Source organism: Pelophylax lessonae (assembly GCF_965119305.1).
Source record: "Pelophylax lessonae genome assembly, chromosome: 1".
Classification (NCBI taxonomy): Eukaryota; Metazoa; Chordata; class Amphibia; order Anura; family Ranidae; genus Pelophylax; species Pelophylax lessonae.
This window is the reverse complement of record NC_138768.1, coordinates 611,218,868-611,507,225: the sequence shown is the minus strand read 5'-3', so window position 1 is coordinate 611,507,225 and position 288,358 is coordinate 611,218,868. Positions and strand designations below refer to the sequence as shown.

Sequence of the window (288,358 nt, the reverse complement as noted above, 5' to 3'; positions counted from 1 at the left end):
TGCTCTCCTGTTCCACCACGGAGCCTAGGACTGAAGCCAGCAGTTCTTCCTGCTTACCATGGAATTTACCAAGAACTGGAAGTTCCTCAATCATCTCTATGGTCTAAGAAACCGGAAGCAACAAGGATTTAGTCACTTCTAGTTTCTATCAGATGGCTTGTGAAAGCATCTGATCAAACGGATCTTGGTTTGATCACATGCTTTAAAGAACAGAGGAAAGATCCAATAGATCCCACATGTCTCACAAAAAGAAAACTTGTCACAACCCATGCTATCACAAGGAATTTTGTTCACCCCTTGTGCTAGCAATACAAGTGATAACAAAAAAAAATAGAGACTGTAACAAAAAAAAAAAAACATAAAAATTAAAAATCAAATAAATGTTGGTCATGTATGCATATGTAAACAGTGTTTGTACCACACGTGTGGTGTCACTGCAAACGCTATAGCGAGAGCAATAATTGCACCAGAGCTCCTGTACAACTCTAAACTGGTAACCTGTAAAGGCTTTTAAAGGCATCCCCTATGGAGAATTATAAGTATTGTAGTTTCTCGCCATTCCACAGGCGTATGCAATTTTAAAGCGTGACATGTCAGGATGTATCTAATTACTTGGCCTGAGGGTTAAGTAGTGAATTGCCTTGTTTTTATGGTCATGGGCAGATAGCCTTAAACCTAGTACACACTGCTAGTTTTTTTTCTCGTTCAGCCTGCTAGGTTGAAACTGACAGCTCAAGGCAGAGCCGCTGTACTAATAATCCAATGTTAGTACAGCGATCTTCCCTGCTAATGTCTTGTATACTCACAGGGGGATGGTCCTCCCCCCCCCCCCCCAAGAGAATACTTCGGTCAGCACTGATCAGGAGCTGGCCGGCAGACCTTTTCTGGTCATGCCCCTTCGACAGAAGCCAGCCGTTGAACCGGTTGCAGTACAAACGGGTCGAATGTCAGACAGTTTCTTTTGAACTGATGCCTCCTGACATTCGTCCTCGTGTGCACATGGCTTTTGATGGACTTGACTTACAAATTAAAGTTGAACTCCAGCTAACATTTCATAAGCAGTTACAGCACACAGTTGTTTTTTTCTTTTGGGATTAAGGTTTTACATAAATGAACAAAAGCTGATCATTGTAAGCACTACTGTCAGTGGTAAATGTTTTGTCTCAACCTTCTAAGGGTAAATTCACATTTGAGTAGAGCAATTTTCAAACATTTATAGGCATTTTATTTGAGCAGTTTTGCGGGCATATATAAGCATTTGAGAAACATGTTACAAACATTTTACACAGGTATTTAGGCTTCAGGTGTTTTTGTCAATGGAAAGCACTGGGCAGAGGAGACCAGTCTTTATAGGCAATAAACGCCTGAAATACACCTGAAAAAACACTCAAATATGCTTAATTTGAGCATTCACAGACATTTCTATTGAAGTCTCTGGGACCAACAACACCAAAATTGGCTTCTAAAGTAGCTCATGTAGTGTTTGGAACATCAGAAGTTGCGCTACAAGTGTCTGAGTGCTCATATATGAGCAGACATCACTGAAATACATGTGATTTAGAATGTTGAGTGTTTTGGAGCTTAAAGTTACAAAATGCTTCATGTACCTGTCAGAGGGTGCATGGTAGGTAGTGGCAATTAGATCATACTAGACACTCCATCCTCAGTTTATGCTCAGGCCCTGGGCTGTACAGCATTCCTTGGTTGCTAAGCTGCTGTTTGCTGTGCCAATAGCATCTTAGCAATCAATGATGCATCCACTTCCCCATTAAGCTGCCGATTGGGAGATTCCTGTCATTGGCCCAGTATGGCCTTTTCCATATTTGGGCAATGACATCAGCCATCACCCCCAGCTCTTTTGTTTAAATTTAGCTGTTAGCTGAGGAATCTTCCACTTGGTAGCTCAATGGGGCCAGGGATACATTGTTGGTTGCTAGGGCACAAGCAGCTCCCGTCTTCTTAGCAATACTCAACCTATGAGCAGAAAGCTGTCACATGCACGACAGCTTCCCAGTGCAAACAAGCCCCACTCTAAGCATTTTTCATGTCTCTGTACGCCAACTTTTGGTTTTTGCTAACTGGTAGTAATTCTTTTTGAATTTTCCACAGCCATAATAACATATTCCTACAGTCTATAGGAACTACCTGAATCTGTTGCATGGGTCAGAAAATTGTTAGTAACTATTCCTAATAATGTCCCCTCCCCCTTTTTCCTACCTAACATGTATACCCTCTAAAAAAAAAAAAAAAATTGTGTACTTACCTTTTTTTTTTATCCAGTGCAGTCACATGTTCAATGATTCAGCAACTCCAGCTCCCCTGTTTAAAGGAGAGCTCAACAACAGCTAGCTAGTTCCCAAAACCGTGATGTCACCCATAGGCTTCCATGGCCCAGCCATTGTTGGCACTCCTTCTCCACTGCAGTAGTCACTCACTGAATCAAGGGACCCGAAGCTGCTGGATCACATGACCAGGCCATGGCAGATTAAAGAAAAAGTAAGTACACAGATCTTCTTCTTCTTTTTATACATATGCATGTATGCAGGAAAGTTAGAAGGGGAGGGAACATTTTTAAGAATAGCTGGGGGTAGCCTTTTCTTCCAGTTTAAGGAAAGAGCTGCAAGTATTTCATGAATTATGCACAGGACCATACCTCCAGAAAAGTTTTGCAAATGCCTTAATCACCCCCAAAGTGTTGAATTCTGCACCTGGGGTTTATCAAATTTTTAAACTGGCATAATGAATGTGACATATAGTACAATACTAGTTTGTGTGCCTACTCTATCAGAGAACATAAAATGATATTTATTTCCTATTCATGAAAACCATATTCAATTGTATTATGTGTTATATTTTCCTTGTTTTTTTCTTTTAACTGAACCTTCCCTTATACAACTGGGAATTTAACACTGATTGAATTTATTACTCTTTTATTACATTTATATATTTTTTATAATCTAATCCAGACTTTTATATGTATTCATTTTATTTCTTAAGATACTGTGAGATACACATATCCCACTACTGATGTTCTTCTATCAATTAATCTTCTCCCTCCTGAGGCTTTAAAATGCCTTCACATATCTTCCTTCTCTACCTTTTATCAGTCTTTTTTCCAATAATCTGTTCAATCTTACATCTACTTCTACTTTCTCTTGATTTTCCTTTTTTCTATTAAAACATTTCACATTCCAAATAGAAAACAAGAATGGTCAAACATTCCCATAGACACACACTCCTAAATCTTGTGGACAGCATTCCCAGAATAGTTGAAGCTGTTATAGCTGCAAAGGATTGGGCCATCTCGATATTGAACCCTATGGACTAAGATTGGGATGCCATTAAAGTTCATGTGCGTGTAAAGGCAGGCATCCTAATACTTTTTGACAATATAGTGTATGTGTCACGTACCTGGTGATGGAGCCTGACGTGGAGAGGAAGATGATCTCTTACACCTCTGGCTCAGTACCCCTGATAAAGTAACAGGAGGAGCAAGACCCTGAAATGTCACTAGTGCTGGTGATGATGAAGGCTGGAAGACAGTCAGCAGGCACTTTGCGGCTGGCAGGTCAAAGGCAGCTAGGACTTGGCATGGCGGCAGGTGGCAGAAAGCATGTACTTGGCAGGCTACAGGAGTAGGCTTAGCCTCCACAGGCTGAACACAGAGTAGGTTAAGGCATGGCAGACTGGTAACTAGCAGCAGGTAAAAGAGTAGACAGGTTCAGGCTGGAGTTGGCAATGGTAACCAGATAGGCAGAATGACCAGGCAGGGACCTGGTTGAACAGCAAGCCAGGGGTCAGTTCAGGCAGAGTTCAAGCATGTTCAGACAGATAGCAGAATGGCAACAGTAGATCAACCACAGGAACAAATAGCAGGACCATGTTGACCATAAGGCAAGGTCCTCTTGCAGCAGAGGTGTTTAAATTGGCGACACTTGGCACCAATCTAGCGGCAGGCATGCGCACACATGCGTGTGAGCACGGGTATGGCTAACAGGAATTCTCCTTTTGCTCATAGCTATGCACCTGGACACATTGTCTTTCCTGACAACGGGTCTGGCTAATATAAAATTTCCGTCTGCGCATAACTATGTGCCTGAGCATATTTGGCCTTTGCTGACAATATGAAAGTCTGGAGGAGGCAGAAAATAGAAAAAAATATTAAAAAAGTAAAATAGCTCCTGCGCCTGTGTAAATGCACCCACACAGGCCCACTACAGTGTTAGGACAACATCCAAGTAATCTATGGAATGAGGGAGGGCGAGTATGATTAATCCCTGAGAGTCCCCAAGAGTTTCTAATAAAGTATTGAATAAATGTGGGGATTTCTAAATGGTATCCTTTCCATATAGAAATTAAATCAGTGATGTATCGTCTTTTAACGTTGATTTAAAAAAAAAGGCTAAAATGAATTTCTGTTAAAAAAAAAACACATGACAGGTTTGCAATGTTTGGGCCAAACAGAGAACCCATAGCTGTACCCACAGTCTGAAGATAAAAGGTATTCAAAAAAATAAAATAATCGTGGGATAGAGAAAATGAATTGCTTGAAGTAAGAAATCAACATTTGTTTAATTGCCATGAATAGATCTGCACTCAAATAAAACTGTATTGCTTCAAACCCTCTGTTGTGGAGGATGCTAGAATAAAGGAAAGAAACATAATGTGTATGCCACTGGTAGTTAGCAAACCAGGAAAAGGGTATCAAATTACTAAGTAAATCCAAAATATTCTTAAGATATATTGGGAGATTTCCAGTGGCGGCTGGTGCTCAAAATTTTTGGGGGTCGCAAAAAGAAAAATGTAATAGGTATTGCTTTGCAGCAAAAAACGTGGTAAAAAAAATTGCGTGACTTTGAGGTCATGGTACAGGCATGGCACAGGTGATGGTATAGGCATGGCACAGGTGATGGTATAGGCATGGCACAGGTGATGGTACAGGCATGTCACAGGTCATGGTAAGGGCATGGCACAGGTCATGTCACAGGTCATGTCACGGTCATGTCACGGTCATGTCACAGGCATGTCACAGGTCATGTCACAGTCATGTCACAGGTCATGTCACAATCATGTCACAGGTCAGGTCACAGGTCATGTCACAGGTCAGGTCACAGGCATGTCACAGGCATGTCACAGGTCAGGTCACAGGTCATGTCACAGACATGTCACAGTCATGCCACAGGTCAGGTCACAGTCATGTCACAGGTCAGGTCACAGGTCATGGCATCGCACTGCAGCTGCCTCACTTACCTGCTCTCCTGGGCTGCCTGTGAGACGTCCACGGCGCGCTGCTCCTCTCCTCGAGTCCTCTTCTTTCTACTGACAAAGTGTTGAAGATGGTGATCTATATACAGTATTTCTATAAATTTAAGGCGAGAGAACAGATTCCCCAAAACAATCAGATGGCCTGGTGCTTGTGACTATGATTTATGAATCTTAGGGGATTATAAAATGGCATATAAAAAGTTTCTTATCTTTCTGTCAGACACCTTCAATAAACAGGATAAGCTCTGTCAGAAAAATATCAGTAGGGTCAGTTTCCGAAGATTTGCAATAAATCTTGCTGTCCACAATTTTCAATGCTTCCTGGATGTAGTCTAGTTTATCTTGATAACTATGTTTATTTAACATTTTTTATGACAATGTTCATACTCTCTTTGAGATTTTGAAATGCTAGATATTAACCTTTGGCCAAAATGAGTGTGCCAGATCAAATGTTGGTCTATAAGTTATTAAATTCTGCTATCACATCTGTTTGAAAGGTGAAGATAATGTTCCAGTTAAACTATGTAGGCTAAGAGAGGTTGAGCGGAGTTTAATGTAGGTGGTTATGTTTGCCCCTAGCTTTTTAAATCTGTTTTTTTTTTTTTATTACTTTTATTTTAACGGAAATTAATTTTATCACCTCCGGCAAGCCTTTTCTTTCTAACATCAAATTTTATAGAAGATACATTAATGATTTGATTTTCTAACAAAAAAAAAAAAGACCCTTTCACAGCCAAATCTTTGTATAATACCTTAACAAAAATTCTAGGGGATTCACACCCACTAGTAATACTCACTGTCATTCCATATTTTTTTTTTTTTTAATAAGTTTTATTAGTTTTAGTGCAAAACAAAAACAGTACAAAAAACTGTTTCATGTAAATACAATCAAGTCAACGGATTATATGTGGCATAAGGGGGTACAGTATCGGGATATTGATATAGCTGTTGTCAGACCAAGAGGCCCGCACCCAGTGATCCTGACGCCAAACCCAGCACGCCCCCCACGATCTCTCAATAATGGTCCGAGAGGAGCACACCAACCAGGCCAAGACCCCACGGCGCCAAAGACCCCGGGTCCGAGAACATCTACCAACAATTCAGTCAACAATTCAGTCATACACCTGAACCTGGTGATTGAAACAGGTTATATAGCAAATAAAGGCAGAAAATACAAAGAGAAATATAGAGAAACTTTGGATGAAAGCCGAAAAAGGAGAATAGGTAACACGTCAAACATTATAGTCTTCAAGGTACTGCTCATGTCATTCCATATTTTTAAAGCAGGAACAATATTAGTTACCTAAACTTCAACAACTGCTATTTCAAACCATGGTTAAGAAATATACCCTACAGCCAATTCAAGAAGCTCAGAAAAAGTTGTTCACTAGGTACAAAAGGTAATATGCCCCCAAAAGATCCCGATTTTATTACGAGATAAAATTGGCATCTTAGAGAGGTAAGGAGCATTACCTAAAACCATTGGTACACTTAGGCTGGCCATACATTATACAATTCTCCTTTAGATTTACCAAAATCATATAATAGGAGGTCAAACCTAAACACTTATGCAATCAAGCAGGCCCTTGCACTACATAGTTAAAGGTAAATCTAAAAGAAACTGAATAAGAAAATTGTATAATGTATGGCGAGCCTTACTGTGACCTAATGTCAGATCCTCTTTCTCAAAAAAAAAATTACCAGCCACTCCCATAATCACCTTCCTCTGAGCTTTAACTAATAGCACAAAAACACCTAGTATAACTTAGTAAGATGAATGAGGAATAGATTAGGTGCAAGGCTCCTCCTGCCTCTGGTTGTTCCGAATGTGACGTCTCACGATGTTTTCATTGTCAAATCATCAAGCAGAGAACCACCAGCATTTTTCCATATGTCAAATACCATAGGCACTAGTTGTTAAGTCTTCCTGAAATTGTGCTTCCAAAGATGTACATGTCCTATCATGATCTTCAGACCTATGGGTACAGCTATGGGAACTCTGCTTGCCCCCAGCTTTGCAAATCTCTTCATGGGATTAAACACAAAATAATTTTTTCACCAAGCAACCCTTTTCTTTCTAATATCACATTTTCTAGAACAAACATTAATGATTTTATTTTTATATGGAAAGGAGGCTCTTTAGATATCCCCACATTTATCCAATACCCTAGCAATAACTCCTGGGGGCTCTAGTTCATTCATTCTGTTGAACACTTGGATGTTGTCGTAATGTGGAACACAGATGGGAAGGGCATTACAAGAACTTTTTTTATTTTTAAGTGTAGACTGTAGTTACCAGTATCACTTTCAATAGCATAAACACAAGGTGAACCCTTGAAATGTATGTGAACCTTGTAAAACAACCTATTTCATTTTTACATTGGCAGGACGATTCAAACATTTCAACAGAGGTTAAATAAACATTAAACACAAAACAGATTTTAAAGACCCAGGCACTACTTGACACATTACAATAAAAACTTAAACTTTATCCACTATTGTCAAAGAGTTTTTAAATATGACAACAGGATTACAAAGCTGTGCAAACTTGGGATGCTGGATTTATGGATTAAACTCTTTGCCTGCTGACAGTCTAAATAAGGCCACTGAAATGTTTGAACATTTTTTTAGTTAGCATTACTTTCAGGCCTGATATTACCCATTATTTTTATTTTGGTCTCTCATTCACAACCTTTTATACACACCCAGTTTCATTTTTTCAAATACTCATGCACACAATTTCTTTTAGTCAGCATTTTCTTTTCTCAGCCCTTGTTGATTGTCACATTAGTGTTGTATCCTTCACTGTGTCATTTAAGTACATGTAACGTTACTGCAGTACCTTCCCACAATGAAATGTTTTCCCCTTTTCTTCTTTCCAATCTATTGCTCATACATTCTTCACCATCTTTTCAGTTTCCCTAATAGAATATTTTTCTTCTCTTCTATCCACCACATAATGATTGTCTGACTCCTCCCCCACCTTCGCTTCTATGCATTTTTATTATAACATTGTCATACATTCATGTTTCTTTTGGGATGAAGGCAGGATGGATGGGGCAGAATTCTTTCTATTGACACCAAAGATGGGGCAATGTTCACTGGATGCCAAGACATTTTTTACTTCTACTGGCCCTATTCTGGCCCCCCCTGAATTCGGAAGGACAGTAAACTGGCCCTTTAAGACCTCTGATCTATACATAGCTTTAGTCTGCATTTGTTTTATACATTATAACATTCAAGGTATTGTTTTAGTTAGTCCTGAATTCTGAGTTCTATTTGAGAAACTCCACAGCTGCACCAGATTTAGCATTTTCCAGTTTTAGTAAATCCACCCCGTCTGTATTATGTTGCAGTAGTCTAAGGATAGGTTCACTCTTTTGTGACCTGTGTTCTGCGCGTAGGCAGCCCATTAATTTCAATGGGCTTCCCTACCAACAGAAAAGCAGGGAAAGAAGTCCCTGACTCTTTTCTTCACATCGAGCTGTACCGAGTTGCATGGTGCCACAGAACACAGGATTAAAAATTAATGACACACCCATGCATCTGCTAAAGAGCAGCGCATTTTATCTGCAGGTCAGGAGCGTGCACAATTTTGCAAGCATTCCCGACTCACAAAAGTGTGAACCCACAATAACTCATCAGTTTAATAAATTTTATCGTTTTTTCTGTCCATTTGAATTTAAAGTTTTGTTTCAATTTTTGTAAAACAGATAGAGGAACTTTAATTCCCATTGCCTCCGATTTATCAAAGTTTATCTTCATGTTGGATGATAATTCATATTGTTCAAATTCCTTCAATAAATTTGGTAAAGATATTTCTGGTTTAGTAATTGAGAACATCAAGTCATCTGCATATGCAATGACTTTATATTGTCCAGTTCCACACTGCACACCCGTGATGTCTGGATTTTTTCTTATCATACAAAGAAAAGGTTCTAATGCAATTATAAACAGAAGAGGGGAGAGGGGGCAGCCCTGCCTCATTCCATTCTTAATGAAGAGGGAATTTGACAATATTCCATTTACTTTGACTTGGGCCCAAGGTGTATAATATATAGCATTGATCCACTGCATCATACTAGGTCCCAGTCCTACGTGTTTAAGGGTGGAAAACATAAATTCCCAGTTTATGCGATTGAACGATTTTTCGGCGTCTGTTCCTAATAGTACGCAGGATAATTGGGAGTGGTAATCAAATGTATTAGATTCAGTATTTTAATTGTGTTGTCTTTTGCTTCCCTCTGTGGAAAAAACCCTACTTGATCCAGATGTATCAAGCTATTTATATGATTTGTCAATCTATTTGCGATTATTTTGGTGAACAATTTCAGATCTAAATTTAATAATGAGATTGGTCTGAAACTCCCACATAATTTTAGATCCTTCCCCTCTTTGGGAATAACCATTATCTGTGCTCCCATTGTATCTCTACAGAAGCTGGTTTCTAATCCCACTTCATTGAACAATTTAGTCAGGTAGGGCCCCAAGACCGGTAAAAATGGCCTTTTGAACTTCCATTTCTGAAATTCTAGAATCCAGTTCCTCTGTCGTCTTACTAGTTAATGTTGGCATATTTGAATTTCTGATATATTCCTCCATTTTAGATTTGTCCATTTGATTACCTGGTAGACTATATAGAGCTGCATAGAAATCTCCAAAAGTTTGTGCTATTTGTTTAGGGAACGTAATTTTCTGTCCTGAAGGGGATGTTATCTGAGGTATGTATCTGGTTCTCTCTATCTCCTTAACTGCCCTTGTTAGCATTTTCCCGCACTTATTGCCTGATTCGTAACCAGCCTTTCGACTTCTTTGTATGGCCGCTTTGGCCCTGTACTGCAAAAGATCGGTAATTTGTGTATGTATATCATATACCTTTTTCTCTAATTCTATAGATGGTACCTTTTTTGTGATCTTTTTCTATCTCATGTAGGGATGATAAGAGTGATTCTAATCATTTTTCTCTTTCTTTTTTTATTCTAGATCCATGTTTAATTAGTGCCCCTTTGATTACCGCTTTGTGCGCCTCCCATAGAACTCCTGTCTCACATTCCGATGTGTCATTAGTTTGAAAATAGTGTTTTAATTATTTTAATATATCTTCTCTTACATCTGGATTCTGCAAGAAACTTTCATTTAGTCTCCAGAATCTATTTATCAGCTTTGACCTATCTGTCAGTGAGTAACACATCTTAATTGGTGCATGGTCTGACCATGTTATGTTCCCAATTTCAGTGTTTTGGACAGCATGCAAATGTCTGTGAGGGATCAAAAACTGGTCTATCCTAGAATAAATACGGAAGAAAAAAAAATGTATCTCTTTCTGTTGGGTGAAATAGACGCCGGACATCAATTAATTGATGGCCGTGAAGTGCACGGGCAGCTTTTTTTCTGGTTCTAATTGGGACAGATGAAAAACTACTGGAAGTATCCATCTCTGAATGTTCAAATTTCCTCCCAGCAGCAGTTGCCCCTCCGTAAAGTCCGCCACAATTTTTAAAGTCTGTGAGAGAAAAAAATCCTGTTGGGAGTTAGACTGGCCATACACTATACAATTTTCTTGTTCAACTTTCCTTTAGATTTACCGAAACCATGTAATATAGGGTCAAACCTAAACACTTTCAATTTGTATGCAATCAGGCAGGCCCTTGCACTACATAGTTTAAGGTAAATCTAAAGGAAATTGAATAAGAAAATTGTATAGTGTATGGCCAGCCTAAGGTACATACATGGAGCCCAGTGTTACTTTCACTCCTTCAATCATTCCTTTAACCAATATATATCTCCCTTCTACATCAGCAAGGGTTTCTCTATGTTCCCATGCTATTCTATTTGATATAAAAATAGATGTCCCTTTGGACTTTGATGTTTTGTTAACTGAATGATAACTTTGAGGGTACTGTTTATTTCTCATGAATTTAATTTTATTCTCTCGGAAGTGTGTTTCTTGAATAAATGCTATATCTGCATGAAGTCGTTTCAGTTCATTGAAAAGCATACCTCTTTTTTCTGGAATGTTAATTCCTCTTACATTGAATGAAATAATTTTTATAGATGCCATTGAATTGAGGAACTAGGAGGGGAAAGGGAAAGGAAAGGGAAAGAGAAAGAGAAAGGGAGAGAAAAAAAAAAAAAAAAAAAAAGAAAAACCCCAAAAATAAGGCTTCCAATAGGGAGGCCTTAAATACTAAGCTACTAAGCTATATCATATATATAGCAGGCCTTCCCCAAATGTGTGCAATCCTACTGAGGATTCAGCCCAGGTACTTCCCTGGGGTGAGGTTCCCAAACCCTCCCTTTCCAACCCTTTTAAATTATATCCAAATCCAGCTCATAAGAAAAAATTCCCCCACCAAATGTCTTTCGCACTATATTTTGTATTACTCATAACCGGAAGCAATAAAATATCTTGGCACATTTATGCCCAAAGAAGTAAAACAGGTATATGAAAAAAACTTCCCTTTTCTTCTCAATACAATCAAGATATTACTGGAAAAATGGAATACAGGAATCCACTCTTGGTTTGGTAGAGGTAACTTACTAAAAATGACGATATTACCGAAAATTTTGTATTTGATACAAACACTACCAATCAAGATTCCAGTTAAATATTTTAGACAGATCCAAACCCTGTTTATTAGATTTGTTTGGGCGAAAAAGAAACCTAGATTATCATGTAAAATACTGTCTCTTCCTAAAAAATCCGGAGGAGTAGCTTTACCAGATGTATATAAATATTATCAAGCTTCTCATCTGTGTAGGCAAATAGACTGGTGTAAACACAATGAGGGTAAGTCGTGGGTGCAGTTGGAACAGGCACAAACGGAAATACCCTTAAAAAGAGCTGCCTGGTGTCTTAGTATATTGCCATCTAAATTGAAGACACATCCATTGATAGGAAATACTTTAAAATTAGTATCACGGAATGGTCCCCGGATTGTGGGCCAAATGGACAGATCCCCTTTATTTCCTATTTTAGGAAATCTTAGTTTTCCAGTAGGTTTAGACAGATATACTTTTGGAGACATGAGGGAAAATGGAGTGTTCCAAGCTTCACATTTCCTGTCGGAAAAAAAATGGCCTACGATAGAAAAGTTGATGGGTGGAGAGGATAGATATGGGTTACCATTCTGGAGTGCATTACAACTGCACCATTTCTTACACTCAATACCCAATCCCCAAGACTTTGATAGACAATTGACTTTTTTTGAAAAATACTGTTCAGACTCAGGTAACATAACCCACGTTTTGTCCAAAACATACAGTGTTAGTTACACCTCAAGATCAATTTAACTCAATCAGGTTCAATAAATGGGAAAAAGAATTGAAGTGCTCCTTTTCTCCTACTCAGCGCTGTAAGATAATAGAACAAGTTTTTAACTCTTCAATATGTACTAAGATTCAAGAGACAAATTATAAAATACTGACAAATTGGTACTACACTCCAGATAGATTAAATAAGATCTATCCTACACTGTCAGATCGGTGTTGGCGCTGTCGGTTACAAAAGGGCACGTTAATTCATATATTTTGGACATGTCCCATGATAATGCCCTACTGGGAAGAGGTTAAAAAAGTGACACAAAAATTCACGGAAGTAGCAATTACATTAGAACCTGCCTTATTTCTTTTACAATTATCAGAAACATCAACTAAAAAATACAAGAGTTCGATGGTAAACCATTTATTAAATGCAGCAAGAGCATGTATCCCGAGAAAATGGAAGAAAGAGACTGCACCCACTGTAAAAGATTGGGTAGGGAAGGTTGAAGAAATAAATAAGATGAAGGATCTAATGTTCACTTCAAGACATTGTAGTGAGAAATATAAGCAAACTTGGGAAGTTTGGAATTTGTTTATTCTCTGGGAAGAAGGAAAAGCCCTCGGAATGTTAATTCCAGATTGAAAAATTAGTGCCATTGGATAATCCCTTCCTCCCCATATGGACACTACTCCCCCCTCCTTTTCTCCCTATCCCCCCCCCTTTTTTTTTATGGGAAAAAATGGTAAAAATAGAGGTGAAAGATATCAAGAATTAGGTTTAGATAGAGTAATAGAGATGTGATTTTAAATGCTTACTTTAAGATACTTGTAATGTGAATGTTTATAAAAATGCCTCTAATAAAAGATAAAATTGAAAAAAAAAAAAAATGTATCGTTTTATTAATTCTGGACTTAATCCTTGGTGTCACAAACATTTTTTGATCATCAAAAATGTTTTAATACGGAAACATAACCTCTTCTTGACTGCGCTATAGCCAAATGACAGCTACAGCGTGATCCCACATTTCTGGGAGGGCGTCTATTGATGTCCCAAAATTGCCGCCTATCAGCGTACATCAGTGAAGGAGAAAAATTACTTTTTTACAAAATTTTATAACAGGAACTAAGAAAAAAAATTTTTTTCCATCTTTTTAGTTTAGCAAAAACCCCAGTTGTGATTAAATACCACCAAAAGAAAGCTCCACCCGTCTAAAAAAAATGATAAAAGTTTTGTTTGGGTACACTGTTAACACTGTTAAATGACCGTGTAATTGTCATACAAAGTGCAATAGCACTGCAAGCTGAAAATTGGCCTGGGCAGGAAGGGGGGGTAGTGCCCAGTAGGCAAGTGGTTAAACATTATTTTAATTCTGAATTGTTAAGGCTACATTCACATATATGTGCATGTAGATTGCATGCATTCCGGCGCCCGCACACAAAATGTTGTGTTGCACACAAAATGTGAGGGGGTGCCATTAACTCGCAAAAGCATCATTCGATTTCTGTGCAGCCCCTTTTTTTAAAAAGTTGCAAGAATAATTTTCACTAGATGTGAAACAAGCCTTAATCTGATTTCATGGTGGATTAATGATATCATATGTAAAATTCATTACCTTACCTTTTGGTTTAGCTGTGTTGGACAGTATGAATCATTGTCCACATTTCTTTACCTTACTTGATTAGCTTGCTACATGTTTATCATATTATATGTCAAAGGAGTTTTATGATTTTGATACAAAGCAACATCTGTTACAACAAATGTATATTTTAGTCTATTGACTCCAATATTATTTTTTTGTGTCACATACTTTTAAGATGTTTAATATGTCTTAATTAATTATGTTACTGATGTTTGATTGTTACAATTACCCAATTATCCTATTTTTTATTATTTTTTATTTCAATTATGTTCTAGACCTGCCTTTCTCAATTTTTTGAACACAGAGGAACCCTTGAAATACCTTTCTGGTGTAAGGGAATCCCTGCTAGAAAAATTCCTATATCTACAACTCATAATACATTAGTATGATGGTCAGTGAAAAAAAAGCTTCTTACACTTGTGGACAATAACCCTCCTACAGAATCCTGTATCAGAGAGTCGGGAATAGCTCAAGGAACCCCTAGCAACCTCTGGAGGAACCCTAGTTGAGAAACCCTGTTTTAGACATTTGGAAGGGATTTCATATTTTAGCCATGAAGAAAGGGGATAGTTCAGACCCCCTAAATGCACCTGCCATTGTTCAGTCACCCGATGATTGATTAAAGTTTTGTTGGAGGTGTTTGGGTCTGGTGATCTTAATGCAACTTCTTCTTTTTGGATTTTCAATCTAGGAAACCTGGTCAAGGCAGCCCTGTTTGGCAAGAGCAGCCATTCTAGGGCCATTGTATCTTATAGAATTTAATCGCATTGACCTTTGCCTTCTTCAAGCTTTCTTTGCGTTTATTGAGGTGCTTTAAATGCAACACATAAATGTGAATAGTCCTTACTAAATTACATTTACTTTGCTAAACAAAATGTATCATAAACAATTGCAAGTTTAAAAAAAAAAAAAAGTACTAGTTTTAATTTTTTTTTTTTTACATTAGTTGTAGCTGAGTGCCACTGATCTGCTGCAATTTTCTTGCAGTCACTTCCTGTCTACATACTGTACATATCCTCCAGCGATGGCTGCATTGCATTTCTCAGGATGGGTTTCCTAATAGTGGAAAATGGCTGTATAATTGATAGGAAGTGCCTTTATGGCAGGAACTTCAGGTATTCTAACAAAAGATTATCTGCAAGTGGAATGATAGGTTTGGAAATTGAATGATCATTAACTGATACCCACACACACACATTGTTTTCAGCAGGCTTCATTGGTGTTGCTTTTCTAAAGGAGACTTTCACTTTCTAAAACAAATAAGGGGAAACTTCACTTCAGTCATCCAATCATTTGCTAGCAGATATCTTTTTCTATTTCCTTTGCAAATGATTGTAAATTGACAGTGGATGTAGCTTTACTCTATTAATTAACTACTTTAAGACTGGAAGGATTTGCCCCCTTAATGACCAGGCCCTATTTTGCGATTCGGCACTGCGTTATTGTAACGGACAATTGCGCAGTCGTGCAACGCTGTACCTAAATAAAATTGACGTCCTTTTTTTCCCACAAATAGAGCTTTCTTTTGGTGGTATTTGATCACCTGTGCGATTTTTATTTTTTGCGCTATAAACAAAAAAAGTGACAATTTTGAAAAAAATATATATTTTTTTCACATTCTGCTATGTAACATTCTCAAAAAAAAAAAAAAAAGAAAAATTAAAAATCAAAATTTTGTAAAATTTTAGGCCAATTTGTTTTCTGCTACATATTTTTGGTAAAAAAAAAAAATCGCAATAAGTGTATTTTGATTGGTTTGCGCAAAAGTTATCGCGTCTACTAACTACGGGAAAGATTTATGTCATTTTTATTGTTTCTTTAATTTTTTGTACTAGTAATGGCGGTGATCTGCGATTTTTTGCGGGATTGCGACATTGCGGCGGACAGATCGGACCCCCAACTGACATTTTTGATACTTTTGGGGGTACCAGTAACATTACTACAGTAATCAGTGCTAAAAATATGCACTGTTACTGTAATAATGACACTGGCAGGGAAGGGGTTAACCCTGTGGGTGACCAAGGGGTTAAATGTGAGCCTAGGGAGTGATTCTAACGGGGGGGGGCGTGGCTTCTAAAATGACCATAGAGACATGTGATCCTATATAGAAGGAGCACATAGGCTCTATGACCATTCCAGGGAGAAGAACGGTCAGCTGTGTTTACAACAGCCTACTGTCCTTCTCTCTTAGCGGGGAGCAATCGCGGGTGTCAGGCGGCAATCGGAGCCGCCTGGCACACGCATTGGCTTCTCTGCTGACAAGGGGGGGGGCGCACTCGCCCCCTAGCTGCCACTAAGCATGCAACGTATCCATACCTTGTTTTGCCTGTACGAGCCACCCTGCGGTCGTGTATATATAGAGTAAGCGGTCGGCAAGTGGTTAAGCTAAGCGTGTGAATTATCCAATCATGTTGTGAAAGGCACCTGCACATAATTTGGTATTCAAAGTATACAGGAAATTGCTTTTCGCTGGATAAACAAAGTGAAAATTCTTTTTTTTTTTCAGGTAATGAGCAAATATGGCTGACCCTAGGTACATACTGTATACATTTACAACTTTATATTAACACAAGGTTTTCAAAAGATTAGCACACCTTGATAAAATTAATTAAATCAAGCAGGTGTCATTTACATACATATCTAAAATAAAAAAACTCACTCCTTATTTACAACCCCAAAGCCCTACATGTTATGATTTGTGCTTGGAAAATCATAAATCTACTCTAGAAAAATATATATACAGCCAAACTCCAGCCAAATTCTTTTTTTTATTATTTGCAAAGCATGGGGAAGGGTTAGAATCTGTGTTAGGTTGCTAGGACAGAAATGGAGACACAAATCTATGTGGAAATGTCCCTTCAAGTGCCAGTACCATCCTGTATATCAGGAATTGAGAAGAACTCACGGGCACAAATATATATATTTTTTTTTTTCACAAAAAGGTGCTTTATTGAAGTAATGAAAATTAACATTCATGCACAAATATTAACATAAGCCTAAGATGTTTCAACCATTCTATATTTTAACCCAAAACATTTTGTGGTAGTTAAGTTTTAAGTCCACCAACCACCATGTTTTATCTTTACTCTTGAAGTAACTTAAGTACTTTTATTCACCAAAATAAAGAACCATATTGAATACTTTGTAATACATGTCAAACAGTATTTTGTAATACTGCTTTTTGGATACACAGCTTAGATTTCTGAAGTATTAGTCCCTCTGTATTACGAACACCTGCCTGAAAGGCCCAGAGGACCCACTTCTAGCAACTATAGTTGAGGCACTACTGAGAGCTCCATATTTTCTTTACCTTCAAATCTCCCTTCTTTTTTCTCTACTACCCCCACACAAAGAAAAAAATGGGATTTTTGACTTACAGTAAAATCCATTTCTCCCATGTTCATTGACAGACACAGCTCCTGATCTTCTTAACGATTGGGCTATACTCCCCCCTACAGGAGTAGGACACTAGGCAGAGAAAAGCAGTCCCAGCGGGTATACTACCTATACCTGCTCTAGGTACTCGGTTTTGTTACAAGCAGTGTCAGAAGAATTACAACTCCACAGAAGGGTGGGTGCTATGTCTGTCAATGATCAACAGAGAAATGGATTTTACGGCAAGTCAAAAATCCCATTTTCTCTTTCGTTCATTGACAGACAGCGCCTGATCTTCCTAACCATTGGGACAACCCAAAGCAGTGTTAAAGATGAGGGGTAGGAACAGCGATAAAGAAATTTCCAAGGCTAACCATAGCCAACCATGTAAACAGGAGCTCAACCAAAATAACTGGAGCTCAACTGAAAAAAACAATACACCCTCAAAGAGGACCAAATCCTCTAAACAGCAGCCTGTAAAAACCTTCCAGCCAAAGGAAGCATCTGCATATGCCAACACATCCACTTTGATGATGACACCTGATGATGGAAAGCCCAGGAGGCACTGAGCGCCCGAGTAGAATAAGCCTTGACAGGGAAAGGAGGAACTTGACCCTGGATGGAATCTGTCTGATCCATCTTGAAATGGTCGTAGAGGAAATGGACAACCCTTTCCAAGGCCCATACGTGAGCGCACAAATAGTGAGTCTGACTTCCTAAAAGACTCCGTAGCTGCCAGGTACACCCTAATTGCCCGCTCCACATCCAAGGCATGCCAAGCACTTTCCCTCGGATGTGTTGGCCTGGGACACAGGGAAGGCAACACAATGTCTTCATTCAAATGAAAATCAGAGACAACCTGAGGAAGAAACGATGTACAGGGGAGAAGACCCACCTAATCACTGTAAATCACCAGTAAGGTGAACAACAGGATAACCAGTGGCGGCCCGCCCATAGGGGGCGCAGGGACGCCGCCCCCCCAAAAACAAGCAGAAGAAAAAAAAAGATTTAAAAAAAATGTCTTTCACCCACTGGGGCACCAGACTTAGTGCTGGGTATGGGGGGGGGGGTTTGACTCCACCTTCGTCTGACAGAGGCGCCGATTGGCGCTCTTCTGGGGGTCATCGGGGGGCAGAGCAATGCGCCCCGACACACCCCACTTTAACGATGTCCGGGCTGTGATTGGTCCAGAGTCCAGCCTGGACCAATCAAAGGAGGAAATCAGACCTGGTGACGTGACGCGTGGGGGCGGTGCACCTCCCCGGCGTCACGATCACCTTCCGTTCCCGCCCGCGGCCCGGCGCAGAGAGAGAGGAGCGACGATCGGAGAGAGCAGCATGTGACGCGAGGAGCTGAGTCGGATTGGAGCGCGAGTGAGTGAGGCGTAGCCGCTACCTACCTACAGTAGACCTCCTGATTCCTCACCCCACCACTGGCACTGACTAACAAGTCTCGAGTCCCAGAGTCCCACCAGTCCCAGGCCAGAGCTCAGATGAGTCGAGTCTTCAGGCAGGCCGCAGGCGCAGCCAGGGAGGGAGAGTACCCCGGACGGAGTCCGCACTCCGCAGCAGGCCGGCGCAGGCGCAGTTCCAGTGGCAGTGAGTGACAGACAGTCAGAGTCAGACCAGCAGCAGCCCAGCCGGTAACGGTAAGTGAACTAGTCTTTGAAGTGATTCAATTGATGGCTGCCGATTCAGAATGATGCCTCAGGGGTGGCCCGGGCCACACACTGTCCTGTGACCTACCTGTCAGTTGTTCTGGTGCTAGGGCATTGTTGTTCTGATCTCTGCATTGGGGGCATGTATGCTGGTCACTACATTGGGGGCATGCACGCTGATCTCTGCATTGGGGGCACCACGTATACTGGTCACTACATTGGGGGCACGCACGCTGATCTCTGCATTGGGGGCATGTATGCTGGTCACTGCATTGGGGGCACGCACGCTGATCTCTGCATTGGGGGCACGTATGCTGATCTCTGCATTGGGGGCATGTATACTGGTCACTACATTGAAAGGGGCATGTATGCTGGTCACTACATTGAAAGGGGGCCTGTACTGTGGGGTTTGTGCTAGGGGGCCTGTACTGTGGGGTTTGTGCTAGGAGGCCTGTACTGTGGGATTAGTGTTAGGGGGTCTGTACTGTGGGATTAGTCCAAAAAAGATAAGTGCTGGACAGCACCCCCTTTCCTGCGCTCGGAACCTGGTCCTCAGGCTGTCTCAATCCTGGAACTCGTACTGATATTAGGCATCCATGATGGCTAGGCTTTGCTGCCCCTTACGACCAGGGTGGTCGACCAGACACTGAAAATACAAAGCAAAAGAAGGGCGCACCATCCTAGCGCATTATCCTCAGCAAGTTTATTTGGATAAAATTGTTTAAAATCAAATACTCACAAACAAACATGAAGTTCAGGCACATCAATTCCATACACCTGCCTCCTACCAGAGGATCAACGTCTTTACTGGAAGCAGTGGTATTACCCCGAGTAACCCTTGGTTTACTGTGTTCGATCAAAAGGGCAGCTTTAGGTGTGGAGTGAGGAATTGTGGAACCTGTTCATATATGTGGCATAGAAAGAGTGAGGTCCTCGGGCTGGATGGCCGCAGTAGGAGTATCAAACAGTTTATCAATTGCGGTACCAACTATGTAGTCTACGGTATAGTCTGCCCGTGTAACCTACTCTATGTAGGCCGTACTATACGGCCCCTTAGAGTAAGGTTTGGTGAACACAAGTGCAGCATATTGAACAGGAAAACGAAGGCAGGAACGAAGGACCGCAACAGCTATTCCATACCTCGCCACTTTGAGCAGCATCATGATGGGGATCCAACGGGCCTACGGGTCTTCGGCATTGAGCTAATAGCTAAGGACCCTGATGAGGGGGCTAGATTTCAGAGGCTGTGCAGAAGGGAGTCTTATTGGATCTTTACCCTAGGGTCCATGTCCCCTGGGGGTTTGAACGAAGATCTTGAAATCAAGGGTGTACTGTAGTTTCTTGCAGTGCATTCCTGTTTTTCCCCCCCTTCTGTATGTGTTTCTGTCCCCCGGCATCTGCTGCAGTTACCACTGCTCCTTTTATGGTTCCATCCTAGTACCACACCACTCTCTATTTCCTTTTGGGGTCTACACGCATATGCTGGTGTGTATATGTTCAGGCTGACGTATGTGCATGTGTGTGCCCCTCTCCCCTCCCCGTCTCCTCAATTGTGTGAGTGTGAGTGTGTGTGTGCGCAGCCAATGCACGCACATACACACACTGTTCGTCATACCATCCTCCTTTTTCTTTTTCTTTTTCCTTTCCCCTCAATTTATTCGAAGTGTATAGTTTTTTAGTATAGGTCCCACACCTAAAGTTTTATATTGGCTTACTGAGTTAAGTTTTTCAAGCTCTCCAAGGTTTGTTTGTAGAGGAGGTATGGCACGCGTAAATTCGTGTCTAAAGTTCTACATGCCATACTCAACGAGTCACACTATATGTACACATATATTTAGATGGTTTTAATATAGATTTTATATAATGAATCATTATGGTTCAGTATTTATATATAAGTGTATGTATCTATATATATATATGTATGGTATATATAATTATATATATTTTTTATCCATAGTTGTATAATTTAATTGGATATTGAACAATTTTTTATCTATTTATTTACTCTTATATATGTGATTCTTATTTTGGCTTAGCAAGTCACATTATTGGTACACAAGTACCCATCATTTGATATTATTAATGCTAATGTTAATTTTAACTTTACTGGTTCAGGTTATTTTATCTGATGTTATAATATCTCCACTGCTATCACAAATATGTGCGACCACCATTTTCCAATTTTGGTGAGCTCTCCAACCAATTCCCACCAGAGTTGATTCTGTATGGTGCATTTAAATATAGTTCCCCTAGATATGGCCGTATGGTACAGTGTACATGATGCATCAGCGGGGCACACATGCGTCCTCCCTTTTGCGGCTACTATAGGAACAGCTTGCCGGGGGCGGAAGTTGTTATTGCCTGGACGGGCGGAAGTGACGTTATGCGGTGGTGCGCACGCCAGTTTCGGGACGAGCGGCGTGCGTTCCACCGCTGTCCCGCCGCTAATGTATACGGAAGTCGGAAATCGTCACGGCCTGGATGGGCGGAAGTGACGTTATGCGGTGGTGCGCACGCTAGTTCCGGGATGAGCGGCGTGCGTTCCACCGCCGCCCTGCCGATATAGCATACTATCTGGAATATCCTGATAGCCAGGCCTACAGTGAACACCATTAGACCACCAGGTAATATGCCCAATATGCCCAGTATGAGATACTTGATTATCGACCTACAGGATAGTTTTAGCTTATCACAGCAAACCACTAACGGTCCGCAGTGTATCATGATGGTAACTTCACACGCCATCTACTTACAAAGAGTGTGTGTATGCACATCTCTTTGGATGTGCACAAGCAATGGCTCGTTTCCCACTAGGCGCCGGATTGTCCCTCTATAACTGCTTGGAGAATGTGATGCTCTATTTGGTTTAGGACCAAGACATGCACAGGTCAGTTTACCACATCAGCTTTAATCTAACATTTTGACATGTATGATATGTGAAATGGAGTCCACGATGGGCTGGGAAGTTTTTTGGATAGCTCACCAATGGAATAAATGGTCGCGTGGGGCTAGCCAATCGAAATGTAATTACAATTGTGACTTGCAACAGTTTTTGGGTAATTAGCTGTGTAGTCACGCCCATTTGGGCGATATCTCCTTCCACATCCCCCAGGGGTCATGTGGAGGCCTGGCCTTACATACTATATTTAAACTATGGACTTGACCATGGCCTCCAGGCTCTGAGGAAGAGGCACGGCCTCGAAACGCGTCAGCCCCCTGCTTCCAGTAAAGACGTTGATCCTCTGGTAGGAGGCAGGTGTATGGAATTGATGTGCCTGAACTTCATGTTTGTTTGTGAGTATTTGATTTTAAACAATTTTATCCAAATAAACTTGCTGAGGATAATGCGCTAGGCTGGTGCGCCCTTCTTTTGCTTTGTATTTTCAGTGTCTGGTCGACCACCCTGGTCGTAAGGGGCAGCAAAGCCTAGCCATCATGGATGCCTAATATCAGTACAAGTTCCAGGATTGAGACAGCCTGAGGACCAGGTTCCGAGCGCAGGAAAGGGGGTGCTGTCCAGCACTTATCTTTTTTGGAATATATACAAGTGGGATTCCTGCAGCTGAGGATTAGGCCCTCTAGTGATTCATTGGATCGGCTGTGTTGTAAAAAGGACTCTACAAGATGGTCCTCTCTATGGAAGAAAGGGAACTCAGGAGGCAATCCCTAGCTAGAGGTTTCAGTAGTAGCATCGATTCCTACGAAAAGCAGCATGCACCTAGTACGGTGAACAAAGAAGCTCCAGCGGTTGTGGACAGAGAAGACACTATGGTGTCCTTGTTTTACAAACTCAAACATTCCTTGGAGAAGGAAATGACGCAGTGGTGGGACATCTTACTATTAGAAAAGTATCTTGAGGTTAATAGGATTCCTAGAGGCCTCAGACTTACTAAGACTTGCTTCTGGTTAGATGAGGACCTACAAACCAATTGGCTCAATAAGTTGAGGGAGTGCAATAAAATCCTCCTTGAATCTATTGTGACACAAAGGAAGAGGAATTTGGACAATATCCGTGAGGATCTGAAAAACATACAAGAAGAACTGGCCTCCTTTGTAGATTTGCCATCCTTTAGTAGTTGGGATGGCAAGGTAAATGACCAGATTGTCAATTTCGAAACAGACTTAATTAGTCGCAAATCAGGAAAATTCGAGAGGGACAGACTTGATTATCAGGAGGGGAGAGAGTTGAACTGGAAAAGGGATTCATTTACTAGTAGGGCCCCTGTTAACGATCTCAGAGAAGGTGAGAATGTGAATCACTTTAGGCCCAATAGATCCCAGAGGAAAAAGAAAAAGAACAAACGCCACTACCAACAGCATAATAATGTCTATAACAGGGGATATGGCTACCCTAATGATATTAGAGAAGTTGGCAGTGACAGGTCCAGTAAACAGGCCCCCCAAAGGAGCACTATGGAGAATACATCAGACCCAGCCCCTTGTGAGGATAGAGGTGTCTCTGATCGCACGATCACAGAGCCTCCCCTCGGAGGTTTGGAGGTCAATTGGGTAGACACCAGTGATAGACCCAGTCCTGTATGCCAGTCTGGCCACTTACCAATTGGGGATCAGCAGCCAGATTCCCGTTTTTTAGGGAGAGGAGCTGTGGGGGGATTTACGCCCACGGCAGCAAAATATCAAAACTCGCTCCCTTTAAGACAGTCTCTGAGAAAGATGGAACAAAGGGAAAGAGAAAGAGAGGTACGAGGGGAGGAAAGAAGGCCCAGGGGAGGAAGAAGGTGATGGCTGGCAGGTCAACCATAAAGATCTATAACCTGTCTGCTTCGGTCTTTTCCGAGACTGAACTAGACCTGTTACGAAAGGGGCTGAATTTTGCGCCAGACAGCCAGCCTAACCTCTTCAACCTCTTTGAAGACCTGAATAGGTATATTCGTGGACTAACAGTCCAAAGATATTACGCTATGAAAAAGGATACGGTGGAACCCTGTAGCAATGAAATGGCTAGAGCACCAACCCAGTCCCCTAAGAATTGCATGACAGATGATGAAGCTCTCATTATTCTAGAGGACCTATTTCAGGAAGGGGGATGCGAGGATTTTATGATGGACCTTCCCATATCTGAGAGTGGTGGGGACATCATCCATACTAATTTTAGGCCTAAGTCAACGTTTTTTCCCCACTGGGCTAAGGGCAATTTCATTCCCGTCTTTTATGAGGTAGTCCTTGGGGAACTTAGACAACTATGTACTAGAAAGGACTACACCAGGTCCAATTCCAGGCGCAATATCCTGACCCAGGAAGGTCTTACTGTGGGGGATGTGATCAAAGAATTGAAGGGCAGGGATGATGTCATTATTAGACAGGCTGATAAGGGGGGGAGCCTGGTAATACAGGATAGGTCTGCTTACTTAGCAGAAGCCTTCAGGCTATTGGGCGATGAAGCAACGTACGAAAAGCTTCGGAAGGACCCTTTGTGCGACTATAAAAGGTCGCTCAAGGTCCTTCTCGACGATGCACTGTCCAAAAGCATCATCACGAAGAGTGAATATCACTTCCTGTATGTCCCGCATCCCAGAACCCCACACTTTTACCATATCCCCAAGATACATAAAAATGAGATCAATCCCCCGGGTAGACCGATCATAGCTGGCATTGACAGCTTGACAAGCAACTTGGGTAGTTACATCGATTCCTTCCTGCAAGATCTAGTGATGGCATTACCGTCATACGTTAGAGATTCAGGACACATGCTTGATATCCTGGCACCTATACAATGGCTGAGACACTATAAATGGGTATCATTAGATGTATCATCTTTGTACACGTCTATTAGACATGACTTTGGCCTCGCAGCAGTTGAGCATTATTTAAAAACCAGCAATCTTCACCCCTTCCAAGCGAAGTTTTTGGTTGACTGTATAGAATATACGTTGAATCACAATTACTTCGTATACTTGGATGAATACTATAGGCTAACCAGAGGCACAGCCATGGGAGCTCGATTTGCCCCAAGCTATGCCAATCTGTTTATGGGGTACTGGGAGGACCAGTATATCTGGAATAATAATCCCCACAGAGTCCATCTGGCCTTGTATTCCAGATATATTGATGACATATTGATTATCTGGGACGGTACTAGTGAGGAGTTGGACAGGTTTATCTCACATTGCAGCAGCAATCCTTTTGAGATATCCTTCACCCACGTTGTAAGTGATAACCATCTGGTGTTCCTGGACCTTGAACTGCGAGCTACTCAGGAAGGGGGCATAATTTCTAAAACACACTTCAAACCGAGTGGAGGGAACTCCTACCTCCACGCGGAGAGTAATCATCACCCGAGGTGGATTAGAAATGTCCCTTTCGGTCAATTCTGCAGACTACAAAGAACTTGTACTTTGGTCACAGATTATGAAGAGCAGGGCCAGGTACTGAAAAATAGATTTCTGGAAAAGGGTTATCAGGCTAGTCTTATTGACGAGGCCTACAACAAATACCTACAACACTATGGGGGAGAGGGTACCAATGTTGGCGGTATTCAAGCCATGAACACATGTCGGGTGGCCAGGCCCAAGAAGTCGTATGCTAAGTCATCAGGAACAAGGATTACCAGGTTTAGCACTATATATAACAACAAAGCCTTTAGCATACAGCGTACTTTGAAACGTAATTGGAACATCTTGAAACAAGATCCAGTCCTAGGTTCTCTCCTCCCCCCGGCCCCAGAGGTGGTCTTTAGAAAACCCAGGGACCTTAGGAGTCAGATTGCCCCCAGTAAAGTTAGGAAAATTAAGGAGTGCGGTGGTATTACCCCGGGTAACCCTTGGTTTACTGTGTTCGATCAAAAGGGCAGCTTTAGGTGTGGAGTGAGGAATTGTGGAACCTGTTCATATATGTGGCATAGAAAGAGTGAGGTCCTCGGGCTGGATGGCCGCAGTAGGAGTATCAAACAGTTTATCAATTGCGGTACCAACTATGTAGTCTACGGTATAGTCTGCCCATGTAACCTACTCTATGTAGGCCGTACTATACGGCCCCTTAGAGTAAGGTTTGGTGAACACAAGTGCAGCATATTGAACAGGAAAACGAAGGCAGGAATGAAGGACCGCAACAGCTATTCCATACCTCGCCACTTTGAGCAGCATCATGATGGGGATCCAACGGGCCTACGGGTCTTCGGCATTGAGCTAATAGCTAAGGACCCTGATGAGGGGGCTAGATTTCAGAGGCTGTGCAGAAGGGAGTCTTATTGGATCTTTACCCTAGGGTCCATGTCCCCTGGGGGTTTGAACGAAGATCTTGAAATCCAGGGTGTACTGTAGTTTCTTGCAGTGCATTCCTGTTTTTCCCCCCCTTCTGTATGTGTTTCTGTCCCCCCGGCATCTGCTGCAGTTACCACTGCTTCTTTTATGGTTCCATCCTAGTACCACACCACTCTCTATTTCCTTTTGGGGTCTACACGCATATGCTGGTGTGTATATGTTCAGGCTGACGTATGTGCATGTGTGTGCCCCTCTCCCCTCCCCGTCTCCTCAATTGTGTGAGTGTGCGCAGCCAATGCACGCACATACACACACTGTTCGTCATACCATCCTCCTTTTTCTTTTTCTTTTTCCTTTCCCCTCAATTTATTCGAAGTGTATAGTTTTTTAGTATAGGTCCCACACCTAAAGTTTTATATTGGCTTACTGAGTTAAGTTTTTCAAGCTCTCCAAGGTTTGTTTGTAGAGGAGGTATGGCACGCGTAAATTCGTGTCTAAAGTTCTACATGCCATACTCAACGAGTCACACTATATGTACACATATATTTAGATGGTTTTAATATAGATTTTATATAATGAATCATTATGGTTCAGTATTTATATATAAGTGTATGTATCTATATATATATATGTATGGTATATATAATTATATATATTTTTTATCCATAGTTGTATAATTTAATTGGATATTGAACAATTTTTTATCTATTTATTTACTCTTATATATGTGATTCTTATTTTGGCTTAGCAAGTCACATTATTGGTACACAAGTACCCATCAATTGATATTATTAATGCTAATGTTAATTTTAACTTTACTGGTTCAGGTTATTTTATCTGATGTTATAATATCTCCACTGCTATCACAAATATGTGTGACCACCATTTTCCAATTTTGGTGAGCTCTCCAACCAATTCCCACCAGAGTTGATTCTGTATGGTGCATTTAAATATAGTTCCCCTAGATATGGTCCGTATGGTACAGTGTACATGATGCATCAGCGGGGCACACATGCGTCCTCCCTTTTGCGGTTACTATAGGAACAGCTTACCGGGGGCGGAAGTTGTTATTGCCTGGACGGGCGGAAGTGACGTTATGCGGTGGTGCGCACGCCAGTTCCGGGACGAGCGGCGTGCGTTCCACCGCTGTCCCGCCGCTAATGTATACGGAAGTCGGAAATCGTCACGGCCTGGATGGGCGGAAGTGACGTTATGCGGTGGTGCGCACGCTAGTTCCGGGATGAGCGGCGTGCGTTCCACCGCCGCCCTGCCGATATAGCATACTATCTGGAATATCCTGATAGCCAGGCCTACAGTGAACACCATTAGACCACCAGGTAATATGCCCAATATGCCCAGTATGAGATACTTGATTATCGACCTACACGATAGTTTTAGCTTATCACAGCAAACCACTAACGGTCCGCAGTGTATCATGATGGTAACTTCACACGCCATCTACTTACAAAGAGTGTGTGTATGCACATCTCTTTGGATGTGCACAAGCAATGGCTCGTTTCCCACTAGGCGCCGGATTGTCCCTCTATAACTGCTTGGAGAATGTGATGCTCTATTTGGTTTAGGACCAAGACATGCACAGGTCAGTTTACCACATCAGCTTTAATCTAACATTTTGACATGTATGATATGTGAAATGGAGTCCACGATGGGCTGGGAAGTTTTTTGGATAGCTCACCAATGGAATAAATGGTCGCGTGGGGCTAGCCAATCGAAATGTAATTACAATTGTGACTTGCAACAGTTTTTGGGTAATTAGCTGTGTAGTCACGCCCATTTGGGCGATATCTCCTCCCACATCCCCCAGGGGTCATGTGGAGGCCTGGCCTTACATACTATATTTAAACTATGGACTTGACCATGGCCTCCAGGCTCTGAGGAAGAGGCACGGCCTCGAAACGCGTCAGCCCCCTGCTTCCAGTAAAGACGTTGATCCTCTGGTAGGAGGCAGGTGTATGGAATTGATGTGCCTGAACTTCATGTTTGTTTGTGAGTATTTGATTTTAAACAATTTTATCCAAATAAACTTGCTGAGGATAATGCGCTAGGCTGGTGCGCCCTTCTTTTGCTTTGTATTTTCACTGTGGGATTAGTGTTAGGGGGTCTGTACTGTGGGATTAGTGTTAGGGGGTCTGTACTGTGGGATTAGTGCTAGGGGGTCTGTACTGTGGGGTTTGTGCTAGGGGGCCTGTACTGTGGGGTTTGTGCTAGGGGGCCTGTACTGTGGGGTTTGTGCTAGGGGGTCTGTACTATGTGATTGGTGCTAGGGGGTCTGTACTGTGTGATTAGTGCTAGGGGGTCTGTACTGTGGGGTTTGTGCTAGGGGGCCTGTACTGTGGGGTTTGTGGCTTGTGCTAGGGGGCCTGTATTGTGGGGTTTGTGCTAGGGGGCCTGTACTGTGGGGTTTGTGTGGGGTTTGTGCCACTCTCAGTCAGTATATCCCATAATAGGGCCCCTGTTCCCTATTATGGGATAAACTAGTACTGATGGACCCCTTAATATGTGATATATTGGGAGAATTTGTTCACGCAAGCAAAATACAGGGGACAAAATGGGTGAAGTCTATAAGGGGTGTGGCTTTTGAGAAATGGGAGTTGTCAAAATGGAAGGGCGGGGTCTTGCGCCCCCCCATCTTAAAACTTCACCAGCTGCCACTGAGGATAACCCTGCTAATTCCGACACCCTGCACCGGGAGGTGAAAGCCACCAAAAAGGCCACCTTCTGGGACAGCCTAAGCAAGGAAATCTCCTGAAGATTCTCAAAAAAAGGCTTTGAGAGGACTGAGCACCAAATCGAGGTCCCAAGGTGGCAACAGAGACTGCACTGGAGGTGTCAAGTGCCTAACTCCCTGAAGAAAAGTATGCACCGGGGAGTATGTGGTCAAGGGCCATTGAAATAAGACTGCTAAGGCAGACACCTGACCCTTGGTAGTACTCAAGGCCAATAACAAAAGAGTATTCCTGCGTGCTAAACAGGTCTAGCACTTCTCTCTCAATATTGCTGTAAACACAGCACTCTCTCTAAAATGTAAATAGTTAAAATGATAATATATAATAATAATATAGGAAATGCAGCGCAATATAAAGTGCTCCAAAAACGTATAGATATGTATATGTGCAAATGTGATCTGTGTATGTGCAAAATATATTCAATAGATAAATATCATGAATTTGGTTATATAAAGTGCATTCAATATAATGACAATATAATAAAACATACAGTGAAAAGGTGACTTCAATATTTAATAGTATTTCTGCAGTGACAATAAATAGTAAGAAATAACGGAATTTTTTGTAAAATCTTACCTGTAAAATTCCTTTCTCTGAGTCCTCCAACAGTCGCCCCCTCCTCTAAGTCATCACTATTGGGTATTGACTTCCTATCCGTAGGAATAGCTAGGCATATAGACTTAGTCAAAAGACAAAAGGCATTAGCATATACACACCCATGGGGGCTGTCCCACTGGTCAATACCCCCCCTGCATCACCACTCCCAACTCAGTTTGGTAGCATAGCAGTAGGTAATAAGAACCCCAAAAGAGGGGCGGGGGCGGCGACTGTCGGAGGACTCAGAGAAAGGAATTTTACAGGTAAGATTTTACAAAAAATTCCGTTTTCTCTTACGTCCTCCGACAGTCGCCGCCTCCTCTAAGTCATCACTATTGGGATGTCCCAAAGCAGTATAGACATGAGGGGTGGGAGACGCAACCGTAAAAAAGGCAACGCAGTACCCACATCAGAGAAAGGAATCTTACATGCACCGTAAGAACCAACTGGGCAACAGAAAAAACAATGCTCAACAGGAGCAACAGCCCAGGAAAGCAAATGCCAACAGCCAGGGACCCAGAGAAAATTCAAAGGTCCATCATGGCACAGCCGCACTGAGAACTTTGCGGCCAAAAGAAGCATCAGCTGATGCCAGAACGTCTACTTTGTAGAACTTGGAAAAAAGTGTGCACCGACGACCAAGTCGCAGCCTTGCACACCTGGGCCACCGAGGCCCGATGCCAATAGGCCCAGGAAGTACTCAAAGACCTGGTAGAGTGCGCCTTAACAGGGAAGGGCGGAACCCGATCCTTCAAGGCGTAAGCCTGTTCAATGGTCTGTCTGATCCATTTGGCAATAGTCGCTGCGGACGCAGCCATGCCCTTCCGAGATCCCTCAGGAAGGACAAAGAGGGAATCCGTCTTCCAAAAGGATTCCGTAGACGACAGGTAAACCCTGATCGCCCTGACAACATCCAAGGAATGCAAAGCAATCTCCTTTGGATGTTTAGGCTTCGTACAAAGCGAAGGCAGGACAATGTCCTCATTAAGGTGATATTCAGAGATCACCTTGGGAAGGAAGGATGGGGGTGGTCGCAACACCACCTTATCCTTGTGAATGATCAAGTAAGGGGAGCGGCAAGCCAGCTCCGCCACCCTGCGAGCCGAAGTGATCGCCACCAGAAAGGCAACCTTCTGTGACAGCAGAGGCAAAGACATCTCCCTGATATATTCAAAGGGAGCACGCTGCAACGCGGACAGAACCAAGTTCAAGTCCCACGGAGGTAAGGGCTCCTTCCTGGGAGGAGCCAAATGTCGCCCACCTTGAATGAAGGTGCGCACCAAGGAATGAGACGCCACAGGGCATTGGAAAAAGGACAGCCAGTGCGGACACCTGGCCCTTTATCGCGGCCAGCGCCAGGCGCTGATCCACTCCAGACTGGAGGAAAGCCAAAACTCTCGACACCGAGTAGGAACGAGAGGAGAACCCCCTGGACTCACACCCGGTGAAATAGGCTTTCCAGGTATGGTAATAGATCATACCAGAGGAGGATTTCCTAGCCTTGATCAGGGTAGGGATAACCTCAGGGGATAGACCCTTGTCCTTCAAGACCTGGGTCTCAACAGCCAGGCCGTCAAAGCCAGCGACTGTAAAGCAGGATGGAAGATCGGACCTTGAGACAGGAGATCTTCCCGCAGAGGCAGGCGCCATGAAGGTGCCACTGCCAGGTGAACAACGTCGGCATACCAGGACCGGCGTGGCCAGTCCGGTGCCACCAGAATCACCATGTGCGGTTCCGAGGCCAATCTGCGCAGGAACCGGGATAACAACTGAATCGGAGGAAAGGCGTACATCAGACGATACCGATGCCACGGGGCCACCAACGCATCCGAGGCGTCCGCCAACGGATCGCGCGTTCTTGCCACGAACCTTTCCACCTTTCGATTTAGCCAAGATGCGAACAGATCCACATCTGGGGATCCCCACCTCGCACACAGCATCTTAAAGACCTCCGGGTGTAGGGACCATTCCACCTGGTCCAGGGTCTGGCGGCTCAGATAGTCTGCCTGCCAATTTTCCACACCCGGAATGTGAACTGCCGAGATCGCCGGGACATGAGTCTCGGCCCAAGACAGAATGTCGGACACCTCCCGGGCCGCACGAGCACTCTTGGTGCCCCCCTGGTGGTTGACGCAAGCCACCGCAGTAGCATTGTCCATCTGTACACGAACAGGCAAGCCCTGGAGACGTTCCGACTACTGGAAGAAACAGAGTTTTATCGCTCGTAGCTCCAGTACACTTATCGGGAGGGAGGACTCCTCCTCCGTTCAAGCTCCCTGGGTAGATAGGTTGCCCAGGACCCCACCTCAGCCCGACAGGCTGGCATCCGTGGTAACCACTGTCCACACCAACGGACGGAAGGACTTGCCTTCTGCCACCGACGGGGACTGGATCCACCATAGAAGAGCCAATCTGGTCCGGCGACTCAGGGAGACATCCAGATCCAAGGACTGAGGAAGTCTGTCCCACCTGGCCAGGATCTCCGTCTGGAAAGCCCGTGTGTGGAACTGAGCAAAGGGGATCGCCTCGAAGGCCGACACCATCAACCCCAGGCCCCGCATGCAGGTCCTGAGTGACGAGGACGGATTGTCCCTGAGGGACCTGAGTTCCTCCCGCAAAGTCCGGAGCTTGTCCTCCGGCAAGAACACCTTTGCCTGAGCAGAGTCCAGAACCATTCCCAGATAGGGAAGGCGAAGCGACGAAGACAACGCTGAGTTCTGAACGTTGATGGTCCAACCGAACTCCTGGAGCGTCTGTACCGTGATGGACAGATCGCAGTAGGCCCAGGACCGGTGCCAACACCCTGGTAAACACCCTGGGTGCCGAAGTGAGACCGAAAGGTAACGCCACAAACTGGTAGTGGCCCCCTGTGATAGCAAACCGAAGGTACCGCTGATGACCCTCGAAAACAGGGATGTGCAGGTACGCATCATTCAGATCTACCGAAGCCAGGAATTCTCCTGGACTCAAGGAGGCCACAACCGAACGGAGAGACTCCATTCTAAACTTCCGAACACGCCCGAAGCGGTTCAACGCTTGCACGTCCAGAATAGGACGCACTTTGCCCTCCTTCCTGGGCACAGTGAACAGAATCGAACATAAAAACCCCCGAAACCTGTCCCGATGAGTTACCGGGACAAACACTCCCTGAGCAAGCAGGTCCTGCACCGCGTGATGCAAGTCCTGCAGACGCCCCAGAAGCAGATGAAGAGTGGAGGGAAAGAATCTGTCCGCCGACCGGGAAAGGAATTCGATCTGGAAGCCCGATCGAACGATTTCCTGGACCCACCTGTTCGATACTTCGGGTTCTGGGGCATCATAGAGCACATGCCCCCCGTGACGCCTGTTACCAGGGTGTCCAATGCCTCGCCAAAAAGGCGAGAGCCATCATAGGGAGAATCAGCAACCGTCTCCCTTGAGGACTGGTCGGCCGACCAGCTCTTCAGCCAAATCAGTCGCCGTTGAAGCACCGCGACACTAGAGAGGCGAGCCACTAAGGGAGCCTCGGCCAAGGCTGTATCACACAAGTACATGACGCCTTGGTGGATTTTATCCACCAATTTCAGCCGGGCAGGTGTAACACCAGCAGACACAAGATTGCGCTTAAGCATCCTAGTCCAAGCAGCAGCCGCCTGAGCCACCAGAACGGACGCGAAAACGGGTTTGAGCAATGAACCCGCCACCGCATAGGAATGGCGACATAGGGATTTCAACCGCCGGTCCGTGGGACCCCGGAAAACCGGGGCATCCTCAGTAGGAACCAAGGTAGCCTTGTTTAGCATGGCCACAGTGTAATCCACCTGTGGAGGCACACACCATCGTGATTCTGTAGCCGGATCAAAAGGATAAAGCAATTTGAACCGACTAGGTACCAGGAATGGATGTTTTAACGTGCGCCACTGTTCGTCAACAGTGTCATGGAATTCTTCTGGGCAGGGAAAAACCTGCGCAGACTTGCGGGTCCTGTGCGTCCCAAACGGGGACACAACGCCCGGAGGACAGGGCACATCCTCTAAATGTAAGGTGTCCTTAACAGACACAATCAACTCATCCATGGTCGCCCGTACTGCAGGCGACCCCGGGGAGGGGGTATCAACCCCTTCCATCTCAGCCTCCCCCTCAGACCCCAAGGGGTCCAAGGATGAGCGGGACCCTGAAAAGGGCACGCTCGCAGCAGCAGCAGCCAAATCCCCATCTGAATCGGAAGAGAGAGACAATCTGGGACTCCTACTCGCAGCCCGTTCAGACATCAGCAGTTCCTTATTCGCCACCGCAATTAGATCGTGGCGCAGCGGGGCCACAGGAGAACTGGGACCCCCCACTAGAGCTGGAGGAAACTCACTTTCCTGAGAATCCATGGCTCAAGTTATCATAAAACAAACTACAGTGCAAAAAAGATGTACTGTCCCCTTTAACAGCGCTGCGGTGTACTGCAACAGTGATGAAAGACCCCCAAAGGAGAAAAGAAACTGAGCCAGAAGCGATATACAGAGGGAAAAACAGTGATAACCTGCAGAGCCCACAGAGCGTTGCTACCAGTGTCCTTGCTGCTGATGGAATGCTGCTGGAGAGGGCTGGACTAAGCCAGGCCCCGGGAAAATGGCTGCCCCATAGGAATGCATTGGAGGCTACGCCAAAATGGCCGCTGACATGCGGTCGGACCGATCGTTCCACCGCCCACAAAATGGCGGTGGATGGCGCCAAAATGACATGTATAATCGCCCCAGAGGAGCTATACACGTGTGCCCACAGTAAATATGGCGGACCGCGTGAAATTGCCCCGCTGCGGTCGCCGCACAAGCACAGACGTCTGCACCCCCAAACATGCACCTAAGGTGACACAGGGACAGGGACCCCCGGCAAACATACAAATCTGCACAAGCGAACCCCGCAGGGATCGCACAGGGAGTCACACAGGCACAGACATGGGGACACACAGCAACACAGACTGCCACCCCAGACAGAGGCCCCACACAGAAAAGTACTTACCTGTAGCAGATGGCGTGGGGGAGCCTCTATGCACGGAGAAACCTCTGTCCTCATCTGACAGGGAGTGCCGTGAGCCAGGGACATGACGCTGCAGCACCGCAGACGAGTCCTGTGAGGTAGCCACCTCACGGCTGCATCCCTGCATCGAACAGGGATGGGTCGTTCGTAGTGCCAGGGCGAACCATGGCTGAACGCTCGATGACGGGCTGGGGGTCCATCTGACCATCTGTGCCCTGGAAAACCAGGGCGGTCAGTCCGAATCCCAGCACCGCATGATCCATCTTCATCCGAAGAGAAGACTAACACTAGAAGCTGACAAATAAACAGCTAGTAAAGTAAGAGAAAAAACTGACATTTTCAAAGAAAATCAAATAAAAGATTAGGAAGGCTGAGACTGAAGCCCCAGCACAAGGTAAGCCTGACTATTCCTGACGCTAGGCAAAGTAAAACTGAGTTGGGAGTGGTGATGCAGGGGGGGTATTGACCAGTGGGACAGCCCCCATGGGTGTGTATATGCTAATGCATTTTGACTAAGTCTATATGCCTAGCTATTCATGCGGATAGGAAGTCAATACCCAATAGTGATGACTTAGAGGAGGCGGCGACTGTCGAAGGACGTAAGAGAAATTAATATTTGTAGTGATAATCAGTCAAATATAAAGTGCATAAAGTGCCTTTATATATAAAACCAATGATATAATAAATCAACGTACCCTGTTTAACCAAGTGAATGCCAAAAGATAAAAAGTGCAAAAAGTGTCTAGTGCTATTTTTCAGTGCTGGATATTGCACTTCCCATCAGTTTCTAGAGAATTGTCCATTTAAGAATGTGCATCCAATATTGATCTAGAGTGACCTCCACCGTAACACCCTGTGAGTCTGGGTTTTCACCTCCACTCCTGCGACCTAGTGGTCATTAGGGATGATCGAACGGTTCGGGTCGACCATCGGTTCGACCCGAACATTGGATGTTCGATATTCGGCCGAATACCGAACTTTTTGCGGCAAAAGTTCGGTATTCGGCCACCAGAACCGCCCAAAATGCACTGGGACAGGAACTGGGCTTTAAAAGCCCGTGATTGGCCCAGAAACGTCTGCAAAAGCCAATGAGGGGGCAGGAGTCTCCTAGGAACGTGATTGGAGTGACTACGGGGACCAGAGGCCAATCAGGAGTGAATACGCCCCACACTATATAAGATGGCCCCGCCTAACCCCTAGCACAGTTATCCAGAGCCTGTTGAAGAGAGTTGAAGCAGTTCTGTCTGACTCCTGCTTGCTACACTACATTTCCTACATATCGAGTGGTTCTAAAGCTCCATATAGCAGAATTGTATTTAGCTTACAGCCAGTGTAGTTAGATACAGCGATTGTGCTGGTTCTTAGAGTTAAAAAAAAAAAAAAAAAAAAAAAAACTTAAGGGACAGTGTCAGTCTTCTGCTGTATGGAGCTTTCTATTTAGTGGAAAGGGATATCTAGTGTAGTTAGGGAACTTTGTACTACATTAGTTAGATTTGAAAATTTAGTTTCTGTAGGGAAAGTGTGAGGGTTCTGTTTAGTGAGCACGTGGCACAGTGCTGCTGTATCACAGCAGGTATACGTGCTTGCTAGGCAGCAAAATACAGTGACAACTTAACGCCTGTTGTTCAAAGCGTTAGGTGCACTGTACAAAAGCCTTTGCAACTGTGCGTGACACGCAACTGCTGTGCTGTATCCAGCGACAACTGTGGGTCGCATAGCAGTGTGCGTTTTTCACCGCACACAGTTGCCAACGCATCAGTGACAACCTAACGCCTGTTGTTCAAAGCGTTAGGTCCACTGTGCAAAAGGCTTTGCTACTGTGCGTGAACCGCAACTGCTGTGCTGTATCCAGCGACAACTGTGGGTCGCATAGCAGTGTGCGTTTTTCACCGCACACAGTTGCCAACGCATCAGTGACAACTTAACGCCTGTTGTTCAAAGCGTTAGGTGCACTGTACAAAAGCCTTTGCAACTGTGCGTGACACGCAACTGCTGTGCTGTATCCAGCGACAACTGTGGGTCGCATAGCAGTGTGCGTTTTTCACCGCACACAGTTGCCAACGCATCAGTGACAACCTAACGCCTGTTGTTCAAAGCGTTAGGTCCACTGTGCAAAAGGCTTTGCTACTGTGCGTGAACCGCAACTGCTGTGCTGTATCCAGCGACAACTGTGGGTCGCATAGCAGTGTGCGTTTTTCACCGCACACAGTTGCCAACGCATCAGTGACAACCTAACGCCTGTTGTTCAAAGCGTTAGGTCCACTGTGCAAAAGGCTTTGCTACTGTGCGTGAACCGCAACTGCTGTGCTGTATCCAGCGACAACTGTGGGTCGCATAGCAGTGTGCGTTTTTCACCGCACACAGTTGCCAACGCATCAGTGACAACTTAACGCCTGTTGTTCAAAGCGTTAGGTGCACTGTACAAAAGCCTTTGCAACTGTGCGTGACACGCAACTGCTGTGCTGTATCCAGCGACAACTGTGGGTCGCATAGCAGTGTGCGTTTTTCACCGCACACAGTTGCCAACGCATCAGTGACAACCTAACGCCTGTTGTTCAAAGCGTTAGGTCCACTGTGCAAAAGGCTTTGCTACTGTGCGTGAACCGCAACTGCTGTGCTGTATCCAGCGACAACTGTGGGTCGCATAGCAGTGTGCGTTTTTCACCGCACACAGTTGCCAACGCATCAGTGACAAATATGCCTGGTAGACCAAGAAAAGGCATACGTGGCCCTGCTGCGGAAAGGGGCACAGCTTCTAGGGTGTCTAGAGGCAGGGGTGGACGTGGTGGTCAGTCCTCAGCCAGGCCACCATTTGGATTGTTCTCCGGCAGTGGCCAAGCTATACGTCCACAGTATGTACAGGAGGTGGTGGACTATATGAACAAACCCTCATCATCGGCATCATCTGCAACTACAGTGACCCAGGCAGAGAAAAGTGGTCAGTCTTCTGCAGTTGTCAGAACAAATACAGATGAGTCCATGTCCACCTCATGTCCTCCCTTAGACCCAATTTCAGACATGGCAGAGGAGTCAGCTGAGCTGTTTGACCACAGTGTCGGCCATCTACTCCAGCCTGATGCTCAGTCCTTTATGGAGTCTGATGTTGGGTCTGAGTTTGAGGAGGAGGCAGAGCAAACAAGAGGGGAGAGCAGACGGCCCGCTCCATCTAAGGCCGCACCTGTTGTCTCCCAGGCCAGGCCTGATGCTCAGTCTTTGATAGAATCAGATGTTGGGTCTGAGGTTGAGGAGGAGGCAGAGCAAACAAGAGGGGAGAGCAGACGGCCCGCTCCATCTAAGGCCGCACCTGTTGTCTCCCAGGCCAGGCCTGATGCTCAGTCTTTGATGGAGTCAGATGTTGGGTCTGAGGTTGAGGAGGAGGCAGAGCAAGCAAGAGGGGAGAGCAGACGGCCTACTCCATCTAAGGCCGCACCTGTTGTCTCCCGGGCCACTATACACACCTCATCTTGCTGGGCCTTTTTTGAGACATCCCATGCAGATAAAACAGTTGCGATCTGCAAGATTTGTAAGAAGGGTATAAAACGTGGCAAAAATGTCAACCACCTGGGTACAAGCTGCCTAAACAGGCATTTGACAACCCACCACTCGGCCCGTGGGCAGGAGCATTTAAAGAACCCACAAAAGGGCCAAAGATTGGTCAGTCGGCCTCCTAGTTCTCCTCGCGCTCCTCCTCATGCTCCATCTGCTCCACCTGCTCCACCTGCACATCAGTCTGTTCCTGGCCCTGCTATAGTCACTCGTCACCTGTTGGCAGCCTCCACTGGCAGGGATGATGATATAGCAGGCAGTGTCGCATCTACCTCCAGCACACCACCAGCTGTATCATCTAGACGCCAAATTTCGATTCCACACATGCTGGAACGAAAAAAAATGTATACTCCCCGCCACCCACATGCCCAGCGTCTAAACAGTAGTTTGGCTAAACTACTGGCTCTGCAACTATTACCATTTAACCTGGTAGAGTCTGCTCCCTTCCGTGACTTCGCAAAATGTGCAGTTCCACAGTGGCAGGTGCCAAGTCGGCATTACTTTTCCCGTAAGGCCCTGCCATCCCTATACCAACATGTGGAAGGCAATGTAGTGTCATCCCTGGCCAAGTCAGTCAGCCGTAAGATACACTTGACGGCTGACACTTGGTCAAGCAAACATGGGCAGGGACGGTACATTTCTGTCACTGCTCACTGGGTGACACTGCTTGCCAGTGGAAGGGATTGTAGCCAGGGCTCGGTGCTGCAGCCAGTGTTGCCCCCACGTCTGCAAACAGCTGGTGGTGTCGCTGATCCGGGTAGATCGATCACTTCTACCCCCTCCTGCTCCTCCTCCTCTACCTCCTCCATGCCCTCCTCTGCAGAATGGTCCTTTGAATATGATGAGATACCACGTAAACGTTCAAAGGGCTATTCTATGTCTCAGGCCAAAAGGTGTCACGCAGTGCTGCAGCTTGTGTGTCTAGGGGACAGGCAGCACACTGCCCCTCAGATTCTTGGGGCTCTGCAGGCACAGGCCCAGAGGTGGTTGACACCACGCCAGCTGCAGCCAGGGATGGTGGTTACTGATAATGGGTCAAACCTCCTGGCCGCCCTTCGTCAGGGAAAGTTAACCCATGTGCCATGCCTGGCGCATGTCCTGAATCTCGTGGTACAGCGGTTTTTGAACTCGTACCCGGGAATGCAGGATGTGCTAAGGATGGCAAGAAGGGTGTGCAGTCACTTCAGGCGGTCGTACAGTGCCACTGCACGTTTGGCCGAAGTGCAGCGCGAGTTTCACCTGCCGGTACACCGCCTCATCTGTGACATGCCCACCCGCTGGAACTCCACCTTGGCTATGCTGCAGCGCCTGTACACGCAGCAGAGGGCCCTCAATGAATACCTATGCGAGTACGGCACCAGCACTGGCTCTGCGCGCCTGGGCTTCTTTTCACCACGGCAGTGGCTTTTGATTAAGGATGCATGCGCTGTCCTCTCGCCATTTGAGGAGGCCACAAGGATGGTCAGCCGGGACAGCGCATGCATCAGTGACACCCTACCGGTACTGTTTTTGTTGGAGCACACTCTGCGTGGCATTATGGACAGGGCACTGGAGGCAGAGCAGCAGGAGGAAGAGGAGGACTTCCTTGCCTCTCAAGGCCCCCTTTATCCTGAGAATCCTGACCCCATTATGCCTAGCTCCCAGAGGCCCGAGCAGGATCCAGGGGTGGAAGAGGAGGAGGAGGACGATTCTGCGGGAACTTTTGCAGGGTTTGAGGAGGAGGAGGAGGAAGACATGCGGCAATCTGCAAGGCCTAGTTTGACTCCCTCGGGACACTTTGGAGTAGTACGTGGCTGGGAGGAGGAGGAGCCCGTTGAAGATAATGTCGTTATGAGTGACCCCGAGGAGTCAGCTTCTCAGGCCTTCGCTAATTTGCGACGCATGGGAAACATCATGCTCCAGAGCCTGCGAAAGGACCCCAGAATCAAGGCCATTAAAGAGACTAACCACTATTGGTTGGCCACCCTACTTGACCCCCGGTACAAGTGTAAAGTCTCGGAGCTTTTCCCATCCACCCATAGAGTCCACAGGATCAAATCCCTTGAGGACAGTCTCAAGAGGAATCTGGTGAACATGTTCCCCGACTCCCGTAGGGTGCAGGGGCGGGGACAACCTACCATGGATTCTACTGGTGGTCACGAGAGGAGCGTTGGAGAAGGCGTGCGGTTGACGGATGCCTTTCGGTCTTTTTTTAGTCCTCACCGCCCAGGCCTCTCAGCTGCCACATCGCATCGACAGCGTCTGCATCACATGGTGGACGATTACGTGAGGGCACAAAGTGACACAGAGGGCTTTTCATGTGACGAATCCGATCCACTGGCATACTGGGTCTTAAGATTAGACCACTGGCCAGAACTGGCCCAGTATGCCATGGAGTTGTTGGCCTGCCCTGCTTCCAGTGTCCTATCGGAACGGGCATTCAGCGCAGCAGGAGGATTCGTCACAGACCATCGAACTAGACTCTCCACCGACTCAGTCGACCGTTTGACATTCATTAAGATGAATCAGTCGTGGATATCAAGCTTTGATGCACCTGATGCAGACCTTGTAGACTAGGCTATCGTTGTGATGTGGCAGTTGAGCCTCAGTTTAAGCCTGGACCATGGTGCCACCCTCAAACCCTCCTCTCATTCTCTTTACGTTCACAGAACCTCATTTTGGTTATGACAAAAACGACAATGTTTGCGCACCTGTTCCACAGGTGCACACCTTTACAATTTTTGGGCCTCCTTCAACACCAGCTCTTTGGGGTTAAGGTGGGGAGGCTATGCTAAAACAAAAACGACAATGTTTGCGCACCTGTTCCACAGGTGCACACCTTTACAATTTTTGGGCCTCCTTCAACACCAGCTCTTTGGGGTTAAGGTGGGGAGGCTATGCTAAAACAAAAACGACAATGTTTGCGCACCTGTTCCACAGGTGCACACCTTTACAATTTTTGGGCCTCCTTCAACACCAGCTCTTTGGGGTTAAGGTGGGGAGGCTATGCTAAAACAAAAACGACAATGTTTGCGCACCTGTTCCACAGGTGCACACCTTTACAATTTTTGGGCCTCCTTCAACGCCAGCTCTTTGGGGTTAAGGTGGGGAGGCTATGCTAAAACAAAAACGACAATGTTTGCGCACCTGTTCCACAGGTGCACACCTTTACAATTTTTGGGCCTCCTTCAACACCAGCTCTTTGGGGTTAAGGTGGGGAGGCTATGCTAAACAAAAACGACAATGTTTGCGCACCTGTTCCACAGGTGCACACCTTTACAATTTTTGGGCCTCCTTCAACACCAGCTCTTTGGGGTTAAGGTGGGGAGGCTATGCTAAACAAAAACTACCATGTTTGCGAACCTGTTCCACAGGTGCACACCTTTACAATTTTTGGGCCTCCTTCAACACCAGCTCTTTGGGGTTAAGGTGGGGAGGCTATGCTAAAACAAAAACTACCATGTTTGCGAACCTGTTCCACAGGTGCACACCTTTACAATTTTTGGGCCTCCTTCAACACCAGCTCTTTGGGGTTAAGGTGGGGAGGCTATGCTAAAACAAAAACGACAATGTTTGCGCACCTGTTCCACAGGTGCACACCTTTACAATTTTTGGGCCTCCTTCAACACCAGCTCTTTGGGGTTAAGGTGGGGAGGCTATGCTAAACAAAAACTACCATGTTTGCGAACCTGTTCCACAGGTGCACACCTTTACAATTTTTGGGCCTCCTTCAACACCAGCTCTTTGGGGTTAAGGTGGGGAGGCTATGCTAAACAAAAACTACCATGTTTGCGAACCTGTTCCACAGGTGCACACCTTTACAATTTTTGGGCCTCCTTCAACACCAGCTCTTTGGGGTTAAGGTGGGGAGGCTATGCTAAACAAAAACTACCATGTTTGCGAACCTGTTCCACAGGTGCACACCTTTACAATTTTTGGGCCTCCTTCAACACCAGCTCTTTGGGGTTAAGGTGGGGAGGCTATGCTAAACAAAAACTACCATGTTTGCGAACCTGTTCCACAGGTGCACACCTTTACAATTTTTGGGCCTCCTTCAACACCAGCTCTTTGGGGTTAAGGTGGGGAGGCTATGCTAAACAAAAACTACCATGTTTGCGAACCTGTTCCACAGGTGCACACCTTTACAATTTTTGGGCCTCCTTCAAAGCCAGCTCTTTGGGGTTATGGTGGGGAGGCTCCGCCAACACCAAAACTACCATGTTTGCGCACCTGTTCCACAGGTGCACACCTTCATAATTTTTACGCCTTCTTCAACACCAGCTCTTTGGGCTTACAGTGGTATGGCTCCGCCAACACCCAAACAACAATTTTTGCGCACCTGTCACACAGATGCATATCATTGTAATTTTTTTCCTTACAAAGGCAATTATTGCTTTCATTACCAGCACTTTCATAGGGATATGGTGTCAAGGCATCGTCCGCACCACCAAATGCCCAATTTTTAAGCATCCTTTACTTCTATTCAAAGTCAAGAGACAACAGTATTCATCCAAAACATCTCTAATCTTGTTCACTCTGCACTACATTGTGGCCCCTACCCCTAACCCTCAATGTATCCGTGCATATATGTCTGTTTCTTGTGAGATTTCAAGTTAAAGTGCACCAAACACCATTTTACATGAAATAAAGTGCAATTACATACATCTTTGGACTTCTTGAAACATTTGGTAATAAAAGCCCCATTGTGGAAATACACCCGTTAATTATATGCACATTTAAAGAGACAGCACCTTTTTCCAAAAAAACCTCTAATCTTGTTCCCAGTGCACTGCATTATGTCCCCATCATACACATTGGCTGAGCCGTTGATTAGGAGCAAAAGAAAGGTGCGGTTAAGCAAAAAAGTCATTTTTGAAGGTTTGGTATGCTGTAATTCTGGTTCTGGACATGCTACAGAGCTGAAACTTCACAGGTACAACTTTTAGACCCCCCAGACACTAAATCCAAAGAAATCTCTTTTTTTTTTTTTTTTTTTATTTTTTCAATAATTGGCTATCTATCAAAAACGACAATTTTTAAGAACTTTTTTTTGTGTGATTAATAGTCCCTGGGGCATGACCCAGAACCCTAGGCACTTTTTAGGGGCATTTATTGGGTTTTAGGGCTTAAAAATGGTGTTTTTTGATTACAGAAGTTCGGGTCCCATTGATTTCAATGGGGTTCTGAAATCCGAACCGAACTTTCGTGAAGTTCGGGTGTTCTGGTCGAACCGAACTTTTCAAAAGTTCGATCATCCCTAGTGGTCATATCCCCCTTCACAGTTTTTTATCTGTTTACTGTGTATATACATCACTTTTATGTTCTTCAGATCAGACCATTTTTTCTTTTGCCTTGGATCTGATCAGCTAGTTCCACTTTGCAATTTTAGCTCACTGTCACTTTTTCCTTTATAGTGACTTTCTACTGATTTTTATTGTTGAATATTATTGTGGTTCACCGTATTTGCACCATTTGCACAGTGCACTTTACCACATCACTTTAATATATATATTCTATCTCTATCTATCTATCTATCTATCTATCTATATATTTATATCTATCTAAAATATATTTAATTGATGCTATTTATGATTATCACCTCCTATGTATGTGTTTATTAATTCTTGCATTTTTATATAATTTATGGGGTTGATCTAGCGTCGGTTTTATTTACCCTTTCTATTTGCTTTTATGTATGTGGTGACACTAAGAATTGGCTGCTAATCTCTGTTCCCCATTTACACTCTATATCTATTATCTGCTTACTACATCTGGTTTATGGTCAGCGCATAGGCTTTTCTTACCTTTATATACAGTGGTAGTTCCTGCTTGATAACTAGTCACTACAACCTAACTGTGCCTATCAAATGCAGCCTCATCAGTGCCCATGAAATGCATCCTACCAGTGCCTGGATCACACACAACGGCGATCTCCCGCTGTCAAGGAGCTTGGATTTAAAATGCCCGGGTGGCCACTGTAACAAAGTCCCACCTCCTATGATACACGTCACACAGATTCAATTTCCCAGCATTGATTCAGTGTTCTGTCTATCACAGGAGTCGGTCTAGAAGGTGGTACCGATGCCGCCGAACAATTTAGACCCAAGCTTTGGGACACAGCAGGAGATCCCCACTGTGTGTGACCTACACAAGAAGAGGAAGAGTGAGGGGAATACTCTGGCACTTCGGCGCCTCCCCCTCTGCCTCAGCTTGTGGCACCTGGGTGCGGTGCACTCTGTGCACCCTCCCAGGATCGGCCCTGCTGCTGCAGCCACAGCTTAAAGCAGCCCCCAGGGCAGGCGGCCTACTAGGAAATATCCTGGTAGGCCAGTCTGGACCTGATCCTGGTGGATCAGTCCTGTGGGCCGTATGTAACCATCTGTAATGTTCTGGTACCTTTGGGTACCCTAATTACTCTTTCATAAGTGTATGCGCCCCACCATTCTCTTTTGGTAAGGTGCGCATACACCTTTAAGACTGATGCTGTCATCACTGAGCGCCGGACTGGATGGCTATTTAGATCGCCGGCTCTCACTCACATGTGTTCGTTCAAACTGCTTTGTGCCTTGATGCTAACCTGTCTTGAAGCTCTCATGCTTGCAAACATACCTCGCTGTCGGAACCACGCTGCGCTGATCCCTGTATCCCGCTACCGGATCATCCGCTCTTGCCGAACCTCTCCTCTGCTACATTGCTATTAGTGATAAGTACCCCACAGGGGAAACCTCTATAACTTTCATACTAAAGCTTACACTATCTAGCTCTGCATACTAAGGACTACTACTACATCTGCATTATCTAAGATTGCTAGCTCTTGAGCCTACTACCACCTGTTCTTGCACTGGGTTGATCTCTCTTGTATGTCCACCTGCTACTCTGTCATCTGCTACCATACATGATTGCTAAACCTATCTGCATCCCATCTGCTACTATCTTACTTTCAAGAACATTTCCTTTCAAGTGTCTGTCATCTACCATCTCTACCCAACCTGTCTCTTCAGCCTATCATCACTGTGTTACTATATACATAAGTCACTCTAGGAAACATCTTATTGAGTGTGTGTATTTACTTGCTGAATTTAGATCATCCACACATGATGAGTCATTGAGAGTTGGGAATGGTGTCTCAGCGTTTCTCTACATGACTACTGAAGTGGAATATTTCTGCAGCTGAAAATCCACATCATACATAAAACGCAGGAGCGTTACAGATTGAACGAACCACAAATGGATTCAGCAGAAATAACCGCTCAGATGACACAATTAAAACAGCAAGTACCTGCGTTAATACACGCACTTGCTGAATTAAAAGAAGACCATCAGGCTCTGTCGCAGCAGGTAATTAGACTGACACAACTTACCACTGCTCAGTCCCCTGAACCCAAAATAAATCCTCCTTTGGTATTTACAGGCGATCGCAAAAAATTTAGCGAATTTAAAAACGCATGTGAGTTACTTTTCTTGCTAAAACCCCGTACCTACCTTACTGATCACATTAAGGTTTGTACTATTATTTCTTACCTAACAGGCGATCCTCGGGCCTGGGCAGACTCTCTTTTTGAGAAAAGCGACCAGCTTCTCAACTCCTATGCCTTGTTCCTAGCAGAACTCACTAGCCTATATGATGATCCCAATAGGCAGAGTACTGCCGATCTTCAATTAAGATCCTTGAAACAAGGTGGGAGACCTGTAGAAGACTTTGTCGCAGAATTCAAGAGATGGACCCTTGATTCAGAATGGAATGATGCATCTCTGAAATCCCAATTTTGGCTTGGCCTATCAGAGGCCGTTAAAGACGAGCTCGCCCGAGCGGATCTGCCAAAAACCCTGGATGCATTGATACAACTCAGTATCACCATAGAAGACTACGAGAAAGAAAGGCTGAGAAAATGGGAATGCCATTATCCAGTTCTTCTCGGATTTCGGCCGTTGACCCCGTTCCTATGGAGGTAGGAACCATACGCCCACCTCTATCAACTATGGAAAGAGCCAGAAGACGATCTGGTAATCTCTGCTTGTACTGTGCATCCCCGGATCACAAGATAAACATCTGTCCCCTAGTCTACAAAAAGAAGGGTGAGTGTTCACATGTCCTCCTAGGGGGATTGACAACTTCAATTACTAACCCTTACCTTTCTGTTTGCTTAACATTACAGTGGGACCAGAACAGGATTACTACTAAGGCCATGATTGACACAGGATCTTGTGGAAATTATATTGACATACGTTTTGCTGCTTTAAATAAAGTTCCTATTATTTCTAAACTTAAACCTGTCTCAGTGAGTCTTATTAACGGTGTTCCTTTATCCTCTGGTCCGATCACTGATCAGACACAGGCACTCCTAGTCACTACTAACGGGTCTCATATGGAGACCACTACCTTCTATCTAATACCTTCACCCCACTTTCCCATTGTTTTGGGACTTCCCTGGTTGCACACACATCAACCAACCATAGATTGGAAGGAACGGACCCTGACCTTCCTCTCTTGCTATTGCGAGGGTACGTGTAACCTCCCGTCTTTCGGGAAGATCCTGTCTGTGGTGACAGATGAGATTGCACCACTATGTTATCAGGATCTCTCTGAGGTTTTTCTTGAGAAAAATGCTCAAGCACTACCTCCCCATCGAGACTATGATTGTAGCATTGATCTACTCCCAAATAGCAAATTGCCGTTCGGTCATGTTTATCCTCTTTCACAGGATGAACTTTCCCATCTCAAAGACTATTTGGATGAGAATTTGGAAAAAGGTTTTATTAGACCTTCCACTTCTTCCACAGCAGCAGGACTCTTTTTTGTCCGCAATAAGGACTCAAGTCTCAGGCCTATCATCGACTATAGGCAATTGAATGCTATTACAATAAAAGATCGCTATCCTCTACCGCTTATCCCTGAGCTCATTGAGCAGGTGCGTGGAGCTACCTATTTTTCAAAATTGGACCTGAAAGGAGCATACAATCTCATTCGAATCCGTGATGGACACGAGTGGAAGACTGCATTCAGAACCAGATACGGATTGTTCGAATATCTTGTAATGCCATTCGGGCTATGCAACGCCCCTGCAGTTTTTCAACGATTTATAAACGATATTTTCAGAGACTTACTAGATGTCTGTGTTGTGGTATATCTGGACGATATACTTATATATTCACGATCCCTGTCTGAACACATAAGACATGTAAGACTAGTATTATCGAGATTGCTTGCACACAACCTTTATGTGAAACTGAAAAAATGCTTGTTTCATAAAGAAGAGGTACTGTTTCTAGGCTACATCATATCCAAAACAGGAATCGAGATGGACATGAGTAAGATATCCTGCATTCAGGATTGGCCTACACCAACCACACGCAAGGCGCTACAGCGATTCCTTGGATTTTCGAATTTCTACAGGAAGTTCATTAGAAACTTCTCTGCCATTGTGAGACCCCTCACACAGCTCACTAGCATTAAAAAACCATTCAAATGGTCAGATGAAGCAAATAAAGCTTTTCACCTGTTAAAGACAAGGTTTACTTCTGCTCCCATACTACGCCATCCAGACCCATCCCTCCAATACATTCTGGAAGTAGATGCGTCAAACATGGCAGTAGGAGCAATACTCTCCCAACGACCAACTCACACTTCACCACTTCATCCAGTCGCCTTTTTTTCTAAATCCCTAAGCAGTCCAGAGATAAATTACCCCGTGGGTGAAAAGGAACTGCTTGCTATAAAATTGGCTCTGGAGAATTGGCGACATCTACTCGAAGGCACCCAATTACCAATACTTATATACACGGACCATAAAAATCTCCAATATCTTCAGACTAACAAAACTCTCTTGCACCGACAGGTACGATGGTCACTATTCTTTCTAAGGTTTAACTTCCTAGTGACCTACACACCTGCAGATAAGAACAAAAATGCGGATGCACTGTCACGACTAGCTGAAGAAAACTGCTTCGAAATCCCTTCCGTTCCTATAATACCTCACAAACGCATTATTGGAGTTGTCCGTTCCTTGAAGGAAGAGGTTTTGCATGGTATAAGTTTGGATTCACCCCCACCACAACTAAATACTGATGCAGAAGGCTTCCTCTACTACAACGACAAACTTTACATACCACCTACCATACGCACCAAGATCTTGGAATTATCGCATGATGTGCCTATGGCAGGACATATGGGTATGACAAAGACTCTTAATCTGATTACCAGGCAATTCTGGTGGCCTGACATGAAAACATCTATACAAAAATTCGTCTCTTCATGCAATGTCTGTGCCAGGTCCAAAATTGACACTACGAGACCATCCGGTCTACTATGCAGTCTACCAATACCCCAAACTCCATGGGAAGTTGTGTCCTTGGACTTTATAGTGGAATTGCCTCCTTCCAAAGGATTTAATACCATCTTAGTGTCAGTGGACCATCTGACAAAAATGGCACATTTCATTGCTATTCGCAGACTACCTTCGTCCAAACAAACGGCAGAACTCCTGATGAAACATGTCTTTAAGTTACATGGTATCCCAAAAACTCTTCTGTCTGACCGTGGATCACAATTTATTTCCAAGTTCTGGCAAGAACTATGTCACATACTACGGATCGAGCGGAAGCTCACTTCTCCTTACCATCCGCAGACCAACGGACAGACTGAAAGAGTCAACCAATGCATCGAGCAATATTTACGTTGTTACACTTCTTACCAACAGGATGATTGGGTGGATCTTCTCCCTCTGGCAGAATTTGCCTACAACAACGCAACCCACAGTATGACCAAGCAGAGTCCGTTCTACTTGAACTATGGGTTTCATCCCTCTATTCTTCCACCACGCATCCTTCCTTCAAATAACCCAGTAGCTTCAGACTATCTTACCCAAATAAAGGACTCTCTGGGTTTGCTTAATACTACCATTGCACACGCTCATAGTCAACAAAAGAAGTACTATGATCTTCGCAGAAGACCTTCTCCTCAGTACGCTATCGGGGACCTCGTTTGGCTCTCAACAAAAAATTTAAGACTGAAAATCCCTAGCAAAAAGCTTGGACCTCTGTTCTTGGGACCTTTCCCAATCAAGAAACTTATTGGAAAAGCTGCAGTACAGCTTACATTGCCAATAGACCTCAAAATACATCCCATTTTCCATGTGTCGCTACTGAAGCCCCATGTTCCTGACCAAGGAATAAGGCCTACTATCCCACCTCCTCCTCCTGTACAAGTTGAAGGTGGAGAAGAATATGAGATAAAAGAGATTCTGGATTCTCGTATCCACAGAGGAAGACTTCAGTACTTGGTTCGATGGAAGAACTATGGGCCCCAAGACGACACCTGGCTAAACACCTCTGACATACATGCCTCTAGATTAATCCGCAATTTTCATGCGAAGTACCCAGACAAACCAGCTCCAGAGGCCTTCAGGAGCCGGCCTTAAGGGGGGGGGTACTGTAATGTTCTGGTACCTTTGGGTACCCTAATTACTCTTTCATAAGTGTATGCGCCCCACCATTCTCTTTCGGTAAGGTGCGCATACACCTTTAAGACTGATGCTGTCATCACTGAGCGCCGGGCTGGATGGCCATTTAGATCGCCGGCTCTCACTCACATGTGTTCGTTCAAACTGCTTTGTGCCTTGATGCTAACCTGTCTTGAAGCTCTCATGCTTGCAAACATACCTCGCTGTCGGAACCACGCTGCGCTGATCCCTGTATCCCGCTACCGGATCATCCGCTCTTGCCGAACCTCTCCTCTGCTACATTGCTATTAGTGATAAGTACCCCACAGGGGAAACCTCTATAACTTTCATACTAAAGCTTACACTATCTAGCTCTGCATACTAAGGACTACTACTACATCTGCATTATCTAAGATTGCTAGCTCTTGAGCCTACTACCACCTGTTCTTGCACTGGGTTGATCTCTCTTGTATGTCCACCTGCTACTCTGTCATCTGCTACCATACATGATTGCTAAACCTATCTGCATCCCATCTGCTACTATCTTACTTTCAAGAACATTTCCTTTCAAGTGTCTGTCATCTACCATCTCTACCCAACCTGTCTCTTCAGCCTATCATCACTGTGTTACTATATACATAAGTCACTCTAGGAAACATCTTATTGAGTGTGTGTATTTACTTGCTGAATTGAGATCATCCACACATGATGAGTCATTGAGAGTTGGGAATGGTGTCTCAGCGTTTCTCTACATGACTACTGAAGTGGAATATTTCTGCAGCTGAAAATCCACATCATACATAAAACGCAGGAGCGTTACACCATCCCGTGTGCCAGTCTTTTAAGACCCCCTGCTCTAGAAGAACTATCTAACATTATGCAAGTGAAAACATTGGCCTCTTCTACACTTCATTTATGCTACTGTGAAAGTATCCTGTCAACTACTCCTTAAAAAACATTTTTTTTCCTATAGATCCTCTGGAGTGGACACAATGTAAAATGGCCAAATTTGAAAGCTTTAGTTTGTATGCTTACACCATCCTTCAGTGAGTGAGTGACTATGATATTTCTAATGTGCTCTTGTCCTATTGCTAGTTCATTTTATAGTGTATGTCAAGTACCATGTCAAGCATTGTTTATTCTTATGCTCTCTCATGAATAATAAAATTCTTCTGAAAGAAATAAAGAACTCTATACAAAATGCATTTATTTTATACCTTTTGAATAGAGTGGGAAAGAGAAATTTTGTCAGGTCTTTAATGCTGCTGGTGTTGTGCTCCCTGTTCTGATAAGTTGATCTTCCCCTGTCCCACTCAACCCCAAAGGGTTTATGATTTTTCCACTCAAAGTGGTTTCGTCAGCATTAGTTTACAGCCCCAATGCCAAAGAAGTTGGGACACTGTAAAATCTACATAAAAACAGAATGCAATGATTTGCAAATCTGAAACCCATATTTTATTCATAATACAAAATATAAAACATATCAAATGTTTACACTATGAAAATGTACCATTTTAAGAAAAAAACAAGATCATTTTGAAATTGATGGCAGCAACACATCTCAAAAAAGTTGAGACAGAGCCATGTTTACAACAGTTTAACCCTCTTCTTTTAACAACATTCTATAAACATCTGGGAACTGAGGAGACCAGTTTCTGGAGTTGAGAGGAATGTTGCCTTATTCTTGCCTGAAATTGGATTCTAACTGCTCAACAGTCCTGGGTCTTCTTTGTTGTATTTTTTGTTTGAAGATGTGCCAAATATTTTCAGTTGGTGAAAGGTATGGACTGCAGGCAGGCCAGTTAACCACATAAGCTTCGGAAGATTTTACCCCTTTCATGGCTTATTTACCACTGTGCTACTTTAACTGGTAATTGCGTGGTCATGCAACGCTGTACCTAAATTTAATTTGTTTTATTTTTATTTTTTTTTCACACAAATAGAGCTTTCTTTTGGTGGTATTGGATCACCACTGGGTTTTCTTTTTTGAAGATTGAAGAGGTTAAAAAAAAAAAAATTTTTTTTACATTCTGCTATAAAATATATTCAATAATTTTTTTTTTAAATTGCATTTCGTCACAAATTTATCCCTAAATGTATTCTGCGACATGTCTTTGGTAAAACAAATACACTAAAAAGTGTACATCAATTTCTCATGAAAGTTATAGTGTCTACAAACAATGGTATATAATACTGTAATTTTTTGTTTTTTTATGCTACAAATGGTGGTGATCAGCACTTTATAGTGGGACTGTGATAGTGCGGAGGGCAATCTACCTACCTACTACCTGACGCTGAGGGGGGGGGGGGGGGGAGCTGGCTGTCACTGACATCACCAGTGACACTAATACAGTGATCAGTGCAAATATTATACACTGGCACTGTACTAATGACACTGGCTGGGAAGGGGTTAACATGTAGGGCACTGTTTCTCAAACTGTGTGCCGTGGGATCGGTGGTGTCGTGGGCTCTCATTGTCAGTGGCATCAGGGAGGGGGCTGCCCCGGGCTATAGCCCAGAGTGGGCCCCCAAAAAGCACTCGGTCTCAAAGTGCTTGTTTTATATTATTAGCCCAGAGTCCAGGGCGGCAGGCTGATCCCCCAATGGCCTCTACTTCGGCCACCACATTGGTTGCTAGGATTGCCTGCCACCTAGCAACCCGTGAAATCACGACGCCTAATGTCTTAATTTTGGCTCCAGCTCCACCCACCACCTCCGACCTCCCTCCATCTTCTCCAGGGCTGCGGGGCTCAGAGTCTGAGGGAAGGGAGCACGAGCATCGCACATCAGAGAGGAGCCTCTCCAGTGTCCACCTGCATTGGCCTGGGTTGAGGCGGTCTCATCGGCCTGTGTGAGGTACTGCTGGGGAGGGAGGAATTAACGTTGCTTGTCGGGGGGGATCATGTCCAGGCTTTTAGATAGGCTGTACAATCTATAGACGTGAGATACGATTTCAGAAAGTGCTGATGGGAACGGAAGGGAACATATTTTTAGGATATTACTGGCTGTGATTTTATTTTTAGATTATCTGTATGTATAGGTACTGATCCAGGTGTCAGGGGCATTCTATGGATGGAGAGGGGGAGGGACCCTCAGTACACCTGGATGCCAAGGTTAGGGGCAATCAAAAGGTTAACTGTATGCGCTATGTACATTTTTTACTAAACAATGTGTTTACTAACTCAGGGCTCTCTTCTGTCATTTGCTCACTCGATCAGCAGGTGCTGGCCATAAATCATTGAGCGCTTGCCGCCGTATATCTATGGTAGGCAGTCCCCAAGTAGTTAAGCACCTGAACTCTCTTACTACAAAGCCATGCTGTTGTCATGATTGCATTATGAAGTTTAGCATTGTCCTGCTGAAATATGCAGGGCTTTTCCTGAAAAAGACGTAGTCTGGATGGGAGAATATAGTGCTCTAAAACCTGGATATAGCTTTCAGCATCGACGGTGCTTTTCCAGATATAAAAGCTGCCAATTCCATACACACTAATGCACCCCCATACCATCAGAGATGCAGGCTTTTGAACTATGGGATGATAACAAGCTTAAAGCCCTCTCCTCTTTAGTCCAGAAGACACGGTGCCCATGGTTGCCAAAAAAAATGTCAAATTTCAATACGTCCGACCACAGAACAATTTTACACTTTGCAACAGACCATTTAAAATGAGCTTTGGCTCAGAGAAGACAGCTGTGTTTTTGGATCATGCGCATTTATGGCTTCATCTTTCCATGAGAGAGCTTTAACTTGGACATTTAGATGGAACAGCGAGAACTTTGTTCACAGACATTGATTTTTTGAAGTATTCCTGAGCCCATCACAGAATCATGCCTGATTTTAATGCAGTGCCGTCTGAGAGCCCGAAGAGCACGGGTATTCAATATTATGTTTCAGCCTTGTAATCAGAAATTGCTCCAGAGTCTCAGAATCTTTTATTATATTATGTTCTGTAGATGGTACGGTAATATTTAAAGTCTGTGCAATAAAATGGAAGTATAGGTATTGGACCTGCCAGTAAACCACAAAGTCATTAAGAAGTTTGAAAATTTTACTTTTAGAATCCAGATAAATAAGAAATTACATTACCAGTAAGCCAAGGGTAAACAGCTTTAGTTGTCCATCTCTAAAATAGATATCACTTGCATAAGTATAAAAAACACATAATCAAGCAAAATATGTTTAATTAGTAAACAAGTCATAAATAAATCCACAAAAATAGTATAACAAAGAAAAAAGGGATAATTATTAAACATCTGTAGTAAGCAGGCCTCATTCATACGTATAATGGCTCTACATTCGTAACAGCATCACACTTCAGTAAATCAGATCTCTTAGTTACATTTTTACACTTACTTTACAAATGCATTTCTATGTACAATAAATTTCATATCTATAGATACACACACCAGATCTAACCTTCCAGGTCAAGAATGCCAAATGTCAAAAGAGTCTGATAAAATTATTTAAGTATAAACAAGATCAAACACTTTTCTTTGGCATCTATTCATGTCCGGAGGATAGAGATTTAAGAAAAGAAAACTTGCCAACATCAGGAAAAAAAAAAAATGAAAACATCCATCACATAAAATAAGCACAGCACCAGAAAATTAACACACATAAACCTGACTAAAATAGAGTCTGGAGTGTCTCTTCTGTTGATAGGATTGGAGACTGAACAGAAAGTACTTCGGTGTCCTTCATATCTTGTTCCTTCTGTAATCTGCCACAGGGCAGAGAGAAGCTCTGTATGAACTGGAACAATGTCTTTAGAAAAAGGCTTCATGTGCACCAGTCTTACTTGCATATTTGCTGTTGAATGTGAAGTAAAAACTCATAATAGGAGAAAGCTGCCTCTGATCGGTCTTCGATTAGATGCTGGAAAAATTCAGTCTTTCCAACGCTGTCATCCCTAGAAGAACAAAACAATGAAAGGTAAGATAAATCAAACATTATGTTCTGCTACAAGAAAAATAAAACATCTCACAGGCTGCTAAACAGCAATGTAACAAGGTATTTCTCTAGGTTACACTTCCTATCACATTTTTTTTTTTTGCCATCTGTGTGTGTATTTTGGGGAGATTTCAGTTCCTGCCCTGCAAACACAACAGAAAATATTTTCAAAGCCACGGGTAACCCCCGTTCCATTGGATTATTACATCTGTTCTGGTGACAATTCAAAATGTTGTCTTTTTCCTTACTTTCAGTCTCCATGACAATCTTCACTAGGACTAAAAGAGAATAAATCTTCCAGAGAAAGGGCACAGACAGCATAAGAGAGCAGTCATGGGTTCTAAAATTAACCTACACTATCAAAAATGAAAGGCCTTTGGATTAAGTTACACAATAAATTGATGATATGCGCAAAAAAAAAAAAAAAAGTCAAATGTTGCAGCTTACCATTCCTTAAATGTGGTGGACTTTAGCCACTCCCTCAAGTCACGCAGCCAGTCCAGGCACCTGAGGGATATCGACTTTAAAGTGCTTGTAAAGGCATTCTATGTAGTAAGGTAAAAAACCTTCTGCATGCAGCTCTTCCCGGAGCCCCCCCTAAATACATACCTGAGCCCAATCTTGATCCAGTGATGTACATGAGAGCAGAGGCTCTCTTGCTCTTCACTGGCTCAAATACAGCAGCGAGAGCCAATGACTCTTGCTGCTGTCAATCAGAGCCAGTAATGAGGAAAGAGGGGGTGGGGCCTGAGCCCTGAGGAGTGCCCCCATAGCAAGCTGATTGCTGTGGGGGTACTCACTGGGGAAACCTGAGAAAAGGAGGATCGGGGCTTCTCTGCGAAAAACCATTGCACAGAGCAGGTAAGTATAACAGGTTTGTTATTTTAATAATAATAAAAAAAAGAACCTTTACAATCACTTCATTTATGGGATCCGCAGTGGCGTAACTATAGCAGTCGCAAGGGTTGCGATTGCGACCTGGCCCCGTGCTGCAGGGGGCCCGCGTGCAGGTCTCCTGTCCCGTTCGTCTACACCTGTGCCGGAGTCGGGGGCGGAGCTGGGAGGCGGTCCTAGGTATGGATAACTGCTTGCCACTTGTTCACACTGTGGAAACAGCTGGCACTAGGGTGTATAGGCGGGCAGGAGGGGCGACATATAGGAGAACCATTCTCCTCCTGGTTCCTGCAGGGCTTTCAGTGGCTGCAGGGGCGGGATCAGTTTTACTATATGCCGCCCCACCGGACCTCCTATCCAGCCTGGTGCTAGCTGTACTCACGATGTTAACAAGTGACAAGCAGTCATCCGTACATGGGACCGCCTCCCAGCCCCACCCACCGACTCCTTGTCTCACGGCTGTTCCTAGCACTGGGCAAGGTAGGAGAAATTCTCCCTGTCCTGAGGCGACTCACGCCTAGATAGATACGAACACAATCTCTGCCACAGCAAAGTGTAAGGAAATACACTGCCCAGCGAGTTCCAGGTGTACTACTATCACTCTGCTCCCCCCGGCCCCACACTGTCCCCCTATATGTCCCTCCACTGCCCCCCTCCTATCATGCTGCCCCCCATACTGGCACACTGTCCCCCTATTCTTCCCTCCACTGCCTCCCTCCCATCATGCTGCCCCCCTGGCACACTGTCCCCTATACTGCCCCCCTCCCATCATGCTGCTCCCCCATACTGCCCCCACCTGGCACACTGTCCCCCTATACTGCCCTCCACTGCCCCCTTCTGGCACACTGTCCCTCTATACATCCCTCCACTGCCCCCCCCATACTGGCACACTGTCCCCCTATACTTCCCTCCACTGCCTCCCTCCCATCATGCTGTCCCCCGGCACACTGTCCCCTATACTGCCCCCCTCCCATCATGCTGTCCCCCCATACTGCCCCCCACTGCCCTAATCCTTCATACTGTCCCCCTATACTGCCCCTTCGTGTCACACTGCCCCCCATACTGCCCCCCTCCTATCACACTACCTCCCTCCTGTCACACTGCCCCCCCCATACTGCCGTCCACTGCCCCCTTCCCGTCACACTGCTCCTCTCCGGTCACACTGCCCCACCCTCCAGCCGCACTGGCCCCTCCCAACACACTGACCCCCTCAAATCACACTGCCCCCTCATACCGTCCTCCACGCCCCCCCTGTCACACTGCCCCCCCTTCTGAAGGTACCCCCTGTGCTCCCTTACCCAGATTGAGGCACCCTAATACAGAAGGTGTAACTGTGTGTGGCAAGTTTAGTGGGAGGATGTTGGTGGAGAACGAGGAGCTGCAAAATGCCCCGCTCCCCCGCAGCGCTACCGGCATCCCCTCTCCCCCTCATATCTCAGTAAAGCTCCAAAAATGGAGCTCCTAAAAAATTGTAAAAACAAAAAAAAAGTAAAATAAAATAAAATGGTAAAAAATAATAAAAAAAAAAAACAAAAATTAAAAACTTCTGGCCCCGACCACTGCCATACTGACCATATCCACTGCCATAGTGACCACGTCCACTGCTCTAATGACCATGTCTGCTACCCTACTGACCAGGTCTACTGCCCTACTGACCAGGTCTACTACCCTACTGACCATGTCTTCTGCCATAGTGGTCTTTCCACTGCCATACTGACCATGTATACTGCCCTACTGACCATGTCTACCGCCCTACTGATCATGTCTACCGCCCTACTGACCATGTCTACCGCTCTACTGACCACGTCCACTGCTCTCCTGACCACGTCCACTGCTCTCCTGACCACGTCCACTGCTCTCCTGACCACGTCCACTGCTCTCCTGACCACGTCCACTGCTCTCCTGACTGACACTATTCACAGTCAACATTGACACCACTGGCGGAACTACCCGGGTTGCAAAGGTCGCACTTGGGACTAGGCCCTGGCCTTCCATCACCATGGGGGGGGGGCCCCAAGACTGCAGGAAGGAGGTCCGCTGCGACACCATAAAGGTTCCTGGGACCAGTGGGAAGGGCTCTGGGCTTGGAGGGAAGGACCGAGGCCGGAGGTCCCTTCTTGGTTTCTTGCACCAGGACCCTGAAGGTTCTAGTTACGCCTCTGGGGATCCATCCAGATTCCTGGACCAGCAGCTGGCTCAGCCCCCCTCATCTCGCCGCTGAGAGCCTAAGCTAGCCGCTCCCACCTCCTCCACAGCCTGGCACTCCAGTGAGGGCTGGAGGGGTAGAGCAAAGATCTGATTATAGACAGTTACTGATCTGTGCTAAGAGGGGACTTAAAAACTGATCGCTCAGTTCTCAGTTTTAAAGGTGGTGGAGGACCAATGCTGCATCTACTTAAGCGAGTGTGTAGGTTTGTTTTTTTGAAATCCCACACTTCTTTTTATTTTACTTTATTAGGAGGGCATTCTAGTAAACCAAAGAAGATGAAAACAGCAAGAGTAAAGATTTACAATTATTTTGTGTACTGTAGTAGGCCCAATGAGATATGAATTTCTATGTTCACTTGCTGAGACCTGTAGATCATCTAAAGCTAGAAGGCTCAAGTATTAACCATTTGCCTACTGGGCACTTTTACCTCTTTCCTAACAAGGCCAATTTTTAGCTTTCAGCGCTCTCACATTTTGAATGACAATTACTCAGTCATGCAACATTGTACCCATATGACACTTTTGTCCTTTTTTCACACAAATAGAGCTTTCTTTTGGTGGTATTTAATCACCACTGGGTTTTTTTATTTTTTTTAGAAATTAAAAAAAAAAACACTGAAAATGTTGCAAATTCGTAATTTGTCTTTTAGTAAAAAAATAAAAATAAAAAACAGTGCATATCATTTGGTCTTTGTGAAAGTTATAGAGTCTACAAACGTTGGTGCCAATCATTGAAAATTTATTACACCTGATGTACTGACGGCCTATCTCATTTCTTGAGACACTAACAAGCCAGGAAAGTACAAATACCCCCCAAATGACCCCTTTTTGGAAAGTAGAAATTCCAAGGTATTTAGTAAGAGGCATAATGAGGTTTTTTTTGAAGTTGTAATTTTTCCCCACAATTCTCTGCAAATTAAATATTTTTATTTTCTTTTTTTCTTCACAAAATTGTCATATTAACAGGTTATTTCTCTCACATACCATAGACATACTTGCAACTTCACCCCAAAACACATTCTGCTACTCCTCCTGAGTATAGGGATACCACGTGCGAGTCTTTTTACTGCATAGCCACATACAGAGGCTCAACATGCAAGTAGCACCATTAGGCGTTCTAGGGACATAAATTACACATCTAATTTCTTGACTATCTATTACACTTTTGAATGCCCTGGAGCAACAGGACAATGAAAACACCCACAAAATGACCTCATTTTGGAAAGCAAACACCCCATTGCATATTTTATGAGGCATAATGAGTCTTTTGAATATGTCATTTTTTTGGAAAAATGTGGAAAGAAAATGACAACTTATTTTTTTTGTTTTACATAAAGTTGTCTATTTATAAGATATTTCTAATACACAGCAAAAATGACACCCCAAAATACATTCTGCTACTCCTCCCAAGTATGGCGATACCACATATGTGAGACTTTTACACAGCCTGGCCACATACAGAGGCCCGACATGCAGGGAGCACCGTCAGGAGGAGCATTGATGTGGCATGGATAGGGCACGGATGGGAATGTATGAGGCACGGATGGGCATGTATGAGACACAGATTGGGCATGTATGAGGCACAGATTGGGCATGTATGAGGCACAGATTGGGCATGTATGAGGCACAGATTGGGCATGTATGAGGCACAGATTGGGCATGTATGAGGCACAGATTGGGCATGTATGAGGCACAGATCAGCACTGTGGGCACTTGACATCCAGCTCACAGCACTGCTGCACTTCTCCTCACACGCTGTACCGATCGCGAGTGAGTAGAGGGGAAATCATGGCAGGGGCCGGAGAATCATGGTAGCGTGAGTCTGGGAGGACGTCTCTGTACGCCCTCCCAGAACTAGGCGACCGCGCTGTAGCCGTCATTCGGCTTTGGCCCGGTTGGCAAGTGGTTAACACATATGGATACAAAAAGGTTGCAGAGCTGAGAAGTAAATAGCATATAATATGTCACAAAACTAATGTGGTAAAGTCTTATATCAAAACATAATATGAAAAAACAAGTGGAGCATAAATTCCATATATAAATTTCAAACGTGGATAAATCGTGATGATTTCCAGTGTGAAATGATAATTCGAGTGTCACCACGGTGATGTCCTCCACCAATAGTAGAAATGCAGACTCACCAGAACCATATACTGTCTATAATATAGGACAGCAAATACGCCTTAGTATGAATAGCTCTCTCTGGACATGATGTTGATGACAAAGATGGATACGTTCCTGCGCTCTCAGAACTGATGTCCTTCCTTTCTCACATGTTCCTACTGAATGATCATTTTGCTCTAAAGGTGGGCTTGACCATTTCCTAAATACCACAGTCAAAACCTTTGTCTTATCCAGAGCGTCATCACGTATTATGCAAGTGTCTGGTCTGATTGCCAGGCCACTCCTTTATGGAGGGACCTGTGTTATACTTATATAAATTTAATTAAATTATTTGTGTGATCTCTCTTTGCACATTTGAAATAAAAACCCTAAAAGAACATAAAATACCATGTGATCGTAAGAAAAACAAATATCTCCTAATCGTGCACCATTTAGGATATATTTAGTGTACAAGCAGCCAATGACATCACCGGCACATGTGCTCTGAAGAAACAGCCACCCGGGCCGTCCCTTTAGAGCCATGTGCTGTAAATCGCAACTCCCGCACACATGCGCGGGTGCGACGTCTTAGCAACTCCAGCCACTCTCACAGCCAGAGTCTGTGAACCCAGAAGGAAGCGTGGCACTGAAAGGCTTCATTTGAAGGTAAGTTTCACATAATGTGCTAGTATGCGATGCATACTAGCGCATTATGCCACTGCCCTGCAAGTTTAAAAAAAATAAAAACAAAACAAAAAAAAAAAAAAAACTGTGGTTTACTACTGCATTAAAAAAGCAATATATGGAATAAAAAAAAAATGTTTGTATACTTACTTTAGTACATGCAAAACAGGATTTAAGGGACTATCCTGTTTGAGCCATGAAATAAAATTCCTTGTTCTTTCTGAGGCTAATGTATCCAACTCTGGCAGCTGACTCTGCATGAAGGGAAATGAGAAATAAAATCAAATATGCATATCGCTACAAAACTAATTTGTGAAGTGGCATGTGAACTCTAAATTACAAAGCTTAATGAATATAATGAAAGTGTATCTATGCCCACATTTTTTTTTTTTTAGTGTAGGAAAGAATGAGGAAGGGTCAGAACCTGTCAAGTTTTACTATTCAGGGAACTGTCCAGGACATTACCCCTCACTTTCTAATTACAATCCTTTACCAGACAGGAAGGGAGGGAAAATCTGCAGCAAGGAACAAAACAATAAAAAGCTCTAGGAGGTTCTAGCATTTCCCCACTTAACTTTAAAATGTATAACTTCTATCTCCATTACCTTTAATCCTCCATCTCTTTGGGACAACCGTTTTACCAGACCGGAAGTAAAGGAATTTCTCCAACAGAGGTTTCAACTGCAGTAAAACCTGGCAAGAGTTCTAATAGTACCCCACTTTATATATGTTGTAAAATCATTGAATATGTGACAGTTTACAGATTGTTCCCTTTTCTTGACACTCCTTTTCTTGAAGCTGTCATTACCAGCAAAGGATTTTATACGAAGCATTAAATACATTTCAGTTGGCGTGTTCAATACTCTTTCCCCGTATCATTCTATTTTATTTCACATCAACTAATTTTTTAATGTATTTGTTTTGGTTTCTTTGTATGGATCTCATGGGTTGCTACCGACATGTAGTGAAAGTTCCATGTAACTAGCACCTAGAAAAATGGTGACGTGTTCAATAATTATTTTACCCGCTGCATTTATAACAGTACTTAGATTACAATGTGTCAAAAGGCACAGCAGAAGTAACATGGCCAAATAAAAATGTAAACATTAACAAATGAAGGTTGATGACCTGACTATTCTCAACCGCACCTAAAGAGGAACTTCACTACATCTGAGCACCACAAACCAAAAACACTATTTAAGGGCTGGTTCACAACACAAAAATGGGAATCCAATCCACCTTCCCTTAATAACGCAGGCATGCATGCAGGAGAGTATGCTTAGCTGGGAAAGCCCCTCCTCAAGACTCCTGGGTTGTATGACATCATTTGCCTAGGCAAAAAAAACAGGAACTACAGAAATGTAAAAAAGCAGAATGAGGTTTAAAAATAATTAATGTTATTGGGGGAGTGAAGTTCCACTTTAAGCAATACAGCTTGGTCACATCCCTGTCCTTAGTTTGTGATAAGAAAATTAATAAGCAATAGCAACAGCCTAATAAGCTCATTTGTTTTCCTGCACTGTTCTCATCACCTGTGACCATTCCTCCCTCTCCCAGTCTAGTGTGGGGATTACAAAAGACGATACTAGGTGAAATTTAGGTACTTTTATTTAAATTAATTTCATGTTTGATATAAATCTCTATGTACCTACATGAATTGGTGTTTTTATATCTGCCTGTTGTGTGGCTCCTAAAGTACAGATATCTGTCTAATGCCTGCAATGTAATGTAAAAATGTATATTGTAACTAGAAATGAAAAATAAAGGAATGCCACATGATCTAAAAGTCTTGTCTCGCATACATCAGACTGTATGGCCAGCCTAAAAGATCTGGACTCAAATCAAAGTTCTGAATTCATTACAAAAACTGTCACACAAAAAAAACATACAGTATACTGGCAGATGCCACCATTTAAATCAGTCTCTGTTCCCACTTATTCCACATAACTTGTTCTTTGTCAACTTGTAAGTTTTCAAATATACAAGAGAAACAAAACAGTGGAAGACAAGACCAGGGAAAGTGTGACCGCAGTGGCTTAGTTCGCATTTTATTTGAAGCTGAATCCTGGGATTTTTTTTTTTTTTTTTTACAATGACCCTTGCAACACCCCAGAGTTAGCTTTAAGGCAAATTTTAATCATGAGATCCTGTTTATCAAATAGAGTAGAAGCCTTTTGGCCCCTTTCACGGCGCCCGACGGACTCCGTTTTGCTCAGCAGGGATCGATCCGCCAAATCCCGCTGAGCAGGCGGATGACAGGTCCGTCTATGCTTACTTTTCAGAGACTGAGCTGTCAGAGCCCTGCTCTCCTCTATGGGAGATCGGATGAAAATTGACCGCCTGTCCGTTTTCATCCAATCCTATCCGATCCTCCAGACGGATTTAAAATAGGGTTTCCATCCATCCGGATTTCACGGACAGGATCGGATCAGATAGCAGAGGGTGTCAGTGGAGAGGTCACCGCTGACATCCGCTGCTCCATAGAGCATCCAATCAGGTCCGCCTGAAAAACTGACAGGCGGACCGGATCGGAAAGCCCATGTGAAAGGGGCCTTATATACACATTTAACAAAAACAGATTATCAATTCTGTTCTAACTGTGGGATTAACTAAAACTGCAGAGTGCAAAAATCTTGTACAGCTGTGCATGGTAGCTAAACAGCTTCTAACTTTAGCTTGTTCAATTAAGCTTTGACAAAAAAAAACCCTGGAAGCTGATTGGTTTCTATGCAGAGCTGTGCCAGATTTTGCTCTTTACAGTTTTAATAAACCAACCCCTGCGGTCTCTGGAAGTAAATCCAAAGTCTGTGCTACTCCCCATCAGATTGTGAAAGAACAACCACCTGCAAGTTTTTCACCGAGAAGCTGTACACACTGGCGGCACAGTAATTGCCCGTGGCTCTTACCATTTTTGGTGGCACTGATGCATAGTTTGGGAAACCTAGAACATCCTTCAAAAAGGCAGCATCACAGCTCCTTCCAATCCATAGGTACAGAACCTTAAAAAAATGATAATGTTAATAAAAAATAAAGAAGAGGTGCAAACAAACACACCAAACATTCAGTAAATACTACACAGCTATGTTTCTAAACCTCATCTTAAATTGTTTTTGTAATTGTATGGTCTTACTTTGTTTTGTAAATCTCTGCACAAACTGTTGGCCTTACATAACTCCTGTGTAATGAGAATATGTATTGGAAGAAAGCTCAGTCTGAAATCTGATCTTAAGACAACCCAGAAAAATTGTTAATATTGTCATTGAATTGTAAGATTTTGTATTGGAAATCATGTCGTTTTCCCTAGTAACAGCCCATGCAGATCATCAGGGCATTGTCTTTGGCCAAAGTAAGCAGAAACCTCTGCAAGGTAAAACAGCCAAACCACCAGCATGCCCAGCAGCACATCCATGGTAATATTTACAGTCCATGTAATCGGTGGTACTGAGTGGGCAGACAATGTATTTCTGAATCCCTCCCCTGGAAATGTGCCTGTACTACTACTCTGCAGCCAGACAGCTTGGCAGAAGTCAGGTTTTGAAGAAAAAAACATGGTGATGACATTTTCAGAAATAACAGAAGTGCAGCTGCATTTCAAAGACGTTTTAAAATGCCTAAAATGTAGCTGTAAAATTAGGGGTGTTGAAAATAATCAGCACATCGCGATTCAACCTTGAACAATTCAACATTGATGCAGACTAGCTGAATCACGATTGCATGATGAGCCTTGGCTCCTCTCCTTCCTAGTGGCACGCTTTAACACCTCCTTCGTCTAGGTCAGTGAGGGTTGAGTGTAGCCAGCTGTGTGCTCTGTGCTGCTGTCGCCTCAGGCTTCTCCTCCAGAACACATCTCATGGTGTGCACTGTGCAGAGTGTGCTGAGCCCATACAAAAGCCACAGTGCTGGTCCAGCATGGCTCCCCGTATACCCCCGCCCCCCATCCTCGAGGTGTCAGGCCAGTGCTACAGTGGTGGGAGCAGATAAGGAGCGGGCACGGCGGAGAGGAGAAGGAGTAGAGTAGCGGAGGAGGCAGCGGCAGGGGAGCTGGTGGCAGCCAATGAGTGTGCAGTATCCGGCGGTCCACCATAGAGATAGACCGGGCAGTCACTGGGCTGGATCTTAAAAGGGAGACTGCGCTGTGCACCAGATCTCCATCATGTCTCGTTGTCTACACAAGACACTGACAGCCAGGCGGAGGGAGGAGGGGAAGGGATAGGGCACTTCCAATGGAATTTGCACAGAGGTATGGAGGAGCTCAGACATTCAATGGCAGCCAGGCAATTTATTGCTTTCTGGACATTCTAATCCCATCTCCAGGGAGGGAAGGGAGAGGAGACAGATAGTCTCCTTGTATACTGTACAGACCACAGGAGAGCCCAGAGGGAAGAGAAGAGATGCAGCCAGGCACACCGCTGGATCAATACAGGACTCTGGTAAGTGTTTGGGGATGGGAAGGGGAGGTACAGCTTTTGGGAGGGGTTATACCTTAATGCAAAGAATGCATTCAAGTAAAAAAAATACATTTTGACTTTAGAACCACTTTAGATGAAAGGTTTAGGCAATGTATGTTACCATGTGCCCAGATAGATTTTGTGTTTTTATTTTCAGAGGACCATTAGCACACTTGAACAGTGCACCACTTTGGTTCACTAATCTTTTTTATTTAGCCAGCACATGAGTACTTGAATTGGTGGGAGCTGCAATTCGAGTTGAGGTTGATATTGTGCTTGCCATAGCAGCACACCTTTACACTGTTTTTTGTTCTTTGAAAATGTAATTTTTCACAAATTTTGGGGAAATGCAGGAAAGAAAATTATTATTTTTTATACAAAGTTATCAATGAATAAGATATTTCTAACATATTTCTAACAGCCAGCATAGGCATACATATAATTACATCCCAAAACACATTACTACATGTGTAAGACTTTCATAGCCTAGCTACAGAGGGGCCCAAATGTACCTTCAGGTTTTCTAGGTTTTCTAGGGGGAATAAATTACACATCTAATTTTCTATCACATTTTTGGGGGGCCCTGTAACACCAGGACAGTAGAAACACCCACAAAATGACCACATTTTGGAGAGTATACACCCCAAGGTATTTTTAGGGTAGTTTCTTTAACCACTTGCCAACCGCTCACTGTGCTGCTACTGCAGCACAGCGGCTCCCCTGGGTCCAGCGACTTGGACCTGTTTAGACACAGCGGGAGTCGGGCTGGAGGAAGAGAGGCGGCGATTGCCACCTCTCTTCCCCGATTGTCGGGGAAAGTGTGAGAAGATCCGCACGCTTGTGTAAACAAAGCAGGCGGATCTTCTCTGTGACGGAAAGGGAGAGATCACAGGATTCAGCATAGCTGAACCTGCAATCTCTGTGTCCCAGAACCCCCTCCCCCAACACACGTCAGTAAGCATGAGGCATACATTTAACCCCTTGATCACCAACAGTGTTAACCCCTTCCCTGCCAGTGTCATTATTACAGTAACAGTGCATATTTATAGCACTGATTGCTGTAGTAATGTCACTGGTCCCCCCAAAAGTGTCAAATGTCAATTAGGGGTCCGATCTGTCCGTCGAAATGTCACAGTCCCGCAAAAAATAGCAGTTTGCCGCCATTACTAGTAAAAAAAAAATCTTTCCTGTAGTTAGTAGACGCGACAACAAAATACGCTTATTGCAATTTTTTTTAACCAAAAATATGTAGCAGAAAACAAATTGGCCTAAAATGTTAAAAAATTTAGATTTTTAATTTTTTTTTTGGGAAGGTTATAGATCAGAATGTGAAAAATATATATTTTTTTTTTTTTCAAAATTGTCACTTTCTTTTCAAAAATTAAAAAAAAAAATCGCACAGGTGATCAAATACCACCAAAAGAAAGCTATTTGTGGGGAAAAAAAAGGAAGTAAATTTCATTTAGGTACAGCGTCGCACGACTGCGCAATTTTTCCGTTAAAATAATGCAGTGCGAATCGCAAAATATGGCCTGGTCAGGAAGGGGGTAAAATCTTCCGGACTTAAAGTGGATAAAAATACGCTCATTGAGAATTTTTTTGTCTAAGACATGTAGCTAAATACATTTTGGCCTAAATATATGACAAAAATTGAATATATTGGATATTTTTTAACTGTCAAAGTAGAAAATGTAAATTTTTCGAAAAAATTTCTGCTCTTATTTTATTATCACAAAAAATAAAAAGCGCAGAGGTGATCAAATACCACCAAAAGAAAGCTCTGTTTGTGGGGAAAAAAGGACGTAAATTATGCTTGGGTACAGCATTGCAAGACCGCGCAATTGTCAGTTAAAGTTGCACAGTGCCAAGTTGAAAAAAGTGGCCTCGTCATTGAGCAGCAAAATCTTTCGGGGCTAAAGTGGTTAAAGTGGGGGTAATCTCCTCTCAGGTCCCTTTCACACTGGCAGTGAAACAAGGGTCCCTTACTGAAAGAATTCCCCTCTATCCGTGTTCTGGTGGCAACTGACATATTTAGAGGGTAACTGTCCCCAAGGGAGCCAAAGAATGCAAAAAACCCGACAGGTGTTTTAACACCTCATCTTTTTATCCAAAAGTTAAAAAAAGTTTTGGCTTTAGCCATACTTCTAATGGAATAAAATCAGTCTTTTGAAAAGCCAAGATCAACTCTAACTTCAAGCAAGTATATACATTTACGTTTACTGTAATTAAAACATAGCTTCTATAATTAAGTAAACATGTACTCTAGTACGGATTAATTACACACTGTATAATAGATACCGTGCCATCTGATAGGATGGGATAAGAATGAATAATGCAAGGCAACAAATTATTGTATTTCTGCAAGAACCAGATTAAGAAAAAGCTTTGAAACCACAGAATAATAGGCTGCAGAAAGAAACATTTTATGCAAGTCAACGACATTGTACACAAAAGGTGTAGTATATCCGCACACAGGTCTTTGTCCGCTTGCTCTTTCTTACTAACTTGCTCTTTCACTAACAAAAACATCATGGCAGTACAAATCAGTCAAGCTCCCTTTTTCACGCAGCAACGTTTCACATAGGGCTTGACTGATATAGTTTTTCCAGGGCTGATACTGATACCGAATTTTTGGCTGCCTTTCAGGCCAATAGCCGATATCAGGTGCCGATATTCTATACATATAAAAGTTGGCTGGCACCCTGCTGTGGGTGGGTGGCTAGCTGGCACCCTGCAGTGGGTGGGCGGCCGGCTGTCTGGCACCCTGCAGTGGGTGGGCGGCCTGCTGGCTGGCACCCTGCAGTTGGTGGGTGGCCGGCTGGTTTGTACCCTGCAGTGGGTGGGCGGCTGGCTGGCTTGCACCCTGCAGTGGCTGGGCGGCTGGCAGCCTGCAGTGGGCGGGCGGCTGGCTGCCTGGCACCCTGCTGTGGGTGGGTGGGCGGCTGGCTGCCTGGCACCCTGCTGTGGGTGGGTGGGCGGCTGGCTGCCAGGCACCCTGCTGTGGGTGGGCGGGCGGCTGGCTGGCTGCCTGGCACCCTGCTGTGGGTGGGTGGGGGCTGGCTGGCTGCCTGGCACCCTGCTGTGGGTGGGCGGCTGGCTGGCACCCTGCTGTGGGTGGGCGGCTGGCTGGCACCCTGCTGTGGGTGGGTGGGCGGCTGGCAGGCGTGTCCTCTCTGGTCCAGTTCCGCCGTTCCATGGCGTGCACTGTTCCATGGGAAGGGAGGCGGCGGTCTTTGCCCAATCTGGGTAGAAGTAGTCAGGACTCAGTCAGACTGTCAGAATGTTTGCAGGCCCAGTGCGCGCAGGCATGCGGCGCAACATACGTAATACTGCAAACCTTCTGAGTCCTGGCTTCTTCTACCCGGGCCGATGACAAAGTGGGCCCCAAAAAGATGGGTCACCGCAAGAGGGGGGAACCAATATCGGTAATTTGTGACCGATACCGATTATTTAAAATATATATCAAAATACCAACCTAATGGATTTTACGTTAAGTCAAAAATCCAATTTTCTCTTTCGTTAATTGAGGGACACGGCTTCTGATTTGCTTAACCATTGGGATGTCCCAAAGCAGTGTTAAACATGAGGGGAGGGAACAGAGAAAAATAAATTCCCAAGGCGAACTATAGCCAACCAGGTAAACAGGAGCTCAACCAAAACATCTGGAGTTCACCTGAAAAAACAATACACCCTCAAAGAGGACCAGGTCCTCTAAACAGCCTGCAAAACCTTGCAGCCAAAGGAAGCATCCGCAGATGCCAACACATCCACTTTATAGAATTTTGTGAAAGTGTGCACAGATGACCAGGTGGCCACCTTGCAAACCTGCGTCACTGAAGGCTGATGACAGAAGGCCCAGGAGGCACTGAGCGCCCGAGTGGAGTGCGCCTTGACAGGGAAAGGAGAAACCTGAGCCTTGACGGAATAGGCCTGAATCACCGTCTGTCTGATCCATCTGTAAATGGTCGCAGAGTAAGCAGACAACCCTTTCCGAGGCCCATCTGTGAGCACAAATAGTAAGTCCAATTTCATAAATAACTCCATAGCTGTCAGGTACACCCTAATTGCCCGGACCACATTCAAGGCATGCAAAGCAATTTTCTTTGGATGTTTTGGCCTGGGACACAGGGAAGGCAACACAATGTCTTCATTCAAATGAAAATCAGAGACAACCTGAGGAAGGAACGACAGACAGGGGCGAAGAACCCCCTTATTACTGTAAACCACCAAGTAAGGTGAATGACAGGTTAACGCCGCCAATTCCAAACACCCTGCGAGCAAAGGTGAAAGCCCCCAAAAAAGCCACCTTCTGGGACAGCGCAAGTCTGGAGGACTGGGAGGTCCCAAGGCGGCAACAGAGACCGCACTGGAGGAGTCAAGTGCCTAACTACCTGAAGAAAAGTACACACCAAGGAGTATTTGGCCAAGGGCTGTTGGAAGAAGACCGCTAAGGCTGACACCTGACCCTTGATAGTACTCAAGGCCAGTTTCTGCTCAACCCCCCATTGAAGGAAAGTCAAGATCCGAGCCACCGAAACAAGAATGAGGATGAACCCCAAGAGACTCACACCACGCAATGTACATCTTCTACGTACGATGGTAGATCTTCCCAGAAGTAGATTTCCTAGCTTTTAACAGGGTTGGAATCACAGACTCAGACAAACCTCTATCCATCAGCACCTGGCGCTCAACAGCCAAGCCTTCAAAGCCAGCGACTGTAAAGCAGAATGGAAGATTGGTTCTTGGGACAGCAGATCCTCCCTGAGAGGAAGCTTCCAAAGAACGTTGAGGACCAGCCGCAAGAGGTTGGCATACCAAGCCCGGCGAGGCCATTCCGGAGCCACTAAGATGACCAGAATTCCATTCTGCCTCGATCCTGCGCAGAAGCTTGAGGGGAGGGAAGGCATAAATCAGACAATACTGACCCCACGGGGCCCACCAGCGCATCTGTGGCACCTGCCAGAGGATCCCATCACTGAGCCACAAGCCTCTGCACCTTTCTGTTGAGACGGGACGCCAACAGATCGACCTTGGGGATGCCCCACTGGAGACACAACTGATGAAACCGGATGAAGGGACCACTCCCCTTCTGAGTTTCTGGAGTTTGTCCAGAGGAAGGAGCACTCTGGCTAAGGCAGCCAGGCCGAATCCAGCATCAGACTCCGATACTCCAGGTTTGTGGACGGAACCAGAGCAGACTTCTAAAAATTCAGAATCCAGCTAAACTCCCTCAAGCTCGTAAGGTGATTTCCAGATTTTCCACCAGAGAAGTAGGAGACTCCGTTCGCAGAAGGAGGTCATCCAAGTAGCCCAGTCCCACGATCCCCCATTGGCGCAATGGGGCCAACATTTTCGTGAAGAACCAAGGAGCAGAAGCGAGACCCAAAGGGTAACGCCACAAACTGATAATGCTCCTCTCCCACAGCAAAGCGAAGGAAGTGATGGAGACCGACACATATTGGAATGTCAAGGTAAGCGTCCTTGATGTCGATGGAAGAAAGAAAAATCCACCTGATGCAAGGAAGCCACCACCGTGTGAACGGACTTCATTCTGAACTTATGCACCTTCACAAAGCAGTTCAGCGCCTTGAGGTCCAGAATTAGACACGCACCTTGCCTTCCCCTTCAAGAGGACTGTAAACCGGTTTTGAATAAAACCCCTGAAAACATTCCAAAAAAAGAGCCTGTAAGCGGACCGGGGACAGTCGCACTTTGGAAGGAGGAACCTTCCCTGAGGGTAAGAGCGAAACTTGATCTTGTAGCCGGACCGAGTGACCTCGTGGACCCACCTGACTTGTACCAGGAGAGTCAACGGGTGAGGGCGCACCAGGTCTGCAGAAGCCCGCTTTTTACTTGCCAGACCAAGTTCGCTTGAATCATCCAGAGGAGGCCCCGAAGGCCTCTGATCCTTTGTCAGTCGACCTGGAGGGACGAAAATAACTTCTTATAGCCCAAGGAGGAGGGCCCACATCTACGAAGAGGGTCCTTGCCCTTAGTAGCCTGCGGAAGAAGGGTACTCTCCCCCCCCCGTGAGACCTTTAATAATGTCATCCAGTGTAGCACCAAACAGGCGATCTCCTAGAAAGGGAAGATCAGTCAAGGCCTTTTTTAGAAGTCTGATCTGCAGACCAGCATTTGAGCCAAAAAACACGCTGAAGGACCACTGCCGAAACAGAGCCGAGACACTAGGGGAGCCGCATCCTAAGAGACATCACAGAAACTTCAGCCCCTGGACCAGCTGGTCCACCAGCTCAGCAAAGGCAGGGAGGAGCTACCCCCCCCCCCTCTCCAGGTCACGGCGCTAAAGCCTAGCCCATTCGGTCAGAGTCTGCAAAACCAGGGCAATGGTGAATATCGGCCTCAGTGCCGAACCAGCCAGGGTGTACATATTGCGGGCCACAGCCTCCCCCCTTCCTGTCAGCCGGGTCCTTAAAGGCCGGGGGAATCCTCAACCAGAATCATGGTTGCCTTGTTTAATCTGGAAACAGGAGGGTCCACCACCGGTAGAACAGTCAACTTCTTAAGAAGGGACTCCTCATAAGGGTATCGCCTAGCAAAACTGCTTAGGGACCCCAAGGGGACGCTTTGGTCGTTCCCACTATTTAGTGACAATTCTGTCCAAAAAGGAGTGGAAGGGAACACCCTTTCCGCTCTGGATGGCTTGGGAATGCCAAAAGGAACCTGCGCCTCCGCCGCAGCTTCAGCTGCGCCCTCCATCTTTAAGGTCTCACGCACAGCTACAATCAGTGCGTCCACCAGGGCCTCTTTGTATGCAATTGCAGAAGTGGAAGAATCCTCCTATCTGAGGACTCAGGGAGCGTGATCCCAGACCCAGCAGGGTGATCCGCGTCCACAGCAGCCGAATCAGATTTCGGATCTGATGAGACAGATGAGGCAAGGGAAGGCAAGTGGCATTTTTTGCCAGCCCCTCGCCCAAAAACTACCTCCACCCGGGACAGCAAGGACTCCAGGACCACCGTCAGTACATTGATAAATGGATGGGACCCGGAGGGCCCTTCAGCCTCAGAGAGGGAATCAGGTGGGGAGATGTGCTCCATAGACTCCATGGGTCACCAGGGGTACCCCACAAAAAAGTGTACAACACTGCTAAGGCACAACCCCCACCACACCCTGTTGTCAGCCACAGAGCACCAAGCGATCCTCAGCAGAGAGGGAGAGGACCCTACAAGACTCACCACCCCACAGAAACCAGGCACTGCAGGTATCAGGATAATCTGCACTGCACAAACGGCGATCAGGAAATTAAAAGATCCAGGAGTCAGCACCTAGGGATGAGCAGGGGCTCCCACCGCCGAAATAGCCATCCCGAGAGCTCCACTGTCATGGCCACCGCTATTTTCAATGGCAAACCATCAAAAAATGACCGCCGGACTATACAAACATGGCATTAAACACAAAGGCTACAAGAAAATGGTGGCATCAAGAGGGATCCCTAGGCCTCAGAAAACAGCACAGGCAGAAAGGGGGGCCCTGGCAGGAGCCCCACCCCCCACAGCTGGTTGCTGGCGGCGCACCCTGCTCCCACCCTAGACGGAGGACCAGGCCACCCCACAGCCCCAGTGTGAGTGGAGGGTGGGTGGGGGGGGGGGCAATGGCCCACAGGGACCACCTGACCGATAAGGGGGGTGCCTAATGGGAAGGAGGGGAACCAAGGGGTCCGATCATCCCAAGAAGGGGCCCACGTCTACCCCAAAACCCCCCGGGAGGGGGGACAGTTACTTACCATACCAGGAATCAGGCCGGCACCACTCCAGACAGAACCTCCTCTCCATCAAAAAGGGGGGCTGTCAGCCAGGAGGAACGCTGCGACTCAGGCTGAGACCCGGTCATATGCGACCTCATGAGGCGTTTAACTCGTAGGCCAGCCCCCGTCCGGTCGAGGCTGACCTAGTGCAGAGCTGATGTCTGCCTGCGCTCGCTGGCCAGATTGGGGTGACCTAGATTATCTAGATTATCCAGCCCGTCGCCCAGTCCGGTAGTTGATTGTAGATCTCACAGGAAAAAAGCCAGAAGAATAAAAATTCTATTTAAAAAGAAAAAATTTCCAGGACCAGAGATCCCAGCAAGGAACTAGGTCCTTACTCCTGACTTGGCAGAAAAAAAAAAAAAAAAAAAGAGTACTTATAGCAGAGAGAGGGAGTATGACCCCTAGGACTCCCCATAAGCATAGCAAGACTTTATTTTCTCCTGTAGGGGGCAGTATAACCCAATGGTTAAGGAGAAACTTTTTTTTTTGCCATCTCCATCAATGTCCCATTGCGGAGATTTCCCTTCACATCCTGTCCCAGAGCCAAACACGAAGTGAGTGGAAATACCTGCAAATTAAGGGAATTCCTTGGGGACCTCCAAGTCAACAGAACTAGTGTCGCTATTGGAAGATTTCACCTTTAACTTTTCTGGGGACAACCCACAATTTGTTTTAAAGGTTATAGTTAGGTTTGGAAATGATTCTTTTACTTTAAAAAAATAAATAAAAAAATGTGTGTGATTTGAACAGAATATCCTTTTACAGCATACTTTACTAAATACATAAAACAAAATAACATACTGAACCAGCATCCATGAGAAAGGCCCCTTCTCTTTCAAGCTTCTCTGCTGACAAGTGCTGTAGAGATGGCTGTGGTACAGCTAAGTCATTAAGAAGTATAGCACCCTAAGAAAAAAGAAAACATTATAAAGAAAAAAAAAGGATAGCACACAAACACCACCTTCAGTCTGCATTCACATCTAAACCGAGCATATTCCTTTGTCAGGGCCAGTTCACACCGCATGCAGTCCAGTACGTTTTTTTTCTGCATCAAAAACGCATGGACAGTAGGTCTCATGGGTTTCAAAGGCAAAGTTGACACCACTACAATGCGTTCCAAAGCAGCCAACAAAACTAGAACATGCTGCATTTTTTTCTGCAAGGAACTGCACTGGAATGTGGCAAAGCACAGGAAAAACGCACTGGAAGGCATTACAGAAAAAAAAAAAAAAAATGAAAACATTGGAAACAGTTTCTGTGGTGTGGACTGGCTCTTATGTTGAAGTGTTTTTGTTTTTTTATTTCAGGTGTTTCATAGGCACATTATAAGCATATTTGCTTCAAAAGAGAGGAGTCCTTTCCACCTAAAAACGCTTGTATCACACATTTTACAGGCACTTCTATTTAAGTCTATGGGACCAAAAACGAATACTGAAAAAACCCCCCCAAAACTCACATGCTTTTTCTGTAGGACACAGAGCGTAGGGCTCAAGCTGTGTTTTCAAAGCCAATATAGCAAACAAAACTTGAAGACTTGAGTTTACCAGGTTGCTATGTTGGGGTACCCCTCAGTGTTAACATACTAAAATGCTGGAAGGAGATGAATCATTTCCATTCCAGTTTTATAATAAAATAGGGCAGGAATCACCATTAGGCACTATAGGCTTGTCTTTGTGTGGCAACAATAAAGAGGTAGCTTCTTGTTGAGTTATCGCGCGTTATGAGCAGAAATACAGTCATCGCTCATATAGGCTTATTTCAATGAACAATAAGTTAGGCCAGGTAAGAACCAGTAAAACAAGAAAAAGCTCTTTGTGGCACTATTCAATATTGCCAAAAGGGAGTTATTTGGGTGTCAAAGGTTGTGTGTCTACAGGCTCTAGTGATTGAAATCCTGCACCGGTAAAAAAAGAAACAATGCAATAAATCATGCATAAAATAAATAAAACAAGGCCAAAATGTTGAAAGGGTTAAAATAATAAAAAAATGACCAAGAACCTAAGATGTGAGCACTGCATGAAAATCAAGAGTAGTTAAATGGACAAGCATTGTTAAAGGTCAGTGCCAGGGTTATTATAATCATAACAAGTCAGTTGTCAGTACACAGATCAAGTGAAACAATTTACAGATAGTCACACAAAAAAAAGCTAGTGCAACTCAAGGTCACATTGTGAACAAAAGGTTTTGCAATTAAAGATAACAATCAGTCTACATTTGCAAATCCTAAAGCAGCAGCATCATTGCAATTAAATATTGCATAGCACACAAAACCTCTCTTTACATGGCTTAATATTTCATGCAGATATTTTCATACCTCATCAGTGAGCCTGTCTATTCTGTAGAGGCTGGGGTGGATCATTTTCATCAGATGAACTAGCGGTTGGTATTTTATCTGGCACATTGCAAAGACTCGATCATCCAGACGTGTGCTGGTGCCAGTCCTAAAAGCTTTCTACAAAGACAGTACAAATACAATTGTTCTCTTCAATTACGCTCAATCATAATGAAGATACTCTATATAGACAGTGCAATCTCTGACTCTCCTTTTGTATAATTTACAGAATATCCTAGCCATTTCTAACTGAAGGCATTTGCAAAGTATCAAATTTTCATTGCTACACAGCTTTGTATAGTGTACTTCAAGTAAAAAAATAAAGTACACTACTGTGCAAAAGTTTTAGGCAGGTGTGAAAAAATGCTGTAAATGAAGAATGCTTTCAGAAATGGAAGTGTTAATAGTTTACTTTTACCAAAATAGAAAGTAAATGAGCAGAAGAGAAATCCAAATCAAATCAATATATATACAGTATCAATTCTTCTAAGTACACTTGCAGACAGTTTTTGAAGGAACACGGCAGGTAGGTTGTTCCAAACATCTTGGGGAACTAACCACACAGCACACCTTCTGTAGATGTAGGCTACCTCAAATCCTTCTGTTTCTTTATTTAATCCCAGACAGACTCGATGTTAAGGCCAGAGTTCTGAGGGGGCCAAACCATCACTTCCAGGACTCTTTGTTCTTCTTTACGCTGAAGATAATTAATAATGACATTGGCTGCATGTTTGTGGTCATTGTCCCGCTGTAGAATACATTTGGGGCCAATCACACTCCTACCTGATGGCACGGCATGATGGATAAATATCTGCCTGTATTTCTCAGCATTGTGGACACCATTGATCCTGACCAAATCTCCAACTCCCATTTGCAAAAATGCAGCCCCAAACTTGGAAGGAACCTCCACCATTCTTCACTGCTGCTTGCAAACATTCATTGTACTGCTCTCCAGCTCTTCACGAACAAACTGCCTCCTGCTACAGCCAAATGTTACAGCACCTGCTGCCATTTTTCTGCACTCCAGTTCCTATGTTTCTGTGCATATAGGAGTTGCTAAAGGCCTATATACACAAACAGAAATTCGTACGAAAAATATTGCTTTTGAAATGATCATACGATAATGTGATCGTTAGTACACAGCTTTCGAGAGCCAATCACGACAGTTCATCCGATATCGGATGGGATAAGCATGACAATTTTCCTTGTACAATGCCACAATGTTTATTCTGTCATACGAGAATTCTCCTAAACTTTAGTAAACTCTTCAATAATTAGTTCAATAATCTCATTGTGTATACCAGTCATAAGCCTCGTTTCCACGACTATTTAGAATCACAGGTCTCTGTGTTCATTTCACAAACCTCTCCCCCATACAGTTAGAAAAATCCCCCTAGGTTTGCACTTAACCCTTTAATCACCCCCCCCCCCCCGGGTTAACCCCTTCCCTGCCAGTGTCATTATTACAGTAACCGTGCATATTTGTAGCACTGATTACTGTAGTAATGTCACTGGTCCCCCCAAAAGTGTAAAAAATGTCAGTTAGGGTCCGATCTGTCCGCTGTAATGTCGCAGTCCTGCTAAAAATCGCAGATGGCTGCTATTACTAGTAAAAAAAATAAAATAAATAAAAATGACAAATCTTTCCCCTAGTTTGTACACATGCTAACTCTTGCGCAAAACCAATCAAACTACGCTTATTGCGATTTTTTTTTTAACCAAAAATATGTACCAGAATGCAAATTGGCCTAAAAGGATGAAAATTTTTGATTTTTTAATTTTTTTTTCGGAATGTTCTATATCAGAATGTGAAAAACAATATTGTTTTTCCGAATTGTTGCCCTTTTTTTTGTTTTTAGCGCAATAAATAAAAATCGCACAGGTGATCAAATACCACTAAAAGAAAAATCCATTTGTGGGAAAAAAGGGACATTCATTTTTTTAGGGTAATGCAGTCCTGAATCGCAAAAAATGGCCTGAAGAAAAATCTTCCAGGGCTGCGGGCATGGTGCAGGAGATGCAGGGGCTGCGGGCATGGTGCAGAAGATGCAGGGGTTGCGGGCATGGTGCAGAAGATGCAGGGGCTGCGGGCATGGTGCAGAAGATGCAGGGGTGGTGCAGGAGATGCAGGGGCTGCAGGCGTGGTGCAGGAGATGCAGGGGCTGCAGGCGTGGTGCAGGGACTGCGGGCATGGTGCAGAAGATGCAGGGGTTGCGGGCATGGTGCAGGAAATGCAGGGGCTGCAGGCATGGTACAAGAGATGCAGGGCTGCGGACATGGTACAGGAGATGCAGGGGTTGCGGGCATGGTGCAGGAGATGCAGGGCTGTGGACATGGTACAGGAGATGCAGGGGTTGCCGGCATGGTGCAGGGGCTGCGGGCATGGTGCAGGAGATGCAGGGCTGTGGACATGGTACAGGAGATGCAGAGGTTGCGGACATGGTGCAGGGGTTGCGGACATGGTACAGGAGATGCAGGGCTGTAGGCATGGTACAGGAGATGCAGGGCTGTGGGCAGCATGGTACAGGAGATGCAGTGCTGCGGGCATGGTACAGGAGAATCTCCTGTAACATGCCCGCAGCACCTGCATCTGCTGCGGAGGAGTCTCACTTACCTGGAGGCGCCTTACATTTAAAAATGGCGCCGCCCATGCGCCGCCCATGCGCCGCCTGCCCGAGAATAGCTGAACGTGTATGGGCTTTCCCGAGCAGCGGCGGCGCATGTGCAGTGCACATGTCAGCCGGCAGCGGCAATTTTTTTTCAAGTATTAGCCAGTGCAATGGATCTAGGGTTTTTTTTCATGTGGGGGGTGGCTTTTTTGCCGCCCCCCGCAAAGTGCCGCCCTAGGCCTTGTTGGCCTAGGCCTAAATACAGCAGTGCTTCGGAGACAGCGTAAGCAAGGGACTCTCCTGAAGATTCTCAAAAGGAGGCTTCTGGAGGACTGAAAGCACCAAATTGAGGTCCCAAGGCAGCAACGGAGACCCCACTGGAGGAACCAAATGTCGGACACCCTGAAGAAAGGTACACACCAGGGAGTGTGTGGCCAAGGGTCATTGGAAGAAGACCGCCAAGGCGGACAACTGGTTCTTAATGGTACTCAAGGCCAATTTCTGTTCAACCCCCCTTTGAAGGAAGGTAAAAATCTGAGCCACCAAGTAGGAGCAAGGATGAACCCCAAGAGACTCCCACCACGCAATGTACGTCTTCCATGTATGGTGGTAGATCTTCCTAGATGTAGATTTCCCAGCTTTTAACAGCATTGGAATCACTGACTCAGATAAACCTCTATCCATCAACACCTGGCATTCAACAGCCAAGCCATCAAAGCCAGTGACTGTAAAGCAGGAATGGAAGACCGATCCTTGGGACAGCAGATCCTCCCCGAGAGAAAGCTTCCAAGGAATGTTGGCGACCATCTGCACCAGATCGGCGTACCAAGCCTCGCGAGGTCAGTCCAGAGCCACAATGACCGGACTTCCTTCTGCCTTGATGTCTTGGCAGAAGCTTAAGGGGAGGGGAGGGAAGGCATCAAATCAGACGATACTGAACCCATGGGGCCACCAGCGCATCTGTGGCATCTGCCAGAGGATCCTGTGACCGAGTCACAAACCTCTGCACCTTTCTGTTGAACGGAGACACCAACAGATCCACTTCGGGGATGCCCCACCGGAGACACAACTGATAAAACACCTCCAGATGAAGGGACCACTCCCCTTGGTCCAACACCTGCCGACTGAGGTAATCCGCCTGCCAGTTTTCCACCCCGGGAATTATACACGGCAGGGAGAGCAGGAACAAACCATTCTGCCCACCTTAGAATGCTGGCTACCTCCTGAGCCTACAGGACACTTCTTGTGCCCCCCCAGGTGATTAACATAAGCCACGGCTGTGGCACTGTCCGATTGAATGCGCACCTGACATCCCTGAAGACGATCCGTCCAATGGTCCAGGCACAGTCTGATCTCTCGAAGTTCCAAGAAATTGATTGATAGTCTGGATTCTTCCAGTGTCTAGATTCCCTGCGCAGAATTTTTGACGAGGATGCCTCCCCAGCCGGACAGGCTAGCATCCGTGGTGACCACTGTCCAATACAAGGGGAGTAAGGATTTGCCCAGCCAAAGCGCCAGGGAATGAAGCCACCGTATCAGGGACTCCTTTGTTCCCTGGCTCAGCCGGATCTGATTGTCCAGAGACTGTGGAGTCTTGTCCCATTTGGCCAGAATTTCCCTTTCAAGGGACCTCGTATGGAACTGTGAAAACGGAACCGCCTCAAAAAAAGGTAGACATCATCAGGCCCAGCACCTGCATGCAAGTCCGGAGGGATGACCATCTGTTAGACAGCAGGAGACGAATTGCAGACTGCAATTTCTGGAGTTTGTCCAGAGGAAGGAGCAATCTGGCTAAGGCAGAATCAAGAGTCAGACCCAGATACTGCAGCTTTGTGGACAGAACCAGAGCAGACTTCTGAAAATTCAGAAGCCAGCCGAACTCCTTCAGAGTTCATATAGCAAGTTCCAAGTTTTCCACCAGAGCAGTAGGGGACTCCGCTTGCAGAAGGGAGGTCATCCAAGTAGCCCAGTACCGAGATCCCCCGTTGGCGTAACAACGCTAGCATCGGGGCTAACACTTTTGTAAAGTCCTGAGGAGCAGAGGCGAGACCAAAGGGTAACGCCACAAACTGATAATGCTCCTCTCTCATGGCAAAGCGGAGGAAGCGCTGGTGACCGGCACATATTGGAATGTGAAGGCAAGCACCCTTGATGTCGATAGAGGCAAGAAAATCCCCCTGATGCAGGGATGCCACCATCGTGCAAATGGACTCCAACCTGAACTTCTGCACCCGCACAAAGCAGTTCAGCGCCTTAAGGTCCAGGATTGGACGCCCCTTGCCTTCCTTCCTGGGAACTGTAAACCAGTTTGAGTAAAACCCCTGAAAACATTCCGATGTCGGAACCGGGACAATCACCTCTTGAAGCAACAGGTCTTGTACAGCCCCAAGCAGACCCTGTAAGCGGTCCGGGGACGGGCGCAAGTTGGAAGGAAAGAGCCTTGCTGGGGGACAAGAGCGAAACTAGTCCTTGTAATCGGATCAAATAAACTTTGTGGACCCACTTGTCTTGTACCAGGGAAGTCCATGGGTCCGGAAACCAGTAAAGACTTCTCCCCCAACCCCTGATACGGGTGACGGCGCACCTTCATGCTTAAGGAGCCTTGTCTGCGGGTCTGGAGAAGCCCGCTCTCAACTTGCCAGGCCAGGTTCATTTTGATCCTCGAGAAGAGGCCCTGAAAGGCTTCGAGCCCTTGTCAGTCGACTCTGAGAGACAAAAAAAAAAACTTCTTATCAGCCGAGGAGGGGGGCCCACTTCTACGACGCGGTTCCTTGCCCTTAGTAGCATGCGGAAGAAAAGTGGTCTTTCCTCCTGTGAGACCTCTAATGACGTCCTCCAGGGTAGCCCCAAACAGGCAATCCCCTTGAAAAGGGAGATCAGTCAAGGCCCTTTTAGAAGTCTGATCCGTAAACCAACATTTAAACCAAAAGACATGCCAAAGGACCACTGCGGTGAGCCAAGCCACTAGGGGAGCCGCATCCAAAGAGGCATCACAGATAAACTGCAGCCCCTGGACCAGCTGGTCTGCCAGCTCAGCAAAGGCAGAGTTTGCGACACTAGGGCAATGGTAAATACCGGCCTCAGTGCCGAACCAGCCGAAGTGTACATATTGCTGGCCACCGCCTCAGTTCTCCTGTCAGCCGGATCCTTAAAGGCTGTGGACTCTTTAACCTGGAATAACGGTTGCCTTGTTCAAATCTGGAAACTGGAAAGGGAATACCTTTGCCACCCTGGATGGCTTGTGAGTGCCAAAGGCAACCTGCACCTCTGTCACAGCTGCAGCTGCGTCCTCCCATCTTCAAGGTCTCAGTGCTCCCACCAGCGCCTTTTCGTGCAGATGTGGAGGAATCATCCTCACTATCTGAGGATTCCAGGCGTGTGGTCACAGACCCGCATGGGTGACCCATGTCTGCGGCGGCCGAATCAGATTCAGGATCTGATGAGACAGAGGAAGACGGGGATGGGGGGCACTTTTTGCTAGCCTTTCACCCGAGAGCCACCTCCACCCGGGACACAAAGAACTCCAGGCCCGCCGCCAGTGCATCGACGGAAGGTTGGGACCCGGACAGGGGGTCAGGTGAGGAAATGTGCTCCAAAGACTCCAGGGGGACCCCACAAAAAGTGTAACACTGCAAAGAGAAATCCCCCACCACGCTGGCAGCACCACCCAGTCACCAGGCACAAGCACTAAGCGATCCTCAGCAGAGAGAGAGAGAGAACCCCACCAGACTCACCGCCCAGCAGAAACAGGCACCTGCAGCCACCAGGATAGTCTGCACTCCATGTGCGGTGTTTAGAAAGTGAAAAGATCTAGGAGAGGAGGGGCTTCCATCACTGAAATCGCCGCCCACAGAGCTCCACGGTCATGACCGCTGTTATTTTCAATGGCAAACCACCACAAAATGGCCACCGAATTAAGCAACCATGGCCGCTATGCATAAAAACACAGGCTACAGCAAAACGGGGCACCGCGCAGCACCACAAGGCTTCCGGGGACCCAGGAGGGATCCCTAGGCCTCAAGGACAGACCCAGGCATGAGCTCCCACCAGGTACAACCCCTCCCCCCCGATCGTTCAGTCGCCAGCAGCGAGGCCTTCATTGCTAGCACAGAGCCCTGCCCCCACCCCAGGAGGTGAACCAGACCACCCACACAGCCCCAGCGAAAGTGGAGGTGGGTGGGTAGGGGGGACAGAAAAAGGGGGGGTGTCTGTCGGAGAGGGGAGGAACCCGGGGGGTCCGACCATCCCAAGGAGCGGCATTCGTCCACCCCAAAACCCTAGAGGGGGAACCCAAGGGGGAGACAGCTACTCACCGTACCAGGAATCAGGTGGGCACCGCTCCAGACAGAACCCCTCACCATCGACATAGGGGGCTGTCGGCCAGGAGGAATGCTGCGACTCAGGCCGAGACCTGATCGTATGCGACCTCACGAGGAGTTTAACTCGCAGACCAGCCCCCGTCCAGTGGGGCTATGCCGCGGAGCTGAGGTCTGTGCGCACTCGCTGGCCAGACAGGGATGACCACTGGATCTGGATTATCCAAGCCCATCGCCCAGTCTGGCAGTTGATTGTAGATCTCAGAAGAAAAAACCAGGAGAAAATTTTCTATCAAAAAAATTTGCCAGGACCAGAGATCCTAGCAAGGAACTAGGTTCTTACTCCTGACTACGCAGAAAAAAACTGAGTACCTATAGCAGAGAGGGGAAGTATACCCCCCTGGGACTGCCCAAAGGAGTAGCCAGATTATTTTTCTGCCTAGTGTTATACTCCTGTAGGGGGCAGTATGACCCAATGATTATGAAGATCAGGAGCTATGTCTGTAAATGAATGAAAGAGAAAAGGCTTGTGGTTTTTTTTTTTTAATCAAAACTTTTTTGACAAGGATTGTAAGTGACTATATAGCCCAATAACGTGGTATATAGATCAATCAGAACACAATTATTGCACATACTAATACATATATAGTCAGAAAAATAAAAGGCGGTCACCTGGTATATAGCACAAATATAGCGTTTATTTTTTGCAAAAACAAAAAGGAAAAAGAAAGAAAACTAATCAAACCACCCGAGCTTGTTAATGGACATCTGCTCAAAATGTCAACTTAGCTACGCCGATATATAGAACATAAGAAAAGTCCCAAGCCCAGGAAAACATTACTAACACTTTTGGTGGGTTTAAAATCGTATCCATCACTAGCTGTGGAGGGGCAAGGCTAGGGTTATCTAGCCAGCTTTGCCAGACAAGGTAGAATTTTTTGACCACATTACGATAGCGATAGGTCAATTGTTTTCTAAGAAGGATAGAGTTAACATAGGGCAACCCACTGGGCCCTAGTAAGCACAGTAGATGCCACCCATAAACGGGCAATCAACTTCCTAGCAAGGTATAAATCTGGTTATCATGATGTAAATACCTTCTGGATACATTTCAGCATCGATCGCACCAAACAGACACACCAATGGGGTCAGAGGCATAGGTGATTGGGCTATATCAGAAATAGTCCGCATAACCTCCGCCCAATATCGTGTACATTTTGGGTAGGGCCATATCGTGTATTAAGTCCCCTCTGTGGACTGTACATTTCGGGCATAAAGGAGAGTCCCTCTAACCCCAATAAAATAGTTTAATAGGTGTACGATAAGTTCTGTGCAGGATAAAAAGTTGCGAGAGTTTATGGAAAGCCGATACCAGCACAACTGGAAAAGACTCCAGTGCCATGTCCCATTGATCCCTATCTATATCTCTAATATCAGTAGTCCAATGGGTTCTACATTTAAGCAAGGCAGGATTCTGAATGGATGATCACAAGACTGAGTATGATTGCGATATCAACCACTTTCAATCAGACGCCTGCATAACCTCCTGTAGCAACAAGGAGCTAGAGACAGTCAGATTTAGCGTTTGTTTTTGGGTCTGTATTGCATGCCTGAGTTGGAGATATTGATAGAATTGTTTGTGTGTTAATCGAAATTCTGCACATAATTGATCATATGCCTTGAGAGTGCCACCAGAGTATAACTGATTGAAAAACCAGATCCCCTGCTGCTTCCATAACGAAAATCCCTGTAGTTTACATAATTCAAGATAATTAGGATTATTCCACAATGGCATAAACTCCATAGGTCCGGTAATGGACAGTGCCTCCCTGGTTGCTTGCCAAACTTTCCTAAGCAGATTTACTGTTGGAGAGGAAGAGGGGACACCTGTTGGGCAATAGGGTCATTAGTGTCCCCAATCCCCCAAGCCGCGAACTGCTGTAATTGGGATGCTAAAAAATACAAATACATTTTGGAGTGTGGAACCGCCAACCTCCCCCTATCTTTGCCATATTGTAAGGTATTCATGCTAATACGGGCCTGCCTCTTCTTCCATATGAGATCACGAAATTGAGAGTCAATTTGTTTAAACCATTTATTAGAAATCCACATAGATGAATTATGGAAGATATACAAAGAGCTGTGGGGCCCAGATCATCCGTAGTAGATTTACTCTCCTCACTACTGACAATGGTAACTTGCACCAACCATGACATTTAATCCATTGTCTGTCTAGTAAAGGAGTTAAATTAATTGTTAGGTATTCCGACGGATCTGTGGATATCACCACCCCCTGGTATCTAAAAGAACTAACAATAGCAATCTCAGAGGCACCTACAGGGAGGGGAGATACCATCGGATCAAGGGGCATAAGAACAGATTTAAACCAATTTATGGTAAATCCAGAGAATTCCCCAAATGTAGTGATGGTTCCATTAGAGTTCGCAAGGAGTCATTAGTGTCTCCTAAATATAACAATGCGTCATCCGCATAAAGAGATATCTTATCTTCCAAAGGACCTCCACAGAAGCCTACAATGGCAGGGTTCCTATGGATCAACATGGCCAAAGGTTCTACTGCCAGTGCGAATTAAAGTGGGGACAATGGACAGCCTTAACGAGTTCCTCTATGCAGGGAAAAAGGAGAAGAGAGGGAATTGTTAATGCAGATCCTAGCACGGGGAGCAGAGTAGAGAGCCTTCACCTAATTGATAAAGTTGTCCCCCAAGCCAAACCAAGACAGAATCTCCCAGAGGTACGGCTACTCCACGCTATCAAAAGCCTTGGCAGCTTCTAAAGATAGAATGGGCCCTACCCCCAGGATTATCCAACGGTATCTGTAAGTTTAGAAATGGTCTTATATTATCTGCCGTTGATCCTATTGGGATAAACCCAGATTGGTCTCGGTGAACCAGAAGGCCAATTACCCTAGACAACCTATTGGCAAGGACACGGGCAAGGAGCATAACATCCGTATTTAATAAAGAAATATGACGGTATGAGTCCGGCATGAGTCTGTCCTTACCCGGCTCAGGGAGCACCACTATTATGGCCTCCTTAAGGCTTGTATTTAGTTATATTTTAAAATTTTGTTTTGGATGGGGAGGCTAAAACCTCAGCTAGGTTTTTCCTGTCCTGGCTATAGTGGTCAAAAAAGTGAGGGGAAAAAAATCTCTAAAATGGGAACCCAGAAAACAATGGAAGTCGAACGCCAATTTAAATAATTAAATATACACAGATCAGCTAAAACATGACCATACAATATAGCCTGTTGAGGCATGGACTTCACTAGACCTCTGGAGGTTTGCTTTGGTCTCAGGCACTAGGCCATCAGTAGAAGATCGTTTAGTTCTGTAAGTTGCGAGCCTCCATGAATCAGAGTTTTCCAGCACACCCCACAGATGCTCGATTGGATTGAGATCTGGAGAATTTGGAGGCAAAGTCAACACCTAAAACTCATTGTTGTATTCCTCAAACTATTCTTAAATTCATCAGACAGGCCACCTTCTTCCATTGCTCCATGGTTCAGTTCTGATGCTCATGTGGCCATTGTAGGAGCATTTGGCTGTATACAGCATGGGCACACTGACATGTCTGTGAACACGGGTCAGCCCTATACACAACAAACTGCTAAGTTCTGACATCTTTCTATCGAAACCAGCATTACCTTTTTTCAGCAATATGAGCTACGGTGGCTCTTCTATTGGATCAGACTTCACTTCCCACGTGCATCAATGACCCTTGCCTGTCCATGACCTTGTGGCCGGTTCACTGGTTTTATTTCCTTGGACCACTTTTCATAGGACCTGACTACAGACCGAGAATATCCCACAAGAGCTGCAGCTTTGGAGTTGCTCTGACCAAGTCATCTAGCCATTACGATTATGGCACTTGTCAAAGTCACTCAAATCCTTAGGTTTGCCCATTTTTTCTGCTTTCAACACATTGACTTAAGGGACAACATGTTCACTTGCTGCCTAATATATCCCACCCACTTTCAAGTGCCATTGTAATGAGGTAATAAAAGTTATTCACTTTATCAGTCAGTGATGATAATGGTAAGGCTGATCAGTGTATATATTTATATATTAATATTTATTTTAGAGGTCCACTTGATTTGATAAACAACCATCTGTAATGATATCACGTACTGGACACACAAAATGCTGTAGCTAGCGGCCATGTTGTTCAGTTATCATAGGTCAGCCATGACAGTCTTGCAGAACAGTTAAACATTGCAGCAGTGACCTTACCCCCTCCCTCCTCCTTTAATTCATGGAATGCATAGGTTTTACACTTCAAAAGCTGTTATCTCAACTCAGAGACATCAGAAACCAGCACTTAGGCCCTGTGCAGAGCTGTAAAAAGCTAATTGAGTCCTGGCAGGATGTCTGGTTCGGCTGTCCAGGCCGATCGTAAAACTATGACCAAATACATTAAGGATACCCAGAACTAATGGGGATCATAAAAGGCAATCATAGAGCTCTGCCCAATTCAAAACTTAACAAATCCACACACAATTCATAAACTCAGACAGGAACATGACACATTAATATTAGGTATATATTTGAATGGGGGATGTCGTACTGAACGAATTAGGGCCATACATGACTGGGCTAAAACATACAGAAGGGAAGATAGCTATCAGATGCCTTCTGGGTGACAGGTTTATCTGAGCTACCCTGTGTTTAGTATCCCTGAATGCAAAATTCAATGCTGAACAATAATCTATCCGTTTCAAGAATGCAACTGATATATATTGAAAGATATGAATAGTGGTAATAAACTAAGGGATGGACCTGATAATGTCAAACTCAGGACAGCCCATGTACACTCCGTTTTATTGGTTAGGGGCATCTGTCAACATCCCTTTGATTCCAGAGAAAAAGGGAGTTGCCTAAACAGTTGTGAGTTCTCTTTTACCATCAAATCAGGAACATCTGTCAAGCTTGAGATTCGATATCACCTGGCTCATCGACTAAACTCTGATAACAACTAGGACATTGATTGCAAGTATCCTCCTTCCTCAGTTCTATCTTTTTTTCTATTGCTGAATTATGTCTCTATTTCTTTGAAACACTTTTTTTCTCTAAATGTTTTATTTGCACCAATTTTGACCTTTTCATTATCAAAGCCTTATTTTGAAAAGTGTTAACCTTGTCCCTAAGCTCTTAATACAAGCTTAAAAAGAACCTGTCTCTTGAAGAGTGCTACTGTATAGGATAAATCCTTTGAACATACCTGTCTGTGGTGACAGTGTGTGTTACAGACGATCATTCTAAAATCATAATTGGTATTGCTAAAAATACGAGTTTTCCCAAAGCGGGTAGTGGCAGTTAAAGGGTTAAATGCTTAATTAGCCCAGCGAAAAATGCTCTCAGGCTGCTGGCACCTAGATTGTGGTCACGCGAGCTGGAAAATCTTTGTGCAGGGTGCAGCTGAGAGTGGCATTTTCACGTAAGTGACAGTGCGGTGGGAGATTGGCTGGTCCTTTGTCATGAGTTAGTGAGGAGGGCAAGGATCTGATACCCGGGTCCGTCACACCATCCAACTGGTAACTCTCAAAATATGTTATAAGTGTTACCTAGTATGTTTAGTGGTAAACTTTGGCCTCCGATGGATTGTTTGAAACCTAGATTTATCTGCAGCGGAACAATACAAAATCAACAATCTTTTGTGCTACACAACTGAATCACTAAACTCTGTTACACCAATCTGGGGTGAACTGCTTTTTGCCATGCCCATTTTTTGGTGATGGGGAGGACTTGCGCATCACGGAAAATAATCTGGTGTTCAAAAAATGGTTTTAGACAGTCAAAAGCTGTAATAGTCAAAAAAAGCAGCATATAGTTTTTGAGTTAAAAAAAAAAAAAAAAAAAAAATAATTCAATTACACAGGCGTTAGAAATCAAATACTAATCCAGAGACCAACATAACCATAATGCCAACTGAAAGGACACGGTAAACCTTTCTTCATGCTGGCAATGTTGAGCTGGTAAAGCTTTTGTTTGTTTTGTAGATGTCTCCCTCTAGTGGTAAGAAGCTTGGATTGTTTTTAAAATGAGCCCTTTTATACATTACAGAACACTATTAAAAAAAAAAAAAAAAAAAAAAAGATATTCAGTCAGATAAGCTTGTTCCTTTATAATATATATATATATATAAATATATATATATAAAAAATAATAATAAATGCACATAATTTGCAGGTAAAAAAAAATAAGTGCATTTTTTTTTTTTTTACTAGGAGCCTGCAAAGCATTGCACCCGTTATCAGCAGATGTGAGGGGGTGCAGAGACTGCTGCATCTGTAGCAGGTTAAACATTTAACATGTTACAGAAGGTGAATTTATCCTTTAGGAAAGGTCCAATAGAGTTATACAAGAAGGAGAGCAAACCTAACCGCTTTTTTATCAATGAACTTCAAATATTTAAATGTTCAACAGTTGTGACTTTTTTTTTTTTTACTTCAGCAGACACTTGCTGCAGCAGGACAAACCTAAATGCAAAACAAAAAAATTACAGAACTAGGTCAAAAAAAAAAAAAAAAAAAAAAAACAGGAGGAGCACCAAATTCAGTTGTCCTTCATTGACCACTCCATTGTTTTCTCTCGTTTGGCACAGCTGAGTGTTTTATGTTACAAGACAAGGGGTATTATAATAAATTCACTTACTTGCTTTAGAAGAGCCAATATATAGAGTGGAAACAGCTTAAGAGAATTGGGTGCTATCAGTGTAGATGGCTGTAGATTTGAAAGTGAGCAATTGTATGACAAAAAAGAATCCACTACTGCATTCACTAAGGCATCTCTTGCATCAGAAATACTGGACGATATTGATCGGTCTACAGCTATATTAGAAAAAAAATAACAATTTTTTAGAGAGTATTCTATAACTATGCAGCTCAAAACAGTACTAACATACCATGGTTCAATCAAATGCAGAGTATGACCACAATATACTTAAACTACTTACTGCACCTAGTCATAGTCAAGGGAAAAATATGTGAGCATACTGTGCAAATCACAATAAAGATCTTTACCTGGGGTAAGCCACTCTAAACCAATCAGCCTGGATATCCCTTTTGTCCATTAGGTAAACATTTCCAGCATTCAAAGAGATGCTAAAGCAACCAAAGAGAGTAGCATATACTAAGGAAACAAATAGGGTTGGCTCAAAGTGAGGGGTCACACTGGATACATTTGCTGCCATTGAGCTATTGCTGGATGTCCAGTGTGTCCTTTAAGGAGGGGTGGGCTCCCTCCAGGCATACCTGCCCTTAAAGCGGAGTTCCACCCATTTTTAATAGGTTGGAATACATAGCTGTATGTAATCCCCTTTAAAACGGCTTTTACCAATGGAAACTTTTTTTTTTTTTTTTTTGCTAGCAAGTACCTTAATTTCGGCATTATTGCTCCTCTCCTCACTTCCTGGTCCGATCGGCGATGACGTCATTCGGCGATCCGCAGTGTCTGCTGGGATGTATTCAATTCCAGAAATCTCGGAGTAGCTGTATCTGTACTGAGCCGTGCCTGCCCCGCCTCCGCCCCGCCTCCTCTCATTGAGTTGCATTGTATGAATGTATTAAGGCCGTTCTCTGCCCCGCCTCCGCCCCGCCTCCTCTTACAAATCAATGAGAGGAGGCGGGGCAGAGGCGGGGCAGAGAACAGCCTTAATACATTCATACAATGCAACTCAATGAGAGGAGGCGGGGCGGAGGCGGGGCAGAGAACAGCCTTAATCCATTCATACAATGCAACTCAATTAGAGGAGGCGGGGCGGAGGCGGGGCAGGCACGGCTCAGTACAGATACAGCTACTGCGAGATTTCTGGAATAGAATACATCCCAGCAGACACTGCGGATCGCCGAATGACATCATCGCCGATCGGACCAGGAAGTGAGGAGAGGAGCAATAATGCCGAAATTAAGGTATTTACTAGCAAAAAAAAAAAAAGTTTCCATTGGTAAAAGCCATTTTAAAGGGGATTACATAGATCTAAAGTTCCAAAAATGGGTGGAACTCCACTTTAATCTATCCATGATTATATACAGTATGCGCTCCAAATTTGGAGACTCTCTAAATGTATAGAATTAGGACTGCAGTGACACTGGAGTGCTATGAAGTGGCCTTGCAACTCATGCATATAAATGTGTGCAATCTAAAATCCCTGTTTTTAATGTTAACAGTTAAAAAGGACAACTTAGTTTGTTGCAGTCTGACTTATAAGTTAGGCGGGAATTTCAGATTTTTTTTTTTTTTTTTTTTACATACATCGCACTTCCATGTGCTTCTTTCTGTAAGGGCCAGTTATAGGTTGGGGTAGTTGCCAATATCTGCTTTTCCGTTTATTGTAAAACAAAAACTAAAAAAAAAAAAAACCTCATGAGACAGTTGCTTTAGCTGCTACAGTATACTGGAAGCTCCATTCATTCTATTCATCTTGGTAATACAGAACTTTAATTCAGAGACTGGACAGCTGTGTGTTGCATTGTCACAGATGTGCACAATGGAGAATTCTGCATTTTTAAAACCCCTAGTATCCAAGGATTGGCTCCAACCTTTAGTAAGCCTGCATTTGAATTGGCAGTTGGGGTAGGAGGAGAGCATACTGAGTTCCCAGTACAGCTAGAGAACTAACCACTTGTGTGTTCTCCTGCTTAGTGTGATCAGTTTTTAAAAGGAAAGCAGAGGGACACTGGTAGGGTCACCAGGGATTTTACCCAAACAAAGCAATACAAAGAGAACAGGATACATTTTCATACAAGTACAGCGGGCACATTATCAGGAATATGAAATGTTGGCCTTACATACTCCAACACTAAAATCAGTTTTTGACATGTCCATCCCAAAGCGTGTCTCGCGTGAGCTCTAGTGGTGATGTTTAAAAATAAAATAAAGATTACACACCATGTACAATTTAACATAAACTGAAACGTACCCATGTTTGCCAAAAGGCTGGTAACAGCCTGTACATCTGCTCCAGCAAGCACATCTGGCAGTGAATTTACCACCGGCAAGCATAATGTATGCACACGTATCCTTCTCTGACCTGTTTACCAAAAAAAAAAGTTTCACTCATGTTAAACTTTTATATTTTTTCAAAACAAATAGAGATTTGCAATCTATTGCCAGTCCTAAATGTGACACATAAATTCAGAAAAAGCAGACAATACTGAGCCATGTAAGCATCTCCGGATTCTGAGCCTAAGAAGATATTGGTTCAGTAATGTCTCACTTTAGTGACTTGATAAACCTGGGCTCTAAAATGTCGTAAATTCCCATCAGAAGCTCAGATTCGGAATAATCAAGAAAATAGGGATACTAGCAAACAGACATTTAATAAACAGCCTGGCAACAGAGCACACAATGTCAGAATACAAATTAGGACTATTCCACAAGTAGTCAGTGTTTCTTGAGTTTTAAATGCAAAAAACTTCAGGACTGATTAGATTGACGCTCTAAAGCTGGATACACACTATACAACTTTTGTTATTAGATTTCCTTTAGATTTACCTTCAACTATGTAGTGCCAGGGCCTGCCTGCATACAAATGAAAAGTGTTTAGGTCTGATCTCATATGGTTTTGGTAAGTCTAAAGGAAAAAATCTAAAGAAAATTGTATACTGTATCCAGCTTAAGACACCTTGAGAACCCTTTGGGTTCCTTTGATATGTGTGGAATTTTATACGCTGAAACTAACAATAAAAATTTAAATAAAAAAAAAAAAAAAGACACCACATGGAAAAAGAAAAAGGCTACTTTAAACATACCGCCCAATTACAGCCTTTCTAACAATACAATTCATGAAAACTGAATCTTCATAGCTCCCCCTTTGGGAATAATTACCCTTGCTAGAAGTATACAGAAGAGCAACTTGAAAGCACGCCAGTGATGTATCTGTCAGACTTTCATCTATGGACATTTGCACTGCAAACCCTGCATCTTCATTAATGTTCGCAAGAGACAATAGATCCGTAGAACGCACAAAGAAATTCCCATGGAAGGTGTGTATTGAGAGGCCTGAGGATGAAGAAAAAAGTATCAAAATGTGAATTTGTGACATCAAAAACAAACAAAAAGAAAGATGGATCAAACATTTAAGATCACTTAAAGAGGAGCTTCACCCTGTAAACGAAAATGTAAAAGTTGGCAGCTACAAATACTTTAGCTCCTGACTTTAAAAAAGCACACTTACCTGTCCAAGGATCCAGCAATGTCATCACCTGACCTTGCTCTTTGCCGGTCTTCGGGCCCTGGCATTTTTTTTTTTTTATTATTTATATTTTATATACATACATCATTTTTTCAACTCTTGCAAAAAATATTTTTTTTCCATTTCCCTCCCACCATCCCCCTGCCCCCGTACCCTCCTCTTACTTGACCTTGTATTTATTCTCTTATCTTTCTTTCTTCCACCTTTCCTGTTTCAGATACCCCTTAATTCAGAATATTTCTTTGTGTGCTTAAACTCTATCCATCCTCCCCAGATTTTTGCAAATTTTGCAATTTACTTTTGTCCATAATGGTATAGTTCTTCCATATTAGAAGTATTTTCTACCCCTCTAACCCAATCACCCACCATTGGACTCTGTGGTACTTGCCACAGTTTTGGGATTAAAGCTAGGCAGAAAAGCTAGGCAGAAACAAACTGAGGGCTGTAGCAAAGTGTGTGGGGGTTATGCCTGCAGGGACAGCCCCATAGGCGTGGTGAAAGCTTTTTCCTGCCTAGTGTTCTATTCCTGATGGGAGGAGCATAACCCAATGGCTAAGAAGATGTGAAGCTGTGTCTGTCAATGGACAATAGAGAAAAATACATTTCAATTATGGTGGGGGTTGTGGGTGGGGGTGGCAGGAAAAGCAGGAACTTCCGCTTTTTGGTGAAGCTTCCACTTTAAGTTTTCAAAGTAATTTTGTAAATGTACTGATTTCCTAACTACGAGGTCCTGACACATGTAATGACAGAACATAGTAGGATGCCATTGCAGAATTCCTGGAAATACTAGCTACCTGGCTGTTTTGGTCATTAATATTTTAAATACCTGACAAGAAACAAGCAATCGGCACCATTAGTGACTCACCATTAGAGTATTGAAGCAACTGAATCTATATAATACCCATAAAAATATTTTCACAAGGAGTGCTCAGTAGTAGTGGCCTACATACTTCTCGCAGTTTTGGGACAGCAAGTTCAGAGACATCACTATAGATAAATCACTAAGTGCATCCCCCAAATTTAAGATCATACTGCAAAAAGTTCACAAAGCCACCCTGAACCATATTTTTTCACAGTACTTTGCACCAGTGTACAATGTTATAATGCCACAAGTTTAACAAAAGCATGAGACATGCGATAAAATTCAGTGCACTCACACCTACATTACTTAGAGCATGAATTCTAAATACCATAGGAAAGAAAAAAAAAGCGCCAGTGGCTGTTTTCAGTGATCTTCAGTCAAATTTAGCTTTGCAATATTATAAACAAAGCAATGTATATACCTTTTGTACAACGTATTCTCATAACTGCTTCAAATCCAATCTTCCTAGTGAGATAATGATCAAGATCTTGTTTTAGTTTATCAGCCTGGGCTGTATTGTGCTTGTGGTGGAATGATGGATAATAATAGATGCAACCAGCAGAATACTTTGACATGCAGGCTAAAAAACAAAAAATAAAAAAACATTAATTTCACATCAAAAACAGTAAATGTTAACATCGCAAAAGTCAGATAATGCGAGTTCTGGACAATTTGTGGCCAGCTAAAGGTGAATTGGGAGACCCATTCTCTCTAACCTGCTAACTCTGCTTTTTTATAGGAGAAACATGGCCAAAGCATTTCTGGCCCTACTTCTCCTATGGAACGCAGGAATGCAGTTCGATCTGCACTCCTCTGATTCATTGTCGGCTGACGTCACTCAGCCAGTCAAGGCGCTGGATCATTCCCAACTTTACAGCTGCTGGGAGATTGAGCCAGTTGCTAACCCCCCCCCCCCCACCTATGTACAGCTCAGCATACTAGTAGTCTATTCACTCTTCCTACATCTCTGAAACTGACAGCCTGTATGGAGGTACCGGCCCAGAGTTGTCAGAAGAGAATGAAGAGTTTGATACTGCATCTATGATCTACTGAGCGTGGGTGCAATTGCTCTGCAGACTCCTGAAGGAAAAAAAATATTGCAATTTTTACCTCTAAAAATATGGGCATTACTATTTTCTTTTTAAAAGGCAAACTTAACCTTTAAACTGAAAACACAGTTCATTTGTGAAGGGCCAAAGTCTCAATAGCTTGGAGACATTGAACACTTCATCTTACTACCATAATACAAAAACATTAATGTTGCCAGTGTCAGATCCCATAACAATGGAAAATTTGCATTAAGAGGGTCAAGAAATCTATACACTGATACTTTGAATCACACATACAAAATGTCTAGCATCTCTCCACTAGAACACACACATTCCTGTACATAAAATACTACAATCCTACTACAATGACATGTCTAAGGCAGAACGCTTCTTGCAACATGCATAAAATGTGATTGATTTTGGGTACAAAACTATAGGCTCAAATCATAAAGCTAACACACCAGGATAAGAATCCTTATGTTTAAAAAAGCGACAGCTACTTTAAGCCGAGTCCAATGAGATTTGAATATCACCGTTGGTTATAAATAAAGGCCCTTATCGTTGTATAAAGCTTTATAAAATGAACCCTAAAGTTAAACTAGAGGTAAAACTTTTTTTTTTCGTTTTGGACAGAGTGGGGAGGGATTAGAACACCTGTCAGTTTTTATTGCGGTCTGTGACCTCATTAAAGAGATTTTTCCTCTCTATTTGTCCTGTTTACCATCATCATTAAAAGTGAAAGTAAAAAAAAATCCCAAATTTTGTACAGAAAAGTAATAGAGGGAAAATCTTCCAATGGACCTAGGTGTCTCCAAAGAATTCACCTAATTTTGAGGGATTTTCTTTTACTTCCTATAGGCAGCAGGACCTGGAAGTGCTGATGATTAAAGAAGAAAAAGGGTATTTCTTTACAAAAAAGAAAAAAAATTGTTTTCATTGGTAAAAATATATTTAAAGGGGATTACGTACATCTCAACTTATTAAAATGGATGGAACTCTGCTTTAAGGACATGCTCATGTCCCTTAGGAGCTCCTTGCAATCTGATTTGATCTCCTGCATGCACAAGTGTGGGAAAGATCGCCAGGTATTTGAACAGCTTTGTGGATCATATTGAAACTAAAATGGGGGAGTTTGCCTCCACTATAAACTAGCTAATAGACGCTAATGACAGCAGGGAGGAGGACATGGACAAACTAAAGGCCAAAATGGCAGATATTGAAGATAGAGCAAGACGTAATAATTTAAAAATCAGGGGAGTCCCAGAGTCGATCCCTCAGGGGTAACTCCCCACCTTTGCCACTGACCTATTCAAGACCTTGCTTCCTGAGGCCACGAACTTGGATGTGACCATAGATAGGATACACCGCCTACCTAAGCCGTCCTACGTAATCCTGAGATTATACTTTTATCACATCAAGGAAAAATTGATGCTTACTGCCAGGGAAAGGCCTCTGTTCCCTCCGCAACATGCTCATCTTCAGTTTTATGCAGATCTCTTGCAATACACGCTCCAAAAGCGTAGGAATTTCACCACCATCACCAAAGCCCTACGTAATCACAAAATTGTGTATGAATTGGGGTTCCCTACTAAGCTCTCATCACCCGTGATGGTTCCACCTTTGTAGTGGACTCCCTGGACAAAGGCCTGTCTCTACTGAAATCTTGGGACATCATTCCTGATCCTTAAGACTCTGACGCAGACCAACGCCCACGTGCTCGCTTGGAACCAGAATGGCATCAGGTGACGCGCAAGAATTCCCGTTCCCACAATGGAGTCTAATTAATGGGGTCTCAGCCTCAATGCCAAAGTGCCCTGTTGGCGATTCTGTTCCGAGAGTTATGCGAGCCCGCTCCCGCTTGCCACACTCTTTCCCCACCTTATTCCTGAGCAGCATGTTGCTGCACAAGGACTACTTGTTTTCTTCTACATTTACTTTTTTCTGTTGTTACCCTTTTTTCTGTTGTTACACTTAGCGCAGTGCTGAATAATCAAAAATGCCCTGGTCATGAAAGGGGTAAAACCTTCTGAAGGTTGAGTGGTTAAAAAATTATGCTGTCAAAATTAGTGTGTGCTGTCAATTGTCCCCAGCATTGCTCCTGTTTATTCTTGCTGGAGGGTACCATTTTGCTGAAGCCCACAGCCACTGAGCAGATGTAAATTTGTAGGCTGTCAGCAGATTGCTCCCTAGTGGCTCTGATTTTTGGCAAAATGCCAAAAATGGACAGCAACTGAGCATCTGCAGAGCAGGGTGAGACTGTGTATTACTGGATGCTGAACAGTATAGACAATTATTTTTAATGTTTTTCATTGCTATAGCTGCAAAAAGGGGCCAGCCTGAAGTGACCTAGCAGGACTTGGAGTTGAACTTTAGTCAGAAAATTAAGCGCCAGTGTCAAAATTGCTTCTCTTTCCCATAAAAGTCAACATAAATGCAAAATCATATTGAAGCAGGTTGATGTGGTTCAGATCAAATCATGAAAACATGCTACATTTTCCCACTGAAACAAGCCCAAATCATGTTGACACAGGCCCTAATGGGAAAAAAGCTTTGTGAATTTTACAGACCTAGAGAAGCCAAGTCAGAATATTGAGAACTTAGAAGGAACAAGTCCACCGCTGTTTGCTGTCCTGAGCAATCCAAGGCCAACTTCTTATAGAAATCAGTGGCAGGACCCAGATGCTGTATACCCTTAAAATAAAATGCAAAAACAAGTTAAAACAAAGCTACAATGTAAACAATACTACTTTTACAATGACCATATGCATGGTCTGGACACCGATTATCTGTGTCCCGAGCAGTGCTTCTCTCCATATGTAAGTGTAAACATTGGCATGTACGTTAATACCCCTACAGCTGCTTTGTCTTTCAGTGCGTCCTTGACTTTGACAGGCTGTGTGTCTTTCCCCTGACACAAACGCCTATCTACACACAGCAGTACGTCTCTATGGGCTGGTGTGAATGAAGCCTTAGAAATAATGTTATACTCCTTTGGACTTGCTGTCACCATGCAAGTGCTCGTTAAAGCTGAATTCTAGGAATTTAGCCACTTTGTAAAAAGCAAAGATACACTATGAGTTAAGTCCAACTAAGTGCATGACACCTCCTGGACTTATCTCTATTATTTACATTTGACAGGTTTATTGCTCTGCCAGAGAGAAGCACACAAAGCCCATTCACAGAAGCCTTTGTATTTTTAGTATATTATTGATTCAGTTACTTTTTTTGCACAATTATATTGCATGAGAACACAGGGGAGATTGGAAGCTATATATTATATTGATATGAATGTTTTTTTTTATTTTTCATGTAAATTATTAGGCTGGCACTTTACGTTTGATTATGAGTTTTGATGTTTTGGAGCACTGATTATTTATGGCACAGTGCTGCAATCAATTCTAAACTATTTTAGGATTGTGCTATAGTGTTTTGGGGTTTTAATTTGCAGCAGCAGAATTGGGTGTCTACTTTGTGGGTGCACTTTTTACTTTGCGGATCACACTTTCACTTTATCCTGATCGCGGAGTAGCAAAGATCCAATATCTTCCAAATCATATTCAAAAGAAAAGACTTATTTTGGTAGTTTCATTATAACTCAATTTCCTGGATATTCGAGGACACTGGTGACATAAGCCATTGCCTCACAGCTGCCCCCTGGGAAGCCTATTTCCTAAATGCCTTCCAGGGAAATCTCATTTGTAAAGTGAGAAATTTCTTTAGATCTCAGTGGAAAAGGATTTTATTTTTCTCCACAGAGAACCGTGAAAACACAATGAGAACTTGGTGCTGATGTCATCAGTTGGCCGGAACAGAAAACACAGAGGAAGCCAGCTATCAATGACATCAACTGTTCAAAGGGTGGCATAGGTTTACATGAGGAGGAGCATAGCATTAGCATAAAGAAACACAGTAAGAAGTGGGGCAGCCAATATAAATCAAATTAGTATTTTTTTGGCTTTACTTTTTAATTAGTGGTTTCAGATAAGGAGGCAGGCAGAGAGAGGGCTACATGTGGCAACTACTTTTACATTTACCATAAAGTGGTTGTAAACCTCAGAAATGATGCAGATAAATAAGGAAAGCCGATAACTCACACATCCATATCAAACTCTTTATTTAGCTACAGAATCGTGACGATAATCGTCGGTTAACAGAGCACGTCAGTGCACAAACCAAGCCATGAAGTCCAAGGAATTGTCTGAAGATTCCCTAGACAGGATTGTATCGAGGCACAAATCTGGGGAAGGGTACAGAAAAATGTCGGCAGCTTTGAAAGTCTCAATGAGCACAGTGGCCTCCACCATTAGTAAATGGAACAAGCTTGGAACCACCGGGACTCTTCCTAGAGCAGGCAGCTCAGCCAAACTAAGTGATCGGAGAAGGGCCTTAGTCAGGGAGGTGACCAAGAACCCGATGGTCACTCTGGCAAAGCTCCAGCGTTTCTCTGTGGAGAAAGGAGAACCTTCCAGAAGAACCATGTCTGCAACACTCCACCAAGCAGGCCTACATAGCAGAGTGGCGAGAGTGGAGCAGAGTGGAGTTTGCCAAAGGACACCCGAAGGACTCTTAGACAATGGAAAACAAAATTCTCTGGTCTGATGAAACAAAGATTGAACTCTTTGGCCGGCGCCATGTCTGGAGGAAACCAAGCACCACTCATCAACCGCCCAATACAGTGAAGCATGCTGGTGGCAGCATCTTGCTGTGGGGATGTTTTTCAGCAGCAGGAACTGGAAAACTAGTCAGGATCGAGGTAAAAAATAATGCAGCAATGTACTGAGACATCTCTGGACCTCAGACTGGGGTGCAGGTTCATCTTCCAACAGGACAACGACCCTAAGCACACAGTCACGATAACAAAGGAGTGGCTACTGGACAACTCTGTGAATGTTCTTGAGTGGCCCAGCCAAAGCATGGACTTGAACCAGATTGAACTTCTCTGGAGAAATCTGAAAATGGTTGTGCACTGAACGCTCCCCATCCAACCTGATGGAGCTTGAGAGGTCCTGCAAAGAAGAATAGGAGAAACTGGCCTAAACAGGCAGCTTATTGCACCATACTCAAAAAGACATGAGGCTGTAATTGGTGTCAAAGGTGCTTTAACAAAGTATTGAGCAAAGGCTGTGAATACTTATGTACATGTGATTTTTTTCGTTTTTTATTTTTAAGAAATTTGCAAAGATTTCAAACAAACTTCTTTCATGCTGTCATTATGGGGTATTGTTTATCGAATTTTGAAGAAAATAATGAATTTAATCAATTTTGGAATCAGGCTGTAACCTAACAAAATATGGAAAAAGTGAAGGCGCTGTGAATACTTTCTGGATGCCCTGTATGAACAAAGCATATTCCTCTAGTGTGTGCTTGCCGCAATCCACAGAATTTGTGTTATCCATTGTCTTTTCTATCCCCTTTCTCGCTTCTCTATCTGCATGAAACACTTCTGACAAGTTTTCCCTGACAATAAGAAAAAAAAGGTGATGGGGAGGGAACTCCAGTACACAGCCTGTGATTGACAGCCTCAGCTCTGTTCCTGTGTGAAGGGGGGGGGTGTCCCTTCCCTGAAATCAGCTCTCCTTACTGAGATCTACAGGGTAAGTATCTTCAGCTCCCCACCCCCAGATTTCTGGCAGCTCAAGTGTCCTCCAAACACCTGAACAGAACAGATAAATTCTGCACCTTGAATGGATGTAGAGAAGAGAATATTGTAGATAGACGGGTATAACTTATGTAGGAGGATTTGTTTCATTTCTGTGTATCACCTGAGGCCAGTCACTTCACTGGGTATATGTAGGGGTTTACAACCACTTTAAAAATGTAAAATTTGCCTTTTTCCCTGCCTCACATAAATCTAACATTGACTGTTACATGTATAGCAGTGTGTGCAGCATAGAAAGGACTATTCTCACACTGTACATGCCAATATACTCATTAAAGAAAATGCAGGAAATCAGCAAAAGACACAGTACCTTAGTGCTGGACCTTTGGTTAGGATCTTCTCTAGATTGCAAAAGACCAGCACCCAAAGATGGCAATTGCGTCTGAAACACCGATATACGTCCACCCGTAGGAGACATCAGTTTAAACGCTCCCTGAAGAGCAGGGCCTAAAGCACTGTGTGTTTCTCTTGTGCTTAAAAACATGCTGGGCAGGGCTCTTAATAGATCTTTGATGAGCTATGGGTAGAAAAAAAAATTAAACAAAAAAACATTTTAGTATAAACACCAAAGTTATGAGAAGCTTCCCTCAAAAAAAGTAAAAGTTTCTGGACATGATTTACTTAGGCATATTCAGACTTTTATCACAGCAGAAACCGTTCTTGTGCTCAAGGCAAACAAAACGTATTAGAAGCACATTTGCATTAAAATAGCCTATTGATGATTTAAAGAACAATCATAAGCTAATTAAAGAAGTCACAAAAAAAGTTTAAAACTTTTACTTAATCCCCCAAAGGGCCGTGTACATGCAGCACTTGACCCTGTTTAAAACTGCCCTGTTGTTGTCAAGAAGCATGTTCGGACATTTTGAAGTGATGTAAAAGGTTAAACTGAACCATTTCATGCAAGGGCAACTTAATGCCTGAAACCTCTTCCCTCCCAAATAATAAAAAAAAAAATAACAGGAAAACAAAAACTTACCTTACTCCTAGCTTTAGGCATGTTTACAAAGACCACAGTAACCCCATTTCCCTAAGGATCCCAAGTCTCATGAGAAGACTCCTCCACTGTGCAAGAGTGCATTCTCACTGGATCTGGGATCCCACAGAAAAGCCAAGTGATGCCATGCTGGCCTAGGTTTGCCCACCAGCAGCCTGGGAGTAAGACTAGCATTTATTATTTTCACTGATAGGAGGGGCTGAGGGTAGAAATTAAACAGAACCTAAACATACACACACAAAGTTTCCTACCTCCATGCTTTCATGTAAATTTACAAGTAAACCATCAGGGGTCGGTAAGAAAATATCTGAAAGAAACAAGACCCAGTATAAGAAACTACTTGGAGGAAATGAAATGCTACATAAAAAAAAATAGTGCAGACTGAAAAACCAAATAGTTGGGGAAATTAGTAGTGGCATCACTAGAATAATCAACAGAAGATATACGCGTGCACACAGGGTGTGCTATTTGTGCCTGGGCACACCCCAATCACACTGTGTGGTGCCGATTCCCCCTGCTTCCTGTCTCCCCCCCTGCTGGTCCTCTCAGAGCTAAAATAAATAATACTAATAACAGTAAATATTTAATTAACCGGCCCCTTCCTTTTCTGAATGAAGACAGTGAGTCATCTGTACCGATCGCTCCGGTCTTCATTCTTAAATAAAGCATAGTAAAAATGTTTACTGCAGGCTGCAGAGAAAGGGAAAGGGAATTTTCTGTCCTCAGTTTTATTTCTCTGCTTCAAAAGTGAGACATCAGGGGTCTGTTTAGACCCTTGATATTTCAAAAAGGCCCTATAAAGGGTTCCTAAAAAAATTGTAAAAAGTAATAAAAAATATTGTAAATAATAAAAAAAAATTATATTGCAAAACATACCTAAAAAAAATAAAAAAAATACTGACACTGTCCACTACCCTACTGGCACCATTTTTTTCTCTACTGTACTGACACCGTATATTGATTTGGTGATATACACATGTGTTTGTGCTCTGGGGTGCACACCCTAATGCAATAGGCTGCGCATACCAGAAGACAGAAGATAAGAATGCTACAAATATTTTCAGTTTTACAGCAGAACTAAATACATGGATCGAAATTCAAAATATAAAAAAGAAATAATCAGCGCAAACCAAATAAATGAATCAATATACAATCAAGTGTACTAGGCTGCAAGCAATCAGTGCCAAACACAAAACACCTGTAAACTCAATATATAAAACTATTGCTGCGCCAAGTAAACATAAATAAGTGAGGATAAATCGAAATAGATCAGTGTTGGTAGTGATATACATGTGAATATATATAAAATATATAAAACAGTGCCAAAAATATCCAAATCAAGTAATATATCAGAATTAATAAAGTCCCAGAATCATAGTTTGTGCCAAAAAGTGATAAACTTCTTCATCCAAATTATAAGTGATTAAGGGTGCTTGCATGCTCCACGTGACTGGTGACAACCTAGCAGCTCACCTCAAGGATAGGCTCTTAATGAGCCATAACACGCATGTATCAGATATATTGCAGCAGCCTGGTCTTCCTAACACGACCTCCTGGTGATCTCTCCAGAAATACCAGCATCGATGTAGGGAATACAAAAGAACAGAAGATCTAATGCTCTCTGCTTGAAATCGGTTTATTTGAGGCAATAAATAGGAAGTGCACTTACATTTGATGGCACTCACAGCAGTGCGGGCTATCTACACATTGAAACACTCTCTGCCAGTGTTCTTCGGGGTATCGGCGTGATGACGCATAGGCTCCTCCCCCCGTACACGTTACCCCCGTACGCGTTACGTAATTAACTGACGAAGTTAATTACGCAACGCGTACGGGGGGGGAGGAGCCTATGCGTCATCACGCCGATACCCGGAAGAACACTGGCAGAGAGTGTTTCAATGTGTAGATAGCCCGCACTGCTGTGAGTGCCATCAAATGTAAGTGCACTTCCTATTTATTGCCTCAAATAAACCGATTTCAAGCAGAGAGCATTAGATCTTCTGTTCTTTTGTATTCCCTACATCGATGCTGGTATTTCTGGAGAGATCACCAGGAGGTCGTGTTAGGAAGACCAGGCTGCTGCAATATATCTGATACATGCGTGTTATGGCTCATTAAGAGCCTATCCTTGAGGTGAGCTGCTAGGTTGTCACCAGTCACGTGGAGCACTTTTTGAGTGGAGCATGCAAGCACCCTTAATCACTTATAATTTGGATGAAGAAGTTTATCACTTTTTGGCACAAACTATGATTCTGGGACTTTATTAATTCTGATATATTACTTGATTTGGATATTTTTGGCACTGTTTTATATATATTCACATGTATATCACTACCAACACTGATCTATTTTGATTTATCCTCACTTATTTATGTTTACTTGGCGCAGCAATAGTTTTATATAATGGATCGAAATTCAGCCGGGTTCAGCAGGGACCAGATGAATTTCGATCTATGTATGGGCAAGCTTAATATACATAGGTCAATCTATTGAAGCTTTATTTAGAAAAAAAATGCTTTTACACTAGGGCTGGGGAATATAATCGAAAGATCGATGCATCGCGATTCGACCCTTCGCGATTCTGCATCGATGTGGGCTGCCGGCATAATCGATTATACGAAATGACGTCATCAGCCGCGACCACGCCCTATCGCGCAAGGGAAAAAAAAATAAAAAAATTACAAGATCGCAGGATCGGCAGCTGATTGGTGGGTTAGTGGCGGGAGCTTAATAAAAAGGCTCCGCCCCTCCCCTTCTGCCTCTTTGACCCGGGCTGAGGCGCAGCAAGACATCCCCCGCGTGTATCGGCGTCCCACCTGCGGCATAGAAGCCAGCCAGCCAGCCATCCAAGCCAGAAGCCGCCAGTCCAGTGAGTCCACACACAGGAGCGAGGAGCCCCAAGTGCGTCCCCATCGCAGCCAGCCAGCGCCGCCAGCCTCACCTCACCATAGCCGACAGGCCCTGGAGGCCCAGCCGCCACGCCACTGCCAGTGACGCCAGCCGCCCGCCACAGAACCCAGAGAGCAGCACAGCACCTGTCCTCCTCTGCAATGCAGTGCAAAACAACCCACACAGTCACACAGCAGGTATGTCCGAACAAATAATTGTGTAATCATTCATGGGGGTCTCTTGTCTGTATCTCTGGGGGATGTCTGTGATGGGGGGGGGGGGGCCTGGGACAGGGGACGGTCGGTCGGGGCCCGGGGGTACTGTTCTGCTGTGGCATTTTGGCAGCCAGGGGGGTCAGTCAGTGTCAGTGGGGGCCTGGGGGTCTCTGTCAGTCAGCTTTATTGCAATGCATATTCACATAAAAGGATTTATATATAATGTTTTGTGGGAATTTATGATGACCATTTTCACAAGAATATTAGCTTGGCTGGCTGGCTGGCTTCTTCTATCTTGGCTTGCCTTAAAGTACAACTATAGGCCAAACTTTATCCAAAATCCAAAAAGTTTGGCCTTTAGTTGTACTTTAAATGGTGGTAGGCCTGGCTTATATTAATATTTTCTTTTATGAAGCAGTAAACTGCACTACTACAGTTTTTTACTAATTTTACTGTTACTTCTAGTAAAATACTAGTGTTGTTGTCTGTCTCTGCTATGCTGTTTGCATTTTCAGACCTTCCTATATGTTTGCAGTGCAAGTGCACTAAAGTATGCAGGGCTTGCAGGCCATGACAGGGTCCAGGAAAGTGTCCTTTGAAGCAAATAAAAATAAAAAGGATTCTTTTATTTGTGACTGCTTGATTGTTTGTTTGTTTTTTATAAAGTTTTGAAAACCATTGGGCAGTGGGCTGGGCATGGGCATTGGGCAGTAATCGTGATGCATAGCGGAATCGAATCGTATCGAATCGCGACCCTAATAATCGTAATCGCATCGAATCGTGAGGTAAGTGAAGATGCACAGCCCTATTTTACACTGTTCAAAAAAATTAAAGGAACACTTTAAAAACGCATCAGATCTCAATGGGGAAAAAATCTAGCTCCACAGTGACAGGCTGTGAGCACAAGGTCCACTAGACGTCGGGCCCTCAGGCCACCCTCAAAGTCTTTTTCTGATTGTTTGGTCAGAGCCATTCACACCAGTGGCCTGGTGGAGATTATTTTGTAGGGCTCTGGCAGTGCTCATCCTGTTCCTCCTTGCACAAAGGAGCAGATATTGGTCCTGCTGATGGGTTAAGGACCTTCTACGGACCTGTCCAGCTCTCCTAGAGTATCTGCCTGTCGACTGGAATCTCCTCTCCATGCTCTTGAGACTGTGCTGGGAGACACAGCAAACCTTCTGGCAATGGCACGTATTGATGTGCCATGCTGGAGGAGTTGGACTGCAGTGACACTTACCCTAGCCAAATGCAAAACTAGCAAAAAACAGTCAGAAAAGAGGAGTAGGGAAAAAAATGTACCTGTATCAATCTACCTGTAAACCCATTCCCGTTTTGAAGGTTGTCTCATTGTTGCCCATCTAGTGCACCCTGGTAATTTCATTAACACCAAAGCAGCTGAAACTAATTAACAACCCCCTCTGAAATTTAACTGACCAGATCAATATCTCAGGAATTTAATTGACTTAATAAGCTATACTCTGATTAAAACTTGACTCCATAGGGCAGGAAGTACTTCTCCAAATGGCACTCAAACACTAGTTTTTACTTTAGATATAACATAAAAAACTACATAATGTGCAAGGGCTAAGCCACATAGAATCTGATTTGAGAAGAGCAGGCTTAAAAGCAAGGCAATGTTCAAGGCACAACCAGCCCACTACATACCAACAGAAACTTTACCGTCACACATGTTTTAGGTTTAAGTGGTTGTAAACCTCAGACACGAAATATGAACAAGACTTATCCCTCTATTGTGAGAACTAAGTGTCACTTTTGTCTGCTGCTACGCTCCTCTGCTAACAGCATGAGTCACTTCTGACAAGTTTTCCTGACACTAGGAGAAAACCACTTTATTCTCCACCCCCCCCCCCAATTCTATATTAAAGTTCAAGTGATATCCATTTGCCAGTGGTTATTCCCTTTAATGTATTTGGTACTGGCAGTCTTGGCAGAAAGTGGAAAAACGAAGCAGCAGGCAATTAAAAAAACAGGGTCACAAAAAGCAGAAGTTCTCTGAATTCTTCCTAAATATAGAGCAACATTTGGTTAGACTGCAGGTACAGAACTGAAACATCAACTATTTTTGGTTAGTTTTATTCTCATGCCAGGAAAAAATAGATTCTAAACCTTAGATAACTCTGAGGGTTGCTGTTGGTATGCGGTAGTGCAAGCACATTACACTCTTCAACTTTTTATTTTTAGGCAGACTTTCTTGAAACATGACATTTCATTAAGTTCTATTGGCCACAGTATGGTGCGAAGCGGTAGATTATGTTGTAACAGAGCAATATAATGAAGTGCCTCACTTATTGTACCCTATGCTTACATGTATGCTTGAAATTTTGGATTGTCATGCAGATTCTTCTTTTAAGCAGTTTTATTGAATTCCCCCACTGTGCTTACAGCATTGGTACAGTAGCAGTTAAATGTGCATTATAAACCCAACAAAGAACTTACCCCTTTTTTCTCCTTTATGAACTGTTATCTATACTATCAAGTGTTTTGCACCCTGCCCAGTTCACTTATGTTAATATCAAAGCACTTCCACCCCCATGTTATGGAGACAGCAAGAGGTGGAGGTGTCCGGTAGTACTTACATCTACAGTCCTAGGGTGACAACACCTCTGTAGATACAGTAGAGCGAGTAAGCCTTGTCACCCTAGGACAGGAAGTGAGTTAGGATAACCAGATAAAAATAAAGAAAAAAGACTGAAAACATTTAAGTAAGCATATAGTATCTCTAGAAACCTGCAACATATATTAATTTTTGTTCTTGAGATTAGTTTAAGCCAAGAGTGGACAAAATATTGTAGACCAACCTTGGCTTACACTTTTAAATCAAGGGTGACAAATTAAAGTTGACTTCTGAAGTACCTTAAAACAATATACAAACCAGCATGCACATTAAAAAACAAAAAAATAACAAAAAAAAAAAAAAAAACGGGGAACTATGGTTCATCTTACAACAAAATACATTTCAAAAAGTTAGAAGGCGGCAATAATCTGTCAATGCACCATCTGTGTACATATCTCTTTTGATTTACTAGAACTATGTAACGTGAGGGCCCTCCTAAGTAATCCATTCAGTTCATAACAAATCAGACAGTCCCTTGCCCTTCATAGTTGTTAGTAGCTTTGAAGAAGATTGTTTTAGGTATGGCTTTCTCTAAAGTTTTATGTAGGTTTTATGCAGGTTATGCGGCTCCCTGACAAGGTATTTAAGTATATCAGCCTTTATTATTCATTTTAATGTCAGTGGTGCACTTAACCTTCCAAGTACTTACCATCTACATCTGAAACAATTAGCATCTGGGGTTGTGAAAGACCTTCTTGTAAATTGTAGAAATGCACAGTGCTATCAAATGTTATGAAGCCAATTTTTGTTCTGGAATCTCCACGCAATCTTAAAATAGAAATTGATATGAGTGTTATGATGGACAAAATTATCATACCAGGCTTATATTTCAGTTTCATGAGGTTACTGATCACCCAAGTTTGTCTGCGTTCACTATATTTCCAGAGAAAATGGAGGATCAGGAAGGGGAGGATCAGGAAGGGTAGGATCGATAAAGTAAGTGGATTCGAACTAAGCTACTCACCTTACAGAATATTTGGTCAGGTTTTGCATCTCTCTAGTACACTGTATTGTTCCCATAGAAGTCTATTAGGAATTCTTAAACACCAAGAGATGCAGAATTGGGCCACAGGTACAAAAAGTGTATAACCCCTCCACTTACAGCTACTGAATCCAGGAACAGACACTTTCAAGTAGTAATGTCACACTCAACTCCTGGTATTTCAAAAAATCCCTTAGAAGGCTTATGGATTTTCTGAAATGCCTGTTATTTGAAAGTTTGTTAAAAACTGACTCCCAAGAATAGGTAGAGTTAACTATTTGAACTACAGTATCTCACAAAAGTGAGTACATTCCCCACATTTTTTGTAAATATTTTATCATATCTTTTCATGTGACAACACTGAAGAAATGACACTTTGCTACAATGTAAAGTAGTGAGTGCACAGCTTGTATAACGGTTTAAATTTGCTGTGCCCTCAAAATAACTCAACACACAGCCATTAATGTCTAAACCGCTGGCAACAAAAGTGAGTACACCCCTAGGTGTCAATATTTTGTGTGGCCACCATTATTTTCCAGCATAGCCTTAACCCTCTTGGGCATGGAGTTCACCAGAGCTTTACAGGTTGCAACTGGAGTCCTCCTCCACGACAACATCACGGAGCTGGTGGATGTTAGAGACCTTGCGCTCCTCCACCTTCCATTTGAGGATGCCCCACAGATGTTCAATAGGGTTTAGGTCTGAAGACATGCTTCGCCAGTCCATCACCTTTACCCTCAGCTTCTTTAGCAAGGCAGTGGTCGCCTTGGAGGTCTGCTTGGGGTCGTTATGTTGGAATTCTGCCCTGTGGCCCAGTCTCCGAAGGGAGGGGAATCATACTCTGCTTCACTATGTCACAGTACATGCTGGCATTCATGGTTCCCTCAATGAACTGTAGCTCCCCAGTGCCAGTAGCACTCATGCAGCCCCAGACCATGACACTCTCATCACTATGTTTGACTGTAGGCAAGACACACTTGTCTTTGTACTCCTCCCCTGGTTGCCGCTACACACGCTTGACACCATCTGAACCAAATAAGTTTATCTAGGTCTTATCAGACCACAGGACATGGTTCCAGTAATCAACATCCTTAGTTTCCTTGTCTTCAGCAAACTGTTGGCAGGCTTTTTTGTGCAACGTCTTTAGAAGAGGCTTCCTTCTGGGATGACAGCCATGCAGACCAATTTGATGCAGTGTGTGGTGTATGGTCTAAGCACTGACAGGCTGACCCCCCACCCCTTTAACCTCTGCAGCAATGCTGGCAGCACTCATTGTATTTCCCAAGGACAACCCCTGGATATGACGCTGAGCATGTACACTCAACTTCTTTGGTCGACCATGGCGAGGCCTGTTCTGAGTGAAACCTGACCTGTTAAACTGCTGTATGGTTTTGACCACTGTGCTGCAGCTCAGTTTCAGGGTCTTGGCAATCTTCTTATAGCCTAGGCCAGTGATGGCGAACCTTGGCACATTTCCCATGATGCTCTACTGCACTGCAGAGTGCATGAGCTTCATGGGAAAAATAGTTCAAAAACATCTGGGGTGCCAAGGTTCGCCATCACTGGCCTAGGCCATCTTTATGTAGAGCAACAATTCTTTTTTTTTTTCAGATCCTCAGAGAGTTCTTTGTCATGAGGTGCCATGTTGAACTTCCAGTGACCAGATGAGAATGTGAGACTGATAACACCAAATTTAACACACCTGCTCCCCATTCACACCTGAGACCTTGTAACACTAACGAGTCACATGACACCGGGGAGGGAAAATGGCTAATTGGGCCCAATTTGGACATTTTCACTTAGGGGTGTACTCATTTTTGTTGCCAGTGGTTTAGACATTAATGGCAGAGTGTTGAGTTGAGGGGACAGCAAATTTACACTGTTATACCAGCTGCTACAATGTAAAGTAGTGAGTGTACAAAGTGTAATTTCTTCAGTATTGTCACATAAAAAGATATAATAAAATATTTACAAAAATGTGAGGGGTGTACTCACCTTTGTGGGGTACTGTAACAATGCTTACCTCAGTAAAACCAAGGTTTCCTAAAGTGGGGTTTATTTGTTACTGGCAGTAAGTATATGGCCTCAGTACTGAGTGTACATAACAAAAAACACAGACTTGGAATAAATTACAGAGAACTTTGCATGACAAAAGGATAGGAAACCTCTAGTCATAACTTAAAGTGGAAGAAAAGCCCAACAGTAACCACTTTTAAAAATGTCCCCTCATCCCCTCCTCCTACCTATCCTGCATACCCCTGTGTACTTACCTTTTTTTAATCCAGCTCAATCATGCGATTCTGAAGCTTTCAGCTTCCTTTTGTAAGGAAGCGCTCAACAAGGGCTGTGAATTGCAGGAGCAATGACATCATGGACTTCCATGGCCCAGCTGTAGTTGGCCCTCCCTCCCCCCCCCCCCCCCCGAAGCAGCCACTCACTGACACAGGGGAGCCAGAGCTACAGGATCACATGACAAGACCAGAGCGGATTAAAAAGCAGCAAGTACACAGATCTTTTTTATACAGGGTATGCAGAATAGGTAGGTGGAGAGGGAGGGAATGTTTTTAGAATAGTTAATATTGGACTTTTCTCCCCCTTCAATCTATATGCCAAACACTTAAGGAACCATTCTGAATGAACATAGTAATTTGGACGTGTATGCATTTCTGTGTTCTGGAAGCTATACAATGCCTTTTGTTTCAGCTCAGAAAGTGAGGAATTATTTTAAACTACATTTCAGAGAATGAAAATCAGGGTACATGGTTACTAGAGGGGAGCTGGGCTTGGGCCAGGTTAGCAGGCACAACTGAAAAACTGCAGACACGGCACTCTGGGTGGGTGGTGCATATAACCTGATCAGCAACCTATATATATATATATATATATATATATATATATATATATATATATAACCTAAAATCTTAACAATCATTAAATTCAAGCGGTACAGATTGTACAGGCAAACAGCCAAGCTTAAGTTGGTGACATCTTACCAACCACACTATGATTTTCTGCAAGCTACTCATGAATTTTTGACTCAGTATGATAAAAAGAATCCAATAGTAGGAGCGGCTACCATGATTTTTATTATAGTGGAAGCAACGTCAAGCTTCTCATGTAAAAGGTAATCAGATGCTTGGAGGAAAACATTTTTATTGTTCGAAATGCATATCTGCTTACTGTTCAGTCAATACCAATCAAACTATGCAGGGAATATAAACAAGTGCTTTTTTTTTAAACAGACAAAATGTTCTAAGCTGCTGGTCTCATTAGATCCTGTTCTGTAATTAGTGGTACTTCAGATACCTGAGATGCATGAACAACATGTTGTACAAAAAACTCAGAATTCTAAAATGTCAACAAGCTGTTATCTCTGGCTAAATTTAAATTTAGACAACAGCTATTGATGGTTTGGAATGAATGAGTCATTCAGATAAAAGTCATACATATACTGAAAATCAATAATTACATAGCGCACTGTTTAAATATGTACCATGACGAGAAAAATAAAATAACGATAAGCTTATCTATTGCTTAGCAATCAGAGTGAGCAGTTCTGTAAAATAGCGTATATAAGGGAGTCAGGATAGATTGCTTACTAATATACAATATATAAACTCCATTACATCGATTTCAAAGGGATGGGATGGGTTATGTGATGGAGGCTGTTAAATAAATAAAACTTTTCTGGAAAAAATACATACCTGTCAAGATTTTCCAAAAGTGACTGAGAGAAATATTGTAGATACCCCGACTCTATAGCATTGTATGATACATCCAGAACAAACAGATAAACCGCTGGGGGAGGTGGTCGAAGCTTAAGTGCAAATCAGAAAAAAAAAAAGCTTATTAAAAAAATATGTAAGAAGCCAAACATTTAAAGAAGTTTAATCTTTAGGTGAATAAAAGTATGGTTACAAGAATTATTTAAAGCAATTGTAATAGGAAAAAAATAACAAACATGTTCTACTTACCTGCTCTGTGCATTGGTTTTGCACAGAGCAACCCTGATCATCCTCTTCTTGGGTCCCCTGCCCGTGCGCCTGGTAGCCCTTATCCCCACGCTGAGTGCCCCCATAGCAAGTCGCGGCTCGCTCTCGAGCCATGCTCAGTGTGTCCATTGACACCCACAGTGCGGCCTGGCCCCACTGGCTTTGATGACTTCTGAGCCAGTGAGAGGAGAGAGAGAGCAACGATGCTCTAGTGCACAGCACTGGATCGACATAGGGCTTAGGCTAGGATGCACAAAGAAGTTAATTTTTTTTATCATATTGCATAGAATTGTAGAACCTCTTAAACCACTTCAGCCCCGGAAAGGTTTTACCTCCTTAATGACCAGGCCATTTTTTGCGATGTGGCACTGCATTAGTTTAACTGACAATTGCACGGTCGTTCAACGCTGTACGCAAATAAAGTTTATGTCCTTTTTTTTCCCACAAATAGAACATTTCATTTGGTGGTATTTGATCACCTCTGCGTTTTTTATTTTTTGCGCCATAAAAAAAAAAAAAGAGAAAAAAAATTATATATTTTTTTACTTTCTGCTATAAAACATATCCAAAAAATGTAAAAAAAAACAAACTATTTTTTGCATCAATTTAGGCCAATGTATACTGCTACATATTTTGGTAAAAAAATACCAGTAAGCTTATATTCATTGGCTTGTGCAAAACTTATAGCATCTACAAACCATGGGATATTTTTTTACCAGTAATTGCAGCGATCAGTGACTTATAGTGGGTCTGCGACATTGCAGTGGACAAATCAGACACCTGACACTTTTTTGGAGACCAGTTACACTAATACAGTGATAAGTGCTAAAAAAAAAAAAATGCACTGTTACTGTACTAATAACGTTGGCAGGGAAAGGGGTTAACATCAGGGGCGATCAAAAAGTTAATTGTGTTCCCTGGGAGTATTTGCTGAGTGGGGGATGGTCTGACTGGGGGGGGGGGAGACAGAGATCGGTGTTCCTGCTTAGCAGAAACACAAGATCTCTTTCTTCCTCCCAGTCATAATGCCGATCTGCCTTGTTTACATAGGCAGACAGCCTTTCTGTGTCTCCTCTTGTGAACGATCGCGGGTGGCCCGCGAACATCGGGTCCGCTGGACCTGCTGATTGGCTCCCCCTAGAGCTCCTGCACAAAATGCTGTACAGGTACTTGATTTTGTGCAGGAAAGCCGACTTGCCGCAGAAAATGTACGTTAGTCAGCAAGCGGTTAAAAGCTGCTACATCAGAATTTAAAGTACTTTTAGATCACATTTACAAAAAGGTAAAAATAATCTTTACCACTTCTTTTTACTTTTGTGTAGAGCAAAGAAGGAAAAGAAACTCTGTCAGGGTTTGTTGCATCGTTCCCATTCTGTCACAGCCCAACATACTTTAAAGTGTATTTCCAGCCAAAACTTTTTTGCTTACTTTTGGATACAGTGGGGAAGGATTATAACCCCTGTCAGAATTTTAATGCTATCTCGAGTCCCATTAGAGGGGCTTCCCTCCTTTCCTGTCCTGTTAAAGTTTCCTGTCCTGGTAAAAAGCAACACAGACAGAAATAAAACATTTTCTTTAGCAGAGTAGGAGAAGGCTACAACTCTCATCAAGTTCTTATTTCTGTCTGTGTCCCTTTTAAATATGTTCCTGAAAATTTGTTGTGTATAGTACCCATTGCATACCAGGTAGGAAAGGGTCATATTGGCATGTAAGCATTTATTGAAAACGACAAAAAGTTGTTGGATTGTTACTTCTATTTGTGGCTCTATTACAGAGATTTCCCATTACTTCCTGTTTTGACAGCAGTTTCACTAGATAAGAAGTGAGAGGAAATCTAATGAAGCCTCAGGTAGAAGTAACAATCCAACAGAGGTAGTAATCCGTCCCCACTCTATTCAAAACTAGAAAAAAAAAATGTTTTTAGGTTTTTATTAAATGCTCCCGTGCAAACATGACCTTTTCCTACCTACAATGGGTACTAAACACAACGACTTCAGTATAAGGATGCCAAACATTTTGTATTAGCACCCTAAATCTGTTAACCAAATTTCTGTTCAGTGGAGGAAAGTAGAGAAACGAACAAAAATTCCAGTACATATTATTGTATTTTCACACAGTCCAGTTCATTTATTCTCCATAAACATGAAATCAATGCTGGGCCGAGTCAAGTTTAACAATTTCCCAGTGGTCATGCCCCTCCTTAAACACTTAAGCCCCAGGCCTATTTTTGACACTTTTTGTTTACAAGTTAAAATCAGTATTTTTTGCTAGAAAATTACTTAGAACCCCCAAACATTATATATATATTTTTTTTTAGCAAAGACTCTGGAGAATAAAATGGCAGTCCTTGCAATATTTTTTGTCACGCGGTATTTGCGCAGCGGTTTTTCAAACTAAATTTTTTGGGAAAAATTACGAAAAATCACATTTCACTGCATTTAAAAAAAACTAAACAGTAAAGTTAGAAATCTCCATAGGCGACGCTTTAAATTTTTTTTAACGGTTACCAGTTTAGAGTTAGAGTGTAGCTGAATTATTGCTCACGCTCTGGCGATCGCGGGGATACCTCACATGTGTGTTCTGAACAGTGATTGCATTTGCGGCTCGACTTCCATATACGTTTTCTTTCGTGCGCGAGCCAACGGCGACGGGGGCGGCTAAAATTATTTTTTCCTATTTATTTTTTTAATTTTAACACAGGTTTTTAAAAAAAAAAAAAATCTGATCACTTTTATTGCTGTCACAAGCAATGTAAACATCCCATGTGACAGCAATATGCAGTGACAGGTACTCGTCCACTACACTTCCATGTATTCAAAACCCCGAAAACTGCATTTTTGAATACACTCACTTTTTGAATCTGCCGCCTTTAGCAGCCGAGTAACTCATGGACGCCGCCTCCGGGTTACGTTATCAAAGACCCAATCAAAGCCGCATCGGCTTAGATCGGGACTCCATCCAGCCGGCGGAGGTGCCGGCTGGTTGCTAGTGTCTCCCGGTGGAACGGGAGATCCGGGCAGAGCCACAGAAGGCGGCGGGAGGGGGGGGGGGGAACGTCCCCTCCTGCTCGCCGGGGTAACGATCGAGCGGCTCCCGAGCCGCATTGGTCGTTACCCCTGGAAAGCCGTCCGCCGGCTCTAAACAACATTCCCGGGATAATGCCTCTAGCTAGAGGCATCATCCCGGTATAACCACGCAAAATCAGCCGACATACGGGTACATCACTTTGCGGTAAGTGGTTAAACACTTGCCGATCACCCTACAGCAGATTTACTGCTACAGGGTGGCCATTCTGTGCAGAATCACATATATATATATATACACACACACACATGATTCTGCACTTTAAGGTAGGGGCGCTCTGCTTCTGCTGTGATTACTCACAGCAGAAGCCATTCAGCGGGTGCCTGCCAATGAACTTCCTATGCCATTCGCTGATCGACAAAGAGAAAGGCTGGACAGAGCTCTGCATATGTGAATTATGCAGAGCTCCGTCCTGACAGAAGGTATACGATGGATTTTCTTTTCCTGCAAAGCAGAAAATAAAAACCAGCACATCCCTCAGTGAAAGCACCATAGTACCCAAAAACACTGGTTAGGCACACATTTAACCCTTTGATCAACCTAGATGCTTAACCCCTTACCAGCCAGTCTCATTAGTACAGTGACAGTGTATATTTTTTAGCACTGATCACTGTATTAGTGTCGCTGGTTCCCACAATGTCAAAAGTGTAATACTGTCTGCCGTAATATCGCAGTCTCGCTGATTGCTGCCATTACTAGTAAAAAAATAAAAAATAAATAAAATTCAGTATATACCCCAAAATTTGTAGATGCTATAACTTTTGCGCAAACCAATCAATATATACCTAAATATGTAGCAGAATACAGATCAGCTTAAATTTATGAGGAAATTAGATTTTTATATTTTTTTAATCGGATATGCTTTATAGCAGAAAGTAAAAAAAATTTTTTTTCAACATTGTCAGCTTTTTTTTGTTTATAGCGCAAAAAAGAAAAAACCCGGTGGTGATCAAATAACACCAAAAAAACCCTCTATTTGTGGGGGAAAAACGACAAATTTCATTTGGGTGCAACGTTGCATGACCACACGATTGTCAGTTAAAGGAACGCAGTGCCGTATAGCAAAAAATGGCCTGATTATGAAGGAGGTAAATCTGCCAGAGTTCAAGTGATAATTGGGAAAAAAAATGTGGAGTGGGGAGAAGAAACCATACAGCTACTACTTGTCAGTCTGATTTTGACTCACAGATCCGGCAAATCCAAGTCCTAATAATGTGCCTGTGTGCTGCATCCAGCATTTGTGTTTCTACACATGAAAACTCCTGACACATGTATGTGGGGCTGACACAGAAAACTGGAGACCCAAAAACGGTCTCAAGTTCCATTAAGTAGACCTAACTAGGATTTTAGCCTGCAGATCAGGATCATGCAGGGGAACATTATTAAATGGAGTTGTAACATGTTACTGATGGCCTTACGGTTTTAAAAGAACAGGAATGTGTAGTGGTAATACAATAGTATGTCCCTAACCATGACAAAAGGCATATGTAAAAGAAGCCTCAAAATTCTAACAGACAAAATGAAGTTCATTTCAAATATATACCAATGTTCTTTTAGTTAATGTGTATACAGTTCGACAGTGTTCAACAGAGATTGTGCTTTACCATATAATCAGAAGAAGCAATGAACTCCACTGAAGAACTCAAAACCTCGGTTTGTTTGTGTGGCTCTCCATAGCTACGAGTCACTGGGTTGTACATGAATTCTTCTGGCACTAAAGAGAAAAGGAAAATCGCATGTTTACCAGTAGCATTAACTAAAGAGGTGAAAACATCTAACAGAAAACCTAAAAACAAATCTGCTTATGCTTAAGCAGAGCCAAATCCAAGAACAAAAATGTAATGTATTGTAGCTGACCACGAATAGATTTAATGGCTTCTTCTTTTTTTTTTAACAGGCGTGGGCCATAATGCCACGTATGTATTTTATTATAACATAATTAGACACAAGAAAAATTTGACTTTCATGGCACAAAAACACAATAACTCTAAAAATTATCACATTTAATACAATTAAAAGTATACCCAGACAAATTAAAGTCATTTGGCCCAGATAGTGATTTTGATATGAAACACAGAGAATAATAACCACTGCCTAATCTACTACAAGGTAAACCTAAATATATTTCCGCTCTTTGTATTTATATGCTAATGCTCCAAATCAAGGTATAAATATTAAAAAGCTATCATAGAAACAAGCTCAATTTAAATTTGTTGCAGTTACCTCTGGGACCATACTGGTCTGGATTGGCCTGCCTCTCGTTCTTTGGCCTCCACATCGACCTATATATTGGAAAGGGAACTGGATTTTGCACATGGCTTAAATCAGGGGTCTCCAAACCTTCTAAAGAAAAGGCCAGTTTACTGTCCTTCAGGCTTAAGGGGGGCCGGGCTGTGGCCAGTAGGAGTAGATATTGCTCTGGTGTCAGTGGGAGTAAACAATTTAGTGGGAGGAATACTGGCTAACTGTTGGTATGAGTGGGAGAAATAATGCCCCATCATTGGTGTCAGTGTGAGGAATCGTGCCCATCTCCCAGTCTCAATGGGAGGAATAATGCCCCAATGATAGTGTCAGTGACAGTAGCGATGCCCCATCACTGGTGCCAGTTGGAAGAATTGTGCCCATCACTGGTGTCAGCGGGAGTAACAATGCCCCATCATTGGATTTAGTGGGAGGAATAGTAGCTCATTGTTGGTATGAGTGGGAAGAATAATGCTCCAGTGACGGTGTCAGTGGGAGGAATGATGCCCCATCATTGATGTCAGGTGGAGTCAAAGTGTCCCAAGGGCCAGATAAAAGCAAGCAAAGGGCCTCATGTTGCCCCCGTGCCACTGTTTGGAGACTACTGGCTTAAGTGGACAAAAAAAAAAAAAAAAAAAAAACAAGCAATGATGTTTTATATTTAGAATTCATAATCCAATATAGCTGAGGAGTGTGAAATATGTTAAATAAAAATGTATCTGTAGTCACTGCACCAGCTTCAGTGTTATGCGTGCAATCTATTCAAGTAATATATACCAATGTAGGACTACTCATGGTCAGGGATAAGTTCAGGCGTGTTCAGACATGAGTTTGAACCTGCTTGAGCTATCCCATCTGAAAACTGTCAAATCCGACAGCCAGTTAGAAGCATTGACCACCCTGCAGCCGCAAATATACAAGCTGAGGGGGGGGGGGGGCAGGGAATGCCTCCACTGCCTAGGAGCTCATCCCTACTTGTGATATCTTTGCCTGGCGTGCTTATAGATATACCTGGACCCTCTTGCTGTTGTCCTGACAAAGCAGGGCATCTGTCACCTGTGAAATGCGTACAGAGATAGCCTCCCTCCACTGACACAGTGATATAGTCATCATAAAATGATATGTTCTTAACCTAAAAAAATCCAGTGTGCTGTTTTTGAGATATATACAGCGGGTAAAATAAATATTGAACACGTCACCATTTTTCTAGGTAAATATATTTCTAAAACGTGCTATTGATATGAAATTTTCACCACATGTTGGTAACAACCCATGCAATCCATACATACAAAAAACAAAACAAAAAAAATAAGTTTAGAAATTAAGTTAAAGTGGAGTTCCGTCCTATTTTTATACTTACCTCCATCTTCTCGCTTCGGGTCACCTGAAAAAGAAATGGATAATCGCATATTTTTTTTTTTTTTTACTTACCTCGTAGCGAAGAAAAAATACTTACCTTACTTCCTTCTTCCTCCTTCCTCGGCCGCGGCCCGTCGTCACTTCCTGGCTCTGCAATGATTCCTGGGAGCTGAACGTCATAGCTCCCAGGAATCATTGCGCCTGCACCGGCCCCGACGTCAGTTCCGGGTCGCGCGAGTCATCCCCTTCTAAACAGCTTCTGGGCATGCCCAGAAGCTGTAGAGGGATGACGCGCGCGACCCGGAAGTGACGTCGGGGCCGGCGCAGAGCATCGTGGGACCAAAGAAGGCGGAAGAAGACGCCGAAGGGGATCTCGCTGGCTTCAAGCTGCCCACATCTGAGATGGCAGCGCTGGACAAGACGTTTGCAAGGTAAGTATTTGTCCTAACAGGTAAGTGCAACCCGGGACAGATCAGAGGCTAGCCATTGTGGAATGCACTAGCCCTGACTGTCCCGGGGGTATTAAAAAAAAAAAAAAAAAAATCCAGGGTGGAACTCCGCTTTAAGTGTAATAAAATGTTGTAGTTTGAACACACTAACTGAAATTTATTTAATACTTCGTACATAATCCTTTGTTGGTAATGACAGCTTCAAGACGCCTCCTGTATTGAGAAACCAGTCGCATGCATTGTTCGGGTGTGATTTTGGCCCATTCTTCTACACAGGTCTTTAAAGCTTGAAGGTTCCGTGGGCCTCTTCTTTAAAATCTGATCTTTGGTTTTTTCAATAGTTTTTCTATTGGATTCAAGTCAGGTGATTGGCTGGGCCATTCTAGCAGCTTTAATTTTCTTTCTTGAAACCAATTGAGAGTTTCCTTAGCTTTGTGCTTAAGATCATTGTCTTGCTGAAATGTCCACTCTCGTTTCATCCTCATCATCCTGGTGGATGGCAGCAGATTTTTATAAAGAATGTCTTGGTACATTTTTCCATTCATCCTTCCTTCAATGACATGAAATTTGCCAGTACCGTATGCTGAAAAACAGCTCCACACAATGATGTTCCCACCTCCAAACTTCAATGTTGGTATGGTGTTTTTGGGGTAATATGCAGTGCCATTTGACCTCCAAATATGGTGTGTATTATGGCATCCAAAGAGTTAAATTTTGGTCTCATCTGATCAGATTATATTCTCCCATTATTTCACAGGCTTGTCTAAATGTTGTGCAGCAAACTTTAAACAAGCTTCAACATGCTCTTTCTTCAGCAATGGTGTCTCGCATGGTGAAAGTGCATACAGGCCACGGCAATTGAGAGCATTACTTATTGTTTTCTTTGAAACAATGGTACCTGCTAATTCCAGGTCTTTCTGAAGCTCTCCATAAGTAGCTCTTGGACAAAAGTTCTGATAACTCTTTTCACTGCTCTGTCAGAAATCTTGCGAAGAGCACCTGGTCGTGGCCAGTTTATGGTGAAATTATGTTCTTTTCACTTCCAGGTTATGGCCCCAACAGTGCTGACTGGAACATTCAGGAGTTTAAAAATTCTTAAACAATAAGGTTGCAAAGGTCTTGAGAGAGCTCTTTGCTTTTACCCATCATGAGAGGTTTTTCTGTGTGACACCTTGGTAATGAGTCACCTTTTTATAGGCCATCGGGTGAGACTGAACCAGCTGATACACAGCGTATGTATGTGTATAGAATTATGTTTTGTGATTTTCTAAGTCTGTTTTAGAAGTAAAACTCTGTTTTTTTTTTTGTTTTTTTTGAGTGAACATTTCTTAAACAAATGCTGTTAGAAAAGTTTGCACAAGCTGTCCTCCAATACAATAGGAAAACAGATACTACTGTTGTAATTGTGTCTTTTAAGGGGGGCAGGTATCTGATTTTGACAGGTACCGCCTAGGCATTTGGAGCGGAAGTTCTCCTTCCTCACTCCCTGCAGTCTTCTGGGACATGTGACAGGTCCCACAAGACTGCATCCACAATTAAAGATGAGCAGCGCTGATCGCGCATGTGCAGTGGGCACCCAGCTGTGAAGCCGCAAGCTGTCACACCTGGATGCCCAATGTGAAGATGACAGGGCCGAGGAAAGAAAACAGCATGTAAAACCGGCTCAGAGTGAACACACTGAATATAGTACAAACCATGTAGGAGATTTTGATGTATTTTTCATTGAGAACAGGCTGGGGGATAAAAAATTCCCTAGTGTGGGGGCTCTTTTCGCCACAATGTTGACTCCCTGTTTTAGAAGAGAGGCACACTTTTCATGATTGTATAGGATGAGTAAATGTTTATTAACAATTTGTTTAATCCGGCCAATGGAAAGAGAGGGTGATGGCTGGTAATGCATCATCCCTCAAATGGCTATTAGTCTCATCAGGAGACTTACATCGAGTCCTCCTGTTTGCAGAAACAGGAGTGAGGAGGCTAGCTCTATCCCTATTAAGAGCCAGATGGTATCAACAGACCACTTAGGATAGCCCCTACTAAGGAAACGATTGTAAAGAGAACTCATCTCTCTCTCTCTTAAAAGTAAACGTGTCACTACAAATTCTCCGGAGCCTTAAAAATTGCCCCACCGGAATGTCTTTATAGTGTGGAGGGGATGGCTGGACCTGGCATGTAAAAGACTATTCCCAGCTAATGGTTTCCTGTATAAGCTGGTCATCCCTTTGCCACCTTGATGTTCCAGTGTGACATCTAGAAATTGTATATTATCCACATCTCTGCAGTCTGTAAATTTTAAATGTAGTATATTTTCATTAAGATACTGCAGAAACCTATCTAAGTCTACACTTTGATGACAAACAAAGACCAGATCGTCCATGTAGCGAAGGTACAGGACGATCTGGTCTCTGAAGGGGTTACTACCTCCAAAGATGCGGGACCTCTCCCACCAACCCATGTATAGGTTGGCAAGAGAAGGTGAAAATTTAGCCCCCATGGCTGCCCCACATCTCTGGGGGTAGAAAACCCCATCAAAAGAAATTGGGTCCAAGGAGATAATCAAAAACCTCAAGAACATAACGCTGCAAGATGGCCAAATTAGTATGCGGTTTTAATGAAAATTCAATGGCTTCAAGTGCCAAATCATGTGGGATAGAAGAGTATAAACTGGACACATCACAAGTGATCCAGGCATACTCATCCTTCCATTCAATATTACTCATTATGTTCAGGAGGTGATTAGTATCTCTCAAATAACCAGGAAGGGACTGTACCAGGGATTGAAGTCATCCATCCACCCACCCATTCCCCCAAACGTTCATTTAGGGACCCAATACCAGACACTATTGGTCTCCCCAAAACTGGATGGGTACCCTTATGAACCTTGGGGAGATGGTGAAAAATCAGGGTGACAGGAAAGTCGGGGATCAACACCTTAGACTCTTTAATAGAAAAGCACACAAAGCGGTCTCTCTATCAACCAAAGCCTTTAATTGCAATTTGTATTTTTTAGTTGGATCAACCCTGAGTGTGAGATAAGTGTTGGTATCTGTTAATTGTCTTAAAGCTTCATTCCTGTATGTCTCTGTATAAAGAACCACTACTGCACCCCCCTTATCTGCACTTGGGAAGTGGCCGTTTTCTAAAAGTCAGCAGCTATAGTTTTTGTAGCTGCTGACTTATTTTTTTTTTTTCACAGGAGCCTGGAACTCCACTTTAATACACTACAGAGTTTTTTTTATCCTTCCTTGCTTTTACTGCAGAGTGACTTTAAAAGACACAAAGCAAAACATTGGGACATGTAATGTGATACATAAGCAATATATTGTATATGGTCAGTGGAAAAAAAACATCCCAAGGCTTCTATCAATTGCTTTAAGCCTATAGGCAAGTTTATTGGATTGTTAGTATATTTTACCAAAAACATGTTTTACAATAATATTAAATAAACATGACAATTTTTTCTCTGTGTTTTGGTCCATGAAAGTTCAAAAATTTTCATGTCTAAATATAAGTTCATTTTTTCAGGAATCTTTTCCTTTATTTTCAGCTGATGATTCTGTGAACATCTCCACCTGTCTTAGAGTGACAGCACTCACTGTAGCTTTGGGGAGAAGCACTGTCACCCTAAAAGAGGACTATAGAATAACTCCCCCTTCTGTTAATATAGGAGGGGAGGTGTTCTGTAGTCAGAGTGACCTGGGAACAATGCTAAATGATAACAGCAACGGCAAGGAGCACAGCAAGTTATCTGCTCACAAGATTTCTGGCAGGATCAACAGTTCTTTTTTGCATTTATCAAAAGAATATAACAAAATGCTTTCACTGTTACATTAAACAGACGAAAAGGGAGCAAATGTTAATTGTTCGGGTTTACATACATTTTAACTTCGGAAAGCCAATTCCATGCTGGCTCATAATAAAAAAAAATCCTGAAAACATACTTGCATGTGTTGATACATACCATCATTTACTCGGTAACAAAGATTACACTTCCACCTCCTCTGGTCAATAAAAGACACAAACGGATTGATATATGTTCTGCAGGAACGACATCTTACAATGCTACTTGACGATATTGTTGGGATACGCTAAATTTTGGAAATAAAAGGAACAAGAGACACAGCAGTCTTTTTTTTCTGTGCAGTTATATAGTGTATTAGTTTAGAAAAAGACATTACAGGATTTCTCAAGATGCTTTATACATACTTACAGGTTTACTTTTAAAAGGATGAAGCAGTAATCCTAAGGGAAGCTTTGCTTTATTCAAAAGAGCTTGTGTCTGTGGAACACTTGTAAGTGTGCACCTGAAGAATCTGAAATGTACAATGAATCTTAAAATGTCAAACAATACAAACACTATAGAGGCCAGCACAAAACTATACAAAAGGATCTATTTACTAAAAAAAAATGTGCAAAGATTCCTAAGTCCGGATAGGCCTAAGGCCTGTGTGTTATCCGGACTTCGGAATCCTTGCACCAGACACATTGTTGAAAGCTTACCTTCCATTAATATCTGGTAAGAAGCAATCATTATCACTGGGTGACACATGATATGTCAGGTCATCACTAAGAGTGGGATTTTTTTGGTCACTACATCATTTTATTGGAAGTGGATTCTGGTAAGGGGCCACTCCTTCCTTTTTGCATTGGGATCACGTGGTGCTAGTTTATTATTGCAAGATTAGAAGACGTCACCACACATTCATTTGAGAGACTCCTTGATTAGAGCTATATTTTGTGCCGAATATTTTAGAAATGTCAGTTGAGGCACCCAATACTGTAATAGAGTAAGGTGTGATCGCTGATCCATCGGAAGTGGGATAAGTAGGGTAAAACTGCCAATTATAAGAGAATTGGAATAAGCGTTTCCTGTAACACCTGAGGACACGAGGACGACGAAACCTGCTGGGGTGGATTTGCACAAAGTGACATCATCCCACACAGTACTACCGAAAGTGAGGCCCCAGAAGTGAGGTCTGTAATTCGGAACCGACCTGCATTACATACAGTGGAGCCAGTTCCCCGAGAGAAAATACCATGAATAACTGTTTGCAGGCCATGTGCACTACATAATGGGAGTGTGCGTTTTCTAAATAAAGGTTTTTACATTATAGAGACTTTTCCTTTCTACCTTAAAATACCTATGGTATGAGTTAACTGGCAAAAGAGTTGAATAGGTCCTGAATGTTTTAATCCCTGGGGGATACAAGCATTTAATGACCCACTAGATGCTAGGGGATCATGGCAATTCAGTACGTTTTCCAGTGTGAAGGTGGAGGAACACACAGGGCATGGAGCACAGACAGCAACAACAGTGAAGAAGTTGGAAGAAGTTGCACAACACAGAGCACTTTTGTTTGTGGAGTATTGGACGCTTTTTTTAAACATGGACACTTTAAAGTTAATTTTTGTAATCCTAGTCACAATTAATGATATGGTTTGAACATATAGTGCTCTATGTAAATGTATTGTTTGAGCCAAGACATTTTCTTAGTGTTAAAATACAAAAGCTGATAATTGATTTTAGGATCTTAGTACAGGTGTATTTGAGATAAGCTATAGCGGTTTTTTCGTGTGTTGCCAGAATGCGTGTGATTTTCTTCACAATCCCACATGCAAAAATGTGAACCTAGCCTAAAGTGTTTGGTTCAGTAAATTTATCAAACAAACATTTTGTCTTTTCAGCATTGTATCAATTCTGTATATCGGTTTATTCTCTGCAACAGCTAAATCATTACACTTAAAGAGGAAGTATGGCCAAAAGTATGGCCAAAGCTAAAGTCCACTGTCAGCTGATGTCACAGAGCCAGTCCAAACTCTGAAAAAATCCCGACAATGTAGGGATCCGCCCAGATGTTTGACCAGCAGTGGGCTCACCCTCTCAGCGCACCACTGAGAGCCTGAGCCGGCAGTTCCCGATCCCTCCACAGTCCGGCTCTCCAGTGAGCAATTTTGTTTGTTTAAACTCTTTTTATTGACAGAGAAGTAAGACATCAATACAGTCAATAAATTGCTCAACATGAGCATCAAAAAGGTACAATATATGTAGAATTGACATAAATCAAATCAAGGAAAATCTGGAATATCATTATGCTTAGGATCACAATACAGTGCTCGACATAAACTAAACATCTGGGTACATCAAAAAGAATTCAAGACGGCTAGAGAGTGTTACATGGTCCCAATATGCAGAGATACATTAAGATTCCCCGGGTTACAGAGCAACACAACACCAAACAATCTTTTTAATCAATTTAATCACTGATAATGGTAAGAGAGGAAGAGCACAATTTATCCCAGATCTTATTCAGTGAGCAGTCTTTGATCGCTTAGTTCCCCGGTGTAGAGCCGGTGGGGGACCAGCTAGAGTATGCTTTTTTTTTTTTTTTCTCGCACTTTAAAAACTGTACCTAAAGGCAAAACTTTTTTTTTTTAGTTATGGCTAACATGGAGAGGGATTAGAATACCTGTCATTTATTTATTTTTTATTCCAGTCTATATCCCCAGTTAGGGAGATTCATCCTCTCTATTGGCCCTGTTTACCATTATTAATGAAAGCAAAAGTAAAAGAAAATCTCACATTTTGGGTTGTCCCCAGAAAATGGAATAGTGGTAATATTTTTTAATGAAGATGCTAGTTCTGGTTACCCTGGTGGCAACCAATGATTCCCTAGTTTTGGAGGGATTTTCTCCCACTTCCTGTTTTGGCTATGGGACAGGAAGTGAAGGGAAATCTACCCAATGGGACTAGGATTCGCCAAAAAATACCTTACAGGGGTTATAACCCTCCCTTACGCTATCTAAAGTGGAAAAAAAAAATGGGATTTTTGACTTACCGTAAAATTAATTTCACTGATGTTCATTGATGGACACAGCTCCCCATCTTCTTGACCATTGGGTTATATTGCACATACAGGAGTAGGACACTAGGCAGGAAAAAGCTTGACTACGCCTATGGGGCAGTGCCAGGTGGTATACTCCCACTCTCAGCTATAGGCACTCAGTTTTGTTACAAGCAGTGTTAGATGAAAGCCAACTCCACAGAGGGGTGGGTGCTGTGTCCGTTAATTAACATCAGAGAAATAGATTTTACAGTAAGTCAAAAAATTGGATTTTGTCTTACCGTAAAATCCTTTTCTCTGATGTTCATTGACGAACACAGCTCCAGAATCTTCTTGACCATTGAGTTATGCTGCCCGCTACAGGAGTAAAACACTGGGCAGGAAAAAGCTTTACCACACCTATGGGGCAGTCCCAGGGGGATATACCCCCACTTCCTGCTATAGGCATTCAGTTTAGTTGCAAGCAGTGTCAGAAGAAAAATAACCCAACTCAATAGAGGCGTGGGTTCTGTGTCCATCAGTGAACATCAGAGAAAAGGATTTTACTGTAAGACAAAAATCCTGCTCTCGCTTTCATTCATTGACGGACACAGCTCCAGAATCTACTTGACCATTTTGACATCCCAAAGCAGTGTTTAACATGAGGGGTGGGAAAAAAAACAGCAGAAAAAATCCCAAAAGGCTAAACCTAGCCAACCAGGTAACATGGAGCTCAACAAGGAACAACTGGAGCTTACCTAAAAAAAATATACACCTTCAAAGAGGACTAATCCTCTCAAACAACGGCCTGCAGAACGTTGCGGTCAAAAGCAGCATCAGCAGATGTCAGCACTTCTATTCTATAAAATTTTGTGAAAGTGTACACAGACGACCAAGTGGCCGTCTTGCCAACCTGCATCACTGACGCCTGATGGCGAAAGGCCCAGGAGGCACTAAGCGCCTATGTAGAATGCGCCTTAACAAGGAACGGAGGAACCTGAAGGAATAGGCTTGCACCACCACCTGTCTTGTCCATCTGAAAATGGTCGTGGCAGACGTGACCAACCCTTTGCGAGGTCCATCCGTAAGGATAAATAGTAAGGCCGATTTCCTAAATGACTCGGTTGCTGCAAGGTACACCCTTATTGCCTGACCCACATCCAGAGAGTGCAAGGCAGTATCTTTAGGATGTTTAGGCTTGGGACACAGGGAAGGCAACATAATGTCTTCATTCAGATGGAAACCAGAAACAACCTTAAGAAGGAACGACTGACAAGGGTGAAGCACTGCTTTACCTCTCTGAACCACCAGGTAAGGTGAACGACAAGACAATGCCGCCAACTCACACATCCTGCGTGCAGAAGTAATAGCCACCAAAAAGGCTACCTTCTGGGACAATGTAACCAGAGGAAGCTCGCAAATATTTTTGAAAGGCAGGTACTGGAGAACCGACAGCACCAAGTTGAGATCCAACAGAGACCGTACTGGGGGAGCCAAGTGGCGAACCCCCTGAATAAAGGTGCGAACCAAAGAATGCGTAGCCAAAGGACAGTAAAAGAAGACCGCCAAGGCCGAAAACCTGGCTCTTGACAGTACCCAAGGCCAGGCGTTGCTCAACACCTCGTAGGAGGAATCCAAACTCCGAGCCACGGAAAGGGAACCGGGATGAACCCCAAGAGACTCGCACCACGCATTGAACGTCTTCCAAGCGCAATGGTAGAATCTTCCTAGGAGGTACATTTTCTAGCCTTTTACAATGTAGGAATCACTGATTTAGACAACCCCCTATCCTTCAACACCAGGCTTTCAACAGCCAAGCCGTTAAAGCCAGTGCTTATAAAGCAGGATAGAAGATTGGCCCCTGGGCCAATAGATCTTCTCTGAGAGGAAGTCTCCAAGGGGTATCGGCGACCAGCCGTACCAGATCGGTGTACCAAGACCGGCGAGGCCAGTCTGGAGCCATTAGACTGACCGGATCCATTCTGCCTCGATCCATCACAGGAGATTTGGCAGAAGTTTGAGCAGGGGAAAGGCGTATATCAGAAGATACTGGCCCCAAGGAGACACCAGTGCGTCCGACGTCAGCCAGAGGATCCCGAGACTTTGCCAAAATTCTCTGTACCTTCCAGTTGGAACTCCATCTCGAGAGTTAACCACCGGAGACAGCTGAACCTTAGAATGTCCGCTACTTCCCAAGCTGCCAGGACACTTCATGTCCCCAGTTGGTGATTGACATAGGCCATGGCCATGGCATTGTCCCATTGAATCCTTACCTGGAACTCCTGAAGGCAATTTGTCCAATGAGCCAGACAAATCTTATTGCCCGAAGTTCCAGAATATTGATCGGTAGTCTTGACTCCCCAGAGTCCATACCCCTTGAGCACATCCGTGCCCAAAACGCATCCCCACACGGACAGGCTGGCAACCGTGGGGACCACAGTCCAGTACAGCAGAAGGAAGGATTTGCCCTATCAAAAGCGCCAGAGAGCAAAGCCACCTTATCAGGGACCCTCTCGAATCCCGGCTCAACAGGATCAGATTATCTAGAGACTGGATCCTTGTCCCACTTGGCATGAATTACCCTTTGCAGACACTGGAGTGGAACTGTGCAAACGTAACCGCCTCGACTGCTGAACAACAGGAGCCGAGTCACATTCTGCAGCTTTGGAGTTTTTTTTTTTGTTCCCCTGGAAAAAACACCCTGGCTGAAGCCGAGTTCAGAGTCAGACCCAGGTAGTCCAACTTGGTGGACAGAACCAGAGCAGATTTCTTGAAGTTCAATTTCCAACCAAACTCTACAGAGTCCGCACAGTAATTTCCAGGTTGTCCTTTAGAGCAGTCGGAGCCTCTTCTTCCAGAAGATGGTTGAGGTAACCAGTACCGCAACCTCCCCCTGGCGAAACAATGCCAACACTTTTGTGAATACCCAAGGAGCTGACGCGAGACCAAAGGGTAATGCCACAAATTGATCATGCTCCTCACCCACGGCAAGCAGAGGAAATGCTGATGACTGACATATATTGGAATATGAAGGTAAGCGTCCTTTAAAGTGGGGATGCCACTACTTTACGAATGGACTCCATTCTGAACTTCTGTACCCACACAAGTGGTTCAAAGCCTTGAATTCCAGGATTGGACATACCTTGCCTTCCTTCCTGGGAACTGTAAACAGGTTTGACTAGAAACCTTGAAAATGTTCCGAACTGACCCCGCAGGCGGTCTGGGGACAAAAGCAGATTGAGGGGAAAGAACCTCTGGAGTATAAGACCGAAACTCAATCTTGTAGCCGGACCGGATCAGCTCGTGGACCCACCTGTCTTAAATCAGGGATATCCATGGGTCCGGAAGGAAGCAAAGATGCCCCCCTACCTCAGACACAGGTGAGGGCGCCCCTTCAGGCAGAAGAGGGCTTGTCTACAGGTCTGGAAGAACCCGCTCTCTGTGATGAGACTCCTCGCCCCTGGCAGCCTGTGGAAGAAGAGTACCCCTTAATGATATCATCCAGGAAGATCCAAACAGGCAATCCCCAAAAAGGGGAGAACAGATAAGGCCTTCTTGGAAGAGTGTTTCGCAGACCAGCATTACAGCCAAATCATGCGCCAAAGGACCACTGCTGTCACGGACAGCATGGAAACTAAGGGAGCCCCATCCAGACTGGTCTGCCAGCTCGCAAAGGCAGGAGGAAGCTGTTCCCCCTCCAGATCCTGGCGCAAAAGCTTTGCCCATTCCGTTAAAGTCTGGGACACCATTGCTATGGTGAACAACGGCCTAAGGACTGTACCGACCACAGTAAACATGTGGCAGACCAAGGTCTTGGCTCTCCTGTCAAAGGGGTCTTTAAAAGCCGGAGACTCCTCCACCAGAATTAGAGTGGAGTTATTCAGCTTGAAAACCGGAGAATCCACCACGGGTGGGACTGTCCACTTTTTTAACAGGGACTCTTCAAAGGGATACCGTCTAGCGAAAACGCTTAGGCATCGGCATATTGTGTTTAGGTTACTGACTCGCGACACTTTTGTTAATGTAGGCTGGAAAAGGGGATACCTTTTGCCGCTTTTTGGGGAGCTGCGGGTACCAAAGGGAACCGGCACCTTGGACGCAGCAGCTGCATCCTCCAATTTTTAAAGTTGCCCACACCGATACAATCAGTGCATCCACCAGCGCCGTTTAATGCACAGCTGCAGTAGAAGAGGAATCGTCCTCACTATAGGAGCAGTCGAAGTGCGTGGACACAGACCCAGTAGGGTCACTACATACTAAGCTCACCCTGAAGCATAACAACCAAGATTGTTATATAGACTCAAAACAGGCAGGTGAGGGTCGCCGACTGCGATCCCGCAAGGGAATGCCGACCCAGGGCCCACAAATGGACCACCTACTCAAAATTTTTTAACATTTTAGGCCAATTTGTTTTCTGCTACATATTTTTGGTAAAAAAAAAAAAAAAAATCGCAGCTACCAACCCACGGGAAATTTATGTCCTTTTTATTGTTTTTTTTTAACTAGTAATGGCGGCGATCTGCGATTTTTTTTGCGGGACTGCGACATGATTACCGCCGCTCCTCCCCTGGCCCGACTCCCACTGTGACTGAATACAGCGGGAGCGAGCCTCCGGCAGCACGCGCGCGCCGCCCACAAGGGGAGGAGTCCAGCGACGTAGGCCTACGTCGCTGGACGATAACGAACCACTTTGCCGCAGTATGCTCAACCTGAGCGGTCGGCAAGTGGTTAAAGGACAGGGATTCCTCTACTGGGATCATGGTAGCTCTGTTAAACCTGGAAACAGGAGCGTCCACCACTGGTGGACTAGTCCACTTTTCTAAAAGTGACTCCTCAAAAGGGGAATGTACAGCATAATTTTTGGGGACCACAAAAGGTAATTTTGGTTGTTCCCATTCCTTTCCTTGAAAACTTGTCAAAAAAAGGCACAAAAAGGAAACACCTTTGGATTGCAAGCTGACCTATGCATACCAAACAACAAAGCCACATCCGTGGCTACCTCAGCCGCATCCTTAATTTTTAAAGCCTCGCGCACTGCAGTGATAAGTGCGTCTACCAGCGCTTTTTAATTCGCAGCTGCGACCATGAAGAATCCATCCTATCGGATGGATCTGGGGGTGTGATATTAGGACCCCCTGAACCGGCCGCATCCAAGACGACATCCGGCTCAAAATCAGATGAGACAGACTGAGCAGGGGAAGGCGGGTGATGCTTCCCCCTGGGCCTTTGCCCACACTTCACTTCCACCCGAGACACTAAGGACTGCAGGATCGCCATCAGTGCAACCATGGGAAGCTGGGGTTTGGAGGGACCTGCTATCTCCATGAGGGGGTCAGTGGGGGAGATGTGACCCTAAGGCTCCAAAAGAAAAGGAAGACTGCAGTACAAACACAATCTTTTGGCACCACTAAAGGATCCCCCCCCCCCCCAAGGCTCAGGGTACATATCAGCAGAAGGAGAGACAACAGAGCCCCCGGAGGACTCATCCTACTGACCAGGGGAGTGCCGACAAATCTGACCCAGCAACACAATGGACGCCATACTTTTTCATGTGTCCCGGACACAGGAAGAGGAAACTGAGGCGGAAGAGGAGGAGCTTCGGCATCCCCACAAGGCTTCTGTCATCTCCAGCATCTCCCAGACTAAGGGAAATTGGCCCCCATGACATCATTGGGCTACAAAAACATGGCCGCTAACCGGGGACCAGCCATACTAAGGGAAAATGGCCCCCGTGACATCATTGGGCTACACAAACATGGCCGCCAACCGGAGCCCAGCCAGACTAAGGGAAAATGGCCCCTGTGACATCGGGCTACACAAACATGGCCACCAACCGGAGACCAGCCAGACTAAGGGAAAATGGCCACCATCAGCTACAGCACGCTGCCAGGATCTTCCCTGTGCCCTCTACAATGCTGCATCCTCTGCAAGGGGACCCCCTTCTGAGGATAGACGCACTCTGCACTGGGACCCCCTGCACTATACCCACACTGTAAATAGTGGGTCATGCACCTAGGGGGAATCCTACACTTGGACCCCTCCAGACTAAGAGGCAGGACACACTATCCTAGGACCCTTACAGAGTGGGGATAGTGGGGGAGACCCCAGGGGTCTCCGCTGCATCCTCTGCCATGGGACCCCCAGCAGACTCCAGGCCCAGACAGGGGGGAAAGGGATTGGAGGAATTCCAGCTCATTGAGGGATTTTTAGGGATGGGAGGAGGGATCTTGCAGGCAGGTCCAACAGTCCCTTGAGGTTACCCGCGTCCACCCCAAAAAAACTGCCAAAAGGAGAGAGGGGGGACTATACTTACCCTTTCATGGTGCGGTTAATGCTCCAGACAGAATCCTCACTACCGAAGTAGGGGAGCTGTCGGCCAAGGGACCGCTTCGACTCAGACCCAAGCCCGGTCATATGCGACCCTGCGAGACGTTTAACTCGTTGGCCAGCCTCTGTCGGCGAGGCTAGGTTGCGGCCGACCTAGATGGATCTAGATTATCCAGCCCATCGCCCAGGCTGGCAGTTGATTGGAGAAAAAATTGCTAGGACCAGAGATCCCAGCTGGGAGCCTAGGTCCTTACTCCTGACTAGACAGATTAAAACTGATTACCTAGAGCAGAGAGGGAGGTTTATATACCAAGCTGAGAGCCTGGCTGGCTACTTGAAGAGCAAGGATATGGAGGTGACTAAGGGGTCTATCCCCGGGTTCCTCAATAGGCGGACTCCGGGCCGCCTCCTGACCCAAACGGACTTAAATCTGGACCTCCGAAGCGGTCTGCTTCCTTCTGTCATCAGCGGGGTGGCAGAATGGAGAGGATCGGGAGGATCGGAGTGGCTGTGTCTTACACTTGTGCTAGACACTGCGTGCTTGTGCTAGACACAGTGCTTGGTGTCCAGGAGGCGGGACTTTGTAGGACATCCTCTCCGACGGGTAAGCAGAAGAACTCGACTTTTTGTAATCATGCAGCGCTGCAAATGTAAGACACAGCCACTCCAATCCTCCCGATCCTCTCCATTCTGCCCCCCCGCTGATGACTTGACTTTTCATAATCATGCGGTGCTCTAATCCACACTGGTCAATCTGCATTAATGGGGGCATGGGTCACTGGTCACTCTTTATTTATGGGGGTACGCACACTGGTCAATCTGCATTAATGGGGGTACGCACACTGGTCAATCTGCATTAATGGGGGCACACACACTGGTCAATCTGCATTAATGGGGGCACGCACACTGGTCAATCTGCATTAATGGGGGTACGCACACTGGTCAATCTGCATTAATGGGGGTACGCACACTGGTCAATCTGCATTAATGGGGGTACGCACACTGGTCAATCTGCATTAATGGGGGTACGCACACTGGTCAATCTGCATTAATGGGGGCACGCACACTGGTCAATCTGCATTAATGGGGGCACGCACACTGGTCAATCTGCATTAATGGGGGAACGCACACTGGTCAATCTGCATTAATGGGGGCACCCACACTGGTCAATCTGCATTAATGGGGGCATGGGTCACTGGTCACTCTTTATTTATGGGGGTACGCACACTGGTCAATCTGCATTAATGGGGGCACGCACACTGGTCAATCTGCATTAATGGGGGCACACACACTGGTCAATCTGCATTAATGGGGGCACCCACACTGGTCAATCTGCATTAATGCGGGCACGCACACTGGTAGCTCTGCATTAATGGGGGCACGCACACTGGTCGCTCTGCATTAATGGGGGCACGCACACTGGTCGCTCTGCATTAATGGGGGCACGCACACTGGTCAATCTGCATTAATGGGGGCACGCACACCGGTAGCTCTGCATTAATGGGGGCACGCACACTGCTCAATCTGCATTAATGGGGGCACGCACACTGGTCAATCTGCATTAATGGGGGCACGCACACTGGTCAATCTGCATTAATGGGGGCACGCACACTGGTTGCTCTGCATTAATGGGGGCACGCACACTGGCCAATCTGCATTAATGGGAGCACACACACTGGTCAATCTGCATTAATGGGGGCACGCACACTGGTCAATCTGCATTAATGGGGGCACGCACCCTGGTTGCTCTGCATTAATGGGGGCACGCACACTGGTCGCTCTGCATTAATGGGGGCATGCACATGGTCGCTCTGCACTAATGGGGGCACGCACAATGGTCGCTCTGCATTAATGGGGGCACGCACAATGGTCGCTCTTTATTTATGGGGGTACGCACACTGGTCAATCTGCATTAATGGGGGTACGCACACTGGTCAATCTGCATTAATGGGGGCACGCACACTGGTCAATCTGCATTAATGGGGGTACGCACACTGGTCAATCTGCATTAATGGGGGTACGCACACTGGTCAATCTGCATTAATGGGGGTACGCACACTGGTCAATCTGCATTAATGGGGGCACGCACACTGGTCAATCTGCATTAATGGGGGCACGCACACTGGTCAATCTGCATTAATGGGGGAACGCACACTGGTCAATCTGCATTAATGGGGGCACCCACACTGGTCAATCTGCATTAATGGGGGCATGGGTCACTGGTCACTCTTTATTTATGGGGGTACGCACACTGGTCAATCTGCATTAATGGGGGCACGCACACTGGTCAATCTGCATTAATGGGGGCACGCACACTGGTTGCTCTGCATTAATGGGGGCACGCACACTGGTCAATCTGCATTAATGGGGGCACACACACTGGTCAATCTGCATTAATGGGGGCACCCACACTGGTCGCTCTGCATTAATGGGGGCACGCACACTGGTCAATCTGCATTAATGGGGGCACGCACACCGGTAGCTCTGCATTAATGGGGGCACGCACACTGCTCAATCTGCATTAATGGGGGCACGCACACTGGTCAATCTGCATTAATGGGGGCACGCACACTGGTCAATCTGCATTAATGGGGGCACGCACACTGGTTGCTCTGCATTAATGGGGGCACGCACACTGGCCAATCTGCATTAATGGGAGCACACACACTGGTCAATCTGCATTAATGGGGGCACACACACTGGTCAATCTGCATTAATGGGGGCACGCACCCTGGTTGCTCTGCATTAATGGGGGCACGCACACTGGTCGCTCTGCATTAATGGGGGCATGCACATGGTCGCTCTGCACTAATGGGGGCACGCACAATGGTCGCTCTGCATTAATGGGGGCACGCACAATGGTCGCTCTGCATTAATGGGGGCACGCACGCTGGTCACTCTGCATTGGATGGGGGCAAGTTTTGGGGAATGCCTTTTTTTGTTGTTGGCGTTCTGTATTTGGAATTTGAAGGTCACTTTTCCGGACCTCGGACTGAATGTAAAATTTGTGAGTGGACCTTTCAAGTTTACATTTGAGTACCCCTGCCCTATACCAATGACTATTGAGATTCATGTGCCTTTCTGACTCTTTCTTGGTTAAAGAGTCCACTAACTCTGGTAAGAGTTTTTTATTGTACACTGAGGTGGTTGTGCATTCAAGGGCCTTGTGGTGTCTGGAACATCAACTGATTGTGTGGATCAAGATTCCTTTTACTGATTCACTTTTCACTTTGGGAGTACTCAGATCATCGACATTTCTCTGTGGGACTATATATTTATTATTTTTTTACTTTACTGTGTATTAATTTTGGATTTAGTTCACATATATTGTATTTTTATACCTTATATATGTTTAACTTTTAGTGCAGCGCATCAGGTTTACTATTTATTTGTGCACAAGTTATAGATCTATTGTTGTGCCAGGTGCTTTTATGCTTTACAGCGCGGTTTTGTGTTTATACGTACTAGATTACAAGAGACCAGAACTTCTAATTATACTTGCAAATTAATTGTGCACATGTTTGCCAGTCACCAGGGATACACCTTGGAGACCTCAGGCCAGTAGCACAGAGCATTTACATGACTGTGGCGCTTCTATTTCACTCGCAATACTTACTCTGGGTTGCAGTTTAATTTTTTCAGATCTGTGTTCAGGTTTGGTGCTGGAGCAGGCAAGGATGACAAAGGAATAACATTTCTATCTTGAATAAGATTTATAGGTCTCAGGCCTTCTGGCTGTGGAGCCTGTTGTAGACTTAACCCTGATAGGGAAGCTGGCAATTGATTAATCCCACCATAGTGCTAGAAGAAAAAGGAAAACAGAGGTTAATTACCTAAAACTGGGTGACTTCAAAAACAAACAATACCCAGTAAACGGTCTCAGTGATAAAGATAAAAGCACAACTCCAGTCAAAACAGGTTTTTGATGTGGAAAGGTTAAAACTTCAGTCAGGTATTTGTGTCAAATGAACAATACGGTCTTTTATGTGTATTGTCTGAACAGGAAGTGATGACATATTTCTGCAATAAGGATACAGAAAACAAACACACTTAAGTAGAGTGGCGAAGTTTACAAGTTGCATGAAAGTTTTTACTGTCATCTGGGTTTTCCTTTCCAAATAACACCTCAGGCTTTTCAGGTACAAAAAGTGAAGAAAAACTCTTCCCAATGAGATCACAGACATAAATAAAAACCTTGAAATGTTTAAACTCTACTACACTCCATCCAAAATAAGACTTGAGTCAGCCTTTAAAGGGAATGTAAAGTCTAGTTTTTTAAAAAATAACAAACATGCCTATACAGTACTTCTATGCTCTGTATAATAGTCTTGCAAAGAGCAGCCCCAATCCTCTTCTTCTGGGGTGCCCTGCAGGTGTTCCAGGCCCATCATCTTCATCGGGTACCCCCAGGGAAAGCGGCTTTGTCCATTGACATGGGCAGGGTGACTCAGCCCCACCCCCCACTCCTGTGTCACTGGATTCGATTGACAGCATTGGGAGCCAATGGCTCCTGCTGCTATCAATCTATCCAACGAGGAGAGAGAGACAGCGCATGGAGCCACTGCACTCGTGCACATTGCTTGAAGGATCAGATTGGGCTTGGGTAAGAAAAAAAAAAAAAAAAAAAGAAGAGGGGGGGGGGGGGGTCTGGGGGGAACTGCAGCACCGGTTTTTCACCTTAATGCATAGAATGCATTAAGGTTAAAAACCTTGAGGCTTGACAACCACTTTAAAGTGGCTGTAAACCCTTACATATTAGTCAGTGAAGTGACCGACCTCAGGTGATACACAAACATTAAACAAACTCTCCCACATAAGTTGTGTCTATCTGTAGTCTTCTCTACAGCCAAAGTGCAGCATTTTAAAGCTTGTCTGAGAATTTAAAAAAATGCCGGTGGAGAGCTGAAGTACTCTACAGTGCTCAGTGAGGAGGGCTCTGAGAGCTGATTGGAGGAAAGGGACACATCCCAATTCACACACCACACAGAAGCAGAGCTGAGGCTGACAATCAGCTGGAAGTCCCTCCCCTGTCACTTTTTTATCTTGGTTTCAGGAAAACTTGTCAGAAGTAATTCATGCTGATAGAGGAACAAAGCAGCAGACAAAAGGGACACTTATGCTGGCCATACACGTATAGATTTTTGGACGAGAATGTTCGTACAAAAATTCTTTGAACATTTGATGAATGGACAAATGTTATTTGAAAATTGTCTTTTGCTTTTAACATTCAATTTTAAAATGAATGTAATTTCTGAGCCACATACACTGCCCAAAAATGAGTTGATCGAGAAACAGTTTTCTTCCTGCCTCATTTAATTTTCCCATCACTGCAGTCGAAAACGAACATTGATTTGACCCCACTAACAATTAGAAACTCAAACGAATTTTCTTAAAACAAAAATTTCCAAACGAAAATCTATACATGTATGGCGGCCAGCATTAGTGTCCTTATGCGAGACATGTACACACTATAGAGGGATATTCTTTGTTCATATTTAATGTCTGAGGTACACAACCACTTTGTAGCGGTCTTTCCATTCTAAGGTCTAGGGTTCAAATCTCACCAGGAACATTTAGAATGAAACATGAATGCCTTTTCTAGATAGACTGTGTTATGTCTATCAAAATAATTTTCCTTTACACAGGACCTTTTATAAAGAACAATAGGAATCTACTATAATAGTAGTAGGGGCTCATTTATTTAGCGCCAACATATCCTACGGTTCATTACAGAGGACATTGAAAGGTTCAAAAGTCTAACCATGGGGCATTCCCACCAAATGTGGATGTAAGATCCTATTTGCCCGAAGCCCCGCCAGCATCTATCCGAGACTGAGGGGTATGCAATGGCCAGCACTTTTGGGACTCTATACCACCTAGACAACAATTTATAATTGTTCTCCTGTATTTTAGTACTCATCGAGGATGTGTGTGCGATTCTTAACAAGCTCCATTTCTGTAAGTCTATGAAATGGCGTTCTAGCTCTGTTTCCTACTCCCTAAAAAATCTGAGACCTGTGGTAACACTACGCTTATTCAACAACTTATGAGAGATAGAAAGCAAACCTCTATCCATATGCGGTTTATGCCTCAGAGATTCAAAATCAGTGAGAGGTTCCGCCATTCTAATCTCCCGTATGTGGACAGTACAGAAATGCTGTAATTGCTGGTACCTCCAGGTATCTATTGGAAACTCACCATATTCCTCTCAAAGATTACTCAGCGGGCGTAATCTCCCTTTCCACATAAACCTAAGACAGCTAGGGTCTCCGTCAATTGCCCAAGACTTAAAAAAGGACAGTGATTCACCCGGAGGGGGAACCAGCAGAAACCCACCAGCAGTAATAATGGAGAGGTTGTAGGGGGGAGGGCTTCTTGTTTGTTGACTGAGTCCCAGAACTTTAAAGTATGGGTAGTAAGAAAAGAAACAATTTCGGAGGACCCTCTATATGGGTACAGGACCCATGGGGCTTGGCATAGATCATTGCCTGCCAGTGTCTTCTCTATTGTCCCCAAGGTCTTTTGAGTAGTGTGGTGTCTTCAGTGGAGGATTCTGGTTAAGGCAATTGCCCCATAATAATTTCTCAAGTTGGGTAGGCCTAACCCCCCAACCAGTTTAGCTTACAGAGGACACTGAAATGTTCATCAGTCCTTATTGAAGCAAATTGCACTGCAACATTCTATGCTCAAAGGCTAGTTTGCTCAGAAGCCAGATAGCGTACTATGCATGTTTTTGGAAACCCATGCAAGAGAACACACAAACACTAGGACAGTGGTGAAAAACAAAAACAGCCCCCACTGCAAACATGAGCACTATACTTACCTATTCTGAAGCCGCTTCAGTCCAGTCCCAGGCTGAGCTTTCAGCAGCTGCTTCAGTGTGTAGGAGAGGCAGCCTACAACAGAAGCCCCAAAGTAAGTTCATGGGTGGCATCACTTCCCAGCCGTTGTCGACTTTCTCACACAGAAGGTGCCGCTGGAGACCGGACCGGTTTCAGAATAGGTAAGTATAGCGATCTTTTCTTTAATGAGCTAGATAGATTAGCCTTAGAAAGAGGGTAGGAGTAGGTTTAAAAGTAAATTAAATTAAAGTCTCATTTTTTTTTCCTATAAAAGTATCAAACATGTTATATTTACCTGCTCTGTTGTAGTGGTTTTGCACAGAGCAGCCTGGATCCTTCTCTTCTCTGGTCCCTATTCTGCTCTTCTGGCTTGCTGTGGTGGCACCCAAGCCGAGTCAAAGCTACCTGTGTCCATTCAGACAAGGAGCCGAGCCCCTCCCCGCCCCCACTCCTGATTGGCTAGGTGACTTTGATTGACAGCAGCGGCAGGCAATGGTGCCCCTGCTGTGTCAAAGCCAATCAGGAGGTAGAATCTCGGACAGCTGAGAAACTCGTGGACATCACTTGACAGAAAGACCTCAGGTAAGTATTAGGGGGGCTGCTGCACACAGAAGGTTTTTTATCCCAATGCATAGAACAACTCCTTTAGGGTTAGCCTTTACTTTCACTTTAGGATCATGATGAGATGTATTATAGCGCTCTCTCAACTTCAGTAATTTAAAGTGAATGTAAACTAGGGATGCACCGAAATTATCGGCCGAAAATGAGCCTATCCCATTTCGGCCGATAATGGGTTAACATTGTCGAAAATAATGGCCACCGTGAGGAAGGAGGAGGGCGCAGCGCAGGGCAGGTTTTAAAAGTCCCGCCTCTGGCTGGCCGCCCGCCTCTCAATGACGTCCCTACTACTAGATGTGTGCATGAATGGACATACCAGGTGGGGGGGGCGGGGCGAGCGGCCGCTATAGATACTAGAACATTGTGATCCATCCCTGTCAGCTCAGCGCGACTGTGTGAATGAGAAGTGACCTGACACCGGGTGGGGGGGGGGGGGGTGGCCGCTATAGATAGAACTATGTGATCCATCCCTGTCAGCTCAGCGCGACTATGTGTGAATGAGAAGTGACCTGACACCGGGCGGGGGGAGCGGCCGCTAATAACTGTAACTATGTGAGCTTCACTTCACTGTCAGGCATGTATCTCCGCTGACAGTGAAGGCTCACATAGTTACAGTTATTAGCGGCCGCTCCCCCCGCCCGGTGTCAGGTCACTTCTCATTCACACATAGTCGCGCTGAGCTGACAGGGATGGATCACATAGTTCTACCTATAGCGGCCGCTCGCCCCGCCCTCCCGCCATGTCACTTCATTCAACACAGATCGTAGTAGTGACATCACCGGGAGGCGGGCCGCGGGCCAGAGGCGGGACTTTTGAATGAAGGACACCCGAGGAGGAGGGACGCTGAGCCAGGGGGGGGGGGGGGGGAGGGTGTACTGCCGAGGGGGACGCTGAGGCAGTGGGGGGGTGGGGGGGACTAAGAGAGCTGAGGCAGCTTACCAATGGTTTTGGTATTATGAAGCATGAGGGGGTTAATGTATTGTCACTGCTGGTCACTCATCTATTAGTGACCGACCAGTGGCAGGTAATTAAACCCTTTGTGCTGCATTAGTGCAACCAGTTCCAGTGTTAATTAACACTGGTTGCACTGACACTGGTTGCACTAATACAGCACAAAGGGGTTAATTACCTGCCACTGGTCGGTCACTAATAGATGAGTGACCAGCAGTGACAATACATTAACCCCCTCATGCTGCATAATACAAATACCATTGGTAATTAAATTAACCTCTTGCCAACCCATTACAGTACATATACTGTGACAGGGTGGCAGCAACAGGTGTACGTCGCTACCTGTTTTTGGTGTATGCCCCTGTTCTATCTATTTTAATTTTTTTTGGGGGAAAAAGTCATTTTCGGTTTCAGTTTTCGGTCAAGGGCATCCTGCATTTTCGGTCCAAAATTTCCATTTCGGTGCATCCCTAATGTAAACCCTATTCATGAAATCTGACCTATGCACATATATCTGTAGTGTTTACCTATATCTCTCCAATGCTCTGCGACCCTTGTCTTTCTGCTGTACCATTCCTCGGTTATCAGCATGATAACTTCTGACAAGTTCTCCGACACAGGAGATAAAAGCAGCTGGAAATTTGTGTCAGAGTGGGTGCATAGAGATAGATAAGCAGAGAACTGGTCTATTCACCGCACAGCTCTGTAGGTTTCTTCGTTACCCTGCCTATATGGAGAGGGGGTGTGTGCCTTTCCTTCAATCATCTCACACACCCTCCCACTGCTGAAACAGGAAGAGAAAATTCTAACACGATGTGCACTTTCTAAACCGTGTAGAAAGCTCAAGACAGCAGATATGCAAGTAAAACTTATGTAGGAGGATTTGTTTAATCTCTGTGTGTCATCTGAGGCTGTTCACTTTACTGGGTATATTGTGAGGGTTTACATCCACTTTAAAGCACTTTCATCAAACCTTTTTTTTTTTACCTTGTAATTCTTAAGAATTCCTAAGTAAAGGGTAGGGTATTCTGTAACATTCACAAGGTACACACTGAAAACTATCTGCACCTAAGAAGATTCATAGCTGATCCTGGATTATCCTCATAAGTCATAACAAAAAAAAACATGATATGCCTCTCAGACAATAATGTGACAGGCCCACGGTTTAGTGACCCAATTCACAATAATGTGCATTACGTGTATGTTCACTGGGTGAGTATAATGCTAAAGGGCTTCCAAGTCCCCAATAATTATACTAGCGATCCCTTACAAATTGTTTTGAATGGGCTGCATTTTCCTAATCTGCAAAGACTGTTCATAATTGTTTGTTAAAGTCCTCTACCAAGACACATTAACAAACCAGTACACAGGAATTAATAGTAATGTAGACATTGACAGCTTAAAGTAGTATTAAACCCAAAACGAATATATATTGCAGCCTACAAATCAAATGTGGCAGCTGCATTTGTTTTCTTTTTTAAGGCTTTTTTAACCTCTGTTTTTACGTGGTTATATGGCCACTAAACACACTTCCAGTAATAGGGTGCCTACACGCTGAATAAAGGCGCAACTGAGACATCTTTGGCCAGCAGCATTGTCAGTCGGGGGGGGGGGGGGGGGGAGCGTAGCACTAAATACACTAGCAGATTAAGATACAGCAACAGTTCTGTTCCTTTTGGGATAAAGGTTTTACAATGTGGGGGGAAAAAGCAGATCGTTGTAAGCACAACTGTCAGTGGTAAATGGTTTGTCTCAACCCTCTAAGTGCCACATCTTTAGGACAGCTAAGTCTGTAAAAAAAACACAAGAGACTTACTGGCAGAATTACCAGGTGAAAAGAAAGAAAGCATAAAATTAATGTAGCAACCACATCTAAGAATTGGTTAGTTGCAATAAAATAAATGTTTGTTTTTGGGTTTAATACTGCGTTTGGCATTTAATGACTTACTGCGCTTAAAGTGATACTAAAGTATGACAAACATGTCATACTTACCTGCTCTATGCAGTGGTTTCGGGTCCCTCTTCAGCTCTCCTGGCCCCTGCCTCCCTTTGAGTGCCCCCCACAGCAAGCAGCTTGCTATGGGAGCACACAAGCCAAGCAGCAGCTCTGTGTGTCCATTCGGATACAGGCCGTGGCACGGCCCCGCACCCTCTCTCTCCTCATTGGCTTACTGACTGATTGACAGCAGCAGGAGCCAACGGCAGTACGCTGGTGTCTCAGCCAATGACGCTCCTGCAACATCACTGGATTAAGATGGAACTCAGTTAAGTATTAGGGGGCTGCTGCACACAAAAGGCATTTTACCTTCATGCATAGAATGCATGAAGATAAAAAACCTTCTGACTTTACAACCCCTTTAACTGTGCAGGGACAGAAGAGCAAATAGCTTTTTAGGAGGAGATCCATAATGAAGGCCTATGTGTTTTTTGAGGCTATCTTTCCCTGAAAGGTAACCTCCAGTTTTACCAAACGCCATTCTTTAACATCTACTGGACAAACTGTTTAAATCTAGAACATATTACCAGATTTCGCTCCTTGTTTTCAGAACCCGGGAGAGCTGCTGATATGCTAATTAGCAAATCTCCTAACACAGGCACCCAAAATAATTTGTAGCCTTTCTCGGGTGCACTCATACTGGCATGTGCTCAGAATGGCACCCTGCCCAGGACCACTTGGAAGAGGTGGTTCACTTGTGGTCCTGAATGATTTGTTCCAGTGTGAGCACAAACCGTGTTTGAGCACAGAACTCCTCATAGACCTCTGAGCACAGAAGCAGATATCATTGTGATCTGGGTGGCAGGAGGTGATTAGGTGTGCCCAGGAACATTTATTTACATGCCCACTGTTAGTGAGAAATGTGTGAAATGTGGATAAGAAAATTTCCTAAAACCTTGACGACAGCCTTGTACTCACCTGATTGGGCATCCTCACTTCCGACTCACTTCTCCCTCCTGGGCCCCTAGTAGGGTTCAAGGCTCCCTCCGGACACCTGCTGCTACCTCCCCCCCAAGTCCCTCCCCTACTTACCCTACTTTCTTCCAGACCTGTCAAACCAGCCCCCCCCCCCCCACTCGGCCCCTGGCGTACCCACTTAAGAGCTATACCTAGGTTCTGGTTGAGACCCCTTCTGTGTGGGGGTCCATCCACGCAGCGTGGCCACAGCCACACCTACAGTTTCAGCGTACCATCATTGCATCCCAGACGGCACGTCGGGTCGATCCCATATATGTATTGCATTTGTTACATGTTGTTTGTATGTTATATACAGCAGTTTTGTATACAGCAGTTTTGTATCTCAATGTGCCTTGTTTTCTCTAGGCATGTACCTACTATTTTCACTGCATATTGCTGTAACATGTTTTTTTTTTGCCTTTAATAAAAATATTTTACAAGAAAATTTCCTAAAAGGTCAAAAATACTGCAACAATTTTCATCAAAATGTTCAAATCACATCTCACCCATTTCAAAAACTCTCCCAGATTTTAATGTGTTCCCTTTTGGGGATATTGACATTAGGTAACAGTCTGAGACCGAATGTGAAGTTAGAACAGCTATCAGTTTATTTTTATTTTTTATTGCTCCGTTCTCAAAATAGGAGGGATAGGGGAAGTCTAAAAACTAACTCCTTCCCACCAACAATCTGTAAATCAACTTTGCCCAGCACCGTACCAAAAAAACATTAATAAAGGTCCTCCCCTATTAGAACCAGCAGCTGCTCTCAATTCCTGCTATCAGGGCTAACCAATCAAATCCTAGCTGGGGTCCCTACTGAAGATTGGGTACTGATCAAATTGGCTCCAGATAATGTTATCACTATGTCAGCTCTGACATAGGTTGATTTACTAAAGGTAAATAGGCTGCACTGCAAGGGTAGTTGCAGTTGCTCTAGATCTGAGGGGAACATGCAAAGAAAATAAAAAAAACTGCATTTTTGCTTGCACATGATTAGATGATAGAAATCAGCAGAGCTTTCCCTAATTTCAGAGCTTTAATGGCATCCCAGTCTTAGCCTGCAGGATTCAATATGGAGTTGCCCCACCCTTTGCAGCCATACCAGATTAAACTCATCTGGGAAGGCTGTCTACAAGGTTCAGGAGTGTGTCTATGGGAATGTCTGACCATTCATCCAGAAGCACATTTGTGAGATCAGGCACTGGTGTGGACGAGAAGGCCTGGCTCGCAGTCTCTGCTCTAATTCATCCCAAAAGGTGTTCTATCAGGTTGAGGTCTGGACTATGTGCAAGCCAGTCAAGTTCCTCCACCCCAAACTTGCTCATCCAGGTCTTTATGCATCACTTTTGCAAAAAAAAAAAAAAAAAAAAAAAAAAAGTATTTTGTTAATTTGCCAGCACATAGGAAAAACAGAGCATGTTTTATCACATACAAATATCATATGTTCTTTATATATATATATATATATATATATATATATACACACACACATACACATATACACACATATACATATACATACACACACATACATACACAATTTATTTGGGTGCAAGTTTGCAATACATAGTGAAATAATTGCAAATTAGAGTAACAAGTTAACAGACACACGCTAATACTGCAAAATTTAGCCTAAGCATCCAGGCATCAATGGCCTCGGGCCAGGAGATTGTTAAGGACAGTGGCCACCAGGGTTTTGGTTTTTTTAATGTCCCCTTGGGCACACAGAAAGCAATAACAGTTTAGAGTCATGATGCCCAATACATGGAAAGGGTCAAAAAGGCATATGAAATGCCCACCATAAAAACCTTAAATGCAGAAATAAAACACTTACAGAAGGATACTGTGGGTAAACTGGCTTGTGAACAGGAGTATTTGACTGGGAGCCATGTGGGCTTGCTGAATTTTGATATCCAGGTTGGAGAGCTGGGTATCCATGGCCAAATGGTTTTGAGGGTCTTGATGTATGTTGAATGGCATTAACATGAGCAGTACTATTTGTTGCTGCGGGCATCTCTGCAAATACAAACATAGCACTTGTAATAAGGACAATAAGCAAAAATAGGATTTTTTATACTCACCGTAAAATCCTTTTCTCTGAGTTCATTGACAGACACAGCTCCATATTCTTTACCATATGGTTATGCTGCCCTCTACAGGAGAACTAGGCAGACAACACAAAAGCTTGGCTACGCCCTGTGGGTTGTCCCCAGCTGGCATAATCCCCCTCTCTGCTTAGAGATATTCAGTTTTGTAACAATCAGTAACAGAAGCATAAAAACTCCTTAGAGGGGTGGATGCAGTGTCTGTCAATTAACTCAGAGAAAAGGATTTTACGGTGAGTACAAAAAATCCTATTTTCTCTTCCGTTCATTGACAGACACAATGGGACGTCCTTATTCTTTACGATAGGTACGTCCCAAAGCAGTGCCAAACATAAGGGTGGGAACAACAAACCCAAGGCTAAACACAAGCCAATCCAGGTAATAGTAGCTCAACTAGAACAACAGGAGCCCAACCTGAAATACACCCTCAAGAGGGAAAAACAGACCCTCTAAAATTGCAGGCTGCAAAACTTTGCGGCCAAAGGAGGCAAACGCAGATACCAAAACATCCACTTTGTAAAACTGTGAAAAAAAGTACGTACCAACCACCAAGTGGACGCCGTGCACACCTGCGCCACTGATGCCTGATGACGGAAGGCCCAAGAAGCACTAAGTGCCTGAGTAGACTGTGCCATCACAGGGAAAGGGGGGAACCCGATCCCTAAGCGAATAAGCCTGGGTCACCGTCTGTCTGATTCAACTGGAAATGGTAGCAGAGGAAGCCCCTTCCGTGGCCGTCCTTAAGCACAAAGAGACAGTCTGAGCTCTGAAAGGACTCCCTGGCTGTCAAATAGATCTGAATAGCTCAAACATCCAGGAGTATGCCAGGCATATTCCCTGGGATGAGCTGGCCTGGGACACAAGGACAGCAGCACAATGTCCTCATTCAAATGGAAATCAGTGACAACCTTTGGGAGAAACGATGGCCGTGGTCACAGGACCACCTTATTCCTGTGAACTACCAGATAGGGAGAAAGACAAGACAAAGCCACCAACTCTGACACCCTGAGAACAGAGGTGATAGCCACCAAAAAAGCCACCTTTGTAACAGCGTAAGTAAAGGGATCTACCGTATGTCTTCAAAGGGAGGTTTTTAAAAAACCAACAGAACTAGGTTTAAATCCTATGGGTGGCAGAGGAGAACGTACAAGCCGAGTAAAATGACGAAACCCTTGAAGGTATGTACGCACCAATGAATGGGAAGCCAAAAGGTCTTAAAATTTTAAAAAAAGACTGCAAAGGCAGACACTTGGCTTTTCACGGTGCTCAAGCCAGTTTCTGATCAATACCCTGTTGATAAAAGGCCAGTACCCGAGCCACCGCAAAGGAACAAGGATGGACTGCTCGAACCTCACCCCAGGAAATGTACGCCTTTTAATGTACGTCTGAGCCAAACAAGCCCCCGTCCAGCAGCTGACTCTCAGCAGCCAGGCCGCCAAAGCCAGTGACCTAAAATGGGATGGAAGATTGGCCCTTGAGACAACATATCGTCCCTGAAAGGAAGCCTCCAGTAGACGTCGGCGACTAGTCACACCAGGTTGGCATACCAAGACCGACCAGGCCAGTCCGGAGCCATCAGAATGCCCGGAATCCCTTCGGCCTTGATCCTGCGTACAAGTCGCGAAAGAAGCTGGAGCAGAGGAAAGACGTAAATCAGATTGTACCGGCGCCATGGAGTCATCAGAGCGTCCGTGGCGTCTGCCAGGAGATCTCGTGACCTGGCCACGAACCTCGGCATCCTTCTGTTGAGCAGAGATGCCAACAGATACACCTCGGGAGTGCCCCACCATAGAAAAATCTGATGAAACACGTCCGGATGAAGGGACCATTCCTCTTGGTCTAACGCCTAATGACTGAGGTAATCCGCCTGCCAATTTTCCACAATGAAAATGTGTGCGGCGGAGAGGGCTGGAATGAACTGTTCTGCCAATCTCCAGCACCTCCAGGGCCGCTAACACACTCTTTGTGCCACCCTGGTGAGCCACACAAGCCATGGCTGTGGCGTTATCTAACCGAATCTGCACCAGGAGCCCCCAGAGCTGCTCCGTCCAATGACCCAGGCAAAGCTTGATTGCTCAAAGTTCCAAGACATTAATGGGCATCTGTAGCAAGGTCCGGGAGCACAGCCACAAGACCAGAGAACACTTTGTCATCCGACTCAGAAAAATCACCTTGTCCAGCGACTTGGGACACTTGTCCCATTTGACCAGAATCTCCTTTTGAAGGAGTCTCGTGTAGAACTGTTAAAACTGAACCACCTTGAAGGTCGACACCATCAGGCCCAACACTCGCATGCAGGCCCGTATGGGCTAGCAACAGTTAAATCCCCTGGTCAGAAACAGGGCAATTCCTGAAAATTCAGAAGCCACCCAATCTACCACAAAGTCTAGAGAGTAATGACCACATTGACCATTAGGAACCACGGAAAATCTGCTTACAAGGGGAGGTTGCCCAGGTACCCCAGCACAGCAATCCCCCGCTGACGCAGCAACACTAAGACCGGGGCCAACACTTTCGTGAAGAACCGAGGAGCGGAGGCTAGACTGAAGGGTAACGCCACCAACTGATAGCGCCTCTTTCTCACAGCAAAGTGGAGGAAACACTGATGCCATGTGCAAATTGGCATGTGCAGGTAGGCATCTTTGACATCTAATAAAGCCAGGGAACCCCCTTGATGCAGGGACGCCGCCACTGTCCAAAAGGACTCCATACTGAATTATTGCACCCACACAAAACGGTTCAGGGCCTGAGGTCCAGAATTGGAAGAACTTGCCCTCCTTCCTGGAAGCCAAGACAGGGTATGAAAAAAAAATAACAAAGGGTCCAGCGAGGTACTATGAACAGTTAAATTAAAGAGCTGCAGGCACTAATCACCATCTCATATAGAAGTGCTGTACAAATACCAAACTACAATTGTGCTGCGCTTCAACCAAAACTGAAACAAACCAATAATAAAAGTGTAATTAAAGTTAGACCTTTGCACAAAGGTTGACTGCAATCCCAATTGTTATAAATCATAAAAACATCATGCTTAACCGGTGCTAAATAAATACATGCCGTAATTAAAATGAAAATAAAATTAGAATAAAAATTAAAAATATAAAAAAAAATAGTCCACAACAGTGTAGTTTATAATAACCGTGAAAAATATCCCAGTCATCAGTCTTCTTCTTTATTCAAAAATACTCAATCCTTCTCCCTTTGTGGGTGTTCCAATATAACAAATCCGTGTTTCACCACAAGCGTGCTCCCTTCAGTTTAACTCTCACCTTCAGCAATGCGACCTTGTAATTAAGCTTGGTCAGAATATACACTGTTTGACCTCTCCTGAGCTCGAGCAGAAGTTGCCAAAAAGGTGTCAACGATTGCTCTTTTTACATCACCCCACTCCGCTTGTTGATATCCAGGTACCATAAGTGAAAAAAAAAAAAAAAAAAAAGAAAATAGCAATAGTGCTTATACCTTTTAAAAACAATATCTTTATTTAAAAAGCAAATGCTAGGTAATTTGTTATTTTGTACTGGTTCTCTCATACACCTGTTAGTAGCAACCATGGAGATATTTTCATTTCTTGAGAATAGAGAGATCAACTTAGAGGAAGTATTCTCGGATAAAGTGAATAAGGATAATAACGTTGCATATCTATTCAGGAAACTAGGACACCTTATGGATTAAAAAAAAATATTTTGTGGGATATCTCCACTATGGAGCAATTTATGAAGGAAAACATGGTTCCCAAAACTTAGATGGGATATTCCCATAAGTGATGGCTTAATAGAGGAGAAGGACATTGAGGAATGGTTTACGTTCTATAATAGAAAGGGAAAGGAGGTTAAGGAATTCCTTGTTAAACGTAAACAAAGGAAATTAAGAACAATGGAGACGCAAATTAGGGAATTAAAAACCAAAAATAGAGCCATTGAATGAAACTGAATTCACTATAAAGGTAAAACACCAAAAATAAAAAATACTAGAGGGATCAAAGGGACTATCAAAAGAAACACCAGAAAGGGATATAATAAGGGGTGAATAGAACATTGGAATTTAGGACACCAAACACACAAGGAAGACATTAAAACACAGCACCAATAAATCGGGGATCATATAATCTCAAGAATGAGAGGGATCATGACCAACAGCAACAACACAATAGAGGTCTGAAAAATGGAAAATCTGTCCTAATGCAGGACCTTACTAGGAGGCCCTACAACTACTATCAGCAAGATAACCGGGGATACCAACAATATGGAGGAAGATAAACAATATAACTATGGACATCCACAGAATAGGGGTAATTGCAACAGGGGACCCCCCAACCAACACTCCAATTATAGAGGGCAACACATCAGGAGGTCCATATCAGAATAGGGGTCTGCAACAAGGACAGTACCAGCAAGGGCAACCCCCTCGAGGCCCGACACCAGGGGGATACCAGCAACATCCGTGGCCCCGAAACCAACAAAGACGTCCCCCCACCCCAGCTATGGATGGGGGAAAACTTTAATGCCTAAAGGCCTTGTCAGCAGGTCTGGAGAAGCCTGCTCTCTGATTGCTAGACCAAGGCCGATAGAAACCTCCCAAAGAGGCTTCAAGGGGTTTAGAACCTTTTTATGAAGTCCCTGAGGGATGAAAAAACGTATTTTGGGCTGAAAAGGAAGTCCCCTTCCCAGACTGTGGAAGGAAGGTACTCCTACCCATGTCAGACTCCTAATGATGTCACCCAGGGTAGCCCCGAATGTAAGATCTCCCTGAAAAGGCAATTTAGACAGAGCCTTCTTGGAGGTTTGATATGTAGACCAACACTTTAGCCACAAAATACGCCTAAGCAACACTGCGGAGACAGATAGCTTAGAGACTCACAGGTACCGCATCCAAAGATGCATCGCAGACAAACTACAGTCCCTGGATAAACTGATCTGCCAGTTTGCCATAGGCAGGGGGAAACTGCCGCCCCCCCATGGCCAGACACAAAAGCGTTGCCCACCCCGTCAGAGTCTGAAACACCAGAACAGAGGCAAAAAGAGGCTGCAATAAGGCACCAGCCATAGTAAACAGATAACGGGCCTTAGAGATTCTGCTCGCCTGTCAGCCATATTCCTAAAAGCCAGGGATGCTACTGCCCAAAACATGGTGGCCTTAGTCAACCTGGAAATAGGGGAACCCACCACCGGGGGTACTGTCCATTTCCTCAGAGGCGACTCCTCAAAGGGATACCAGATTGCAAAGCATCTTGGGACTAACAGGGGTCGTATTGGACACACCCAGCGCCTATAGACACAATTGTCAAAATAAGCTAGATAAGTGAACATCATAACAGCACGAGACGGCTTGCGAGTGACAAATGGAACAGATATGACCGCAGCAGCCTCGGCTGCATCCTCCAATATAAATGGCCCCTGCACAGATGCAATCAGTGCATCTACCATCGCCAGGAAAATGTTGGACTCAGACCCCGTAGGGTGGTCCCATCCGCAACGACCGAACCAGATGCAGGATCTGATGAGATGAGGGAGGGCTGGGTGTCGCATTTGCTAGGCCAAAGCCCAATTCCATCCTTACCCCTCACAGGAGGGCGTTGACTGAAGCCCACAAAAAAAAAAAAGGGGGGTCCCCCGCGGGCTCCATTCCAAGGAAGCCGCAAACGGGACCCCACTAAGGGGCCGTCCACCGCTGATGCGGGAAGACCCACAGACAGGCTACCACCACAGTGCCACTAGGAAAGGTGGATGCTCCACAGTATCATGGCAGTTAAACCTGCCTGGGATCCTGTTCTAACCCCCAGAGCCGTCCTGCCAGAAGGGTGCAGTCTAGTAGGCCGCAGCCTAAATTTTACAGGTGCTCGGCCCAGTAGGCCGTAAAGCCATGGCCTGAAGTTCCGGCCGCAGGAGCGTGATCCGCACAGAACCTGTAATCAGACCAGGGAGTGGAGGGGAGACTGATGTCCCAGGGTACAATAATAGCTTTAGCTGCGGCAACTGGGGCCACCTCATCCAGGATCCAGCTAGTAGGCCACAAAGCAGCAGCATACATTTTTGGCCTGCCCGACCGTATGGTACACACGCGAATACCAAGCAATTCAACCCCCAGGCACACCAGCTGTCCCAAAAAGACTCAAAAAAAGGCCACCCATCCCATAGCAAGTCCACCGAGGGTGACCGGGGGACAGTACGCCCACAGGCACAGAGGCCAGGGGCACCTACAGCCTGGGCATCAACCAAGCTAATGAGCACGGGCAGGCAAGCCAGAAGGAGCGCTGCATCTCAGGCCGAGACCCAGTCGTATGTGACCCTGCGAGACGTTTAACTCATGGGCCAGCCACTGTCCAGCCCAGCAGGGAGACTAGGTCATACTCCTGAACTAGGCAAACAAAAACAGAGCATCTCTAAGCAGATAGGAGGATTATGCCACCTGAGGATAGCCCACGGGGAGTAGCAAAGCTTTTGTGTTGTCTGCCTAGTCTTATTCCTGTAGAGGGCAGCATAACCCTATTGTAAAGAATATGGAGCTGTGTCTGTCAATGAATGGAAGAGAAAATGTAAGTTAAATAGGCAAAGCTGTAACTAAATCAAAATATATATTTCTTGAATACACAAAGGATGAAATTGACCTTACTCCTAAATTTGTAATAAAAGACATAAGGGTAAATAAATAGAAATAATTACCTGTGCATCCTCCTCCTTCTAGGACATCATAATTTTTTGGCTCAGACGACGCACTGCTAGTGGTGGAAGAGCTTTCATCAATACCTGAAACACAAACACTAACATTGCAACGTGCAAAATCTACCATGGAAGTCAGTCATATTTTAATACAAGAAAGTTCTAATTGGTAAGTATTTTTTTTAAAATGTACCCTGCACGTGGGGCCAGATGTATGAAAGTCTATCAAAGAGTACAATGCCCATAGAAACCAAACCAATCAGTACAAAGAGTTGTAAGCTGGTTGCTGTAGACACAAAGAATACTTAAGACCCAAGTGTGATTCACTTTATTTAAAAAACCCAAAATGCGATGTGATGATCTCCCCTCCCACCTTCAAAAAAAAAATATTCGACCCCAGCTTCCAGGCCCTTCCCATAGGTGCTCATGACATCACTGGGCTTTCTTCTGCGATTCTCAAAAAAACGAAGGATCCCAAATTTCCTGAGATGATGTTTCAGCATTGCACAGGTACATATTCTTATAGGGGATTTTGGAATCTCGGCTTTCTATGGATCCTGAGGGAACGTCCAGTGATGTCACCCTTGCGTGCCAGAAGTTGGTGTAGGATAATTATTTTTCCTCGCCATTTGAAATCACGTTTGTTTAATAAAAACGCTTCTTTACATGCAAACAAAAAAAATAATGTTAAGTCCAGCAGTGCTTATGTAGGTGCTCTGCTGAATGGTGCTAAAACTAGTTTTTAACCTTCTTAAAGCTAAAGTGATCTAACTCAAATTAGCTGTACTACCAGCTTCTAAATTTGCAAGTGAAATCTCTCCAGCATTAAAAATCTGCTTTCCTCTTTTTGACAAAACATTACCCAATGTGAAGCATCACTTGAGAGGTCTATTTCAGCATCCCACACGTGCTATAGCACCTATCTGAATCAGACCCATGGGCTGTTGTGAATGTGATGACTCTCGCATTAAAAGACAAATACATACTAGTAGTGTATCATACAAACAGACTCTTGGCATTGAGACAGTAACACATTTCCCTTATTAACAGGTGTGCCTCCGATAGTGAAACCACACTGAGATCAAAGGTTAAGATAGAGGTGTGCAGAATGTCCTGTGGTTTTCTGTGTTTGCTGGCTGTGGGTCCTACAAAATCCCCTCTGCAGCTGCCATTACTAGCACATTCTCACATGAACAAAGAATGATGTGACACCTGCAACCAGCAGATCTCGGCAATGGGGACTCTGGCCTATTTAAAAGGCAGAAAAGCAGTACGTTTTACCTTTATAACAACTGAGGAATAGATCTGCAGCCCTACACTAGGCTCCTCTACAAAAGAAATTGTGTCAAGCAATCTCTTTTAAATGATGGAAGCTAAGCTTTGTCCATTGTTCACGCAATGAACATAAAGAAAAAAATGGATTTTTGTCTTACCGTAAAATCCTTTTCTCTGATGTTCATTGACGGACACAGCTTCATATCTTCTTTGACAGATGGGTTATGCTGCTCTTCCTAGGAATGGGACACTAGGCGGAAAAGGGTTAACAAAGCTTGACTACGCCTATAGGGCAGTCCCGGGGGTATACTCCCACTTCTAGGAACCCAGTTTCGTAACAAGCAGTGTCAGAAGAATACATAACCCAACTCAACAGAGGGGTGGGTGCTGTCAGTCAACGAACACGAGAGAAAAGGATTTTATGGTAAGACAAAAATCTAGTTTTCTCTTTCGTTCATTGAAGGACATAGCTTCATATATTCTTTGACAGATGGGATGTCCCAAAGCAGTGTCAGCATGAGGGGTGGAAAAAACACAGCAATAAACATATTTCCCAAAAAGGGCTAAACTTAGCAAACCAGGTAAAACCAGGAGCTCAACCAGGAACAACAGGAGCTCACCTACCAGTAAAAACACCTTCAGGAGGCAGAAGTTTCTGCCACAGCAGCCTGCAAAACTTTGCGGCCAAACGCAACATCTGCAGATGCGAAAATTTCCACCTTGTAGAACTTGGTGAATGTGTGTACAGATGACCAGGTGGCCGCCTTGCAAACCTGGACCACTGACGCCTGATGACGAAAGGCCCAGGAGGTACTAAGTGTCCTTGTAGAATACGCCTTAACAGGAAAAGGTGGAACCTGACCCTTAATCGAATAGGCCTGTCTGCCTGATCCATCTGGAAATGGTTGCAGCAGATGCCGCCTGCCCATTACAGGGACTATCCGTAAGGATAAACAAGGAATCCGATTTGCGAATTGACTCAGTCACCGTCAAGTACACCCTGATGGCTCGGACCACATTCAAGGAATGCAAGGCAATTTATTTTGGATGTTTTGGCCTAGGACACAACGAAGGCAACACGATGAGTTCGTTTAAGTGAAACCCCAAACGACCTTAGGAAGGAATGACTGACAGGGACATAGCACCACTTTGTCCCTGTGATCCACCAGGTAAGGTGACCGACAGGACAATGCAGCCAGCTCAGAGACCCTGCGTACAGAAGTAAGAGCTACCAAGAAAGCCACTTTCTGTGACAAGGTAAGCAGAGGAAGTTCACAAATATTTTCAAAGGGCGGTTTCTGAAGAACCGACAGTACCAGATTAAGATCCCACGGGGGGACCAGGACCAGTACAGGAGGAGCCAAGTGGCAAATTCCCTGCACGAAGGTGTGAACCAAGGAATTTGTGGCCAACGGCCTTTGGAAGAAAATAGTCAAGGCTGAAATCGGGCCCTTAATGGTGCCCAAGGCCAAACACTGATCTACACCTCTTTGTAGAAACTCCAGCAGACATGATACCGAAAAGGAACGAGGGAAACCCCCCCGAAACTCCCACCAAGTAATGTACAACTTCCAAACTCAATGGTAAATTGTCAGAGAAGTGGATTTCTTAGCTTTTAACATTTTAACAGAGTAGAAATCACCAAATCAGACAACCCCCTATCCTTCAATGCCTGGCTTTCAATAGCCAGGCTATTCTAGCCAGAGATCGTAAAACAGGATGGAAGATCGGCCCTTGGGACAAAAGATCTTCTCTGAGAGGAAGCCGCCATCAGCTACCAGTCTTACCAGGCCCACTTACCAAGCCAGGCGAGGCCAGTCTGGGGCCACCAGAATTACTGAAATCCCTTCTGCCTCGATTCTGCGCAACAGTATTGGCAGAAACTGTAAAGGAGGAAAGGCAAAAATTGGATGATACTGGCTCCCAAGGGGCCACCAGAGCATCTGCGGCATCTGCCAGAGGGTCTTGAGACCTTGCCACAAACCTCGGAAACTTCCGGTTGAGACGGGAGGCTAACCACATCAGGGGTCCCCCACTAGGGAGACAGTTGTTGAAACACTTTCGGGTGAAGGGACCAAAACACTCTGCCCACCTTAAAAACCTGGCCACTTCCTTGGCCGCTAGGGCACTTTTGGTGCCACCTTGGTGATTGACATATGCCACAGCAGTGGCGTTGTCTGACTGAATCCTTACCAGACACCCCTGTAGACAATCTGTTCACTGGGATAGGCAAAGGCTGATAGCCCAAATTTCCAGGATGTTGATCGGCAGACTGGACTCCTCCCAAGACCAGACACCCTGGGCTGATTCAGTGCCTAAGACAACTCCCCACCCAGACAGGCTGGCATCCATGGTAACCACAGTCCAGTACAGGGGAAGAAAAGATTTTCCCTGTCAGAGCACCGGGGAACAAAGCCACCAAATTAGTGATCCCCTCATACCCCGGCTCAACAGGATCAGATTGTCCACGGACCCTGGATTCTTGTCCCATTTGGCTAGAATCTCTTTTTGCAGAGGTCTGGTATGGAACTGAGCAAATGGAACCGCCTCGAACGTGGAGACCATCAGACCCAGTACCTGCATGAAAGTCTTGAGAGACGGCCAGCAATTGACAACATGAGCCGAATCGCATGCTACAATTTCAACAGTTTTGTTTCTGGAAGAAAAACCCAGGCAGAGACTAAATTCAGAGTCAAACCGAGGTAGTCCAGCTTGTTGGACAGGGTCAGGGCCGAATCCAGCCGAACTCCTGCAGAGTTCGCACCGTGATGTCCAGAGATCTTCCTTTAGAACAGATGGAGACTCTGCTCTCAGAAGAAGATCGTCGAGGTACCCCAGCACCGAGGTCCCCTGTTGCTCGAATTAGGCTAACACTGGGGCAACACTTTTGTGAATACCCGAGGAGCTGAGGCGAGACCAAAAGGTAACGCCACAAATTGATAGTGGTCCTCGCCTATGGCAAAGCGAAGAAAACGCTGATGCCCGACAAAGATTGAAACATGAAGGTAAGCGTCCTTGATATCGATAGAGGCCAAAAAATCCCCTTCATGAAGGGAAACCACTACGGTGCGAATGGACTCCATTTGGAATTTCTGAACCCGCACAAAGTGGTTCAGGGCCTTGAGGTCCAGGACGAATCTTGCCCTCCTTCCTGCAAACCATGAATAGGTTTGAATAAAACATTCCGAATCTGGAACTGGTACAATGACGCCTTGTGACAGTATGTCCTGAACCGCCCCGAGAAGGCCCTGAAGCACGATCTGGGGACAGGCGCTGATTGGACGGGAAGAGCCTTGCCGGGGGGCAAGGATCGAAACCTAGCTTGTAACCAGACTGGATCAACTAATGGGACCCATTTATCTGAAATGAAAGAGGTTCACGGCTCTGGAAAGAAACAAAGACTCCCCCCCCCCCCCCGCCCCAAGAACGGGTGAGGGCGCCCTTTCAAACAGAAGAGGGCTTGTCCGGGAGACCAGCGGAGCCAGTCTTAGACTTACCAACCCAGGGTCTCTTGGAACCTCCTGAGAAGTAACGGGGCCGCAGATCCTCCTCATGCAGTCCCTCGCAAAATGGTGGTGCCATGCGGCAAGGCGCGCTATTCCCGGCCACACAGGGACCCTAGATACTGACAGCAGCAAGGGAGGCCTAGACAGGGACCCACCATCCAGGGCACAATAAACCCCACAAACAGCCAGAGGAGCCGCCGACCGCCGGCTCCCCCCCCCCCCCTCAGCAACAGCTCACCCACACCACACAATTTAATAAAAGGGAACGGGGGGGGGGGGTTGGGGAGTGTGCTAGATGCCCATTAGTGAGGGGGGGTTGCTTCTGGGTAGGAAGGACCTATGGGAGGCCTACCGATCCTGGGAGGGACCTGCGTCCACCCTGACTTTTACCGAGGGAGAGGGGGGCACTACTTTCCCCACCTTTGGGACCGGACAGGCACCACTCTGGGCAGAACACCTCCCCATCTTGGAATGGGGGGGGGGAGGGTGCTGTGGCCAGAGGTACGCTATGACTCAGGCCACATGCGCCCTAGCGAGGTGTCGCACTCGCAGGCCAGCCACCCGTCCAGTGGGGCTATGTCGCGGCCGACCTAGCGCGGAGCTGAAGCCTGCACGCGCTCGCTGGCCAGACTGGGGGAACTGTAAGGATCTAGGATATCCAGTGCGTCACCCAGTCCAGCAGTTGATAGTAGTTCTCACAGGAACAGACTTGATTGTAGAAGAAAAAACAACAAAAGGCAAAAAGTTCAGTTTAAAAAAGGAATAAAAATGCCAGGTCCAGAGATCCCAGCAAGGAGCTAGGTCCTTAACTCCTGACTAGGCAGAAAAATAAAAAAAACGGAGTTCCTAGAGCAAGAAGTGGGAGTATAACCCCCTGGGATTGCCCTATAGGCGTAGTCAAGCTTTGTTAACCCTTTTCCGCCTATTGACCTACTCCTAGGAAGAGCAGCATAACCCATCTGTGTCCGTTAATGAGCGAAAGAAAAATCAAATATTTATTTCCAAATAGAGGAAAATACACCATTAAAGTAAGCTGTTTTCACAAAAAGGGCTGAAGTACATAACAGGCCTTACTTACACAGCTGTCTGAGGGAAGAACAGTCTCAGTCAGGCCCAGACTGGCCATAGGGCACACCTGGCATTTGCCAAGTGGGTCATGGCCGACAGGCCACATGTCCTAAAAAGATCTGGTTAACGCAGGGTTCCCCAACTCCTGGTCCGCGGACTGGTACCCGTCTGTGAACTGTTTATGACCGGCGACCACAGTCACTGCTCACCTCCCGCTATGCAGCCATGCCTGTGTGTCCTCTACCAACTCTCACGTCCCGCTGGGCATTCAATCAGCAGAACAGGATCGGGAGGAGGTGGAGATCTGCACAGAGAGCAGGAGTCTTTATATTAACAGGTAATCACCTGCTTGTTAATATGAACCAGATCTGCAGCTCCTCCTGCCCCCTGCCCTGCTGACAGGATGACATCACCAGCTGGACGTGGGAGCCTGGAGAGGACACACAGTCTGAATCCCACCTCTGCCCTGTCAAAAGTAGGACTGTGCAGGGGAGGCAGAAAGTAAAAGGGTGATTAGAGAGAGGGGGGGGCATGACTGCGAGGGGCACTGTGATGGGGGGCTGCAACTGCTAGAGGCACTGTGATATAAAGGGGACTACACTGTAAAGGGGCACTATAATCATGCAGAATGATCACAGTGCCCCTTTAAATTACAGTGGGGAGGACAGACTCCCTGAATATCCTGTTACCAACTGCCCCTGTGTTACCAACCGCCCCCGTTCCCTGGAAACTTGGCTGCTCAGTCTAAAATGCCTGGACCTATTTTGTGTCCCAATCTGGGCCTGGTCTCAGTCAACTCATAGCAACCACAGATCACACATTTAGCTTGCAAATGTCATTCTCCAAGGCAGATTAGACTCAGGATGTCTACGGGATTTTATTTGGTAAAGCAAAATCCATTTGAAGCAGGTGAAATGTTCCTGTAAAGTTATTAATTGTGCCATAAGGAACCTATTTCAAACTTATTCCCTCTACATAAACACAAGCCCAAAGCCTATTGAAATAGGCCCCTTTAGTTCTTAGCATTGGTAATTTCTACCTATCAACTTGAAGCCAATTAGCTGGTACTTTCTAAAAAAGCAAGGAGAAGCTACCTCTAAACCAGGGGTGTCTAACCTGCGGCCCAGCACAAAATCATATATATTTATATATTACATTATCTATATCAGTGATTGTGATCTGCCTGACTTTTTCTGCTCATCGGCTATCCTTATTGCTAGTGTATTTTAGTGTAGTGTATGTGGCCCAAGAAAATTCCTTTTTTTCCAATGTGAACCAGGAAGGTCAAAAGGTTGGATGCCCCCTGCTCTAAACAAAGAACAAATATATATGGGTAGCCTAAATTATGTTTACTAACACATTTCTGATTTTCATGCTTCCGATAAAAATCAATATCTTCCCCATCTAACTACAGAACATGTAAAATATCAGTTTTCAGGAAGCACATACCTTGTTCCCTTACAAAGTGAGATCCCCCCCCCCAACATGTGCAAAACTTGATGCTCTCATGGGGCACAGTTATACTCCATCTTTGATCTCTACAAGAACTAAAGTCATCTTATTTTCTGTCCACTATAAGGTAGTAAAAATGCAGTACACTTTTTACTCCAATTCAGCAAAGAATCTTTTTTCCATTTCGGAAGTAATGGACTTCCTGCCCATCACTTTAGGACAGGAAGTATTAGGCAACCCTTCCAAAAGGGACATACTAGGGCTAGATCCCATTAGTAAAGTAAGGGTTTAAATCTTGTCCCCACCATTTGTTGTTCGCATGTCACTGGGCCAGGAAGGACAAATCTCCCCAATGGGATCACAGACAGAAATACAACCTGATAATTCTTCATCTATTCAAAAATAAAAATAAAATCTGGTCTTGAGTTAAAGTGGTAGTAAACTCATCTTTTATAATTTCCTCCATTGTAATCATTAATACGCAAATTACATTTTTTTTCAAATCTTTTCTAGCTTGTGCTGTTCTGTGTAAAAAGAGCGATCTTTAAACCAATTATGTCACCAACGCATGCACATTGTTTTCGTGATTTACGGCATGCTCTCTGTGCCATTGCTCCTTTCTGTAGTGAGCCCTGCCCAAGTCATTCCTTCTAATGGGCATTGCATCGCAATCCTGCGAGAGTAAATGTCCACTCATAACTTCCTCAATCACCCCATGTGACTTTTTACATCACTAGGGGTGCAACCATGGGCGCTAATCACAGGACAAGAAGGATGTCGGGATTTGTTGCAATAGTAGTTCTGTATAGAAGATGAGGCTTGGCCAATACTCATTGAGCATGCGCCAGACTTCAGGCAGCACAGGCGGAATGGGTGGAAGTAAACTCCAGCATAGATTCAGAAGACAACAGTTAAAATAGCCCCAGCTTAGCTTTGAAACAAGATTAGGGTGGAAAAAAAAAGTAAGAAAATTCGGAGAGGGGTAATCTATAGGGCAGAATGAGAAATAAAGCTATTTTGTAATGGAAATACTGCTTTTTACAAGCTTTGAAGAGGAGTTTTCTACTGCTTTAAAGTGGAACTATAGTCAGAAAATGAAGTCCAGATAGATCTTTTTTGCAGGTATAGCACTAAAACATTAAAAATAGGTGCCTATACCATTTAACATACAGCAATAGTTTCTTGCTCTGCTCTTCACATGGTCAGTTACTGAACAAGCTCAAACCTAGATCACATTTCAACTGTTGTGTTACTTTGGAGTCACTTTTTTATCTGAGCCAGGTCAAGCTGACTTTACAGTATGCTTGTGCTTGCAGTTGCATCAGCATGAACAGACTTAGCCCTTCAATCACATAAAACCAAACACCTGGACATCTACTGTGCTGTGGCCTAAACTGAGGAGAGAAATTATTTTTTACTGATAAATGTAGGTGTGTAAAACTTTGATATTGGGAAAAAAAAAACTTTCTGAATAATAGTGGGGAAGCCAGTAACACACAGACCTGGTATTCCTATGTACAGCACAGTGTTTGTAATCCACAAAAGTATATTGCATGATTATAAAATATATACAGTATACATACAGTGAGAGTGCTATTGCAATCAACACTTGGAAAGTATAAATGTGGCATAAAGAATTATAGAGGAAAAGAGATACTCAGCAGCGATAGTGATAGTTACTGCAGTATGTTGGACAGAGCTTCACTATCATTAAGGTGGCATTAACAGTTAGGCATTTACACAAAGTCATGCACGAAACAGTAAAAAAGCTAAAGCAGACCTGCTTCCTCATCATCCTCCTCGTCTTCCTCATCATCTGAGCTGGATGACAAGGGAGTTGGTGCAAAGTTAGCTTGATTATTGACATATCCAGCATACTGCATGCCTGTAAATTATAGAAAGCACAAGACAGGTCAGACAGACAAGATTTCACACAGCAGACATATGCATCCTTTCAGGTCATCCAGACATCATGCAGATTTTCTGTTACTGCATTCTGCAAAGAAACACACGTCACACTACTATATCTATGCATGCAATAGATTTCAAACATCCCCTGCCATATAAACATTTCTTAACATTTCCTTCTGGGTTCAAACAGTTAAAAGAAAATACAGATAAAAAAGAAAAAATTATATCATAAGCCATGCAGTGCGGATTATGAGGACTATATGTAAATACTATAATGATATCACTGGGCTTACTCAGTAACTAAAAGCTTTTGCCAACTGCATTTCACTTTCCTGAAAGAACCTTGTCAACCATGGAAAACAAATGACTCCTTTTCTTTTAAAACTGCATCTGAACAATGAAAAGAGAGTCTAATTGGTTGCTAAGGGCAGCAAGGGTAATCCTCCTCCAACCAACAGTAACACTCAATGCATATATACAGCATACGGGTTACATACATGAGTTCAGGCTTTGCTTACAAAAAGGGTTTCTGTAGCAGGAAACCTAAAAGCAAACATTATATTGCAGCTTACCAATTCTTGGATGTGATGGCTGCATTTGTTTTCTCTTTTTTAGGCTTTCTTTGTTCTATTTTCAACTGCTGACCCAGCTAAGAAGTCTGTTTTTGAAAAGAACAAGCTCGCTTCCAGATGTAGCAGTTTACAGGGATGAGATATACCATTAAACATTGGCAGGGGTGCTTACAATGATCAGTTTTTATTTATTGATGTAAAACCTTTATCTCAAAAGAAGAAGAAATATTGGATTTTTTAACTTACCATAAAATCCATTTCTCTGATGTTCATTGACGGACACAGAAGAATTACAACTCCACAGAGGGTGGGTGCTGTGTCTGTCAAAGAACATAAGAGAAATTGATTTTACTGTAAATCAAAAATCACATTTTCTCTTTCATTGACGGACACAGCTCCTGAATTTCATAACCATTGGGACGTCCCAAAGCAGTGTTAAACATGAGGGGTGGGAACAGCAAGAAAAAAAATTCCCAAGGCTAAACAGTAGCCAACCAGGCAACAGGAACTCAAACAAAACAACTGGAGCCCACCTGAAAAAACAATACACCCTCCACAAATAGGATCAGGTCCTCTAAACAGCAGCCTGCAAAACCTTGCGGCCAAAAGAAGCATCTGTAGATGCCAACACATACACTTTATAAAACTTTGTGAGAGTGTGCACCGACGACCAGGTGGCCTTCCTTGCAAACCTGCGTCACTGATGCCTGATAATGGAAGGCCCAGGAGGCACTAAGCGCCCGACTAGAGTGCGCCTTGACAATGAAAGGAGGAACCTGACCCCTGATGGAATAGGCCTGAATAACAGTCTGTATGATACATCTGTAAATGGTCACAGAGGAAGCGGACAACCCTTTCTGATGCCCATCCGTGAGCACAAATAGTGAGTCTGACTTCCGAAAAGACTCCATAGCTGCCAAGTACACCCTAATTGCCCGGACCACATCCAAAGCATGCAAGGCCATTTCCTTTGGATGATAAGGCCTAGGACACAGGGAAGGCAACACAATGTCTTCATTCAGATGAAAATCAGAGAAATGTAAGCAAGGGAATCTCCCGAAGATTCTCAAAGGGAGGCTTCTGGAGGACTGAAAGCATCAAATTGAGGTCCTGAGGCGGCAACGGAGACCGCACTGGAGGAACCAATGGTCGGACACCCTGAAGAAAGGTACGCACCATGGAGTGAGTGGCCAAGGGTCGTTGAAAGAAGACAGCCAAAGCCGACATCTGGCCCTTGATGGTACTCGAGGCCAATTTCTTTTCAACCCACCCATTGAAGGAAGGTCAAGATCCGAGCCACTGAGAAGGAGCGAGGATGAACTCCAAAAGACTCACACCACGCAATGTACGTCTTCTACGTACAACGGTAGATCTTCCTAGAAGTAGATTTCCTAGCTTTTAACAGCGTAAGAATCACCGACTTAGACAAATATCCTTCAGCACCTGGCGTTCAACAGCCAAGCTGTCAAAGCCAGTGACTGTAAAGCAGGTAGGAGGATTAGGCCTTGGGACAGCAGATCCTCCCTGAGAGGAAGCCTCCAAGGAACATCTGCGACCAGCCGCACTAGATCGGTGTACCAAGCCCGGCGAGGCCAGTCCGGAGCCACTAAGATGACCAGAATCCCTTCTGCCTTGATCCTGCGTTAAAGATCTTGGCAGAAGCTGAGAGGAGGGAAAGCGCAAATCAGACGATACTGACCCCGCAGGGCCACCAGTGTGTCTGTGGCGTCTGCCAGAGGATCCCGTGACCGAGCCACAAACCTCTGAACCTTTCTGTTGAGCCAAAATACCAACAGATCCACAACTGATGAAACACCCATGGATGAAGGGACCACTCCCATTGGTCCAACGCCTGCCAACTAAAGTAACCCGCCTGCCAGTTTTCAAACCCGGGAATGTGTACGGCGGAAAGGGCTGGAACAAACCGCTCTACCCACGTTAGACTGCTACCTCCAGAGCAGCCAGGACACCCCCAGACCTGCCAGGACACTTCTTGTGCCCCCCTGGTTGTCAGATTGAATGCGCACTGGACATCCCTGAAGACGATCCGTCTAATGGTCCAGACATAGTCTGATCGCTCAGAGTTCCAATACATTAAATCGGTAGTCTGGACTCATTCAATGCAAATGGAACCACCTCGAAGGTAGACACCAACAGGGCAGCACCTGCATGCAATTCCGTAGGGATGACCATCTGCTGGACAGCAGGAGATGAATTGCAGCCTGCAACAGAACCGGAACTAGAGCAGACTTCTGAAAATTCACAATCCAGCCAAACTCAAAAGTTCATATGGTAATTTACAGGTTGTCCAGCAGAGCAGTAGGAGACTCCGGTCACAGTAGGAGGTAGTCCAAGTAGTCCAATACCACGATCCCCAAATGGTGTAACAAAGCTAGTACTGGAGCTAACTAACACTCTTGTGAAGACCCGAGGAGCGGAGGCGAGACAAAGGGCAAAGGGTAACGCCACAAACTGATAATGCTCCTCTCCCACGGCAAAGCGGAGGAAGCGCTGGAGACATGTTGGAATGTGAAGGTAAGCATCCTTGAGGTCAATAACGGCAAGAAAATCCCCCTGACGCAGGGATGCCGCCACCACTGTGCGAATGGACTCCACTCTGAACTTCTGCACCCGCACAAAGCAGTTCAGCGCCTTGAGGTCCAGGATTGGACGCACCTGACCTTACCTTCCTGGGAACTGTAAACAGGTTTGATTAAAAACCCTGAAAACATTCCGAAGTCTGAACCGGGACAATAACCCCATGCAGCAACAGGTCTTGTACTGCCCCAAAACAGACCCTGTAAGCGGTCCGAGGACAGTCCTAAGTTGGAAGGAAAGAATCTTGCCAGGGGAAAAGAGCAAAACTCGATCTTATAGCCGCACCAAATTACTTTGTGGACCCACTTGTCTTGTTACAGGGAAATCCAAGGGTCCAGGACTCAGCGAAGACATCCCACCATCCCCAATACGGATGAGGGGGCACCTTCATGCTGAAGGAGCCTTGTCTGCGGGTCTGAAGAAACCTGCTCTCAGCTTGCCAGACCAGGTTCGTTTGGATCCTCCAGAAGAGGCCCTGAAAGGCTACAAGCCTTTGTCAGTCGACCCGCGAAAAAACTTCTTAGGAATCGAGGAGGGGGGCCCACGTCTACAAAAGGGTCCTTGCGATTAGTAGCCTGCGGAAGAAGGGTACTCTTCCCCGTGTGAGACCTTTAACAATGTCATCCAGGGTAGCTCCAAACAGGCAATCTCCTTGAAAGGGAAGACCAGTCAAGGCCTTTTTAGAAGTCTAAAGCTTAGCCACTAGGGGAGTTGCATCCAAACAGGCATCACAGATAAACTGCAGCTCCTGGACCAGCTGGTCCGGCAGTTAGAAAAGGCAGGGGGGGAGCTGTTCTCCCTCCAGGTCACGGCGTAAAAGCTTAGCCCACTCGGTCAGAGTTTGCGACACCAGGGCAATGGTGAATACTGGCCTCAGTGCCAAACCAGCCAGAGTGTACATGTTGCTGGCAACAGCCTCCGCCTTCCTGTCAGCCAGATCCTTAAAGGCTGGGGACTCTTTAACCAGAATCACGGTTGCCTTGTTCAAACTGGAAACCAGAGGGTACACCACCTGTGGAACAGTCTACTTCTTAATAAGGAACTCCTCATAGGGGTAACACCTAGAAAATCGCTTAGGGACCCCACGGGGAAGCTAGAGCGACAATTTTGTCAAAATAGGCAGGGAAAGGAAACGCCTTTGCCACTCTGGATGGCTTGTGAGTGCCAAATGGAACCTGCGCCTCAGTCGCAGCAGTAGCTGCGTCCTCCATCTTCAAGGTCTCACGCACAGATACAGTGCTTCCACCAGCGCCTTTTTGTGCGCGGTTGCAGATGTGCAGGAATCATTCTGACTATCAGAAGATTCCGGGCGCGTGGTTGCAGACCCAGCAGGGCAACCCACGTCCGCAGAATCAGATTCAGGATCTGACAAGACCGATGAGACAGGGAAAGGTGTGGGGGGGGTGCTTTTTGCTAGCCAGTTGCCTGAAAGCCACCTCCAGCCAGGACACAAAGGACTCCAGAACCGCCGTCAGTGCATCGATGAATGGTTGGAACCCAGAGGGCCCTGCAGCCTCAGAGAGGGGATCAGGTGGGGAGATGGGCTCTAAAGACTCTGAGTCACCAGGGGGACCCCACAAAAAGAGTAAAATACTGCAAAGGGAAAATCCCCACTATGCTGGCAGCACCAACCAGTCGCCAGGCACAAGCACTAAGCGATCCTCAGCAGAGAGGGAGAGAACCCCATCAGACAGCAGAAACAGGCACCTGCAGCCACCAGGATAATCTGTACTCCCAAGTGCAGCAATCAGGAAGTGAAAAGATCCACGAGTCAGCACCAGGGGATGAGGAGGGGCTCCCACCGCCCAAATTGCCGCCCACAGGGCTCCACTGTCATGGCTGCCACTATTTTCAATGGCAAACCATCGCAAAATGGCCGGACTACACAAACATGGCCGCCGTGCATAGAAACACACAGGTTACAGCAAAATGGTGGCACCATGAGGCCTCCAGGGACCCAGGAGGGATCCCCAAGCCTCAAGGGCAGGAGCCCCCACCAGGTAAAACCCCCCTGCACAGCTGATCGACCGGGGGGCGCACCCCCCCCCCCCCGGCCCCCATTACCAGCATAGTGCCCTGCCCCCACCCCAGGAGATGGACCAGACCACCCACACAGCCCCAGCATATGTGGAGGGGGGGTTTGGGGGGGTAGGATGGGGGACAGATGAAAGGGGGTGCCTGATGGGAAGAAGGGGAACCCGGGGGTCCGACCGTCCCAAGGAGGGACCCACGTCCAACCCAAAACCCTCCATGGGGAGAGGGGGGGGCAGCTACTCACCATACCAGGAACCAGGTGGGGACCGCTCCAGACAGAACCCCTCGCTATCGAAATGGGGGGCTGTCGGCCAGGAGGAACGCTGCAAATTGGGCTGAGACCCGGTCGTATGCGACCTCGAGAGGCGTTTAACTCACAGGCCAGCCCCAGTCCAGTGGGGTTTTGTCGCACCTGACCTAGCGCAAAGCTGAGGTCTGCTCGTGCTCGGTAGCCAGACTGGGGTGACCACTGGATATAGATTATCCAGCCCGTCGCCCAGTCCGGCAGTTGATTGTAGATCTCTCAGGAAAAACCAGGAGAACAAAAAAGTTCTATCTAAAAAGAAAAAATTTGCCAGGACCATTAGGTCCTTATTCCTGACTAGGCAAAAAAAAAAAAAACTGAGTACCTATAGCAGAGAGAGGGAGTATACCCCCTGGGACTGCCCACAGGCGTGGCCAGATTCTTTTTCTGTCTAGTGTCCTACTCCTGTAGGAGGCAGTATAACCCAATGGTTATTAAGATCAGGAGCTGTGTCCGTCAATGAAAGAAAGAGAAAAATTATTTGCTGTAACTGATTATAAAGTATGAGTGGGAGTTTGGCTTCAATTTGTTAGTGTATCTAAATCTGTTAGTACATGTAACACCCCCACCCAAAGACTGATAATGCTGCTGTGCCCCTTCATTCAGAGTGGGGACAGTAATACAGGAAGTGTGTTGCTGGCCAGATCACCATGTGAAAACTGAGGTTAAAAACATTAAAAAAAGAAAACGAATACAGCCACCACATCTAATGATTGGTAAGCTGGAATATATTATATTTTTGTTTTGGGTTTGATCCCGCTTTAATATCCCATCTTATAGAGCAGCATTCACAACTATTTACTTTCGCTTTTGCCATGCATTGCACTCAAAAAAAAAAAAAAAAAAAGAAAAAAAAAAAAGGAAAAAAGCTCAGTGGGAATGCATGGTTTTTGCATTGCTCTAAAACGGTATAAACACTTTCAGTCATTTTTCCCTAAAGGCATAGTGTATTTGACATGCTTCTGAGTCTTATACCAGTGTACACAAATTCCACTCCCTGTACATAACACTTTATTTCTTTTTGCACAAAAAATTGTTTGCAGTCACTGGTGGATACAATGAACCTTGATGTACTAAGATGTTAGGAGTATAATAAAGGAAAGGCTGTAATAAAACGGCTTTTTTTTAAATATCATGCCATGCATGAAAAGTTGTGATGCCACTCTACTTTAAATATTTTGGGAAATTAATAATTTGCATCATCAATATAATACAACTTGGGCTACAGCTTCATAAGTGATTTTAATCTTTAGCTACTAAAAAAATCCCCTAGCTGGAATTCATCGCATTAGGCCCTAGGAACTGTTTAGTATCCTTATGCTGACCATGCAGAGACCAAATTTTATCAGATTCCTGATGAATCGGGTAAAATATGTTCCGTGGGTGGCCCTTCTAGCACCAGCCTGTTCAACAACAAATGATCTTTCAATCGACTTATTGAAGGAGGTGGGCATAAAATTCTCAGCCAAAGAGATGCAGACACTGTTCTTGTACTCTGACAGCTATATTCAGAATACAATAGCCAGCACTGTAGTGCATCCAAGCTGTCTTAACAAGTATGGCTGGCTTTAATCCTGCTGCTAAAATGGCTGGAGATTATAACTCATCTCTGCTCCAGAGATGCAACATCTACTAGCTCCCTCACGGGCTTCTTCTGGTTCAGATTCTTTGGTCAATTTATTTGGCCAGGCTGGATTAACGCAAATTCCTGTGCCTGCATGGGTTCATTCCAGCAACTAAAAGATGTCTAAACTGAACACTAGGGCTGCCACCTAATTGCACAGGTTCTGAGGCTAATTTAATGCAGATAAGGCACAAAGTGAGTTTAATTACCACCTTAAACAGCCACCCTGAACATGTGTAATTGATATGCGTTTGGTTTTAAAGGGATGAGATGGCAACCCTACTGTACACTGAGCTGTGCATGTGCAGCTCAGTGTTCAGTATAACAAGTTTGCCAGTAGGAAAGTAGGAATCCTTTATTGCAGAGAAGGTATAAAAAAAAAAAAAAAACTTCCTGCTTACAAATTAAAAAGATTTCTTTAAAATGTTCTGAATAAAACTGCTGTCAGTGAAAAGTGAAAGCTAAAAAGATGCAACAAATGGCTACTACATATCACTTTGACTGCAGACGCTACAAGGACGCATTCTTCAGTTTATATGGAAAGGCTCTCTTCCTGGGGTCGCAAAGTTGGTTTTATACAGAACTAAGAAAATCTGGTAAACCTTTTAGTCCGAGGAACGATCATACGATTTTCAGATAGTGTGTACACAACTTTTGATGGCCGATTCCGACTGAAAATTTCCAAAAGGGACAAACTCCAAAATTTCCCGTACGGGAACAGAACAAACAATTTTCGTGTAATATGTACCGTTTTCGTGAGGAAAAAAAAACAAAAAACAGAAAACGCAAGACTGCGCATGATCAAAAATGAAGAAAAAAAAAAAGTCTTTGTCGAACGAAAATCTTCGTACATTATTTTTCTTCCTCGGTTCCGACTTTTGCTGTGAAGCAATAAGGAAAATTGGACAATCGTTTGACCATTTTTCTTATAGTGTGTACTCCACTTAAGACACTAAGGGGTTGATATACTTAGGTCCCTTTCACACTTGTGTGACCTAAAAGTCGCGAGATTTTGACTGGACTTGAAGCAATGTCTGTCGTCTTGAGGTCAATGGACCTCAAAACGCATCAAAGTCGGACCAAAGTAGTTCAGGGACTTGAAGTCGCACAGATATGAACGGTAGTTTTTGGAAATCATGAAGTACGACTTGTCATGTGACTTTGCAGTCCCAAGTCGCAGGACAATTTGCACAAGTGTGAAAGGGGCCTAAAACTGGAGCGTGCAAAATCAGGTGCAGCTGAGACTAAAAACCAGCTTCCAGGTTTTTTTTTTCTTTCTTCAAAGCTTAATTGAACAAGCTAAAGTTAGAAGCCGATTGGCTACCATGCACAGCTGCACCAGATTTTGTACTTTCCAGTTCTAGTAAATCACCCCTAGGTGGCTTGGATTAGCCAAAGTTTCCAAAATATTACCACAGAGCATAATTGGCCTAAATGGCAAACAATGCGCAGTGTCAGCCAGCAGCTCTCTGCTCTGCCCCCTCCTCGCTCATTGGAGCACTGGGCTGTGGAGGGGCGGGGAGCGGCTGGCCCAGGCTCTCAGCAGCTCACTGAGAGGCTGAGCCGGGTATTAGTCCAGGCACCTGGCGGATCCTGACTCCGTGATCGTGATGACGCGGTGCCTGGACCGACTTCTGTGACGTCAGCAGAGAGCGAACATCAGCCTGCTCTCTGCAGAAAACAGGTAACAGGAGTGCAGAACGAACTGCACTCCTGTGAGCCATAGGAGATGTATAGCCAAATGAGCTTTGGCTGTATAACGCCTTTAATAATTGCCTGTACTGCATTAAACACTTTCTTACAAATTCTGGTATTAGACCATTTCAGGTTCTTCGGGACACTTATTAACTCAAACCAGGTAAAGTATTTCAATATTTCTAAGTTAAACATTTTCTCCAATTTAAAATAAGAAACCAAACTGACCTCTCATCAGGCATGGCATTCGAAAAGGCAGTGTTGGACAATCCCCAGGGCCCTGGTCATATCTCTCTTGTATACTTCTTATTTCTAGCGTCAATACTGACCCCTCACTATTCTTATGTGGCTTATTGGGAATCTGACCTTGATACGGGTGCTGGAAAGTAGGATGTGGACTACTACTGTGGCCAAAAGCTAGGCCCATGTGTTGACAGTAGAGACCAGGGATGAGCTTGGGTGTGTTCGAGTTCGTACGTGCCTGATCCCGCCAGGAAGCCGACACTGCACTCCGCTAATCACAGGCAGTGAGACATTTCCCAATCCGCAGCGGCACAGATCGGGAAATGTCTCAATGCCTGTGATTAGTGGAGTGTAGTGTCAACTTCCTGGCGGGATCGGGCATGGAGCAACTTGAACACACCTGAACACATCTCTAGTAGAGACTAATTACAAACCACTTTTGCAGTTTTATCTGGCACCCACAAGGCTCGCTCACGCAGTCCCAACCTACTTACCACTGTTTCCAGGTATGCCGTAAAAAGGTTAATTTCGGCATATCTGTAGGACTGACTAAAGGTGAAACTTTTCTCGACCAGAGTCTTATCAGCTGCTATACACAGTTACTGGCATTTCATTCCGCAAAGATCCATATAAGGCTCTGCCAAACAAAAAACAGAAGCCTGCACCAACACCCAGTTTAAACTGATAACTTAGATTTTCACAAAAGGGTTGCAGCTAGAGCTTGGACGTTCCTCACATTACCCTTCGCGGATGTCAAGCGCCAGGCTTCTTTCCTATTTTATATGTTTTATGAAAAACTCACTGCTTTAAAAAGCTGACACCATGAAAAAAATTCTCAAAAAAAGATATGGGTACCATGGGTTGAGTTCTACCTTCCTTCTACCTATTGCAAGGACTTGGACACAAACTAGAGCTCCTGGATGTCATCCAATAAGATTACCGTATTTTCCGGCGTATAAGACGGCTTTTGAAACCTCAAAAAAATCCACCAAAAATGGGGGGGGGGGGGTCGTCTTATACGCCGAGTATAATATCTCCAAGGTAACCCAAGTATAAGTATTACCGGTAGATGTAATCTCAAGGCACTGGTTGTGCGGGAATCCTGTACCAGTATACCGTAGCTTTGGCTACATACATAATACCGTGCTGAGCCAATCATGGTGAGCAATGTATTCTATTATTGAATGCAAAGCCTGCTCGGATTGACGGAGTAACATCAGCCCGCCTCTGTGACTCCGCCAATCCGAGCAGGCTTTGCAATCAATAATAAAATACATCACTCACCGTTATTGGCTCAGCACGGTATACTGTATGTAGCCGAAGCTACGGTACATAAGGTATATCAGTACAGTACAGGAATCCCACACAGCCAGCGTCTTGAGATTACATCTACCGGTAATACTTATACTTAGGTGTACCTTGGAGATATTATGAGAGATTACATTTACAGTACTTACGGTACCTTGGAGATTAATAGGGCACAGACAGCCAGCGCTTTGAGAGATTACATCTAATAGTTTCTTTACAGTACCTTGGAGATATATGAGAGATCTGATGTTTTTTAATGGTGTTGCCTTGCTTCGGTGGGGGGGGGTAGTCTTATACAGCGAGTATAGCCCAAAAACCTATGTTTTAACTTGAAAATTAGGGGGGGTTGTCTTATACGCCCAGACGTCTTATACGCCAGAAAATACGGTAAAACTCTGGTTTCAGCCCTCACTGCCTCCTTTTCCTATCCTCTTTTTCCCCATCCCATCTTTCATATTCTTTTCCTTTATTCTTCCTCCAATAATCCCTCTACTCTCCTTTTACATTTACCTTTTCCGTTCCACACTTTCATAGACGCTTAGTTATTAGGCCTGTTTTGTATTACTTGAACATTGTAACTACCTTGGATACTTTGCATATAATAGACAATGGACCGGACCTATGCCTGTACTAAATTTTTATGTCTTGAGAAAAAAAAAAATTATTAACCTCTTGACCTCTGAAAGATTTATCCCCCTTCACGACCATGCCATTTTTTGCGATACGGCACTGTGTTACTTTAACTTATTCTTTGACTAATTGCACGTTCGTGGGACACTGTACACAAATAAAATTGATGTCCTTTTTTCCCCCCACAAATAGAGCTTTCTTTTGGTGGTATTTTTAGGTTTTGGGCTATAAATAAAAAAATACTGACAATTTAAAGAAAATAAAATAATTTTTCTGCTATAAAAAAAAAAAAAAAAAAAAAAAATCGTATTACTTCATTAATTAAGGCCAATATGTATTCTGCTACAAATGTTTGGTAAAAAATCAGTTTGGTCTGGTTTGTGCAAAATTTATAGTGTCTAAAACTATGGGATATTTTATTTATTTTTTTTAGAGTAATGGCGGCGATCAGCGACTTATAGCGGGACTGCAATATTGCTACAGACACTCTGACACTGACAGATATTTTTGACACTTTTTGGGACCAGTGACATGAATACAGTGATCAATGCTAAAAAATATGCACTGTCACTGTACTAATGACACTGGTTGGAAAGGGGTTAACTTCAGGGGCGATCAAAGGATTAACTGTTTGCCTAACCTGTGTTTCTGTGGACTATGGGAGGTGCTTCAACTAGGGGTAGGCATGGATCCAGGTCCCTGTTTTGCAAAGACACAGGATCCATGCCTTCCCTTTTGACAGGATGACGATCTGCCTGGTTTACATCAGCGCTCTGCCTCTGTACTGAACATTTGGGGGGGGGGGCGCTGGTGGACATTAAATCCACTGTACCCGCCGATCAGCTACCACTGTGTAAAACCACAGCAAGAGCGAGCCACTGGCGGCGGAAGAGCTAGATCATGTATATTTACCAGGGGTGCCGCCCTGTAGCAGTAAAACTGCTGTAGGGCAGACCTTAAGTGGTTCAATGAAAAAAAAAAAAAAATTCCTGTGTAGCTTTAATCTATTGGGGCGACTGCCAGTAAGTGCTTAAATCAATAGCAAGATATTAAAATCACCCATGTAGCTAGGCACTTACTTTGAACCTTTAGTGAAAAGGAAAGGCAGTGCACATAAAAAAAAAAAAAAAATGTTCGAGTGTTACTAAACCCACAGCAGTAAAAATCAGTCTGTATATGCAGTAAAGCATGCTTGTTATACTCACTGTGGAACCTACAGTGCATCCAGAAAGTATTCACAGCGCTTCACTTTTTCCACAATTTGTTATGTTACAACCTTATTCCAAAATGGATTAAATTCATTAATTTCCTCAAAATTCTACAAACAATACCCCATATGGACAACATGAAAGAAGTTTGTAAGAAATATTTTCAAATTTATTAAAAATAAAAAAAATGAAAAAAAAAAAAAAAAAAATCACATGTACATAAGTATTAACAGCGTTTGTACAATACTTTGTTGAAGCACCTTTGGCACCAATCATAGCCTCAAGTTTTTTTTTTTTAGTATGATGCTTTAAGCTTGGCACACCTATTTTTGGGCAGTTTCTCCCATTCTTCTTTGCAGGGCCTCTCAAGCTCCATCAGTTTGGATGGAAAGCATCGATGCACAGCCATTTTCAGATTGCTCCAGAGATTTCTATTGGGTTCAAGTCTGGGCCCCTCAAAAGACATCGACAGAGTATTCCTGTAGCCACTCCTTCTCCTCCTGAACCTTCGCCCCAGTCTGGGGTCCAGAGTGCTCTGGGGCAGGTTTTCATCAAGGATGTCTCTGTACATTGCTACATTCATCTTTCCCTCGATCCTGACTAGTCTCCCAGTTCCCGCCGCTGAAAAACATCCCCACAGCATGACGCTGCCACCACCATGTTTCACTGTAGGGATGGTATTTGCCAGGTGATGAGTGGTGCCTGGTTTCTTCCAGACATGACATTTGCCATTCAGGCCAAAGAGTTCAATCTCTGTTTCATAAGACCAGCGAATTTGGTTTCCCATGGTCTGAGAGTCCTTCAGATGCCTTTTGGCAAACTCCAGATGGGCTGTCATGTGCCTTTTACTTAGGAATGGCTTCTGTCTGGCCATTCTACTACACGGGCCTGATTGGTGGAGTGCTGCAGAGATAGTTCTTCTGGAAGGTTTTCCTCTCTCCACAGTAAAACGCTGGAGCTCTGTCAGAGTGACTATCAGGTTCTTGGTCATCTCATTGACTAAGGCCCTTCTCCCCCAATTTCTCAGTTTTGCCAGATAGCCCGTTCTAGGAAGAGTCCTGGTGGTTCCAAACTTCTTCCATTTACGGATGATGGAGGCCACTGTGCTCACTGTGGGACCTTATACAGACAGGGGTGTGCCTTTCCAAATCATGTCCAAATCAACTGAATTTACCGCAGGTGGACTCCAAGTTGTAGAAGCATCAAGGATTATCAGTGGAAAGAGGATGCACCTGAGCACAATTTTAAGTGGCATGACAAAGGCTGTGAATACTTATGTACATGTGATTTGTTTTTAAAAAAATTGCAAAGATTTCAAACAAGCTTCTTTCACGTTGTTATTTAGGGGTATTGTTTGTAGATAATTTGAGGAAAAAAATTAATTTACTCCATTTTGGAATCATGCTAGAACATAACAAAACATGGAAAAAGTGAAGCGATGTGAATACTTTCCGGGTGCACTGTAAGGGGCTAATCCTGCACACTGCGTAAAAGAGCTGTTTGAACCTGTCTTCTCTGATCCTCCCCTTCTTTTACTATTCCCATTCCATCTGCTGATAGTACAAAGACTTGAGGGGGGGTCCTCTGCACTTGCTCAGTTTGGTGTGTATTGCTAGGGAGTTTTTTTTTTTGGGGGGGGGGGGGGGGCATGTGAACAGCACAGGGCCAGTTAGCACTGTCCAGACAGAGGGTCAGGAGTCATGCAGCCTCACAGGACAGTCAGAGGAGAATAGAAACTCCTCCTACAAGCTTTAACCAGTGCTCAGCCCGACATGGATAGAAGTCACAAGACTTCTATATACTGCTGATGAGGAAAAATATTTTGCAGTTTGTATTTATTAAAATGATCGCATTTCCATGTCGTGTGTAGTATGGGAGACCAGATATGGTGAATGCAGGGTCCTGGGTTTAGTAAAACTTTAACTACAAAAATCATTTGTGGTTTGTCTTGGTCATACATAAGCCGACTACTCTACATTTTACAATTTGACCCCTCCTCTTCAATAACATGGACAGCTAAAAAAAACAAATAAAAAAACAAAAAAAATAAAAAACAAACCATTAATGTGGCGGTTTCCAGACATAAGGGACTTTTTTTTAACATCTTTGTGAAACTCAGAAGCAGAAGTTTGTATGTTTGCAGCCTGGGTCCAAAAGCTATATTGGGAAAGCCCTATCTCCATAAGCTTTAATGGTAAAGCCATAGCCTATGGCCACAAGGTGGTTAAATGATCATTACCTAACTTGGGCAAAAACTTAATTTTCCCAAGTCTCGATTTGGCCAAAGGCACCATACCACAGATCTACCCTTTTGATTTTGTGTGGCCAATTGCTGTTTCCTCTATAGATATAGTCTGCTGCTTCTGGAACGGTTTATCTGCCCTCTCTCATAGCCGAAACATATTTAGGAGTATGCCTAAACTACAAATATTTTTTCACCATTCCTCAAAAAAGATGCTTTCCATTTGATTGAAAAACAAATGACTAAAAAACTGACAAAATTTAGCACTAATTGAGATAAGGTATAGCAAAAAGAAAACACAGATATTATATACCTTTATAAATAGACTCCATTTATCCTAGCAGTCATATATAGGCCAATTGCACAAAGCTTTACCGAATGATAGGGATCTTGATTTGTAGCCATGTGACATTTTCAAATAACAATAAAAACGTACCCAAAAATTGTCAGAGAAAATGTAATTAAAAAAAAAAAAAAAAAAAAAAAATAGGGATCCTTATCCTTATGTTTTAGCTCTGTGAATTGTGCCTATAATGATAGAACTCCACTTGGTACCATAAATACACATAATGGCAAAGTTCACATTTTTGATAAGTCTGAAATAAAGTTCTGTTTACCTTGCTGTATTGCTGGTGGAGGGGGATGAAAAGAAGACATCAAAGAAGCAGGTTCTGATGACTGTTTAGTAGTAGTATTTGTAGTTGTAGCATATGTCGTCAAAGACATAGGAGCAGATGCTGTAAGACCGGGCTTTTGTTTTGCCTCATGGAATGCAGAAGATACTGTGGCGACAAAAAACAAACAAAAAGAAAACATTTATTTGCAGATTGGGATACCTTGAATAAACAAAAGACCTTAGAAAATAATAATCCAATCTCAACACTTAAAGAGGAAGTAAAGTCCCCCCAAAAAAACGAGAAAAAAAAAAAGCCCTGTAAAGAGAAAGGCATAATGAGCCAGTATGAATCGCATACTAGCTCATTATGTAGTACTTACCTTAAAACGAAGCCCCCGCCGTGCCGCCACCTCAGCAACAGGACGGCGACATGTCCGGCCGTCCTGCTTCCGGGTTCGCGTCCTCCAGCCATCTGATTGGCCGGAGGCGCGATTACATCACTCCCGCGCCTGCGCGCGGGAGCCGCCGTTCACGGCACTGAGCTCTGAAGGAACGGTACAGGTGGCCGTTCCTTCAGAGCGCCTGCGCCGATGACGTCATCGGCAGTATGCACTCTAAATATCTCCTAAATGGTGCAAGCTTGGGAGATATTTATAGCACCTATAGGTAAGCCTTAATATAGGCTTACCTATAGGTAAAAGTTTGTGAGGTGGGTTTACAACCTCTTTAAGGGCTGGCAATTTTCATTTTAGGCCTTGAACTATAATATGGGCAGCCATTACAAACAGGGTTCATACACATTTTTACCAATAAAATTCCATGACTTTTCCATGACTTCACGTAAATATTCATGTCTATGTATACATGTTAAATAAGAAGAAAATCCATGTCACACCCAGCATATTTTTAGTAAAATAAATTACAATCTTTGTAGTGTACAGTACCTCTGCAGTTATGGTTTCGTTTCTGGATACAGCGTGACTCAAAATGGTCCCTTGTTTTACAGTGGATGAGATGGAAGCACCGCTGCCGCAGCTGGGAGCCGGTGTCGCTTCAGGCGCACGGGTGGAAAAGCCAGCGATCGGATTGGAAGCTGTCGAGCACGCAGCTGCAGACTGGTGCTTTGCACCTTTAGTGTGGCTAGACAGCGCTGCCTCTCCCATGTTCGAAATGTCAAACGTTTTACGACACACAGTGTACATTTAGCATGTCCCGGGTCCTGATCTTTCTCCAGCAACCTCTCACACTTTTCATTATGAAGCCATACATTTTAAAGCTGCATTTCCCTGGCATTGCTACACACTAACTTTAGCTGAAACTGTGTTACCCCCATAAAGTTAACTTGTAATTTGACCAATATACTGTAACTGGAGAAAGAAGATTAATGGCCTTTCCTGCTTGGGAATAAAGCTTCAGTTTAGGCAGTCATGATGGAGGTGCACCCGGACTGGTATGGATGGCACAGTCAGATGCACAAAATGCGGCGCTTACTCTTTAGGTCCAAGCCACAGTCATGATGGAGGTGCAGGTGGACTGGTATGGATGGCACAGATGCACAAATGCGGCGCTTACTCTTGTCTATACTCAGAGGTCAAGTCCTGGGAAAAAAAAAGTGTGGGGCTGTGGACATGATACAGGAGATGGACAAAGGCTGCAGACATGGTACAGGAGATGGTCAGAGGTTGGGGACATGGTACAGGAGATGGTCAGAGACTGCGGACATGATACAGGAGATGGTCAGAGACTGCGGACATGATACAGGAGATGGTCAGAGACTGCGGACATGATACAGGAGATGGTCAGAGACTGCGGACATGATACAGGAGATGGTCAGAGACTGCGGACATGATACAAGAGCTGGTCAGAGACTGCGGACATGATACAAGAGATGGTCAGAGACTGCGGACATGATACAAGAGAAGGTTAAGAACTGCGGACATGATAGAAGATAGAAGAGCACTAGGGAGGCCGGAGAGCACAGGGGGAAGCAGAGAGCACTGGAGGAGCTGAATGGCACAGAGGGGGGGGGGGGCTGGAGAGTATTAAGGGGGGGTTTGGAAAGCATTGCAGGGGGGTTGGAAGGTGCATGGGGGTGGAAGCAGGGAAAACCAGGGGGATGGAGAGCACAGGGGGAGGGGGGGGGGGAACTGGAGAGTACTGTCTGGGGGGGGAACTGGAAATAACTGAGGGGGGAGCCAGGGAGCACAGGGGGGTGGAGAGCACTGGGGGAGCCAGAGAGCATGGGGGGGAGATGAAAAGCACTGTGGGGAGCTGAAGAGCACTGGGGGGGCTAAGAGCACATGGGGGGTGCTAAAGAACACGGGGGGGGCGCTAAAGAGCACTGAGGGGGCTAAAAAGCACTGAGGGGGTTATTAGCACTGAGGGGGGGCTAAAGAGCACAGGGGGGGGGCAGCAAAAGAAGTTGTATAGGAGGGGGATGGGGCAGCTGCATATAGATGAATTGAACTTTCCATATTCCTCCTGCAGCCGCTGAGAGGAGTAACAAGCATTTAGCGACAGCACGAGGAATAAATATGGAAAGTTCAATTCATCTCTATGCAGCTGCCCCATCCCATCCTATCCAGTATAGCTGCACGATTCTGGCCAAAATGAGAATCACGATTTTTTAGCTTGGAATAAAGATCACGATTCTCTGTGTAACAAAAAAAAAATTGGGATAACTTTACTGTTACGTTTTTTTTTTTTATTCATTAAAGTTTATTAATTGCGTTTGAAAGACTGCTGCGCAAATACAGTGTGACATAAAATATTACAACAATCGCCATTTTATTCTGTAGGGTCTCTGCTAAAAAATATATAAAATGTTTGGGGGTTCTAAGTACTTTTCTAGCAAAAAAAAATGATTTTAACTTGCAAGCAACAAGTGTCAGAAAAAGGTCTAGTCTTTAAGAGGTTAAACTTCCTTTCTCCCTGGCAGAGGGAAGGAAAAGATACAATGTAATTATTTTGTTTATAGTTACTGGGAGACTTAAAATGCTGATAGGCGTTTGCGGGAGGAAAGATACAATGTAATCATTTTGTTTATAGTTACTGGGAGTTTTCCACAGCTGTTTTCTCTGCTCCCTCAGCTATGCAAAGAATCGAGCATATGTCAGGTTTAGATCGTCAGGGGGGGTGAATCGAGATCGCGATTTTCATACGATTAATCGTGCAGCTCTACTATCCAGCACACAAAACGAGACTCCTCAGGCACTGACCTTCTTCCTGCCGCTGCAGCTGCCTTCTAAGAAGTTCTTCACACGGAGATGCGGACACCGGCCTGACACCCATCAGTGCGGCGATGCAGACGGCCTGGCGGACACCGGCCTGACACCCCCCCCCAGTGTGGCGATGCGGGCGGCCAGACGGACATCGGCCTGACATCCCCCCCCCCCCCAGTGCGGCGATGCGGGCGGCTCGGCGGACACCAGCCTGACACCCCCCCAGTGCGGCGATCCGAGTGGCCCGGCTGACACCCCCCAGTGCGGCGATCCGAGTGGCCCGGCTGACACCCCCCAGTGCGTGCGCCCCCCTCCCTCACCCCCCCCGCTGGTACGCCCCTGGGAGCGGGACAGTAAGTGCACTTCTCAGTTTCAGCAGATCAATCCGCCGCAGAGTTCCCAGCCTGTCACGGTCTATTCATATTGAAGAGGCCGGTGACCAGGCTTCAGCTGTGCAGTGCGCTGCGGCTGATTAATCCGCCTAAACCCGAAACATAGAAAATAGTCCACTTACTGTCCCCCGCTCCCACAGAATACAGGGGGCATTTTCTAAATTTAATAGTTGCACAAAATTCCAAAACTTTTCCAAAACTTAGTGGGGTTTACTCATTTTCCATAACTGTTCCAGGCCTGGAAAGTGTCATGTCAAAATCCCCTGACTTTTCCAGGATTTTCATGACCGTATGAACCCTGTACAAAATATCCTGCCATTGTAGGCCAAAACGCACACACCCCTTCTCCAGGAATTAAAAAGTTGATTAACCTTAAGCACCCACAACACTACTCTTACTACCCTTCAGAATTCTGCCCCCACCTGTACCCAGAAAAGGGCACGCAGAGAGCAAAGAACTACTCACTACTATTGTCGGCAGACACCCCTTTTCTTTATTACTGACTTACTATACCTTATTCTACATGGCATCTCTGTGTTGGTAGCGGAAGGGCTTTGTTTCTTTAGGTCAGTGCCTCCAGAAAGGTGAACAGTGAGCTGCACAGTATTAATATGACCAAATCTCACTCACAATCTAATGAGACTAGCAGTCCAAGGCAACACTCCCTTAGATCTAAAAAAAACTATGAGGATATGCAGTTGTGCTCATAAGTTTACATACCCTGGCAGAATTTATGATTTCTTGGCCATTTTTCAGAGAATATGAATGATAACACCAAAACTTTTCTTTCACTCATGGTTAGTGTTTGGCTGAAGCCATTTATTATCAATCAATTGTGTTTACTCTTTTTAAATCATAATGACAACAGAAATTACCCTTCTGGCACAAAGTCATTTGGAGTGATGAGACCAATATTGAGCTTTTTGGCCACAATCATAAAAGCTACATTTGGAAAGGAGTCAACAAGGCCTATGATGAAAGGTACACCATTCCTACTGTGAAACACGGAGGTGGATCGATGATGTTTTAGGGATGTGTGAGCTACAAAGGCACAGGAAATGTAGTCAGAAATGATGGCAAGATGAATGCAGTGTGTTATCAAAAAATACTGGAGGAAAATTTGAATTCATCAGCTGCGGAATAAAAGTCATATCAGACACTTTGGAGTATGTTTATTTAAAAAAAAAATGCATAGCAATACATTCTGTGTAAGAGAATGTACATTTGCCCTGTGTGAATACAGAGGAAATTAACCACATAACGACCGCTCACATTGCTGCTACTGCGGCAATGTGGCTCGTTATCGTCCAGCGACGTAGACCTACGTCGCTGGACTCCTCCCCTTGTGGGCGCTGGACTCCCACTTGCGCTGTTTTCAGTCACAGCGGGAGTCGGGCCAGGGGAGGAGCGGCGGTGATCACCGCCGCTCTTCCCCGATCGTCGGGGAATCGAGTCTGGAGATCCGCCCGCTCGTGTAAACAAAGCGGGCGGATCTCCTAAGTGACAGGCAGGGTCAGATTGCAGGGGTCAGCATAGCTGAACATGCGATCTGTCCTTGTGTCACTCAGTCACCTCCCCCCACACACGTCAGTAAGCACCAGGCAAACATTAACCCCTCCCTCTCCAATAAAATTAACCCCTTCCCTGCCAGTGTCATTTTTACAGTAACAGTGCATATTTATAGCACTGATTACTGTAGTAATGTCACTGGTACCCCCAAAAGTGTCAAAAATGTCAGTCAAGGGTCCGATCTTTCCGCCGCAATGTCGCAGTCCCGCAAAAAATCGCAGATCGCCGCCATTACTCGTTAAAAAAAAAAAACACCAAAAATGACAGAAATCTTTCCCTTAGTTAGTAAACGCAATAACTTTTGCGCAAACCAATCAAAATATGCTTATTGCGATTTTTTTTACCAAACATGTAGCAGAAAACAAATTGGCCAAAAATAATAAAAAATTTTGATTTTTACATTTTTTGGGGGGAATTTTATATTAAAAAAATGTGAAAAATATTGTTATTTTTTCAAAATTTTTGCTTTTTTTTTTTTTTATGCGCAAAAAGTAAAAATCGCACAGGTAATCAAATACCACCAAAAGAAAGATCTGTTTGTGGGAAAAAAGGACGTAAATTTAGTTTGGGTACGGCGTTGCACGACCGCGCAATTGTCAGTTAAAGTCACACAGTGCCGAATCGCAAAAAGTGGCCTGGACTTAAGACAGCAAAATCCTCCGGTGGTAAAGTGGTTAATCTAACCAAATAAATTAACACCCAAGCGCTTGATGCGCCTAAACGTATTCCATGCATTTACAAATGTCTTCCGGTGGTAAAGTGGTTAAACGTTTTTACTAGGATATTGCCTGTGCTGGATGAACATTTTTTCATGGATTTACAACAGATAACACCGCATTTGGCCACTAGAATGCAAAAAAGTATCCTAGGAAATTCCAATGATACTTAGCACTGTCCAGTGGCCAAATCTGGTATTTTTCATTTTAAATCCATGAAAAACATTTCCCTAGAACAGGAAATAGCCTAAAACATTTGTTTGCCCAATTAACACAAAATTCATGTACTTGCACTGTTTTGCTATGCAAATTTTTTTTTTTTTTTTTTTTTTACAAATACTCCCCCTCAATTCCTGCTTTTAGGCAGGATTTCTATGTTAAAAAAATTTCAATGAGCTCTTAAATAATTTGGCTAAAAAATGGGCAGCCCATAGAAGTTTATGAAGTATTTCAGCACAGGGACAGTACTGCTCACAGCCAGAGCCAATGTAATCAAAGCCATTGAGCTACTAGGAGCTTAAGCAAGTGCTCATCTGTTCTGATCTGTATTCTAATTATGTGTCAGCGTTGGGGACAGCAGCACTTACAATATTTTATTGCCTTTCAAATCCCAATAGAAAAGTTTTCGTTTTCCAGATAACAAGCAGTAAAAAAACAAGTCACCAACAAGACCTGAGAACATTGCCAATGAATTACAATACTTTTGAAGTCCATGCATAGGAGGAATATATTACTTTCCGAAAAAAAGAGCAAAAAGAAGAAAAAAAACGGCAGCAGATAAATATAAATATCTGCAGAAATCTGAACCCACTGAATGAAATTTCAATCTTCAACTGTGATTACTGCACTTGAGATGGGGCATTCTAGATGAAGGGACATTTGAAGATCTGATCATTTGACAACAAGCAACCAAATGATAATGTGAACGGCCAGTTTTGCACAGAACTCCACATGCATTTTAATGCAAATATTCTTATGAGCTCTTAAAATGGCTTTAGGTTGCATTCTTTAAAGTACTGCACTACTTATTGTACTTTACTACTAACAGGTCATGTCATCCTGCCAATTCATTACTCTTTCTAATGCTTACAGGCATTGATCCACTTCTGCACCCTTTAAAGAGGATGTCATGGATTTAATCCACTGTGGCTTACACATAGAAGAGTAAAGGCAGAAACTGCTCCTTTAATATTGGCTAAGCTTATGACTAGCACAGATAGCACGAGCAAACATCTGCTACCTAGTCATTGGTAAGCATGCAAATTTTCATTTAAAAAGCCTTTTCAGTTTTATTCTATACAAAAGATGTATTTAGAGAAGCAAATATTAATTTTAAATTAGCAGTTCAGCCTTATGCACATGGGATGTTGCTCTAAGGGATGTCCAGCGAGTTTTTTTTTTGTTTTTTTTTTAATGCCTCTAAACGCCCCTGCATGTAAGCCTATGTTTCCATTCACACATACACGTTTTAGAGGCAGAGAAAAATAAAACAACTGCCAGCACGTCCAGGAGCAGAGGCATTTTGACAGAAAAAAAAAAACACTTGGCTCGTGTAAACGCTAGGCACATTAAACCTATATTCACACTAAATGCGGTTATGAAATCATGTACGTTCAGCTCAATTCGCTCGATTTCAAACCAGCATTTCAGTCCGACTTTGGGGGCGATTTGAGAGACAGCTGTGCGAGTTCATGCACAAATGTCTATTGAAATTGCCCCAGAAGTCTTTAAAAGTAGTGCAGGAACTACTTTTGGGAATCGGTGCTGCGCTGCAAAGTCGGCGTCGCACCGATTCGGACAGTGCCGTTGCCGGCAATAGGCTCCAATTTGACAAGTCAAATCGCATTTCAAATCGGCCCAATGTGAATTGGGCTTACAGCCTGAGCATTCAATTATTTCAATAGGCAGAATAAATCATTAACCACTTGCCGACCGCTCACTCGAGCTCTACTGCGGCAAAGTGGTTAGTTATCGTCCAGCGACGTAGACCTACGTCGCTGGACTCCTACCCTTGTGGGTGGTGCACGCGCGCCGCCGGAGGCTCGCTCCCGCTGTATTCATTCACAGCGGGAGTCGGGCCAGTGGAGAAGCGACTGCGATCACCGCTGCTCTTCCCCGATCGTCGGGGAATGGAGTTTGGAAATCCGCCCGCTTGTGTAAACAAAGCGGGCGGATCTCCTAAGTGACAGACAGTGACAGATTGCAGGGTTCGGTATAGCTGAACATGCGATCTGTCCCTGTGTCACTCAGTCACCTCCCCCCACACACGTTAGTAAACACCAGGCATACATTAACCCCTCCCTCTCTAATAAAATTAACCCCTTCCCTGCCAGTGTCATTTTTACAGTAACAGTGCATATTTATAGAACCGATTACTGTAGTATTGTCACTGGTACCCCCAAAAGTGTCAAAAATGTCAGTCAAGGGTCCGATCTGTCCGCCGCAATGTCGAACAGTCCCGCCAAAAAAAAAAAAAAAAAAGCAGATCGCCACCATTACTCGTTAAAAAAAAAAAAAACACCAAAAATGACAAAAATCTTTCACTTAGTAAACGCAATAACTTTTGCGCAAACCAATCAACATATGCTTATTGTGATTTTTTTTTTACCAAACATAGGTAGCAGAAAACAAATTGGCCAAAAATTTAAAAAAAATTTGATTTTTACATTTTATTGGGGGAATTTCATATTAAAAAATTTGAAAAATATTGTTATTTTTTCAAAATTTACGCTCTCTTTTTGTTTATAGCGCACAAAGTAAAAATCGCACAGGTGATCAAATACCACCAAAAGAAAAAAAGGACGTAAATTTAGTTTGGGTACGGCGTCGCACGACCGCGCAATTGTCAGTTAAAGTCGCACAGTGCCGAATCGCAAAAAGTGGCCTGGACGTAAGACAGCAAAATCCTCCGGTGGTAAAGTGGTTAATCTAACCAAATAAATTAACACCCAATCGCTTGATGCGCCTAAACGTATTCCATGCATTTACAAATGTCAAGTTTTTTCTGCCAAAACGCTGTTGTCAGGAGGAAAGGCGCTTGGAGAGATGGCCAGAGTGTCCAGTGTCTGTGAGACATTACAAAGAAAACTTGAGCATGTCCTTGAGGCCTACATACTGTATATTTAAATCGCACCATTAAAATTTCCATGATTGCGGACACACCCCATTCCATAGTGTATGAAGATATAAACTCACCAGCTGCTGTTTCATCACTCTAGATAGTTTGTTCTGAAATAGCCCCTTTGGGACTCTGCTACACAAGGCTACAGTGATAATCACCTGGTTATACAAAGCTGGTTTTTTTCACACATAAATCTGTGAAGCTGCACAGTGAATCATAGTGGGTGGTTTGGAACTGCTGAGCCTTCACTAAACTTAACTGAATGAAAAAAGGACACCTCTAATAGTCCTGCCTCTCCTACAGCCAACAAAAATGAACACCAGCAGAATACAATGTTCTGTTTAGGAATGGGGATCTGCAAAATGTAGGAATGATATATAGGTAAAATAGCTCAAATCTAGTCAATGCATTAAAAAAAACATGCTTTTTTTTTCCTCGCAATTTGTTTTTTACATGGTAACACTGCACCAGAGGAAGAGAGTTCTTTAAATTAATGCACTGTAAATGAATGCACACAGATATTTTGAAACTGAAAACATTCTAGTGTGCTTTCATTCACATTCCTTTGGTGAAATGGTACAATTTATTTTTATTCCTGACTCCTGAGCACATGGCAGATTATTTCCACTCGGATACATTGTATACTTTGCACTTTACTGGGCAGTGCAGAGTTTCCCTACTCTAAGGGCTCTTTCACACGGCCGCTCCGTATGAGAGCTCCGCTGCGGTCCTTTTTTTTTTTTTCATCCGCTCCGTATGCCCGCATATCATCCCATCCGTTTGCGGATGATATGCGGACATAATGTAAGTCTATGGGGGTTTGCGGATGTCAGCGGATGATACCGCTGACATCCGATTTTCCTTCCTTTCCGTTTTTTGAACGGAACAAAAATAGGGTTCTGTTCCGTTCCAAAAAACGGAACAGAACTGACAGGAAGAAAATCGGATGTCAGCGTATGGTATTCCGCTGACATCCGCAATGCCATAGACTTACATTATGTCCGCAAATCATCCGCAAAAAAATAGGATGATTTGCGGACATACGGAGCGCCCGTGTGAAAGGGCCCTAACTGCTATATTTTACTTTAATGAATTGGTTCTATTATCTCACGAGATATTTCCGAGAGATGAGTCATATTGCCTTCATATTGCATGTGGAATCCTTTAATTTAGTGAATTATTGCATAAAGAATCTTAAATCAAAGAAATTACCAAAAAAAATTAAAAATAGAAACAAAGAAAAAAACGTACTAAACTTGCATTTCATTTGTAATCACAATATCGAGACTACAGGACAAAATTTAGAGGATGAATGTATGTGGAAGCTTTAAAATATCAGCATAACTCTTTCTTGTAGCACACTGCATGCACAGAACACCACATGGGACCCTTGAACAACTCTGGAACACTATCAGGGGAACTTATAAAGGGTGTATTGATACCCTTTTAGAATTTTGTTGGGGCGCAACACCCAAAGTCTTAGTGCTTGTGCCCAATTCATGTAACTGTCACAGATAGGTACATGAATTTCTCCGTGCCTGCATCGGGGAAGGAGTGTCCACATCAGACACCCTTTCCCTCCCTGGCCACTGTGACTATCACACTGACAGGCGCTTGACCTGAAAAGTTTCATACTAGGAGTAGGAGGAGCCTAATGGGGAACTGAGAGAATAGTTCCCCATCAAGTCTGACTCGTTTTTGATTGACCACGTATGGGAGTGATCAGATCTAAAGCCACTATAGTGACTTCAAAAATTGCCTCCTACTGTATCACTCAAAAGTGAAGCTATCTTGATGGGAAATTAGTCTCACAGTTGCCCATCAGGCTCCACCAACCCAGTGACATTAATTTTCCAAATATGGGTACTTCCATACAGGTAATGACATCAGCCCTTTGCCTACATTTTGCTTTCAGCCAAAGAATCTCCCAGCCGACACCTAGGGGTAGGAGATAATAGGCCCTGTGTGGGAAATTGTCTTGGACATGACATGACCATTTCCCAGGACAAAACAGCCCGCTCGGAGTACCTGGAATACATCTGTACGCCAGATCAGAGTTGGGTCCTAATTATCACCTGTTTTCTAAACAGAGAGCTGGCAATAATGCTTTAAGAGTTTGTCACCGATATAGTGATAGATTTTAAAAGTGGTTGTAAAGGCTCTGGAGCACCACCGGCAGGGGACTCAAGAAGGAGGTTTAGGGTTGCTCTGTGCAAAACCACTGCATATAGCAGGTAAGTATGGCATGCTTGTTATTTTTATTAAAAAATCTGCCTTAAATATCACTTTAAAGTAAGAACTACCTGAATTTTCCACACATCAGCTTGTTCATTGCAGCTTCAGACAACTATTAACCCCCATGTACTTTTTTTTTTACACAATGTTGCTTTCTAAATCCCCACCTTGGTGAGGATGCCATATACGGCTCCTGGGACATCTACAAGACCTAGCAGAGATCTGCTGTGTGTCTGCACATGCACTGGATCTGCCTTCAAGATGGCAGTGCTGGGAGTAAAGCAAAGCAAGGGTAGCTTTGCCTGCAAGAAGATAGTTTTGTTTTTTTTCTCATGTAGGGACAATTTAAAGGGATTTTAATGATACCAAGGTGGAGATCCTCTTTGACTTCAATACCGAGCACTTTTCCCCCTTCCCGCCCAGGCCAATTTATAGCTTTTAGCGCGGTTGCATTTTGAATGACAATTGCGCAGTCATACAACACTGTACCTAAACCAAATTTATGTCATTTTCCCCCCACAAATAGAGCTTTCTTTTGGTGGTATTTGATCACCGCAATGTTTTTTCTTTTTTGCTAAACAAATAAAAAAAGACCGAAAAGTTTGAAAAAAAAAAAAAAAGTTTTTTTTGTTTAGGTTATAAAATTTAGTAAATAGATACGTTTTTTCCTGCACTGATGAGGCCGCACTGACAGGCACTGATAAGGAGGCACTGATGGGGTGACACTAATATGCAGCACTGATGGGCACTGATAGGCAGCATTGATGGGCACTGATAGGCGGCACTGATGGGCAATAATGGGCACTGGTGGGCAGCACTGATAGATGGCAATGATGGGCACTGGTGGGCAGCACTGATGGGGAGGGCACTGGCGGGCTCCCTGAGCCCCGATTGCCATCCCTGGTGGCCATGGTTGGCATCCCTGGGGTCATGGGTGGGCATCCCTGGTGGCTCTAGTGCCCCCCCCCCCCCAAAGGGGTCTGCACTGGTAATCAATGCTCTGATTACCAGTGCAGACCCCCCTGCCAGGAGAGCCGCAGATCGGCTCTCCTCTACTCGTGCCTGTCAGGCACCAACTGAGGAAAGCCAATCAACGGCACTTCCCATTTACTATGTGAACAGCTGTGATTGGACACAGCTGGTCACATGGTAAAGAGCCTACGTCAGTAGGCTCTTTACCAAGATCGGAGATGCGGTGTGTGTCAGAGTGACACACCGCAGCACAGATTGCCGCTCATAGGACGGCGTGTCAGGATAATGCAACCACCTTCCCGCCCTCAATTCCCTATAGGGCGGGCGGGAAGTGGTTAAAAGAAAAAAAAGGGGAAGAAACTAAAAAGAATAGAACTAGTGAATGGAATGAAAAAGCGAATACATTTTAAAATTAGGTTTTATACACACTTTGTGTGTGGCCTGTAGACAGGGGACATGACTAAACTCCCTTCTGAGGAAGGAAGAGCAGTTCACTATAATGTTGTGGAACAGCCGTTTGTACATGACACAACTATCACAAAAGGAAGTGAATACAGTATTTTTTTAAATCATCCCCAGTGTGGAAAAGGAATGCCAAACTTAGTAGGCACTGTGGAGGGGAGCCTGTACAGAAGTTACTGCAGACAGTGTGGGGAAAGCTGTGGCAGAAGCTAGGGCAGACACTAAACGGGGGTATGGAAAGTGTTTAGTGTTGTGGATTACTGCTGAGAGAACAATGTATACTGGAGAAGTGGACAATGATGCTAAAACACTGTTGGGCTACTGTCCTGGGAACCTGGCAGTGTTGTAGTGCAGAATTCCTGACAGGGTAGGATCTGAGAGATTTGCTTTTCCACTACATCCTGAGCAGCTTGTTGACCTGAGAACTATGTGCTGTAGCTACTGTTCAGCGCTCCACTCTTAGCACTACCAGAAAATAAGTGGTACAGTCCCCATTGAAAAAAGTAACATTTTTAACACACACATCAGAAACAAAAGGCATCTTACCTGAAGTAGATTGTTGATTGGTAGGTGCAAAAGACAAGCTGTGATTTTGAACCTGACCAGCCTGAGCCGTTCTAGGTTCTGCAGAAGGTGCATGGGGTGCACTTTGCCTGGGGAAATCATTAGGATGCAGTGTAGAAGCAGTAGACGTCTGTAGTCTGTGTGCATTGCCAGTCACCTGATTGGCTGATTGAAGGCTTTGGGCAACTACTTGTCCATACTGACTGCTGGCAGGCATTGAGGAGTATTGTGCACCTTGATATAGTGGATTAGATACAACAGGAGAAGAATAGTGACTGGAATGAGCTGGTAATCCCTGAGGAGGACAAGATGAAGTGGCAGAGTATGCATAATTGATGTTACCAGCAAATTCAGGGTATGAATGGACAGGAGCTATAGGAGGAACCTCACCCTGACCTGGTCCAAGTGACGAAGAAACATGATTGCCGGAAGAAAGTCCATGACATGATTGATGCGAGCCTTGATTTGCATTTAAATGATTGGTATGTACAGGTGGTGCGACTGTGTTGTGTGGGGGCAGTGCTGCATAGTTGGCATAGTAATAATCGGGCGCATATTGGATGCTTGTATACGAAGGAGTAACTTTACTCGGCACTTGTGAGTAGAACGCTGGAGAGGCATTGTTAGTTGATTGATAATTTCTGTATCCATATGTCGGCTGAGGCTGAGAAGGGCCTAAAAGCAAACAGATATCTGTCAATTAGTCATTTTACAAACCTTTCACACAGTAAGGCCCCATGCACACAGGCCACCAGCATTAAAAAACAGAAGAAGTTATCTGCTAAGTTTAAAAGAACTTTTATGCTTTCCACACATTTGTATCTGTGTTTAGATGTTCCTGGGCCTAGCTGCATTTACATGAGTAATATCAGGCTAAATGGTCACGGGACATTGTGAAAACCCAGGTTCAGTGCCTTGCAAAAGTATTCACCCCCCTTGGCTTTTTTTGTGTTTTGTTGCCTCACAACCTGGAACATGGATTGTTTGAGGATTTGCATAATTTAATTGACAGAATATGCCCACAACTTTCATGTTTTTTTTTTTTTTTTTGTGAAGCAAACAACAAATAGGACAAAATAACAGAAAAAGTCAATGTGCATAACTATTCACCCCCTAAAGTCAATATTTTGTAGAGCTACCTTTTGCGACAATTACAGCTCCAAGTCGCTTTGAATGAGTCTCTATGAGCTCCATCAAGTTGGTTTGCGCTTGTGAATAGCAATAGTAAAGTCTGACCACAGATTTTCTATTGGATTAAGGTCTGGGCTTTGACTAGGCTATTCCAACACATTTACATGTTTCCCCTTAAACCACTCAAGTGTTGCTTTAGCAGTGTGTTTGGGGTCATTGTCCTGCTGGAAGGTGAACCTCCGTCCTAGCCTCAAATCACACACAGAGTGGTACTGGTTTTGCTCAAAAATATCCTTGTATTTAGCACCATCCATCTTTCCCTCAACTCTGACCAGTTTCCCAGTCCCGGCTGCTGAAAAATATCCCCACAGCATGATGCTGCCACCAACATGTTTCACTGTGGGGATGGTGTTCTTTGGGTGATGTGATGTGTTGGGTTTGCACCAGCCATAGCCCTTTCTTTGATGGCCGAAAAGTTCAATTTTAGCCTCATCAGACCAGAGCACTTGCCTCCATACATTTTGGGAGTCTCCCACATGCCTTTTCACAAACTCAAAATGTGCCATTTTGTTTTTTGCTGAAAGTAATGGCTTTCTTCTGGCCATAAAGCCAAACTCTATGGAGTGGAGTGTATGGCTTATTGTCATCCTATGTACAGGTACTCCAGTCTCTGCTGTGGAACTCTGCAGTTCCTCCAGGGTTACCTTAGGTCTCTGTGCTGCCTCTCTGATTAATGCCCTCCTCACCTGGTCAGTGAGTTTTGGTGGGCGGCCGTCTCTTGGCAGGTTTGCTGTTGTGCAATGCTCTTTTCATTTTGTTATGATAGATCTGATGGTGCTCCTGGGATCATCAAATATTTGGATATTTTTTTTTTTTATAACCTAACCCTGACTTGTACTTCTCAACAACATTGTCCATTAGTTGTTTGGAGAGTTCATTGGTCTTCATGGCAGTGTTTGGTTAGTGGTGCCTCTTGCTTAGGTGTTGCAGCCTCTGGGGCCTTTCAAAAAAGGTGTGTATATGTAATGACCGATCATGTGACACTTAGATTGCACACAAGTGGACATCATTTCACTTATTATGTGACTTCTGAAGGTAATTGTTTGCATCAGAGCTTTTTATGGGCTTCATAACAGGGAGGGGGAATACATATGCACATGCAAGATTTCTGTTTTCTATTTCTAAAAAATAGTTTTATGTATATATTTTTCTCATTTCACTTCACCAACTTAGACTATTGCTTTCTGATCCATCACATAAAATTCAGATTACCAAAACATTGAACTTAAGGCTGTAATGTAACAAAATAGGTAAAAGGTCAAGGGGGGTGAATACTTATTCAAGGCACTGTAGATGTTACTGAAAATCTAGGTGTGCTGTCAGCCATAGCAATTTTTTTACAGGCTTTCAGATGGGTTCAGAAATAGGCTCCTAACACACCTGGAGCCTATATTTTATTCCCACGTGCATGTGGCCTGTATGTGGCCCACTGCCAATCCTATACAGAAAAAAAACAAAGATAGGAGCACAAAATCATACAGACATTCTGTGAGAGCCTATTACAAAAACCATAGCAGAAAATGGGACATACGTGAACAAAAGAAAAGGCTGACTAATGGGACATTTATGTCAAAACGTTGTGAACCCGCAGTGCATGCATTCTTACCCTTCAGTGACTAGTGAAGCAAGATGAACTGCAATAAATAAGCATTAATGCTTCTATCTTATAGAACTAATTTCCTTTCAAATGCACCATCTGACTTTAACCCACTAATCAATACAATATCCATTTGAAACACATGATGCATATTTTAGAACTACTGCCTTAGACAATCTATAAACAATGATAACAGGCTACAAAGTTTGTAAAAAATGTTTTCTGCAAACAGTACAAGGAATTCAATAGTCACATTATGTTCTATAATGTCCTGGCAAATACAGTCCATTGTACAGTATTACAAGGCGAAATTCCAGGAAGACAAACATAGGCAAACTTTCTGTCATAATTAGGACACTGCCTGCTATATACATTTACAGCTAGATGTCATCCATCAAGTTGTCCTAACTTTTTTTTTTTTATTAGCGAAAAACTTTGACAAATGAGGTTTCTATGGGATCCTGTTTTAGACTAATGGCACAATTATGGATTGCACACTTTAAGAATTAGAACTTTTGCTTAAAAAAATCCTTGCAGGAAGGCTTTTATTGGCTCTGTATGTCTCTGGTGTCTTTATTGACTCTGTAGGTAATAAAAGCATCCTACCTGCCTGCTAGCATTCTCCAGAAGATTGTAAACTCAGCCACGCAGGTGCAGCTTAGTGTACAATTTGGCATTCTTTAGCAACAATTTGAATTTACTCCCACGCTCATGCACAGGGGTTGTGTCTTCCCTGGCTATCAAGTCAGTCAATCAAGGTTACTAAAGATGCCAAATCAAAAGACCGGGCACAAATGTCAGTGTCAACTAGGGATCTTGCAAACTTGGGCTGGATTGGAGGTAAGAAAAATGGACTTTATTTTTATCATTTAGTCATTACAGCATATCACAGAAAAAAACGTATTGTGCACTGCACTTGTTCCCACTTTTGGAAATTGTTCTACAAAATACAAACTATGGAAGATGTGTTAGACCAGTCAGGTCAAACCAAACCCACTAATTTAAGTCCCAGCACAGACCACAAAGGCAGTCAGTCACACCTTTATACGTGGGCCAAACTGTGAGGGCCCAATCACACTACAGGACCTCGGGTTACAAACATCCGACTTACAAACGGAGGGAGGTAAAAGGAAGTGAGGAGAAATCTCCCCCTAGGAAGGGAAATTCACTCCTGTAAGAGTTCTTATGGGAAAAAGGTGTCTCCACTGAAGCTTTATCACTAACCCTTGTTTCCACAACAATCCAAAGTTTTAAAATTCCAATTGTCATAGGGACAGAAAGTGAGGTGAAATTATGTGAACATGGGCACAGACAGCAAAACAAATGTTACAGGGGTGTTAACCCTTCCCCATGCTATCCAAAAATGTAAAAATTATTCTTTTGGCTGGAGCTTCACTTAAAAAATGTACCTGTCCCGACTTACAAACAAATTCAACTTAAGAACATGCCTACAGTCCCGATCTTGCTTGCATTGATCTTGCAATGCACTAATATATATATTATATACACACACACACACACACACACACACACACAGTGTCTCACAAAAGTAAGTGCAACCCTCACATTTTTGTACATACTGTATTTTATTATACGCTGGGGAGGGAAAATGGCTAATTGGGCCCAATTTGGGCATTTTTACCTAGGGGTGTACTCACTTTTTTGCCAGCAGTTTAGACATTAATGGCTGTGTGTTGAGTTATTTTGAGGGGACAGCAAATTAACACTGTTAGAGCCGGTTCACACTGAAGCGATCCGACTTTGAGGGGCGACCTGTGAAGTCACGTGCACCGTGACTTCGGCGTGACTTGCAGGGACTTCACATAATGGAAGTCTATGCAAATCACTCCGAGGTCGCCCCAAAGTAGTACAGGACCCTTTTTCTAAGTTGGAGCGACTTGTGTCGCTCCTATTAGAACGGGTCCTGTACTACTCAATGGACCGCGACCTACCGCGACTTGTCAGGCTGACAAGTCGCGCTAGTCTGAATGGGCTCTAATACAAGCTGTGCACTCACTACTTTACATTGTAGCAAAGTGTCATTTCTTCAGTGTTGTCACATGAAAATATATAATAAAATATTTACAAAAATGTGAGGGGTGTACTCACTTTTGTGAGATACTGTATATATGTTCCTCCAAAGCAACAAATTCTATAAATCTACTTTGTATGCACAAAATGGATTTAAAACCCAAATATTACTTGTAAAAGTAGGAGTTACATCATCACTGGGCTGTGCAGAGAACAGAGCTATAGCAGCAGTCTCCACCCAATACAGGTCATCTGCATAAAACTAAAGGAGGGGGAGGTGACAAGACCAATCACCATCCACAAGGAAAGAGAGCAGCAGTAACTGGTCTTTACAAAAAGATGCTCCTGCACAGAAGATTTCTATGCAGATATGAAAGATATACACAAAAGACAGCAAGATTCAATTAAGAATACATGTGCCTCTTGTATTTAGACAAGATTTGCTTATCCTGAAGTTCAGGTTTAAGCTTTGAAAATGAAAGCTTGAGTCTGACTGGCTGCCATGCACAGCTGCTTCTGATTCGGTCTGCTCCAATATTAGTAAATTTCCATTACCTTGACGCAATACATGCGTTTTTGTGTGCTTGCACATTGAGTTAGCCAGATCTTTCAAAAAGAATGGGCTATAGTGCACCTCAATGCATCAAAATTTAGGGCACACTGCACCTTCTTCCACACAAAATCTACTGCTCAACAATCACCTTCTTCTGCACATATCTACTGCTCAGCGTCAACAAATTCACTGATCAGCTGTACCTTTTTCAGTACAAATTCATTAGCCATGCTACTATAGCCTAGTACACACGGGCCAAATGTCAGATGGCATCGGCCGGTCCAAAAGAAACCAGCACACATTCGGCCCGTGTGTACTGCAGCCAGTTCCAAAGAAGTGGAGGGGCATGAACGAAAAACGTCTGCCAATCGGCCCCCGACCAGCTCTCTCAGCCACTGGCTGAGAGCGCTGACGGGAGTGTTCTGGCGGGGCAGCCATCCCCTGTCAGAACACAATAGCACAGCAGGGGAGACTGCTGTACTAACATTGCATAGCTAGTACAGTGGCTCCTTCTAAACTATCAGTTTCTTTTAATTCAGCCCTGCTGGTTTAATTGAAAAAAATAAAAATAAAAATAAAAATAGTAATGTGTATTAGGCTTTACTCAGCACAGACAAGAAAAATGACTTTGCATCTGTGCTGATGTGATCAGATTTCAGCAAAGTGTTGTATGCAGGCAATGCATACAACCTTGTAACTAACCACTCTTCTCGCTCCACACCACAGCTTAGTCTTTGGAAATGGGATGGAGCCTTAGTGGTTTTGCAAATGATGGGGGCAAATAGAAGTGTGCAATAAGGGAGAAGGGGGCATTTTGGTTCACCTATCAGGCTCTGTGAACCTGTATGTGCAAAACAAACCACATTTTAGGTCCTGGGTGGGTAACACCCTGAGTGCAGCCCATCTGGGCCAACACTTACCTCCCTCCCTAGCCTTTCCATTGATCTTCATTGAACAGACCTGCCTGCAGCCACACATTCTTTTTTACGAAAGTGTCTCTACCAGGTCCTCTTCATCGTGTGCATGCCCAGTTTATATCTTTGGGCAGTTTGTACTGTGCAGGACTGCTGAAGGCCAATGTGAATGTGACTTCCCATAGGCATGAACAGGGTCCCTGCACACAGTTAAAGTGGTTCTAAAGGTAAAAGTTTTTTTACCTTAATTCATTTTCTGCATTAAGGTAAAAAATGTGCAATGCCTGTGCCTCACCATCTATCCTTTCCTAAACACCTATTTGAGTCTTCTCTTGATCCAGTGCTGACCCTTGTGCAGCAGCGCTGCTCCTCTCTTCCTGCATTCATAGGAGTCTCTGAGAGCAGCTGGAGCCATTGGCTCCTGCTGCTGTCAGTCAAATCCTGTGAGGAGGGAGCAGAGGCCTTAGCCAAGCCGCATTGTGTCTATAGGCACACACAGCTTGGTTCAGGAGAGCACTTGCACAAGTGCCCCCTCAGCACACAGATGGCTGAGAGGGCACTCCGAGAAGACAAGGAGCCGATAGCACTGGCGGAGGACCCCAAAAGAGGAGGCAAGAGACCATTCTGTGCAATATCATTAGAAAGAGATGGCCAGCAGACAGGCAGAACTCAAAACATGAAAAGGAGATTTTTCAAGTAAACTTACACTGAATTGTCAATGAATACTGTTATTACAATGGTGATGTTATAAAATCAAAGTGTATGCTGTAACCATAGAACTCTAAAAGTGTAAGATCACTTTTACAGAAAATCTGTAAGGTGACCTTACCCACTTCCAGCCGAAGGAGGTCATACGAAGTCCTGTACTTTGAGTGGGGATTTCTAAATGATGCCTGCAGCTGCAGAGGCATCATTCAGATATCATATTTTGCAACCGGCGATTCCATTCACCATAAGAACAATCTTAGCGGCAGTTCAGCCACTTGATCGTTCTTACAGGCAGCAGGGGGAGACATCCCCTCCCACTGCCCTCCGGTACTTCAACCGACTCGCCGGAGAAGGAATCCACCGGCAGCGGAAGTTCATCATAGAGGATACCGAGGACCAGATGGTCCCAGGCAATCTCTATGACTTTCCAAGGCCCAGGCACGATGTTATGACATCACGTCCGGCCTGGCAGTTATAAATACTGCCGAGATCTCGGCTGGAAAGGCTGAGATGATTTTTTTCTTTTGATCTGAGTCTTTCATGCCTAGAGGAGAGATGCGGAGACTTAAATACCCCACAAGAGGACCGGTCATGCCCTATTCTTATTAAAAGGGATGTTAGATTTGAATATGCCCTGCCAGATAGCAGTATTACTGGGCGCCAAGTTAGTAGGGAAAGTGCCACATCCTGAATATTAGAAATTGTTGGGGAAGTATGGACTTTATAGGCACTGGTTAGTTAAAAAATACAATTTTTATTAAATCGACAATTAAAAAAAGAGAGAAAAAGAAAAAAAAAAACATAAACATACATAGAATGACTTGCCTCACATAGGCATATGTAACAGTAGTTCAACAACCACAATGTTGATAAAGAAATATGCAGAATTAATTAAATACAGTAAATATCTGAATGTATACGTCACATCATATAGGTCTCACAGACGATGACAAAGGCTTGTACTGTCGTCCTTGAGGTCCACTTGTGCGACATCTAATTTGTAGACAATTTATGCAGCCAGAATGCTCTACATGTTTTGCTTGGAAAACAGCTTCCTCTGGAGCTACTGGTACATTTATTCTGGATATATCCAAATAATGATTCAACGAAAGCCAATAGGATAAAAAGTAGGTAACGAGGAGGTGGAGTATGATGCCAAAAATGTCCAAAGAGCTGGTAATAAGTATTTGTAAGGAAATCACATTGATTTGATTAAACTACCCGGTCATATACGAGTTGGATATACGGGCCTGAAGATAGGTAAGCCCACTAGTTCATATAGTGACAAGGATAACTTGAAGTCAGTACCAAAGAGTCTCCGGACAGGGCATCTCCTATCCTCCCCGGATGGGGAACCGCCGCCATTTGCAGCCAAACCTTTGCAAGGACCGTCCGGAAGGACAAAGAGAGTCCGACTTCCTGAAGGACTCAGTAACGGTCAGATGAACCTTTATTGCCCGAACCACATCCAGAGAGTGCAAGGCAATCTCCTTGGGATGTTTAGGCTTAGGACATAAGGAAGGCAACACAATGTCTTCATTAAGATGAAAATCCGACACCACCTTAGGGAGAAAAGACGGATTAGGTCGGAGGACTACTTTATCCCTGTGGACCACCAAATAAGTCGAATGACAGGACAGCGCAGCCAACTCAGAGCCACTAGGAAGGCAACCTTCTGTGACAAAGAGAGCAGAGAAATCTCCCCAATATTCTCAAAAGGAGGCTTTTGAAGAACAGACAAAACCAGATTAAGATCCCAAGGCAGTAACGGGGATCTCCTCGGAGGGGCCCAATGACGCACCCCCTGAATGAAGGTGTGAATCAAACTATGAGTAGCCAACGGACGCTGGAAGTAAATAGCCAAGGATGAAACCTGGCCCTTGATAGTACCCAACGCTAAGCGCTGCTCAACCCCTTTTTGTAAAAAGGCCAAAACCCTAGCTATAGAGAACAAGCGAGGGTGCAGCTGCAGCAATTCACACCATAAAATGTACGATTTCCATGTACGATGATAGATCTTCCTAGATGTCGACTTCCTGGCCTTCAAAAGGGTAGGAATCACCGAATCAGCACCTTGCTTTCAACAGCCAAGCTGTTAAAGCAGGATGGAAGATTGGTCCTTGAGACAGTTGATCTTCCTGCAGAGTAATATGAAAACAAAAGGAAAAATTTGGGACTCTAATTGAGACAAGATGGCGTTGGAAGATTAATCATGGTTAAGAACCATACGTTTATTAAATAATAACAAATAGAAAACATATATCGATGGCAGCATCCATATGCACTACCACATGTATAACACCCAGCAGTACAGTAGACAATCAAGGTAAAATAGTACATTATATAATCATAGGGATACATAATTGGAGCCCATTTGGTAATAACAGAGACATAACATATTCAAGAGTTGACATCTAGGTGAAAATGGTGAAAAAAGGGAGGTGCAAGGTGAGAGTGAATGTAAGGATAAGAACAGGCAATATGGATGTAAACCTGTATTGATGAGCGCCTCACCGCAAGTGGATAAAGAAACAAGGTGATAGAAAATAAACACCAATGTGCTGTACCAGACTGCCAAGAATGGCTAAAAAAGCTCATATCCTCAGTCCCTTTACTACAGCTCCCGGTGCAGACTACATGGGCATCGCCTCTTTTGTGACGGGTTACCGTTCCATATACAGTGGCTATGTAAGTACTACACAGGGAAGGTTCACTTGTTCCCTCTCTGGTTACCCTGTTACCTCCCCTTTCCCCTAAGTGTGGACCTATCAGTTATTCTTACATGTTTTATTTTAGATCCATGATGCATTTGCCCCTGAAGAAGTGATGATGATCATGAAACGCGTAGGGCCTTATGATGCATCTGAATTTTACTATATTATACTAGTTGCTATCACGATGGCACACTGCTATGCTCTACGATATGCATGTATAAACAGCATTAGATGTCAACTCTGGAATATGTTATTCTCTGTTATTACCAAATGGGCTCCAATTATGTATCCCTATGAATATATAATGTACTATTTTACCTTGTCTACTGTACTGCTGGGTGTTATACATGTGGTAGTGCATATGGATGCTGCCATCGATATATGTTTTCTATTTGTTATTATTTAATAAACATATGGTTCATAACCATGATTAATCTTCCAACGCCATCTTGCCTCAATTAAAGTCCCAAATTTTTCCCCTTGTTTTCATATTGATCCAGGGATGGAGACTTCCTTACTATATGTCTCATATAAAGTCCCAAACTTTCTTTCTCCTTCTTGCAGAGTAAGACGCCATGGAGGATCCACAACCATTTTTACCAGCTCTGCTTACCAAGACCGCGAGGCCAGTTTGCTGCCACCAGAAAGGCCGGAATGCCTTCCATCGGCACCCTGCGAGAAAACCTCGGCAGGTGAACTAGCTGAGGGAAGGCATATATGAGGCAATACTGACTCCAAGGAGCCACCAGAGGGTCTGTGGCTTCGGCCAGAGGATCCCGAGACCTGGCCACAAACCTCTGAACTTTCCTGTTGAGGCGAGACGCAAACAGATCCACCTCCGGAGTCCCCCACCGGGCACACAGGAGATGAAACACCTCCGGATGCAGGGACTACTCCCCCTGATCCAACACCTGACGACTGAGAGCCGGAACATTGTGATTGTGTTCAACCCACACCAGAATCTTGGCCGCCTCTTTGGCCACCAGGGCACTCCTGGTGCCCCCTTGATGAATGATGTAAGCCACGGCCGTGGCATTGTCAGACTTGAACCGAACCGTAGCTGCATAAGTTTTTTTTCTATTAAATCCAGTGGGTTGAACAAAAAAACACCCAAAAAACTGGGGAGCTTGCAAGGAGCTTGCTATACTATGTGACGTTAGTACAACTGAGCTTTTGCGTTCTGACAGGGGGACGGACCGACTGGTCCAGCAATCTGGGGTTCTGAAATCTGCAGCACTTTCAGGATGGATGTGAACAATTTACTCTGACAGCACCGGCCAATCAGAATCGGTCACATCCATCCTGGAAATGTTACACAGAGAAGAGGGAGAAGAGTGGGGAATTAAAATCCCTAGATCGCTAGCCCAGCTGCATGGGTGCTGACAGCTCAGCAACCCTGGAGGTAAGTATGGCGGGGACCAGGGGGTGGTGTGGGTGTCCTGTGTTAGCTCATCTTTATATTGCTTCTGTAAAGGATAACACTTTAAAGTGGAAGTCCAGGCCTATTTCTAGCTAAGCGTAAACCTACTCCCACCCCCTTCTAAACCCTATTCTATCTACCCTGTAAAAAGAACATGTTGATAATTACCTATTCTGAGAGCCAATTGGTTTGGTCATATGATCTCTATAGCAGCCAGCTTCAGTGAAGAGGAGAGAATGACGACAACGGCTGCAGAGCCTGGGCACTGACATCACCCACAAACTTACTATGGAGCATCCATTCTCATTTGTCCCTCCTCTACACTGAATATGCAGCTGACAGTCGATCATGTGACCGGACCGTTCTCGGAATAGGTAAGTATACACATCTTCCTTTCACAGGGTAGATATAAGGGTGTGGGAGCAGATTTAAAGTGGAACTTTAGTCAGAAAATTAAGTCCTGCTAGATGACTTCAGGCCGACCCCTTTTGCAGGTATCACTTTAGAAACCATTCAATTTAAGAGCCTATATGGTATAAATTCCAGTAATACACTATCTCACCCTGCTCTGCACATGCTAAATTGCATTTTTAGGCACTGTGCAGAGTTTGTAGAGGCTGATCTGCTGACAGCCTTAAAGCAGTATTAAACCCTTCTATCCTTTACAGCCAAGAAAGCTGCTTCTGTTTGATCTACAACTGCCATGGTGCTGCACACATGATCAGTTAGAACACCAGACATTTGATGGTTTGACAGTTTGGTTGAAGAAACAAGAAAATGTGACAGTTAGCAATCCCGGCATTCCAGGAATGCAATTGTCTTTTTAAACTGTTACGGCTCGTTCACACCTTACGTGCATGACAAACTGATGGGGACTAAAGGGAAAACTGCGCACATGTCACTTTCAGAGACATCAGTTTTGATGAGTGTTTTAGTGAGTTTTATGCACGATGACATCAGATTTCATGCGCGTCAGTTATGTGCCCTGTTCACACCAATGTTGATGTCATGTCAGTTTTTTCCTGTGCAGAAAACTGCATACACGTTGCAGATTCCTGATAAAATCTGCACGTGATACCAGTGATGTGGTGTGAACAGGGCACATCGAGAACTATTTTTTTGTGCCCTTACAGAACGCATGCAGAAAACTTACATCTCTGCCCCATGGTATGAATGAGGCCTTAGATCCATGGGTTTAGTTCCGTTTTATGATTTACTTCTGCTCAGGGGTTCTGGGCTTCAGCAAAATGGTAGCATCCAGAAGAGGAAACAGGAGCAATGCTGGAGGCAATTTACAGCACACGCTAATTTGGTAGCTTTATTATTTATGTAGACTATATGTTTCTTGCTAAAGAACATTATTTTTTTATTTTGTTGGTATGGGTGAAGTTCCTCTTCAAAGTAGAACCATAGGCAAAACTTTTTTTTTCATTTTGGATAGAGTAAGGGAGGGTTATGACCTCTTGTCTGATTTTTCTTCACCATGTGTGTCCCATTGCGGAGATTCCCATTCACATCCTGTCCCATAGCTAAACAGGAAGTGAGTGGAAATCCCCGCAAATTAAGGGTATTTTTTGGGGATCCCGGGTCACCAGAACTAGTGTCCCCATTGGAAGATTTCCCCTCTATTTTACTGTATTAGGGACAACCCAAAATTTAGGACTTTGTTTTACTTTCACTGATGTAGGTGAACAGGACAAACAGAGAAGGTGAATCACCATAACAGGGGCATATACAGTAATAAAAACTGTCAAGTATTTTAATTAGTCTTTTGCCTTTAGTTATACTTTAAGCTTAGTTACGATAGGCTGAACTTCCACTTTCAGTATGCCATGTGAACAAGGCTTTAAAAGTCTATAAGGACAAAAAGTAGAATACAAGTCCAGAGTACAACCATGCGAAAAAGACTCTGAAAAACCCGGCAACGCTCGCACTGGCTGCAGACCTTGATAGCCCTCTGAAAAGTGATTACTCTTCAGAGGGCAGGTGACAGGTGGATGGGAGACAGAAACATAGAAGTGCAATGGCAGAAAAATGACTGAGTGGTCCATGGAGTGTGCCCTTTACTTTTTTGACATGTCACCTCCTTTTTTAACATTGAAAAGCCCACATAAACAGGCATTGTGGTGCAATCTATTTACTTGAACAGGTCATGTTCAATGCTGGCACAGTAGAATTTTTTACATCCTCTCGCCATCACAACGTATTTATCGAAGTAAACTGAGCCTAGGATTGCAGTATATAATAGAATGATAAGCTCCTTCTGCCTCCTCCCCCACTATGCTGCCCCTATAGACAGGCAGCTTTTCCAAACCATGCTCAGAGGGCTCTATAAAGGAGAGACCAGACAATGGGAGAAAGCTTTGCTCTATGGGAGGATGTATCCATTGTGTGCAGGTCTCAGGGAGGATGCCAGGGAGGACGGAAATTACTGTACCCAGCCATACACACAGCCCCAGAATTATAGCGCCCAGTCATACACACAGCCCCAGAATTATAGCGCCCAGCTATACACACAGCCCAGAATAATAATGCCCAGCCATACACACAGCCCCAGAATTATAGCGCCCAGCTATACACACAGCCCCAGAATAATAATGCCCAGGCACACACACAGTCCCAGAATAATAATGCCCAGGCACACACACAGCCCCAGAATAATAATAATAGTGCCCAGCCATACACACAGCCTCAGAATAATAATAATAATAATAGTGCCCAGCCATACACACAGCCCCAGAATTATAATGCCCAGCCCCAGAATTATAATAATGCCCAGCCATACACACAGCCCCAGAATTATAATAATGCCCAGCTATACACACAGCCCCAGAATTATAATAATGCCCAGCTATACACACAGCCCCAGAATTATAACGCCCAGCCATACACACAGCCCCAGAATTATAGCGCCCAGCCATACACACAGCCCCAGAATTATAATAATAGTGCCCAGCCATACACACAGCCCCAGAATTATAATAATAGTGCCCAGCCATACACACAGCCCCAGAATTATAATAGTGCCCAGCCATACACACAGCCCCAGAATTATAATAATAGTGCCCAGCCATACACACAGCCCCAGAATTATAATAATAATAGTGCCCAGCCATACACACAGCCCCAGAATTATAATAATAATAGTGCCCAGCCATACACACAGCCCCAGAATTATAATAATAATAGTGCCCAGCCATACACACAGCCCCAGAATTATAATAATAATAGTGCCCAGCCATACACACAGCCCCAGAATTATAATAATAATAGTGCCCAGCCATACACACAGCCCCAGAATAATAATAATAATAGTGCCCAGCCATACACACAGCCCCAGAATAATAATAATAGTGCCCAGCCATACACACAGCCCCAGAATTATAATAATAGTGCCCAGCCATACACACAGCCCCAGAATTATAATAATAATAGTGCCCAGCCATACACACAGCCCCAGAATAATAATAATAATGCCCAGCCATACACACAGCCCCAGAATTATAATAATGCCCAGCCATACACACAGCCCCAGAATTATAATAATGCCCAGCTATACACACAGCCCCAGAATTATAATAATAGTGCCCAGCCATACACACAGCCCCAGAATTATAATAATAATAGTGCCCAGCCATACACACAGCCCCAGAATAATAATAATAATGCCCAGCCATACACACAGCCCCAGAATTATAATAATGCCCAGCCATACACACAGCCCCAGAATTATAATAATAGTGCCCAGCCATACACACAGCCCCAGAATTATAGCGCCCAGCCATACACACAGCCCCAGAATTATAGCGCCCAGCCATACACACAGCCCCAGAATTATAGCGCCCAGCCATACACACAGCCCCAGAATTATAGCGCCCAGCCATACACACAGCCCCAGAATTATAATAATGCCCAGCCATACACACAGCCCCAGAATTATAATAATAATAGTGCCCAGCCATACACACAGCCCCAGAATTATAATAATAATAGTGCCCAGCCATACACACAGCCCCAGAATAATAATAATAGTGCCCAGCCATACACACAGCCCCAGAATTATAATAATAGTGCCCAGCCATACACACAGCCCCAGAATAATAATAATAATAATGCCCAGCCATACACACAGCCCCAGAATTATAATAATAGTGCCCAGCCATACACACAGCCCCAGAATTATAGCGCCCAGCCATACACACAGCCCCAGAATTATAGCGCCCAGCCATACACACAGCCCCAGAATTATAATAATAATAGTGCCCAGCCATACACACAGCCCCAGAATTATAATAATAATAGTGCCCAGCCATACACACAGCCCCAGAATAATAATAATAATGCCCAGCCATACACACAGCCCCAGAATTATAATAATGCCCAGCCATACACACAGCCCCAGAATTATAATAATGCCCAGCTATACACACAGCCCCAGAATTATAATAATAGTGCCCAGCCATACACACAGCCCCAGAATTATAGCGCCCAGCCATACACACAGCCCCAGAATTATAGCGCCCAGCCATACACACAGCCCCAGAATTATAATAATGCCCAGCCATACACACAGCCCAAGAATTATAGCGCCCAGCCATACACACTGCCCCAGAATTATAATAGTGCCCAGCCATACACACAGCCCCAGAATTATAATAATAATGCCCAGCCATACACACAGCCCCAGAATTATAATAATAGTGCCCAGCCATACACACAGCCCCAGAATTATAATAATAATGCCCAGCCATACACACAGCCCCAGAATTATAATAATAGTGCCCAGCCATACACACAGCCCCAGAATAATAATAATGCCCAGCCATACACACAGCCCCAGAATAATAATAATAGTGCCCAGCCATACACACAGCCCCAGAATAATAATAATAGTGCCCAGGCATACACACAGCCCCAGAATTATAATAATGCCCAGCCATACACACAGCCCCAGAATAATAATAATAGTGCCCAGCCATACACACAGCCCCAGAATAATAATAATAGTGCCCAGGCATACACACAGCCCCAGAATTATAATAGTGCCCAGCCATACACACAGCCCCAGAATAATAATAATAGTGCCCAGCCATACACACAGCCCCAGAATAATAATAATAGTGCCCAGGCATACACACAGCCCCAGAATTATAATAATGCCCAGCCATACACACAGCCCCAGAATTATAATAATAGTGCCCAGCCATACACACAGCCCCAGAATTATAATAATAGTGCCCAGGCATACACACAGCCCCAGAATTATAATAGTGCCCAGCCATACACACAGCCCCAGAATAATAATAATAGTGCCCAGCCATACACACAGCCCCAGAATAATAATAATAGTGCCCAGGCATACACACAGCCCCAGAATTATAATAATGCCCAGCCATACACACAGCCCCAGAATTATAATAATAGTGCCCAGCCATACACACAGCCCCAGAATTATAATAATAGTGCCCAGCCATACACACAGCCCCAGAATTATAATAATAGTGCCCAGCCATACACACAGCACCAGAATTATAATAATAGTGCCCAGCCATACACACAGCCCCAGAATTATAATAATAATAGTGCCCAGCCATACACACAGCCCCAGAATAATAATAATAGTGCCCAGCCATACACACAGCCCCAGAATAATAATAATAGTGCCCAGCCATACACACAGCCCCAGAATAATAATAATAGTGCCCAGCCATACACACATCCCCAGCCTCTCTCACCGTTTTGCTGGGCGGCGGGGGGACCTGTGGCGGACATGTTGTCAGCTCTGAAAGGAATTCACACCAACGTTGCGTCACCGATACGTGTCGTCCCGGGGCCCACAGTCTCTCACGTCACCACCGCAACCACCGGCTTGCAGGAGGAGCCAATGGCCAACTCTCGGAGATCCTGAACGTCATGTGACCTGCTCGCAGCCTGCCACTTGCTGAAAAGACGTGTGCTGACATGGCGGTGCGACACCTAGAGGACGGAGGAAGCATGTCCTACTAGAAAGACATAGAAAGTACAATGATTGCCTAAGACGGAGCCAGTAAATGTATTTTACAAAAAGAGTTTTCGACAGAACACCGGCAGTCATGTGTATTTATATTTATAACAAAACATAGAACATAGGTGATATAAGATACAGCGGATATATATATACACAATACTCAGTGACACATGCAGATGCTTTCCTAAGTAGGGGATGTAGCTCAGTGGTAGAGCGCATGCTTTGCATGTATGAGGCCCCGGGTTCAATCCCCGGCATCTCCACATATGTTTTTTTCCACCCCCCCCCTCATTTTCTGTGTACTATGAATTACAATTCATATATTTTTTTATCAATATAACTGAAGTCCACAGTGATGATTTGGAAATATCAATTGTAATTTTGTGAATGATTGAAGTACAATAAATTACACTTTTTTTTTTTTTTTACAGCTGACATTTGAAGAAAAGTCGTTTGAAATGTCAAAATGGAACTATACCCAAAAAATGTAACTGTTTCCACAAACAGTCACATTCAAGGCATTCTGAGAGTTTTAACGGTCACAATTGCTTGTGTTCTCTCTCAACTGAACTGTCAAGCCATTAAAGAGGTTGTAAACCTGGGTGGAAAAAAAAACCTGTAAGACATAGACATAATGAGCTAGTATGCATGGGATACTAGCTCATTATAAAACACCTTAGAATGAAGCCCTCCAGCGGAGCCGGCACACCGCTGAGACGGCTGACATCTCCCCTGATGTTTCTACCGAGTTCGCAGGCTCTGGCACTGTGTGTGGCCAGAACGGCAACAACGTCACTCCCGCCCATGCGCTGGGGCCGCCTGAAGTGGCTCGGACTCTGAAGGTCAGGCACGGTAAGCCACATCCTTCAGAGCGCATACGCTGATGACATCATCGGCTGCATGCACACTGAATATCTCCTAAACTGTGCAAGTGCGCATGGGCCGATGACATCATTGGCTGCATGCACTCTGAATATCTCCTAAACTGTGCAAGTGCGCATGAGCCGATGACATCATCAGCTGCATGCACTCTCAATATCTCCTAAACTGTGCAAGTGCGCATGGGCCGATGACATCATCAGCTGCATGCACTCTCAATATCTCCTAAACTGTGCAAGTGCGCATGGGCCGATGACATCATCAGCTGCATGCACTCTGAATATCTCCTAAACTTTGCAAGTGCGCATGGGCCGATGACATCATCGGCTGCATGCACTCTGAATATCTCCTAAACTGTGCAAGTGCGCATTCGCCGATGACATCATCGGCTGCATGCACTCTAAATATCTCCTAAACTGTGCAAGTGCGCATGGGCCGATGACATCATCAGCTGCATGCGCTCTGAATATCTCCTAAACTGTGCAAGTGCACATGCACTGATGACATCATCAGCTGCATGCGCTCTGAATATCTCCTAAACTGTGCAAGTGCGCATGGGCCGATGACATCATCAGCTGCATGCGCTCTGAATATCTCCTAAACTGTGCAAGTGCACATGCACTGATGACATCATCAGCTGCATGCGCTCTGAATATCTCCTAAACTGTGCAAGTGCGCATGCACTGATGACATCATCAGCTGCATGCACTCTGAATATCTCCTAAACTGTGGAAGTTTAGTAGGTATTCACAGTACCTACAGGTAAGCCTCATTATAGGGAAAAGTGAGGGTTTACTTCCTCTTTAAATGGTTTGACAGTTCAGTGTTTTTTTTTTTTTTTACTGGGTTTTTTATTATTTGCTAAACAAACAAAAAAAGACAGAAAATTTTGAAAAAAAATTTTTTTTCTTCGTTTCTATTTTAAAATTTAGCAAAAAATTATTTTGTTTCTTTCAGTGATGTGCGCTGATGAAGCTGCACTGATGGGCACTGAAGAGGCAGGCACTGTTGTGCACTGATGAGGCTGCACTGTTGTGCACTGATGAGGTTGCACTAATGGGCACTGATGAAGCTGCACTGATGGGCACTGAAGAGGCGGCACTGTTGTGCACTAATGAGGCTGCACTAATGGGCACTGATGAAGCTGCACTGATGGGCACTTAAGAGGTGGCACTGTTGTGCACTAATGAGGCTGCACTAATGGGCACTGATGAAGCTGCACTGATGGGCACTGATGAAGCTGCACTGATGGGCACTTAAGAGGTGGCACTGTTGTGCACTAATGAGGCTGCACTAATGGGCACTGATGAGGCTGCACTGATGGGCAATGATGAGGCTGCACTGATGGGCAGATGGCTGGTGTCATAACTGATCTTATGTGCAGCACCATGCCCGCCACAAATCAAACAGGCCAAGGTGGCAGCTTCCTTGGCTGTAAAGAACAGGCATAGAGATACGTTTGACTGTGCTCCAGGCTCACACTGTTTTGTTTTGTTTTTTTACTATTTAAATTACTATTTTATTTGTAATTGCTCATGCGAATGTTTTCTTTTAGTTTTGCATAAAATGACTATGAAGACAAGGGGCTCCATCCAGTAGGTTGAAAAAACTGAGCAGCTTTGAAAAATATTGATTAATGTAAATGGCATATACAGTATGTAGGGTTTTTCCGAGATACTTGAAGCCTGGCTAAAAAACTCCAATTCAGTTATCGTTCACCTATCGGACCTTGCTTATTCAGCCCTCCTGAGTTAATACTTTGTAGAACCACCTTTCACTGCAATTACAGCTGCAAGTCTTTTGGGGGTGTCTCTACCGGCTTTGCTTATCTAGAGAGTGACATTTTTTCCCATTTTTCTTTGCAAAATAGCACAAGCTCTGTCAGATTGGATGGAGTGCGTCTGTCAATAGCAGTTTTCAAGTCTTGCCACAGATTCTCAGTTGAGTTTAGGTCTGGACTTTGAATGGGCCATTCTAACACATTAATATGCTTTGATCTAAACCATCCCATTGTAGCTCTGGCTGTATGTTTAGGGTCATTGTCCTGCTGGCAGGTAAAGCTCCTCCCCAGTCTCAAGTCTTTTGCAGACTCTAACACATTTTCTTCTAAGATTGCCCTGCATTTGGCTCCATCCATCTTCCCATCAACTCTGACCAGCTTCCCTGTCCCTGCTGAAGAAAAGAATCTCCACAACATGATGCTACCACCACCATGTTTCACGGCGGCGACGGTATGTTCAGGGTGATATGCAGTGTTTGTTTTCTGCCCCAAGGAGCGTTTTTCTTTTAGGTCAAAAAGTTCAGTTTTGGTCTCATTTGACCAGAGCACCTTCTTCCACAGGTTTGCTGTGTCCAGTGACAGGACAAGGTCATCCAGCACACCAGGGCAAGAATGCCAAACTGCGCCCCCCCTTCCCTTCGGCTTAGGGTCAAGGTGCCCCCCATCCCTGCAATAAACTATTGTGCCCAGGGCAACCGTCTCTCCTGCCCACCCCTTGTCCCGGCCCTTGCTGTGTCCCCCACATGGCTTCTCACAAACTGCAAGCCGGAAACTACTTATGGTGTTCTTTCAACAATGGTTTTCTTCTTGCCACTCTTCAATAAAGGCCAGATTTGTGGAGTGCACTTCTAGTTGTCCTGTGGACAGATTCTCCCACCTGAGCTATAGATCTGCTTTTGCCTAGCACCTACCTACCTACCTAGGAGGGTGATACATATAAATACAACCATGCTATTCCCTCCCTCTCCCCACAGGTGGATAATGCATGAACACTGTGTGATGGAGTTGCCACTTGCCTGCCAACCATCTGTATTTTCATAGATAGTTTGTAAAACACCCTCCTATTTTTCCTGTCCGTCTGTAAAAGTACCTGGACAGGAGAAACTGTCCTTGAAAATACGGCAGCTGGTTGTACAGTAGCTGTGGCTTGAGGCTGCCTGTGACCTTCTCTGAGAGTCTCTCCTGCCCAGCACATTCCCTGCATGAATTGAATGGAGGCTGGATCTGCTCTGCTTCCCGCTTCCTGCCCAATCCCTATAATGTCTGCCAATCCCCACAATCCACCCCCTAGAGTGCAATGCATGGCAACACTGGTTGTGAAAGTGGATAAATAAATGGATAGGTGCTATTTAAAAGGTTATCCCCTATAAAATATTTATAACTTAGACTAATAATAAATAATCATGAAAGATGGCTCCACAGAATTATTTAAATAATCATAAATTATAACATCTAGATCAGGCATGTCCAACCTGCGGCCCGCGGGCCGCATGCGGCCCGGTGCCGCAGGCAAGGCGGCCCACCTGCCGCGGAACTCCAGACAGTCTCCCGCTAACATACAGTATATTCAAAATGGCCGCTATCACGGCCGCTCTGTTGACATTTTTTTTTTTTCGAGGAAGTCGGCCGCCGCGGCCGCCGATTGGCTGAGTTGCTGCTGCACTGCATTCCAGGAGTTGTAGTCCGGGCGGTGCTAAAATTCCTGGAGGCGGTTGGTGGAGAGAATAGAGCACCAGGAAGCAGGAAACTACAACTCCCGGAGACAGAGTCTTGAGGCAGGAAGAGGCGGGTGGCGTGGCGACGGGTCATGCATGTCGTGACCAGCTGGGTCTGCAGCAGTGAAACCTTAAAAAACCCAGAGAACAGCATACTTTTATTAACTCTCGGGTGTCTTTGGACTGGAGGCAGGCAGAGGCAGGGCATGGCAGCCTGCAAGGGGACACGTGTGACTGGCTCGGACTTGATGCTGGCTGCTACTTAAAGATGTCATCACCCCCCCAGGAGGCTGTTCAAGGAGCTGCAATCTGCATCACTGAGGTGAGAGACCCTGACCCCCACATCCCATCTCCCCCTCCCCATACACCCCATTTACCCTGCTCCAGTGCCCTGCCCACCCAGTAACCTTAAAATAGTAAATAGCCTTCAATTCTATCTGGTACTGGCCATGCCCTGTGGGTCCTGCTGGCCATGGCCTGTGGGTCCTGCTGGCAGTTGGCCATGGCCTGTGGGTAATGCTGGCCATTGCCTTTGGGTCCTGCTGGCCATTGCCTGCTGGGAGCTGGCCATGGCCTGTGGGTCCTGCTGGCAGTTGGCCATGGCCTGTGGGTCCTACTGGCCAATGCCCGTGGGTCCTGCTGGGAGCGGGCCATGGCCTGTGGGCCCAGCTGGCAGTTGTCCATGGCCTGTGGGTCCAACTGGTCAATGCCTTTGGGTCCTGCTGGGAGCGGGCCATGGTCTGTGGGCCCGGCTGGCAGTTGGCCATGGCCTGTGGGTCCTGCTGGCCGTCGGCCATGGCCTGTGGGTCCTGCTGGCCATGGCCTGTGAGTCCTGCTGGCCATGGCCTGTGGGTCCTGCTGGCCATGGCCTGTGGGTCCTGCTGGCCATTGGCCTGTGGGTCCTGCTGGCCATTGGCCTGTGGGTCCTGCTGGCCATTGGCCTGTGGGTCCTGCTGGCCATTGGCCTGTGGGTCCTGCTGGCCATGGCCTGTCGGTCCTGCTGGCCATGGCCTGTGGGTCCTGCTGGGAGTGGGCCATGGCCTGTGGGTCCTGCTGGCCACGGCCTGTGGGTCCTTCTGGCCACTGCCTGTGGGTTCTGCTGGGATCGGGCCATGGCCTGTGGGTCCTGTTGGCCATGGCCTGTGGATCCTGTTGGCCATTGCCTGTGGGTCCAGCAGTACCCGCCAGCAGTAACCACCAGCATTACCCACCAACACTACCTGCCAGCAGTACCCACCAGCACTACCTGCCAGCAGTAATCACCAGCAGTAACTGCCAGAATTACCCACCAGCAGTAACTGCCAGCAGTACCTACCAGCATTACCCACCAGCAGAAACTGCCAGCAGTAACCGCCAGCAGTATCCGCTATCAGTAATCACGAGCAGTAACTGCCAGAATTACCCACCAGCAGTGACTGCCAGCAGTACCCACCAGCATTACCCACCAGCATTACCCACCAGCATTAACTGCTAGCAGTAACCGTTAGGAGTATCCGCCAGCAGTAACCGTACTTGCAGTACCCGCCAGCAGTAATCGCCAGCAGTCTGCAAAATAAGTAGAAAAGGTATGTGCATGAGCGTGTGTAATTTGTTGCAATATGTTTTTTTAATAACTAGTTGTGTTTTGTCATAATATGTCATGTCCTTGTTCATACATGTATGAATGAGGACATGACATTTTCTGGCTACCTAAGTGATATGTGCTAGGGGTGCAACTATCCCCCAACACATAACTGTAAGTATCCCAGCATGTGCAGTGTTTCTGACATCCTACCACCATGACCACTTCAAATCACTGAAGTGGTCATGGTGGTTAGAGTGTTCCTTTAATATCTCTCAGAAGAAGTAAACCTCTGTATACTGATTCTATTTCATTTCATCATCCTCTAGTTGTGTTAAATTAGTGCAGGCTGGGTCATGGCAGCACGGGAAGGGCGCGGCGGCATTTTATTACTTATATACCGTAACTAAATTATATATTTTTTATGCGGCCCGAGAAAATTTTTGTACACTCAATGTGGCCCAGAGAAGCCAAAAGGTTGGACACCCATGATCTAGAAGGTGCAAAGTGAGGTAATTAATGATTCAATAAAAGTTGATGAAGTGCTGCGTGAAAAAAAAAAAAACCATGCACTGAGTGTATATCTAATAAATGTGCATAAGCAGCAAAAACGATTCAGATACGCACTTGTACCAATTCTTAGATTAAACGAACAAAAATATGGTATATAGCCCTAAATGAAGTATCCATTGTGCTTCCAAAAAAAAAAGATTAATTAAAGTGACTCAGTGCTCCGTAGTATCAATATAAGATGAAGTGACTATGTGCTAGGTCAAATAAATCATGCATATAGTGAATTGCAGTGATAAGAAAATGAATACATATATTCACTTTATAAGTGTATGGTTGACATAGGCTATTGAAAATGCCTTTGGATATTGTTATATTGTGTATTTTTCTCTATGTATAAGGTTTCACAATCCTTATGTAATTTCTTGTGTCAAGTTTGTGTTATAGTTCTTTAATTATTTTTATATACATATTGTGTAAATGCTGGGTATACGTAAATCGGTGCGCATGTGTCATCCCTTCACTGCATTAATCACACAATTTTTTCTTTCTCCTTTTCATAGGAGCACATCTTCCGGTGTTTGGACTGTCCCGCCGCTTTTGTGGCCACCTGCCTACTAACTGGGATTCCCCGCAAGGACGCCCGAGGCATTCCTGGGGATTCCCCTTTCCCTCTAGAGGTGACTCGGGAGGATCAGGGGTGCCACTTCCCCTGGGTGGCCGCGCTTGTCCCGCCCTCGCCAACCGGTTGGATCACACGTGTGTTTACTTCCTCCCTCCCTCTCCGGGCGGCGCCCGGCTTTTGGGCGGACGCATCAGCGTGGGGCCCGACATGTGTGGGTAGTACGCATGCGCGGGATCCCAGACTACACGTCCACATCGTGCTCCACGCCCAGAGTGGGCGGGGTGGAGGGGGTATAAACAGCAGCCCAGTTTGTCTGATTTTCAGTGTCTTGCTGCACTCCTAGCACGCCAGGTCCGTTGTCATCTGTGTCAAAGGTAAAATGATTTTTCATTATCCCTATAGGGCTATACCGGGAACTTAAATATTTTGGAACCTCTATCCTTATGATCTGTTTTTCTCTATTGTATTTGCGGTGTAGGTGGAATATACTCTATTCTTCAAGGTCAAATTTGACCTTCTCTTTTTGATTTTGACCAACATTTCCTTTTATTGGAGAATATTTCCCTATATTTTCGATTAAAATCTATCGGGTAAAAAACCTTTATATGGGTAAAAATTAGACTTTGACTTCTGTCATATCTCCACCAGGCGCATTTGGTACTGCTTGATACCAGTTAAATCTTCTGTAAGTACAATATAACAATGATCTTTATATATATATATCCATATAATTTTTCAGTAATCTATAGAGTGTTTGCCCACTACATATATATATATATAATTGTGCTTTTGACAGGCTTTTAACTTTCCAAAATAGTCCTATGTTGGGTTAATTACCCCCTCTGTGGGGGATCCATTTTGGTGGGGGCCATCATCTCGGGCGCACAGTCCTTATTCACCGGAAGATGCAGTCCCTTCAATCCCTTCATAAATCCCACAATACATTTTTGGACTTCATATCGTAGGTATGATGCATTCCAGTATTTGTGCATTGATTTATTCAACCCAGTACATAAAAAGGAAACAATAATTCTGTGGTTATGTAATATTGTTTATTCAATATAAATATGTCTCACATATATGCATCTTGTCCTAGCTTTATATATACAGTATTTATCTTCAATTCCCTGAGGAAGCCAGTTAGGCGAAACCGGTCGGAATTTGAAATCTGCGATAATTCATGTATCTGCATTTTTATTGCAAGAAAAGCTACGTTTGTTTTTTGCTTTTTGTATGTTTTTTTAAAAAAAAACAAGATTTTGTATAATAAAATATTATGTTTTTATGACATTAGCTTTGGTGTATCTATAGCTTCCTTTAGGGCTTTTCCTTTTTTGATTTCTTGAGTACCTTTAAAGTCCCACACCCTAGATACTTTCTGTACTTTATTGTTTATATAGGGATGTTGGTACTCAAACAATACAATTTGTCTCTGCCCACCACCTTTTGAAATATATAAAATACAAATGTCACATGACTTGTTGATAATACTCAAAACAAATAATAAAATGGTATAAAGTGTCCTTTGTGCTTCAAAATAGTGTCCATTAAGGAGTAAAAATATAAAGTGACACTGTGTTGAGCAATATAGTCCAATTCCAAAGGTGCAAATACAAAATCCCAAGAAATCTTTGGCTAAGTGGGTGTCTTCAAGTGGTATAGGCCGGGGATCCCAAATCACCAGACCAGTGCAGCTGTGGATATCACACTAGTAGCAATGGCCGCTCACCTTAATGATAATAGTTAATCACAGTATACAGAGACTTTTGGATACAATGGGTGTCTCCCTCAGACGATCATCTGGTGTCTGGTCCCCTTTATAATACACAAATGGATCCTCCCTCTGGGATACTCCACTAATATGCTCCTCCGCTCATGCAACTACAATCAAGGACAACCCCATTGTGTAGTATGATAATGGCAAAATAAAGGCTTGAAGCACTCATGGAGTGCAGTGTGGAAGGGTTGACATCAATGGTGGTGCGGAGGACGGTCTATGTGGACAGCTTTACCCCGGATGCCTACATACACAACTAAACCCCTACCCCCCAAATTGGAAAAAATATATGTATATAGCCCCTCATGGCAACTACCACTATTTTATTCTCTAGGGTGTCTGCTTTCAGAAAATATACAATGCTTGGGGGTTTTGTGTAATCTTCAGGCCTAGAATGATTCCTTAAACAAGTTACCAAAACTGGTGACAAGGAATTTTTAAACCTGTGCCGGTCATTTTAAAGGGGCCATATCACCATAAAAGTGTTATACATGCTTTATTGATTTCCCCCATAGTTGTGCTTACATTATATAAGTGCAAAGCACTATGATAAACAGCATGTGATATGTAAAGATGTTCATTCATAGCATCCCACCAAAACACAAAAGCTTCAGCCACCTTGAGCTCTTTTAGCATTAACCACTTCTGGATTTGCCCCCTTAATGACCAGGCCATTTTTTGCGATTCGGCACTGCGTTACTTTGACGGAAAATTGCGCGGTTGTGCGATGCTGTACCTAAATAAGATTGATGTCCGTTTTTCCCCAAATAGAGCTTTCTTTTGGTGGTATTTGATCACCTGTGCGATTTTTATTTTTTGCGCTATAAACAAAAAAAGAGCGACAATTCTGGAAAAAAAACAACATATTTTTCACTTTCTGCTATATATAACATTCCCTAAAAAAAATGTAAAAATCTATTTTTTTCATCATTTTAGGCCAATTTGTATTCTGCTACAAATTTTTGGTTAAAAAAAAATCCCAATAAGCGTATTTTTATTGGTTTGCGCAAAAGTTATTGCGTCTACAAACTAGGGGAAAGGGGGACAATCTTGCCCTCACTCGACTTCCTGCCCATCAGGCGAGGGGATCAGATCATTTTCCCTGGGAAGTGGCGAAAGTGGGTACCTCTCCCGCCCATAAAAGTGATCCAGTGGCGAATCCACCGCTGGGACCACTTTAATGTGAAAGAGGACCCCCAGCCATGTAAGAAAATGCCGGGATTAGGGCAGCTATCTGCTGCCATAACTCTGGTATTTAACGTCAAAGTAGCGATGTAAATACACGGTGGGCGGTCCGGAAGTGGTTAAAGTGTTACTAAACCCACAACAGTAAAATCAGTCTATATATGCAGCAAAGCATGGTTTTTATACTCACTGTGGAACCTAAGGGGTTAATCCTGCACATTATTTAAAAACGCTGTTTTATCCTGTCTTCTCTGATCCTCCCCTTCTTCCACTGTCCCTAATCAATCTCCTGATAAGACAGAGCCTTTGGAGTCATTCTACACATGCTCAGTTAGGTGTGTATTGCTAGAGATTTTTTTTTTCTTGGATGGTGCATGTGTTCAGCACAGGGCAAATCAGCACTGTCCAGGCAGAGGGTCAGGAGTCATACAGCCTCATAGGATAGTCCGAGTAGGATGAAAACATACAGTACTTATCGTTGTTGTTGGAACTGTTCTTGTGCCCCTTTAAGACTGCTCTGGGTGGAGGTTGTCATCTCACAGGAAATGGAAGAATGGGATTGTGGGAGATCTAATTTCTGACAGAGAGCTGATCATTGTCTGGATTGTTGGGGAAACTATCTTCCCATGAAGCAATGGGGGAGCGGTGAAGAAAACTAGCAAGGCCTTGCTAAGGGAGGGACATTGATACGTAATGGTTCCTAAAGGGGACACGTCTTATTTCATTGCAGTATTATTAATGAGGGCAGTGATGTTATAGAGTGTCATAGAGTTCTTCTTTAATCTTAATATTGTCTCATTTTCATCAAGAGTATCAACAATATTTTCCCACTATAGAATGTTGTCTTCAATATTGTTCTTTGATATTATAATTCACTGTTTCTTTTGTTTTCTGTGTCAGTCTTGATGAACACTGATTGTTTAGTTGGAATTCTGCTGACTGACATAATTTCATCCATTTTTAAAAAAAGTCAAACTCATTTATATTGTGTCAGTGTGTTCTTAAATGTATATACACAATGTCAGAACCTAGAGTGTCAGGTGGGCTGGATGGTTCACAGGGTCATAGTAGTGCTGAGGAACACCCATCAACCAGCAACCCCCAAGTGGGTAGTGCCACATTTGGGGGCTCGTCTGGGATATCCTCCGCTGCTACAGTCCCTAGTCAGCCCCGCCACGAGCCAATGACAGGAAAGGCGATGAGCTTGGCTGCTATGTTACTGCTTGGGGAAGAGTCCAAGGAGCTCGGTTGGAACGAAGTACTGTTTTGGAGGTCCCAGGAAGTGAATGCACGGAGTAGGAGATCTGGCAGTGGGTAAAGGCCTTGGTGCCCCAACAGAGGGCCTACCTATTAGATGTGAGTGTAGATTATTGTAAGAGACGCTCAGTGCGCATGCCCAGGCACACGGGAAGCAATGTGCGAATGCGCATGCGCCAATGCACGAACGCGCCAATGCGCGGACGCGCGAACGTGCGTACGCAACGTGCGCACGCAATTGGCGCCAAACGGCCTATTTATACCAGGCGGTGACAGGAGCACATTGCTGAGTGGTCTTTCAGCTTGTGTTCCTGTTTACCTGTGTCCTGACCTGCTTGTGGATTTCCCGTTATACTGACCCGGCTCGCCTTTGACTGTCCTTGGATTCCTGCCTACCTACCTGTGACCTCAGCTTGTGTTTGACCCTGCCTTGCCTTATGCCTTTGTACCTTGCTGCCAGACTGTGTACCGACTTCGGCCTGTATCCTGACTCCGCTTTTGTCTCACGTTCCTGTACCCGTGCTGTCCGGCTGTTGACAACTCCTTGGCTTGTGTTCCGACTTCGCTCCTGCCTTCTCATCCAGCATCACCGAGTTCCAGTTCCAGGTGTTCATCCGTGATCCACAGCCATCAGTCTTCTGCCAAGACATCACCCGCTACACCGGCCCTCATGCCACTCTGTGTCCTACACCGCCTGTCTTCTCTATCAGGGGTGTTGGACAGGAGGTGCAAGAGAAGCCCCCTCTACAGCTTGGTCTCCACCAGGTACGTGATAGTACCACTCAGCCAGATGTCGGAGACCGAGAGAGGGGCTTCACCAATTCCGGGCTTTCAGGAATTCTTGTGAGCTATACTTTGCCCTGCAGCCACGGACTTTCTCACTTGAATCCACCAAGGTGGGGTTCGTAATCTCTCTACTGCTCGGAGAGCCGCAATCCTGGGCCCACAGTCTGCTGGAACAAAATAGTATAGCCCTGAACACCGTCTCATCATTCTTCGAAGGGATGGCGCAGCTTTATGACGACCCCCAGCGATCTGTTACAGCCGAAGCAACCCTACATGCATTACAGCAAGGCCGCTGCCCTGCTGAGGACTATGTTGCCGAATTCCGCAGATGGGCTTCCGATACAGGCTGGAATGATGCAGCCTTACGGCATCAATTCCGTCTCGGCCTATCAGAGGGCCTTAAGGATGAACTTGCCAGAGTGGGTACGCCTGATTCTCTTGATGACCTTATTAGTCTTGCGATCCAGCTTGACCGCAGGCTCAGGGAACGGAGAGTGGAAAGAGCTGGAAGTTCCAGACCTACCTGGATGTTGCCTCAAGTGCCGTCACCTCCGGCTTTTCGTCCACCTGTCTCTTTCCCCACAACCTCCAGTGTGGAGCCCATGCAACTCGGACTTTTACGCTCTCCACTAACCTCTGAGGAGAGATTGCGAAGACGCCGGAACAACTTATGCCTCTATTGTGGGGAAGCCGGACATTACCTTCAGACCTGCCCGGTGCGGCCTAGTAAGTCTCAGTTTGCCTTCCCTTCTTACCTTGCAAACAGTTATAGGAGGGATCTGTCCACTCACATTACCATACCTCTCTCGCTACAGATTCTCGGAAAGACCATCCAAGTCCCAGTCATTATTGACTCCGGCGCTTGCAGCTGCTTCATGGACAGTGACTTTGCTCAGCGTCATCAAATCCCTCTGCAAGCAAAGACTCGCCAGCTATCTATCCATTTAGCTGACGGATCCCATCTCAAGTCCGGGCCTATAACCCAAGAAACCTGCCCATTACTGGCTATCTCTAATAAAGGCCACCGAGAATACTTATGTTTGGACATTATCCCATCTCCCCTGTTCCCTATCATTCTCTGTATTCCATGGCTACAAGCACACAATCCTCAGATAAACTGGAAGTCAGGAGAAGTGGCATTTCCATCCACCTACTGTCAACAAAACTGTTTCCAGCCCAGTCCTGGGAAACCTGCATCACTTTTGGGCCTGCAACCTGATCCCTCTGCATCCCAACTTGTGCCCGCAGCTTACCATGAGTTCTTGGAAGTCTTTGATAAACAGAAAGCAGACATCCTACCACCTCACCGGCCGTATGACTGCCCAATTGAACTTTTACCAGGTGCTGAGATTCCGTTTGGGCGTATCTTCCCCCTCTCTGAACTGGAACTCGAGGCATTACGCCTTTACATTGACGAAAACCTGAAAAAAGGCTTCATCCGACCCTCTACGTCCCCCGCGGGGGCTGGTATTTTCTTAGTTGAAAAGAAGGACCATTCTCTACGCCCCTGTGTGGATTATCGGGAGTTGAACAAGGTTACTGTCAAGAACAGATACCCCCTGCCCTTAGTTCCTGAACTTTTCCAACGCTTCAGGGCAGCCACGGTATTCACAAAACTTGATCTACGAGGAGCATACAACCTAGTGCGGATCCGTGACGGCGACGAGTGGAAGACCGCCTTTCGCACAAGATTTGGCCACTTTGAGTACCTCGTCATGCCCTTTGGATTGTGCAATGCTCCAGCCACTTTTCAGCATTTTGTAAACAATATTTTCAGAGACTTCCTTGATTTGTTTATGATTGTCTACCTTGATGACATTCTTATCTTTTCAGACTCCATTCAATTACACCGTGAACATGTCAAGAAGGTTCTTGGCCACCTAAGAGACCATGGATTATACGCAAAGGCTGAAAAATGCGAGTTCGAAAAGGAATCAATCCAATTCTTGGGACTCGTCATTTCCACTTCTGGGATCTCCATGGACCCCCAAAAGGTCAAATCAATCCTCGAATGGCCCACTCCCACAGACAGGAAGAGCACACAAAGGTTCATTGGCTTCACCAATTTTTACCGCAAGTTCATCAAGAACTTCTCCGCCATTATCCTTCCAGTCACCCAGCTAACAAGGCAAGGCACTCGTTTCCAGTGGACACCAGCAGCGCAAGCTGCGTTTGATCAGTTGAAGATCCGATTCACTTCTGCACCTATCTTACGACACCCAAATCCCGCTCTGCCCTATGTTCTCGAGGTGGATGCTTCAGAAAATGCCATAGGTGCCATCCTGTCACAGCGTTCAGGTACGAGATCTCTTCTTCATCCTGTTGCCTTCTTTTCCAGGAAACTCAGCCCAGCAGAAAGGAACTACGATGTTGGAGACCGGGAATTACTGGCCATCAAGGCGGCCTTGGAGGAATGGCGCTACCTATTAGAAGGAGCATCTCACCCTATCCTGATCTTTACCGACCACAAAAATCTGGAGTACCTCCGAACAGCTAAGAGACTGAAACCACGTCAAGCCAGGTGGGCACTGTTCTTTTCTCGTTTTACCTTCCATATCACCTACAGGCCAGGCTCCAAGAATGGCAAACCTGATGCGCTTTCCCGCATGTACCCAGAGGACGAAGAGTGTCACCAAGTAGACACAATCCTGCCAACCCAAAGTTTTCTACTTTTGCAAGCGGATCTGTTAACGCAGCTGAAGCAGGCGTCCACAAGGGATGTTCTACCATCAGGTATGTGCCTTCAGGAACAAGAAGGTCTGTTTTTCTATAACCGAAAAGTGTTTGTACCTCCAGGTCTACGTGCCAAGGTCCTCGGCCTGTGCCATGATCACCCCTTGGCAGGGCACTTTGGGATATCTAAAACGGTTGACCTGGTACAACGGTCCTTTTGGTGGCCTGGTCTGAGGTCCGACTGCCGTAATTATGTTAGCACCTGTACAATCTGCATCCGGAACAAGAATGACAAGGCCAAAGCCTGGGGTTTACTAAGACCCTTGCCCATTCCCAAAAGCCCTTGGGAAATGATAAACATGGACTTTATCGTTGAGCTCCCTCCTTCTGAAGGATTCACGACCATCTTTGTGGTGGTCGACAGACTAACAAAGATGGCCCACTTTATCCCTATGTTGGGAACTCCCTCAGCAATGGAAACTGCCCAAACCTTCATCAAGGAAGTGGTTCGGCTCCACGGGGTTCCTAGTAATATCACCTCAGACCGGGGGGGTGCAATTTACTTCGAGATTCTGGAGAGGCCTTTGCAAAACATTAAAAATTGACACGTACTTTTCCTCAGCTTATCACCCGCAAACAAACGGGCAAACAGAGCGTACAAACCAGACCCTGGAGCAGTACCTCCGGTGTTTTTCATCTTTCTCACAAGACGACTGGGCATCACTTTTACCCCTAGCAGAGTTTGCATATAATAACGCAGTGCATTCAGCCACGGGTCAAGCCCCGTTTTTTGCAAACTATGGGTACTTCCCAGCCTTTATGCCTGACGTGATACCTGATTCCTTGGTTCCCGCAGTCCGGGAAAAAGCTACATTTTTGCAAACCAACAACAAATTATTGCAAGATGCCATTGTCAAAGCACAGCAAGACAACAAAAAAATTTTTGATAGGAAGAGAAGGGGAGATCTAAACCTCAGACCGGGAGACAAGGTTTGGTTATCCTCTATCAATCTAAAACTGTCATGTCCGTCTAAGAAACTGGGGCCTAGATATATCGGTCCATTCTCTATTAAGAGACAAATCAATCCTGCTGCCTATGAACTTTCACTCCCGGAAACATACAGAATTCACCCTGTTTTCCATGTATCCTTACTGAAGCCTACCAGACCCAATCCATTTCCTGACCGAGAGTCGGATCCACCTCCGCCTGAAACTATTGATGGCAACGAAGAATACGAGGTTGAAGCAATATTAGACTGTAGGAAAAGAGGAGGTACTGTCCAGTACCTAATTAAATGGAAGGGCTATGGCCCGGAAGAAAATTCTTGGGAACCAGAAGCCAACCTCCATGCTACGGATCTAATTCAAACCTTTTTTCAGCTTCGTCCTGAGAAGATGTTGCAGATGGGCATCCGGAGGCCGCCCATTGGGGGGGGGGCAATGTAAGAGACGCTCAGTGCGCATGCCCAGGCACACGGGAAGCAATGTGCGAATGCGCATGCGCCAATGCGCAAACGCGCCAATGCGTGGACGCGCGAACGTGCGTACGCAACGTGCGCACGCAATTGGCGCCAAACGGCCTATTTATACCAGGCGGTGACAGGAGCACATTGCTGAGTGGTCTTTCAGCTTGTGTTCCTGTTTACCTGTGTCCTGACCTGCTTGTGGATTTCCCGTTATACTGACCCGGCTCGCCTTTGACTCTCCTTGGATTCCTGCCTGCCTACCTGTGACCTCAGCTTGTGTTTGACCCTGCCTTGCCTTATGCCTTTGTACCTTGCTGCCAGACTGTGTACCGACTTCGGCCTGTATCCTGACTCCGCTTTTGTCTCACGTTCCTGTACCCGTGCTGTCCGGCTGTTGACAACTCCTTGGCTTGTGTTCCGACTTCGCTCCTGCCTTCTCATCCAGCATCACCGAGTTCCAGTTCCAGGTGTTCATCCGGTGATCCACAGCCATCAGTCTTCTGCCAAGACATCACCCGCTACACCGGCCCTCGTGCCACTCTGTGTCCTACACCGCCTGTCTTCTCTATCAGGGGTGTTGGACAGGAGGTGCAAGAGAAGCCCCCTCTACAGCTTGGTCTCCACCAGGTACGTGATAATTATGAACTGAACTTAGTGCAAGTGTTATTGGAGTGGCAAGAAGATGTGTCTGTACGCTTCCAGTAAGAGGAGGTGACCCTGACGGAGGGGGTTAGGGCCCGAGTATTCCCCTAACTGGAGGAGGAGGTAACACCGGAAGAAGGACCATTGCCTTTGCAAGCTAATACTAAACCAGTGAGTACTGATTCCAATGGATCTGGTGTACCTCCTGCTTCATTCTACACTGACATGAGCCAATTGGTCGAGAGCCTGGTGAAGAATGGTTCCAGTAGTGCGGGATAAGGCTATAGAAGGCTTCGGTTCTTTTTAGGCCAGCTACCGAATCTAACGGGAGAAGAGGACTTTAAAGGTTGGATGAGTCAAGCCACTCAGGCAGTAGAGGAGTAGAGTGTGCCAGAGGCTATGCAGAGGCAGCGGCTTAGCGAGAGCCTGAGGGGCCCTCAGAAAATGAGAGAGGGCAAGATAGATTGTGTAGCCACGGACTATATTGATGCCCTGTATGCTGTTTTTGGAAAAGTAGAGAGAACTTCACACTTGCTATACAAATTCAATCATACCCATCAGCAACGAGGGGAGAGATTGTCCGACTACATCTCTCGAGTGGACAAGATGTTACATCAGATCATCTTGAAGAGGGGCATAGACCCCAGGGATGCCGATCAAGTACAATTGGATAGAGTGCTGCAAGGGGCTTGTCCAAACCACCACATTGTCTTAAAGTTGCTGTTGAAAGGAGCTCGAGCTACTTCTACTTACCCGGAATTAATGAAGTTAGGGAAGAAGAAACTTTGCTAGAAGAAAAGAGCCAAGGGGCCAGAGAGCTGCCGGTGGGAGAGGGAAAGAGAGAGAAAGCTTCCACCCGCCTTGTCCATGTGGAATCTAGTCTCTCAGATAAAGAGAGTGAAGCAGACCTGGACCTAGGCCAACGCAAGAGTTCAGACAGTAAGAAGCCAGATGACAACTCAAAATAAGCCGATCTGATGATTTAAGAAGCGCAGGTTCAAGCTCAAATGTGCTTGATGCAAGTGATGGAGGCCCAAGGGAAAATTCAAGAACCCAGAGGCAGTCCTAAAAGCTCAGGACCCCCTCCTCTCAGAGATAGAGGCTGTTTTGAATGTAGCGAAGTCGGGAATTTTTGGGCCAAATATCCCAAGAGGGGAGTTAGCCCTGAACTATTGGAAGAAGTGCTGAAGGCTTTACAGAAGATCTTTTTCCCGAAGAAGGTAAGTAAGGTAGTAAGATCTTAAAAAGACGGAGGAGGACAGGGCCCCTCCTACGCCTCGTAAAAAGAAAGAGTCACCCGGGTCTGGGAGAAAGACACAGGGGTTCAATGTATCTTCTCCTCCAAGAAAGAAAAAGAGGATCTGGTCTACAACCATAAAGTAATTTTAGGTATATACAGTTGAATCCCCTGATAGAAATACATCCAAGCAACGAGTGGAGATGACCCCATCCTCGCGGTCGAGTATGGGGACACCAGTGAAGAGCACGCCAAGATGTATGGAAGAACCAGTTCTGACGGTGCGGAGGAGATTGTTTGCAACTCAGATGGGGGATGCTCAAGAAGGGAGTGTGCCAAGGAGATTGTGGGGCTTTCCCCTGTAGTTTTGTTGCAAGTAGAAGGGATTTATAGGCTCTACTTGACATCGGGGCTCAAGTGACCCTGCTGTACAGAGACCGCTGTATGACAAACACGTGAAACACATTCCTTTGTGCAAGTTGGAAGATTTGGAGATTTGGGGCCTTGGCATTCAGAAGTTCCCCTATGATGGATACATACCCATAGATTTTGACCCTTCCTTGGCCGGAAAGACGGAGATATTTGATACACTGGCAGTGGTTTGTCCCCAAACTTCTGGGGCAAAGTAGAACTCCCTGCTGATAGGGACTAACACTGATCTGGTGTGAAGATTGCTCACTCCATTGGTTATCTGGGGTTCAGCTGTTGAAGAAGTGCACCCTCAGTAAAGAAAAGCCTTTCAAAGGTTGGTCCAGGAACAGAAGGCCCCATTCGAAGGGGTGGGGAAACTGTGGCGACTGGATACTCAAGAGCGAGTATTGCAGCCTGGAGAAAGAACGTGCATGAAGGCTACTGTCAAGTTGTCCTGGGACCAGCCGGGCCCATTTGTGATGCTGAAAGGATACTCTCTAGGAGAGGAGATGGGACTAGAATTGGTTTCCGGATATAGTACCCACTAAGACGCTGCTGAGAACAGGGGGAAAAGTACCAGTCAGTATTCGCAACATCACTGGGCAACCTGTCAGTCTGAGGCCTCAGATGGTGTTGGAGCAAGTAAGTGTTGCCACCCCAGTGACACTGAAGGACTTGGTCCAGAAGAATGAGGAGGAAGGCCAAAGTGAAGGTTCAGGAGCCCTATGCCCTTCTGTGCCTTTCAAGTTGGGGGAGCGGATAAATGATCAGTTGGCCAGATAGGATGAGATCTTTTCGAAGAATGACTTTGATGTGGGTTGTGCAAAGAGTGCTTAACACCGAATTCGGTTGAGTGAAGACAAGCCCTTTCGGCAAAGAGCTCGGCGGATTCCTCCTGGAGTGACCTGGAAGATATTTGGGAACAATTAGCTGAACTGAAGAAGTCTGGGGTCATAAAAGAATCTAGAATCCCGTATGCCTCCCCCATTGTGGTGGTAAGGAAGAAGAATGGGACTATTCGGATGTGCATCGACTACAGGACTCTGAACCGGCGAACCATCCCTGACCAGTATACAACTCCTTGAATCGAAGATGCCTTGCGATGCCTGTCTGGGGCCAAGTGGTTCAGTGTGTTGGATCTGAAGAGTGGGTATTATCAGAAACCCATGCATCAAAATGACTGAGAGAAGACTGCTTTTATCAGCCCGTTGGGTTTCTTCACATTTGATCGCATGCCCCAGGGACTGGCGGGTGCTCCTGCTACTTTCCAGAGGTTGATGGAGAATACGGTAGGTGATATGAATCTGATTGAGGTTCTTGTGTACCTGGATGGTATCATTGTGTTCGGCAAGACACTGAAGGAGCATAAAGCTTGACTTGAGAAAGTTTTCCAGAGGTTGCATGCAGAAGGATTGAAGCTGTCCTTAGAGAAGTGTCAGTTTTATCAAACGTTGGTCACTTACCTGGGGCATGTGGTCTCAGCAGACGGTGTGGCCACTGATCCCCAGAAGTTAGAGGCTGTCACCACATGGCCTTGACCTAGGACAGTAACTGAGCTGTGTTCCTTTCTTGGGTTCTGTTCCTATTATCTGAGGTTTGTGAATAACTTTGCACAGATTGCTAAACCTCTGAATGAGTTGCTGCAAAAGGAAGGAGGTGAAGAATTACTGCAGTCAAGTCTAAAGGAGTGGTGTCCCATGGGGCCCAGAGGACCGTGTGAATCTATTCAGGACCAGTTGACCCTGATGTGTGAACAAGCCTTTAAGCATCTGAAAGAGAGTCTTACACAGGCACCAGTTCTGGCCTATGCTGACCCTGCCAAGCCATATGAGTTGCATGTGGATGCTAGTCGGGACAGTCTTGGTATATTGTATCAAGAAACTGCTGGGAAGCTTCGTCCTGTGGTTTATGTAAGCTGAAGTCTCACACCTTCTGAAAATAATTACCCAATACACAAACTGGAGTTCCTGGCACTCAAATGGGCAGTGGTAGACAAGCTGCGAGATTACTTATATGGAGCTTCTTTTGTGGTGAAGATGAATAATAACCCCTTGACCTATCTGTTGTCTAATGCTAAGTTGGATGCTACTGGGCTTCGGTGGCTGGCTGCCCTGTCCGAGTCTTAATTCAGTCTAAAATACCGGCCAGGAAAAGGAAATCTGGATGCAGATGCTTTATCTAGAAGACCCTATGCCCCAAATGGTGGTGCTCGAGAGTGGATACATTTAACTCCAGAAGGGGTTCAAGCTGTGTGTCAAGGAGTGGGGTACCATCATAGGGGAGCTACGGGCTCTGAAGCTGTGGGGGTCACTCCAGCTGGGGTGCTAAGCTATTACTGCGATTTGACTCAAGTGCGCAGTCAGGAACTTCCCCACTTGCCAAAGAAGATTTGGGGAGGGATCAGCGTGAGGATCTTCTGTGTGCCCTAGTCAAGAAGGTATTGACAGCAGGGGACCCCAAGATATTGTTGAATAGTCCGGTTTGAGGTGCCAGAGTGGTTCATAAGAATTGGGACCGCCTGAAGCTAGAGGACGAGATTGTGTATCGAATGTGTGACGAGCCTGAGGAAGTTCAACAGTTATTCTTACCGGAAAAGCATCGACTGTCTGTATTGACAGCCCTTCACGAAGACCCTTTAAATTGGTCAGGGATCGGTTTTATTGGCCTCTCATGAGAACGGAAATTGAAAGTTATTGTCATTCCTGTATTCAATGTATTCAGAGAAAAACGCTACCCAGCAAAGCTGCCCCAATGGGCCATGTAAGAAGTCAAGGACCAATGGAGTTGGTGTGCATTGATTTCCTGTGTCTTGAACCTGACCCGGGCAGGCGTAGTAATGTCCTGGTTGTTACAGATCATTTTTACTAGATATGATCAAGCTTTCCGGACCCAAGATCAGCAAGCTAGTATAGTTGCTAAGACTCTTGTGGAGACGTTTTTTTATACATTATGGTTTACCTCAGTTTATCCATTCGGACCAAGGTCGGAACTTTGAGAGCAAGTTGGTATGGTGACTTTGTGAACTGCTGAGTATACAGAAATCCAGAACTACTCCATATCATCCTCAGGGGGATCCGCAGCCAGAACGGTTTAACCGCACACTATTGAACATGTTGGGGACTTTACCTTTGGAAAAGAAACAACATTGGGGTGATCACATTGCTGTCGTGGTCCATGCCTACAACAGTACTGTGAACGACTCTACTGGATATTCTCCATATCAACTGATGTTTGGGAGAGAGGCTTGATTGCCAGTGGACTTAGCTTTTGGAACATCCCCTGATCATACTTCCCACACTTCTTATCGTGGCTATGTGGACCGACTTAGGAAGAACTTGAAGTTGGCTTATGAGAAAGCTTTAGAGGCATCTGCCGCCAGGGAGAAATGTAACAAGAACTTTGATCTGAGGGTAAGAGTTCAAGATTTGCAGCCTGGAGATCAAGTGTTGCTACGAAATTGGGGAGTGCCAGGTAAACATAAGCTAGTCGACCAATGGCGTTCTCAGCCCTACATCATTTCAAAAGGCTGCTTGGATTGCCAGCGTATCAAATTTGTCCTGAGGGCAAGACTGGTCCAGTAAAGACTTGGCATCAGAATCACCTTCTTCCCATTTCAGATGCTATTCGAGTACCCACAGATCCTTGTTTTGATGTAAATTGCTCTCCTAATTTGTGATCCAAGACTCGGCGGATGTCAGGGCGCCCTGTCTCAGAAGAGAGGGAGGAGGATAGTGATGAGGAGATGACTTTTGACTGGTTATGGGCCCCTCCATTGGGAGATACCTTTAGAGTTTTTTGACCTTCTGTGGAAGATATTCAGATACCGCCCTCACCTGTGAAAGAGGGGTGTCAACTGGAGGAAGTGAGGAGACCTACACAATCTCCTGGAAGAGGATTTGGAGAGATTAAATCAGAACCCACTGAACTCATCAAATCCCCTAGTGTTGAGGGGACTCCAGTTATACCTCCATTGACTAACTCTGGTCCATTCAGTACTGAAGAGAATTCAGATTTACTCCCATTGGATAATGTTGAACCACCCAGTATTGAAGAAAGTCTGGTCTTCCCACCGTTAACCGGTTGCCGACCGCTGCATGACTATATACTGCGGCGGTCAGCCCCGGCCAGGCAGAGTGACGGGGTACGTCACTCGCCTGTCACTGACTTGTGAGCCAATTGCAGGCGGGCGCACGCCCGCCCCGACTCGTTCACTGACAAGTCAGTGCGTGTGACCGGCGGACCCGATCGTCCGCCGGTCACTCACGATCGCTCCGGTGAAGGAAGAAAGGCGGAGCGGCTTATGTAAACAAGCCGCCTGCCATTCTCCCTGGTGTAAAAATGATCAGACGGTTCTACTATGTAGGACCGTTGATCTTTGTTTTTACACCAATAGCCATGTCCCACTACAGTTAGAATCACGCCCCTAGGACACACTTAACCCCTCCCTGTCCAATACAGTTAACCCCTTCCCTGCCAGTGTCATTTTTGCAGTAACAGTGCATATGTATAGCACTGATTACTGTAGTAATGTCACTGGTAACCCCAAAAGTGTCAAAAATGTCAGTCAAGGGTCCGATCTGTCCGCCGCAATGTCGCAGTACCGCAAAAAAAATCGCAGATCGCCGACATTACGCATTAAAAAAAAAACACCAAAAATGACAAAAATCTTTCCCTTTGTTAGTAAACGCAATAACTTTTGCGCAAACCAATCAAAATACGCTTTTTGCGATTTTTTTTACCAAACATATGTAGCATAAAACAAATTGGCCGAAAATGTTAAAAAGTTTTGATTTTTACATTTTTTTGGGGAATTTCATATAAAAAAATGTGAAAAATATTGTTATTTTTGCAAAATTGACGCTATTTTTTTGTTTATAGCGCATGATCAAAAAATCGCACAGGTAATCAAATACCACCAAAAGAAAGCTCTGTTTGTGGGAAAAAAAGGACGTCAAATTTGTTTAGGTACAGCGTCGCACGACCGCGCAATTGTCCGTTAAAGTCACGCAGTAAAAAAATCGCAAAAAAACCCCTGGTCTTTTAGCAGCCAAATCCTCCGGGGCTTAAGTGGTTAAACAACAGGGAAGTTATGCCTGATAGTTTGAAAGAACCACAGCCTGGGTGTAGTTTTTGGAGCCAGGGGCATGAACCTGAGTTTGCAGAGAACATGTGTTCCAGACTCTCAAGGGAGATTCATCCACCTAAGAGACTTACATATAATACTCTTGGAGAGAGTTCAGATGAACTCATTGCAACCACTCAACGTTCCAGTCAAGCACTAGCCTCTTCTACGGAGCCTTTGGTAGAGGATGACCCTGTTCCACCAACTGACACTACTAGGTGGGCCACTAACTTATTATTGGCCTGCTGTGAGAAAGACCAAACTTTTTCTTATACTTTGTATAGTTTACTATCTGAAAATTCTTCAGTCAGTTGTTAGCTACTGTTGGTTTCAATTAGTGAAGTTATTGTTCTAGTTTTCTTTTTTGGACTGAAATATTATTGATTTACCTTAGGGAAGGTTCCTCCGTCTTCGGGGACCAAATACTTTCAAGTGGGGGGGGGGGGTGTATCCGGGTTTGGATTACCAATATATATATTTCATGTGACAACACTGAAGACATGGCACTTTGCTACATTGTAAATTAGTGAGTATACAGCTTGTATACAGTGTAAATTTGCTGTCCCCTCAAAATAACTCAACACACAGCCATTAATGTCTAAACCGCTGGCAACAAAAGTGAATACACCCCTAAGTGGAAATGTCCAAACTGGTCTCAAAGTGTCAATATTTTGTGTGGCCCCATTTATTTTCCAGCACTGTCTTAACCCTCTTGGGCATGGAGTTCACCAGAGCTTCACAGGTTGCCACTGGAGTCCTCTTCCACTCCTCCATGTTGACATCACAGAGCTGGTGGATGTTGTAGACCTTGCGCTCCTCCACCTTCCATTTGAGGATGCCCCATAGATGCTCAATAGGGTTTAGGACTGGAGACATGATTGGCCAGTCCATCACCTTTACCCTCAGTTTCTTTAGCAAGGCGGTGGTCATCTTGGAGGTGTGTTTGGGGTCGTTATGATGTTGGAATACTGCCCTGTGGCCCAGTCTCTGAAGGGAGGGGGTACATGCTCTTCTTCAGTATGTCACTTTACATGTCGGCATTCATGGTTCCCTCAATGAACTGTAGCTCCCCAGTGCCGGCAGTACTCATGCAGCCCCAGACCATGACTCTCACTACCATGCTTGACTGTAGGCAAGACACACTTGTCTTTGTACTACTCACCTGGTTGTCGTGACACACGCTTGACACCATCTGAACCAAATAAATGTAACTTGGTCTCATCAGACCACAGGACATGGTTCCAGTAATCCATGTCCTTAGTCTGCTTGTCTTTAGCAAACTGTTTGCGAGCTTTCTTGTGCATCATCTTTAGAAGTGGCTTCCTTCTGGGACGACAGTCATGCAGACCAATTTGATGTAGTGTGCAGTGTATGGTCTGAGCACTGACAGGCAGACTCCCCGTCCCTTTAACAGGCAGCGGTCATATGTCTATTTTCCAAAGACAACCTCTGGATATGGCGCTGAGGATGTGCACTCATCTTCTTTGGTTGACCATGGCAATGCCTGTTCTGAGTAGAAACTGTTCTGTTAAACCGCTGTATGGTCTTGACCTCCATGCTGCAGCTCAGTTTCATGATCTTGGCAATCTTCTTATGAATATACGAATAATCCCCCCCAAGTACGAGACGAGGCTCTGTATTGAGGGTCAAGCAAGAATCAGACTGTTTATTGAAAAGGAATACACGCTTTATATACACGTTAGAAGTAATGCAGTCACTACATGAACAATGACCCAAATCCAGCCCCCAACATCCCACAATGGTTACATAACGAGCCCCCAATACACATTACTCTGAGTGTCAATACATCCCTTAGCAGACAACAGGTGAGTGCATTAGCACACTTAACAATAGGTGAATGGAAAGCCACCTCAGACCAGAATATCACAATTTACCTACTCAGACAAAAGCAACATCATTAAGCAATAGACAGTCAGTCTCAACATTGAACTTCCTGGACTTCCTGGAATGCCCATATTAGGAGTTGTACTTCCTGGTCATGGACCTCACAATGTACAGGGAATAAAATCTTCATATTTCAAGACAGACATCATTCCTAAATACTGTATCACTGTCCCATTTGGAGCCATCCAAACCATATCCCCAGTGCCCCCCAGTTTCCTGGTCACCCCGCGCCCAAAGTGACTCACGTCACACACACACATATATATATATATATATATATATATATATATATATATATATATATATACATACTTATCATTGTTGTTGGAATTGTTCTTGTGCCCCTTTAAGAGTGGGAGGAGGTCGTCGGTCATCATCTCACAGGAAATTAAAGAATGGGATTGTGGGAGATGTAGTTTCTGACAGAGAGCTGATCATTGTCTGGATTGTTGGGGGAACTATCTTCCCATGAAGCAATGGGGAAGCGATGAAGAAAACTATCAAGGCCTTGCTAAGGGTGGGACATTGATACATATTGGTTCCTAAAGGGGACACGTCTGATTTCATTGCAGTATTATTAGTGAGGGCAATGATGTTATACAATGTCATAGAGTTCTTCTTTAATCTAAATATTGTCTCATTTTCATAGAGAGTATTAGCAATATTTTCACAGTATGTGATGTTTTGGAGCTCTGAGCCCCTTTATCAAGCAGACAATCACTGTTTGCCTGATAAAAGGGCTTAGAGCTCCCAAATGTTACATATTGTGAACAGCAAATGGCACTAATTTGATACTTTGATTGGCTGGTAATATTGGATACTTTAAAGCAGATGTAAATCCTTACTGAATGTCCATTAGGTAGGAAAAGGCTGTATATTGTGAGGAATTTTGGGGTAGGGCGAGGGAAGGATTTTTGCATGTTAATGCTGCCTCAGCCTCTTTACAGCAGCTCTACATGCACTGTCCTCATAATGGGCTGAAATAGTGTTTTTTTGTTGGCTGTAATTTATTTTTTCTCAGCTTGTTCCAGAGTCCACATGCATTTCACAGCTAACTGCTTGCATGTGTATTTTTACATGGCTTATTAACTTCCTTTTTTTAAAGGCCTTATTGTAAAACAGTTCATTATTCTTGCTCAGCACAAATGCTTATTTTTCCTCTGGGAAGGCAGTTAACAGGATGATTTCTAGGCAGGGCATTTTTAGAGACAATGGCTGACCAATGTCACCTCATAATACAAACGGGGGGGGGGGGGGGTAGTTCTTTTTAATGCACCATATTAAAAAATAATTACATCCAGTTTGTAGATAACAAAACTATAGGTAATTAAGACCTACTCCAAGTTGGCGTACAGGCATCGGCAGAGTGCCTATCTCTGAATGCAATGTAGCAGAGCAGCAGATTTGCAGCCAATACTCCTTCCCTGTCACTGGAGGTTAAGGATGCTGTCGGCTTCACAGCCACTAACAACCTAGCAACCAGTACCACTACAGTGATAAGATAAGACACTAGTTCCCTAGTACTGGTTCCCCATCAGATCCTCTCTCTTTCCTTGTAATTGACAGCAGGCGGGGGGTAAATCTGTAGTTAAAGTGATTTTAAAGTCTTGTTTTTTTTAAATTAAAAATAACAAACAGGTTATACTTACCTGCTCTGTGCAGTGGGTTTGCACAGAGCAGCCTGGATCCTCCTCTTCTTGAGTCCCTCTTCGGCTCTCCTGGCCCCTCCCTCCTGTTGTGGGTGCCCCCACAGCAAGCAGCATTCAGACACGGAGCTGTGGTCTGTCCCCTCCCTTTTCTATGCTCATTGGCTGTCTGACTTTGACAGCAGCAAGAGCCAATGGCTCAGCGCTGCTGTCTCAGCCAATGAGGAGGGGAGTCCCAGATGGCCGACACATTCCTACAACATCGCTGTAGCTAGAGGGACCTCAGGTAAGTATTAGGGGGGCTGAGAGGGGCTGCTGCACACATAGGGTTTTTTTTATCTTAATGCATAGAATGCATTAGGATAAAAAATCCTCTGACTTTACAACCCCTCAAATAGCAAGCTGTCTATTGGCTAAGAATCCACCCACTGCATGTTGTCAACCCCCCTCCCCCCTGCTTCTGTGCTGTCTGTGTGACATTTGCAGTGGGGGGGGGGGGGGGGTGAAGCGTCAACGTGTCTGTGTGGACACTCCAGCCTCAGTGCGTCTCCACACACATGGTGTGCCCCAAATGTGTGTACCTGTCTACAACAGGTACATAAAACTTATATATGTGTAAAAAGGCTCTCCCACTATTAAAACCTAATATGTGTACAGTAGCATGAACTCATATATATATATATATATATATATATATATATATATATATATATATATACACACACAATATCAAAACTCAAAAATCAATAGAAGTCCATCATATTGGTGAAAAGAATTGCATTTCCATTAAACTTAAAGTGCTGAAGTGCCAAATGCTGTAAACAAAATTGGTGCAGTGTGCCCCTCCTGTGTGCCCACTTACTTACCATCTGCCATAGATTCCCATAACAGAAGTCATGTACACTTTGCAAAACATCTCAGATGCTGGGATTAGTAGTCCTCCAACGGAACTCCTTCTTTGTGGATGCGGATTCCCTTCATGTATAGTATATAGTATAATGCCAGAGGAGAGGAGGAATATATAACGTAATTTCGTTTATTAAAATGATACTAAAAAAAAAACAGTGTTGCACTCACTTTTGTACAAGGTAAAACAAGCATAAAAACCATAAACTGGAAGTACGCAGCCACTTGTGTGTCACCAGCCAGATCTGATGTCCTCACCCGCGGTTACCTGATGTGTACATAAACCTGCTGCCTGTATTAGACACTCTAAGGCTTCTTTCACACGGTCCGCCTCCGCAGGCGGATCCGTGTTGCTCAGCGGGATTCGATCCGCGATCCCCGCTGAGCCGGGCGGATGACAGCTCCGTCTCCGCTTGCAGAGCGGAGAGGGAGGTGTCTCAGCACCCGCTGCCCTCTATGGGGGATCGGAGGAGAGCGGACCGCTTGTCCGCTCTCATCAGATCCGCTCCGATTACTGAACGGATGGAAAAATAGGGTTTCCATCCGTCCAGATTTCAGCACAGGATCGGATGCGGATGGCAGCGGGTGTCAGCGGAGGTGAACTCCGCTGACACCCGCTGCCCCATAGAGCTGCATGGAGGATCCGATCAGATCCGCCTAAAAAACTGACAGGCGGATCTGATCGGACCGCCCGTGTGAAAGAGCCCTTAATGAATTTCCCTAAAAGTGCCCAAAAAAAGGACCTTCATATCAGTATCACTAACTATTAGGCTTCTTTCACACGGTCCGCCTCCGCAGGCGGATCCGTGTTGCTCAGCGGGGATCGATCCGCGATCCCCGCTGAGCCGGGCGGATGACAGCTCCGTCTCCGCTTGCAGAGCGGAGAGGGAGGTGTCTCAGCACCCGCTGCCCTCTATGGGGGATCGGTGGAGAGCGGACCGCTTGTCCGCTCTCATCAGATCCACTCCGCTCCGATTACTGAATGGATGGAAAAATAGGGTTTCCATCCGTCCAGATTTCAGCACAGGATTGGATGCGGATGGCAGCGGGTGTCAGCGGAGGTGACCTCCGCTGACACCCGCTGCCCCATAGAGCTGCATGGAGGATCCGATCAGATCCGCCTAAAAAACTGACAGGCGGATCTGATCGGACCGCCCGTGTGAAAGAGCCCTTAAAGCTTATGTGACATTTGTGGCTGGGTTTACAACTACTTTAACAAACTATGCTTGAGTTCTTTGAATTGCAGGGCTGGAGCACATTTTCTTATGTTGCCTGTGTGCACAGATCTGTATACACACAAATCCTGATTGATAGCTACTCTCACTACTCAGTTGTCAGCACATAGGATACCAGTTTACATTAAGTGGATTCTTTTTTCTTTTTTTTTTCTTGCTTATAACTTTAAGCTTGGGATTATTAGAGCGCATCAGACAGTTGTTGCTGACAGTCTGTCTAAGGAAAAATTAAATGCAAGAACAGTGTGCACCTAAACCACCTCACATGACAGCACTGACATTAATCTCACCCCCTATCCCCATAGACTAAATAGAAGATAGGAAGACACCTGCAAATTATCTCTAATTACATTTTTCTGTTCGTGGAAAATTTTGACACTGCTGTATCCTCTGTGAACTGTCTTTACCGATGAAAAGCCATAGCAATATAATTCCATTGGTATACTCATCTGTGGCAGCAGGAAAAGGCTGTCTTGCCCTTATTCGGGAGGTATGATCACTTGTAAGCATATGACTTAAGGCCAGTGGCAACTGGTGCTCAAAATTTTTGGGGGGGCGCAAAAAGAAAAATGTAATAGGTATTGCTTCGCAGACAAAAAACGCAGTAAAAAATTGCGTGACTTTGAAGTCATGGTACAGGTATGGCACAGGTGATGGTATAGGCATGGCATAGGTGATGGTACAGGAGATGGTATAGGCATGGCACAGATATGGTATAGGCATGGCACAGATATGGTATAGGCATGTCACAGGTACAGGAGATGGTATATGCCCCCTTTCAATGCAGAGACCAGCGTACATGCCCCCTTTCAATGCAGAGACCAGCGTACATGCCCCCTTTCAATGCAGAGACCAGCGTACATGCCCCCTTTAATGCAGAGATCAGCGTGCATGCCTCCTTCAATGCAGAGATCAGCGTGCATGCCCCCTTCAATGCAATGAACACTGTGCTGTGCCCCCTTCAATGCAATGAACACTGTGCTGTGCCCCCTTCAATGCAATAAACACTGTGCTGTGCCCCCTTCAATGCAATGAACACTGTGCTGTGACCCCTTCAATGCAATAAACACTGTGCTGTGCCCCCTTCAATGCAATAAACACTGTGCTGTGCCCCCTTCAATGCAATGAACAATGTGCTGTGACCCCTTCAATGCAATAAACACTGTGCTGTGACCCCTTCAATGCAATAAACACTGTGCTGTGACCCCTTCAATTCAATAAACACTGTGCTGTGCCCCCTTCAATGCAATAAACACTGTGCTGTGACCCCTTCAATGCAATAAACACTGTGCTGTGACCCCTTCAATGCAATGAACAATGTGCTGTGACCCCTTCAATGCAATAAACACTGTGCTGTGACCCCTTCAATGCAATAAACACTGTGCTGTGCCCCCTTCAATGCAATGAACACTGTGCTGTGCCCTCATCAATGCAGAGTTCAGCGTGCGAGCCCCTTTCAATGCAGAGCGCCACAGCATTGTGCCCAATCACTGCAGAGCGCCACAGCATTGTCCCCAATCACTGCAGAGCGCCACAGCATTGTCCCCAATGATTGCAGAGTGCCCACAGCATTGTACCCCAATGATTGCAGAGTGCCCACAGCATTGTACCCCAATGATTGCAGAGTGCCCACAGAATTGTACCCCAATGATTGCAGAGTGCCACAGCATTGTACCCCAATGATTGCAGAGTGCCAAAGAATTGTACCCCAATGATTGCAGAGTGCCACAGCATTGTACCCCAATGATTGCAGAGTGCCACAGAATTGTACCCCAATGATTGCAGAGTGCCCACAGCATTGTACCCCAATGATTGCAGAGTGCCCACAGCATTGTACCCCAATGACTGCAGAGTGCCACAGCATTGTACCCCAATGATTGCAGAGTGCCCACAGAATTGTACCCCAATGATTGCAGAGTGCCAAAGAATTGTACCCCTATGATTGCAGAGTGCCACAGCATTGTACCCCAATGATTGCAGAGTGCCACAGAATTGTACCCCAATGATTGCAGAGTGCCCATAACATTGTACCCCAATGATTGCAGAGTGCCCACAGCATTGTACCCCAATGATTGCAGAGTGCCCACAGCATTGTACCCCAATGATTGCAGAGTGGCACAGCATTGTACCCCAATGATTGCAGAGTGCCACAGAATTGTACCCCAATGATTGCAGAGTGCCACAGCATCATACCCCAATGATTACAGAGTGCCACAGCATTGTACCCCAATGATGGCAGAGTGCCACAGAATTGTACCCCAATGATTGCAGAGTTCCCACAGCATTGTACCCCAATGATTGCAGAGTGCCACGGAATTGTACCCCAATGATTGCAGAGTGCCACAGAATTGTACCCCAATGATTGCAGAGTGCCCACAGCATTGTACCCCAATGATTGCCAAGTGCCACAGCATTGTACCCCAATGATTGCAGAGTGCCACAGCATTGTACCCCAATGATTGCAGAGTGCCCACAGCATTGTACCCCAATGATTGCAGAGTGCCACAGAATCATACCCCAATGATTGCAGAGTGCAACAGCATCGTACCGCAATGATTGCAGAGTGCCCACAGCATTGTACCCCAATGATTGCAGAGTGCCCACAGCATTGTACCCCAATGATTGCAGAGTGCCACAGCATTGTACCCCAATGATTGCAGAGTGCCACAGCATCGTACCCCAATGATTGCAGAGTGCCCACAGCATTGTACCCCAATGATTGCAGAGTGCCACAGCATTGTACCCCAATGATTGCAGAGTGCCACAGCATTGTACCCCAATGATTGCAGGGTGCCCACAGCATTGTACCCCAATGATTGCAGACTGCAGAGTGCCCACAGCATTGTACCCAGTGGTGGCTGGTGCTCAAAATTTTTGGGGGGGCGCAAACAGAAAAATGTAATAGGCATTGCTTTGCGGCAAAAAACGCTGTAAAAAATTGCGTGACTTTGAGGTCACAAAAGTGTGAAAGGGGCCTTCGGTAATGAAGGTATAGTGTGCCCCCTTCAATGCAGACAGACCAGCGTGCCCCCTTTCAATGCAGACAGACCAGCGTGGCCCCTTTCAATGCAGAATGATCAGCTTGCCCCTTTCAATGCAGAATGACCAGCTTGCCCCTTTCAATGCAGACAGACCAGCGTGCCCCCTTTCAATGCAGACAGACCAGCGTGCACCTTTCCATGCAGAATGATCAGCCTGCCCCCTTCAATGCAGAGAGATCAGTGTGCCCCCTTTCAATGCAGAATGATCAGCGTGTCCCCTTCAATGCAGAGATATCAGCGTGCCCCCTTCAATGCCGAGAGATCAGCGTGCCCCAATTCAATGCAGAGAGATCAGCGTGTCCCCATTAAATGCAGAGAGATCAGCGTGCCCCCATTCAATGCAGAGAGATCAGTGTGCCCCCTTCAATGCAGAGAGATCAGTGTGCCCCCATTCAATGCAGAGAGATCAGTGTGCCCCCTTCAATGCAGAGAGATCAGTGTGCCCCCATTCAATGCAGAGAGATCAGTGTGCCCCCATTCAATGCAGAGAGATCAGCGTGCCCCCATTCAATGCAGAGAGATCAGTGTGCCCCTTTCAATGCAGAGAGATCAGTTTGCCCCCTTCAATGCAGAGAGATCAGTGTGCCCCCCTCAATGCAGAGAGATCAGCGTGTCCCCTTCAATGCAGCCCTTCAATGCAGAGAGATCAGCGTGCCCCTTCAATGCAGAGAGATCAGCGTGCCCCCTTCAATGCAGAGAGATCAGCGTGACCCCATTCAATGCAGAGAGATCAGCGTGCCCCCATTCAATGCAGAGAGATCAGTGTGCCCCCGTTCAATTCAGAGAGATCAGCTTGCCCTCATTCAATCACAAACAAGCAATTCCTGGCGCTGAAGAACAGATGTTCAAGGATCCCAAAAATTGTATGTGAATTATGTGGGATGGACGGATTAAAGCCAAAAAAACAGTTAGTCATGTCAGAGTTGCAGCCGACATGTAAAACAACAGATAGATGGGTGTACTGGCGCTCCCAGGATGAATGACAGATAGGCACTTTGGAGTCACACTTCTTGGAAAATGGTCACAATAAAAAATGTCAAGTTTATTAAAACGATGTAAAACACTGTAGACAGCAGGGGGCGTCCAGCAGTAGGACAATACCTTTGAGATGATCCCAGGGATTTGGTGAAGACGCCTGTCCAGGTGTTGAAGGGACAGCAGCAGCGCTGAAGCCGTGAAGGTGGAATCCCCTGGGGGCGATGGAGGTGGGAGGGGGGAAGGAGGGAGAAGCTCGACCCCTGTGTCCCGGTGTTCCGTGAGAATTACCTACACGTGAGAAAAACCTACCTCTCGTCACTTCCGGTTCATGGCACTGTATGTAATCCGGCGGTTACATTAAAATAACTATGCTGCAATACGAGTAATCTCCGCTCCTGTCCCTGTCACTTCCCTGCTCTCGGCAAGTAAATATAAAAGCGGCGGGTGTATGAAAACATAAATCACGGAGCCGCCAGCCGCTTTTATATTTACTAGGCCAGATCAGGGAAGTGACAGGGACAGGAGCGGAGATGACTCGTATTGCAGCCCAGCTGTTTTATGTAACCGCGGCGTGGGTAGGTTTTGTTCACGGTACACCGACATATTTCCATACTAGTGCGAATGCGCACTAGTCAGCTCCTCAGTTGTCCCATTAGGTATCCGGGGCTGTGAGCATGCGCACTGCTGCTCTGCTCAGCTGTTCCTGCCCGGAAGTGATGAGGGTAGGTTTTTCTCACGGGGTAGGTAATTCTCACGTTACACCGGACCTGCCGCAAGCTGTCCCGCAGCACAGCGGCTTCGACTCCTAGCTTCAGGCGGCTGAGGCGGCGCTGGAGGATGACGTCATCGGCTGCAGTCAGTCGAGTCACAGAAACCAGTGCAGCACCTCAAGCCGAGCCTCATACCCGATGATTAGTGTGGGAGGCAGTCTCGCTGAACCGGACGCTCTGCACAACAGTGCGGGCTGCCTAGCAGTGGGAAAACTAAGTAGCCACAAAGGAGGATTACATGTTTCGGGCTGTGCCCTTTATCAGATCTCCAGTGGCTGTAAAACAGGGGAATTTATAAAAGAAAGAGAGGGAAATAAGGCATAGCAACCCAATCCCTGGCTCCACCTTCGGGCCACAGGTTGTAAACAGAATACCGACAGAATACAGATGCACAAATACAAAGATACACAAATACAAAAATACAAGATCCAAGGTTATAGATTAGGTACTAATCATGGAATGTATAAAAAGAAATGAAGAGGAAAGTGGAACATTTGACCTTTACACCACGGAATATATGTCCAATTCCTCATTTAACCCATGAGAGGAAAGTGTGTTAAGCTTATATATCCAGAACGTCTCTCTCTTGCAAAGCAAGGAGAGACGTTCATTGGTGGTAAGGGTACCCTTAGGGACAAACTCAATGGCCCAAACCTTCAGATCTTTCACATTTCCTTTATGGTGGGTGGCAAAGTGGTGAGGGACACTGTGGGGCATTTTACCATTCTTGGTGGTCAGTCCTTGAGTAATGGCCCTACGGTGCTCGCCTATCCGTGTACGTAGATGGCGGATGGTGCAGCCCACGTAGAGAAGATTGCACGGACAATGCAAAACATAAACCACAAAATCAGTTGAGCATGTAATGAACTGTCGGATGGAATAGCAGTTCCCCAGTGTATCACTGAAAGAATTGCGGCCATGGCTGATGAATTGGCAAGTTAGGCAGGTTCTCTTTTTACATTGGAAGGTGCCCACTCTATCGTCAAAGTAGGACCTAATGTTCAATGGCCTCACCTTCATATGGTTGTTGACTTTACTGGGGACAATATTGTTCTTGATAGTACGTGCCCTCCTATAAACAACCTAGGGGGCCAAAGGGAGGTGGGGACCCAGTCTGGGATCAGACCGTAGGATAGACCAATGTTTCTTTATAATGTGAGTGATCTGTTTGTGGTTATTGTTAAAACCAGTAATGAATCTGGCTTGGTGCGTGGCTTTGGCCCCTGAAGAACTGACCCCCGAACGGCCAGAGGGAGGTAAATCCATACAGCTTGTGAAGGCTTTATGTATCAAATCCTCAGGGAAACCTTTTTCTAGAAACTTCTCCTTCATGAGTTTACCCTGGGCCTCATAGTCCTCCAACAGATCACCGCTGCTCCTCCCCTGGCCTCCGGTGGCGCGTGCAAGGGGAGGAGTCCAGCGGCGTAGGTCTACGCCGCTGGACGATAACGAGCCACATTGCTGCAGTAGCAGCAATGTGAGCGGTCGTAAAGTGGTTAATAACATTCAATTACAATATGACCTGTGTCGCAATTGTCGCAATTGTATACGCTATATTATTTTTTCTTTGTTTGCTATTTTTTTTCCCCCATGAAAGTGAAGTTACCCTTAACATTTTTCCTGGTAATGCTTTATTATTACATTTTCATGCGTAGTACAAAATAAGCAGCCCACATGATGATTAAAAAGTACTTTATTTGGACTAAAACTTACCTAGAACTTCTGAAGCTCCGATCACTTGAGGCAGGTTTCTGCCAGATTTTTGTAAGCAATGTTAGTTTCAGGATAGGCATCTAAGTGTAAGTAAAACAGCCCTGGTGACCTCTGTCCTGAACTGTCATTCCTTTATGGAATTGGGTAAGGACAGCCTTCAGCTATACAAAGAAGCTTTGGCTGTTACAGGTAATAATAATAATGGTGGGTTCCCTTTGACTTTGCAAATTTGTGTCTAGTGTATTTATTGATTTTACCACATGGTGGCAGTGTAATACTGCAAGTTGACAGACTAGCTGACAATTATTTTTAGAAACTTAAACAATGTATGGATACCTACTGTATATGCAAAATTAATGTATGTTTTATGTATTGTATTGTGCAAAAGGTTTAGGCCGGTGTGAAAGAATGCTTTAAATTAAGAATGATTCATCAATTAACAATATGAAAATTAAATCAACAGAAGAAAAATCCAAATCAAATCAATATTTGGTGTGACCAGCGTTGGTCATGTCACTTAACCACTTCAATACAGGGCACTTTCACCCCCTTCCTGCCCAGGCCAATTTTCAGCTTTTAGCACTGTTGCATTTTGAATGACAATTGCGCGGTCATGCAACACTGTACCTACACCAAATTTACATAATTTTTCCCCCCACAAATAGAGCTTTCTTTTGGTGGTATTTGATCACCGCAAGGTTTTTTCTTTTTTGCTAAACAAATAAAAAAAAGAATGAAAAGTTTGAAAAAAAAAAGTTTTTTTTTGTTTATGTTATACAATTTTGTAAATAAATACGTTTTTTCCTGCACTGATGAGGCACTGATGGGGTGGCACTGATGGGGTGGCACTGATAGGCGGCACTGATAGGCGGCACTGATGAGTACTGATATGTGGCACTGATAGGTAGCACTGATATGCAGCATTGGTGGGCACTGATAGGCGGCACTGCTGGGCACTGATAGGCGGCATTGATGGGCACTGATAGGCGGCATTGATGGGCACTGATAGGTGTCACTGATGGGCACTAAGGGGCACTGATAGGCGGCACTGGTGGGCACTGATAGGAGGCACTGATGGGCAGCGCTGATGGGCACTAATGGGCACTGATAGGTCGCACTGGTGGGCAATAATAGGCACTGGTGGGCCGCACTGATAGATGGCAATGATGGGAACTGGTGGGCAGCACTGATGGGGAGGGCACTGGCGGGCAGCACTGATGGGGAGGGCACTGGTGGGCTCCCTGAGCCCTGATTGACATTCCTGGTGGCCATAGTGGGCATCCCTGGGGTCATGGGTGGGCATTCCTGGGGTCATGGATCCCTGGTGGTTCTAGTGGCACCCCCCCCCCCCCCCCGAGGGTCTGCCCTGGTAATCAATGATCTGATTACCAGTGCAGACCCCCCCCCTGTCAGGAGAGCCACAGATCGGCTCTCCTTTACTCGTGTCTGTCAGGCACGTACTGAGGAAAGCCGATCAATTGCTCTTCCTGTGTACTATGTGACCAGCCGTGATTGGACACAGCTGGTCACATAGTAAAGAGCCTCTTTACCGAGATCGGAGATGCGGTGTGTCAGTGTGACACGCCGCATCACCGATCGCCGCTCTGCGCACCCCCCCAGGGGTGGATGTACCTTGGTGGATGTACAGGTACAGTGCAGGGCTCTCACCGCTCTCACAGTTCCCCTCGGCCGGTCCGCTCTCCTCCATGTCACACTTGCCAGTACTGCAGACAGCGCCGGCAGGCTCATAGAGGAGTGAGGAGGAATTACACTACTGCCATCTAGTGGCGGTAGAGGTAATTGCGGTAACGCCGCTTAAGTAATGGGAACGGCGTTACCGCGGGGGGAAAGTAATCAATTAGATTACTAGTTACCCGCAAAAGTAACGGCGTTAATTAACGCCGTTTACTTTAACGCCATTATTCCCATCACTGGGTGTGACCACCCTTCAAAAAAGTATCAAATTCTTTAATTTATCTACGTACACTTGTTCCAAACATTTTAGAAGACTAACCACAGATTTTCTGTGGATGTAGGTTGCCTCAAATCCTTCTGTCTCTTCATGTAATCCCAGACAGGCTGGACATTATCAGGGATCTGTGGGAGACAAATCATCACTTTCAGGACTCTTTGGTCTTCTTTACGCTGAAGATAGTTCTTAACATTGGCTGCATGTTAGGGGTCATTGTTCTGCTGCAGAATACATTTGGGGCCAATCAAACGCCTCCCTGATGGTATAGCATGATGGATAAGTATCTGCCTGTATTTATAAGCCATGAGGACACCATTTATCTTGACAAAATCCCCAACTCCAGGAATGCAGCCCCAAACTTGCAAGGAACCTCCATCATGCTTCACTGTTGCTTGCAGACACATATTATTGTATCGCTCTCCAGCCCTTCATGAACAAAACTGCCTTCTGCTACAGCCAAATATTTCAAATGTTGACTCATCAGTCCAGAGCAACTGCTGCCATTATTCTGCACCCCTGTTTCTATGTTTTCGTGCATAGTTGAGTCGCTTAACAACGTTTCCATGTCCTATGCATGAAAACAACGGAACGAGCATAAATGAGCACACAGCAGATAGATTCAAAGTCTGCTAGACAAGGTAATCACTATGCCATGGTAGCAGTAGGTATGCCTAGACTGGGATCAACTCATAAATCAACAAATTCAGCAATAAAACAGTGCATATAGGCATCAACTGCAATGTGAGTGGTAATTCTATAAGTAGTTTGGGGTGCACTGTAGAGGTGGTTAGACTAAAGCCCAGGTCTACTGCAGAACTATTCCTACTTCCACAGGCAATAATAGGAGTACTTGTAGGTCAGCTAATCAGGATGGACAGTCCTACACAATTCTCTTCCAGCTAATGTTGGGGCCCATCTTCCCATTGGTGCACATAAGATAGTCCCCATGTGTGTTTGTGTAAGGGAAGACATTCCCATCCAGGTGGAGGTTTGGGGCGCATATATATGTGCATGCGCAAGCCAGCAACTGTCCAGGCAAATTTACATAGTTGTGGAACAGGGAACGTGCAAAGGCGAATGCGCATGTGCGTTGCGTCTGTCACTAATGCTGGCGCCAGGTGGGCTATTTAAACTGGCTGCAGTATGGACTTGTTGCTGTTTGGTCTGCAACTTCTGTGTGTTATTCCTGTTTCCTGTGCTGACCTCTGATTCTGATCTCGCTTGCTCTTGACTTACGTTTGTCTGTCTGCTTAATACCCCAACCTCGACTTGTTTTTGGATTCTTCTTCTGCCTACTGTCGCTGCTCTATCTACCTTGAATGTTACCGACCCGGCTTGTCTGACTCTGCATCTGTACATCCAGTCTGTTTCAGCTGCTTCTTCAGTCTGCCAAAGCTTCGTGCCAGCTTACCCACCACCAGCCTGTCTGCTGCACATCCTCCTGCTGATTGCTGCCACATGAATTACTGGAATAATTGCAGGCGCTCCTACGTCTCTGTGCTCTTGTGACTGCTGTCTCCATATCAGTAACCCCCGAGCCGGTGCTGTACGAGAAGCTCTACTTTACACGTCAGGCTCACTGACCAGGTATGTGACTGTACCAAACAGCCATGTCAGAGCCTGCAAGAAGACTCTCTCCATTGGATGAAACCTGCCAGCACCTCACTTCTCTTACACAAGCAGTCAAAACTTTGCAAGAGGGTATGTTCATCTGGAGGAATGTGTTAAGACCCTGGCCACACCAGCACCTAATCCTGTTTCTGCTTCTACCTCTGCTGCACCTGTTACTTCAACAGAGACGCCTGCAAGTCCTACAGTAATGATGCTACCCTCTGAACCTTAAATACCAGCTCCTGAGAGGTTTTCCGGTGACCAAAATAAGTTCAGGGCATTCTGCATTGCATGTCAACTGTACTTTGCCCTTCGGCCACAAAATTCTTCCCTGGAAGCTACCAAGGTGGGGTTCACCGTTTCCCTATTTCAAGGGGAACCACAAACCTGGGCTCATTGATTGTTGGAGGAGAATGAGCACAACTGAACACCATGCAGTTGTTTGTCAATGCCTTGTCGCAGCTATATGATGACCCAAAATGAACCACCATGGCTGAAGAAGCTCTACATGCACTCCAGCAGGGCTGCAGAGCGGTCGAAGACTATATCACTGACTTCAGATGCTGGAGCGCGGAAACTGACTGGAACGATGCAGTCAGTTCCCCCTGGGTCTCTCAGAAAGCCTTAAAGATGAACTTGCTCTGGTTGGCGTGCCAAGCTCTTTGGAGGCTTTGATCACTCCTTCTATCCAGATTGATCGCCGCCTAGGCGAACCAAGATCTGGACGATCTACGCAACAGTTCCATCCGGTATGGATGTTGTCCAGGATTCTCGCTCCTTCTATCCCAGTATTTGGAAATACCGCTTCATCTGTGTCAGGGACAACTAAACCCATGCAGCTAGGCCTGATCTGCCCTTCCTTGACCCCAGAGGAACGCCAACACTGACGACTGAACAACCTCTGTCTATACTGCCGTGAGGCCAGTCACTATGTAGGAAAATGCCCCGCTAAATCTCATAAGTGTCTTTCACTTTCTTCAACTAAACAGTCAACCCTGTCTGCCAGCTCAGCTCACATAGCTCTGCCTATTTCCTTCTAGCTTCCGGAAAGAACCGTGTCAGTGACCAAAATGATTGATTCGGGAGCTTGCGGTTGCTTCATCTTCGTCTTTCGCAGCTCAGCAACATATCCCGCTACTACCATATCCCGCTACTACCTAAAAAAAAAGGACTCACTATATTCCTGGCTGAGGGGTCTTGCCTCAAATTAGGAATTGTGATGAAAGAGACCCCACCACTCCTAACCACTACCTCTATCAACCATCAGGAATTACTATGCCTGGATGCAATCTCCCCTCACTATTTCCTGTCATCTTGGGCCTACCCTGGCTACAGGCCCATAATCCACATATCGAATGGGAATCAGAAAACATCAAGTTTCTATCACCATATTGCTGGAAACACTGCATGACAGCTTCACCTTCACCACCTGCTACTTTGTTTTGTATGGAATCCTACACAGATCTGTGCCAAATAGTTCCCAAGCCATACCATGAGTACTTGGATGTCTTCAGCAAATAGGGTGCACTCTTCCCCAACACAGACTTTAGGATTGCCCCATCAAACTTCTTCCGGGAGCTGAAGTTCCCTTTGGACGCATCTTTTCCTTGTCTGAACGTGAGTTGGGGGTGTTAAAGGAGTATATTGATGAAAATCTGCAAAAAGGATTCATCTGCCCCTCCACCTAGCCGGCCGGTGCAGGTATATTCTTTGTGGAAAAAAAGGACCAGTCTCTGGGGCCATGTTTGGACTACTTTGATATAAACAAAATCACAGTTAAAAACTGTTATCCTCGTCTCTTGGTTCCTGAACTTTTCCAGAGACTCAAGTCTGCAATTATCTTTACAAAACTTGACTTAAGAGGGCCTATAATTTGGTCCGTATCTGGGAGGGCGATGAATGGAAAACTGCGTTCCATACTCGATTCGGTCACTATGAGTACTTATTAATGCCATTTGGCCTATGCAGCCCACCAGCCATCTTCCAGCACTTTATCAATGATATTTTCTGTATTACTGGAGGTGCACCAAGGACATGTTAAAAGTGATCTTTGATGGCTCCACCAGCATGGTCTTTATGCCAAAGCTGAAAAATGTGACTGTGCTGCCACGCAGCTTTAACTGTCTAGCAGTTGTTATTACATGTTATGTTATGCTATGTTATTGGTATCTTCCTTGCACCCCTGCTGTTTCTGGCTAGATGGTTTCTCCCATCTCCATTTTCCTGCTGTATCTACCATTTTGTTTAGTTGTTATGAGGAGACTGCAGAGTGTGGAAGCTGTGTAACTTCATTGTAAATTTACCTATGGAAAAGCCTCTATGTTTATGCCTTTGCTAACTTGAAGCATAAATAAGCATTGGAGAACACCTCTGGAGTCTTTATTCATTGAGTAAACTATCTGTTAAAGCCATCATTCAACCTGCTGCACACACTTACAGACTGGGGGTCTACAAGAAGGTCAAAGGTACAACCGATGCTGAGACAGAACAGTAAATTTACAGGAATACACAGCTTCAGAGAGTACATTTCCATGAAGAATCCATCACAGGTATCTCTGCAGCTTAAGAAAAGTAAATTTCCATGAAGAATCCATCACAGGTATCTCTGCAGTTTCAGAATAGTAAATTTCCAGCTTCAAAAACGTAAGTACCACACCTGTGTGTCACCAGAAGCATTACTCTGCATATGAAACCAGCCACCTACTGAATGCTTCATTACTGTTACAGCCTTCTGAGGTGATCCAGTTTGAACTAGTTCCAGCACTAGCCACTATTGTAACAAAAAATACCTCAGCCCAGCCTGCTTAATAACAGAAGTCACTACTTACAGAGCTGAGCTCTGGCAGATTTCTAACAAGACACCAGAAATACAGTACTTATTATGTCTGACAGAGATCTCACAGAATTACCTGCATTTAGTCAAGATAAAGCAGACTCCTTACATCATTCTGCTCGTCCTGTCAGAGCCCCTCATCCATCCTTGAAGGCAAGGGAGGTTTATGAAGCAAGTAAGGAAGAAACATCTAGTAACCTGACTGCATTATGGGAAAAGACTTTAAGTTGTATAACAGCCACTAATCAAACTAGCAACAATTCTGAGCAATTGAACACTGCTCTCTCAAGGGTTAAGAAGGCATTTGAGAATTATAAAAGACTTTCTGAGAAGTACTATTCCCTATTGTCACATTCCAACATAGAGGAAGCTGCATTGCAATTAAAGGACTTTACTTCTAATGAGCAGCAGAGGCATAGTACATATCTTGAAGCAAAGGCACAGATAGAAGGTAGATTGGCACAGCTACATGAAACTATATCCTGTAACTCTGCTTCTTCCAGACACTCAGGAAAATCTTCTAGGTCTGCCCGCTCATATCATAAATCTTCTTCTAAGTCATTGCGGTCCTGCTCTATAAGGTCAATACTGAGCGACCAAATACTCAAAGCTCGCCAAAAGGTTGCAGTAGCCCAGGTTCAAGCCGCCTGCTCTGAAAAAGAAGCAGCCATCAAGGCAGAAGCTAAATGCAAGGAAGAAGAAGCTAAATGCAAGGAAGCAGAAGCTAAATGCAAGGAAGCAGAAGCTAAACGCATTCAGGCAAGAATACAAGCAGAAACAGAGGCTCAGCTAGAAATTCTTCAGAAGAATAGAGAAAAGGAAGTAGCTTTAGCAGAGTTATCTGTCTTGGAACAAGCCCTATTGGAAGAAGAAGGAGCAGCTTGTACCAGCTTGGCTGCTTTTCAAGACCCTGTTGAAAGGACCCTACAGTTTGTCTTAACTCAGAACCACAACAATACAGTCCCACCTACAGTTGGAGATTCTTCTCATAATCATCCAGCAAGTGGATCAGAAGGCAATGTGTCGCCAATGCAAGCTGGTCAACTAGACGCACCTACTAACAGAGACCCTCCACAACTACCGCACGTTACAAAATCAAGTGAATCAACCTACGCAGCTCATGTGCCACCACAACCCTATGTGCATAGAGATTACAAGGGCACAGCAGAAGATTACAGAATGAACTCTATACCCCCTTTGATACAGCTCTCTTTGACTTCAAATGCTCAGAGACCTTCAGACGACAGACCCTTACCTAAATTAAACCCATCTGCAACACCTTTCTCTCTACCTACCAGCCAACATCATATACCAACCATGGTCCAAGACGGCGCACCATCAGTACCCCCTGTGGCTATAAAAACTGAAAGCACTGACATTGCAGAGTTCAGCAAGTATATCATTCGACGAGAGTTGATTACAACTGGACTGTCTGGATTTGATGACCGACCAGAAAACTACAGGAGTTGGAGATCTACATTTAAGGCGGTAACCAAGAACGTGGACATTGAACCTCAAGCAGAACTTGACTTACTAATAAAGTGGTTGGGGCGTCAATCTTCAGAACAAGTAAAGAGACTTAAATCTGTCTACATTTATAACTTTAAAGCAGGCCTTGATGCTGCCTGGGAACGTCTAGAACAAGACTATGGGAGCCCCGAAGTCATTGAATCTGCCTTATTCCAGAGACTAAACGACTTTCCTAAAATCTCTGTTAAGGACAATCATAAGCTTAGAGAGTTAGGTGACCTCCTTCAAGAACTTGAAATTGCTAAGTTAGATCCTAGTTTACCAGGTCTTAGCTATTTAGACACTGCTCAGGGCGTAAATCCTATTGTAGCAAAGTTGCCTAGTCATCTTCAGGGAAAGTGGACTAGTGTAGGATCAAAGTATAAGTATGAGCATCGTGTTTCCTTCACTCCCTTTTCTTATTTTTCAGAGTTCGTGCGGAAGGTTGCAAGATCCAAGAATGACCCAAGCTTCTTCTATCCAGATACAACCACCATTCCTTTAAGTACTTCAAGGGGTATTGCCACCAACAGTAAATTCAAGGATTTAAGGTATCCTATTGCCGTGAGGAAGACTGCAATAGCATCCAACGTCTTAGCTACAGACATTAAAGCTAGCAATCTTAATCAACAGTGTCCTATTCATAATGCGCCACACTCTCTCTCCAAATGTCGTGCATTTAAGGACAAGCCTATTGAAGAACGCAAGTCATTTCTCAAAGAGTATAATATCTGTTTTAAGTGTTGTGCATCCTCCGATCATTTCGCTAGAGACTGTAAGATCGCCATCAGATGTTCTCTCTGCAACAGTGCCAAACATGTGGACGCTCTTCATTCAGACCTGTTCAAAAGGAAACCTTCACCCGGCAGCAACCCCAAGACTACATCAGATGATGGCGGGGAGAGAACTGAGCAATATGCCGACCCCGTAACCACAAGGTGTACAGAGGTATGTGGAGAAGGGCTTCATAGCAAGTCTTGTAGCAAGATATGTCTTGTAAGAGTTTTTCCTGAAGGATGTCCACAAAAATCCATAAAAATGTATGCCATACTCGATGATCAGAGCAATCGCTCATTGGCCAGTACAGAATTCTTTGATCTATTCAACATTCAAGGAGAGACCTGGTCCTATACCTTGCAGACATGTGCAGGAAAGGTCAATACTTCTGGAAGAAGAGCCCATGGCTTCGTAGTTGCATCAGAATATGAGGACACAGAGTTTCCTCTTCCAACTCTAATTGAATGTGATCAACTACCGAACAACAGAGAAGAAATCCCCACACCAGAGGTTGCACGTCATCACCCTCATTTGAGTCACATTGCTAACTACATTCCACCACTTAACAAGGATGTTAAGATTTTGATTCTACTAGGGAGAGACATTCCTAGAGTTCATAAAATAAGAGAGTTATGTAACGGTCCAGATGATGCTCCTCAGGCCCAGAAACTTGATCTTGGATGGGTGATAATGGGAAAAGTCTGTTTAGACCAATCTCACAAGCTCTTGGATGTAGCTTCCTACAAAACTAATGTTACCTGTCAATTGATGAAATGTCCATCGCATTATGTGAAGGAAAGACTTGATTTCAAAAACGAAGTTCCATATCAAGCACTTCAAAGTATTAACTGTAAGCTCACTTCTCAAAAGAACTTTGGTGATTCAGCGTACCAGACTACGTGTGATGACAACAAGATTGCTTCTTCAGTCGAAGACAAGGAGTTCATCAAGATTTTGGATGAAGAGTTCTTCAAGGACAATTCCAACAGACCCAAATTTTTAATGGACCAGTCTTCTACAAACTCAGAAGAATATATCGATTTCCACCTGGAGGATCCAGATACTGATCCGGAAATCTGGCCTGAAGTTGTAGCATTGAGTTCCAACATCTGCTCAAGAAGAAATTTGGAGGATGAAGATGACTCCACAGATATGGGGGATGGAGCTGATGAATGGATGCAGGCCAAGACTCTGGTTAAGCCTCCGGACCAGCTGGAACACAGCGACGCTGAACTTAAGGAGAAATTCACTCGCATCCTGACTACAAACAACCCTCATGCCCCCCAGAACATTGTGAGGTACAGTTTTAAGGAACGGGCCTACAAACCCATTAACATCCTGGACCAGCTGGCCGTACACTTCTACCTGGATGGAAACATGTCACACAAAGACTCTAATGAAGCGCAGGCTAGTGAAGAATGGACAGAAGGTGAGGAAATACCATCCAGGAACAAGGAGAGAAAACTGACCAACCAGTTCAATTATAGCGAGAGAGCGTCCCAGAGCATTAACAAACCCCTGTGGGAGCGAGCTTCTCAGACAGAGCCACCTCCAAGAGCCATCTTCTCCGCCACTGCAAACCAGTGGAAATTCAACCCACCACACGCTTCAAACATGGGCGGAGCATGGGAACGTATGATTGGGATGGCAAGGCGCATACTGGATTCTATGTTGCTTGATGTGAGTTCTTCACGTCCTACCCATGAAGTACTTACTACATTCCTTGCTGAGGTCGCAGCAATAATCAACTCAAGACCGTTGACCGCTGTATCTACAGACCCAGAATGTCCGACTGTTTTAACTCCAGCTGCATTATTGAGCCAGAAAATTGGACAGACCCCAGTGCCAAAGAGCATCTTTGATGAAAAGGACATATATAAACGTCAATGGAGATACGCTCAATACCTTGCAGATTGTTTCTGGGACAGATGGAGGAGGGAATACCTCACACTTCTTCAAGGACGTAAAAAGTGGCATACCCAGAAGCCTAACTCAAAGGAAGGAGACCTGGTTCTTCTAAAAGAAAAGCAAACCAATCGGATCCAGTGGCCAGTTGGAGTTATTTCAAAGGCCATTGCTAGTGATGATGGAAAGGTCCGAAGTGTGGAAGTCAGGATTGTAAAGGACGGGAGCCCAAAAACCTTCCTGAGACCAGTCACTGAGACAGTCCTAATTATGCCTGCTTCCAAAAATTCTGATTCAGTGTTATGTGAAGGAGTCACTTAGACCTCTAGCATAGTTAGCTTAGAGGATAGGGCTACATAGCATTCTACTGTATGCAATGCTAATTGTATGTTTATGGAAAATAATTGTGTAGTGGTATCTCACGATACCAGGCGGGGAGTGTGCTGCCACGCAGCTTTAACTGTCTAGCAGTTGTTATTACATGTTATGTTATGCTATGTTATTGGTATCTTCCTTGCACCCCTGCTGTTTCTGGCTAGATGGTTTCTCCCATCTCCATTTTCCTGCTGTATCTACCATTTTGTTTAGTTGTTATGAGGAGACTGCAGAGTGTGGAAGCTGTGTAACTTCATTGTAAATTTACCTATGGAAAAGCCTCTATGTTTATGCCTTTGCTAACTTGAAGCATAAAGAAGCATTGGAGAACACCTCTGGAGTCTTTATTCATTGAGTAAACTATCTGTTAAAGCCATCATTCAACCTGCTGCACACACTTACAGACTGGGGGTCTACAAGAAGGTCACAGGTACAACCGATGCTGAGACAGAACAGTGACTTTAAACAAAAAAGCATCCAATTTTTAGGCTTGATTATTTCCATTGATGGAATCAAGATGGACCCACAGAAGGTCTCAGCGATCGTAGACTGGCCTGCTCCCACAGACAAGAAGGGGATTCAGCGATTTGTGGGCTTCGCCCACTTTTATCGTAAGTTCATCAAGAACTTTTTATTTCAAATGGTTTTTATTAGAATTTTAAACATAGTACAAATTTTTTTTTAAATGCGATGCATAAGAAATGTCAAACAGCATCAACAATCATGAACTCTTTAACCATCATCACCCCCATCACGCAACTCACCAAGCAAGGCATTAGTTTCCCTTGTTTTATCGAGGCACAGGCTGCCCAGATTCCACTTATCTTATATCTTGGAAGTGGATGCATCAGAGAGCGCAGTTGGAGCAGTCCTGTCACAACGTCAAGGTCTCAAAGACATGGTCCATCCAGTCGCGTTCTTTTCACGGGAAAACTTAGCCAAGCAGAAAATAATTATGATGTGGGGGATCGAGAGCTCCTTGCAATCAAGGCAGCCTTGGTGGAGTTGAGATATTTGCTGAAAAAGAGCCGCTCATCCGATATTAATTTACAGAGACCATAAGAATCTCCCGCCGCTTCCCGATCATTTCCAAGCTTACCAGAGCCATTGGTAAGCCTGGAATCGGTCCAATGGGGCCGATCACTGGACAGGAAGTCAAGTGAGGGCAAGATGGTCCCCACTCGACTCTATACCCTTGGAGGACAGGAGTGGCCTCTGACGTCACTCCTGGTTCTTCGGCATAAACAAATTTTCTTTTTTTTTTTTCTAAAGTCTAAATGTAAAAAAAAAAAATATATTTTTTCATTTGCTTTAAAAGGTACATGAGAGATCAGGAGTCTTTTTGACCACTGATCTCTCAATAAAGAGGACCTGTTATACTTATTTCTATTACAAGGGATGTTTACAATCTTTAGCAATCAAAAAAAAAAAAAAAAATTAAGGGACAGTGTAAAAATAAAAAATAAAAAGTAAAAAAAAATAAGAAAAAAAGTTTTAAAGCACCCCATCCCTCCTTGCTCACGTACAGAAGTGAAACTATACGCATGTTGCGCCCGCATATGTAAACGGCGTGTTGTTAGATTTTTAGAGCAAGAGCAATAATTCTAGTGCAACACCAACACCAGAGCGGCCTATGCAGATTTATAAGTACCATAGTTTGTCACCATTCCATAAGCATGTGCAATTTTAAAGCATGACATGTTAGGTATCTATTTACTTGACGTAACATAATCTTTCACATTATACACAAAAAATGGGGTAACTGTTGTGTTTCTTTTTTTTAATTTATTAGTGTATTAAAAAAAAAACATAAAATGAGTTTGAAAGACCGTTGTGCAAACACTTTTAAACTAGGAGATGGGGGGGGGGGGTTTAGAAGTAGAGTCAGTCAGTCAGGAGCAAAGTACAGAAGGCAGTATTAAAGTCAGCAGCGACAGTAGTTCCATAATGTCAATGGGGGGGGGGGTCTGTGCGGGAAAAACCTCAGACCCAACAGGAATAAAAATAATCACCATTCACTCTCAGCTTACACAAAACTAAGAGGTGTATATGCAAATGCCAGGAGCCTAGCTAATAAAATGGATGAGTTGGAAATGTTAGTACATGAGGAAGACATAGACCTTGTGGGAATAACGGAAACTTGGTTCGACCCCTCACATGACTGGCTGGCCAATATCCAAGGGTATTCGGTGTACCGGAAGGACAGGGTAGGAAAAAGAGGGGGAGGGGTATGTCTCTATGTCAAGAATAATGTAAGGGTGATAGAGAGGAGTGATATTACGGAAGGGATGAGTATGGAGTTAGAATCCGTATGGGTAGAACTCCACAGGGAAGAAGAAAAGAGAAAAGTAATTATGGGGGTTTGCTATAGGCCACCCAACCAAAGGGAGGAGGTAGAGCTGGAATTTATATCACTGTTGGGAAAAGTGGCAAAACTGGGATCAGTCATCATATTGGGGGAATTCAATTATCCCGACATTGCCTGGGAAGAGGGGAATACACACTCACAGAAGGCCCGTCTATTCATGGAAACCTTACAGGACAACTACATGTCTCAGTTGGTGGATTCTCCTACTAGAGAAAATGCAGTCCTGGGTCTATTGATCACTAATGACCCAGACCTAATCTCGGAGGTAGGAGACCAGGGATAACCTGGGCTCTAGCGATCACAGCATGATCACATTTAGCGTAAATAACAATATAACAAGGCAAGTGGGGAACTTAAGAACCCTTCAGAAGGGCAAACTTTCCCAAATTGTGCTCCATGATGGAAAGGGTAAACTGGGACCAAACCCTAGGAACACTGACCACGGAGGAAGAATGGGATTGCTTTAGGAACATATTAAACAAATGCATCTCGCAGTGCATTCCTATGTGAAATAAATTTAGAAGAGACAAAACCAAACCTAAGAAAAAAAATTGGCCTTCAAGAAATATAAATCAGAGAGCACAGCATCGGCTTTCAAGCAATACAAGGAGGCAAATAAGAAAAGTAAATACAAAATCAAAATGGCTAAAATCAACTTTGAGAGACAAATAGCGGATGATAGTAAAAAGAACCCAAAGAAATTCTTTAAATATATCAACAGCAAAAAAACTAGGGCAGAGCATATTGCAAACATAATTAACGATGATGGGAGGATGGTTACAGAGGACACTGAAAAGGCAACTGTGCTAAACGCCTTTTTCTAATCAGTCTTTACTCAGGAAAAGGAGGGTACACTGACCATGACTATATGGTTAGTAGTAATACACAGGATTTGCCACTATGGCTAACAGAGTGTGAAATTAGGGAAAGGCTGGATAAAATTAACACAAATAAATCACCAGGCCCGGATGGCGTACATCCGAGAGTAATCAAAGAACTTAGTAAGACTATATCTAGACCACTGTTCCTGATCTTTGCTGACAGTAATATGACAGGGAGAGAGAGGGGTGTGACAGGGAGAGAGGGAAAGGGGGTGACAGGGAGAGAGAGGGGGCTGACACGGAGAGAGGGAAAGGGGGTGACACGTAGGTAGAGAGGGGGGTGACAGGGAGAGAGAGAGGGTGTGACAGGGAGAGAGGGGGGTGTGACAGGGAGAGAGGGGGTGACAGGGAGAGTGAGAGAGAGGGGGGGTGGCACGGAGGGAGAGAGGGGGTGAAACGGAGAGAGAGAAGGAAGGGGTGACAGAGAGAGAGAGAGGGGGTGACAGGGAGAGTGGGGGGGGGTGTGACAGGGAGAGAGAGGGGGGGGTGACAGGGAGACAGAGGGGGGGGTGACAGAGAGAGGGAAGGGGGTGACAGGGAGAGAGAGGGGGCTGACACGGAAAGAGGGAAAGGGGTGACAGGGAGAGAGGGAAAGGGGGTGACAGGGAGAGAGGGAAAGGGATGACGCGGAGGGAGAGGGGGGTGACAAGGAGAGAGAGGGGGTGTGACAGGGAGAGAGGGAAAGGGGGTGACAGGGAGAGAGAGGGGGCTGACACAGAGAGAGGGAAAGGGGGTGACAGGGAGAGAGAGCACTTAATTTAAAAAATAAGGTCTGCAGGCATCGACTGCAAGGTCTGCTCTTGGATACGGAACTGGCTAAAAGGGCGTGTCCAAAGGGTGGTAATAAATAGCGAATACTCAGACTGGTCTAAGGTGGTAAGTGGGGTCCCCCAAGGCTCAGTCCTGGGACCAACCTTGTTCAATTTATTCATAAACAGCATTGAGGACGGGATCAGTAGCTCTATATTAGTTTTTGCAGATGACACAAAATTGGGCAGGGCAATAACTGCACAACATGAAGCAGATATCCTACAGAATGACCTGGACAAAATAACGGAGTGGGCAACGACATGGCAAATAAGGGTTTAATTTGGAGAAGTGTAAGGTTTTGCACTTGGGGACTAAAAACATAAAAGCACAATACACGTTAGGAGGGGAACCCTTGGGGGAATCAAAAATGGAGAAAGATCTGGGAGTCTTGGTTGATGATAGATTAGGCAAAAGCATGCAATGTCAAGCGGCAGCTGCCAAAGCCAGCAGAATATTAGCATGCATAAAGAAAGGGATGTATTCCAGAGATAAGACTTTATAACTAAATCTTTCCACTTTATAAAACTCTGGTCCGACCGCATCTGGAGTATTCTGTCCAGTTCTGGTCGCCAGTCCTCAGGAGGGATGTGTTGGAGATGGAGAGAGTCCAGAGAAGGGCAACTAAACCGATTAGGGGATTGGAGGACCTTAATTTTGAAGAGCGTCTGCAATCCCTTGATTTATTCTCCCTGGAGAAGAGATGCCTGAGGGGGGACATGATAGCAATTTATAAATATCTCAATGGGGATCTCAGCTTAGAAAAAAAGCTATTCAGTCGAAGGGATTGCATGAGGACAAGAGGGCATACAATGCTATTAGAGGAGAAGCGTTTTAACCTCAGGCAACGTGGGGAGTTCTTTACTGTTAGGGCTACAAGATTGTGGAATTCTCTACCACAAGAGGTGGTTTCTGCGGGAAGTATGGTGGCTTTCAAAAGACTCTTAGATGTACATCTCAAGGATCAGAACATTCAGGGCTATGTGAGATGATTACAGCCACACACACCTACACAGGTTGAACTGGATGGACTATTGTCTTTATTCAACCTCACCTACTATGTAACTATGTAACTATGTAACTATGTAACAAAAAAAAGGTACCTCCTGGTGGCTCAAGCAACATTTACCATATCAGAATAATAAAAGGACCCATTTTACCTCCTACCACAGCAAAACTTCTAATAAAGAAAATGTACTTTATTTGCATTTAAATGCTTAAAAGATCCACTAAATAATTCACTAAATAATATGGAGTCCCGCCATTCCATAGAGAAACAGCTTCATGTCACTATCAGCTTTTAATGTTTAGTTATTCCACTAACTGGGCTTTTACCCAAAATGTCAATCATATAATGTCTGACTTTTTCATATAACAAGTTTGTAATATCTTTTGAAAACAGCCAACATTCAACACTGACAGCCAATTTTTTAAAACATTTCATATTAACAGAATAATACAGATTCTTTTATATCCATTCTCAGTCTTGATTCTACTGTTATAGGGACCCGTGCAAACCTTCTGGAGTTTAGTCAATAATTCTTTTGCTTTTTAATTCTTCATGGGCGTGGCAGGGGGGTCTGTCCTTTACCTACACAATGTATGCCAAAGGGTGTCCTTTTTTCCTATCTCAGAAAGTTGGGAGGTAATCTTTAAGGGTATTTAGTTATATAGTTAGTCTGGTTGAAAAAAGTCCATCCAGTTCAACCGATTTGAAGGTATATGTTTACTACACCTAATAAAAGAGAAAAACAACAGTTGTCTGAATATATTTGACAATCCAATATAGGCTTACTTGAAAATACTTAGGCATACCCTTGGCATACTTACAATTATTTCTGACCGATGAAGTTATTGAAAAAATAGTTACCAAGACAAACCGGTACAAAGAGCAACAATTGGCTACGTATCAGAAGTTTGCAAGATGCAGAAAGTGGGAACCACTGACCAAAGATGACATTTGGAAATTTCTGGGCCTAATAATTCTTCATGGAGTGGTGGGGAAACCCCTGCAGAAGTGGTATTCGACAACCAATACCCATTCTTTGGCACGGTCATGTCAGAGTACAAATTTTCCCTCCTAATGAAATATCTCCACTTCGAAAATAATGACGAATTTGATGAAATGTATTATTATTTTATTATAATTTATTGAAAAGACAGGAATTGAAGTAGTGTGGGGCATAGGTGGGGACTTTGTGAGGTACCGTCTCAGAACAATAATAATGGTATAATACTACTCCAGGGAATAGGTATAAAAACTTTTATTTATATTTGCATATCAAATAGACAAAAAAGAGGGGGAAAGACAGGAGAACAAAAAATATATAAATACATATAAGATCAAACATACATAGTACAATCAAATCTCAGCAAGTTGTAAACCTCTTATTTTGCAGTTGTGTAGGAATCACCAGGGAATACTATGGGGACCAGATATGTCCGGTATGACTCCATGTATTTCCTTAGATGTACAACTAACCCACTACCCTACATGTGTCCGCTTCTTCAGGGGTACAGGGGTACAGGTAGATGTTCAGAGGGACAACTGTAGAATGATTAAAACAAAATATTTCAATATAATTGGGATGTGGTACCTTTACTCGACTATTGATTGGTGGTAAATAGAGCCATTTTGTTTGATATTATAATTTATGATTTCCTGTTTCAAACTTTATCATACCCGGGATGTCTACTAGACTCTTGTTTGGACAGATTTAAGTGAGTTATTCCTAAGAATTACAGGCCTTTAGATATAAAACAACATATTTCCATGCAAAACAATGTACCGCTTTTAGCACAAAAAGTCTGACATAATCAAGGAGGTTAATCAGGGACAGGGAAGCTAGTCAGAGTTGCCGCCCAAAGACGCCCTGCCTCATGTGCTCTCTGTTTTTATTTCCAATCCCATCATGCACTTCTCCAGGTGCCAACCCACTGGGATGGTTACAAAAGCTTGTGCTTCATTGGCCAGGTTTCCTCCACTGTCCAACAGGCCTCCCTATTGGATGCAGTGGGGACACTCTCTCAGACCAGATGAATACACACAGAGCATAGAGAGCAGGCCTAACTAAATATCAGGCTCCCCTGATAAGCAGATGAAGTAACAAATGCTTTTACCTAGCACCTGTCTAGGAGGGTGCTACATCCACCCCCCACCAAAATTGAGCAATGTCCCATTGGCTCTGGGGCAGCTGACCCGTAAAAAAATTCCTACTGGAAAAACCCGAGGAGTATCCCACAATCCTGGAAAGGGGGAAAAGGGAGAAGAGCAAATGTACAAAGTAAATTAGATGGAAAAATATATAGACATCTGCTGTATCCAGCGTTGCATTCTGGAAAATCTGGGGAGGGTCTTCCTATTTCCTCTCCCAGCTGGAGAGTATGGGGTCTCCTCTCTTTTGATGAAAGAGTCATAGGCCTCCTTCTGATCCCGAGCCCGTGCATAGTTCTTAGGTGGGGTTAGGTCTGGGACACAGAACCCCAGATTCCTGGCGCACTCTCCTCGCGCCACAGAATCCCTAGATTCCTCATCTGGCACATCAAGACTGGCTGGACTGCTCCGTTCCTCGGACCCCCAGTCCCATTCAGTCTCTTCCTCAGACTTCCAAACATCTAGTCCTTAATCCAAGGACCCGAACCAATTCTGAAATCTGGGAGACCCCACATCGATTACCCCGGCCTCTTCCTCACTGCTCACACTCACACTATCAGCCCCAGTCACCGCTGGCCATCTTCTTCTTGTTCCAGCATCCACTAAGTGGTAAGCAAAGTCTCTGAATATACGTTTGATCTCCCCATTGTTTGGTGAGTGGGGACACAAGAGGGGAGCACGGAGTGGTGTGATTAATTAAGTATTCAAGCATGAGCACTTTTATAAGGATCATCTATTTTTCAGCTGTTTAAAAGCACAAGCACGTTATGCATAAAGACTTTATCTGACCAAATCCAAAAGACTTTTTTCAGTTGTTTTATGTATTTGCACTTCAGTTCAGTGATATAGCACTGGCACTTTAATTTATTCATTTATTATGTATTATTATATAGTAATGTATTGTAATGCACATTGAAGATTTGTCGTTTACATATATATATATATTTATTTGGTCACTAGAGCAGCGCTGAAAGCTTCACCATTTTTCAATCAAGGTTAACATTACCTGTATCAGCAGCAGCTTATGATAGAGTATTAAGCTATTCTTAATTAGTGATATTGGAAGAACAGCACTGATACATCTCTCGCTAGATTGCACTGGCCCCAAGCTTGCACACGCATGGTCACATTCAGACACTGAGGACATACCAGGTCCAAATATTCCACTCCTCCTTCAGTGCACAACGCCAGTCTTCCGTCAGGCACCATCCGCACCCCTGTATCCCACAGGGTGGACGCCTTCGGCTCTCCGGTCTCCTCCGCAGGTTCTCCGCCAACATGTAGGTTAGCCTCTGTGCTCCGGCTCACTCCGGTATTCGCCATCTTGCTCCTCCGCACACATGTCTCCCTCTCAGCCACACCTGGAGGCGGAAGTAATTTATAGACTTTCCTTCTCGCTCTCGATTGACTGTGCATGAGCGGCATCTCCTCCCACATCTCCAGATTGGCGGTGGCTCCTCCTGCTAGGCAGAACTTTCAAGCACGCGCTTTCCCGCTGTACAGTAACCCCTCCGATGCCGATCTCTCTCAGCTCAGCCTGCATGGAAGTTACTGTAAAGCGGGCCCTGCCTCTCAGCTTGCACGTATCCGCTCTCCTTGCTTGTACCAGGGCTCCAACTGCGCCTCCATCACTCTGAGCCAGCTGACCCTCTTTGCTAGCCCGTAGAACTGTCCCACTGTCAAATGCAAGGTCAACATTTCTCTTCTTAGCACTTGTACAAGCAAGATTCACCACACTGTACTTGAAAAAATGTCCCACTGTCATTGTGTGCATGGTCAACAGATTTATCTACAGCATCCACATTGCCACTGTGTTGGAAGAATGTCCCACTGTCATTGTATGTAGGTCAACTTTTCCTGTAGAGCTCTGGCACACACACGGCCCCCGGCACACCAATCCACGTGCCCCAGGCCGCCATTTTATCTGTCCACACTTGCACCATTTACTGTTAAGCAGACACAGTCCATTTTCACAGTAAAATACATTCCTCCTGGTCTTTAGCACATCATTTGAGCAATCACTTAGTAATCCTGGCAAAAATTCTTCTGTTCCCGCTGGCAACCATCAATGTGTAACGCTTCTGCGTTTCTTATATGGTGTGGATTTTCAGCTGCAGAAATAGTTCCACGTCAGAAGTCATGTAAGAGATATGCTGAGATACCATTCCCAACCTCAATGACTCATCATGTGTGGAAGGTCTTATTTCAGCCAGTAAATACACACAATTAGCAAGCTGGTTTCCTAGAATGACTTTATGTATGTGGTAACACAATGATGAAGGTTGAGGGATAGGTTGAGTGGAGGTGGTAGGTGATAGACACTTGAAGGTGAGACAGTAGCAGATGGATGCAGGAAGGTTTAGCAATGTTGTATGATAGCAGATGATAGAATAGCAGGTGGACATACAAAAGAGATCAACCCAGTGCAGAAAAGTAGCAGTAGTCTCAAGAGCTAGCAATCTAGTTATGCAGATGTGATAAACAGTCTTTACTATGCAGAGCTAGATAGTGTAAGCTTAGTATAAGTTTATAGAGAATTCCCCTGCGGGGTACTTAGCACTATTAGCGATAGCCGAAGGGTGGTTCAGGAGAGGCGGATGATCCAATAGCGGGATACAGGGATCAGCGCAGCGAGGTTCCGTCAGCGAAGTAAGCTTGCAAGCATGGAAGCTTCAAGCAAGGTTAGCATCCAGGTAAGGGTGTTTGAACGAACACATGTGAGTGAGAGCCGACGCCTTAAATAGCCATCTAGTCCGGCGCTGAGTGATGACAGCTCCAGTCTTAAAGGTGTATGCGCACCTTTCCAAAAGTAAATGGTGGGGCGCATACACTTGTGGAAAGTGTAATTTAGGGTACCAAAGGTACCGGAACATTACACAATGTGCATTTTATTCTTCATCCCACTCTGCCTATGTCCCATGGAGCAGGCCTCACACTTGTCTTGAGCATTAGAACACAGTTCCCGAGAGAAAAATGGCATTTCCACAAATTTTCTTCGGTCGTTGCCGTTAGCAACTGTTTCAGTAACCCAGGGCGACATCCCGGATGAACCCTCAAATGTAGCACTGCCCCCGTAGGAGCTGCTTAAAGTGGATTCCCCTGGGTTACCCAGGGGAATCCAACAAATGCTTTTACCTAGCACCTGTCTAAGAGGGTGCTACACTTCAGTTACTTCCTTATTTTTGTGCCAAGGCAAATTATGTCATACATCCCAGGAGTCTTCAGGAGGGGAGAAGTGGAGAAGGGCTTTTCTCAGCTATTCCTCCCGAATGCATGCCTGTGCTTATTGGAAGATTAATTTGAGGAAGTAAATGCTATATGAATCATCTACCCTTACTCAAGATGGCCACGACTAAAAAATGCTAGGGGGGTGTTTTTAAAAGTGATTTCTCAGCAAAATAAAGCATAGAGACATGGATGGATGAGGGAGTTTGGTTTGAATATTAAAAATGAATTTAATAGTGTTTTCAGTTTGTGGTGCTCAGATGTAGTATACTTCTACTTTAATACTGCTTTAAAGGTATCTCCCAAGCATATAATTCAAAGGAAGTCACCCTTGAAGTCACGTTAAATAAAAACCTCATCCCTTCTGTGCTAACATTTGATAATATTTTTTTTTGCATTGCTAAATGTTCCGCATAGGAGTTCCCAGTCCCCTTTCACTTTTTTTTTTTTTTTTAACAGTAGCTTGCATATTAGCCTTAAAAATGGCTATAATTTAGTATCCTAGTTTGCCCCCTATAGGCTTCAATTGGATTGGCTGCTAAATTTGGGTTTCATAAATTTAAATGAAGATTCAATATACACAAACATGGCGATTCACCCATCCCTACTATATTCTTGATCCAGGTCTCCAAAGTACTGAAGCCAAATACAGCCGGACAATTAGCATTAAATAACAATCTACTTATTTCTCTCATGCAAAAAGTTGACAGATTAGGGATAAACTGACGTTGTTGATAATTTACTGATTGCTGCTCTGCTCCGTACTGAAGAGATGAGGCTGAGGAGGCAAAAAGGAGACATTTTGGGGAGTCTGATTGTATGCAAACACATAAACCAAACGCCTAGTGCTTTTGGCCAGCCCACAGGACCAATGAATTTATCAACTACTGTACATCAGTAAATCATAATCACTATGGTAGTTCTCTCAACAAAGGATTGCTATTCTGTTACTACACAGTGGAAACAGAAAAAAATTCAAAAGCCAGGAAAACTATTTCTCCTAGAACATGATGTTGTGCTAATCAGAGGAAGCTCACTAAACCATAAATAATTTTAATCTCTCGTTTCCTGTGTTATTGTTAATATCCTTCTCTTTTGCTTTGATAAAGCCTGAGAGGAAGAAATCTGTGCAGCCGTGCTCTAGCTGAGTTATATAAAAAATAACTTATGTTCCATAAACCATAGCTGGTCTGCCGTGAGCCGACAGCATATAAAATGTAGAATATTATTTGTTTCAATATGTGTCCATTATGCTTTAAATCATTAGCATTATTCCAAACAAATGGATAGATGGATGTGGTTGTTGCCAATTAAGTGGGAGGTCCTGGACTGCAGCTCAGCAAGGTTCTATTATCATCAAGCAATTGTAAGCTTATTTTCATAAGCTATGACTACTCTTAAAGCGTAATTCCAGGCAAACAGCAAAAATGAATGCATTATGCACACGGAGGGGTTGACTTACTAAAAGCAAAAACACTGTGCACTTTGCAAAGTGCAGCTGCTCTCTACAGGAGCAGTTGCTCCTGGGCTTAGTAGATGAGCAAAAGCTCTGCTGACTTCCACCATCCAATCGTGTGCAAGCAAAAATAAATTTTTTTCAATTCTTGTTGCACGTGATTGAGTACTCTTTGCAAACTGAAGCGTTACCTAACTTACTAAGCTCTGCACAGTGCACAGTCCATTTGCCTTTAGTAAATCAACCCCTGAGTGTCTACGCAGTTCTACCCTGCAGGAGAAAAGCTGCTTAAGAAAACACAGTAAAAGCAGCGTATTGCACGCGCATTTATAGACATTCGTGTATTTACGCATTGTTGCATTCTATTGGCCAGTATATTAATTTATTGTAGCAATTCAAATTCATTAACATGTCCAGACTAGGCACGTTTATGTGCATTGACAGTTTTTTTGGCCAAACCCTCCTCTCCTGAACGTGTTGGTGGTGCTTTTTTTTTTTTTCAGCTTCTAAACCCTCCTCGAGTAACGAGGTACGTTTACAGGCTAAAGAAAAAGTCAGACACCTGTAAATGCAGTGTTTTTTACTTTTTTGTGTGCATGAGGCCTTAGTCTGTTCAGCCACTCTTGCTATCTAGATACTGCTGCCAGACTGCATAGCTAGGTCAGTATCATCACTTTCTGTACTGCAATAAGCCTTTTGTGAAAGAAACATGGGAGTTGCCAATGCTGCCTTCTTTTCGAAAATTGAGTTGCCTAACTCTGAATAAAGTTAGAACTTCAGTCTACTTTAAAAAAAAAAAAAAAAAATGTCAGGCATGATATACCTTCACATAGTTACGTTACATTGGTCCAGCTTGGACCAATGTAACTATGCATATACCATACCTGACCGAAGCCCTTGGAAGCTGAAAGACACCATTACTTCAGTGGTCTCCTCTTGGTTCCGGGTCCTGTGCTGAGCAGCTGTCCTGATGCATTGGTAACACAGGAGGTTGACCGATTGGCACAGGCACCACTTAGAGGATGCTTTGGATTTGCTGAATAAATGTAAATGATTGGATGAGGTGGACAAGCTGGACCAATGCATTTACTGTATGTAAAAATATATCATGCCTGGAATTAATCTTTAACCCCTTCTCTCGGGCCATACACAAATTTGCATCCTCACTGGACTGGTCTTTTTTCACTAGGGCCGCATATTTGTATATCTCCCTTTGTGTGGCACGCTCCCAGCACAGAAATTGGAGTCTTACGGAGAGCCCCAGGCCCCGTACTAACGATCGGGACCTAGATCCCCCTATTCTGAGTCACCTGATCGCTGTGATAGCCACCGATTGGCTATCACATTGCACATTGATCGCCCCTCCCCCTTTTTTTTTCTCTGTGAATGGAGGAGAGAGATGCATCATATCTCTCTCTCTCCTTGCAGAAAAAAAAGTGTGTGTGAAAAAAATAAAAATAAAATAATAATAATAATACATAAAAAAAAAAAAAAAAATGCCTAGATCAAGGTTTTATCTAGGTCAGTGCCAGGGTTAGTGTTGTTTGGGTCAAGATCAGGGTCAGTACTTTTTTTTTTTTTTTTTTTTTACAGGATTTTCTTTTTTTTTCAGTATCAGGGTCAATTAGTGTTAGCGTGTTTTAGGTAGGATAAAAAAAAGAAAAGCAAAATGGGCACTATTGTTTTTGGGCTGTACTATGGGTACAAACAACAACTAACAAACACATATGTGGTATCGCTGCGATTGTTAGGAGCAGGAGAATTTAATTTAGGTTGTTTTTTGGTGGAAGGGTATGGTAGTAAAAAGAAATATACAGTTACATTTAAAAAATATATATTTTTAAACTTTTTTTGGTCCGTTGTAAAATAATTATAAAAAATTAGGGAGATATCCGTTATCATTTACCACCAAATGAAAACCCAATTTGTCCTGAAAAAAAAAGTTTTAATTTACCTGGATGCACAAAGTAGTTGTAATGATATGTACAGTTGTACAAACATATGTCAAAGTTTCAAAATTGCGCCTAGGCATTTAGATTGGTTTTACCCTTAGGCGCGAAGGGGTTAAATACCTTTTGCAACTATAAGCCCTAATATTTCTGTGATTTTTTTTTTAGCACAGAAATGGACACAGAACTCTGGGAAAATGGTATGGATTTTAGAGTCTGGGTTTTTCTCCTCCAATAAAAATAAAATACATTCCTGTAAAAATGTGTGTATGTCTAAAATTCTATTGGGGGCTTGTCTTTTAACATTCTGATTGTATTAATACAATTCCTTTATGTCTGTAACTGAAGTAAACTAATACTCTGTAATTGAGTAAAACTGATTTTATCCATCATGTAATTCTGACTAATATACCTTCTGTTTAACTGACTCTTTAGCTCAGCTAAACTTTGAATGAGGACTTTAGTTGCAAATACTTTATTCACTGAAATATGAAAGACAATTTTTTACAAGTGGTTTAAGGGCATTCTATACAGTAGCCTTTCTACAACCAGTCACCCATTAAATCAGACCATTCCTTCGTGGAAAACACAGGATCCTGCACTGGAGAAATTTAGCCAGTGGCCTCCATCCAAATCCTCTCGGCTGGATGACACGAGTTGAACTGTTGTTTTAATGGCTGGAGATCTCTGTGGTGTCATTTCCCTGATTTCAATGGACAATATTTGTCTTGTGGCCCCAACATTGATTTAGTTTCATAGGAAGTCCGGCAAATACAAAAATCCCCCAAAGTGCTGTTACATGTTTCACATAAGGTTTAAATATCGCATTCATCTTCAATTCTCACATTGCAGTTGTTTGCTTAGGTTATTGGCTATGTTGCAATCACTCTTTCTGAATTCTAGGCAAAAAAGCAGATGGTATGTATCACTCACCTGGTGGTTTTTTAGTAATCTAAGCTGAAAAATGCTTTCAGAAATAAATGTAAGACACGGAAACAAGGTTAGCAATTCAACTATGCACAAAAACATTTAGCTGCAGCAAAAGGCTGTTTTTACGTGGAGGGATAATGAGAGGTACAATACTGAATGTCTGCAGGCAACAGTAAAGCATGGAGGAGGTTCTTTGCAAGTTTTGGGTCTGCATTTCGGTAAATAGCATTGGAGATTTGGTCAGGATCAATAGTGTCCCCAATGCCAAGACATAACGACAGCTTCTTATCCATCATGCCATACCATAAAGGTGGCATGTGATTGGCCCCAAATTTATTCTGCAGCAGGACAACGACCCCAAACATACAGCCAATATCATCAAGACTACAGTATCCTCATTATAAAGAAGAACAAGGAGTCCTGGAAGTGATGGTTTGGCTCACACAAAGCCCTGATCTCAACATCAACTAGTCTGTCTGGAATTACAGTATCACACAAAAGTGAGTACACCCCCACATTTTTGTAAATATTTTATGATATCTTTTCACGTGACAACACTGAAGAAATGACACTTTGCTACAATGTAAAGTAGTGATTGTACAGCTTGTATAACAGTGTAAATTCGCTGTCCCCTCAAAATAACCCAACACACAGCCATTAATGTCCAATCCGCTGGCTACAAAAGTGAGTACCCCCTTTAGTGAAAATGTCCAAATAGGGCCCAATTAGCCTTTCCCCCCCTGGTGTCATGTGACTCATTAGTGTTAAAAGGTCTCAGGTGTGAATGGGGAGCAGGTGTGTTAAATTTGGTGGTATCGCTCCTTATTCTCTCATACTGGTCACTGGAAGTTCAACATGACACCTCATGGCAAAGAACTCTCTGGGGATCTAAAAAAAAGAATTGTTCCTCTGCATAAAGAGGGCCTAGACTATGAGAACATTGCCAAGTCCCTGAAACTGAGCTGCAGCACGGTGGCCAAGACCATACAGCCATTTACCAGGACAGGTTCCACTCAGAACAGGCTTCGCCATGGTCAACCAAAGAAGTTGAGTGCACGTGCTCAGCGTCATATCCAGAGGTAGTCTTTGGGAAATAGGCATATGAGTGCTGCCAGCATTGCTGCAGAGGTTGAAGGGGTTGGGGGTCAGCCTGTCAGTGCTCAGACCATACGCCGCACACTGTATCAAATTGGTCTGCATGGCTGTCATTTCACAACCAAGCCTCTTCGAAAGATGATGCACAAGAAAGCCTGCAAACAGTTTTCTGAAGATAAGCAGACTAAGGACATGGATTACTAGAACAATGTCTTGTGGTCTGATGAGACCAAGATAAACTTTTTTGGTTCAGATGGTGTCAAGCGTGTGTGGCGGCAACCAAGTGAGGAGTACAAAGACAAGTGTGTCTTGCCTAAAGTCAAGCATGGTAGTGGGAGTGTCATGGTCTGGGGCTGCGTTAGTGCTGCCGGCACTGGGGAGCTACAGTTCATTGAGGGAACCATGAATGCCAACATATACAGTGACATACTGAAGCAGAGCATGATCCCCTCCCTTCAGAGACTGGGCCGCAGGGCAGTATTCCAACATAACGACCCCAAACACACCTTCAAGACGACCACTGCCTTGCTAAAGAAGCTGAGGGTAAAGGTGATGGAGTGGCCAAGCATGTCTCCAGAACTAAACCCTGTTGAGCATCTGTGGGGCATCCTCAACCGGAAAGTGGAGGAGAGCAAGTCTCTAACATCCACCAGTTCCGTGATGTCATCACGGAGGAGTGGAAGAGGACTCCAAAGGCAACCTGTGAGGCTCTGGTGAACTCCATGCCCAAGAGGGTTTAGACAGAGCTGGAAAATAATGGTGGCCACACAAAATATTGACACTTTGGGCCCAATTTGGACATTTACACTTAGGAGTGTACTCACTTTTGTTGCCAGCGGTTTAGACATTAATGGCTGTGTGTTGAGTTATTTTGAGGGGACAGTAATTTTACACTGTTGTACAAGCTGTACACTCACTACTTTACATTGTAGCAAAGTATCATTTCTTCAGTGTTGTCACATGAAAAGTTATAATAAAATATTTACAAAAATGTGAAGGGTATACTCACTTATGTGAGATACTGTACATGAAGAGACATAGGGATTTGAGGCAGCCTACATCCACAGAAGATTTGTGTGCTAGTACTCAGCAGGATCTGTGTAGCCCTACACTATTCTTATTCTGGCTGGCTCTCTCCTCTCCCCATCTGCCAGATGCAGGGGGCCGAGATTCCCTTGCTGATGTCAGGCGGGGCGAGAGGAGGAGAGGGGAGAGAGAGAGGCTGCTAGTCACGTGATCTCAGGGAGCCGCTCTGAAATCCGGTATAGGTGGCATTTTATTTTATAAAACACAGAGACAGGAGCACTTGTAATCAGGGTACACAGAGGAATATAGAGGATAATAAAAGTTTTAATAGCAGCAGTAGGGGATGGGGCAGGCATTGACACAGGAGCAGACAGGCAGGGAAGGAGGGGGGAGAGGAGCACAGAGTAGGACAGAGAGCTGCGGATGACGGAGGCACGTACACTGACCATGGTGTCAGGGCTCAGCAGCCATGATATACTGTGGTCGGTTTACAGAGTGGAGGGTAGAAACTGACAGGATTAGCCAGGTTTTTTAGGTGATACAGGGGGCCAAATGACACAGCACAAGCACCATGCTGTAAAACATGCTTTAAGGGAACAGGATCTTTTGGGTTAACAAACGCTTTAAACTGTGTTGTACGATGTACTCCAAGAAAGGATTTTCTGGTAAGTGAAAAATCTTATTACATCCTAAAAACAAATTGAAATATTTTCTCCTAAAATGAATCTCAAGGTCACAAAAATGATGTTGGATCATCTGGTTGACATTTGCATTTACTGCACTAACATCAAATGCTCACGTTTGTGAACGCAGTGTCATTCAAGTTTTTTTGCAAGCATTTGAAAAAGTAGCTAATTTGTGCCCTCATCAATCTGACTTATCTTAATGTGATGCAAACCGTTTTTTTTTTCCTCCCACATGCTTCGAAATGTAGTGTCAAAGTAGGAATAAAGCTCTCCCAAAGTAAAGCGCATACGTTCACATAGAGCTTCACCATACCCCCAAATTACATGAAAGCTGAACTAATGTGATATCATTTTTTTCTTTAGATAAATATCTGGGGGTGCGCAAATTACGTAAACATTGCATTGAAAAAAAAATATAGGAAACAGCTATTTTTTTTTCTAATTTGTTTTCTATTAAACTCCCTCAAAAACAAGGAAATAAAAACAAATGTGCCTATTATTTCTACCAATGTAAAGCCCTATCTGTTACTCAAAAAACAATGCAGATATAATAAGTTAGGGTAGACCAGAAATACTAAAAGGTATTAAAAAATGCTTTGAGACTCAATGGGATTTAGAGAGAAAAAAAGTTTAGGATTCAAGTGGTTATACATTTTTGTATAAAAAATATTATACAAAATTTCACTGAAGATTTAATGTATAATTTGGCTTTGTAGCAATTTTACACATCGATCAAGTATCATGGAGTGTAAGCTTTATTTTAACAGCATACTGTGCTGCATGCTGTGTCTAATATTAACTATAGAATGGATTCCAAAGTAAATATTGAAATATACACAGGGTCAATAAAGCAGGGTTCGAGTGTGCCATCAGGTGACTGGTATGCAAGCTGTGATAGTAAGTACTATGACTTTAGAAAAATGGCTTTATTGATACATGCTAAAAATTAGTAATTAAACAAAGCTGTGCATGTGGCTTGTAAAAGTTAGTTAATGGTTTCAATGCATACAATAATATAAAAAAATAGATAGTTGAAAAGACACATACTGTACTTAGTCACCACGGGGTCTATTTATAAAGTATTTATTGAACGAATGTCACACACTTGTGCAAGCAGCAAACATTTTGACCCTATTCTCTGTAATAGATTAACCACTTGCTGCCCAGTGTACTTTTAATGCGGCAGGTCGGCTCTGTCCTGCCACACTACATACCTGCACGTCGCTACGTAAAACAGCTAGTGGGAGCCTGCGCGCGCCGCCGGAGACACGCGCATGCGCCGTTTGGCCACGGGGTGGAGCCAATCAGCGGGTCCGGCGGGCTCCCGCAATTGCTCCCTATGGAGACAGAACAGCGGCCTGCCGATGTAAACATGATAGACCATTGTTCTGTCAGTAATGAACACAGGAATTCTGTGTTCCTCCAATTTAGGAACACATGTCTCTGTGTTCATCCAGCAAGTCCATCCCCCACACAGTTAGAAAGCATCCCCTATGGACACACTTAACCCTTTGATCTCCCCTGGTGTTAACCCCTTCCCTGTCAGTGTCATTAGTACAGTAAATTATGTTGTTGAGAGGTTTCCGCGCTTATGGGTGAATATGTACAGGGCAATTGACTGCAGCCTACCTCAAAATATAGCAAAGCTATATCTGAAAAGTCTGAGTGGGTGTGGAGGTAATTGGCGCTGCCAAAAAGTATTTATGATACAGGTGGGTAAGGGATATAAATATCTGTATGAGTCTGTAGGTGGGTCAATATATATCAGATATAAAATAGATAATATATCAAGTGCAAATGTGTATAAGTTAGATAAAATAAATAGATAAAATGTTATTGGTAATCACTGTGTAAGGGTGATCCAAAATAAATAATAAATTAATTAGTAAATAATTTGTGTGACCAGATGGTCTAAAAGGGATATTCTGTGTAGGTGATCACTAGAAATGAGTGCTGGTAAGTATATAATGACATGTAACACTCCAAATTAGCAATAAATAATCTAAAGCCAGAAAAATTAGATAATAAAACAGTGGTATAGGTGATCATTAAATTAAATATTAAACCGATTGCAATAGTACTGAAATTGCTAGTAATCAAATAAATTGGAGATAGTGCTCACATAAAGTGCATATAAGGTGCTTAAAGTGAATAGATTCTTCAAAAAATAATCATCACATGAATATATTATACAGTCTCAGGCAATGTCCAATAAAAATTCATTAAATATCCGTAGCAATAAATGTATAGAAATATTATCCCAATTAAGTCCACAAACAGGTGCGAGTAAATTCCAAAAAAAGGTATAAGGAAAAGTGGATCCCAGGTAATCTGTGAAGGTGGGGGTGCTCAATGAAGGAATAGGTGCTCCCCTCCTATTGATCCCGCACTCACCAGAGGGTAGTACCCCTACAGGGGTAAACAGCGTATAGGGTAACTCTTATGGGTCCCTCCGACAGTTAGCTAGGCATCCACTTCCTCCAGAATAAGCCTTTCACATACTCTCCACCATAATATTTCATATGTAATGTATCCTCATAGGTAATCCGATAAGGTAAGGGAAGGTATCCAGATAAATGTAAGGAAGAGAAAGACTCCAATAGTGAAGTATTGTAACTCACTTTTCGCTTTATTAGATAATAAAATACATGGTACTCACATTTGGTAAAAAACACAGTACGTGTCTGTACTAGGGACCGCAACACCCTCGTGTAGCGGTAACTTCCGGGACGCGGTGCGCTCCACCGGCCGGATCTGCGTGTCAATCAACAGGAAGCGGAACTGACGTGGTGAATCGCCGTGGGAGGAAGAAGGAAGTAAGGTAAGTATATTTTCTCTACAAGGTAAGTAAAAAAAAAAATAGTATAGATATGAGAGCAGCAGGAGGGGAGGATTGTGGAGTGGACAAAGCTGACAGGTAGGGAGGGAAGGGGAAAAGAGGACCCAGAAGAGCAGAGAGGAAAGCTGCAAATGACAGAAGCACGTAAACTGACCACGGTGTCAGGGCTCAGCGGCCATGCTAAATCGTGGTTAGATTATAGGGGGGAGGGTATAGCCAGGCAGGATCAGCCAGGTATTTTCAGGTGATAGAGGGGGACTAAATTACACAGCACAAGCACTGTATAACATGCTTTAAGGGAACAGGGAACAGGATGGCAGCTAGTAATCCAATAATCCTTATGCACCTTTAATCCCTTCTCACCCGACCATCCATGGACCAAGAGGACTGTTGTTCAGCATTTCCGGCATTGATTCTTCCTTTGCACACTGTTCAGGCCCACTGAGCTTCTCAGCCTCCTTTCCCGCTCCTCACACACATACAGCTGTGCGGGAAGGAATTAAAGGTGCATAAGGATTATTGGATTACTAGCTGCCACGGGAAAACAGGGGATCAGGATTTGAGCCAGTCTGGAAATCAGCATTCCTCAGCGTGTTAGCCTTACCTATGAAAGTGGGTGGGCAATTTTATCTGGTGAGTTGCCATTCTCACTAATTATCACAACGGTGGATGCAAATATCTCTCTGGTGATCCTGGTTACACGGTGGTGTTTCCTGTCTGGTGGATTGGTCTTTTTTAGTGATCCTATACTTTATGAACTTGCACTTGGAAATTCTACTCTATGAATATTGGACTGATTATTTTATGTCTGCGCTATTAATACTTCTACTTTAAAGTCCATATGGGATTTGAGTTTTGTATTGTATTTTATAAATATAAAAGTTCAGTAGTTAACCATGGTCCTCTTCACTTCCCCTCCAACTGTATTGCCGCTGTGGTTGATTGCCACCTACAGTGGAGAAAATATACTGCACCTGCCTACAAACAGACCTGTTGCACATTTGATAGAGTATCAGATACTGATGCATGTGGCTAAACCTGTAATTTTTTGCCACACTAATACATGAACAAAAATCTCCTGCAACCAATGGCGGAATATCCCACAATCAATGTATATGACTACAGCCCAAATCATGCCTTAGATAAGTATCATATATACCAGGGGTTTCCAAAGTTCTTAACAAGGGGCCAGTTTACTATCCTTCAAACTATAGGAGGGCCAGACTAGGGAAAGTGGGAGTATAAAATGTCCTGGCATCCAGTGGGAGTAAACAATGCCCCATCTCTGATGTCAGTGGAAGGACTAGTGCCTCCTCGTTAATGTCAGTGGAAGGAATGGTGCCCCATTGTTGGTGTCAGTTGGTGGAATAGCGCCCTATCATTGGTGTCAAGGGAAAGAATTCTGCCCCATCATTGGTGTCAATGGAAGGAATTGTGCCCCATTGTTGCTGTCAATGGGAAGAATTGTGCCCATTTGATAGTGTCAGTGGGAGGAACAGTACCCTATTGTTGGTGTCAGCGACAGGAATTTTGCCCCATTGTTGGTGTCAGAGGATGGAATGGTGCCCCAAAGGCAAGCAAAGGGCCACATCTGGTCCCAGGACCACACTTTGGAGACCTGTGATATATATATTAACTGAATGTGCATACTTGATATAATGATTGTGTGAAATCAATTGTGTATCTGATACCATATTGCAGTCAAGGTTGGATATGCTTTTCCAACCTGTCCATTCAGGATTCCTTCCCCTCCAAAAGTGCCCAATCCATCTGACAACAAACGGTAGTGAAGATGCTCTTCCCAACAATAAGGGCACATTAAACAGTGACAATTTCTTTCTTTCTTTTATTTTTAAGATGCAACAAGATTAACATAAGCCTGTCATCAGAGAACTACAGGAGCCGTCATTATATTGCCTGACTGGTATGCTGATCAGCGTCAATGCTTCTGAGTCACTGACCTGGAAGTGTGCAGCTCAGTTGGAGAAACCTCAGAAGTCTGGATATGTATGCTTCAGATCATAGACACAGTATTGAAGAAACAGGACCCAGCATTCAAGCCAGGAGACTAGCTGGTCAGCAATGGCAGCCTCTATGTTTTCTCATGACAGGTTTACCTGTGTAAAGATCCAAAAAAAACAGTATAAAGATCAGCGTATGGTAGAAATGCAGTAATCTATCACAACCATTCTTATTTCAGTTTTTATCAGTAGAAGTGATTATTCTGAAAGCAAAATACTCTTTACCTTATTAGAAAGATTAGACAATGGATAAGGGAACAAGGGCATACCATAGCTTAATTTATTCTAATTTATATAATAATAATAATTTATTATTATTATTATTATTAATAATAATAATAATAATAATAATAATAATAATAATAATATATAGTAATAATAATAATAATAATAATAATAATAATAATAATAATAATAGTAATAATAATAATAATATTATTATTATTGTATTGGTATTATTGAATGATCTATCTCGGAAAAAATACAGAAATACTTGATCAGACTTTCTATTTTTCTCCAGATTTAAAGTAGCCAAGCCATTCAATGGAACATCTCAAGACATGTTTTCAGAGGCTTTGACTATACTGATTTGGTATTACAGAAAATAGGATTACAAGCAGCTGTGTAGCCATTTGTTTTTTTGTTTCAAAGCGCTTTATTCTCATCAGTGTTTATACTTCTCTCTATAGTAGTCTGTATGCCTGACAGAACAAGTCTAAACCAGCAGGAATGAAATAAATCTTTGCTTTAATGAAAAGTCTTCCACCCAAACACAATATAGCTCAAAATTCACAGTAGGTTTCCCAATATTTATGCAAAGTGCATTTTTCATTATTTTGGAACCTCAATGTGTGACAACACTTGCAGTGTACATAGAGTAGCACACATGACCAAAACTAACATGCACTGCTTATTCCAAACAGACATGAAGAGGAAAAGGAGAGGTTCGGGAGCTCACAGATGATTTACAAGGAGGCAAAAAAAACACAGTAAGAAACAATTTCATGAAACAGATCACGAAGCTATCTAATAGTTGATGTATATGGATTGTTTTTTAAAGATTAAGGATATAGTTTAGGGTCACTTTAACCTTGCTGACAGCCCTATAGCAGCTTTTTTTGCTGCAGGGTGGCTGTTGTGCACCAGATCACATATATATACGTAATCCTGGACTTCAGCCTGCAGGGGGCGCTGCTTCTGCTATGAATATTCATAGCAGACGTCGATCTGCAGGTGCCAGGCATTCGATGTCTGCCGACACCTGCTGATCGTTGGGCAGAGACTCAGAACAACACTCTGCCTATGTAAACAAGGCAGAGTTCTGTTCTGACAGGGGGTATGGGATGGATTCTGTGTTCTGGCAAAGCAGGGACTGAAATCCATCTCTTCCCCTAGTAAAAGCAGCACATACAGTACAGACAAACACTGGTTAGGCACACAGTTAACCCTTTGATCACCCTAGATGTTTAACCCCTTCCCAGCCAGTGTCATTAGTACAGTGACAGTGCATATTTTTACCACTGATCACTGTATTCGTGTCTCAAGTTCCCACAATGTGTCAATAGTATCAGTTAGTGTCCGATTGCCCGCCGCAATATCGCAGTCCCGCTATAAGTCGCTGATCTCCACCATTAAAAATAAAAATTCCAGAACATATCTCATAGTATGTAGACGCTATAAGGTTGACATAAACAAAACAATATACGCTTATTGGGATTTTTTTGTACCAAAAACATGTGCAGGATCACATATTGGCCTACATTTATATAGAAATTTAGATTTTTTCCATTTTTTTTTTATTGGATGCGTTTTATAGCAGAAAATATATATATATATATATATATATATTTTTTTGTCGGCTTTTTATTGTTTATAATGCAAAAAAACAAAACAAAAAACACAGTGGTAATCAAATACCACCAAAAGAAAGCTCTATTTGTGGAAAAAATGATGAATGACATGCATTTTCTTGGGTACAGTGTTGCATGACCATGCAATTGTCAGTTATCCACTTTAAGACCGGAAGGATTTGCCCCCTTAACGACCAGGCCCTTTTTTGCGATTCGGCACTGTGTTATTTTAATGGACAATTGTGTGATCGTGCAATGCTATACCCAAATAAAATTGATGTCCTTTTTTCCCACAAATTGAGCTTTCTTTTGGTGGTATTTGATCACCTGTGCGAATTTTATTTTTTGTGCTATAAACAAAAATAGAGCGACAATTTTGAAAAAAGGGGAGAAGTATCCTCACTGGCTCCTGTGAGAGGCTTCTCATAGGGCAGTGTCGGAAGCCCAATCAGGGGACACATCCAAGCTTGTAACTACCCCAGAAGGCAGATTTTGCTGCAAAGGATTCTGGGAGTGGGTATAAGTTTGGGGGAAGTGCATGACAGGATGTCGTTGGCAGAAGCAGAGTCACAGGATGGAGAGTGCGGCTGTCTCTCCTCCTGTCTGAGGAAGCGGATGTCTCGGGGTGTTGCCTGAGGATCCAGAGAGTGTTGAGCTGAGCTGAGAGGATCCGGTGTGCAAAGAGCCTGCGGAGCGTGAGAGGGGTCCAGTCCCAGGAAAGCCTACACAGGTCGTGAGTACTGCGGATTGCCCCTGGGGGTCTGCCAGAGACAGAGGGGACCACTCCGGGAGAGGTTCTGGGATCCAATGTCAGCTAGCTGAAAGGGGGTACCTAGGTTGAGGACCCTGAAGTTGCAGAGGGGGGTATATAGTCAGTGAACCCCGAAGAATTTAAGTTAAAGGGAGCACCTGCAGTTGGGCCCTGAAGTGTACAGTGTGTGTCAGTTAACAGTTGCAGATTCACAGAAACCTACAGTGTACTACCTCAAGCCAGTGCAAGGCGGGAGAGAAGTATTCAGTGACTTTGCAGTGCAGCAGTGTCAGTAAAGCCCCGTACACACATACTGATCGTCAGCCGAACGATCGGCCGTCTTTTGTCCAGGGCTGTCGTGTCTGTTGAAAACTGCAAAAGACTGCACACGAATTTTGTCGGCCAACAACAGCCGGCTGCAGAAGTGATGTCATGTGATGGTTAACTTTCCTTGTCTTTTTTCTTTTCTGAGCATGCCCAGTCTTGCAAATCTGCTGTCTGTCGGCCGAAATCTGTACTGACTGACGCACAATCGGCCGTTCTGTTGTCGGCGTACAAAAATTTTAATGCCTGCACGACAGATTCTATTCGGCCGAAAGTGCGCTGACGGCTGTCGGAAGCATCATACTAACAAGCCTACAATCGGCCGATCGGTCGGCGGCCGAATATTTGCGGCCGACAATCGGTACGTGTGTACGGGGCTTAATTCTACAATTCACAGTCTTGGGTCTTCTGGACTTACAGTCGAGGATCTAGCACTTCTAGCAAGCTACAGTGTGTTCTCAGTGTTAAGAAGCGTTGGCTGGCGTCGGCTAGCGTCACGAAAGCGACAACGGGTATTTTTCTAGGATTAAGTCCCAAGTGTAATTAGTTGAGCCTAAAGGAGTATCCCACTCATTCCCTTCTCCCATCCCCTTAAATCCAATAAAACAACAAAACAAATATGCCGGAGTTGTCAATGTCTCAGTTCTCACACCCAGGGTCACAGCTTACATGGGCTGGAGAGGTAACCGGTAACAATGGAAGACCCACATCAGGCCACAGGCCTGGAAACCTTGCTACATGACTTTCTCAAAAAAAATTAAAAATCAAAATATTTTAACATTTTAGGCCAATTTGTTTTCTGCTACATATTTTTGGTAAAGAAAATCGCAATAAGTGTATTTTGATTGGTTTGCGCAAAAGTTATCGCGTCCTCTAACTATGGGAAAGATTTATGTCATTTTTTTTTTTTTACTAGTAATGGCGGCAATTTGTGATTTTTTGCGAGACTGCGACATTGCAGCGGACAGATTGGACCCCTGACTGATATTTTTGACACTTTTGGGGGGACCAGTGACATTACTACAGTAATCAGTGCTAAAAATATGCACTGTTACTGTAATAATGACACTGGCAGGGAAGGGGTTAACATTATGGGTGATCAAGGGGTTAAATGTGAGCCTAGGGGAGTGATTCTAACTGTGGGGGGGGGGGCTTCTGAAATTACCATAGAGACATGTGTTTCTATATAGAAGGATCACAGGAGCTCTATGATCATTCCAGGGAGAAGAACGGTCAGCTGTGTTTACAACAGCCGGCCGTTCTTCTCTCTCAGTGGGGAACGATCGCGGGTGTCAGGCGGCAATTGGAGACGCCTGACACACGCATCGGCTTCCCCTATGACGTTCGGGGGTGGGACCGTGCGGCCGGCGGTGCGCGCTTGCCCCCTAGCCTCCTGAAAGCAAGCGACGTATACCTACGTCGCTTTGCCCAGGAGCAGCTGACTGCCGCAGTATATCTGCGGTGGTAGGTCGTAAAGTGGTTAAAGTAACGCAGTGCCGTATCGCAAAAAGTGACCTGGTAATGAAGGGGGGTAAATCTTCTGGAGGTCAAGTGATTAAAAAAAGGTATATCATCTCTTCCATTTTTATTTCAAGCCTGTTGCATTGCTCTATATGATTGAAGGCACGGTCCACAAAAATGTCAGACGGTTCTGTAGCATCCTATTAGTATCCATGGCCATCTTCACAAAGACTGCCATTATGGACCTTTCCCAGTAGAAGTGTAAGGGTTGGATGACAGCCCCAAAACTCCACTATAATAAGTTTAATGAAATGTACATTTCTGTGTCTGCAACTAAGGATTAAACATAGAAGAGCCAGTAATGGTGTATATTATGTACACGCTCATGTTTAAACAGGTGTGAAGAAAAGCATGTATATTTTTAAGGTGTCTGGCCCCGGCCGATCTGGTTTAGACTGAAATACCACAGTTGAGTGTTTGCTTGCCATTTGTTAGTTTATCTTTTATGGCGCTCTCTGTGGTTTGCTGCTTGGCGCCCATCCAGAGTCTGTGTGGATGTTGGATACAGTACCTGAAGTCTGCAGGCAGAATAGTAGGGGCTTCACTCCCATCCCTCAGCCCTGCCATGCTATTCTGGTGCTGTGGCTGGAGACTCTGATCACACATACATCTTTGTAAACTCTCTCACATCGCACTTTCATTATCCCTCCTGTACTTGCCGGCAGCTCATTACTCACTTTTTTTGTATGAAGAGATTACAGAACAGGTGCAAATTAAACACATTGATAAATCTCTTTTGTCGTAATCACACTGCGGCTTAATTTAGAAGCAGACTCGTCAGACCATTTCAGTTTTTACAGCCATTTTAGGAATTTAAATTTTCAGGTTTCTTGGTTATCTTAATTTACGATGAAATGTAAAGTCAATAACCGTGAAAATACAGTATGTTATCACCTAAAAAAAACTGCAGGGCAATACTACACCACCTTGAATATTAGATAATGACATGACTGTCTCTTTGCTGGTTATAATATACTATAATGAAAACACTTGCCATAGCTGACTGTAAAATGACTCAATATACTGTATATTGTACAATTTGGGGGGTTGTTTAGCTCAGTGATAGATACGTTTCAGTAAATCCATGCTAGCCTGAACTATATTGTTGCCCCCAGGCCTTTGGCAGAATGAGGCTGGGGCCAGCCTCTTGTCCCTCCAGGTGGGTGTCATATGGAGTCCTCCCAGATCGCACCCTCGCTGCGGCGTGATCTGCCATGGGCTTTATTCACTGGACACAGTCGATGACTGATCACTGTACCGGCCCGCTGCCGATACCATGTGAGCGCTGTGACCAATCACAGCAGGTCACATGACAGTTGTAAACAATGGATGGCTTCCGTTCAAGCCATCCATTGTGTACAATTGTGTTTCTAGTTGTGATTGGTCACAGTGATCACATGGGTCAATCACCGCCCATCTGTGCCATGTGTCCGGTTTGGCCAATCACAGCTAATCACAACAAAACAAACTGAATAAATCTATTTCATTCAGTAAAATGCTTGAATATAGCAATGTTATTCATTGCTATAAGCAAACATAATGTGTTAAAAAAAAAAAAAAAAAAAAATGATCACAGTACAATGTTACTATGGTAACATTATATTGCTCTGGTTAAAGTGTGTTAAAAAAAAATCATAAAAAATAAAAAATAAACAAACATTGAAAAAAATTATTATTATTTTTTTCCATACTTTCACCAGTCAGTGTCCCTGATCACTGCCACACCAGTTATATGATGATGCTGTGCTGATAATAGTATGTAAAAAAAATATTACAACTTCAAAAACTTGCCATGCCTCTTACTAAATACCTTGGACTATCTACTTTTCAAAAAGGGGTTATTTTGGGGTATTTGTACTGCCCTGACATTTTTGAACCTCAATAAGTGGGATGTCAGTGCATCAGCATTGATCAATTTTCAGATATATCCCATAGTTTGTGGACTGTATACCTTTCCTACAGGCTAAATAATATGTACTGATTTAGATTATTTTCACCAAAGAAATGTAGCAGAATACATTTTGACCTAAACTTATGAAGAAAGATGATTTATTTGCAACATTTTATAACAGAGATAAGAAAAAACATGTTTTTCACAATTTTTCATCTTGTTTTTTTGTTTATCCAGCAAAAAAATAAAAACCCAGTGGTGATTAAACACCACCAAAAGAAAGCTCTATTTATGTGAACAAAATTATAAAAATTTCCTATGGGTTCAATGTTGCATGGCCACGCAATTGTCATTCAAAGTGTGACAGCATTGAAAGCTGAAAATTGGCCTGGGCAGGAAGGGGGTAAAAGTGTCCGGTATTGAAGTGCTTGCCGGACCACTTTTATTAAACAAAAGAAAAGTATACAAAAAATAGTTGTCCATGCAGGGGGTTTTCACTATCCAAACAGGTAATGAAAATGCAAAGCCACCTAGGTTTTTCTTCAGCAGCTGTTTTTGTCAGGATCCTTGGGACCCAACTCTCCCAGCTCTCAGGTCTCTCCTGGCCCTTAGTTACTGCATCCAGCTGCATGGGCCCACTCCCTGACCTCTCAATATGGGATCTCCTGACACCCTGAATTCTCTCACTCCTCTGAGAATTTGTCATGGTCTTACCTTCTTGCTGTTCTCCTTCGTTTGACATGTGCTGGCGGCCATCTTGGTTTCTGGGTTTCTTGTAGCCTCCCACCCTGCGGCTCCTCCTTCCCACTGGGAGGAGCTGGATGCCTAGCTCATATATATAGGAGGTCGGTGGCTTCAGTTCCTTGCTTGGTCCTCCTGTGTTCACATGCTTCTAAGACTGCTGCTGCTTCTGGTCCCTGATCCTGGCTTCGTCTGACTACCCTGCTGGTTCCTGATCCTGGCTTCGTCTGACTACCCTGCTGGTTCCTGATCCTGGCTTCGTCTGACTACCCTCCTGGTTCCTGACCTCTGGCTTCGCAAGGACTCTGCCTCGGTTTCGCCATCCGTTTGGACTTTTGCTTTACAGCTTGATTTTCAATAAAGCCTTCTTATTTTCACTTATCTGTTGTTGTACGTCTGGTTCATGGTTCCGTGACATTAGGACCAAGCCATGAATTCTGACGGTACAGGGCCATCCTCGCTACCCACGCTGGTTGCCAGACTTGATCAGCAGGATCACCTGTTGGGTCGGTTCGCCGTGGCGTTGCAAACCCTGCTTGAACGCACGGCTCATTTCGCTTCCGTTGCCGATGGGTCGGTTGTCGCTCCTGGTCCCGCTCCTACTGCCGCTCCGGTTGTTGCGCCAGAGTCTACCCCGACACCTGTTGTTGCGCCTGCGGTGTTTCGGGGTATGACCGGTTCTGCCCCCCTTCCACAGCGCTTTGGGGGAGAGCCAACTCAGTGCCGAGGTTTCCTTAACCAGGTGGGCATTTATTTCGAGTTGCTGCCACATGCCTTTCCTACTGAGAGATCAAAGGTGGGCTTCTTAATTTCGCTGCTCTCGGACAAGGCCTTGGCCTGGGCCAGCCCTTTATGGGAGAACAACAATCCGGTGGTTGTCGAGTTTTCCGGTTTTGTTGCTTCTCTTCAGAGGGTATTCGATGTGCCGGCTCGTGCTGCCTCTGCTGCGAAGCTCCTTATGTCCATCAGACAGGGTTCACGATCCGTAGCTGAATACGCCATTGAGTTTCGTACCCTGGCAGCAGAGGTGGGCTGGAATAATGAGGCTCTGGTCGCTGCTTTCTCTCATGGTCTCTCGGACATCTTGAAGGATGAGGTTGCAGCTAAGGACCTACCAGTGGAGCTCGAGTCTCTTATTTCTTTCTTGATTTTGATTGACACCAGACTCAGGGAGAGACCTTCCTTTAAGGAGAGTCTGCAGAGGCCTCCTAACAGATTGGCGCCTACCTTTGCTGTCCCACCCGTGCCTCCCTCTCCTCCCACGCCTCCTGGGGATGACTTGGCTGGGGGTGAACCCATGCAGCTGGGCTTTGCTCGCCTGTCCAAGGGGGAGAGGGTACTCCGAAGACGCGAGGGTCGATGCATGTACTGTGGTCTCGGTGGGCATTTTCGGTTGGCATGTCCGAACCGTCCGGGAAACGCTCGCACCTGAGATCCTGTCGGGGGCAGATCTTGGGTGGAGTCTCCTCGTCCCCGGTTTCCCGTGCTGACAAACCATTGATCACTGTTGTCCTCTCCTGGGTCGGGGGCTCAGTGACGACCCAGGCGTTGGTGGACTCTGGTGCTGGTGGTTTGTTCATTGATAGTGTGTTGGCTGCCGCCAATTCCATTCCTCTGCAGGCCCGAGGTTCTCCACTGGCTCTTGAGGCGATAGACGGCAGACCCCTTCTGCCGCCACACGTGACTCATGAGACCCTTCCAGTGGGGATAGCCATTGGTGCCGTTCACAGAGAGTCGGTCTGCTTCCAGGTTATTTCGTCTCCACACTACTCGGTGGTCTTGGGGTACCCCTGGCTCCAGAAGCATAATCCGACTTTCGATTGGAGATCGGCCGAGATCCTCTCGTGGTCACTGCAGTGTGGGGCTAGTTGCATCCATGGGCCTGTCAAGTTGCTGTGTACTTCCTCGGACTCTCTGTTGCCTCCTGAATACGAGGAGTACCGGGATGTATTCGATAAGGTGCGCGCGGTTGCCCTACCTCCGCACCGCCCATACGATTGTGCCATCGAGTTACAACCTGGCGCCGTTCCTCCTCGTGGCAAGGTCTATCCACTGTCGGTAGCGGAGAATGAGGCCATGGAGGAGTACGTGAAGGAGGCGCTTTCACGCGGACACATTCGCAAATCCTCGTCCCTGGCTGGGGCTGGATTTTTCTTTGTGAAAAAGAAGGGCGGTGAGTTGAGGCCTTGCATCGATTACAGGGGTCTCAATCGCATCACGATCAAGAACGCTTACCCGATACCCTTGATTTCCGAGCTGTTCGATCGCCTTAAAGGGGCCACGGTCTTTACCAAACTCGACCTGAGGGCGGCATATAACCTCGTAAGGATCAAGGCGGGCGATGAGTGGAAGACCGCGTTTAACACCAGGACCGGTCATTATGAATCCTTGGTTATGCCCTTTGGGTTGTGCAATGCGCCCGCAGTCTTTCAGGAATTCATTAACGATGTTTTCCGTGACCTGTTGCAGCAGTGTGTGGTGGTCTATTTGGATGACATCTTGGTATATTCTGAATCCATGGAGACCCACATTCTGGATGTCAGACGAGTGTTGCAACGGTTACGAGAGAACAAGCTGTTCGGTAAGCTTGAGAAATGCGAATTTCACCGATCCCAGGTAACCTTCTTAGGTTACATCATTTCCGCTGAGGGGTTCTCCATGGATCCTGAGAAGGTTTCGGCTGTCTTACAGTGGCCCCAGCCCAGTGGTCTTCGCTCCCTTCAGCGCTTTTTGGGCTTCGCCAATTATTATCGGAAGTTCATCAGGGACTTTTCCATGCTAGCCAAGCCTCTCACGGATCTGACCAGGAAGGGCAGTAATTCCCAGGTCTGGCCGCTCGAGGCCATCCGAGCTTTTGAGGCCCTAAAGTCCGCCTTTGTGTCAGCCCCGATTCTGTCGCATCCCAACCCTGGGTTGCCCTTTGTCCTCGAGGTGGACGCGTCTGAGACGGGAGTAGGCGCCCTTCTGTCTCAGCGTAGAACACCAGAGGGTCCTCTGCTTCCTTGTGGGTTTTACTCCCGGAAACTGTCTTCCGCGGAGTGCAACTATCAGATTGGTGACAGGGAGTTATTGGCCATCGTGCAGGCCCTTAAAGAATGGAGGCACTTGCTCGAGGGTTCGGTGGTTCCGGTCCTCATCCTGACAGACCACAAGAATCTGACCTACCTTTCTGAGGCCAAGAGATTGACACCACGTCAGGCCAGATGGGCTCTGTTCTTGTCACGTTTTAATTACGTGGTCTCCTACCTACCCCGTTCCAAGAACATCAGGGCGGATGCCTTATCACGGCAGTACTCCGACCTGTCCAGGGAGGAGTCGATTCCGACTTCGGTCATACCTCCGAATCAGATCCTGGCCGCCATTCGCACCAGCCTGACCTCTCCCCTGGGTGAGCAGATTTTGGCGGCTCAATCTGGTGCTCCCTCTGAGAGACCCAACGGCAGATGTTTTGTGCCTGAGGAGTTGCGCACTCGGTTGTTGCGAACCTACCATAACTCCAAGACCGCGGGGCATCCTGGAAAGAATCAGCTGTCCTGGGCTGTTTCACGTCTGTTCTGGTGGCCTTCCCTACGTTCCGACATCGCCGCATATGTAGCGGCATGCTCCGTTTTTGCCCAGAGTAAGTCCCCTCGGCACCTTCCGTTGGGCCTTCTGCAACCCATAGCCACCGGGGAGCGCCCATGGTCACACCTGGGGATGGATTTCATTGTGGACCTCCCTGCATCCCGAGGCCATACGGTCATTCTCATGATTGTGGATCGATTTTCCAAAATGTGCCACTGTGTTCCTCTCAAGAAGTTACCCTCTGCACAGGAGTTGGCCACGATTTTTGCCAGGGAGGTCTTCCGGTTGCACGGTTTGCCCAAGGAGATTGTGTCGGATCGGGGGAGTCAGTTTGTGTCCAGGTTCTGGCGCGCCTTTTGCTCCCAGTTGGGGATTCATCTCTCCTTCTCCTCGGCCTACCACCCTCAGTCCAATGGGGCCGCAGAACGATCCAATCAGGCCTTGGAACAATTCCTTCGTTGCTATGTCTCCGATCACCAAGACAATTGGGTTGACCTCCTGCCTTGGGCTGAGTTTGCCAGGAACACGGCGGTGAACTCTTCCTCTGGGACGTCTCCCTTCATGGCCAATTATGGGTTCCAACCTGCCGTGTTACCGGAGGTATTCTCTCCCCAGGATATTCCGGTTGTGGAGGATCATCTTTCTGTCCTACGTGCTTCTTGGGTACAGATCCAGAAGTCCCTTGAGGTCTCTGCGCAGCGCCAGAGACTCCAGGCTGATCGCAGACGAGCCCCTGCTCCTTCCTACCAGGCCGGAGACCGTGTATGGTTGTCCACCCGCAACCTCAACCTTCGAGTGCCCACTCCCAAGCTGGCGCCTCGCTTTGTTGGTCCCTTCCGAGTGCTTCGCAGGGTAAACCCGGTAGCCTATGCCCTTGCGCTTCCTCCTGGCATGCGGATCTCCAACGTGTTTCATGTCTCCCTGTTGAAGCCACTGGTGTGTAATCGTTTCACTTCCTCGGTTCCTCGGCCCCGTCCGGTCCAAGTGGGCAATCGTGAGGAGTATGAGGTGAGCAATATCCTGGACTCACGCCTGGTCCGCGGTCGGGTGCAGTTTTTGGTTCATTGGCGTGGTTATGGTCCAGAGGAGCGTTCCTGGGTTCCCTCCGCAGATGTCCATGCTCCTGCCTTGCTCCGAGCCTTCCACGCACGCTTCCCTCAGAAACCGTTCTTTACTCCGCGGAGGAGGGGCCCTTGAGGGGGAGGTACTGTCATGGTCTTACCTTCTTGCTGTTCTCCTTCGTTTGACATGTGCTGGCGGCCATCTTGGTTTCTGGGTTTCTTGTAGCCTCCCACCCTGCGGCTCCTCCTTCCCACTGGGAGGAGCTGGAAGCCTAGCTCATATATATAGGAGGTCGGTGGCTTCAGTTCCTTGCTTGGTCCTCCTGTGTTCACATGCTTCTAAGACTGCTGCTGCTTCTGGTCCCTGATCCTGGCTTCGTCTGACTACCCTGCTGGTTCCTGATCCTGGCTTCGTCTGACTACCCTGCTGGTTCCTGATCCTGGCTTCGTCTGACTACCCTGCTGGTTCCTGATCCTGGCTTCGTCTGACTACCCTCCTGGTTCCTGACCTCTGGCTTCGCAAGGACTCTGCCTCGGTTTCGCCATCCGTTTGGACTTTTGCTTTACAGCTTGATTTTCAATAAAGCATTCTTATTTTCACTTATCTGTTGTTGTACGTCTGGTTCATGGTTCCGTGACAGAATTTCAGGTTTCCTCAAGTTCCTCTGGACTAGCCTAGTCTCCTCTTGCTTGCACACTTGCTCAGCTGTCCTGACTCTCCCAGTCTTGTGTAAGGAATCCCTCCATCATGGAGTGCTGTCTCCTAAGTGGATCACCCTTCCTAAAGGGAGTAC

At 44.5% G+C, this 288,358-nt stretch overlaps 1 protein-coding gene across 2 annotated transcripts; it reads right to left on the bottom strand.

The window, feature by feature from the left end:
• Nucleotides 1-53,768: 53,768 nt before the first annotated feature.
• On the bottom strand, nt 53,769-206,496 carry SEC24B (SEC24 homolog B, COPII coat complex component). Of its 2 annotated transcripts, XM_082263158.1 has the most exons (24): nt 206,351-206,496; nt 189,470-190,162; nt 176,237-176,401; nt 161,031-161,135; nt 151,953-152,036; nt 145,020-145,201; nt 135,438-135,622; nt 122,884-122,986; nt 122,635-122,761; nt 116,229-116,338; nt 111,253-111,365; nt 107,216-107,334; nt 101,079-101,134; nt 100,141-100,347; nt 96,739-96,862; nt 93,544-93,702; nt 91,894-92,067; nt 90,986-91,096; nt 88,720-88,895; nt 75,104-75,241; nt 73,591-73,695; nt 63,480-63,572; nt 60,724-60,827; nt 53,769-54,643 (listed from the first exon to the last, which is right to left on the bottom strand). In XM_082263158.1, the coding sequence occupies exons 1-24, from the start codon at nt 206,385-206,387 to the stop codon at nt 54,529-54,531; spliced, it is 3,585 nt and encodes a 1,194-aa protein (XP_082119284.1). In that variant the 5' UTR covers nt 206,388-206,496; the 3' UTR covers nt 53,769-54,528. The 2 variants fall into 2 exon arrangements, with proteins under 2 accessions (XP_082119284.1, XP_082119285.1); XM_082263159.1 differs by lacking the exon at nt 161,031-161,135.
• Between the last annotated feature and the right edge of the window lie 81,862 nt (nt 206,497-288,358).

What these genes read in the sequence shown, in the direction of transcription:
- SEC24B (XM_082263158.1), bottom strand. Translation starts at nt 206,387, where the DNA reads ATGTCCGCCACAGGTCCCCCCGCCGCCCAGCAAAACG. An exon ending in AAATTAAACTGCAACCCAGA is followed by an intron (nt 122,987 to 135,437) that starts GTAAGTATTGCG and finishes TGTACATTTCAG; the next exon opens with ATTCTTCAGGTGCACACTTA. An exon ending in CCTGTTTTGCATGTACTAAA is followed by an intron (nt 54,644 to 60,723) that starts GTAAGTATACAA and finishes TTGTTCTTCTAG; the next exon opens with GGATGACAGCGTTGGAAAGA.